Source organism: Diadema setosum, chromosome 4 (assembly GCF_964275005.1).
Source record: "Diadema setosum chromosome 4, eeDiaSeto1, whole genome shotgun sequence".
NCBI lineage: Eukaryota > Metazoa > Echinodermata > Echinoidea > Diadematoida > Diadematidae > Diadema > Diadema setosum.
In genome coordinates, this window is record NC_092688.1 from 15,411,046 (window position 1) to 15,630,478 (window position 219,433).

The window sequence follows — 219,433 nt, forward strand, 5'->3', positions numbered from 1 at the left end:
TGTGCATGGGAAGCGTCGTCTAAAGCATGTGCTACTTTATCAATGAAAGCTAATAAAGCGTGGGTTGTGCTATGCTGTTTTCTGAAACCAAACTGAAAATTCGAAAGAATATTGCAGTTTATAAGGAATCTAAGAATTCGTTTGTGAACAAGCTTTTCTAAGATTTTTGAAATTGAAGTTAAAAGAGATATTGGACAATAATTGCTAACCGAGTCTTCAGCACCCTTTTTGAATATGGGAACGACTCTAGCAATTTTCATCTTTTCAGGAACTTTTCCAGTCGACAAAGATTGATTGAAAACATAAGTAAGAGGAGTAATAATTTCAGTTATTATGTTTTTTAAAAGAAAAACTGAAATTCCGTCATCACCTGTACTTTTCTTGTTATTTAGTTTGCGAACAATTTCTTTAATTTCTTCCTCGACAATGGGAACAAAAAACAAGAAACGAATGAAAAGGTGTCCCGGAGCGAGGTATATTCTTGGCAAGATCTGGCCCAAGGTTAACGAAGAAGTCATTGAATGCATCTGCCATCTCCTCTGGATTGTCTATCAGGCGACCCTCTTTCAGAATACGAGTTGGGGAATTCGCCTTAGTGCTGGATTTTAAAGCTGTGTTGATCACCTTCCACGTACTCTTTATATCAGATTTGCATCTATCGAACTGTCGGTAAAAATACTGTTGCTTAGCTAAGCGTAACGTAGAGGTCAGCGTATTTCGATAACAAACATAACGAGATTTAGTTGAAACATTTGGGGATTTACGGTATCTACAAAATAATCTGTTTTTTTATTAATAGACGTAAGAAGAGATTTCGTAATCCAAGGCTGTCTTGGTATTCTTTTATAATTAGATTTAGATCGTTTTAACACAAAGGTATATGATTATCACAAGTTTCTATCAAAATTTTCATAAAATTTTCATAAAATTCTATCAAAATTTTCATAAAATATCGGTTGTAGTTACAACATGATGACGTAACATCCGAATAAATCTTAAAAGTGATCTGCAAACATATTTTACATCATATCAAATCCACCCCAACTTTTACCTGTTTCGGCATTCATCATTGCTTGAGAATACAATAGTTTAATCGCTTCGCGAATATTTCACTTCATTTGGAAAAACGTAGCGAAAGTACGTTGGGGCAGGTGGTTGGGTGTGTACAGGCGGACACTAAACACGAACGGAAAAGGGATATTTATCGCAAAAGCTCGGAAAATTCTCTAAATCCGGTTAGAGTTGTGTTGAGGAACTCATTTAAACATTGTGTGCGCATGCGTTTGCGCTTGCCTAATTTCCGGATTGTTGAATTAGACACAGCTCAAAAGTAATTTCTTCCAAAGCTTTTTCTTCCAAAAACAATTTGATTACCAGAGGGGTTAAGAGTTGTTTCTGTTTGTACAGTGTACAAATCTAAGATGAGTAGCTGCTAGTATATGATATTACTGTTTCGTGAAAGGGTGTGAAACATCACAACAGCTGAATTATAGACTGCTTGAGGTTGTACCATACATAGTTTTGTCTGTTACACTTTACTGAATTCATCACATGGAATTGAACTGCAACTACCCTGAGGACGAGTCCCGAGTTTACTCGCTCAGGTGTCTGTGGGAAATGCGTGTTACGCCAAAATCAGTCCGCCCTCGACGGGAAGAGTCACAAACCCATAGAGCTGTATTTTATGCACAAACCTCTCATGAGCGATATCGCACTCGATTTAATCGCGAAAAACCGTCATGTGATGGCGCTCTTCAATCATACAGGCTTCTTTAGATTTCCAAGACTCTTTTCACTACTCTTAGTATTCAGTCTATGGAGAGTTTGATCGTAATTGTCAAGTTAAAATCATTGTCAATTTGAGATATCTGCGATTAAACCTGCTTTAAAAAAAAAAAAGAAAATATCTAGAATGTTTAATACGGATTATTTTTTCATACCTTCACGAATATTCCTTGTTATGCAATAATCATTGGAAAGGTGTGGCATCATTGAAAAGGGTGTATTTTTGCTCTACTATTTTGACGATGGACTTTAAATACTATTAATTTTTTTAAATTGTGCTTAAACCCATTTCCGACGAAACTCTTCATATCTATCCAGGGCTCAACATTAGCTTCACCCGGTTATATGGTGGTAAGGGGCCACCAGAAAGATACGTCGGGACACTGTGACTTCAAAGAAATGATATGCTGTGGTGACCCGATTGGGCCACCAGAAATTTATGGACGGTGAGTTGGCTTAGTCGGTAGCACGTCTGCCTCATGATCCTAAGGACCCGGGTTCGAACCCGAGTCTGGACTGAAAAATGTTGTGTGCAATCATACCGTCCCCTCTGGAAAGACGCAAAACACTCTGTCCCTCGGATAGGACATATTATAATGGAGGTCCCTTGTGTGAGAGAGTCACAACTCATGCACGTAAAAGATCCCGCTTCATTCATTCATCGCAAAGAGGAGGGTGTTTAACCTATAGTGAAGTGGTCCCACCTCACATCCAGTTGGACCCCATGGAAGACCAGCTTTGCATAGCTGAATATGGGCTATCCAGCCATCTTCTCAGATCGGAAAAAAAAATGAACAAGTGAGTGTTTATCTACACTGTTTTGCTGTTGTGTTTCTCACCCAGAATAGGCAATGAAGGGGAGAAAAGCTCACTGATCAGTATTTGATAACTGCACGCATTTCAGCTAGCTGCCGCGACCAGAATTACGAGGTCCGTGCAAGTCTTGATTATTGCCTCACTCCGTCTCAATGGCTAAATTCGACCATTTTCTTTCTTTCACAGCCCAATCCAATAGCGATTTGTTTTTCTATGCAATGTTAGACCTAAGTATACCCTTTTGTTAAATATTATCATTTCACAAATACGTGGTGTCATGGAAAACCATGTTTATACCCCGATTCAACAATAAATATATTGCACATAGTGAACTAGATCACAGTATGTTGTATTTAAAACACTTTGTCATACCTGCTCATTTATTCATAACTATCATGGTTCATGATAATTTTGATATTTTATGAAAATGAAGTGAGTGTACATGTATTTCTTAAATGCTTTTTATTTTTTACTTCTTAATCACAGTACGCGGTATTTGAAGGTCTTTATCATATCTTTCAATTTTCACATGATTATCAAGTTCAATAATAAAAGGGATTTTATTATTCATGTTTTTCTTTCTTTCAGTGCCAGCAAATATAATTGTCGGGCCCACCAAAAAAGAAAAAATATGATTTTGGTAATCTGATCAAGTCACGAACAGACGAAGAAAAAAGATAAAATAAGCGTCAAGCCTTGGCCTATTTCACTGTGTCTATCTATCTATCTATCTATCTATCTATCTATCTATCTATCTATCTATCTATCTATCTATCTATCTATATATCACTTTCTTTGTCTCTTTGCTATATTGGAAAGACATGTTCATGCGATCGATATGGAGAAAGAGGAAGCAAGTATGCCCAGTACACTCTAGTTTTGGCTTGCATGGAACGTTCACATGAATTGCATTGCGTTTTATTGGTTTCCTATATATAGGCAGAGAATCGTATTCAAAACTTTGCAGATACATGGAGAATATATAAGAGCTATTCATGGTACAGTACCCGCGTATACATACAGGAACTTGTAGAGTTAAAATCATCATTTCAAACATTTTCCGAGGTCTACGGGATCAAACACTATTGATATACCAGTCAAGAAAATCAAAAGCTATACCTTTGGTGACAGGACATTTTTGTATGCTGCACTGAAATGATGGAATACTTAAGGTAAGAAGCTACAGTATCGTTAATGAGTTAAAAACCAGGTAAAAACCCAATCTTTCGAACAATGCTTCTTATGTTTGAATTATGCATGTTATGACTATGAATTTGTAATGCGCAGTGCAGTGTAGCTGCGCAAAATAATGTCCTTTATTATTGTGATTATTATCATATTATTATTACTATTATTATTATTATTATTATCATTTTTATTATTATTATTATTATTATTATTATTATTATTATTATTATCATTATTATTATTATTATTATTATTATTATTATCATTAAATTGAAATACTGTGCTAATGAACTCTGACGCCTTAGATGTTTGGCATTGACATTTTACGCGTTGGCACTGTCAGCAGTTCATGCATGGCATTGCATTCGAGGAGTCATCCCATGAGCCCGGTAACCACAAGTCATGCTTCTCACAACGTCGACATTGAAAGAAGGTCCATGAGTCATACAGCCCATGAGCTCGAAACTAGACAAAAAAGGCCCACGAAACCGACAGTGCAAAAGCCCAGTGATATGATTGCCGGACTCGCGATAAGCCTTGTTTGCTTGATGTCAAACACTCATGGCCCTTATTTGCCTGTTGTGGAGCTCGTGGGCTGTATGACTCGTGGGTGTCGCACTCGTCACGTGCACCCGTAGTCGATCACCGAGGTGGCAAAAGAACAGCTCAATACAATATGCCTCGACCTGGTGAAAAACGACTGACTAACTAAATGATTGAATTTAAAGGGGATGGCGAGTACCTGATCAGTGGGAATCAGTGGGAATGCTGGGGGATGATTGTTCCAATCCTTAAAGAGTACATTATATATCTATTGTTGTGTGACAATTATTTGCTTCAGAATGGTCTCATATTCGAGTAATGTGCAGTTTAATGTTTCCTGGTTAGCATGCCTGTACAGTGACGGGGCGATCTTTAACGGGCCGTTAACGATCGCCCCGTCACTGTATACAGGCATGCTAACCTGGAAACATTAAACTGCACATTACTCGAATATGAGACCATTCTGAAGCAAATAATTTTCACACAACAATAGATATATAATGTACTCTTAAAGGACTGGAACAATCATCCCCCAGCATTCCAACTGATTCCCACTGATCAGGTACTATATAGCCATCCCCTTTAAAAGTGACTGGGTGAACGAATGAATAAATGATTGATTGACTGGTTGCCTAGTAAACCTAGTTGAAAAATTGAAAAGTTTGAATGAGTAAATCACAATGATTGACTGACTGACCGGTTGTATGATTGGATGAACGCGCATTCCTGAATGGATGAATGAACGAATTCATACTTGACCGACTGACTGGCTAATAGCTATTGAATTATTCAACAATCAACAAAGGAGGAAAGACGACACTTGATATCTGGGGGGAAAAGGTATATGTATCTCCGTTTTCTTTTCACACGATTCACTTCCTTGTCTTTGCTTGTTACTCGTCGTGATAACCCAAATGACCCGAAAGCACAGAATTCGAAGGTCATCTTTTGTCAGCTCGTATACGTATCTCGAGCACACGTATAGCATGTAAAACAAAATGAAATTATCCTACATGCATGCATGCATGTACCAAAAAGGGTTCTTAACAGCATTAGGTTTGAGGCCTATAATGTTGATCAGGTCACGATCTTCAGCTAAGATAATGTTTTACTACCTTAGGTAGATTTTGGGTGGTTTGGGAATTTTGTTGGTGAATGATTTTCAGCCTAATCATCGATTTTTTTTTTATCGAACAATTTCTGAAAAGCTTCACATTGCTTCAGTGTATGTGCAAAAAAAAAAAAAAGAAGTAACGTAGGCCTATAGATGCTATAACATGCATGAATACATATAAAAAAAAGTTTTAAATCAAAGAAACCACACTTAATATGCCTCGCAAACAGGACAAGATGAAATAAACAGAGTGGTTTACACAAAAGTTTCTTTGAACAAGACGAAAAGAGGGTGTGATGGTCTTAACTTAATATTTCAACAGGATAATGATCATAAGCTCAACCAAGTATGCAAATTATAGAAGGATGTTCTGAGGTGTGGTTTTCCTTTTAACCCTCCCATTGACTTAAACAGCAACATTCACTTTTTTTGTTTCAAGTGGAATGAAAGAGAAGAAATTGTAGATTCTCAACAAATTACTGCAGCTCTGTAATAACCAAGCAATTATGACTTGTACGAGGAAAGCGCGGTTGTAAATGTTGCTCTACACACGGTGTAGTTGGTAGTTATAGGATATTATTTTCGTAACTTTTTAGTTTGTATAGGCCTACAACCTAAGGGTGTTGTGAGGTAGTGACACCTTTGTCTCTTTCAATCTGCATGATGACGGTTCCAACTTTTAGAATCGCCAGCTCCTTGAAAATGAGTGAAAAATGAGTAAAATCCCACACTCCTTCACTGGTAAATATAGATGGTGAACCCCTCGAGTTTTATGACAGATGTGTTTCGGTGCCATAACATGTCTAAGAATTCCGATAATGTAATTCCCTATTGTTGTCACATTATGAGAAAAAAAAAACTGAATTAAATGCGCCATCAGGAATTTAAAAAAAAAATGAATAAGTATAATGTGTTTTGCATTGATTTTTTGATAATTACCTGAAGCAACTTCATTGTAATGTTACATAAATCTGGGTAGTCCAATTGCTATTTTAAACTATCGCTGTTACAGAATGCTTTTATTTGTGAACAGCATTCCATAATGTTCATGTCACTCATAGAAGAAATTGAAAAACACAAACACAAACAAAGGAAACACAAAATAAAAATGTTGCCAGAACTCCTTTAGGGGGGAAAAATGCAGTCGACTTTGAAGTGTAAGAATACAAGTAGATACCTCATACATAATTCATACTGACATGACACCAAGATCTCCGCAACAGCTCTACACACAATGCCGAACTTTTATGGGAGGAAATGGCGAATTTAAAAAACAAGCCGGTATGCCGGCCGGCGTACGGTTGAAAAGACCCAAAAGTTTCTCCTGGTCGCACTGCACCTGACTGGCCATGAACCAGTGTGGATTCGCGTCGGCGTACATGAAACACGAGCACTTGTTTGCCAGCGTGTAGTCCCTTGCCTGTTGTTCGCTCCCGTTACTTGTTCGTAGTGTCATCTGTGTACTTTCACTACGTAAACTTCGAAACGTCAGGAGCAGTGACCAAGCCAGGGAGCCGTGAAAGAGAAAAATAATTACAATGTACGCAACGAATATGGACGGGGACTCGATGTCCCCGTCATTGACGTTGTGTTTCTGGATTGGTTGCCTTGTATGGCCACTCCTTTTCGTCATCTTATGGCTGTCTCTATCGAAGATATACACCGATGTGGCTATGGCCTGCGGAACCGCAATGAGGTAAGTAGTTAATAAGTCAGCTTATATGCAGCGTCGGGCCGGCGGGGCAGTCCCTCGCTCGCTACACAGCTGATCGCAGTGAATGCTCAGATTTTTCTTTTTTCCTTTTGTTGCTGTTGTTGTTGTAATATGATTATGCTAAGTGTCAGTTGTCGCGTGAATCCTCGTGATTGCTGGAGAGTTTGACGTGTAACGCATCACTATAAATAGGTATGTCGAACAAAAGATGTTTACAATACAAAAGTAGGAGTGATCGCGCACCTGTGTCTGTCGATTGCGACGTATCAGCTGATGATCTGTGTGTGCTCTCTTATTTTGACTCATGATCGTCACTGTTGCATGTTTCCCGTCCGGTTTGCACTATATACCCATGGTCGAAAGTCCTCATCCATTTTGGTAGTGACCTGGCGCTTTAAACTATGGTTTGTCCCTTATGTACCTCAACCTGTGAGGGTATGATTATGTCTCCATGGGATTACACTGATTTATATTCATCCAGCCTTAATAGTATATTTACATAATGTATGATGGCACGCACCTACAAAAGTGGGGTGATCGAAATAGCTAGCTCCCTACTGCTTACACTATGTTCAGATCTGAATCCTTAATAATGTCAGCATGTCATCCTTTCACTGTGCAGTATTGACATCTCAGTGTGCAGCAACAAGCGGAATTGGCAATTAACAGGTATATAATAACTGGGCTGAGTTTCGTTAGGCCTCTTTACACTCTCTGGTTGAGTCTTTTCATGATGCAAAGTGTCCTGATCCTGTAAAGGTGCGTCAACCGTTGGTGGCAATTCATGCATTAGCACGAGCAAGAACATCGCATCGCACACTTATTTAACCTCCTTGGCTTTAGTGAGTGGAAAACATGCGGTATAGTGCACTCCTGAATGTGGATTCATATTATTAACTCAGTGAATTCGTGAATATTTTTTGCCTGAGGGGAGCTAGGGGGGCGGCGGGGGGGGGGGGACATATATTATATAGATATTTGCTTTACCACGTGCTGCTGTGTAGGGGCATGATGTATGTAGACCTATAATTTATGTGTAGGCTAGGTCAATCTCAGCGGCTGTAAATTTGCTGAGTGATTGTCTAGACATTTCCTCACGGCCATGGGGCCGCGTCTTGAATATCGTGGCTGTATATTATGCATTTATGATTCAACGCTCTCGCCTTGTCTGAAGTCTTCTCCTTTTACGTCATATACTTCATTATGTTATGTCAGAATTGGAATGAATGGCGTGGGTTAGCTAGCTCCCACGGCTGGAAGCGGCCATGTCCGGCCAATCGAGGGATACTACATAGCATAATATGGACGTAGACGTATCTGGGTGGCCTTGACATAATATTGCCGAGAGGCTTGCGAGCATGTGTCGATCGGATATGCTGGTATCCGGCCCCTATCTCCTGCTACGCTGGATCACTGCCACGCAGTAGCAGACAAGAGTACCTATGTATACCTATCTCTTGCAATTACGGCCTTACACAGTCAAATCTATCGCTCAAGTGCTGGTGACTTTTTCCCCCCTCCATGCAGCGAAGCACGAAATGCATGCAATGACTGAGCTCTCTGTGTGTATGCGGGTACAAGAAAAGCGCCCTGCCATGCCCACACACGTTTACTTGATTTGACACATTGTCAAAACGTACATGCGTTATTTTCCCTCCGAGATATTCTTGAAATACGAAGGCACATTCTTGCATCTGCGACCAACCGTTCAAGACACACATAGATACGTGCATGAGGTTCGATGGATTTAGAAGGGGATATAGCGAGAGAAAGATGAAAGGCAAGAGGATTGATAACCACCAAGGAAAACTAGAGAGCTAAGAGAGACTGAGAAATATTAATAAAATCAGATACGTTGTATATGAGAGAAATTATAAAGGGCAAAGGAACAATGACCATCAAGAAATAGCTATGGAGAGCTAAGAGAGACTGAGAAATATTAATATAATCAGACATATGAGCGAAATATAAAGGGCAAGAGGAACAATTAATGGCCATCAAGGAAAGCTATGGAGAGCTAAGAGAGACGGAGAAATATTAATAAAATCAGATATGAAGGATTCTGTCATTCAATTCAATACAAATAACTTTTATTTCCACGTAAAGTAATACAAGATAATATATACAGTGCTAACATGTATAAAAATTTCAAATCAAATAAATTTCATTAATACATAATACAATCATAGTAATCTTGTCTTCATTTTTCAATAAATGAACTATTAAGGATTAACATTATATTGTTCAACTGTGTACGAAAAAGAAAAATCCACAAGAAAGATATTGAGAAAATAGAAAAGGAAGAAGGAAAAAGGAAAGGGCAGCTCAAGATCAGTCATTGCATCAGGGAACCTAGGAGAAGGTACAGTATAAATGAGAGAGAAATCTTAGAGGACAAAAGTAAAGAAAGTCGTCAATGAAAATGTTAAAGGTATAGATCCATGCAGTCTATAATCATGGGAGGTGGGAAGAAAATGGACGAAATGTTTAATCAGCAGGCTAATTAAGGAAGAGTGAGGCATAAAAAGGGAATGAACTTAAATATAAAAATTAACATGCATCATAATTACACATCTTTCCATGCAGTATAAAAGCTGAACTGGATAAAGAGGGTAAGAATGCGGGAAGTCGGGAGCGTTACCATTTGAAATTCAACGAAATTGGAAAAACATAAAAAAAAACCAATGACAATAAAAAAGAAAGATGACACTTGCGGTTTTCGTAAGGATATCAAACAATGATGGTGGTAATGATGCAAATATTGATATCACTGTTTTCAGTCCTATACGGTTTAATCAGTGTCATTGTTTCTGTGGGGTAATAAAACAGTGCAAATACAGAGTTAATCAAGCTTAAAGTGCTGTAGACGAAACTGGGCATGTTGTACGCTACAGAGATTGAACATCTATGACAGTGTCGCTTGGCTTGAACAGATAAGAGTCAATGTAAGATGAATTTAGGTATAAGTACAATGCAACATTTCAAATCAAGAAGACTTTTGTATATGAATGAAAAGAAAACCAACAGAGCTGAAGACATTTCATTAAAATCAAACATGAAATGAGCCACCGATTTTAAAGTTACCACTGCTCTTACAAAAACCTGACGTATGGTGGTAGCAACAGCGTATATTTTGTTAATAATGCAAATTATAATTAGTCAGCTTTGGCTTCCCTTAATTCTCTTACATTGGTTTGTACTCAAACTTGGTACAGTGTGTGGATAGTATATCAATTTGTAGGTCAGAACAACGTACTATTACCACAACAATTATACAGTAATTTGATACAACATGCAGACAAAATCTGTCAAAAGTAGATTAGTCAAGATTTTATAACATGTCAATGGGAGACTTATTTAACATAATTACCAACTACTTATTTTATGTGTGTTTACGTTTTATAATGTAGTTTCTATCGATATCACTCTTTCCTGAAAACACATCAAGTCTGAAATCCCCTTTTTATTTTGTTTTATTTTTTTATATGCTTCTGATTCGAATTAAACCTCTGTTATACCAAATGTTTTTGTAAGCGTTTTTAGGATACTTCTAGGATAAGACTTGAATGTAAAGATTGGTATTCCACTTTAAATCCAATTTTGGAAAGTGCATCAGCGAATACACTGGGAAGGCAAACTGAATGAAAAGCAACATGCGCCGTATGATCTTGAGACTGCGGGAGCCACAAGTCTGCAAGTCATAGAGGGGCAGTATATAATATCTGGCGCTGACTGTGTGATCTTCCTGATTGTGGCCAGAAATTGATGCAATTTGCATTGAAAAGAAAATTGTGCTTTCCTTCCCCACAGGCTTGTGGCTATCGCCCACGCTGTCACCCTAACGGCCTCAGGGATTCACGTGATGTCCGTCACCTACAGAGACATGTTTTACCACGAGTACGTATATCAGAATAGTATTATAATAAAATGTTGTTGTTGTTTTAAAGAATGGAAGAGAGAGAAAATAATGGGGCCCTGTAAAACAAATAATTTGCCCTAATAAAATGTCATACCGAACAATTATCAAGGTACATACGGCATATCTCTTCTAAATGTTGATGGGTTTTCAAGTGATTAATTAATCTGTATTGTAGCATACATTCATGCCATGTCTTGCTATACATAATCAATTAATTTTTAGAGTATATGATAATCCATTGATCATCTGACATCTATATTTGAGTTATATGTGTGAGTATCCATTGTAGTATATATTCATATAATCAATTACATAATGTAATACATGTATATGTATCATATATATATATAATATACATAAATGACATAAATACAACTATGTCAATTATTGCATATACATATAAACTTACTAGACGTGTATATATATATATATATATATATGTATATATGACATACATTTGCGCTCTCCATTAATCATCAAACATTGAATTTAGGAGAGATCACAACAGTGAAGGTTCATTCTGCGGTAATCCTGTCCAATAATTCTAAATGAAATTGACAGGAAATAATTAACTTACGACACATTGTATGTAAATTTTGCCAATGCATGAATGATACACAGTGGAGGTGTTCATGCTTGTTGTATACAGCTTCAGATGATAACATTCCTCCTCATTTTCACGTAATAGAATTCCTCCCAATTTCCATCATTTCCGTATACTTACAATATTTTGTAAACAACTTATTCTTTATTTTGTATTATGATGAAACTTATGTATTCAATTCTGTAAAATATTTATATGTTTCTGTTGGAAATGGAAAAACAAATGAATGAAATGAATGAAAACATGTTCTGTTCGTCTTGACTGTAAAACAGCTGCTACCTTCTGGATCAGAGTCTCGCCTTTACCGGCATCTACTGGCCCTATGACGTCATCGCTCTCTACCTAACATACCAGCGGGAGAAACCACAGGGGGAATCCCCGCCCTTCTTTCACAATCTAAAGATGTTTCTCAGGGACCACAGACTAATCGTCTTCCACCACATCATCGTGGTCCTTTTCGGATACCCGCTAGTTTTGGTGAGTACCTTCAAAGTACAATCAGGTTGAGCTCGATAAGCACTTGTAAGGAGTATAATTATCGTCTCTATCCCCTTTGGATGTACTATCTAAACCGGTATATTTAATGGGGGTAGTTTTTTAAAATTTGTTGAAGGGCCCCGTTCAATTCAAACTTACGATGGCAGTCTCCCGCATTATTATTTTTTTTTTTCTGTTTCTTGTGCGTGTGCTGATAGCATGCACTATTCATTCTTTCTGGCGTGGGATATGCTGTTAAAGGGGAATGAAAGCCAAATAACGTATCTTTAGTTAATGCAGAAGTTGTATGGTTTTTTTTTTATCCATTTTGCAATTTCGCTAGTCATTAGACTCGTAAAAATAAAAACCAAACCAACACAAAACATGTATATCGAAGTGGTCATTCAATTCAGCGACGAATTGTGATGTTGTCGTGCAATTTCTTCTGTTTTAGCATCCAAATTGTCGGAGCAATCTATTTAACACTTTCAGCAATAGCACGATAGCTGTTGATCTATCTATCTCATGTATATTGTTATCATGAAAATGTGTTCTCCTTCGTTGTGTTTTATTGTGTCCATTTCGTATGTCATGTATGCCTTTATTTCTGCAAAGATATTGTAAATAACTTCATGAAATTGCATTCCAGTATTTTTAATAGGCTTAATAGAGACTCACATGAACACCAATGCTCATTTTCCTTGATATTGAATACATTATGTTCAAAGTTCAAAGTTCAAAGTTCAAAGATCAAATTTATTTCATATTTCCATTTCTCAATGATGACATTACAAAATTATTGACAACAAAACAAGAATACAAAATATATACAATCATGTCTTTTGATTGTAGAAGAAAAGAAAAAGAAAATATACTTGACACAAATGTACAAGGTCATCTTGTGTGAAAATGTCACTAGTAAGTATTAGAAATATGATGGGGCCTACATAAAAGCTTTAAAGCTTGTAAAACTGTAGGTTCCCGAGTTCATAGGCATATAATTTTACACGGAGAACGGATATGTTTGTCTTGACCAACTAAAATTACACAAGTACAAAAAAAAATCGATGAGTAATAAACTAATGAACCACATAGATATCGCACAAACCAGACTGCATACAAATCTCGCAGTGTTTGAATAACAAAAATGATATATTATTAAAAGATGTATCGGTACCATGAAATAACTTGAATGACTTGGTGCTGCGGACAAGGACAAAAGACTGGGAGCATAAAAGGGTTGCTAAAAACTTGGTAGTGTGTATCCACTAAGTAATAACTGTTTTAATTTGCGTTTGAAGGTGAATAAAGATAAGGAAGAAGTGATATCTAGAGGGAGATCATTCCAATATCTGGGTCCAGTAAATATAATTGTTTTCTTTGCAAAAATAGTGCGAGTACGGGTATGTTGTGATATATGTTATTCGTCCTTTGTTATAAATGTATTGTTTGTATTAGGGAAAGTATATGTCTTTTTGTATTCTTATTTGTTCTTTCATCGGAAAACTTATTTTCCGATGACTTTTTCATCTGAAAAAATTATTTAGCTACACTTAAAAGATAAATATTGATAACGTATTTACCAGACGCTTCGCTCCGTAATTGCAAGCTAAAAGTAAGAGAAAGGGATACATAATACTAACCCTTGCAGGCGTCGAGTGTTGCAATGAAAGAGATGTTCATGGACAGCGGAATCAATTAATTTGCTTATACTCCTTGCAGCTATTGCAACTTATTCAAATTTGAATCACAAAACAGGTCATTTATCATTATATATCATGAAATTTAACATTCACTTTTCAGAATGTCTGTATTTAGTATTCTCAGCTCATTATTATGCTCAGGCGCGAATTTAGATCCTATGAATGAAAATACACTTCCTCTGTTTCTGACTATAAATTTGAATGCTCTCGAGGAGCATTGGATTTGAATTATGTAAATGCTAAATTGTTTTATCAAAATGCGAAATTTAAAGACCGAAAAACAAGTTTTAGTGTCTAACTCCATGTCGCTTTTTTATCGCGTTTTTGAATGGACCAATAATCAAATTTAATGATCTGTATTAGTAGAACATAAATTTCACACGATACAGTTCTGGTCAGATGAGATTTCTTGAGGTTGCTAGAAAGCAATTTTAAATGTGTATATAGTAAAGACGCAGGAAGTTATATTCGTAAGCAGTAGTTGCTGTAAAATAATTCCAAGTCAAAAATGAGTATTTTTTGAAAGAATTGAAGAACATCGCAAAGTAACTGTTATTTATCAATATAAGAGACCTTACATCATCATTTCATGTTTGGTCAGGCTCAAATTCTCCGAGAATGATTATGGTGGGTGGTTACTGCGCATGTAAATTTATTCAAAAGCTGTAGTGGGCGTCAATAAACTTCTGATACAAATTGGGAATGTGGCAACGTCCAACGCTTGAATGGAAGAAAACAGAAATGAAAAGTCGGCTTGAAGAGACCGTTCCGTCCTCTAGCCGACTTTAATATTAGGCCTATACCGATGAAAATAGAACCTTGAATATCACACCACTTTTGCCACGAGTATTACACGTGCTCATAGTCACTTGCTCGTTGACGAAGGTATCTAAGGGCTACGTGGCGGCGATAAGGGACGGGCTCAACAGTTTGCTTACAATTCCAGTGAACCCTACAAGTATTAACTTAAGAGCAACCCTGAGCAAAGACAGGAAGGGAGACCTTTAAGATGTACATCTTTAATTCTCCTATAGCTCTATTAGTTTGACCGAGAAGGTAATCAGGCAAGCACCTCGTCCTCCATGGTGGAATGTTGATCATGAAGTATAATTAGGGTCTTTAAGATATAGGTCTACTCATCAGACTAGAAACTCTCGGATTATGCATTCTGCAGAGAACTAACATTTCCTGGTGTGAATTCGCACTGGAAGACATCACTCCATAGATCATTCCCTATGTTAGTACATTTGTATCAACAGAGCAAAACTGTCCGTGAAAGGGGATTTTGTAGAGTTCATTACGCCTCAGAGAGTGGGGCAGAAAGGGGTCCCAAATGGTGGCAGATATAGTGTACCAGTTATTGTAAAGGATGCATTAAGATATCAGGCCTGGTTGCCCTCAACTATACCGTTAAATGCGATTAAACTCTCGTGCTGTTTCAGGTGGAACGTACCTGTACATTCATGCATATAGGGTAAACCGCACTATGAAGTTATTACCAGGCATTTGTTGCGGAAAATGATTATTACTGCACATGTACAAGCGCATCTTTTATTTGGCACTGCATGGATATCACGTGGGCACCCACACTCGATCTCTTGATATTTAATTCTATTTTGGGAGTTCAAAGAGTAACGTTTGGCCACGTTCAATGCCCTTTGATGCTGTCCAGAGATATTTATTAACATGCATATACTGCTTTGGAATACATGCAATGTGACCGACAGAGTATATTACCAAGAATCAATCTCCACTTAGATCATGGAACACTTTTTTGAATGACTATTCTTTTTTCTTTCTATATCGTTATCGTATTTACATTGAAACGAAAACAACTGAACAAACAATTATTATATGCAGATTCATACAAACAAAAGGACTTACAGTATATGAAACCTTTTACGATGTAGGGTATATGCAGAAGTCCTGCAATTATACACACGTCTTACAGTTCTGTATTCCCCTTGATAAACTCGATCAAATAGACAATGCAAGTCAAGCTGAGTTAAACTGATCTAACATTTGAAGTTGAAAATGTTTCAATCACTATGCTACAAATCGTGGATGAATGTGTAGTATGTTTTGACATTACGGAGATTTTTGAAGAGTTTTATCAGATCCACACAAGTTGATTTCCATTTCCACTTTCCCCAGGGCAATATCTCCCACAATTTTAGTTTTGCTAGATCGAATATACAGTTGAACGATTTGCTATTAACGCGGTTGCGTCGGGATATTCAGAAATCCATCACAGTGCAGCTACCTGCATGTTCAATGTACACGTCAATGAAATAATTAAATCATGCGTGCCAGCATTTTGTGTCGTTAATACAGACAATTCAAGGGGGCTATTTCTGCAGGGTGTTCAGGTTAGATATATTCGGCTATACAGTACAAACACGCAAGTGCATTACTCCTAATCTAGGTATAATGTGAAAGCATTATCCTCGACGGGAGGCCTTTGAATATATGCGCATTTAGTTAACCCGACCCGGAGCTCTGTTTCGTGCACTATACCATGAACATCCAATGCATAGACTTGCCCATGATGAGGACAGAGTGAAATTCGAGGCTACATTATAGGGGCCTGGACGGGCGAGCCACTGCCTCTCGATCCTCCCCGTATCCATTCGACGTCGCCACTTGCTTATACTTCTGAAAGCGCTCTTGAAATAATATCTCTTTCTTCGATGTGATGTATAAACAATAAACAAATTAACAAACAAACAAACAAACAAAAGGACAATGCTTACATAAAATCCTGTTCTCCATTAGAACAGATCCAGGTACAAGAAGCAGTAGTAGCTGCGTGTGCAATGGTTAAAGCCACTATTTGTCATTTGGAGATGGAAAAAACAACAACACAGCTTTAGTGCCTTAATATATTATAAAAATTATTCTTTTTAATGTGAGTTAGATTAGAAACAACCAACGTAAAAATGTTAATCAGTATACTAGTACTTAATCAATGTTACTATGTGAACAGTAGATTTTAATAGAATTATTTCTAGAATAAAAGGTTTACAGTAAATGTTATGGTTTATTGAAACACTTAACGCGTTGCATTGAGAGGTGAATTGAGTCGTGTAAACGTGAATAATGCGTTTAATGTGAACGCATTATTCAACATTGCCATTGCATGTAATTGCCGGTCAGTATTCAAAAACTGCGTGCTTCAATGTATACATACACTGACATACTCTAAACCTTTGTTGCTTTTGACAGTTTGATCCTGATACTATCTTTTATTCTTGTCTCGTTCGAATCTTCTTTGCAGCATTATCGTCGTGGAAGAGGCGCTTTCCTCATATCGTGCGCACTTCTCAGCGAGTTCAGCAGTCCCTTCGTAATTCTCAGAAAACTTCTCCTAAAGGTGGGTGAAAACGGTGATGATAACGCATATCTATTGTGCTATGCGAACTTTGCCGCAAGTTAGGTCATGACAAATCAAAATAACAGCGCGTATGACTGGGACCAGAGAGGTGACACTGCAACGAGAATAGTCAAACCAAGCAATTTTCCTTTGCGAGACCTCGCCTAGTACCTCCTTGATCAAACAAGGGCTTCGTTTTTGTCCAGTCACATGGTTATGTTTGGATGAGAATATAATCACAAAATTGTACTCATAACAATAGTCTTTCCCGTTTTCCCAAATTGCACAGGGGCGGGTCGTATTGACTTTGGACACTGCATCCAGTGCGCACACACACCATGACACACACACACTCACACGCACACACACACACACACACACACACACACACCCACACACAACTCTCTCTCTCTCTCTCTGTGTCACACACACACAGACACACACCCTCACTCATTACACCACTCAAACATGAAATAATAATTGTGTTTAAGTTCTGCCCTTGAACTAGAACCTCGAGAGCAACTAAAAGTGTTATCAATAACAACTATCTGTATGGAACTGTGGGGCGCGCCATGGGAGCCGTTGTTTGTCTGTCTGTCTTTTTTTTTTTGGGGGGGGGGAAATCGGTATTACCTTAGCCATTTTGAATTTTGACGGAACAGTGTCAGTATTGACAAGTTGAAAACTATGTAGGGCCTACTTTTTTAAAGAATGAATTATTTCAGGAGCATCATCTTTCAATAGATAATTCGAGATATTTCGAGATATCAAAACCAAACTACGTTTGTTTTTTAAGTTGTTTTATTACATTCAATACTTCTTCTTCTTCAGCAAGGAAAACTTCAAAAAACAAACAAACAGACAAACAAACACAAGCAAAACAAAAACATGACATTTGTCTGAAAATGAAACATTTGACGCTTCTTAAATGAATTGATAACTTGATATCTGACTACCCCCATGTCCAAAAATGAACAAAGTCTGATAATGATGTCGTGTTTTTCTTGCAGTCGTATTTTTTTGAATGAAACATGACAATATAGTGTCCCATTTTGAATGGATCTAGAACGTGTCTAATCACACCATGTACGTTTGACCGCGTCTAATTTTTTATTATATATTGTTTATTATAATAGAGACAGCGTTGTAATAGTGATAGGAACTTTACTGGCAACTTGTTTGTGCAGATTTATATACTCTGAGATCCATTTGAAAAAGCAAGAGTCTTGACAACGTACACGATTCAAAAGGGAATTCCGTTCCTAATCTGTAATTTATCATGGACAGACTGAATAATATCGATATGATAATACCATCCAGCAGCAATGAATGCCATGGAGTTACTACATTTTCATAAAAGACTTACCTGTGGGTAGTATACAGCTAAATCATCTTTCGTCGTAATGGTATGTATTGGCCCAAAGCGAAATATGATTTAGAAGAGTGTATAGAGAAATGTGCTTACATCAGTTACATGTGCATATTCCTTGAATAACTGCTAGTAGTTCTGACCTTATTAAAACAGATTCTAACTTTATAGAACTACAGCGACCTCAACAACCCGCACAAAATGTAAAACACGGTCTCATTTACGTCTCTGAATTTATGAAGGTATTAACTTTGGGGTAAACGGACTATAGCAGTGTCTAGTGTCTATTCCGCGAGCTTACTGCTCTGCGAAGTGTTGCATTGTAATGAGGCTGCGATTTTGTTGTGACATGGTATAGTTCACGTATGGTATGGTACTCAATGCATGTTCATTTTTTTTTTTTTTTTATTGGATCATATATTTTCCTATGCCGTGTATACAGAACGATCTCATATGAGAAGGAACGTGTTTTCATATATAAGCCTTGCATGTTTTGCTGTTTTGGGGGTGGTTCTGGTACTTGTGTCTGGGAAAGGTACTTATCTTTTACAGTATTTAGCCCCCCCCCCCCCCCCACATTTATTTATTTATTCATTTATTCATTGGTTTTGTTTTGCTTTACTTCCCGTGAAAAACAGCAACAATAATACACATACGATTAAAATTATCATGGATCTATGCGTGTGTTTATTAGAGTGAATGTGGGTTAGTGTTTATATTGAGGAGAAGAAGAAAAAAGCAGAGAGACAGACATATTGACAGATAGACAGGCAGACAGGCAGACAGACAAACATAATGACTGGAAATGCAATTCTGATACAGATTTCGGTCTCCTATGTGAAGCAATCAATACATTGACAAATAATTATATTCGTATGGTGCTTACACTGCTCTACCAGATTCGAGAAAGTCTTCATTGTTATCAAGTCAAATGTAGTCTAGCATACGTGGGAATTGACATTATCTAGCAAATTTCCCACTCTTTTCTTTCTATAGCGATCTGCCAACAGTGATATACATGCGCAGTTTATTATGCCTTAGTTCAGCTATGCCTGGTTATTATGAAGAGTTTCATCGTAAAATGGACCTAGCACCTTTTTCAAACATTTCAATGTTCGTCATCAGAGCAAAATATTTTTCTTCAGTAATACCTCGCTTGTAACGTAACAAGTAATATTTGTGAAGCTATATGTTAAAAAAATCCGAACTATTCGTATTACTTCCTTTGTTTTTAGCAGCTTTAATTGCAAATATCTCAACTTAGCATAATGGAGTCATTGCTACTTAACTCGTTTTGCGACCAAAGTCTATATCAGTCTATGTGTATTTTTGTCAACATTATCTATGTATTTACCCAGTACGTTTGCCATCTATATTCTATCGTCTTTCCCATGTATATCTTACACCATGTTACACTTTAAAGGGGTGGTTTAGTATTGGTGGAGATGAGAATTTGGCTTTTAACTTTTTTCGAGATACCAGGAAACCACTTATGAAATAATGAAGAGGGTACCATTATTCTATAAGAGGAATTCAAAGTTTATTTGATGAAAATCAGTTTTGGTATGGTTGAGGCACCCAAAAACAAAGTAAAACAAAGTGATGGTAGACCCACCTTTTATTAGGATCACTCTTTTTTGATATCTCGGCCAATTCACAACCAATTTTCATCAAATAAACCCTGAATTACTCTTAAAATTACATGCTTTCTCATATTAAAGTTTCTCATTATCTCACTGAAAAAAAAAAAATGTTAGAAATCTGAAGTTACGTCTCAACCAAAACTGTATAATCCCTGTAAAATTATTTTTTTAGAGGAATAAATCATTTTATTCTTCATCGAAAAAAACCAACAAATCTTCAGAATGTACAATACCTTCATTGACTTTTCGTCGGCCTCATGCCAAAAGGGCCCTAACAGTGTACAAAGTCTATGGTGTTAAGGCCCTTCTGGCATGAGGCCGACGTTTTACAATTTTACAAATTACTTCACAGTTGAATATTATGTCACCTATGGGGTAAACGTTATACAAAGTACATCCCATTGGTTGTTTTGTTCCCTTGAGTTTCAATAATGTTTACTCAATACCAGTATACGAAGTAAACTTGTAGGCCTACTAATTATATTACCATGATCATGATTAAAAAAAGAAAGAAAATAAATTCATTCTTCACAATTTAACAACTTAAACAAAACAAGAAAGAGACATTCCTTTCCCTTCCTAAAAGAAAAAAAATATATATATATTATTGACATCATGAAATTTGTATTGATTAATGTACTATCATTGTATGTTTGTTTGTTTTTTCTTCACAGCATGGTTTCATGGACTCGTGGATGTTTATCGTCAACAACATACTGATAGCTGTCACATTTTTCTGGGTGCGCGTATTCCTCTATCCAGCGATCTACCTGTTCTACGGTTACTCGCAGGGGTTGAGCCCGATGGAAGTAGTACGCTCCATGTATTTCGGCTGCCACGTGGGTATGGTGGTTATTGTTGTCCTCCAGACTGTATGGTATGTGAAATTCCTCCAGGGAGCGTTCCCGCATCTGCTATCCAGTCAGCTCAGTCTTAATGGGGCGTCGCATCAGCCACGCCTAGAAACAACAGCTCCGCCAAAGATCGCTCAACAAAACGGAACGAAGAAGGATTAAGGTTGTGAAATCGTCATGACAAGAGATTGACGTCACAACATCACGCAAATTATGGGTGACCCGCGTTTTCCCCACACTGCGAGATGCTGAGATTTTATGAATCGGCTCATCGGAGAACATGGCCCGAATGATTATCGAAACAGTCACGTGATCATGTATTGAGAAATGTCAGGGATTTGTATTTCTATGTCTTGCTTGGTTTTGGGGGCGACGCAGAATACATGTTATTTCCTTTTTGTGGATGGTGATAAACTGACCTCGGAAACGGTCTGTGAAAAAAACAAAACAAAACTGTGTTTCCCCGCTAGCGATTTATATGTTTTTATTTTGTTTATGATGCAATGTATATGTGGAATAGTGTGCAATTACTGGTGCGATGCACATCGTCTGACTTATCTGTAGTTACTTATTGTGACCAAAGAGATCCAGACTGATTGAGAGTAACCCAACATCTGTTACCTTACCTGATTCGATAATTCACAAAAATTGAGAGTTTCTGAAGTGATATTGCCGTGATAACGACATGACGTACAGTATATACTCTGCCGCTCGTTATAATAGGTATCCATAATACAGAGGCTAATCGAGGCACGCGGTACGTTAGGAACGAACTAGAATGTAGTTAACGCAACAAATAAACAAAGAAAACTATAACGTTTATACAGTGGAGCTAAACTCGAAGTTTAGGTCATGGTATAAATTTTAGGTTTCACTTACACTCAGTGATTACTGACGGAATGGACGGGCCCGGTGTTTTTAAGCTCAAAACGGTCGAGTCCATGATTCGCACGTCGAATGAAATTATGAGCACCCACTGTTAGCGAAGGTTTTGATAGAAAAATAATAAAAGGTTTAATATTGTTTTAAGACGTCTCTTTTGGCATGGATGGGAGCTCTGATTCAGCAGACTTTGTACAGTGACAAAATTTTGCGGGTTCATTCTGTCATTGTGAGTGACGAAAAACAAAGAAACGAATAAATTGTGTCGTCGATTTCCGCAGGCAATGGCTGTTATTTGAAGGAACGCTTTCTTTGACGTTTGACGCTTTCTTTGCAACGTTTATTTGATCGTAAATAACAAATTGTGTTTCCATGTTCAAGTGAAATAAAGTAGTAGATGAGTGCGTAATCCCGGATGGTGTCGGCACACTTCCATAGAGGCTTTTTAACTGTAAAATGGCATCATTTTTTATATTAACTTCAGATATGGACTCGTTCACCATTACTGTCATCATCAGTATGCTATTGTGCAAAAAGATAGAATAAGGAAGAGTAATATTCATCCGATGTGTTAATCAAATTTCTGACATTGTGAGACATTATGCAATTATTCTCATTTGCGTATGCATATTGGATACACGGTAATTTTACAAGTAATCAACAATATGTGACGTATATACCAGTATGATAACGATTGTACCCTCTATATGAAAATCGTGCGTGCAATTTAGCCAAAAGGTACGATGTATAGTACGAAGAAGCAGCCTTTCCTTAATGCAATAAAAATCTTCAATTCTGAAGAGCAAATTTGCAGATTTGAAGAAAGGGCATTTTGAAGAGATCCTTAAAAGTGCAATGACGAATTACTGCAAATTCGATTTTATTTCTGACATATGTATAGTCTTCCAAGGTATGACAACTTCAGTAATTCTGAGTATATACCAGAGAGACGTGATACGATATAGTAGCCTTTCGATGTCATTACTCGACTGAGGCGTTGCTTATATCAATATTTAATGCAATATTACACGCCTGGAATTGGATTTATTTTGCATTCTCTTCGCTTCGCTCCATTCATATTTCAGATACATAATCTCTTCAGGATTATGGGGACAAATGAGGCCAGTTACATTATCTAGTGTCATGTTAGCAGCAATATTGTTTTGTTTGTTTATTTGTTTGTTTTGATACTGATACTATTATAATGCTTGTATTTTTCCTAATGCGTTGAAATCATTTCACCGACTTTAATCCAATCGGCGTTTTTTCAAGTGAGAAGCTCATAAAAGTATTCATAATGCTGCTATCAGCCTTATGGGAACCATGTGATTTTTTTTAGCGTGTAAAATCATATTTGCTACACCAAATTATTTTATCTCAGGATTGTTATGATGTTCATGGTAATATTATCGGAGGATATCCCTTTGTAAAGAGAAGACACCAAACTGAAGCAAAATAAATATTCTGCTCAGTGAGCATACAGTCAATCTAATTGTTTTCTTCTTTTTTCCCCAATATGTGTTAATCACATTAGAAGCGAGAACATCGCGCACATCACTTCAGTATACGACCGTGCAGTGTAATCGTAAAGACTGTGTGCGACGATAGCGCTTGGCAGAAAACATTGAATTTCTGTATAAGATTCAAATAAATAATATTGGTATTGACTCAAGCAATAACAGATGTATCAAATTAACGGAACTGAATTACCAAATGAAGCCGGTGTGGTTCTTCCGTCCTGTTTCTGTATTATGTGTCTACTAGGCTTGAAGAGATGTTTATTTCGTGGTTTATATACGAATAAGGAAAGTAATCTTGGCATCACAGGTCGCTAAGCGAATGAAAGAAGTTTACCATTATCACATAGTTGCTGCAATTTTTGTCTCTTCACACTGAACCAATAAACTACGAAACAACATAGAGTTACAGACGAACAATAAAAAAAAAAAATAAACGATAATTAAATAAAATCAAATGAAATAAACAATAATGATAATAATATAATAAATGGTCTTGTATCCAGGGCAGTACACGTATCCATAAGTCTTACATGTGTATTCTTCCCGACAGCCGAGGTAAACGCATGCCACCATATTTGATATACGGCAACTTTGCCTGGTATACTCTCTTTTACACTTGCTATTGGGTCACGAGAGATATCGTGGGTATAACATCGTGTTTTATAGGCATGGCGAGATTCGAACTGAGACCTCTGTTTGAAAATCATGCAAGAGTCTTACCCATTATAGCATAATACACGTACATCCAAAGATTCATATTCTCAAATTTATCGAGTGATTCCAGTGTACACATAATTTGAGGTCATTACAATTTCAAAGTGGGTTTGTGTGACTGAAGGCAGTGCTCATCTTCCTTGTCGCCAGTTATGATAAAAATATGATTCCTTTATCAAGGGTAGCCTCTTAGTGTTGCCACTGCTCTACCAGAGGGCCCTGCCAATATAGATTACCCTCCCGTTATCAGGTACAATGTATCCATGTACACATCTGGGTCGAGAGGGGCATGCGATGGATAAATTTGACATTTGATAAAGGTCTTTGACCGAAACGTCAGTCCAATTTTTTGGCTCCTGCGGTGTTTATACGACTGTTTTTACTATATATATATATATATATATATATATATATATATATATATATATATATATATATATGTATACCACATTAGGGTAGGGCTGATTATTATGTCGCAATAATTGCAAGTCCAGCGACACACATCGGACACGTGAAATAATAACAGTTCTGCTGGGCAGTTATAGAGACGCAGCTTCATACTGAGAAAGAATTCACAGAACATATTATTGTCATGGAGCTGCTGGACACAAACACTCTGAAAGACGTAGAAAAAAAGGTAAATGGTAATAATGAACTATAATCAATAGATTTATGTCACTTCTGATCCATTAACATGGAGGTAGCGTGGTACATATTTAACATTTACTACTTTAGCAAGTAGTGTTCGACGCTTTAATTGTTTAGCTTCTTTGCATCGTGTACACTACACGATATCATCTTCAAAATGACCGATGCGGAACCGTCGTTGTGTTTGCGTAGCATACCGGCACCGGTAATCGGTGTAGGGATACACTTAGAACGGATGAGCATTTTTTTTTTTTTTATAATCTACCAAACACCTGATCTTTCCCATACAAATAGCAGTTCACACAGTTATCAGCGTTTCTTCTACGTGTAGTTACGGGTATTATTTCTCACATTAAACGCTCACCTCCCTGTTCACGTGTGAAGAGCACCTATAAAGCCAAGCGGGTGCAGGATATATAAGACCGATACATGCATTAGTTGAACTAATTGGGCCCCACCCGCATTTAATTTTCCATACAGGAAGTATGATATCCCACGCTGTAGAGTTGGACTAATTGTTGCATAATCTTTTCCATTTGTCGGTGGCGTAAAAAACAAACAAACAAAAAACACGACATTTTGTTTTCGTGGTAAAGGCTGAAGAAAACGTTAACTTCCGACCCTTTATGGTTAGATTGCTGAATCAAAGTGATTATAGACCGAGGATTTGTCACGTAGTTGGCAACTAAGTGACATACCTCCTGTCTTTGACCTCTTACCTATGACAGTGAGAAAGAAAAGTAGTTAATGTTTCGTTGTGTTTTGTTTTTTGTTTTAAAAAAGTAGCAATGTTATGTAATGTAACGTTATGTCATGTTATGTAATATTATATCATTATGTTGTGTTATGTTATGTTATGTTATGTTATGTTATGTTATGTTATGTTATGTTTAGTTAATATGTTATGATATGTTTGTTATGTTATGTTATGCTATGTTATGTTATGTTATGTTATGTTATGTTATGTTATGTTATGTTATGTTATGTTATGTTATATCCTCCGTTCTATAGATTCTGACTATAGTTCCATCAAGGGATGCCATAGTTTTGATTGAGATGGGGATTCATAATCATTTTAACGATTTGCGAGATATTTAGAAACCAATTATGGAATACCAAAGAGCATAATTATACAATAATTCTAAGAGGAATTCATAGTTTATTTGATGGAAATCGGTTTGAAATGGCTGAGATATCCAAAACGACTTACCTTAGTAAAACAAAGTGGTCCTAACAAAAGGTAAGTCCAACCTTTTGATAGAAATATTGGAGGCACAGAGGCGCACAATTTTAGGCAGAAACTCGAAATTAGGCACATTTTATTGTCCTATAGTTTGGATTCAAAAATCTACACAAAGGAAGGGGAAAATAAGTCGAAATGTCGTGTGGTGGATACGATGTTGAGGAGGGATTCTACATCAAGTGACCGTACAAAGTAGCGCGCGATGTCACAATTGCTATATGATGTCACAACTGCTCTGAGACATTGTACAAAATGACCGTGCGAATCAGCGCGAGATGTCAAAATTGCTTTGTGACATTTCGCAAAATAACCATACGAAGCATTCAAGGCGCGATGTCAGAATATGCTTTTTGATGTCACATATTGATTGCTCGTGCAAGTGACCGTATGAAGTAGCGCACGATGTCAGAATTGCTTTGTGATGTCACGATTGCTTCGACAATCAGGGCGCGATATCAAAATTGCTTTGTGATGTCACAGTAACTTGTGACATTTCACCAAGTGAGACGTGACCGTACGAAGTACTAGTAGCGCGTGAAGTCAGAATTGCTATGTGATGTCACTTTGTGACATTAGTATTTTTGCCGAGTGGCCGTGCGAAGCAGCACGCGATCTCACAATGTTTTGCGATGTCACGATTATTGCTTTGTGACATATCATTACACAAAGTTTACTACGAGTGTCAAACAGACCAACGTATTGAAATAGTTGAAAATATAAGCTAATCACAATCCCATGAAACTCTTTCATCCATTCAATAGATTATACAGTAATAACTTTGATCCAAAATATAAATCCATGAGAACGAACTAACATCAACTTTACCCTACAAGGTATGAATACAGTTATTTTCAAACGATCTCTAGCAACTGCAATGAGGATTGCAGTCACAAGTTTGAAAAAGTTTCGAATATTGCGCATGTGATCACGATGCCTACTCTTCATCCTGCCATAATTTTTCTGGGTGCTTTTCATTAACCCCCTTGTGTTGGTTACTGAAATGTGGGTGTACATAACTATATGTGTATGTATGTGTGTGTGTGTGTGTGTGGGTGTGTGTGTGTGTGTGTGTATGTGTATGTGTGTGTGTGTATATGTGTGTGTGTGTATGTGTGTGTCTGTCTGTCTGTCTGTCTGTCTGTCTGTCTGTGAGTCTGTAGAAAATGAAGGGAGGAGTGTAGCCCATCAGACAAATTGGGTTGCTATATACACGTACAGTATACTTACAACTCTTCAAAAAAAAAAAAACAACCAACAACAACAACAACAGTATTCAAGTTATATGATTACCTGGACAACTGGATCATTTCGTTTAAAGAAACTAGAAGAGGGGTTGTATTATCAAGAATACAAAACCGAGCTGGCCTGTGCCATTGCGAATCCGGTTTTGTAGGAGTATGGGGTGAATTTCAAACATGTTTACAGTATCACAACACACTCCGAAAGTTCGATGGTAGATGTAATTTGGAATATATATATATATATATATATATATATATATATATATATATATATATATATATATATATATATATATATATATAATATATATACATATACACGTAAAACAGTATGTATATATATATATATATATATATATATATATATATATATAATATGGCTCTACCTCCCTAAAAGACTCTTCATGTTTGTAGACGTGGATTATAAGGTCACACATTAGGATTTTCCCCGTCTTCGAGAGGTAGTGAATGGATTTGGCTCTTGAGGTGTAAGAAAGGACTTTCACAACAGAGTAAGCTTTACGCGATTTGCCATTTAATTTCTCTTCCCCTTGCATATACAGTAATATGACGTTTAAATAGACAGTATGCCTAATGAATGGGCGCTAGTTGAACGTGTTTAGAAAGGGCATCTGCAAGAGTCGTTTATCAGGCAGGCTCGGGATGTTTTGCAGGAAGTCGTAGAAATACTGACTTCCGGCAAAGGGTTCATTGCGCCACTCCAGCCATTACCTATATACTCGTCTTTCTTGACTACTTATTCCCATTATTCCATTCTTTCTTTCTTTTTTCTTTATCTTCTTCACTTTCTTCTCTCCACGTTTATACACGAATAGGTCCACTTTCCTATCCGTTGAGGCCACCCGTGTGTGTGTAATTAATATGTGCGTACGTGGTATGGCATGGGCATGTGGATGTTCACGAAACCGGACTTAATGGCACCAATCATAATGTACCATTCGCTTTACATCTTGTACACCTTGCTATAAGGAGCTTCCGTGTTGCTCCTTATACATGTGCTGTGTCCTAGGGCAATGAGTTAATCTTCCGTCTCCTTGGGGTCGTATAGTTTTGGTCAGTGAGGCGTAACTTCAGGTTTCTAACATTTTTGGGTGAGATAATGAGAAACCTCTTACGAAACATGAAAGAGCATGTGATTTTACGAGGAATTCAACGTTTATTTGATGAAAATTGGTTTTGAAATGGCTGAGATACCCAAAACAAAGCAATCCTAATAAAAGGTGGGACCCACCTTTTATTACGATCACTTTGTTTTTCTTTGCTTTTGGATGTCTCAGCCATTCCAAAACGGATTTTCATCAAATAAACTTTGAATTCCTCATTAATGGCATGCTCTGTACTCTATCACACTTGGTTTCTTGATATCTCACAAAAAGTACAAAAAAAAAAAGCCACTTCCTCATCTCCACCAATACTGCACCACCCCATTAAGGTGGTTGGACGAGATACTTTCCACGAAAACTGATCCCTGGTTTCTCTGAAAACGTATCAAATTAATGTCATGGAGTAAACTTGAAGCCTCGCCTATACCGTCATTTCCAATATGTCTCTACTTCCAAAGAAGCATGCTTTTTATCACCATGATAATTCTCACTGTAGTTTCGTGATTTGATTTTATCATTTGAAATTATTTGATGACATTGGTACAGCGAGACTGTAAAAAGTCATAGTGAGTATAGATGAGACATCAATTCCATTCGCGGTCTGCATGACAGCTAAAGCCCCCCCCCCCCCCTTCCACTGTCAACCATACAAAATTATGCTTGATTGTTCCAATATGCTTAGAAATACCCCCTTTAAGAATGGGCTGGGATTTTGACCCCCTGTTGTATATCACGGGCTTTTAGAAGGGAAGCCAGAAAAATTACCTCCCCTCCTCCCCCCTCCCTCCATCAGAGGTTTTAGCCAGAAAGGATAGCAACGTGGCGTGACGTACGTGCAGTGCATGGCGGGAAAAAATACTGAAAGATCCCGTATTTCAACAATTTTTCGGGATTTTCCCCCGAATTCAGCCCCCTTAAAAAAAAAAAAAAAAAAAAAAAAAAAAATCAATTCATCCATACATACACCCTTTCCCCCATAAATCGGGAACGCGTATGTGGTACAGATGACCACCCGAGTGGTGGTGGTGGTGGTAGTGGGGGGTGCGGGGGGGGGGGGGTGGGGTTGACGCTCTCCTCCTTTTCCGCGTGCATTACATCTGTGTTATCCCGTCTTGAGACACTTGCAGCAGCAGCCGCCCTTCATTTGTAGCACGACAACGTAGAGGGCGTGATGAAAATTAAGCAAAATAGACTTATCTTCACTGTGCTATAGTGGAGGTCATACTTCTTATTTGACTTTTTAACATCATAAATGTGTTTTTGATGATATTTGCCCCTATATCATATGGGAAATTGCACATTCAAGGGTCATAAAGCTTCTCAAAGAGACACTTTTGAAAATTATGCCCTTTGGAGTTTTTTCAAAAATAAATCTTGCAGTTTTGATTAGTTTTTCATAAGATGAATACATAGATGCAGGTAGTTATCCTTGATTAAGGGTGTCATCATCACCTTATTGCCTATAAAGTACTGTAAAACACTTTTATTTATCAAACAGATTAACTTGATGTACTTTGAGTTGTTTCAGTGGTAGCCCAAACAAAGAAATACATTAAAATGACACAATCATTCAAAGTTGTGTGATACGGAGGACTAGTTTCTACCAAGATTCTAGTACCACAAGAACTAATACGAAAACAAATAGTACTTAGGCAGAGTTGGGGGGGGGGGGGGGGTAGAGGGGGAGGGGTAAGGGGAGAGGGGGGTAAAGGGAGTGGAGGGATGGATTTCACAGAACAGATTAACATAAACCAGCAGAGCTTGTTTTGGATGAATACTTCCCATTGACTTGTGTGCATTGCATGCATTCTCTACAGGGGTCACATGGGTAAATAATCCCCCATAGAGACTTGTGTTAAAATTCAAATTTCAAAAAATTCTGTAAAATAGCTGGAAGAAATGAGGGGTTTCATCTTCACTAACCTGGACAAGTGAACTATACCCTGACATCCACCAAATTTCCAAGGCAGGTTCTTCGGCTCAAACTCTGTCCAAGGGTCCGCAAAGCCAGACTACAAGTTCTTTTCACTCAAAAAATCACCTATTTTCCGTACACGCATCCTATGAAATTTAGTCCCTTCAAATTCCGTGAGAACAGCTTTCATCTTCAAACCAAAATGCAGTTTGTAGAGGGTTTCATACTCATTATCTGCAGCTTTTCAGTTTTATGCCAAACTGCATTAATGATTTTTAATGAATTTTTTCTTCATTTATTTTGGTATCTTTGGTACGAATTTGTGAAGGGGTCTTACAGGTGTGAGCCCTATAAAGGCATTCATTCCAATTCAGCATTTTCATTAAAGTTTGTTAAATGTACCACTCTGTAATCATTTTTAAGTGAATAGAAGTCCATGATGTTCCACAAAGGATACAAAGGAGAGAAAAAAAAAAGCTAAATTACAATTTTATTTTCAAATGCCCTAATTCATAGCAGTTTAGTTTTGAAACATCTTATTAACAATGATGCACTTTCTACCGGATTTTTTTTTTTCAAAGACAACTGGTCAACTGTGCTCAAGCAATGTATTCAAATGAATAATTCTCACGTCGAGCTGTTTATACTGCAGCTAACTGACAAAAGTACTTTTCACAGACAAAAACACTAATTTGAGAAATAGCCATGATTAGAATCATGGGCATACGTTCAAGTGGGATATGATGCCAGTGCTAAAATAATTAGTCTCAACTCAAAGCTTCTAGCTAAACACACATGACATTTCCCCTGATGATAAAACACTTAAAACAAAAGTCAATCCCATCCAGAAATACCTAAAAATTGTGTACCAGAGCAGCATGTTGTGAAAGTGTTTGAAATTCTACACTAGAAGCTGATTTTATCACTCTTCTGACATTCCGCCATATATATATATTCAAGAATAGCTCTTCATAAATCACTTTGTAAGGAGTGGTCAGGCGTGCCCATTCCATTTTAAGTAATCAATTTTTGTGCAATTTCTACTTGGGCATCCTCCTGCCTTATCATTTTGTTTTGCTCATAATTATTTCATGAGGGATGGCCAAAAAGTAATTGCAGTACCTAATATCTAGTGTACTAGTAATTACCAACAATCAAAATTACACACCTTACTGGCTGGCTGACTACTATGCAATGAGACATGAATCCATTGTCTTCCTACCTCTGAGCCAGAGCCAGTTTGCCATGGATTTCAAACTTTTTTGAGTTGCCGCATCGAACATGGGTACACAGGGTATAAAGATACTTGTGACTATAGATTCTTTTAATCTTCCTTGGTCACACAATCTACATCAATAAGACACAGACACCATGGAATGTCTTCATGTAATATATATAGATGGTCTTTTATAGTCCACATTATGTTGATCAAACTTATCAATCAAGTCAATTTCACAACAAAATTAATACTCATGGGTGCAATACACAATATGACAATAACAAAGTTTTGACATCTGGACAGAAAGAAAAAAAAAAACAATTTGAGACGAGGTCAACATTTTGTGAGCTTGCTTTTCATTTGTTTTTGCAGGCTTCAAACTGTAGCCCTGATTTGAGAGAAAAAGAAAGAAGACAGAACATAACAATTAGTTATCAAACATCATACAATCAAACTACAGATAGGCACACTACGAAGTGCTGAAAATGAACTGGTTGTTTACACTGCAAGTACCAGTCTGCTATTAGACTAGGTATATGTAGGAGTCAACGAGGTCAGTGTCCGAAGGACATGATCTATAAATGCAGTTGCTGACTTGATCATTTGTTTCTGGTTTGTTTTTTTGTTTTTTCTCATTCCTTCTTTCCACACACTCCACAAAGGCAGGCAGCATAACAAGGTCACCTACAGTAACTGTTGATGTGACTCTTCTAATATGTGTACACTGATTACAGGAATGTGAACAATATGCGAAGCATAAACCCAACTACACAAACACTTCAAAGATACTGTGAATCCCCACACGATTTCTACCTTCAAACAGATCAAGTCCCTTGAAGTTGCTGTGACTCTGAATGTGTACATCTATTACAAATTTGGTATGCCAGTATCAACCTAATTACACAAACACTTCAAAGATATTGTGAATGATCACACCATTTAAACAAGCTGATAAAGTCATTGAAAGTTGTTTTGAGTGTGTATGTACATTTACACACATTATATGAATTTTCACAATATTTAGTGTGCACAGCATCAACCCGATTACAAAAACTTTACAAACATATTTTTGATTAGCATACTACAATGTATTTCTATTTTTGCCCAAGTTGACATTGAGAACATCCCTTCACACAGAACCTCACACAAGCAACACAGTGCTACACTTTGTATAATATTTTGTTCTGCACCAATGTATTAATCATACACATACATATACACACCAATAAAAATGTTCTTCTCTTTTCAGGGAATAATATCTAAAAATCAGAAGGATTGAATGTATTGTTATGCCAGCATGGTATATCTAAAGAGGAAAAAATGAATGAACTCATACCTTTACTTGCATCACAAAGATACATGTATTGATAAACCATCACTGCAATTATATTGAATAAAATACCAATCACATCACTTTCAGGAAAGAATTCATTGATGGAGTAAATAGAAAAATATTTCTATTGTTGTGCAAAAATTATTTGCTCCAGAATGGTCTCATATTCGAGTAATGTGCAGTTCAATGCTTCCAGGTTAGCATGCCTGTGCAGTGACGGGGTGATTGTTAACGGTCCGTTAATGATCGCCCCGTCACTGTACAGGCATGCTAACCTGGAAACATTGAACTGCACTTTACAAATAATTTTCACACAACAATAGAAATTTAATGTACTCTTAAATGAATTCCACAAGGATTTGAACAACCACCCCCAGCATACCCACTGATTCCCACTGATCAGTTACTAGCCATCCCCTTTAATGTAATAATAAGTTAAATTTCTTCTCCATCTGAACAAACAACAACAAATAATCCACTTTTTCTGAACCTTCACATACTGAGTTAATAGCATGTATCCTGTTCAACAAATAATATATATCGCTCCCAGAACCTGTTGTCTCTCAAGCTGTGGGAGTCGGACACTTAGAAAAGATACAAAGAGGAAATTGGAGGCAACAAAATTGCAGTTTTCAATAATTGTGGCTATTGTGAATTGAAAAGCAGCAAATTTGAAGTCGTGTACTGAAAAGATCAGGATTTATATCTCCTCTCTCTACAAGGAGAAAAATGAAATCTACAAAATAGGACACACATACAAAAAAAGACAGACTAAAAAAGGCAGTAATTACAGGAAATATTCAAGTCAAAGAATGCAAAGAAATTACAACATCCTACAAGAAACACTGGGGAGTAATGTGCACATATTTCACCTCCCATCTCCTTTGTAAAAGAGGTACAGCATATCACTAGTTAATCTTCCTATATAATTTCTTGCATAAAGTATCATAGAGTGTACATGCAGTTCCAGGAAAGTGACAATTACATAACATGATCCCCTAAAAACTGTTTCAGTTTTGACTCAGCTGGATGTACCTCTCTGAATCAAAACACATACATGAATGATAAACTCCAAGCACAGAAGCACAGAAGATAGTGGACGATAGGGGACATGTGCAACCAAGTTGTTGGCCTTTGCCATTACGGGTAAATACTCCCATAGTTGAAAAAAAAAGAGAGCAAATAAAAAAAAAATGAATAAATGAATGATTTAATAAATAAATAAGTAAATAAATAAATAAATAAATAAATAAACAAACAAATAAATAAACAAATAAATAAATACAGTGTAAATAAATAAATAAATAAATAAATCAGCTGATATCTTGTGTAACAATCTGAAACTGAATAAGGGCATAAGACATCAATGTGGTACTGAAAATGAGATCTCTGTTTTGAAACCTACATTTTTTTTTTCTCATGTTATACAGAGACACTGATTATGCAGTTCATATATATTTGAAGCTATTGATGCATTTTAATGGCATCAAGTGTAGAAATCAGGTTCAGATCATTATTCATCTTCCTGTATTATGATTATGATTATGATTGTACAAGGACCCTTGCCTATGACTGTTGATTATATAGAACAGTGCCTCTTCTATCTGCATAAGCAATGTCTGCATCCATAGGACCAAAAAACAGAACTCTTTCTTTGAATCTTGTTACCCGTGCATATGGAATGTAACCTTTAAAAGACAAACATTGTACATCGAAGAAAACAGTAAAATGAGGAATTATTTATTTTAAAAAAAAAAAATACAACCACAAGGTGCAAGGGTGCAAGAATATATCAACAAATCAATTAACACCTTGTGGGAAAAATATTACCACATAAGCATTATAAGATGTGTGGAAAAAAAAAACAAACAAACCATCGAATTAAAAAGACAAATCAAAAAACTCGGGGAAAAAAGCACATGAATAATCTCACAACTTAAGTCCATTACAAACAAAAGGTCTACAAATGCAGAGGTATGTACAGTCCTTGGATTACGGAACAGCTCTGTATTATCAAAATCTCCTTGAGATTTTAGGCTTATAACCTCTCCTGCATGATGCATCACATTTCAAGATAAGCAAAGTTTGTTCTCCACATCCTTTTGAGTATGTGTGTGTGTGTGTGTGTGTGTGTCTTTCTTTCTGACTTCAGTGGAAATCAACATTTGATACCCCAGTAACTATTCATTATGTGCATGTCTTTTTTACGAATCTTTCAATGAATGTGACTTCAAAGAAACAAAAAGAACATGTGTCAACTGCAACTTGGTGATTTTAGTCTACATGTATTTGTTTACCACGCTGTACAAATCATTATTCCCAGCTCTTTCTGTCACTACATCTCGATGATGTCACAAAAGCCAAACTTCAAGTACAAATATTCAAACAGTGCGTATTTGGTCCATGAAAACTTCTGCTAGTACTTCAAAGCAAAGCCACATGAATGACAATTGTCTTAACGATGTTTAAAATCTGGTGGTGGTGCAAAATCTACTTCTAGTTTAATAGTAATTGGTTTATTCATGACTATCTTCATTACAGAATAAAATTTGTCATTACAATACACAAGTTTTAGAGTGAAAACTAGAGCAAATTTACAATGTATTGTTGTACGGTCGACTACTATGGTGTCCAGCATCACAGCAAAGGCATAAAATAAACAACTAAACAGGCAAACCATGCTCAGATATGAATGCCTATCAAAAGAACATTATAATCACAATCACAAAGTGCTAAAAAAGATTAAATCAATCATGAAGTTATACTATCAATTAAGAGTGTATCAACCTACAACAAGCATACTTTAATAGGTAGCATACTCATATTTCTTTTCCTTTTCTTTGCAATTCTGCGCAGCCAATCATCAACCTTTTAGATACACGTTGTACACATGTGTATGTCCACTACCACTTAGAATACATTTTGTAATATCATTCATAAATTGTTTTTACTGCCATCTGAAAAGAGCAATGGTACAGTGTATGTTTATTGACTTCAAATGCAATTTTGAATTAGCATTATAACTATCTAATCAGTAAAGTGAATTACATTTTGAAGGTACAATTACTGTATACAAAAAGACAAACAAAACTTTATATTGAGTGGACATTTTTAAATATTTTCGTACAAATTTGGACGAGAATGTCTCAAGCTGCACAAGATTAGTGTTTTTTTTTTTATATATTTCAATTGACCTTCAAAAGTTTTGAAATTAGCAATGTCACATTTACATGTACCACATATATAGGCCTACTGATGAAGACTATGGGCAGAACTTCCACTAAGAAGGAGCCTATAGTTCAAAAATCGTTCAAAGATCAAACAACTACATGTCCTGCAAGCATATTTCTTCCCATTATTCCTATCGAAATATACATTGTAATTGCAACATAGAACAAGCTTTCTTGCTTTGCTTGAAGGAAAGCCACCACTTCTCTGATCACACTGAGATGTAATTTGCCAATCATATCCACATTTTGGACAATTCATGGGCATGAAGCGGGATCAAACAATACCGCCCTACTTTGGCAAAAGGAAGCAAGTGACATACCATCTGAATTTGAGTTATTGATGTTTTCATAATTCACATAAGGAGCTCTTCTTCCAGGCCAAATTTCATGCAGAGACACTCATCCTACTAAGAGATATGTTAGATAAGACATCGTGATAGTCATATTGACGTCAGTGTAAATGACAGACACATTTTGCTCTTTTACAAGAAATGTCACTTTTGTCACTTGCTTCCTTTTGCCAAAGTAGGGCAGAATAAAGCAAGGTTTATTAATGATGATGAAACCAACACCTGTAAATGTTTCAATGTAAAATATTTTCACATGGCGCTAGACACATGCTTCCGTCAGAGCTTGGCCAATATCAGGTTACATATTCCACAAAAGGTAAACATTCCCCACACAAGTATCCCCAATTCATTCTCATAAAAAAAAAGAAAAAAAAAAGAAGAAGGGTAAGACGGAGCATAGCCCCTGTGTCCAATATAGAAGGTAGCATATAAAAATAGCACAAGGCAGTGCAACTACACTAATTCATACTCACATGAAATATATTGTAGACAGTCAATGTGCACAACATATTCATTTCCACGATTGATGTACATTAATAATCACACCACATCTACGAACCAGTTTGCTTCATCATATAATCCCTGATCTGGCAATTCATGGGACTCATCAGAGGCACAATCAGTCCTGTATAATTCTGAGTACCATACTAAACTCTGTATCATTTGGACCGCACATGATTTTAGAAAAATAGCAACCAATTTTTACAGACAAATCTTCCTGCATGAACTGTCAATATTGCTTGTCCCCCGCAGTGGAAGAATAAATTAGAAACCCCTAGATCTCTTCAGCTGCACCTCAACTAGTCAACCTTCTTACCATTGACATCCACGTACCCATTGGCTTCTCCCGCTGCCATCGGCTCTTCTTTCTTCAACTTCTTCTTCGGGCTGACCAAAGTTTTGAAGAAGCCCCGGGCAAAGAGCACAAACCACGATGTTTGGAGAATCATAACAATCACCATGGCGATGTGACAGCCTCTGGGCATGCTAGTTACCACCTGTTTGAATGTCAGCTCCTTGTTGATGGCATAAACGACGTACATGGTCGGCCAGAGGGCAACGCGCACAACAAAAAAGGTGATGAGGACGATGATATTGTTGATGACAAAAGCCAGAGAGCTGCCGTACCCATTCTGCAAACAGCCAATAGAAAGGGAAAAAGGTAAAGTATATTCCAAATCTGTTGTAGAAACAGCATCTACTGCATGTATCTATCATAATATATCCACATGGGATATGTGACATATCTTGCTCTTGCATGGAAAATGACAATAACAATTTCAGAACTAAGAGATAGTTGTTTTCTTCAAAGGAGTCATGCACTCACATTGAGCTCTGATTACAAGTAAAACTGAACTTTTGTGACTATCCCCACGAAAGTTCAGTCATGACTCATCAGTGTTCCTATTTGATGCATGCACAATACCTTCCTACAACTCTCAAGATTTAGGTCTTGATTTGATGAAACTTATCGCTCAATTTGTCTATTTTTTTTCTACTCACTGATGCCGCCTTCAGCATGGTGTGGAATCTAACTTCAAAGTGATGTAGTTGGCACATGAGAACATGTTCTTTTTTAAGCTTACCCTAATGAGGATCTTTCTGAAGTTAACAAAAGGAGTACTGTATTCGGTGATGTAGACACAGCCCACGATGAAAGTTCCTTTGTTGTGTCGATAACGCTGCAAAGTATTCAAGGCAAACAAATGACAAGAATGAATAATTTGCAAAATAATAGGATCAAAGTTGCAGAACATTTTGAATTCTAGCACAGTTTGTTGTCTATGATTTCGTAACATATTTAAACACACAGAGATGCTTCTGGACAAACAATGATTCACTGACGTGTTTCACCCTTTATTATGGTAATATCTAATCCACATTTACACCATAAATTATGTCAATGTGTTTTCTTGTTCAAAAAGATCGATCATATAATAATGAAATGAAATGACTTTAGATATCATGAATTACCTGCATTTTGGAGACTCTTTTTAGGTACCCTTCCTTTCAATAAAATAATATTGCACATGCACTAGTTTTGGAGGGATATCATAGCATTAGGACATGCAGAGATGAAAACAAAACAAAACAAAACAAAAAATTCTGATTGAATCACTGAATTTCAACCTGACTTCGTTTTGTTAGCCCTTATCAAGTTTAGGCAAAACAATTGTGACCTGCGACAACGGTTTCAGGCAAAAGTCGGGAATTTTGAAAATTCACTTTTTCATTGAATCACATTGCCCATTTCCTAAGCTTTGCATTGATATAAAACACTTGTATTCTCCGGCGCCGCAAGTGGGCATATAAAGCAAAATACAATGCACTTTTTAAGTTGTTAGCCTGACAAAATTGCGAGAAAACAGGCTTTGAAGATTCACCTCTTTCTCAAAGGCAATGCGAGGCGAGAATCACCCATCCGTACGATGGTGCCAATCGAGATTAAGCTCCACCTCTAGCAACCACAGCGCCTTCTGATTGGCTCTCTGAAAGAGTCAAATTTCCTGGGCACCTTCCTCGGAACTCGGCGTTTGGAGCCAACATAAACAATGCGTTTCGCTCGGGTTTGTTTACCAGTATGTCTTTCAAGATGGCGGATACGATAATTGCATGCACTGAAGCCTAATGGACAGTTGTACGTGTGTATGATGCACACATTACCCAATGGCATCATCATGCTATGCCCTTGTTTACACGTAACAGCAGCGGGTGGCGAATCCGTATCCACGTCTTTACAAATCGCGTTTTAATTGTGGTTGATTTGTCTTTAAATCATTAGGGACATTTCGAAAGCAGAAAAATTGCTAGAGCTGGTGAGGGTCATGCTTCCTGTTGTTTAGTTTTGTTTTTCAAGCCATATATGTGTTGCATTGTGCGATGGTGTTTATTATAAAAAATAAACAAACAAACACAATTTGTTAGTTTGGTGCAATCTTGACATGTTGTATTTGAATACTGGTCATTTATGACCTCTCCTTCCTCTCATCTACTGTCCTTTGAGTCAACCTGGTGTCATAATATTTACTATGAGTAGACAGTTTCGAGAATATTGTAAGTTTTTTTTTTCGCACAATTATATCACATTGCAGCAATTGACGGATGGGTTTCCGATCGCGTGTTGCACTATTCGTGTGGTGCATTTGCGACTCTGATGTGATCAAACCATGTTCCCCATGAATCTGTTTACACGTTGGGAAGTTAGCGCTGACGTTCACTTTTGTTTCACTTCTGTTATCGAACATTGCAGTAAAGAAGCTCGGATAGAAAGCCAAACAAAGAGCATACGCGACAACGCGAGCGTATCTATTGTAGCAAGAACAATAGGAGCATAATGTATGCATGCGTGGACAAAACATTTCCGAAACGCTCGAGACGTGTCTCCGAAAGCCGAACCATGTACATGTGTGTGACGCACCAGCCAATCGCATGCAAGACCCTGCGCCGTAGCAACACTGGGCACATTGGCGCGGCGTTTGAAAGAAGATCGAAACTGACCTGTGCGATCCAACGTACAAAATGTGTAGGGTGTTTAAAATCCCATTTTCGATAGAAAAAAGTTAGTCATCTGATATGAAATTTAGTGTAGATGTAGAAAACGTATCAAAGATTCGATTTCTGCATAAAAACAAAATTGACAAAAATAATGGTCAAAATCTTTGTATTCCGCCTAGGACGGAATTTGCTCTTGTGACTTTTGCATGAAACCGTTGTCGCGGGTCACAATTAACACCCATTTCATGCATCAGGCGTAAAGAACAGACTTTGCACACTTGCTTTCTCACCATGCAGTCAGACCGCAACGCTGCTGTTAATGAGCTCAAATAAAAAATTTATCGTACGCGCAGGTTTTTGCGCATGTCCTTCTCAGCATCCGAGATTTTGCGATATAATTCAGAGACAAAGTGCATGGTCTACGAGATTCACTTATTGATGACATGAAGATCTACTATCGGTGATTAATTGACATGGTTTGTGAATATTTGAAATAAATGACACCTTTTAATGCTTACATTATATAAAATGAGCTTATGATACCATTATTCATATCTCTGCATTATATCGATATTTTCCAAACAACCCTGAGACAAATTAGAACAAGGCTTTCTATTTATTGCCAACCCGACCCGTTCATAGGTTGAATCACCACATGAATGATAGTCGACGTTTTAGATATTCTTGTTATAATAGCACAGTAAGAACTGAATTGGTCCCTCGCTTAGAAAACAATAAAAATTGAAAGTCTCGTCGAGTAAAAATCATAGTGTGGCAATTTGAGATACATGAATGTCATGCGCTCCCAGGGTATCATTGGATACATTACTCAGTGATGTATACAGCGGATTAATAAGGAATAATTATTCTAATACCAAATAGAGAGCCCCAAAGAACTCATGTGCGCAAACTTAGTGCTAGATCTTTTATTATTGATTTGTATGCTACTTATTAATGCACGCTACTTTATCTAGTTGTGCAAACAAAGTTCAAGCCAAAGTTGAGCTGTCGATCAGAGTGGAGTGTTGTTCTTGTTGTTTACGTGGATCGAGATCTTAGCTGCAGTTGCCTGAACCTGAGCGCGTATACATACTGTACATTGGGCACGCGCACACACACACACCATAGGGTCCTACACTGTCATCTACGCACAGTGTATTACTGTTATGTAGAGTACACGTTTACTGTCATTCCGCGAGGTTCGTTCAACTCTCCACTCAGAGGGAATTAACCAATCAGAAACGCGTATTCGCGGCAAACTGAAATCTCGTCAAAAATTAACTGTACAACGCAATGAGTTATTCACCAACCTGACCTGTTCATAGGATCAGTCCACATAAAGTCATTATGTTTTCATAGAATGATATTTCCTCTTTCATTTTATACCTCTTCCATTTTGGTCCATCTTAATTTCGTTGGTCTAGTGTACCCCTTAAGAAAAATGAAAAATATGCAAATTTTGTGTTTTATAATTTCCTTGTTCAGTATATTTTATATGTCATAACCTTTAAAGCGGTCGAATTTCATCAAAGTACAACTCTTCAGCTTTTTATCGATGTATAAATCATGAAGATTGATAATGTCGTTTAGATTTACAGACACTCTAAAAATGTGGTCTCCCAGCTCAACTACAAAAACTTTCTGGAGCTTAGAAGACAGTGAAATGAAGGGAAAATGGGAGTTTTCTGCCCTCTTTCCTACCAGTATAATGGGGTACCCAAGGAATGTTGAGATGGCGTGATGGAACACTTCGAGCTTCAACCCTTTCAGAAATGCAGTGAGCTGCTTGGAGAATGGGGCCTCTTTCAGATTCTTCTCCCGGATGTGCACATGGAACATGGCGTAGGTGTCGTAAGGCATGTACGAGTAAGCGAATGCAGCGAAGAAATTCAGCAGCCAGTGACTAGTTGGGAAAGATATCATTCAAAGAGGACTCAATAAAACATCACATTATTGGCAGGTACTTTATCATAATATCATGCTGTCTGAAAAATTAAGACATAAAAAGGAATAAAACATTTGATTTTACTGTGATGACAATAAAAATAATCCACACATTATTGGTTCCTGTTAAATATTTCTGGACTTTCATGTAAACAACTTTTAGTAGAAACGTTTTAGAGTATGAACTGGACAGCAGCTCGGTGAAGAGGTTATTGAAATGCTAGAAGAGTTTATTAACAGTATGTCATCAATTCAAAAATCATACAAGAACTTCCAACTGCTATCTTGAACCTGTGACAGCTTTTCTCACACCTTCCACTACAGAAATGCATGGACTTGAATCTTTTTTTTAAATCTTTCTGAAGGGCTTGGTTCACTCTGCCTTTAGAAATACAATGTAAGTTTGTACTGTACATTATATGCACAGAGCCATCATGTCACAGATACATCTTCAGCAGAATAACCATATTTCAAGTACATTGTACAGGAACTATCAAAGTGGTCAACATTACGACAGGGAGGTGAGTTTCATCTCACCTCCCTGACTACACAAGCTAAAAGGAAATATTCAACAACCAAACATTACACCCTGAGGAATAAGGAATCTTAATATTGGATGATTTACTGACAATCAGATCTCATAAGTGTCCGTAGCTATTTCATAATTATCATTATGTACACTGAGCAGCATTTCTGGGGCCTTGCCTACATGATCAGTGACTGTACATGCCCTGATGGGACATTACTCACTCATCATAAATGATGTCCTTGTAGGTGTTGGCTACCGAGATGGTTCCTACCATCGAAGCCATCACAGCATGGATGACGGACACGAGCCTGTGGGAAAAGAATGATTGTTAGAACAGGCATTTATACAGCAGTGTACTACATGTACATTTAATCATCCACATCATCATCATCATCACAGGCCAAATTAGTAGGAGTAGTAAGAGGGCATTTCACAGGAGAGAAATCTATCATTAAAAACAAACAAACAAACATTAGCCTCTACAAGTCTTTATTACTTGTGGGGTCTTCTTCTTTTTCCATGAGATCTCCCAAGAGTAACCAATAATCAACTTGCTGATTATTCTGTCACTTTCAGGGAGGTTTACAATGACAGTAAGTTATGCGAAGTTATGTATGTAAGTAACTTATCCAAATGTAAGAAAATGTGAAGTTCTGTACATGTATGTCAGTACGTTAAATGCGAAATCTTAAGAGGGTGAGTTGCATAGAAATAATCAACATCCAAATAAGTGAACAAATAAATAATCAATAAACTGGCATTAGTGGCAATTCCATTAAAAATAGTTTATTAGTAATAATATCAAAAATAATGAAATATGAGTGCTAAGCAACTACTCCTGGGCCGAGGCTTGTGCTACAAATGTGTCGATGGTATTTTTTGTTCATGCGAGAGTAACATTAAAGGGAAGATAAACCCCAAGAACAATGTGGATCGAGTGAAAGCAGCAACATTAGTAGAACACATCAGTGAAAGTTTGAAGAAAATCGGACAATCGATGCAAAAGTTATGAATTTTTAAAGTTTTGGTGTTGGAACCGCTGGATGAGGAGACTACTAGAGGTTATGACGTATGAGTGGACTACAATATCAAGAAAACATAAAGAAAATACTACAAAAATCAATTTTTCATGAAAATTACAAATTCCATCAACTTGATATTGACATACATGTATGGTAAGGGTAGCAATTATTCCCCCTGCTTTCTGAAAGCGGTTGGTCCACTGCTCTTTCATAATTCTAGAAAAGTGAATTTTTGTTGAATATCCTTTACATTTTCTTTGTATAGACCTTATGCATATGACGTCACACGGTCTTACTAACTGAAGGGCGCCCTCCCTCAGAGGGCAAGCGATGCGTTGCTAGAGCGTGCTTTTACACGCGAGGCAATGGGCATTTACACACAACATCGGTGTTTCTTTTACTGTCTTTTCTATTGCATGTAATCTACAGCCCTAGATCGGGAAATTCAAGCTTGTATAGCAAAATCGACATTTGATGTATGCATTGCACTCACCAGGTTAATGATATATCCAACATTTTGGCACAATTTTCCTGAAAAAAGATGCAACTACCAGCGGTCGTAACAGCTCATCAACCTACGAATCCGTTAGCCAATCACATGCGAGGTAGATTTCTACGTGTTTTTTACTAAAACACGTACCTCGCATGTGATTGGCTAATGAAATTCAAAATGGCGACATGCATTCAGCGAACGGCGATGTTGCGCTATGGATACAAATTTCTGCGATATAACCTAGGAATTCTGTAGTTACTGTGAGTATTTCGATTGCACAATGTGAGAAAATTACCCAAATATTGCTGCATAATGTGTCATGTCATGTCAAACTTGTTTGATGGTAAAAAAAACCTGTCACTAGCGTGGGGACTGGCGGCGAGTGAGGCGATCGCCACTAGCGCGCATAGGAAAAGCACATAGCTGCACGCCTCTGCAGCGATGTCAAGGACTTCGCTTGCCCTCTAAGATGGCGTCGCGAGAGGTTGTCAAGCGAGTGATGACGTCAATGCATAAGGTCTATTGTTGTCCACTCATACGTCATATCTTCTCGTAGTCTCCTCATCCAGCGGTTCCAACACCAAAACTTAAAAAATTCATAACTTTTGCATCGATTGTCCGATTTTTCTCAAACTTTCACTGATGTGTTCTACTAATGTTGCTGCTTTCACTCAATCCACATTGCTCTTTGGGTTTACCATCCCTTTAAACGTTGAATATAAGTTCTGGGCTGCGGTTATCATCTTTCCCCTGTTTAAACGGCTTTCAAAAGCCGTTTCCAAAGCCCTTTAGAAACGGCTTCCAAAATAGTTCCGTTTATCAACTCTTCGCGAACACGGTAACTGGCCTATCACTGCACACAGCTGCATTGCGCAATTCAACCCGAGCTGAGAAGAGGTCAACAAGGCATGCATGGTTCATAATTGCAGTACAAAGCCGTTTCAAAACAGCTTTGCGTTTATCTCACTTCAAAAGGCTTCTAGAAACAGGTTTCTGGAAACCTGTTTCGGAAAGCACAAATTTGCGGCTTTCAAAAAGGCTTTCCGAAAAGGCTTTCAAAACACCTTTGCATTTATCATCTCGTAAAAATTCCCTGAAAGCCGTTTGGAAAACCTGTTTCTGCCGAGAAAAAGGGTTGATAAACGCACCCCTAGTCAAGTCAATGGGCCGCCGCACCCATCGTACCCACCCGCCCTCCTGCTGACTGGTCGATGGTCGGGTAACAGTACTAAGTAATGTATTATTAGAAATACACATCTTCCTCCGCTCCGCTCGCTTAGGTACGTCGGCATGAGGCTGGGCAGCACATCACACCTACCCAGCGTCTACCTCAGCCGTGCAAACAACACAGCGGTCAGCGGGGGCGGCGGCTCAACTCGGTTCATAAGCAGATAAGGCGTCATGCCACGGGAAAACTAAACATCTAGGGACTTCAAGTTTCACCTCATGGAAGTAAAAATTCTGGACAATTCATTAAGCCAGACATGCTAGTACCTGTTAAGAGGGCTATGTATAGAGTCTAGACTATCTGATATTTACGTATTCAGCTAGCTAACTGTTAGTATTTATGGTTAGTCCGCCTTGCCTATCCTTCATCCGCCGCAGCCTTCCTACTAACTGTTAAAGTACATACAACAATGTCAATGACTTCGTCGATATCCTAATTCCTATTCATCATGGATGGACATGATCTGTACTCACCGCATTGCCGTACCACATGACTGCGTTTCTGTAAATTTGCCAGATCTTTCAAAGAGGTACCAAGTCAGGTGAAACATACTTGGCCAAAACACGCAGCCTGCGAAAAAGTTTGGCATTATATACCAGGGAGTTTCGCCTGGAGCCTCCATGATGTTGTAAGTCTTATGTCTCCTACTTGCACAAAACCCTTTACTAGATCCTCGCGCGCAGCTCTCTTGAAATTGACGACACCGAGCTAGCTAGCTAGCTGCATAACATGCAGTCAGTGTAGTGTGAGTGAGCGCATTCGGGATCAACACACGTACACAGACGTGCTGTATAAATGTACGGGAAGCGTACAACTACTGTGTCTAATTGCTTGCGCGCTAGCAGCTCGAGGTAGTAGGGCTTCCCAGGAGCTGTTCATACCGTGTTCATGTGGTTGGCGAGGATGGATAGACTGAATGCACAGCACTAGCGCGCATGCTCACCGAACTCGAGTTCGGTGGTAAAGAGAAGAATCCGTGAGTGAAGCCAGACCAAGCACAAAAACGATGTCGATTGACCAGCTGCAGTATGGAAAATCCGTCAAAATTTGGGTTTTTGTTGTTGTTGCTTTTTTATGTGGGTGAAAACATTACGTCTATCATAATTTATTATAAAGCTTAGCTCCTGAAATGCCCGATACTTGGAAAATTTTCAATTGTTTAGTTATTCCTGAAACAGTTTTATAACAGAATCAAGCTTCCAAACTATAAATACAAATAAAACAGGCAAAATGGTAGGTCTCTTTTACAATTTGATATGCATATATGAAAATAGTGTATAATCATTTTTTTTTTACTGACAGCCACCAAGTTTACGTTTTATTCCTTTGTTTGTTAGTGTTTGTTTTTAATCGTTCATAATCTGATTCACACAGCCAATGCAGATTAAAGATAACCACAGTAAGATCTCATAAAATCTCAATTCCAACCTCTTTTGTGTGTCACAGATCCTCATTTGCATACAATTCTGTTCCATTATTATGTTTTATTCACTTCCTAATTCTCTGACTATGTGTACTATAGTACCTGATTGGTTCTGTAACTATGAAACACCACCAGTCTGGTCCTAAACAAATTACTGCAGAAATAATGAAAACATAGGCTATGATCATGCTCCTGTGCTATACTGCATCCACATGCTCGATGTTGAACTCCTATACTCCCTCAACATTAACATGCAAATTACTGGCAAAATGTGCAATTTTTACAGTAATTTGAATGTTAATGAAATTGTGGGATGATATAGGATATACATGTATAGGCCTTTTTATTAACTTCTTTTATCAAGCCCCTGCACTTTCTCACTATGGGATGAAATCCGTGTTAATTATTTGTGTTTCTGTCTAGAATTTATACGAAGTATACCCATATCGAGAAAAAAAAGTGATTATTTGGCAGCCATTCTGTTTGTGCAAAGGACATGGTCTTATACTAAGAATTTCTCCGGGAACCATTTTTTTTTTAAGTCCGCACAGGCCCACTCCGTACTCGTTAACTATATAGGAACAACATTCGCGTTTGAATACTTAATGTTTTATAATGCGGTGAGGATGCAGGGGATAGTTTTGGGCTGCTTCTACCACAAAGATGTCTTTAATTGCACCATCTATATAGAGCAATGTCTATCATTCCCATGACATTTCATGAAAATAATATTATTTGTCTTTACCAATAGAACGTGTACTTCCGATGCGACGTGTTCGTGTTGTTATACTCTTGTAAAGGCATTTAAGTATGACTTTGAGCACTAAACTTGCAGGGTTATGCTTTTTAATGTGCATCCCAGTTTTGTAGAATAATCATTCTTCTATATTTCCATGAGATTTATGAAAACAAAACTGTTTTTATAATAATCACTGTATGACCTGACGACTTCAAAGGTACAAGAAAATAAACTTGAAAATATTGTAAGCCTATATAGGCTATATATACTTGCGCTGTAAAATGCATATTTTCAACGGACCATGAGGGTCTATATAGGCCTATAGGGTGACTTTGGACACCTCTCACGGGTTGCATTTGAATGTTCACTATTCACTATTGTTCGGCAAAGCAATGCCTCCTTTAATATTTGATTGAATTACATCAAAATAAAACTTCACAAAACAAAAATCGCCGCTGTCACCTCTTTTAAATGCCACTTCTATATGTGCGTCACCTCTATATCTGTCACTCGAGATCTGTTCGAACTGGAAACTTTTACATTATTTTAGAACTGAAATTAAATGATCTGATGCACACCTTCGGATGGAATAATTATTGTCAATCCAGTCTATGAAAAGGGCTATAGATCGATTTGAGGTCTGAGAGAGAGTGTGTTAATTTAAGGGCTCATTTCCCTATATCATTTTCGATTCGATATCGTGGCAGACATAGGTCGATAAATCTACTGCCGAAACTTTAATTCCTTGTCACAGTGCTTGTGTTCCCATGGATCATGATTTGCCTTAACATCTTGACAAAATAATGTGTTTCTCTGTAAAGTGAAGATGAAGATCAATCATTTTCAAAATTATTGCCTGGTTCAGAAGACATTGCCAATCGATCATAGGGCGATGTTAATTTTACTACGTAAATTCGTCTGTATTTTCATTATAACAAAATTTCATTGACTTCCAGGGTTAGATGAGGTATCAGTCTTTTCAGGATTATGATATCTCAATTCATTAATAACGCATTTAATAGTTCTTTGCGTTTTATTCTTCTACTCATTATGCGCGGCAAGTCATTAATTTATTTCATTTTTTATTGATTTACTTCTAAGACATATGTAGGCCTATTTGCTCTTTTGTTTGTCTTCCTATTTGATTATACTTATTACCGTAGTTGTGTATCTACCGGTATCTCTACGTATATTATCTATTCGTTTAACGATTTCAATACCATGTAGGCCTATTGTCTATCATTTCATTTAGTAGTATGCGTTTTTACTTTTTCTGGTGATATGTAGTGCCTGCCATCAACAATGTGATGACATAAATAGGGTCGTTCATGTTGTAATTAGCCTACCCCAGTATTATACTATTAGCATTAATTTTGAGGGGAAAATGTCAGCTTGCCAATTTGCAGCCTTGAATCACAGTAGTGAACTTTGACCGCTACCGGTCAAACCTGTTTTTGTTATTGTTTTTTTTTTCTCTCTCTCTCTTTTATTCGACAAGCTATGAGCGGATAACACGAATACTGCATCTCTTCTCGAACACTGTAGTGGCAGATAAAACTAAGGTTGCTTGTAATTCATGTATCGGTGAGTGTTTATTAATGAAAAGTAAATCGTTTGATAATTGAGAAGATATTGAGATTATTGATTGCGTTGACATCCTAGTATAAATACTATGACGTTATTCTATAACATCTTTTTTGCGTAGGGCCTTTGACCGTGCGAATGTATGGATGTAGTCCCATGTATTGATATTGTGGCTGGGCATTTCTGCTACCACTAGTATGGTAGCCCTACTAGAATTCTACATATCGACCACCCTTTTTGAAACCGACCGCGTATACATTGGCGCACAGAGCGCTTAGTACGCACTTCACTGCGCGCAGAGCACATAAAAATGGATTGGCTTTGACCGTTGATGAGGATGGTGTGGGAAAACGCGAAAATTCACTGTTCATTAATGGTTTTAATCAAGGACAAAATTTCGAATGAATATTTTCACCGAATCGTAATGTAGGTCCTAATGTCTAATTATGGGAGTTTCTAAAAAGCTTCGGTCCTAATGTCTAATTATGGAAGTTTCTAAAAAGCTTCGTACAACACGGTGTTCAATACAACTCAGTTTGCGTGCATTGTCAATGCAGAAACAGCGGTCGATCTCAATAAGGAGCTTATACGCGGGGAGCTGAAACGAGGCCACGCAAGTTCGACGGCGATATATTTGCACTGAAACTTCAAATCGAAAAGGGAACAACAGCATTTGATAGTGCTGGATTTTCTCAATCACGTAGGTCAAGTTTTTTACGTGAATTTTAGTGTTAAATATTCTTATCAAGCAAATAAACATTAGGCGGTCGATGATTAGTGGTAGGTCCAACCATACTAGCCCTCTGCACTGGCGCGGCGCCGGCTCGCTCGTCAGCTCGTGTGTACTGTGTACTGTGGTACTGTGGGTGGCGGTGGCAGCATCGCCTATCAAATGTGTTCTTAGTCTTACTGGGCAGTTTAAGCATGTGAAGTTAGATAGAAGTGATTGAGTTTACATCATATAATCTATCTAGCTGGTGGATGGAGTAGCTCAGCTCAGCTTGATTCGGTTATTTTTTTTACTTAGCCTACATGTATGATACTCCTAGCCTGACCTAGGCTTATTTGATAGAGAAATGATATCATCATGAATGAATTGTGTCTCGCCAACTCTCACTCTCGAGGGATGTCAGTCTCACTCTCACTCAGTCTCAGTGAGAAAATTTGGATTGCCAACATCTGTTAAAAGTGTTACAATTGATGAAGCAAGCATAGCTTCATCACAGCACAGGTAGGCATGACACGGCTCAGAAAAGATACAATTGTAGCTGGTTGATCATACTCTTCTTCTAGCACCTTGACTATTGTCAAGAGATACCATCAAAGACACATCACATTTTTTTTTTTTAGTCCATATAGACCCTAGAGTCTATTGGCCACACATACCAATAATAATACTATAAAGCTGTGGTTAGAGCTGGTTGACAAGCTACACAACTGTACACACTACAATACTGTTCTACTCTAGTCTAGTTCCTCATGCATTTTTCTATAGAGAACACCTGATACTGGTATCAAAGAGATACTTTTTTTTTTCTCTCTCTCTGTGCATTTACCATAAATATAATAGTAATACATGTATAAATGCTATGATTTTATTCAGTGCTCCAATGATGCATGCATACCTTATTGCAGAGGACAAGCGGATTTTGCTGTAAAAGTGACTTTCTAGACATTTGCCCAAGGATACTTACCTCTGGCTAGTCTTCAACAGGTTACAGAAACGTGTATTGTCGATTGAAGATTTCCAGTCAATGCAGCTGACTTACACCTTCAACTCTTTGTCTTTACTTCTTGGACGCCATTATTGATATGTACACATTTTTTTTTTTTTTTTTGTCATTTATTTTGCTAGCATTTTGCTCTTGGACTGTAAGTGTTTAACACTTCCATTGTAATACAGTGCACATACCATACACAATACGACATGCATATTGATGCTGGACTAAGCTTTGAAGTACTTCAAGACAAAAGAAATATAACAAGAACAAATAAAATACTATTTCTGTAGAAATTGAATTGTGATGTTGATCTATTTTTAACTCCATAATTTGCATTGGTTTTAAAGAGGGCTGGATTTGTAGAAAGCGCACTTCACTCATGAAAATGCGGAGAACCAAGTCTTCGGCAGCGGGTGCCCATAATCCTGGGAAAGGGGACAAACTTCACTCAGCCAGCTCATTGTCGCCAGACCAGCAGAGCACCGACTCCCCGGGCCAGACGTCCCAGTCAGATTGGACTGGGGGAAGTGGGGCAGAAGGTGAAGGCAAACCCATGGAGGAGGGCACAGAGGATGCTGCCAAGCAGAGCAGCATGAGTGGCAGCACATCATCCGTCCAGGATATGCTAGCTGAACTTTATCGCCTTGTTAAAGACACCCATCAGGTTAGTAGCATACAGAGAAAATTGTATGTGCCACATGTGAAGAACGCGGTCAGGATTTTGGATGAAATACACCATTTCTTCACCATTTGATATAGAATTCTGTACATGACTATCCTTGTGATGTTTCAAAGACAGACTGGTCTACAAAGTATTTCCTAATTTGCTAGTGAGAAAATTCTGCAAGGAGCAAATGTTTAAAATGGTGGCATTAAACCAAGCACAGAGAGACTTTTCAGAGGTATGACTGAAGACAATGAAACCATGTTTAGTTTTATATTCTGTGTGATCGTTACACTAATTTGAATATGTCAAAGTACATTGCTTTCTTCAGGCATGCCATTTTTTTTTTTTGTTGTTTTTGTTTGTTTGTTTGTTTTTTTAGTCATGTTCTTATTTCAGATTCATCTTCCATGGCATTGTATCAGGGCTGGCCTTCAACCCCTTGGCTTTATGATATTGGAACTTCGTAGATATATTACAGGACACATCCACTTCCCATGAACAGAGGGTTAATATTTGATCTTCAGACTCGAGATACGATGTCATATGCCATATGACCTATGAATGAGATGTGTATCTGTGAACTGTCTGTTTGTTGATGTGGAAACCTGCAGAATATTACAGGAATGTTGTCTCTCTTTCCTTATCATCTTCTTTTAGTGCAAAAATAAAAGTGATAGCAACCTCAGCAACATTTCAAAGATTCAGGAGAGAGTGCAACAAGAGCAGAAGATATCGTCGTACTACCGTGCAAAACTACGTAGCCTCTACCAGACAGCACTTACGGATGCTGAAACAGAAGCTGAGTAAGAACAATTCCAAGAGCCACATTTGACTCATGAGTCAGACTTTTGTTACACTGTAATGGATTGCCCAATGAAAGCACTAAAGGCCCAGAAGTTCTCTTATCTCAATCTGACAAAGTTTTTGGTGAGAAATTGCAATTAAACAACATGATCAAGCTATCTTAGTTGAGCACATCTTATTGGTGGAGACCTTACAGTCCTGATCAATTGTACTTGAAGTGTCTACCCAGTAAGACAGATTATAAGACTTTTTTTTTTTGTTATAAAGTGTTCTATACCAGTATCTTGCATTTCACTGCATGCCCTAACCAATCCTATCCAACTTGCTCGTACATCTTCTCACCCATAGTGTGTCTGTTTGTTTTCCCCCAAGATGTCTTAGGAAATCGCTGGACAAGATTAATGCCATCAAAACGTTGCGAAATGAACAGCGTCTCCAGGCAAGGAACGCTGGCCATTATTCTGACACAGATGGACCTCGCAAGATCATGAGGCGTGGGGTCTTAATGAACATGTTGCAGCAGACTGCCATGACACTCCCTCTCTGGATAGGACGAACTGAAAATGAGTGAGTTAACTTGTATGATGTCAGATTTTCCAGTGTTTATGAACACTTTGTTAGCAGCTTAACCCTATTCTAACTGGGGGGGGGGGTCAAATTGACCCCCCTCGACGTTTCGCGCCACGATTTCGCAACGTGCAAAGCTTTTGCCGCGTCGTTTCAAGACTTTTTTCATTGAAGTCTCCTGCATATTTTGAGACCAAATTTGCGACGTCCGGGTACACCGTTTTGAACTTACGTAATGTTTTGCATATGCATGTCAACCAAAAAACAGCTCAAATTCATGATATCGTGTGCAAATCCAATGCAAATTGTGTTTTGGGGTTAAATTGATATAAATTAGATTATTTCAACTTTTACCCATTGAAATTAATCAATTCTAGTGTAGATAAGCCTGAAAAAGTGCCTGCAACAAGTTTTGGCAAAAAAACAGTAGAAAACAAAAGGTTGAAAAAACAATAAAATACATAAGAAATTAACAAAACAATGAAAAACAAAAGAAATTGATTTCAATTGAGCTATTTTTTTACACAAAAACTGTTTGATGCGTCTTGAGGAATTCTGACACAAAAATTTAGCAATCTTCCAGTCTTTTTAATGGAGTTATAGGTGAAAATATGATTTCATGCACAAATTTGCATAATTAATTTATTAAAAATAGAAAGGCAATATTTTTCTATTGTATGACGATGTAATCTTGTAGTTGACATCCAGCTCTATCTTCAGGCAAAATTTCGCGGCGATCGCGCGATCGGCGGCCGAGATCTGAAGGGGGGGTCAAATTGACCCCCCCTCAGTAAAAACTTGGTCTCAAATAGCCCAGTTAGAATAGGGTTAAAGGGAATTCCAAAATCTAGGCGTGTTAAGTGGTCTAAAATCTCATGAAGTGTTGCTTCCTTGCTGTCCTCCTCTGTATATCTGTTTCCTTTTTGTTTTTCTTCTCTTATTCATGTAAGAATGTTAGATTATTATTACACATCCACACCAGCAATTTGCAGTTCTCACAGTCTAATTATCCTAGATGTAATTTCAGACTTTTCTGTAGTGCCTTCGTAGCCCACTGAAAATAAAATGTATTTTATATGGGCGTCTGGAATTAAAGAGTTTGGTACCTGCTATCTATTTGTCTATATTTGGTAATCAACTTGGAACTTGCTATCACATTTTTGTGGCTGTCAGATAATGGAGGTATTGCTGCACTAGTCTGTGCCAATCTTGAAACTGCTGTATGAACTCATGTTATTTTTTGCTCTGTGTCTTCTCAGAAAACCACCTCATTTATGTGGATCAGTTCCAGCAGAGTCAAGCTACGTATGTAAACCGGGAGACTATGTGGCGGCCAGAGTCCGAGGCAGCGATGGCGACGAGAACTGGATTCTGGCAGAAGTCATATCCTTCAACTCCAGCACTAACAAATATGAAGTGGACGACATTGATGAGGAGGGAAAAGAGTATGTTTGAATAGTTGATCATTATCTTGCATAAGGCAGAGCTGAATTTTAAAAGTCTCTCTTTCTGTAACAGTGATGATCAGATCATGTTGGAGGTGTGCTTTAGTGGGGACTGTGCTAAGCCTCTTTTTAGAAGAGCCATTTTTAAAAAATTATAATTATTCTTTTTTCCAGAGTAACTAAAACACAATATTGGGGAGATCAATGTGAATGTATGCATAATGTATGTTATCATTTCACAGCCTTGCTGAAAAGCCACTTAAAGCTAATAGCAAGCGCTTTTACCATGGTTAAATAAACTAAACTCAAGGTGACTCATCTTGACCATAGAAGAAGAAATGGTACAGTAATTTATACAAATCTAGTAGTGTAGTTATTCAGTTGCAAAAGTGGGGTTGGAGGTAAAAAACCATGTGAAATTTTATGAACCTTTCTCTAAAATGCTTGGGTGACATATGAAAAAGGAACAAGTGACAGAAAATGTAGAGGCAACCAAAAGTTTATCAGTGTAAGAAGTAGCTTTGTCATTGCAAATACAAGGGGTCCGTCTGTCATTCAAATGCATGTGAATCTTATTGTAAGACTAGTTCATATCCCCCCCCCCCCCCCCTTTACCGTATCAGGGCAATTACCCCATGAGGGCAATAACCCCCAGCTGAATACTGGTTATTGATAAGGTTAAAGTAAATATTAGGGTTAGGGTTGGGTTTTAGGGTTAGGGTTAGGATTAGGTTCAGGATTAGGAATAGGGGAAGGGGAAGGGTCCAGGGTAATTGCCCAGGGGGTAATTGCCCTAGAACCCCTTGCAAATGGTAGAAAAATCTCTCTTATAATCATGATTGTAACCCCTTTTAGAAGAGTCCCTTTTAGAAGAATCATGATTGTAACCAGGTATTTCTTGCATCTGAAAGCAAATTATTGTAATCTTGATTCTAGAATCTTGATTTGCAAATTCGAGGTGTTTTCAATTCTTGGTGTGCAGTTCCTATCTGAAAGACTCGACCTTCAAAGAACTTAGTTTGACCCTTCATTCACTTCTTATCAGAGACCAGGCAAAATGTAATGCAATCAACCTGCACTGCACTTGATAGCATGCACTTCCTGAGTTTGATTGACAGGTCTAGAAGTGCATGCATTGTGCTTCCAAAACTTGAATCAAGATTACATTCAAGATTTATAAACATGATTACAGGAGAGTTTTTTCTATCATCTAGAAGAGCTTTACATTTTTACATTCAAGCATCTAAACGCTGTGTAACTCAAATCATGACTACAATCAACATTCGTATTAAAAACAATAATTACAAGAGAAATTTTTCTTTTGTATGAAAGCATTCTATGTTACTTTGATCTTTTTCCAGGAGACATCTTTTGTCGCGCCGGAGGATAGTTCCATTGCCGCTGATGAAAGTAAATCCAGAGAGCAACCCAGATGCTCTGTTCAAGAAAGGCACTGTAAGAATGGAATTTGGATCAGGGTTTGGGTTGCGATAGTATGTAGATAATCACACAACGTAATCTGTCACAGTGAAATGAGAGATACATTGTTCATGCGAAGGGCAGAAGTTGTAAAGGTGTATGCAGTACAGTGCAAAATCAGAACGTTTGATATTTCTGCAGACAAATCATTGTGTCAGCTGTATATTACGTACCATATGTGCATAAAATCTACGTCTGTCATTGCTGTGGTATGTTACTTGAGACTCAAATTACTTGTCAAATATGACAACGAAAACTTAACTCTTGACGCTTGTGAATCACAACTTACCGAGAATGGTATGATGTATAGCATTTTTTTTTTCCAGAATAGATTTTCCTAGCATGTAATTCTCTTTATCCATTCACATTTTTACAGCTTGTGATGGCGCTGTACCCCCAGACAACCTGTTTTTATCGTGCTCTCGTAGAACGGCCTCCAGAGGGGGTAAGAATACTTCACTCTTGACCCTGTATGTTTTCATTTGTGGTATATGCAGGCACACAGGAATCGATCAGTCAGACAATTCCAATACAATGCAAGCATTTGAGGTCATTGCTCAGGCTTATTTTCACACCCCAGCAGTTGTTGACACACATGATACATATCTTGACATCACAGTATACCAGCACCTTGCATAGTTTTTACCTGTACTATGTTTTTGTGCTTGAATTAACACATAAACAAAAGCAAACATAATTGTCACAGACAGACAGACAAGCACACACAGACCAAAAGTAAAGCAAACTGTCTCTTGCTGTCTACTATGACACAAAATAGGCTCTGCTACAATGCCGAGAAATGTAAACTTATGCAGTACAGTCAATGTCTGATCAAGCAGTGTACAGATTGTCTTGTCAGGGACTTATTTTGGTAAAAGTGATTTTTGGTGCTCTATGGAAGAAAATCTTGTTGCTACAATGAGCTCAGCAGTGCAGCACCATCATGACATCAACGCTCATGACTCACACAGTGCCACTGATCTCGGGTGTCACACACAGACAACTGCACCACACTCTGCATTACCAATCCATGTATGTAGGACTAAAAATGAGTAATCATAGGACGTGTTATGTTGATTAAAACGATCTCATTCTGAAATACTGCTCAAAATCAAATCAACATGATTTCAAAACATTCAAAAAAGTGTCATCATTATTATTACCTCTGTCAGGAAGTTCCTTTTTTGCTTGTGTTGGTTTGTCTGTCTGTTTGCAACGGATTTTGACGAAACTTATGTGGAAATTTGGTAATGACACAAGGAACAGATAATACAATTTTTGTAGTGATCTGCGAATCTTTATGAATTTTTAAAGGATTTTTTATCTTTTGGCAAATAGGGTCAATGAACTTAGGGGTTCAAACAGCGCGTCTTTGAGGTTTGCATACACGCACTAAAGCGCATGCTTTGCTCGAGGCGCTGCGCAGGAGGAAAGCTGGTAAGGTAAACACAAGGCTCCCTTATCATTTTTTTTTTTTTTTTGAGGGGGGGTGGGGAAATTGGGCAAAATTTCAGCATGCATGTATGGGTGGAAAACAAGCTGCTTGGTGGAGGTCTGTGCTCTCCGAGTGCTTTTCTAGTTACCTCCGCCAAGGAGGTTATGTTTTTGTTGGCGTTTGTTTGCCTGTTTACAAAATGCTGTAACTCAAAAAGTTGTGAACGGATTTGTATGAAACTTTCAGGAAAAGTTGATAATGACACAAGGAAGAGATGACTGAATTTTGGTATTGACTTAGGAATTTTTATGAGTTTGTGAAGAATTTTTTTTTCTTTTGGTAAATAGCATCAATGAACTTGGGAGTTCAAGCTGCCTGTATTTGAGGTTTGCATTCGCACATTAAAGCATATGCTCTCCCTGCTTCTGGTGCTGTGCAGCAGGAAGCTAGCTGATGAGGTATATAACTCACAGGGCTCCTTTATTGGTGAATTGGGTGATTTTCATTTTGCATGTATTGGTGGAAATGAGCAGCTTGGCAGAGGTCTGCCCTCTCTGAGTGCTCTTCAAGTTGTTATTACTACTAGAACTATTGAATTTACAGTTTAAAAAAAAAAAAAATTATATCTGTGCTTGATTGGCATTGGGATCATTATCGCAGACTGCAAAGTTTTGGCCGCCATGGTGGCAGTGTGTTAACCCGTTCCTTATGGGAACCTGGTTTACCAGGTTCCCGTGGGAGCAACTGATATACGGAATGAAGACAAGGGTGCCTGCTTCAGTGACCTAAATCCATGTTTCTTTGTGTTAAAATGCTCAGAAAAGTGGGTTTGATAAAAAGATCAGAGTTTATTCTATCAGGATTTGTTCTCCTGCTGTTTAAAAAAGGGGGTTTTACAGTATTATGTACCTTTTCCTGATTTAGTGTTTTGCTTGCTCTGCTGTAAACTCGTACGAACATGTACATAATGATCAAGGCTGAGATCAGTTAGAAATGCGGGTTTGCTGACCCCAGTCACCTCATTCAGGTACCTGGTTTTGCGTAGAACAAACTAGAAATATCACTTAAGGTGATTAATACCCCCGCCCCGTGACGACAGTCTTACCCAAGGAATGATCTTTCCTTGATCTTCTGCCATTTAAATGCCGTTACCATGGCAACGCAGCTTCCGACACGTCCAAAAAATATGTCTTCCACATCTTCCCACCAAGATCAAGGTGTGTGCCACATTTCATAAGCTTTGGTCAAAAAACTGAGGAAGTAGTTAAATCCGCAAGATCTTTCCTTGATCTTCTGCCATTAATATGCCATTACCATGGCAACGCAGCTTCCGACACGTCCAAAAAATATGTCTTGCACATCTTCCCACCAAGACCAATGTGTGTGCCACATTTCATAAGCTTCAGTCGAATACAGAGGAAGTAGTTCAATCCGCAAGATCTTTCCTTGATCTTCTGCCATTTATATGCCGTTACCATGGCAACACAGCTTCCGACACGTCCGAAAAATATGTCTTCCACATCTTCCCACCAAGATCAAGGTGTGTGCCACATTTCATAAGCTTTGGTCAAAAAACTGAGGAAGTAGTTAAATCCGCAAGATCTTTCCTTGATCTTCTGTCTTGCACATCTTCCCACCAAGACTATTGTGTGTGCCACATTTCATAAGCTTTTGTCAAAAACTGAGGAAGTAGTTCAATCCACAAGATCTTTCCTTGATCTTCCGCCATTAATATACCATTACCATGGCAACGCAGCTTCCGACACGTCCAAAAAATATGTCTTGCACATCTTCCCACCAAGACCAATGTGTGTGCCACATTTCATAAGCTTCAGTCGAATACGTACAGAGGAAGTAGTTCAATCCGCAAGATCTTTCCTTGATCTTCTGCCATTTATATGCCGTTACCATGGCAACGCAGCTTCCGACACGTCCGAAAAATATGTCTTCCACATCTTCCCACCAAGATCAAGGTGTGTGCCACATTTCATAAGCTTTGGTCAAAAAACTGAGGAAGTAGTTAAATCCGCAAGATCTTTCCTTGATCTTCTGCCATTAATATGCCGTTACCATGGCAACGTACTTTCGGGTACTGTCAAAAAATGCGTCTTACACATCTACAACCAAAGGCACACATCTGTACCAAGTTTCATGGAAATTGGGCAAAAACTGAGGAAGTAGTTTGCAACACAAAATTTTCCATCATTTTGGCTCATAATATGTGAGCTGTTACCATGGCAACATACTTTTTGTCACTGTCAAGAAATGTGTCATGCTGACCTATATCCTAAGACAAACATTCAATATGAATTCCATGAGAATTGGAAGAACACTGATGAAGCAGTTTTGCCATGAAGCATTTTGCCCTATATTTTACCAATAACATGCCGTTACCATGGCAACGCACTTTTTGCCACTGCGGAAATATGTGTCTTGCACATTAACATATTCAGATGAACATCTGTACCTAATTTCATAAAAATTGATCAAAAACTGTGGGAGGAGTTCGCGACGCAAGATTTGTACCCATTTTTGCCCATAATATGCCGTTACCATGGCAACGTGCTTTTGGGTACTGTCAAAAAATATGTCTTGCACATCTACAACCCAAGGCACACATCTGTGCCAAGTTTTATGGGAATCGGTTGAAAACTGAGGAAGTAGTTCGCGACGCAAGATTTGCAACGGACCGACCGCCCGACCGCCCGACCGACCGCCCGACCGACCGCCCGACCGTCCACTGATTCCTATATACCCCCTTCAAACTTCGTTTGGCGGGGGTATAAAGAATCTGAGAGCTCATCAGCGCATGCTCTATTCATACCTCGCACCCGATCGATATTTCCATTGTTCACGGGCCCACGTAGTTGACCGTAGAAAGGGGGACACAATGAAGCGCTTGACTGCCTTCAAACAGCTGTATTACCAACCTGTGTGCCTCTCTGTCGACGGGCGAAAAGAATCTCGTTTGGGGGCATTAAAGGCACTCAGAGAATTGCGGAAGGAACGGGTTAATAAACATCTTACAAAAATGAGATGGTGCCATATAATGTGGTACCCTTAGGTATGACAGTACACTGGGGAACCCTGGGGAACCCTGGGGTACTGCATGGTGCATCACATACAAAACACTGGTAACTGATCATAAGCTAAATTCAAATGGATCTCAACATTCTAATCAGATTTTGACATTCTTGCAATGTTTCAGTAGATGTATAATCTCAAGATGCATCTTATCCATGAACTGGCATGCATGTTAATTTCTTCACATCGATACTTGTCCACAGCCCATCGATGATTACTCGGTGCTATTTGAGGATAACTCCTACGCAGATGGCTACTCTCCCGCCCTCTCTGTTGCCCAGCGCTATGTGGTGCAGGTCAAGGAGCCACGAAAGAGGTGAACTCTCCCCTAACTCCTTACCAAGCTGCAGGAGCCGTCGTGGAGACAAAACAAGGCACCTTGAATGGAGACACTTGAAGATGTGCTCCCCAGACTTGACAGAGGAACTTAAAGGTAGACTGTTTGTGATCTAGCTTTGATGTCGGATTTGCAGGCTGAATGTGCCCAGTAGCTGCCAAAGGAAATGTACCAACCAGTTGCCATAAAATGGTTTATGGTCTGTGACAATGGTACACTCGTGGAGAAGCAACATTGTATTAATGCATGGTACATTGTCCTGTGCTTGACATTTTAGGCCAGATATGTGGTACTGAATTTGGCAATCTTGCCGTAGTTCATCCGTAAGTCCTGGATGTGATGTAGTGAATGTCTTCTTCCATGTAACCTCTTTGCTTGGCATGATGCGTCATTTTTAATACCGCATTCTTCTTTCTGTGTCTTTGTTTCTTCCGTGTGGCGTATAGACTAGCTCAAGAGCGATTAGCGCGTCTTCCGAAATCTTCTCATCAAAAACGATTTAATTACTACAAATTATTGTAACAAATACCTATATTGTCACATTTCAAATTGTCGATATTTATTCATCTTGGACGCTCTTGCATTTCATTCAGTGGATTTCAGGGATCTATGAAGGTATTTTGCATTGTAGTGAGAAACTGTGTTTGCTTTATGAATTGTATGATCAGTCATTTACATCACAATGGGACCCTTATGTTACCATAATAACAGCAAACGACAATAGTTTGTTGTGAGTGCATTAACAAAGTGGGAACCAATGTATCAATATTCAATATGTAAAAGAGCACCAGATAAGTGTACTGTGGCTTTCACACCAATCAAAATTCAACATAAGGACATCAATGATGCTGGTGGTTTATGTATTTAAAAACAAAAGCAAACAAGCAACTTTTGATGCAGAAGAGCCCTTTCTGCAAATCAGCAGAGCAATGGAGGATTCTTTTTTGGTTTTGGGAGGACAACACTTGTCAAACTTGCACAGAAGACAAATACATGTAGAATAAAGCTGTGTTCTTTGTTAGGAGTGTATGCTTTTATTTGCATCACTTCTTGATTTTGAGAACATGCAGCTCAGTCAGTATTTCACATGTACAAAGACGTATCATGAATGCATGATCTGTACATGCACTTTCTTACATCACCAGGAATTTTCATACTCTACCCTCATAGGTGTATGCACACAAATCATACATACAACTTGTAATACTCCACATGCATTACATGAACATACTGTATTTCATAATGAACACATGCTGTTACAGCATGAAAAGACATATGTTCAGGGAATAATTTTCCAAAATTAAATTTGATTAGCAATTTAAGCTGATGAACAATACAATGTATTTCAAATGGTATCCTGTACACTTCTATGGAAGAAAACTGCTACACATAAGTTAGTTTGTGTAGCAGTGGTGTAAAAATGCATAGCAAATTGTGATGCGATACCAGGAAAATTACAAAAAATTGTATTCCCTGCATGTTCTCTACATATTTTATTACTTAAATTCCACTTGCAAACATTCCAAGTATATTTTTAAATGTGATTTTTCTCTACCTTTTTCCCCTCTCGATCACAAATAGATGATGATTTGTGTTGCTTGCATTTTTATCATTACAGTGACATGAAAATTTTGCCATAGGGAATGTAAATGCATGTCTTCTCGTCACAATAGAGTCATTGATACTGAATAAGTTATGAAACCTTTATATTTGTAATGTAGCCTAAAATACATAGCATAAAGAACTTTCTATGAATTACACAAATTCTTAAAAACACAGTGAGACAGCTATCCCTGAGGCAACTTTCATACAGTATGGCATTTCCTCTTTGAGAGGTTCATTTTGACCTGAAATGCCATTATTACCTCCCCCAAGGAAGGAGGAGGTTAAGTGATCATTGGTGTAGGTTTGTCTGTTTGCAAAATAACTCAAAAAGTTGTGTACGGACTAAAATGAAACTTGCATAAAAAGTCGATATTGACACAAGGAACACCTCATTCAATTTTGGTAGTGATCCAGGAATTTTTATGGATTTTTGAAGGATTTTTCATCTTTTGACATATAAGGTCAATGAACTTGGGGTTGAAGCTGTGCGTACTGGAGGCGCCGTGCAATGACGTAAACAAAATGCTTCTATTTTGGGAAATTGCATGCGTGTAAAGGTGGAAATGAGTTGCTGGCTTGCATGCGTGTAAGGATTGAAATGAGTTGCTGGCTTGGCGTAGGTCTGTGCTCTCCAAGTGCTTTTCTAGTTTTGGTAGATTTATCATCAGCATATTTTTTATGGCACATGGGATGCCCTTATAAATGTTGTTTGTGTTTCTGAGCCAGACTGCTGACATTTTGTACAATGCTTTGTGCATAAAGCATTATTCAGCCATGTCTTAATTAAGGAAGTATTGCTGGAAACTTGTACAATGTATAGGTATAGGTATTGTTACCCCAAAATTCTACTCGAAAGGGAAAATTCAGATCATGATGACACTGTTTGGTGTTGTGTTCTCTCATCTCAACTAAATTCATTTCTTGTTTAGAAACCCACTTTCACAAATGCTAATTCATGCTATTGACTGTGGAATCACTCAGTTCGTGTTCGCAAGTCCACATATGGCACCTTGTTATCTGTTCTGAGCTGTGCTTATAGATACGATTAAAAATCTCTTCCGTAGAGCATCCATTCCCATAAATGTTTCATTCTGCAGAGGAAGTACAGTGTATGGATTGTAGTGTGAAATATGTTTATATGTTGTCCTCTTGTTAGGTTGTCACTCATTTACTATAATTGTTTGTGGTGTACAATATACAATAATGTTGTTTTCAACTTAGAGTGATGGCATATACACTACACCACTAGTTGTATGAAATTTGAAATTCCAGGGTTAATGTCTTAGCCTCAGCGTCAGCCTTGTAGGGAGTTACAAAGTTTAATGTGCTGTTTTATCATGTTCCCACTCAGAAATATATCAACCCTCATTACCTAATAGTGAAGAAAAATGATGTATTATTTTGATATCTTGTAGAAGCTTTCATCTTAAAAAAAAATAATAATAATAATAATTTATGGTATTTTTTTTTTACTGCACATACAGTAGTTGCTTGCTCTGGTTGTAATTATGCCCTGAATTATCACATAGCTGTCACTTTAACCTTCTTTGTGCAGTCAATACTGGGTGTAAATTTTGTTGTAGGAATTGCAGTGTCCACTGTAATGGCCATTTGACTTGTGAGCCAAGAAAAAGCTTGCTTACAGCAGTATGTGTGACTGTGAACAATTCTAAAATGGTTGAAGATAACGAGAAGCTATTGTTTGTGTGTACATTGTGAATGCAGTCAGAAATAGTACTGAAGCTTTATAGCGTGTGGTCAAAACATTGTACCATAACATTTACCATGTGTGAAAGAAGTGAAATGTGTACAAACCAATATTGTTTAAAAACATATGTGTATTTATTCTGTACATTGAAGCAACAATTACAAAAAAAAAAATCATATGGCACAAATTATTATTAATATAATAAAGCCTCTTAGGTATTTTACAACTCAAATCAGTCCTGTCTCTGATCCACTGTGTCATGTTATCCTGTCATCATCCATCTTCATCATACTCTTCATCAGGAGCACACTGCAGAGAACAAGTAAAAAAGAAACAACAATTCTAGTATTGCAGAAGGGGATAATTTCGCAAGACTAATTTTTCCCGCTCAAACGGGTAAGAAGAGTTCCGCATGTTTTTAATTCCACAGAATCAAGACCTCAACTGCTGGAACATAATGGCAAGCGAAAATATTGGCGTGCTTTTATTTTCGTGCTAGTTTCTGGTTGCGCAAAATGCGCGAAAATTTCAACACCACGAAAATGTCCACATTTACAGTAGAGAGTGTTGTATTGTACAGTGGAAACTTGATGTAAAGAGATCTAATATACAGGAGTAACAAAATAACAAACTAATTTCTCCAGTCCCAATGAATTTATTTCCTTTGTTTTGTATTGTTCATTGACTACTGATATAACAAAATTTCTGATACAAAGAATAAATTGTCTTGGTCCGTTATATTGAGTTTCCACCATAATCACATTAGGATTTCGATGAACAACACAAAGGGACATGATAATGTATGTTATGAGACTGGAGCTACTCTTGACTACAGTGGACTCCCATTATAACGAAGTGCTCGGGACCGACAGTTTTCTTTCGTTTTATTGAAATTTCATTTCATTTTGCCTCTGACGAAGATTCTGCTAGGATCGAAAGCTCAGGCCCCTTTTGACTCCATTTTACTTCATTGGCTCGCCTTCATTGGATAAGCAGTTTTCAGCAGCTTTTTTTGCTACATTTATTGAAATTTCATTACAAATGAACAAATAAACAATAAAAAACAAAAAGCTGATAATGTTGGAGCCTAAATTTTACTTTGTTGTAAGTGGAATTTTGTTATAACCGTGTTCGTTATAACAGGAGTGCATTGTACTCGACACACTCACTCCTCTTGAGGTAACAGTAACAGAGACATCCACCTAGGTCAGTCTACCTGATTGTCCGAATTGACAGAAACATTGTGACAGGAGAAGAGATAATGCAAAGCTGATCTTTCAAGCTAAGTTTTGGGAGAAATTTATACTGGTCATCTCTGAATATGCAATAAAGTGAACATTTCTATACAGTACACTCCCATTACTGTATAATGAACACGGTTGTAACGAAATTCCGGTTACAACGAAGTAGAATATCAGGCAGCAACATCTACTCTATGTATTTTTATTGTTTATTTGATTGATTACAACGACATTTCGATAAAGCGAAAGAAAACTGCCCGTTCAGAGGACTTTGTTATTATAGGAGTCCACCGTACAAGTTACTGTAAATCACATTCCCACAGTTAAATGTTCCACGGCTCTCATGTGCTGTGTTTCATAATACAAGAAATTTTGCACAAATTCAGCCAACTGACAACATGTACATCATACCTTGTTTCCACTGACATTTAAACACACGTGCAAACAATCTATGGAGTGAATTCTTGTTTGTGTGAGATTGATAACACTGGAAGAGGTACTGTATACGCCATATACATGTACATCGTTAGAGAGTCTAACTTTTTGTGAATCAGGACTTCCAAACAATTTCACAAGTGGTTAAATTTGCAATCATGGAGTGCAGTAATGAATGAAGAAATTACACATGCACATAACATTCATGTCAGGTTCAGAGTTGATATTTTTTGTGTGCTATTAAATTCCCAAACAGCACCTGACTTCGGGAAATTCATTAAAAATAAAACCCCCACGAAATACTCCATATATGGCGTATACAGTAAGTTCTGAATGTCCCAACTCACGTAGTATTCGACAAAGGAGATCTGTCCGTCCTCATTCCTGATCATGTACTGCAGTGAGAGGAAGCCTCTGTTGTCTGTCCGGATGGAGACTTTGCTTGATTGCATCAGGGCCTTGATAGAGGGCTTCAGCAGGGCTAGCTTGTACCTACAGGACCCAGGATAAAAGAGCCGTGGCACAAGTAAAAGCTTGATCATATAACCCCCTAAGCAGAAACATCCAAAGAATACAGGCAACTCCAGCTATTAAAGTCCTCAGGACAGGCAGTTTTCTTTCTTTATGTAGAAATGTCATTTTCACTGAATAAAGTATATAGAGATATATTACATAATATAAATAATAATTTTGAAACCTAAAATTTTACTTTGTCGTAACTGAAATTTTGTTATAGCCATGTTAGTATAACGGGAGTGCACTGTATTTCTCTCTCTACTTTTCAGTTTATACAAGTGCAATGCAAATATGAATCTTCCAGCACTTTCAAGCAATATGTATGCACCATAAGATCTTATGTACAATAAATCAATTTGAACATGAATGATACACTGACCTTACACAAATGCCACGCTAGTATAATTTTGTGTTGATTTTTTCTATAGACAAAGCAAAGTTCAAAACTTACGTAAGTAGCCATTCATGCATCATACTGTATTTAATTTCCAGAAATATCTCAGGGGTAACATTTTAAGTACCTGGGCAGAATCGCCATTTCAATTTTTTATAACTTATAGCTGGAAACAATGCACTAACTTTGATCACGACGACGACAACAACAACAACAACAACAAGCTTAACCACATTTTTCTGGTGCCACTTCCAGGGTAAAAAAAGTGGGGGGCCCCCAAGTGGTTATTGCTATGTATTATGCAAAAAAGTGGGGGGGGGGGGAGGCGAGTCCCTCATCCTCACCAGCCAAATAGGTTGCGCTGGTCCTGATATGGTTCAGAAGTAAAAATGAGGTCTGCAGCATGCTGTTGAATTGCAGTGTATGGTGAACTCAGATATAATTCCCTCTTCTTCCATTTCTTGTAAGTGATCTCAAAGAAAAACAGAATGTCACTGCAAACAAGATTTATATGAATATTACTTCCTTGTAGATAGGAAGAGCCGACTCCATGATTATAATTATCTCGGGTAAAGCCGGATTTTGTTCATAAATCAGAAATCTAAAAAAAAAAACTCAAGAGCTCAAGGGAACTTCTCAACTTTAGACTAAAGAGTTCTCTTGGGAATTTTCACTGGACATTTGCATACACCTTTTTCAGGAGTCCACAAGTCCACACTTAACCCGTTGAGGACGAGTCCCGAGTATACTCGGGCAGGGGTCTATGGGAAATGCATGTTGTAGCAAAATCAGTCTGTCCTCAATGGGTTAAGGTGGGCTTTCCTTGTTTTTTTGTTTGTTTTTTCCACCTTGCACGTGTACATAATTCCAACAACTAGCACACAACCATGTTGATAATGTGTGGATAATCACCACCCAAGGTAGTGCACATGATGTGCAGCCTGTACATCCAGGTCTGCAGGCTCCAGGTCTGCAGAATACACAGAACATTCAAGACGACTAGCTCACCTGTTGGTTTGTGTCTGGGTACACTGGAATGATTCAACCATGTCCGAGTCCTTGGGAAAGTCTGACTACACATACGAGATAACAAGAGTGGCACAAAAGGCAGATAATTGCAAAAACACATTTACGGTCACATTAAATATTTACTCTGCACACTTATTCCTGTTATGCGGAATAGGGCTTGGAGGGTAACTGACAGAATATTGAATTAGCTGATACAGTGCACTCCTGTTATAACGAACACGGTTATAACAAATTTCTGGTTATAACGAAAAAAATTCGGGCTGTTACGTTATCCACTTTATGTATTTTTATTGTTTATTTATTCGGTTATAAGGAAATTTCGATATAACGAAAGAAAACTTAAGGTCCCGAGGACTTTGCTATAATGGGAGTCCACTGTACTGGTATATTAATATTCCATCTCAAACATTGACACCTTTTACAAAGAAATGAAGATTAAAAGTAGAGAGAAGTACACACACACCCAATGGCATGACAATGCTAAAGGTCCATTCTTGTTTTTTTGTTTTGTTTTTGTTTTTTTATATATTCACGTTCCATATTCCACATTTCATACAAGTTTTATATGCCATTTGATTTCAGCAGAAAAAAAAAAAGGTTTAATACAAAAATACCACATGTTGAGAATATAATAAAGTTTAGGAAATGTACACGGTATTGTATGGTGTTCATGATTAATCTTGCGGTATCAAGGAACTAATAAAAGTAAAGTAACAAACTGATCAAACAAATGAAGTCACCCGAGTGAGGCATCATTGTGAGTATGCACAGATATTTCAAGTGACCATGGCAAAATGAATAAACATAGGATTTTAGAAAATCGGCTTTAAGATTTTGCTTAAAGGAACTTAGAGAACTTGATTGCAACCAAAGAAAATCTAACTCATTCCAGAAAGAAGGGCCAGTAGAAGTAATTGTCTTAAGGGCTAAAACTGTACGAACAGAGGAAAAATGATACGATTCACTGTGTCTTACAGGATCTAAGTGAGAATAAAAAAAGACTTGTATCATCTGCAAACAGAAGAAAAGACTTGAATACACAGTCATGACTGTCTCGGTGAGTTGTTAGAAGATCACTGTAAATGGCAGCTTTCACAGACAAAAAGAAGGAAAAAATACTGATGAAAGTGAAAGATAAATGTGCTGCTATACCTGGTTTATATATAACGAAAATAGCACATGATGTAATATTCAAAATATGGAACATGACATTAGAATGGCTCTCTGTCTCTTTGTGTATGTATCTAAATAGACAAATGATAAAACACACACCACACATATCTATCAGCCTTACCCTATTTAACCATATGTTTACAGTACGTCTTTAGAACTCCCCTACAGCAAATGCATGCCACCCTAATTAATCTCTTACGTGAGCACTGCCTGCATGGCCAAACGTTGAAAGACGGAAGAAGGGCTTGTCAGGAGACAGGAGGATTTCTATCACTTCACTGGATATGTCCAACTCTTGGAAGGCATCCTTCAGACAGTCGCTCTGAGGATTGTAAAGCAAAAAGTAAGGCAAAAGAAACAACCACAGTTCAGTAGTTACTAGATTTTGGACCACACATGTAAGTGCTTAATTAGCATGTATCTCCATTCTTGTTGTTGTTGTTGTTGTTGTGTGCATTTTTTGGAGGGGGGGGGGGTAGGTATTATTGCAAATTATTTTGAATGATTAAGGAGATGGGACCTTAGTAGGTTTTTCAGATACTGCCATCAAACTTTCACAAAATACCAGTCACTAGCACTAAACTTGAAATCACACAATGCCATCGAGTGTATGCTTTGTTTATACTTTTTGCTTGGGTTGTATTGTCACTGCTCTACCTCACTGTATATCATAAGGCTGACAGACATGTTGTTGTATACCATGCATAAATCAAACTAGCCTCAGGCTCTGCTCAGTGTATGGACTCTACGCCAAAAAATTTGGACAATGAGGTCATCATTTCTTGTGCATAGCACTGCCTTGTACTCTGTATACCCCAGACACCTGGTAGGCCTATGTGCTATGTAACTGGGAGAATAAGAAATCAAAAGGCGATACTGAACACATTACAATTTGACATACTAGGTGTCAATATAAACATCATTTTAGTGTGCATTTTCATAAATATGTGGCAATCGCATGATAATATTTAGAGAGTATGAAGACCAACATGTTCATATTTTTCAATCAATTATCATGATTATGTATTGAGCTGCTGAGAGACTGAACGTGAAAAGGAAGTTTCTGAGATCTTGATAACATCATCATAAAATGATTTCTATGTTATTGCAACTAATACTTATTTTGCTTGGTCCTTCTTCTAACATTAATTGTTCTGGCACCCACCTTCATGATGATTTTATTGATAACATTGGCACTGCAAAAGTTAAAATCCAACATCTCATCGGGTTCGAGAGTCCTGATGCTACAGTCTGTCACCACTCCACTCTCCTCTAGCCTAGAAAGGAAAGAAACAGGCACAAGGAGACTTTCACAATGGCTCAATTACAGCATACACGTTTGATGTATGTCGTACATTGTATATATGCTATGCAAAAATATATTTCAGGGGGAAGTCAATACATGTTAATACTTGGCATCACAGAACAGGGCATGGCTAATGCCTATATGAGTATGCATTGATACTGAATACTGTACAAGCTGAAATTTTCGCGTACAGAAATTTTCGCAAATTGCTACTTGGTGGACATTTTGGCGTGTTGTTAATTTCGCGGTTGCGAGGATCTAACTGAATTTAGATATTTGCGCGTTGTTATTTTCGTGTGTTGTTATTTTCGGGGTTCAAAGGTAATTCGCGAAATTCGCGAAAATAAAACCACCGCAAAAAAATTTTAGCTCGTACAGTATAACTTGTGTTGTAAAACATATTTCAGGAGGAACAAAGCATCTCTTCCACACAAATAAAAGTCATGATCATCACTAAATTATTCATTTCTTGGCAATCTCCTAATCTGCATGGGCAGCAAAAACCCAACTTGTAGACTGTCATCTGTAGGCCTAACCATCTGAGTATATATATATCAGTGGTTTCTTCACCTGAGAAATGGAGTGGGTTCTTTTCTGTGCACAGGGAATGACTCTCCTACACATAGGATTGATAGCTGTAAAGTCTCCTCTGAAAGACTTGGCAATGGGGATAAAGAACCTTCCAAAGGGGCACTACTGCTGGGTTGGCATGCAAGTCTCCTCCAAAAGAATTGGCAATGAGGACAAAGTGCCTTCCAAAGGGGCACTACTGCTGGGTTGGCATTAAAATCTCCTCCGAAAGACTTGGCAATGAGAATAAAGTGGGTTTCAAAAGGGCACTACTGCTGGGTTGGCATTCAAGTCTCCTCCGAAAGACCTGACAATGAGGATAACGTGTGTTCCAAAAGAGCACTACTGCAGGGTTGGCATTAAAGTCTCCTCCAAAAGACTTGGCAATGAGGATAAAGTGCGTTTCAAAAGGACACTACTGCTGGGTTGGCATTCAAGTCTCCTCCAAAAGACTTGGCAATGAGGATAAAGTGCCTTTCAAAAGGGCACTACTGCTGGGTTGGCATTAAAGTCTCCTCCAAAAGACTTGGCAATGAGAATAAAGTGCGTTTCATAAGGACACTACTGCTGGGTTGGCATTAAAGTCTCCTCCGAAAGACTTGGCAATTAGGATAAAGTTCCTTACAAAATTGCACTACTGCTAGGTTGAGATTCGTATCTCACATGTGCATGGAAGCCGCATGGTCTCATTCACAGGGTCTTCAATGTTCACCCACGAAAGCACTCCCCACAAATGCTATGCTATGCTATAAAAAGCATGGGATACATGTATGAGATGTACAACATTTTCATTGTAGCTTACATGAGAAGTAGTGGTGAACCATATCCTGCATAGGACATCTTGAGAGCTGGAGTCGCCCCACCCATTGGATTACTTCCAAATATATTCAAGCAATCCTGGAAATGAAAAGACAGAGAGATATGTTTTTACCCAAAATTATGACATATTAACCACAAGTCAAAATAGACTGTCAAAATATTCACTAAATTTTTAATAGCGAAATGTCACAGATGCTGAGCAGCTTATAAGTACAGTACAATACTGTGAGATGAATATTTAGCACTAAACAATGATTTCTATTTCAATCCATGGTATAATGTGAGTTGACAAATCTGAAGATCAAAACAATACTGTGTTTTCATTCTGGTGCAAACAGAATACTAACTTGAGCACTCAAAAAAACAAACAAACAAACAAACAAAAAACCTCATGCCATTCACCCCTGTCACAAAATCAAGGGGAATTTGAGAGGGCTACAAACATGTACGTGTAAGAATACAGAATATCTGTAAAATGAATTACTTTAAAAGTTTGATCTAAAGTTGAATTGAGGATCATCTTAAGAACCACCTACCAGCAGAACAGACAGATTGATCTTGAAGGTTGCTGTGGGGTCCCGCATGTAGTACTCTTGAAAGATGTTGGCTTGGATGAAGGCATTGGCCTGTACACACTTGGCATCCTCCACTGTTACCTTAAGTCCATTCTCACTCGCACAGAATGTGGCTAGCTGGGGGTGGGGAACACAGAGATGTTATGCGTAATATACAGGGTTTAGAGCGGCATACTGTAATATACAGGGTTTAGAGCGGCATACTGTAATTCAGAATGTAGGTGTGCCAATTGCATTTGTTTATCATTTTATAGTCAATATGTTGAAAAGTAGCTGCCCCTTCATTTCATAGTAAGTGTGTTGGAAAGTAGCTGTCCCTTTCATACAAAAATACTGTGGAGATATGTCAGTCAAAAATACAAGTTTATTGAAGGTGCTTGTTTAAGTAGTCTTCAGGCAAAACTAACAGATTTTGTCTAATGACTTGCTTTAATCTCTGAGCAGAAATATCAGTGAATACCAACCATACTACATTTCAAGAAATTGTCACTGTTCTTACTTTGATATTTTTAATGCAAAGACTGTTGGAATTATTAAAAGGGCTGCTTAAATCCTAAAAAGTGAGTGAATATCTACATCTTACCAAAGCCCATATTCTTCTCGCCTTACTTTCCTTTCACTCCTGGTGTAAGTGTGTATTTGTGTGTGTGTGTGTGTGTGTATGTGTGTGTGCGTGTGTGTGTGTGTGTGCGTGTGTGTGCGTGTGTGTGTGCGTGTGTGTGTGTGTGTGTGTGGGTGTACATGAGTACTTTATACTCATTTCTTCATTTTGTAACAATGGAGAAAGTGGAAAAATATGGAATGGACTGAATAAAAATAGGAATAAAATAGGAATAGAATAGGAACAGGAATAAATTGTAGAATGAAATACTTTCCCTAGTGGTACATCAGAAAATCATTATTTGTCAATTCCTGCATGAAAGCTCTAACGTCGATTACAATTAAGTCGCCACTACCTAAATTCGCCAGACATTCACATCGCATTAACGCGCGCCGCAATCGGAGATCAGCTGGGGCGATGGATTTTCATCACTCTCAAAGAACATTCCTATTTCACCTTTTTCCTCCATAAAAACACAAGTAATTGTAATCCAAATGTATTTCACCATTGTATAGGTGACAGAACTACTTTTAATGCAAGAACATTTTTGATTTTGAATGAATTTCAAGTGGCAGATTAACAAAGTTTTTCAAACACCATGATGCACATTGTATCCTACATTGTAGTGTGTGTATAACACATCTGCTAATAATACGTGGCACACTATGGGCGGCCACCTAATACAGTGCCTATCGTTAGTTCGCCAACCCATGAGTGCATAGGAATTACACGCAAGTGGTGACTAAGGGGTAATTGACGTTAGTTAGATTTCAGTTGATTATCTGATTCCTATGAATCCACTGTATCTTGTAAACAATATGAACAAAAATGACGACAATGGACATGTTTAGTGGTACAATTCCATGTACATTTTATGTATTTAAATACAAAGTAATAATCTATCAATTGAGCAAACTTGGGTAATAACAAAGCGAAGAATATTTATCACAGTTAGTCAAGGTTATTTGATAAATATGGAATAAAAAGAATACTGACTGATTTAAATCTAACTCGACGTACAATAAATGTAGATAAAATTGTCTACACACACTGACTAGTATTTTGTAAATCTATTAAATTGAAATACTGAAGTAGTGGAGAATGTCTGGGCTGGGGCCTCTGGTCGGTGAAGGGGAACTTAGTTCAACATTGATGATAGTTCACTATCATGTTTACCTCCAGATAGTATATGATTCATCATTTAATTTGATGAAATCCTTGCAATCTGGGTCCTGGTTTACTTTCTTGAATCTGAATGTTTGATGGAAGCGAGCTTGCTGTAGTGTAGCTGCAATCTAAACAAGATATGAAACTCGTCGCTGAAGACGAGTTAGGTGATACGCTGGCGGACATCAGACATCGGTCACGGGTGATCGACAACGAAAATTATGTAAAATAGCGACTTGAAGTTATATTGAGATACATTCGTGAAGTCCAGTTCTTTATAATACAGTCCTACATAATTCAGATCAAATTGTTTCTGTCATGCAACGAAGTCAAAATTTCATGTGTGTGTCGGCGTGTGCAAGTACAACGTAAGTCGATTTGACAGGTTATGTAACTGAATATTTACCAACAGTTCTTCACAATGAAAAAAAAAAAAATCAAACATGGTGATAAAGTCTTTTAGGAGTCACCTAACATTAAACATTTAACATTTAACATTTGTATTTTCAAATATGAACTTTGACCATTATTTGCATAACCAAGAGGGCTACAATGTATGTCTAATCCCATCGTCATTATATAATATGATCAGTTTGACAAACTCAATAAGCCTGCAAAATTTTGCAGCAGCCGAAGCAATGTAGTCTCCAACACAAAACAAAGGGATATTATGTGTGTGTGTGTGTGTGTGTGTGTGTAGGGTGTGTTTACATGAGAACGTGATTTCTACATGGACGAAAGTGGAATTACTCCATTGAAAAAAAAGAGTAAGATAGAAGAAGTATTTTGTTTCGTTGTCTTGTGGGGTTCGAAACCCGCATGTGTTCAACCTTACGTCTCTGGCGCCAGAGACGGTGCCTTTAACCTCTCAGCTATACGTCTCGATGAGAAAAGCAGGTGGAAGCTTACACGTACAACTGTAAGCTTACATGTGAAAGATAAATCAGGAATCATTTCGTCCATATTTGATTCTCATTTTCAGTTTTAAGCTGCAAACTTATCAACCTGATGAGGAGATTTGAAAAAATAAAATGCATGATTACTGCAGCTTATTGTCTCAGCTACAACATACTTAAGTTTCAGAAGAAATGGAGCAATATCAGCTGAGGTAAAGGTGCTAGAACGTTACCAAGTCAATGCATTGTTGTGAAAAAAAAATCACTTCCCATAGACATAACATTTAAACTTGGCCAATTTTGAGTCTTTGCATTTAATCACAATTTCCAGTATGACGTTATCAAATTGCAAAACAATGACATGGACTTGAAAGACAAATGTTCGAAGTACAACATATCCAAATTTGGGATAATATTGAGCTAAAAAGTACCGAGATACCAGCAAATAAATGTCAGAAACAGTACTTCAAAAAATTTAATTCCACTTTTTTGATTTCAGATGATAATATGATGATGTCATCAAGTTTTCCTCGAAATATTGATTTGTAAGGTACTCGAAATGTTATTTACAATTCTAAATGCTTTTGTAATATGCAATCAAAACATAAGGTTGCTGGACATTTTCAAGAGCAAGGGCGAAATAAACAAAGACATGAAAACACAATAGGTGATACGCCGTTAGCGTATCACCTACTAACAAGGGCAGGAGTTCACTGACATTGTGATAGCAATGTTTATTATTAATAGTTGCACTTTAACAACAAGATTCACTACATTACAACTTGCACGTTGTTTAAACACAAAGCACTTTTAGTTTTGGTAATAGACCCAGCCCAGGACTTCATTGAAATGAAGGAAATGAAACAGCCCTCTGGCCTGCTCACTGGGGCTCTAAATAACAAAATTTACTAACAATAACATGGAACATCTTGTAAATTCATTGCAGTTCACTGTACCCTCCTACAGTAAACTTTAGTTATTAGTACAATTTAATTCACTAGGCCCTACTAGGATGGGGGGTTGGGTCTACTACATTTGTAGGATGGGGGGGTTGGGTGTCCGGACACTTAAAGGGGCATAGTCCCAGTAGTGTAGAGGGCGCTGTTGATGATACTGCCGATCACCGTTAGCATTGATACGAAGATTACCGAAGTTGAGCTGTCATCAATAGTAAAGTGCGCAGCTGTTGCTAAGTAACGTTGCCTTCATTGTCTTCTCTGCGCATCGCGCAGTCTGTATGCCAGGGTGCGTGCATTTATGTGCTTGATATTATGACATCACAAAAGAAGTTTGCTAAAGCTGTCATTCCCCTCAGCCGAATCATGAGCCGAACTGTAATCCAACCACTGACTACCAATAATGACTACAGTGAATCGGACTTCTTCGGACTCGGGGAAGTGGGCCAAAGCGTAAGCGCTAAAGAGGAGTCAATAACGTAGGTCTCTATAGGAAACTTGCGCTGTGCGCCCGCGTACGCATTTGACTAAAACGCCGGGACCATGCACCTTAAGACTCTCGCGTACTGACTTGCTTATTTTACTTTGAATACGCATTTACACACAGCTCCTCACGGACAAACAACTGTTTACGTAGGCGTGTCAATGTCAAACCAGACGCACTTTACAGTACGCGTCCGGTCCCACAACCTGTCCGGACACCCAATGACTGGGTATACTACTAAGTACTAGACTCAGCTCCGACTACTACTAGACCACACAGCCTATAGACCGATTCGGGTTCGTTGAGGGCAGCAGACAATTTGTGGCACTGGGCGCAGCCATAAGCTCATTTTGCGGTGTCCCAGCCGACCCCCCCTCCTCTCCCCCACCCCACCGTGCCACGGGCAACATGTTTATCGCACACTTGTAACAAAGGTTCGCGCACTAAGCAAGCATTCGCGCACTCAGTACGAGACGCCCGGCCCATTTGCTAAAACAACCATGCATCAGTTTTTCATTCCGTGCGCGTGAGAAGGGTGGGGAGAGAGGAGGGGGGGGGGGGGGGGTCGGCTGAGACACCGCAGTAATGGCGCTGCCCATGCCAAAAATACACATACAATTTGTAGCGCGTCACAGAATCGGTCTATACAGCATGTATGGTTGGACCTACTACTTATCGACCGCCTAATGTTTATTTGCTTGATAAGAATATTTAACACTAAAATTCACGTAAAAAACTTGACCTACGTGATTGAGAAAATCCAGCTCTATCAAATGCCGTTGTTCCCTTTTTGATTCGAAGTTTCAGTGCAAAAATATCGCCGACGAACTTGCGTGGCCTCGTTTCAGCTCCCCGCGGTAAATCGCATTACTAGTATTATGATCGACCGCTGTTTTTGCATTGACAATGCACGCAAACCGAGTTGTATTGAACACCGTGTTGTACGAAGCTTTTTAGAAGCCTTTTAGAAACTTCCATAGACATTACATTGTGCTGCCATTACGATTCGGTGAAAATATTCATTCGAAATTTTGTCCTTGATTAAAACCATTAATGAACAGTGAATTATCGCGTTTTCCCACACCATCCTCATCTACATTCAAAGCCAATCCATTTTTATGTGCTTTGTGCGCAGAGAAGTGCGTACGGGTACTAAGTGTTCAGTGCGCGAATTATACGCGGTCGGTTTCAATAAGGGTGGTCGATATTTAGTAGGGCTACCATACATAGAGTCTAGTCTAGTTCCTAGAATGAATCTAGACTAATCAAGTAGACAGACACCTATCCTCAGTTTACGTTATGCGTCAGGAGCAGGCAAGGCCAGGGTATGCCCTTTATGGGTAGCCGTCGGTCTAATCCCGGGGCTCTCCCACAGAACTCTGTGGGCTCTCCTTTGTACACAGTCATAAAAAGATACTTCGCGTTCGGGCTGTGTTTCGCAGTTACCTTCGGTCCCACATATTACTTTACGTGTCTCTTTGGCTATGATTACTTCGTATTTGATATTTGAAACATGTGTATATCTTATACTTACGTCACGATCCTTGAAATGAATGGCCTTCAGAACAATCGAAACATTTCTCGCATTATCTACCCGCAGAGAAAACACATTTTGATCATCATCGTCACTTTGCTGAGTCGATAATGACATTGTCACTTTCTTGCTTGGTAACGTTAGACGTCTAGAAGTCTATAGCCTAGTGGTATGTTGATGTACACTGTGGATAATGCGACATCGACATGCGATGAACTCGGATATTCAAGCTTGGCGCAATATTTCTAGATGTCGCCCTCTATAGCTCAGAAGCATACAGTTCATATAATGTACAGTTGTTTTGTTGTCTGTTTGTTTTTTAGCGCTGCCACTACTTACGAACCTGCTGCACCTGTTTTCTGGTGTTCACTGAAGCAACGAAATTTGGTCCTATTAATGAGCATAATTTAGTATTCACAGTCTCAAGGTGGGGTTGCAAGTTTTGTTAATTTTGACCTTGCATCAATAACAGCTGACTTACACACTGTTATGAAATCAACATTCTCCACCTCAGCAAATTCTGATTTTGTGATACAAATTTGAAAAGATCTGTGAGGATCGAGCTCAAGATATTTAAATTCCATGACACTTTCATGTGTATAGGATAGCTGTACCTGCCCACTATGTGTAGGCCCTATGTGCCAAACACAAAGAACCAAAGACAGTTTAGTGTTTACAGAAGAGTAAATCACAGATAAATGGAAGTGAAAAGTTTGTTTTCATTGATGATAAACTACAGTCTTACAGATGACAATTTGCAACAAGCACAAAACGGGGTGAAAAGGGACGGCGAGGTGAATAGGGACAAAACTGAGAAAAGTTTTTTGAATGTGCATGTTTCAAATTTGCTTGAACTTTTTTTCTTATCTTTATCACAGGATGGAAGGACCATCCAACAGTGTCCAGAAAGTGGTCCTCCTGATGTGAAAAATTTTTTAAAGGGTACTGGAAGTCCAAATAAAAAGTTTTCAAAAAATCACAAAAAAAAAATCAGGGCGGTCAAAACTTTTCTGCTCCTGTGGCCATTGATTAATGAAATTCGCTAAAAAAGGTTCATGAATCTAGCCTATTAGTTCCTACAACACACCTTTAAATTTGAAATAATTATTTCAACAGGAATTTGTGACAGCACATTTTTTCTTCTCTTGAGCAAAAAATCAGACTGGGGTGAATAGGGACACCATGGTGTCGTTTGATTGGCCCTTTAAATTTTCTGTATGATTAACTATTATAATGTCATAAATTAGTCTGAAATGTTTGTTATGTCCGGCTATTTCCAAAAGTGTGAATTTTTATTCTAAATCTCTTGACAAGAGAGCAATAAGATCTTTGGATATGTGGCTTCACTTTTGTATACATATATGAGAGTGAACATTGCTGTCTTAACCCTAACTTGGGGAGGAAGGGTCTGGGAACCCCTGCCCCACCCACCCTCTTGGGAATTTTTTTTTCACTGCCTAAGACAGGTTAGGACTTTTCCACTTGTATTTCATGACCCTTTTCTCTGTCTTCTGCATGTTTTAATGCCAATAACACATCTGTTTGGGTCAGACCCATACTATAGGTGCCAGCTTATAATTGCTGTAAGAACTACCAAAATATCCCCGACATCATAAGAGTCAAGTTACACTGAATTTAGAGTGTATGAATAAGATTGTACTTCATGATTTGCCACTTGAAGAAGAAGTGGGTTAATATTTGAGTGCAATTCAATGGATTAGTAAAGTTTTGACTTACTTTTCACTCTTAACCTTTGACCTGATGGGTCACATTTTTCTTTATATCAGCTCATTTTGTTGGGCTGTTGAAATTTTTGTTAAAGATTGATTTAACAATGGAATAGATTGCTCTTAAATGTTTGTACAGAGTGTATATAATTTTTAAACTCTGTAGTTGTTCCCTTAATCCAATTCATTGGATGGATTGAAAAAAAAATGCCTCCAAACAGCTTTTTTTGGATCAAAATTAGTGTTGTCCCTGTTGACCCCAAATTTGGGGTCAATAGGGACAGCATCATTTTATCAAAAAACAGACTTTTCCCCCAAATATTTATTTTCTTTCACAATACCAAATTAAAGGTAGTTTAGGTGGACATAAAATCCCCACATAAGATTGAGTCTCTGGGCTGCATGAAAAAAAAATACAATCATGAGAACTTTAAATTTGTCCCTATTCACCCCGTTTTACGGCACTACATTATGATACACCCTGGAAAATTAAGTAAAGACCAAAATTGTGACAACTGCTTGCAGCTTCGTCTTCATAAACACAAATTATTTTAAACCAATCACTAAATTTGTTTGATATTCATGTGTGTGTGCGGGATACTGCAATCATGAAGTATGTCTTCACAACAGTATTCCGACAGTGATTCCATAATATGCCACTCTACTTAAAAGGCCTGCAGTGTTTCCCACGACACCTATAATCTCTCCGCTCCGATTGCCTTATCCAAATATCAGAAAAGTTACTAATAAAAGTTTTGATATTTTGTATTCCTTTTTGAGCTGTCCGATACCCGATTCTTCCCATTCTTCTTAATGAAAATGATTTGATGCTCAATGGTTGTCTAAATAGAGTGTATACAGGGCTGCCAACTCTCACGCATTGAGCATGAGACTCACGCATTTAGGTCCTTTCTCACTCTAAAACTTTATTTCATTTGCATGCATTTCTATTAATCTCACTCATTTTGACTCCTAAATTATAGCATTGGCCTATGCAGATCGGGGGGGGGGGGGGGGGGGGGGGGAGGGGCGCACAGGGTGTGAATGCCCCTCTCTGGATTTTTTTTGTTAAAACATAAGAAATATTAAAAACTACTAATGTCGCTATGGCGACTGGTGTATGCCTCTGCCATAATGCATGGTTCTCCTAATAGGTCTATAGTACAATGTCTTGACAATGTGTGATGAAAGTTTCACACAATTGGCAAAATATTAAAATGACAGGTTTGCCACAAATGTGCTGAATGTTCACTTTCCTAGAACTAGGTTTAATTGGATGAATGATTAAAACGTCAGAGTGCAGGTATTTGGGGGAACTGATGATTTTTACTTGACTTAAATTTTGACCCTTTTATAAGTTTATGCATTGAGTAATTTTCAAGGTATTGAGAAAAAGTATAATTTCAGTATCAAATGGTAAAATAGTATTATCTAAACCTGGCCTTTGACCTTTGACCTCACAGTTCCAAAAAGAATCACTGTTAGGTAGAACATGCATAAATATGTAAGTTTCATGATAATACCTTGAGTTACTTTTGAGATATGGAGGAAGAAGTGCAATTTAGCACTTTCACTTGACCTTTGACCTTTGACCTTTTGGCAAGAAACTTCCCACAGAATATATATTGGGTTATACATGCATACATCAAGTTAAAAAAAAAATCCTTCAGGCATTGCATAAATATAAGGACAGCAGTGATATTTTGAGGAGTTGACCTTGACCTTTGACCCCTTGACCTTTGACCCATGACCCCCAACTTCCCTAGATAATCACTGCCCATCGGTACATGCATATATACTAAGTTCCATGAAGATACCTTGAACCATTTGCGAGATATGGAGAAAAACATGAAATATCAACCTTTTTTTCACAAAATAGCCTGTGACCTTTGACCTTTGACCCCGTGACCCTAAAATCCAAACAAAGTATTATCCCCCCAGGATATACCTTCATACCAAGTTTGATGCAAAACCACCACACGGTTCTTGAGATATCGACAAAAACAAAACGGGACGGACGGACGGACGAACGACCCGAAAACATAATGCCTCCGGCCACTTCGTTGGCGGAGGCATAAAAAATGGAGGGGGCATGTGCTCCCCCCCCCCCCCCCCCAATTTTGAAAAGGCACCCCCTTTATGGAATTCATGGATCCACACCCCTGGGCAACAGCAAGCTACGACATACACACAAACACACACACACACACGCACACACGCACAACAACGCACACACACACACGTTTCATCATACTTTTGTATTACTTAGTTCCCTCGCTTTTGTGGGCTAATACCAAAGAGATTATACCTATAGAGTAAGTAGTCGCCATACACGTGCGTACAAATAGTGCGTCCAAAATTGAAGAGGGAGCGCACACTCAGCTCCTGGCACTGGATCTAAGTCTACGTTCAAGTCATATCTTCTCATATCATATCTGGAGTGATATGTTGTTCTTCATTACACATTTTCATTTTCAGAATCACAATGTGGGTAATTGTTTAAATACAGTTGAACCTCTCGTATCCGGACAAGTCGGGACCGGGGCTCATCCGGATAAGGGATTTGGCCGGATACGGGAGACTCAATGCTTTATACATGTACATATACATACACATGTACTGATGTAGCCCATTGTAGTACCACATGTAGTAATGTGTATACTGCAACCTTTTCATTGTTACATTTGGGGATGTTTCGGGGATGTTGAAATGTCTGAAGGTAAGCAATTTGGAAGGAAATTTGATGCAATGTATGATAATCATATTGGAAGTAATATGTAATTCATGTGTGTTTGGGTAGGAGTTCTCAAGGAGTTGGGAATCCCCCTTTCTTCCCGTAATTATTAAAAAAAATCACGGCGAGATTGCGTCCGGATAATAGAGAGATCCGGATAAAGGGAGGCCGGATAATAGAGGTTCAACTGTAGTACTTTCTACGATGATATCATATCATTTGAACCATTTGGGAGAGTCCAGACCTTTTTCTTGTTCGCAAAATAAACAGTGGGAACTTGGGTGTAGACTAGACAGTAGCTGAGCATTATGACGTTTGTTTCGCGTACATTCCCAATCACGCCATAAAATCAAACAACATCAGCACCATTATGACGCTTTAACATGACAATTGTGACGTCACAATAAAACAACGCAAGGTCACTGCGCCGAATATTCAAGTCGAGCGCATTAAACAGTGCGCTGCCATCTACTGATTAATAACTGTACAGGATCCGTGCAATGGCAGCTCCCACAGCGCGAAATGGCAGCTCCCTCGCGCGGCTGCCTCCCCACTGGACTACGCCCTCTTGTACGTGTTATAATCTCTTTGGCTAATACCTTTAATAACTGGATATTCAGCCATGCAGTCACTTAATTGCAGATAAAAACAACAAAAAACAAAAAGCAAAAACAAAACAGATGACCAAACACTGAACATGCAGACTGAAAAAGAACTCCCCCACACACACACACAAACACAATGTATTCATAATCCCGCACACACCTGAATGCAAATTCATATCTCTATGCAGATGATGTGGTATATAATTATCTTTCTCAACATGGATATAATCCAACACAAAGCCTCTTAAGAAAGTGAAACATTTTATTAGGAATGTTTTGCACTGTTGATTGTACAATTTACAAGAAGCAACCACGCAGTTTCCTTCTCGTAATACAAAGCACATGGTACACTATATCTATAATTCGAGTAATGTGTGCATGTGTGGGTTTGTTTGACTAGTGGCCAAATACTTTGTGCGTCTTAATGACAATCTTGTCACCGATCTCGGAAAACAAAGTAGAAATCTATGTGTATCATGTCGTCACTCATTCTCCAGTACCGTACACATATCAGAAGATATTATTTTTAAAGACTCTTTCTTCCCTTCCAGGTGCTCAGTTAAAAACAACAACAATAACCCACAAATATTGCAGTGTGGTTATCTTTTCCATTTGCAGTAATTGTTCACAAACTGCTGTGGTCATAGGGAGCTATGCCACTATACACTATGTGTATTGAAACTTGAAAAGTGGGCATATTTTCACTTGAGTAGCAAATTTTTCTGAATTTCTGTTGAAACAGGTTTGATAAAGCATCTGTGAAACTACAGTGCACTCTCCTAATAATGAGCATGGTTATAACAAAATTTCTGTTTCAACAAAGTAAAAATTCACGTCCCCAAATGACTATCTTATATATTTCTCCATTCAGACAAAATTTTGAATTAAAAAAGAAAGAAAACTACCGGTCCTCAGGACTTCGTTAGGACAGGATTCACCTGTACCATGAAAAGTGAAGTCACTGTGAATGTAACCTAGCAGTCTCCACTCATTAATCAGTGATAATCCATTCATGTACACTGCCTTATCTGAAAGAGCTCGTGATTCTTTAAAGAATAAAAGAAAAAAGGGTGCTGAAACTCCACAATATCTCAGAAAACAAAGCATGTATGCGTGTGTGTGCGCGCGTGTGTGTGTGTGTGTGTTTTTTTTTTTCCTGCTTTTTTTCCCCCTGATCATGTTAACCCGTTCCACACGGGAACCTGGTTTCCTGTGTTTTCAGTCCATGGGAATTTCAGAATTCAGTATGGAACAAGTTCATACACTCTTCATACTACATTGCAAGTACATGTAGGTAATAGGATATTAATGTGTCTATGTGTGTGTATGTGTACTTCCATTAGCTAGACACACTGCATAACCACTGTGAGACAGTGTTTCAGTAGATGAGGAAGTACTCTGTCTCAACGAGAGTACTTATCTCAAAAGTATAGCTGCACATGTGAAATTCAAGTATCTGAATAAGAAGTTCCTAGATTTTTTTTTTCCTTCCACACTTTCCAAAACAGATCCCTTAATTACGTCTACTCTACTCCTTCCTTCTCAATCAAGAAATATTTTGGTGAAACTCTTAGTAAGAGACTACAAGCCTTGGGAACTAAACAACCACATACTCGTGTGCAGTGCAAACATCATGTACACATAGACTCAGCCACAAGGTGACACACCAATACACATTTACAAAATAGGAAACATACAAACCAACCAAGCAGTAGGAATCTCTTGCCAAAGTCATTAGACAAATACCACGAGAGAGACACACATTGTAGTAAAAATTCTATGAGACGTCCCAAAATATACATAAACAAACCATCAGGGTACAATTAAATCCCACGAGGCTGCAAGGTATAAACAGATGGTGTCGATGCTTCCAAAGACACTATGCTGACTCGACACAAATACCCACACTTGCATACACAATGCAATGACATCACTTTCACAATGACTAAGACAAAAAAATTGATTGTAAAATAGGCGGCTAAGGGAACGTGACGATTATTCTGCTAATACCTCACAATGAAGTACTTTACCTACACTACAACAGTAAATGAACTGCAGTCACCAAACCTGATCTTAAGACTTGCCGAATAAGCTTTCATGTTTCCATGGCCCCGTTTAAAGGGAAGGTAAACCCAAAACGCAATGTGGGTTGAGTGAAAGCAGCAACATTAGTAGAACACATCAGTGAAAGTTTGAGGAAAATCGGACAATCGATGCAAAAGTTATGAATTTTTAAAGTTTTCGTGTTGAAACCGCTGGATGAGGAGACTACTAGAGGATATGACGTATGAGTGGACAACAATACAAAGAAAATATAAAGGAAATTCAACAAAAATTCACTTTTCTAGAATTATGAAAGAGAAATGGACCAACCTCTTTCAGAAAGCAGGGGGAATAATTGCTACCCCTAACATATGTCAATATCAAGTTGATGGAATTTGTAATTTTCATGAAAAATGGATTTTTGTAGAATTTTCTTTATATTTTCTTGGTATTGTTGTCCACTCATACGTCATAACCTCTAGTAGTCTCCTCGTCCAGCGGTTCCAACACCAAAACTTTAAAAATTCATAACTTTTGCATCGATTGCCCGATTTTCCTCAAACTTTCACTGATGTGTTCTACTAATGTTGCTGCTTTCACTCAATCCACATTGCTCTTGGGGTTTATCTTCCCTTTAATAAAGCTGTTCATAAAGTTATGCATGACTTTAGAACGACTGGAATATAAAGTGTCAAAATGTGTGCAATTTTTTTTTTTCTTACGTTTTAACAAAGAATGACTGCATGTGAATATTTCATCTATATTGGGGCAAAAATACACTTTCAACTAAAAATGTGCATTAACATGTAAGAATAATCATTATCACCTGCAAATTTCAAATTAAGAATAATTAGGAAACCCACTTGGCTTGCCATATTCAAGTCATTCGTAAAGTCATGCATAACTTTATAAACAGCTTTATGAAACAGGGCCCAGGTGATCCCAGCACAATGGAAACAAGGTCATATTATTGAGCTAACACAAAGGCAGAACAGGGTAAATGATATTTTAGCAACATAAAAACAGATACATGTATATATAAAGTGACAATTTTGAATCTCTACTCTTGCGGCCTTTGTCATCATTCAGGGAATAAACCTGGTTCTTGCTGCGGACCAATGCACGATGTTTAGTGGCTATTGAATGAAACTGAAGGACTCCATGCAGAGATCATGAATCAAAATATGTCAAAAAACAGAACACAAGTGTTCGTTACACTTGTACACATTACTTGGAGCAGCACAACTTAACAGTGAATTTGGCAATATAACATACAAACAAACACAAGTGGCACATTGTGTTTCCTCGAGGGAGACAGATGTAGCTCAAGTAACTACTGGGGCTGGGACAGTGACCGAGGGACATAACAGGGTGACCATGGAGGTGGACCTTTTAACCTCCCTAGTGTAACTGATGACATATCAAATCCCCATTTCAATCAACTCCAAACTCTTTTAAATTCATCTTTGTGTTTCTGCATTCATTTGCCTTCTACAATACGACAGAGCAGCAAACCCGCTTGGCCTCTTGCACACCAGAGGTGCTAGTACTCTTGATTAGTCAGTTTGGACATTCACTTTGCACATAACCAGAAAACAGTCATTTTTATGAACAGGCATGCTGGTTTTATAAATTCACTGAGACAAGCATCCGTGATGTAATGGATCATTCATCTCATCTTCACAAATGGCACTTGCCAGCACATCCACCTGACAGCAAGCCTGGTTTTTGGTTTGTTAATTGACGGACCATTCTGGTCACCTGGTCCAATCTAGATATTGCAGCACAAAGCAAAACAAAGAGGTCTAAATAAAAGGCGAGTCCCACTTTTTATTAGGACTACATTTGTTTTACTTTGTTTCTTGATATCTCAGCCATTTTAAAACCGACTTTCATTAAATGAACTTTTAATTTCTCTTCAAATTGTATGCCCTTTAATATTTGAAATATTTAGTGGTTTCTAATTATCTCGCAAAAAAAAAAAATAATAATAATAATAAAAAATAAAAAAAAAATTAAACCTGAATCCCCATCTCAACCACAACAATACCATCCCTTTGTTTCAGGAAATCTGAAAATCCCTGCCAAAAGTTAAAAGAGTTTATATCTATTCTCTTTCCCTGCTATAATCACAAAGAGTGAGAAGTGTATGTCCAGAAATGCTTACCTTCAAGGTCCTTTTTCTTAAAGAATAACTTTCCAAGATGTTGAATTATCTGTCATTTACAGAGTCTTTCAAAGGGTTAAGAACAACAGCTTTGATGTGCTATCATAACATTTGAAGGCTACCACTCGCTTCTTCTACAAGCTGCCCAATACTGAAAATCTTGCCTTTGGATTCTATGTTGGCTTGGTATAAAATGCGAGGTAACACATTATATAGCAGCAATAAATGCTGGGGGAAATCAAACACTGTACATTTTTGTTGATCAACACATTTGCATAGGGATAGGACATTCATTTGACTAAATTGCGCAAAACGCTTGTTTGCTGGTTTGTTTGTTTGCTATTGTTTCTTTTTTATGGGGGTGGGGATGGTGGAGGCAGTCAAACTTAGCATAATTGTTACAACTCTTCCATGGGAAAACAAATATCCATGTAGGGCCTACCCTGTGATAATGACATTGTATTACTGTTATTATGATAATGATAACCACATACACTTTTTAGGAAACATCACCCATTCTCGTAAGTCCAATATCTATACTGTAACTATGGCTGCAAATTTTGGATACAAACAGCAGCCTGGAAATCTGCAGATGAAGTCCAAATCGAGATATCTATTACAGTCTTCTCAGCTTAGTGTAATATCTGTACGACAATCTACAATTGGTCTCTGAAATGTCCATTGCTTCAAACCATTAGAAGCTGCATCCACTGTGAACATATTTCATGAGCTTTGCTAACATTTACATTCAAAGTTGATAATCATGCTCGGTCAGAAAATATTTCAGATACCACTCTGAACTGTCTGCGACATTTTTGGCCTAAAAAGCACTGTACACACAAAAATATGCATAGGTGGGACTTACTCAAACAACATTTGAACAGAGATTATGCCTGAAGGTGCATGAGGTTTGCCAGCATCCCTACTGACTTTGTGTATCTACCCGCCTTTTCTTGTTAGATGCACTACTCTAAAAGCTGTTATTTTCACACATGTGGAGGTCAAAGACATTTTAACAAAATGTTGTTTTTGCGATTTGATACCAAGGCTATCCTACAGTAAGTGCACTAATGCCTGTTCATAAATCTTATTTGATCAAGATCAGGTGGCAAAATTTGTGTGTGTTGCTAAATGTGCAGCCCGAAAGTGATTTGCAAAATTTTCAAAAATTAAACCCTTCTGAAAACAGCAGCTTTTACAGTATATTATTCATGATTGTATAAACTCTATGGCCTGTATTCACTAACGTGGCTTAAATCAAAATGATGGTGTAAAGTCTGCAGTCATGCAGGTATCAATGTATGGTCATTATGTTAGCATACGCAATCTTTCACACACATTTGTGCACATTAAATTTGCACAAACCACAGAGTAAATCTAAACTACTTTTGTGAATACGAGCCTATCAATCTGAAATGGACATCATGACTCTTTCTTTCAAAAACCACACACACAAAAAAGAAAGATCCATTACATAAATCCAGGGACATTTCAGTCATGCATTGTATGCATATTGCTACACTACTACCTAATGTTAACCTTGCCCCTTTGAAGAGATGAAGGTGTACCAGACACTTTTAAGTTTGATGACTCTAGCAAACTGCCATTTCTGGTGCAAAGATATGCCTGTACCCTAGTTTGCAAAGCAAATCAAAATGCATGTTCTCCTTTCTAGACTCCTGGGAAGCAGGAGACTGAACTAGAAACAAATACAAATAGCAGCGATGCTTTTTCCTCTATCTAAACATATGACACAAAGAAAATCAACCCACCACAAGAAGAAATGTAATAGCAAAAAATTAAGCATACATTACCCTATAAAATGCACACCCAAGTTGATAATACTTGTACCATTCTCCATTCTTTTCTATTTTTTTTTTTTCAACAGTTAAAATTGCAGATTTTCAGATTTTCAAATGAAAGGTGATGGTATGTATTATAATCTACACAGACAAAACAATGTTGGGATGAATATTGCTATGGTTATTAGTACTGGGAATAAAAAGCTGGTTTCGTCAGCAGCATACGGATCAACAGCCTTCGGTCCCGACTTCCAGCGGGTCTGCTTGGCTGGTTTTGCTACGTCCTCCTCATCCTTGTCCTCGTCGTCCTCCTCCGGCTCCTCATCGACGTCGTCGAGACCGGGGATTGCTGGTAACCTTGGCACGTCTGAAGGATCAAACATGCAAAAAGAGCTCAAAGATCAGTTTAGATCTATTCCAAAATATATAAAGCATCAAATATGGCTATGTACAAGGAATTCTGGGAAGCAATATGGGCATAGTATTGAATGTCTGTACTGGCATAGTATTAGATGCTAACAATTATCTTACGATATATCAAAATATGACTTTTCCTTCAAGCGAAGAATTTCTATCTTGAACTCTTAGGTCCAGTAAACTTGGATTAAATTCCTATACACCTAAGAGCATAAATACAACATAAGAAAGGTAATCATTTATCCTTGTAATGGATGATGGATGATGCAGTCAGAACATCTTCAAAGTTGGACATAGATATGCTCCTAAAAAGTGCTTTTTGAATGAAAAGTGAACATACACTGTACTCTGTAAACTGGAGCACAAAGCATAAAAAAAAAAACATATTTGAATAGATCAAATATTCTATTTTTGTTTCTTTTTTGGTGATATGTCATGTTTTGGGGGTAAAAGACAATTTCCAAATAAGATAACATATTTCTTGTTCATGAATGTACTCAGTAGAACACACAACAAATTCAGACTTTTTGAGGAACTGTTGTTTTCCCTCAACACGACCACAGACTGCTGATCTTGAGGTTCCTGGTTCCACTACACTGGAAACTGTGGCTGCGCTAATAGGCAAGGCATTTCATTCTCAATGCCTTCTCCATTGGAGGGGACTGAAAGGAACTAGGTTCTGTGGTGCTTACAATTAAATATTAACTCTCTAATGGCTTCCTCAGTGGCCATATGAAAGATACATGTACAGTACTCTCCGCTTAATCGGGTAACGCTTAATCGGGTACTCTGCTTAATCAGGTAAGAAATGCTCTGCCAGACAGACAATACCCGATTAAACGGAGACTACTGTAGTTATCCAACCTTGAAGTAAAACATTATCTCACCGTCCACTGAGCCCTTGTACACGACGATAGCATTCACTTTGGGGTTGTCCAGTTCTCCCTATATACACAAAAGTCAAGAAAATAACACTTCAGTAAAAAAAAAAAAAAAAAAAATGAATAATAAATAATAAAATAAATAAATAAATAAAAAAAAGTATAAAAAAAAACCAGACAGGAATACATTTGTTGAAAGTAAACGATTAATAGATAACACATTATACTTAATATATTTGTTGTAGTATCATTTCACATCTTTGTGACAGTCTTGCCACAAATAGCATGTACAGGAATCTCTCCTTGGCAGGAGTATTCTTCAGACTCACTTTTGCACATTTCACTCTAACTGTAAAGGAAGAACACATAAAACTAATTAAAATAATTGCAATCTTTTTTAATGCAGAGCTTTCACCCATTAATTTTCATGACTTCACTCAAACTGAAAGGAGAACACATAAAACTAATTATTGAAATCTTTTGATGAAGGGCTTTCACTCACTAATGTTTATGACAACAATGTATGTTGTAGTAAAAATGTACATTTTGATTGTTTGGAAAATATGCCTTTCCGACTGAGTGTTTTATACACTTGTAGGCTGTTGGTACACAGTGTACAACTTCTGAAGGTACAGATGTACCATCAGAAGTGGCAGAATCATATATTGTACAGTCGCTTCCCCTATACACAAGCATTTTTCAAACTGAGTAAAAAAGAAAACTTCATACTGTATGCTGATTATGATACTCATTATTGACAAGTCATGCCATAAATGTTGTTCCAAACACTTTCTGTGATGCTCATGGCATCTTTCTGGCAAGTTTAGAACACAAAGTATATTATTCCTTCTGTATGACAACACACAATATATGGCCTTGATTCTGGTGGATTACCATCTCAGTGCAAGTCAATAATGTTACCCCATGCAGTGTGAAAAAACCTCAGTGAGCAGAGCCTGGTACTGCATTCGAGATACAGGTACATTTTGATGCATCTGTTCCCTTACACATGTATGCTTGGTGTACACAGGGTCATGTTACTGACCATGTGGTCTTCATGCTCTGAGGCAACTAAATTTATATTTGATCTGGCTGAGATACCAAGTCTGTTAACATTATCTACTTGGAATTAAGTTATCAACTCACTGTTTCTTTGAGACTTTGGCAATTATCCATGAGTATATAATCTTTACTGAGATAGCATTTTTTTTTTTTTCAGGTATTGAAGCAATACCAATTTAAATTTGGTATTTTTATATGACTTAACCTACTGTATTTTCTTCTCTTGTTCGTTGACTGTAACTTCCATCATGTCTTTCAGAATAGTTTCTACTAGATAGATGACACAATTTAGTTCTCGTAGATGTTTTTCTAGACTTATCTTTATTTGTTTGATTACTTTATAACCTTTGTAAGGTCTTCACAAGATTACAACAATGTCTCTTACACCATTGTGATACCAGGATGAGGAGTGCATACAATACTTGGGGATACATTTTAAAAGATTTTGCAAGGCAGTGACAAATATCACTACAATATATCTTTTAATCAAAGTATAGTATTACCGGTACACAACTCTCCACAACATGTTGTTAATGTGAACCTGCTCTGCAATACACAGTGAGCCTTCAAACAAAAATTACTACAAATGGGGATGAAATACTTGGCAAAACATCGGTATGTCTATGGGCAACAAGCTGTCCTTTTCATATGGAACAAAAAATACTGACTAACCATGTCCACAAGAGGCAGAAACTCCACTCAGCCCAGCTCATTGCAAATGCATGTTGTAAGTTATGAAGCCACTGAATTTAATATTGCGGTGTGATACATACCAGACATGCCATGATTGCATACGGTACCATGATTCTAAACCCAGAACCTGGATCACCTCAATCATCTTGTATGACTTTGAGAAGGCCCTCCTGGGCTTCTACTCAGACTAATACATGCTGCTATCTCATTGACAAAGTGTCGAGTGTCACACCACATCATCTCGTAATACATCCCACACTAATCACACCGACATGAAACTTTGTGTCACTACTGTAACATCCTGTACGTGCAAAATTAGCTGTTCTTCACTGACTGAAAGATAGCAGAAAGCCCTCTATATGTTAGTTTAAGAAAGGCAAAGAGCTCAAAGGTAGTAGAAACAAAATATCCTCACTAGTGGCTCCTTGAGAATTGTTTGAATCCTATGTAAAATGACAGAGTACCATGTAAAGTAAATTTCCAAGGAAATCTGCATGCATGGGTAAAATGAAATACCCAATTTCTAAAACTGGAAATATGAAGTACTACTAATAACAACATTAGGATTCAAATAAAAATGTGTTGTCTCAATGCAAAGTGGACGATCTGTTTGAAAAAAACAAAACACTAAGCTACAACTTTACAAACGTGGAATTGTTAAAAACTTAAATCTGTAAAATGTTTTCTTCATTCTAAATTGCATGAAATAATTTGTTCCCCCCCCCCAAAAAAAAAAAATAATAAATAAATAAAATAGTTGTGAAAGAAAAATTTGGAACTCTTTGGGTTTGTAAAATTTCACACTTAATGTTAAAACTGTGGAGATGGGAAAACATTGGATATGATGGTTTCCAGCACATTGTTCTGGCATTGAAAGCATTTTTTTTTTAAGTCTTTACTCCACATATATTGTCACTGAAATGGACTAATATTACATCCTTTGCTGTTGGGGAAGAAGTAAATGACTACAACCTTGTTTCAGTACTGAATAATGCCTCCAGCACCCTTAGGGTGGAGGCATAAAAATCTGTCACTTCTACACTTAGCATACAGTGAGCATGTTTACCAGCCATGACACCACCCAGCACAGGCACCCATATTTGATTGGCCAGTGACTATTGACCACATATTGTCTTAAAATGCAAACTTCATGTCTCCTAAAATGAAATGTAACAGAAACACAGTGGACTCCCATTGTAACGAAGTCCTCGGGACCGGCAGTTTTCTTTCATTAATATCGAAATTTTGTTATAACCGAACTATTACACAGTAAAAATACATGGTGCAGATGATGTTGTGGCCTGAATTTTTACAACTACACGTATGTACTTCATTGTAACCAGAATTTCGTTATAATCATGTTCGTTATAACAGGAGTGCACTGTATTGGAAGGGGGAGGGGTCAAGAAAGATTTGAATAATACCTTCTGGAACTCCACCCTCAGGTTGCCCCCAAAAGTGGACACTTCATCCTGGACCCTCAGTTTGCTCTTGCTGACCGAGAAGGGAATTACTTCATCATGGGCTGTCCCCCGCCCGACCTTTTGGTAGATGTCCAGTCCTGGGACCACAGTGTGCTGTTCATTCAGGACAACATCAAACACCTGTGCACAAAGGAAAACAGATCAATCAGAAGATTATAAATAAGCCTTCTGTGTATTTTGATCTTCATTAATTGAAAAAAAAAAAAAAAAAAAAAAGGTGACAGGTTCGAAACAAAGATGGGTGAACCCTGGTAGTAACTACACATATGACTCTTAACAATGTTGTAGCTCCCCATTAGCATTGCATGGGTACTATTTGTGCCTTTTCATGGCAAATTCAAAACTCTCTGATACTACCATTGTTGCACCAATGCTTAATTTTGTGCCTGAATGTAACCTATGTCTTCAATGATGATTAATAAATTTTGATGGTTTTGTCATTCATACAATATGTGACACTTTATCATCTGTGATATTATAAGACTCAAGGACTGATGGGGCGACAGGTTACAAATACTGTGAAAAGGGTCACTTTTGAAGAAGTTTATGGGATGAAGACACACACAGGAATATGCAGGGTGTTTGTTCAGACCATAGTAAACATCTGACTAGACATACATGACAAAGCCAGTGACTGCCCCTCCCCCCCCCCATTTCTATATATTCCCCAATTGCAGTACCTTTAACAAAAATTGCTATTTTATTCATAGATCCTTGAATCATCACATCTATCACTCATACACCAAACTTCATTTCTGAGAGTCGCAGCCTACAGATATTTACTCTCAAATAGACAATGCAGTGCTACATATAAATGTACACTCCAGAGGTTCAGGAGCAAAATACAGCTTTGAGCTTTATAAGTACCAGTACAACATGTTCTATGGATAGTTTCTGTTAAGAATGGTATTGAATCATGCTTAAAGGGATGGTATAGTATTGGTTGAGGTGAGAATTTAGCTTTTAACTTTTTTGCAAGATACTTAGAAACCACTTTATGAAATACATGTACATAAAGGTATACAATTCTGACAAGAATTCAAAGTTTATTTGATGAAAATCGGTATTGAAATGGCTGAGATGTCAAAAATCAAGGTAAAACAAGGCGATCCTGTTCCTAATAAAAGGTAGGTCCCACCTTTTATTAGGATTGCTTAATTTTGGATATCTCAGCCATTTCAAAGCCAATTTCTATCAAATAAACTTAAAATTCCTCTTAGAATTATATGCTCTTTCATATTTCGTGAGAAGTTCTATCTATCTCAAAACATTATCGTCAAAAAACGTTGGAAACCTGAAGCCCCCACCTCAACCGAAACTGTACCATCCCTTTAAGCTACCCACTTAATGATGCAAAATTTCATGAACCAACATTGTCCACTGATAACAAAACTGTTACAGTGGCCATAAATTTTGGATGAATGTAAGAATTGCACATTACTGATTTGCTGCTTGCTCGCTACTTCCCATTAACAATGTACATTGTACCTACAGTTGTATAAATTTGTATGTGACCTGCTACAACAAAAGGATCTGAAAGTCGGGGAGACAATTTTCTGAAAATAACGTGACATTATTCCCTTAATCTTCCACTTTAATTTCATTTATGATACGACTCATAAAAGTACTGGGTTGCGGAGATATCGATGATTTTATTAGCGCATGTCGAGTGGTTTAGGAAGTCAGCATTTTGAGAAAACTTCCTTACAGACGCTATCATGATCAAGGGGAGGCAAAAGACAGTTTTCACCTCTTGACAATAGAAGGCATGCTCTCAGGAACCTCCGCGATGTTCATTCAAGCTTTGTGCAAGCAACCTACGCACGACCAATCAGTAACCAGGATGCCATGCACTGACCAATAAGATCACTCCCTCATTTCTAGGGGCGGAGTCTAGCTCCAAATCTTCTGACACATTTCTGTGTAGTTCCGTTGAAAGTCGGAAAATCATGGCGCAGAATAACGCTAATTTATTACCTTTCATTTAATCACTTAGCTTCCAATTTTCGGCAGATGGTAGATGATACATTAGACTACATAATTATGCCAATAAAAGAAATCTGATCGTTTTGACCAATTTTGATGATCTGACTTAAAACTCGATTTTCTCGGCTCAACCGTCAGCAACGTTAGGATCCTTTTGTTGTGGCAGGTCACAATATGCCTAGTGTACGCCCATATTCTGCTGAAATGGGCCTGCCACTGGTGATGAATTCCACGGGTACACTGGCTGCTAAAATGCTCCTGAAGTGTAGGTTGAATGAGGAAATTTAACCTATTGTAGATTGGTTGTTATTTGTGACCTGCTACAACAAAAGGATCCTAAAGTCGCTCACGGATGAGGCGAGAAAATTGAGTTTGAAGTCACATCATCAAAATTGGTCAAAACAATGGGATTTCTGTTTTTGGCATAATAATTTTGTAGTCTAATGTTTTGTCTATCATCTGCCAAAATTTTGAAGCTAAATGATCAAAGGAAAGGCAAGAAATCAGCGTTTTTCTAGGCCGTGATTTTCCGACTTTCAACGTAACAGACACATGTTCGAAAATTCGAATTTAGCGCCACAGCTAGACTCTGCCCCTAGCAACGAGGGAGTGATCTTATTGGTCAGTGCGTGGCATCCTCATTACTGATTGGTCGTGCATAGACCGCCAGCGTTAAGCTTGAATAAACATCGTGGATATCACTAGGAGCATACAATTGTACCTTCTATTGTCAAGTGGTGAAAACTGTCTCGCCTCCCCTTGATCATGATGGTGTCGGAAGGAAAATTTTGAAGGCGTTTTTCTCGAAACTCTTACTTCTACAACCACTTGACATGCGCTTATAAAATCATTGATATCTCCGCAACCGAGTAATTTTATGAGTTGTGCTATATATGAAATTATAGTAAAGAGTAAAGGAATAATGTCATGCCATTTTTAACAAATTGTCCCCCCCCCCCCGACTTTCGGATCCTTTTGTTGTAGCGGGTCATATTTGTTTGCTCTTTCACTCGTGCTCTCTGTCTTCAGACTGAGCAAAGAGAGAGAGAGAGAAACAAAACAATACAAACTATTTCATTAGGCAAAGTAAAATAATGAACATGTTTCTTGTTCCCATGTGCTTTAAATTTTGAGGCCACCTCAAAATATTTCTCACCCTTTATCATATAAAAGAAGGTATTCAAAAAAAAAAATTTTAATCCAGAAAATCTCAAGAAAACAACCTTGTACAAACTTTGCACTAGTTTCAGTATCTGTCAGGAAACATGTAGATCTACACATCTACTTGCAATGTCACTTGCATTTTTGTTTATAATTGAAGGCCCTCAATCTCTCAATCAATTATTCAAGCTGACAAGCTTTTGATCTCATTTACACGGCACATGCTGCATGCACACATCACATTAATATCAATAAAATAACTGTCCTACTGTAGTGAGTAGCATTCATGCTTCATCACATGTACAAGGTTGTACTTGTATATGATACAAATTGTATAGCTCTGCAAATGCACGCTTGTGTACCATACGAGCTGGAGCTTTCATCCCCCCCCCCCCCCATCAACTCAGGCGGTCAACCATACACATGCATGTTCCAGATTCTTAGAAATACCCCCTATTCGGAGGGAAAGGGGTGAGGATATTGACCCCCTATCACAGGCTTTTGGAAGGGGAGCCATCAAAATTACCCCCCTATTTTTTAGTGTTTTGGAAGGGAGGCCAGCAGAATTGCTCCCCTGTCACGTTTTTTGAAGGGAATGAGGCGGCCAGCTGGAGCCTGGCATGCTTTACAGCAAGACATGCACCCCTGTTCAGATTTTTTTTCTCTTTTTTTCTTGATCTAGCTATTTCAGAATTGTTTGGGAAAGATTTTGTAAATTACCCCTAATTGGAAATATTTCGGGGAAAATGATAAAAGACCCTCCCTAACCTAAGGATTTTTCAGGGATTTTCCCCCGAGCTGCTCTTTGAAAATATACCCCTTTCCCGAAAAATCGGAAACGCGCATGCGGTACTGATCACCACCTGGGGGGGGGGGGGGGGTGGACTTTCATCATCTCAATGGCTATCATGCAGTTTATATCATACAACATCCTGGTTTAATACAATGTTTCTGTGCAAAGTCAAAGTCATGGAGAGCAAAGGTTAATAAGCCCAAATGTGAATTGAGTTAAAGCAGCAATTTATAGTACAAAACATCAGTGGATGTTTGAGCAAAATCGGGCAATCAGTTCTGAGGTTATTAGATTTTTAAGTTTTGGTGTCGTCATCGCTGGATAAGGAGAATGACTACATTGTAAACTTCTTCATAAATGGACAATTTAGAGGAAGTAAAGAGAAAGAGAAAGGTCAACATTTCATGGAATCAGTGCATTTATATTTTTATTTTTCTAGCATCATGATGAAAGAGCACATGTCATAGAAAGCAGGGCGGGGAGTTGGGGACAGTAATAATTATTATAAGAAGTTGATCGAATGTGCCAATTACTTTTTCAGTCTTTACCCCCCCAAAAAAAATATATGAAATTTCATAAAATTCTAATTTTCTTGGCAATCAAGTAAGAAAAATTGTATGATCGTCAGAGCACTGTCGACATAATTACCGGTAAAACCCAGAGACTACTTTGGTTCATTAAAGTTTAATTAAAAATTATTTTGATGTTTTGTGTGACTGCAAAAAAAAAAAAAACTAGAAAAGCACTCTGACAGCGCAGACCTCCACCAAGCATGCAGCTCATTTCCACCACTGATCTTGTTCTTCCATAGAGATATCAGTGATTTCCACCCATTAGAGACGTACTTGTATATGTAGCATTGTGTGCTGAAAGTCGCCCGATTTCCTAATATAGAAGCCTTTGTTACGTCATAAACCCTCAGCTGCACGGCGCGCCTCGCCCTAGCAGAAACTAGAGCACGCACTCTAGGGCGCGCATGCAAACCTCAAATACGCGCAGCCTGAACTCCCAAGTTCATTGACCCTACTTGCCAAAATATCAAAAATCCTTCATACAAATTCCCCCAAAATTCTCGGATCACCACCGCACCAAAAGTTAATCGTTTGTTACTTGTGTCATTCTCAACCTTTCCTGCAAGTTTCATCCCAATCTGTTTGTTTGCACACAGACAAACGAACGAACACACAAACCAACGCCGGGCAACCGTAACAAAAACATAACCTCCTCCTTTGGCGGAGGTAATAATCCTGGTCCTCTGCTCTGGATTGCCCATGGTTTTCTACTGCCCTATCAGGCTATCTATGCCAGGTCATGGACATTTTTTTTGCTTTTGAGCTGAGTGTGAGGAAGGAGTCTGCTTCCCCAGTGCTTGCAAGTTGCATGTTTATCTAAACCTTACAGGATGTTTCTGGAGGAATCAATCATTGAATCAGCTGATCAGTGACAGTGTGTGTCAGTACAGTACTAAAACTTAAAGTCAGTGAAGTAGGCTAGGCTGGAGTAGTTCTGAGTGACGACCTGGCTGATCAAGAGATCGAGTACAATTACCTTCATTTTTGGGGCAGTAAACCACACTTCACAAAACTTGAGCACCAGCACGTAATCTCCGTCCTCTTCAATGGGCACATCATAGCCGAAGGTTGAGAGATGATAGCGCTCTGTCTGGTACAGAATAGCGTCGCTTGGGGGTACCCTCGCGATGGGCATATTCTTTCCGTAGTCAGAGGCGATACCGATGGTCAGCGGGTCCTCTTCGTAGCGGGTGCCGTACATGTCTACGTGCGTAGGCCCTCCGCTGTTCACTGCAAATATGACTTCACCGATTCCGGCACATTTTGTGATCTCGTGCATCAGAAACCAGACGGTTACTAACATGACATTGGATATATGCTTCATCAATTTCATGATCACGGTGTAAAACGGGCTCCACCCTCGAAACTTAAGCTGAGAAATTACTTTGATAGAGAATATGATTACAAGTAGCCTGGACGCGGGCTTCACCGGTTGAGATACACACACACACACACACATGTACATGTACTCACACGTACACACACACGTATAAACGCATACACATACGACAAGCCAGCTCGTGGCATTTGCGAAAACAGTACGGTAAACTGTGTGTATAATGTAACTGTGTGCGGTAGCATTATGTTGAAGTGTGGAAACCATTCGCACGTGTGACCGATCCTTGATCCTGTTGGCCAATACAAACTGCACGCGTAAGGTAAAGCCGGTTTACTAAACTGAAATGTGTACTTCCGTAATTTTTAACACAGTACATGGTTGTTCATAAAATTGAAAACAAAATATTTTGAACTAAAAAATAATTTTTGTTTATCTTTATTATTAATTGATGATTTTATATGAAAAACTGTGTATTATAAATCTTCATAACAACTACCAGCACTTTCAACTTACCAGAATCTGGTGGCTTATTCCAGCGTTGTTTTGCTAATTTATAGTAGGCTAGGTTCACACCGTCTCAGTGCACAATGTTCGTAGCAAAGAGTAAAGAAGCTAGCGCGTCTACACTCTTCTGTTCCACCTCTAATCCACGTAGTGTATAAGTATAGGGGATGTACACAACTTAGTCTTAGTGTCGGTCGCGGTACGTGTACGTACGTGAACGTACGATGTGTGTGATAAATTGGTCAACATGAAAAATGTGGCGTTGACGTCTCCTCTCGTGGCCCTTTTCGGGCTTCTGCTTTTGACAAGTGAAGTCCAGCAGGGTAGTGCTACACAATCATCCGTGGGTAATTAATATATCTGTCCCCTGTCACGTCTTATTCCAAATATTGTTAGTCTGTCGTTCTTTTTTTTTCTTTTTTTTTTTTAACTGATAGATCTACTGTGGAATCCCAGGTTGTTGATAGTCCCGCACTAAGAGTTTAATGTTTGCGATACGCAGCCGTGTATAGCTGTAACCCTGCGCCTGCGCTGCAGTGCAGCCTCAGCTCTCCGCCCGTTGTACATCGCACGGTGTCTTATCTGGAGCTGGCTGGTGGGGCTACGTTGTACATTGACCGAAAGATCGGTCTGTATCTGGTCGTCGGGGGATATGTTCCGCGGAGGCGGAGACTGAGCTGCGTCTGGCTTCACGGATCCGGAGGAGAGTGCTAGATAACGTAAAAAAAAAATAAATAAAATTTTGATAAAAAAATGTTGAAAAGATCAAGACTCCTCCGGACAGACGTAGTCAGACGGATCTTTCTGTCTAACCGGCAAAATCGTGAAATAGGCCCCACCGCAGTGCGCGTGCACCCGTGCGATGCTATGCTGTGGAAATCGGCCCCACCGCCGTATGTATCTCGCGTAAACCCCGTTTGGTGGGGCCGTATTCACGAGTATTATACTGTGGAAGAAAGCCCCACCGCCATGCTTATCTACCGATGAACGCCACACGGTGGGGCTGAATTCACGAGTATAAACAGGCGAGCCGCCGTAGTATTTGTACGGATACGCAGTGGTGGGGCCTATTTCACGAGTATGCCGTCTAACCAACCACTGAACCACTAACAAAGTAGGGCCTAAATGTTAGTTTATGTTGTACACAGGCAGTCACAGCACAGTCCCAGTCGTCACGTCACCAGCTGCAGCAGCTGGTCACAGTTATTTGACTTATTTATAAATTAAATTACTGTAAATTTGTTAGTGCTGTGGTCTTTTTATAACTATACACGGCCCAGTCGCCGTATCTTTTCGCACAGCGTCTGGTCAGGCTAGTCTTTTTGTTGACTTCGAGAAGCAAGTAGTTCGGGCCGATCGCAGTTAGGCCCTACCCTGTCTGTATGTATTCCCTATCCATAACTCGCATAACTATATATACACAGCCCAGTCGCTGTAAGTAGTAAATTCGCGCAGCAGCGTCTGGTCGGGCTAGCCTATCCACAGCCCTGTCACTGTACACAAGTGTAAGGCTGGCGCACGGCGTCTGGTCAGGCTAGTCTGTATGTAGATATTTAGCATTTTCATGATGCACTCTCCCATCTCCCATGTCTCTTTTTGCTGCATGCTGTTAAACAATACAATGATCGTTAAAACTTGAGGGGTTTTTCTATTTTTACTTGTAAATTATTTTGAACTTTTCTCTCTATCAAAAAGACTCTAAATTTATAGGAATCTACATAAGAACCCTATATAGTATCCCTATAATAATAGACCCTCTAAATTATTTTATTAAAGTTTACCCGAGTAAGCACAGATCACCGAGATTGCTAAATAACAATAGGTCTACAAAGTAGTTCTAAATGATTGCTGTAATTTAATGTGAATAATATGAATCATGATCCTGAGTTCATGACATATTTATAATTGTTTGTCCAGCATTGGACCTAATTTGCAGAGACTATCTTAGTTGGAGAAGGTATGAACTGCTGAATACAGATGGGCCTGAAATTACTGCAAACTCTAAAGTCGACCTAACCCTGGGGGGCTGGCTGGGGCGCTCCATTGCTGTACACAGTTATACTGTGGGAGCTTCGCGTTCAGGCTGGTAGCATTTTACAATCAACCCAAACATAGAGTTTACACATTTACATGTATCATGATTATATTATGATCACTCTGAAAAAGGAAAATGTTGAATTATCAGTGATGGATTGATTGCCAGGCATCAAAATAAATTACCGGTACGTGGTAGCTGACTTTGCCAAGGAAAACCTATAAACTCCCATATGAAATGGGTATCATCCTACAGTAGTTTGAATTTGTTGTATACTACAGTAATTGGGGTGGTGTTGTTTGTTCAATTGCAGAGGCTTTTAACTTTTTGCTGTCTTTTTTTTCCCTCTTCCTTTCTCTATTACCAAAATGTAGATACAAACTCTAAACCCTGGGGGAATGATGTGTTTGTCATTTGCATCTCAGTGATTGCTGTGGCAATTGGCTTGATCTTTTGGAGTAGACAGAAGCGCAATGACGTACGGGTATGTATTCTTGTATGTAATTGTCTTTTACATTTCTTGATTCATTGTCAAAATGGAATCTTGATGTTCATATTGATTCACAGTGTTTCAAATCAAATAGGTAGCAAATATTGTGATTCTACGTTTGTCTTGTCACTTTAAAGAATCTGAAATATTTTTGTGAACTTTGACACTGGACGAGTCTCCAAGATCTCAAGTAGCTTAAAGATCATAACATTCTTCATCCACAATTTATTATTGACTCAACTGGATGTATAAGATGTGTACTGCACCATATACAACAACACAAATCTTGTATAAACTTATAATTTTCGTATGTAAAAAGTATTTTATCCACATGACTCTAATGCTACGTATTAAATAGTTTATTAAGAATACAAGTCTTTACCAATCATCTTGTATCTGATTTGAGATACAAACCATCACAGTTGTGTGCATGATTGATGTTAAGTTGTTTTTGTTGTCATCGCTGTTGTTGTATTGCTCACTATAAAGAATAATGTTACTGTAATTTGGGTGTTGTTTATTATGGTGTCATAATCATTTCATTGTTTATGATTGAGGCAAGGCATAAAGTACTGTAAAAGTGGAAATTTTAGCACATTTCACGCAACCAGAAGTTAGCGCCAAAAAACCCCCCAAAAAAACAAAACACTTATACAGGCCATATGTTCCAGTAGTTAAAGGACAAGTTCACCTTCATAAACATAAGGATTGAGAGAATGTAGCAATATTAGTAGAACACATCATTAAAGGTTTAAGGAAAATCAGGCAATCCGTTCAAAATTATGAATTTTTGCAGCTTTTGTGCAGTCACTGCTGGATGAGAAGACTACTGCAGCATATGTCATATGAGTACAACAATATAAGGAAAATATAAAGAGAATTTCACAAAATTTCATCTTTTGAAAAAAGTACACATTCCCTTGACTCGTTACTGACATATGTTATGGGTAATATTTTTCCCCCTGCCTTTAGAAAGAGGCAAGTCAAGTGCTCTTTTATTATGCGAAAAAAGTGAAAATATGTTGAATTTTCTTCACATTTTCTTTATACTGTTGTACGCATAGGTTTGTTATTATAGACATCACAAGCTGTAGTAGTATCGTCATCCAGCAGTTCCAACACAAAAATTTAAAAAATTCATAACTTTTGCATAGATTGTCTAATTTTCCTCAAACTTTCACTGATGTGTTCTTCTAATATTGCTGCATTCTCTCAATCCTTAATGTTTATGAAGGTGAACTTGTCCTTTAATGTCCTGATTCTGTGGAATTAAAAACATGCGAAATTCATCTTACCCGGCCGAACATGAAAAATTACTCGGGCAAAAATATCCACTTTTACAGTAATAAGGTACATGCACTATACTTGATTTGTAAGTTGTTGTACCTTCTATTTGTTCATGTTGGAACCTGTCTATACTTTTGAAAAAAAAAATACTGTTCTATGCACCCAACTTACAGAAAGAATCAGCTGACGATGCCTCTTCACAAGTGCCTTCTGGGAAATGTGAAATAAAGACCCTCAGAATCTTCTATGGCACCCAGACTGGAACTGCCAAGGTATTTGAACATCTTTCAAATGTGCCCAGTTTTCTAAATATCATACAACATTGTGTTTCTCTTTTTTTGCAGAGGTAAAGGTATTACATGCCCTATAAACATGTTACTCCTGAGTTACAATTCTCCGAAGGTAAACCCACTTCGCATTGATGATTGGTAAAAAAATCAATACTTCAACTTCGACATTGAGAAATTCTTTTTTTAAGACATTTTTTCTGTGGTGAAGTTTTACCAGCTGAAATGCCACTGAGAGTATTTCACATGCAGTAGTTTTCAATTGTACAGTAGAAGTGAAATTAATGCAATGATGAAGAGACTGACAATTCTTAAAGGGATTGTACAGTACTGGTTGAGGAGAGGATTCATGTTTTGAACATTCCTAAGTGAGATAACGAGAAACCTCTTATGAAATATGAAAGAGCATGTAATTCTAAGAAGGATTCGACGTTTATTTGATGAAAATTGGTTTTCAAATGGCTGAGATATAGCCAAAAAAGGGATAGTAATAAAGGCGACAGGCCACGCCTTTTATTAGAATCTCTTTGTTTCACCTTGTTTTTGGATATCTCAGCCATTTCAAAACCGATTTTCATCAAATTAAGTTTTGATACCCCTTAGAATCGCATGCTCTTTGACATCTCATAGAGTGGTTTCTGAATATCTCGCAAAATGTTAAAAGCTAAATCCTCACCTCAACCAGAACTGTACACACCCTTTAACAGTATGGCCAGAATTCTCAAAACTGATCTAAATCAAAACAAATTACTTTGTAGACTAAAACAGTCATAAATAGGCATACCTGGCACATATACTTGTCAGCAGGCATTTATTCTTGGATGTATGGTGGAATAATTATATGCAGTGTGCCACTTTGCATGGTTGAAGTTTGTATAATCTATCAACTAGATTTAAACTACCTTCATGAAGTATAGTATATGTGTGTTTGCTACGGATCCTATCAGCTTTTTTGGTAGCCATGCATGATACATTATTTTCAACTTTATGAAGAGCACATAGCAGTATTCATTTCTGAATATTTCTCATTAAAATTAGGAAGTTTTGATTTGTAAAATAGAGTAGCATTATTAAAACCTGTAGGGTTTTTCTGCACAAATTCACAGATACAGACTGAGTGTATATAATGTACTACGTTTGAGCTATCAATCAAAATTTGTGACTAATTTCATATAATATTTTCTTTCATTTATGGTTTAGAAATTTGCAGTTCAACTAGCTGACGAAGCACAAGGTTCTTTTGCTACAGAGACGGTCAACTTGAAGGATTTTGATCCAGAGAAGCATGTCTTGCAGGAAGTAAGGTTTCATTCAGAACTGTGGTATCTTGTTAATAGTAAAGATATCAAAACATTTGAGTTAAAGATTTAATGCACTGTAATGCCTGTAGTTGCCAGTGTTACCTTCAGATTTGTTTATTCATATAGTGTAGGTTCTCTCGAATGTAGCTCATGGTAATTTGATCAAATTTATGTTGCTGATCTCTTTTTCTTTACAATTTATGCATTTCATCCTATACATTAGGGCCTATATCAAATGATCAGTAAGATATTTTGCTGGCTATATGTTGACTTATGTTGATTCTATTTGCTAAACAATGTTAAAGAATGAGATTGATTTTTCATTGGAGATTTTTTGGTGTACAATTATCCTAAGAACGGAAAGGAAGAATAATACACTGTATATAGCATTCACAGAGGATCCATGAATAATGATTATATGATAGAGAAGGAACGTGAAAGAATTCCTGTCATTATCATGGTGTCACACCATTGCCAATGTGTTCATTTATGTTCTGTCAAATAAATGTATGTACCTTTTTGTAAGCATTTACATGCGTTCAGATAACAGATCAGATACATTTGCAGTAATGTGCAAATGAATACGATGCATTGTTGAGGGAAAGTCAAATTGAATTAAAACAAAGAAAGAAATCAGAGACTTAATTTTCTACAAATGAACACATATGTGTGGCAGGTGATATCTGACAAGCCAATAATGTAGTTTTCGGTTAATTAAATGAAGTGGGAGAGTGTTGTTGTTGTTTTTTTCTTACTCTCCAAAAGTGACAAATCCCATGTGTAATCTGAAAAACATTGTAATGGCACCTTTTTTTTTCACACATGTAAGATTGATATTTTGAAGTTAAAGTCTTTTTTTGTCTCATGTCAGCTGTCTTATTTAGTGCACACATTTTTGTTTGGATAACCATCTTGTGTGCCAACTGATTCATGAAGTCGAGGGCTCTAGAGATAATTCGATTCTAAATATCAGTTTGGAAAGTGTTTTCTCTTGGAATATAGTTCTGATAGGACCACCGTCAGTACATCACTTGACAAAGATAATTATCCTTCAAACAGTAGGCATAAGGGGAATTATCAAGTTACTTGCCCTTGCACTTTGCATGGTATTTTCACACACTGTTTGGCCTTCTACTATCTAGGTTGATGGTCAGATTGCATTTGTCTATGTGGTGGCCACCTACACAAATGGAGAACCTCCTGATGTCGCAAAGTGGTTCTACCAGTGGCTGCAGGAGTCTGTCAATGATTTCCGCGTCCCAAGGACCCTAATGAGGGGACATCGCTTTGCTGTGTTTGGACTTGGAAATTCACTTTACCAGGACCACTATAACACAGTGAGTTGGAATCTTTTTCTACTCGAATCATAATGGGTACACTTGGTCATAATTAGAAAAAGGTGCATCTTGTTGAATTTTGTAGTCTTAGTGAAATGATAAAAGAGCAGTTGTCTAAGAGCCTTAAAATAAACATAACAGAGTAAATGATGTGTTGCTCCTGTGAAAAACAGAAATTGTTGTGTTGTGTTTTTTTATGCCTCCGCCACGAAGTGGTGCCGGAGGCATTATGTTTTCGGGTTGTCCGTCCGTCTGTCCGTCCGTCCGTCCTTCCGTCCGTCCGTCTGTCCGTCCGTCCTTCCATCCGTCCTTCCATCCATCCGTAATGAATTTTGTGGACAGCGTAACTAAAAAACCTTTTGAGGTATCCTAATGAAACTTTTATGTGTATTAGGGGATGAAGTTGTGCCTATCAACTTTTGGGTGCACATGCTCAAGGTCAAAAGGTCAAGGTCAAATGCTTAAGACTTCACTATTTCCCCCATATCTATGCAATGCCTGAAGATATTTTCTTGAAACTTATTGTATACATGTATTACCCAATTAAGATTCTCTGGTGAAAGTTTGGGGTCATGAGGTCAAAGGTCAAAGGGTCAAGTAAAAATGTTGAAATTTCATTTTTTTACTCCTTATCTTTGAAATTGTTCAAGGTATCTTCATGGAACGTAGTATATATGCATGTACTGACTGGCAGTGATTATCTAGGGAATTTGGGGTTCAGGGGTCAAAGATCAAGGGCAACACTTCAAAATTTTACTATTTCCCTCATACATGTATTTATGCAATGCCAGCAGGATTTCTTTTTTTTTTTAACTTGGTGTATGCATGTATTACCAAATAGAGATTCTCTGGAAAGTATTTTTTTTTCCCCAAAAAAGGTCAAAGGTCAAAAGGTCAAAGATCAGGTGAAAGTGCTGAACTTACTTCTTCCTCCATATCTTGGAAGTGGCTCAAGTTATCTTGAAACTTAGTACATATTTATGCATGTTCTGCCCAACAGTGATTCTCTTATGAATTTTAGGGTCAAAGGCCAGATGAAAATGGTAACAATTTACTATTCAATACAGAAATTGCACTTTTTCTTCATACCTTGAAAATTACTAAATGCATAAACTTATGAAAGGGTCAAAGTCAAGTTAAAGTCCTTAAATCCCCAAATACATGCTCTCCTATTCATCCAATTAAACTTAGGTCAAGGAAGGTGAACATTTAACACATTTGTGACCAACATGTCATTTTGATATTTTGCAAATTTTGTGAAAATGTATTCACACATTGTCCACATGTACTAGAGACCTATTGGGAGAATCATGCATTATGGCGGAGGCGTACCAGTCGCCGTAGCGACATTTCTAGCTGTTTATGCTTTTGTTTACTTGCAGAAGAATCTTTCACAGTCTTTTGTGATCTTCTTTAGTGATTTACAGTTTGTCCAAGTAAGTGATTATACAGAAATGATGTGATGTCAAGTGTAGCGATGACAATGCACTTATCTTGTCATTCATTTGTCAAATCTATCTACCCGTGTTCGTTTTCATCAGGTCAGTCGTAATATATCCCAGTGGTTGCTGGACTTGGGAGCCAGTCCTCTACTACCCAGGGGAGAAGGCGATGATAATGTCGCTAGCAGCAAACATGGAGGTGAGCATAAGTATTATAGCTGTAGTGATGAGGTAGTGACCAGGCAGGTAGTGACCAGACAGTAAGTGGCCAGGCAGGATGCTAAAATCTCTTGGAGGATCCATTTTAACTGGGAAGGTGGGCATATTTTTTTTTTTTTTTTTTTTTTTTTATTTATCATCTTTTTTTTACTACTCTGTCATGAAGGCTTATTCTATAGTGAAAAACTTCCTGTGTGGAGCACTAGAGAGCCCTCATCCTTTAGTTCCTGAACCAGCTGAAATCACCCTTGCATGTGTTATGTTTGCGCTTGTGCAGGTTCCAAAGTGTGGTATAAAAATGTGGAATGTTTCTGTGCCTGGTTTTTAGCTCACCTGAGCCGAAGGCTCAAGTGAGCTATTGCGATTGCTCTTCGTCCAGCGTCCATCGTGCGTCGTCCGTCGTGCGTCGTGCGTAAACTTGTTACATTTTCATCTTCTTCTTGAGAACCCCATGACCAATTTTCACCAAACTTGGCAGGCAAACTTAGCATCCCTAGGGGGATAGGGTCTCAATTTTTTCAAATGGGCACCATGGCCCACCTGGGGTGCCCCAGGGGGGCCCAAACCCCATAAAATTAAGGAATCTTCAAAAATCTTCTCTAGAACCAGAAGTGATAGGGCTTAGATAATACTATGAGTTAGTACATTGATGACTGTAGTTTCAAATTTGTTCATGGGATTGGCGGAATCAGGTGTGCCCCCCGTGGGACCCAGGAGAGGGGATTGGGATGGGTCCTAATGGGGCCTGAATTGTACATGTTCATCTTCTTCTTGAAAACCTCATGATGAATTTTGACCAAACTTAGCAGGTAGCATCCTTAGGGGGATAGAATCTCAATTCCTTCAAATGGGCACCATGTCCCTCTTGGGGGGCCCCTAGAGGACCCCCCCCCCCCCCCCACATTTAGGAATATTCAAAACCTTCTACTCTAAAACCAGAAATGATAAAGCAAAGTTAATACCATGCGTTTGTACATTGATGACTTTAGTTCCAAGTTTGTTCATTGCAAATCCAGGGCTGCCTGCCCCCCCCCCCCCATGCAGTCGTAAGTTTCCAATGTTCTCAGGTAAGAGGGTGCAAGAATGCATGGAAGGTGAAATTGCGATACTCAGGTGAGCGCATGACCCCCGGGTCTCTTGTTATAATTTCTGCTACCCTTCAATTTAATCTCTGCAGATACACCATCAGTTCCATGTTTATGCCATGCAAAATTGTGTGAAATTTAAGACCTAAACCATTGCTGCAATACAGTGAAACCCCGTTATAACGAGGTCCGTGGGACCGGCGATATTACCTCGTTATAACCGGTACCTCGTTATAACCGTACGCATCAAAAACAAAGAAAAACATAAGCACGACATCGGAATATACCCATCAATGGAAGAAACTCAAGAACATCCTTTGCGTTGTTATTACACAATTATGGATCATTATTATTGAGATAATAAAGGGAAATTATTTGTGAATTAGACGAAAAAGTAGGGGTTGAAATGAGATAATTCTTTATTGTAATTCTTGTTTGTCTGTTTGTTAATTTTTCCTAACAGTAAACACCAGCGCAAATAGAGTAAAATACAGGCGTTGTTTACCATAACTTGCGAGGTATTTTTACGCTGTTGGTGCCCAGCGGGAATGCGATGATTTCATGAATCATTTCGGCTGTAATCTTGTACAATATATGATCGTTGCGCTCGAAGGGATTAAAAATGCGTTTTTTATTTTCTTCCGAAAATCTCTTCGCGTTTTGTACATCCGCTCTTGAAAAATATGCGACAGGATTGAATGTGGAAGGTTACGTTGTGATCCTTTTTACGCAAACCTGTACCTCATAAACCATTCTGAAAGAAAGAAAAATCTTCATTGTGAAATGCAGTGTTAAAATTGTGATAATGAACAAACCCAGATCTATTCAAACTAATAAATACGTTTGTTTCTTTTTCTGATTTAGGTATAACATGCGTTATTCAACTATTCTTATGCTACTGTCACCTGGCGAGATCGCGATAATTTCAGAGTAACATAGTACATGCGTTGTTTACCGTTAACTTGAGAGGTATTTTACGCTGTTGGAGCCCAGCGGGAATTCGATAATCTCATGAATCATTTCGGTTGTAATTTTATACAATGTATGATCGTTGCGTCCGACGGGATTAAAAATGCGTTCTTTATTTTCTTTCGAAAATCTCTTCGCATTTTGTACATCCTTGAACTGTTAAATGCGTTTGTTTCTTTTTCCGAACACCGATTAAGGTTAACATGCGTTATTCAACTATTTTTACGCTACTGTCACCCGGCGAGATCGCGATGATTTCATTAATTATTTCGGCTTTAATCATACACACTCATATTTAGATTAGTAAAATGATAATGAACAAATCCAGATCTATTCAAATTAATAAATGCGTTTGTTTCTTTTTCTGAACACCGATTAAGTAGGTTAACATGCGTTATTCAACTATTTTTACGCTACTGTCACCCGACGAGATCGCGATGATTTCATTAATTATTTCGACTTTAATCATACACACTCATATTTAAATTATCATTTGTTAAATGATAATGAACAAATCCAGATCTATTCAAATTAATAAATGCGTTCGTTTCTTTTTCTGAACACCGATTAAGGAGGTTAACATGCGTTATTCAACTATTTTTACGCTACTGTCACCCGACGGGATCGCGATGATTTCATTAATTATTTCGGCTTTAATCATCCACACTCATATTTGCTAAGCAGCAAAAGAACTGGAAGTCGGAACTAAAAATGGAAAGGATATAATAATGAGTTGCACACGCATTCCAATTGTCCATTTTTGGCCACAAGTGTCGCTACATGAAAAGTTTTTGAATGCGTTATCTTTTTTATTTCTCGTTGCGGTGTGGTCTGCCCTAATATCACGCACGCGTATCTCGCGGAAAAGAAAATCAAATGATTATGTTTAATGATTTAGTAGGAACATCGGAAGGCATTCCTGTGTCTAATCGCGTGATTTAGAAGAAAACATGGAAGGAACGGTTCTCTGCAAAACGGAAAAAGACGTGGATAGCGTGAATTCGGTTTTCAGGGTTTCGTTTGTCGCGTGTTTGAAAGCGGCAATTTAGTCAAGAAATGGAACCTCGTTATATCCGATCAAATTGCTTTAAATGTTTTTCTTTATCATGATGCACCGAAATTGTCCTCGTTATAACCGGAATCTCGTTATAACCGAACTCGTTATAACCGATTCGTTCTGCCATAGGTTTACACGCAAAGGAAAACGGGACCGACGCGATCACCTCGTTATAAGCGGTTCCTCGTTATAACCGAACTCGTTATAACGGGGTTTCACTGTACATGATTGAACGATCTTGAAAATGAGTTTATGTCTATTTAATTATTCTTCTGTGTACTCTTGTCTTTCATTTCACAGGAATGGAAGCAGATTTTGAAGCATGGAAATCAAGTCTTTTTGAGAGCCTTAAAACAGCCAATGAGGACCAGGGCTGCGCTTGCAACGAAGGCGGGTCTTGTGAGACAGTGAACCAGAAGATCAAAACCGGAGAGGAGGTCAGTGGCAGTATATGAAGGAATAATGTAAAGCTGACTTGCTATTAACTATTTCACAATTGCAGTTCAGGATAATTCAACAATGTAAATGTATAAGTAAGCTTCTTAAGTGAACCTTTTATTTCTAAACTAACTGCCGAGTGAAAAGATGATTGAACTTAAAACTCCTTTAATTTTGTTAAATGTTAACCTTTTTTTGTTTGTTTCTTTTGAGAGCATTCGGCTACATACAGTTCCCAACAGGAAGGTGTGACAGCTCTCAACTTATGTAGCCTTCTTAAAAGAGTATCGGAAACCTCTCAATAGCTGCACCTGAGCTGTTTTCTTTATTTCACTCCCAGTCAGCAGATGTGAAATGAATATTTCATGAATAATACACCATTTCGAAAACCTACTGATGCAGGTTTGGTGTTGGGTTGTGTTCTCAGCTGCAATATGATAATAAGCAAGCAGTTTTCTTCCGAATCTGCATTGTGGTTTTCCAGTCCAGCGAGAGCAACAAGCCTGTGAGAGAGGATGATGGCCTGGACAGCGACATCGAGGACAATGGTGAGACAGACGTCATTGATGTGGAGGACCTTGGAGCTGTCATGAGCAGGATGAAAAATGCTCAGGTACTCTTCTTCCCTACAGTCTGTCTTCAGTATTCAAAGGGAACCAATCGGCAATTATTATGTTTCTTCAATTTTATTGATCTTCATTCGCTTCCCACTGCGGTACATTTGAAAACCATTACTGGCGCAGGCATATTAGAATAGGATTGCCCATCTGTGCATAATGAACAACAAGCACCAGATGCTTCAAAGGGGTCCCGGCATTAATTTCCATAATATGTGCATGTATGTTTAAATACACATTGCTTTTGTTTTTATTGTGTACATAATGTACTTTTCATTTATTTTGTTCGGAATAAATTGAATTGAATTGAAGTCAATTATGGTACAAATCCCATGTGTTGCCTAGAAAGTCGGCCAAAAGAAGTCCATAAAAATAACCGCTCAATATACTTCTCCAAATAAAGCTGTTCACAAGAGCCTGTTATGCAAGTTTTATTTCCAACGAAAGTGTTATAAGAATTCTGTGATGTATTCTGAGTAGGGCCAACTTGAACAATTCATGATCTCCCTGTGATACCATCCCTATAGTATGATTGTGATCCTTTCACAATTGTCAAATCAGAGCCAGAATATCACACAGTCCACGGACGTGTTCATGAAATCAGGTATAACAGGGAAAATGAGTAAAAGAAGAAGTATAGACAGTGATTAGAATATGAAAGTTATCCAAAGACTGATTCGTGAATTGTAATTGTTTTCATGGGCGTTGTCCGGCTTGTCTTGACGGCTTGGCCAGTCTGTCACAAAAAAGCAGTGCATTATCATGTACTCATTGGCAGTCTAGAATTTGAATATAGCTACATTATGCCTAATTCAAAGTAGAACATCATCACATCTGAGTATTTTCACATAAAACCAATTCTCATATAGAGTTGGAAGGGAAAGCTTGAGGATGCCTAAAGCTAGGGAAGATAATTCTTTACACTTTAAAAAAAAAAAGGACAAAGGGATATTAGAAAACAGGTGGATATGAGCATTTGGTATCCAAAGGGGAGCTTGAAGAGGTAAAAGACTTTATCAGTTATCACTTTCCAAAGAAAACAGACGAGTTATATTTTTGAGATTGTTTTGTGTGTTTGTTTTTTAACAAGTATTGTCTAATGTATTGTAACATCACTTTGTATTATTCTCGTATAAAGGTAAGAAATAAAATTCCTTTTTTTTTTTTTCTGTTACAGACTGTCAATGGAATCCACAAGAACTCTGAACCAAAAGAAATGGTGACTCCCACCATCCGCAAAAATCTCACCAAGCAAGGTAATTGGAGAGGGGAGGCGTCTGCTAGAATTTACAAACATGTGACTTAAATTTAGTCCATGGGTTTTATAAATTTGTGCGCATAAATGCATGACTCCTGATTGGTAAAAATGACAATGGACATACATGTACCTTTCCCCTATTTCCCCCTTGATTATTGGACCTCTCTTAGCATTAGTGAAAAATTACTTGCATTTGGGCACTCAAAATGTGCATTCCCCCCACCCCATATTTGGTTGTCTTGCTGATTACTCTGCATTCAACATGAAAATGCGTCAACTGTTTTTGCTGTATTTCTCTCACTGTCTTCAATGTTCTTTTTCAGGCTATAGAATAATCGGGTCCCATTCGGGAGTCAAGTTGTGCCGGTGGACAAAGGTGAGCATGCAATGACAATCAACGTGGGGATCTTGCAGTATTTACATGATTTCATTATTGGTGGTTGTCTGTGTTTGATGTTTCATGATTAATTTGCTTTTTATGCCTCCGCCAAGGAAGTGGCCGGAGGCATTATGTTTTCGGGTCGTCCGTCCGTCCGTACGTCCGTACTTCCGTACGTCCGTACTTCCGTACGTCCGTACGTCCGTCCGTCCGTCCGTCCGTCCCGTTTTGTTTTTGTCGATATCTCAAGAACCGTGTGGTGGTTTTGCATCAAACTTGGTATGAGGGTATATCCTTGGGGGATGATACTTTGTGTGGATTTTAGGGTCTCAGGGTCAAAGGTCAAAGGTCACAGGTTATTTTGTGAAAAAAAAAATTGAAATTTCATGTTTTTCTCCATATCTCGCAAATGGTTCAAGGTATCTTCATGGAACTTAGTATATATGCTTGTACCGATGGGCAGTGATTATCTAGGGAAGTTGGGGGTCATGGGTCAAAGGTCATGGGTCAAAGGTCAAGGTCAACTCCTCAAAATATAACTACTTTCCTTATATTTATGCAGTGCCTGAAGGATTTTTTTAAAACTTGATGTATGCATGTATAACCCAATATATATTCTGTGGGAAGTTTCTTGCCAAAAGGTCAAAGGTCAAAAGGTCAAAGGTCAAGTGAAAGTGCTAAATTGCACTTTTTCCTCCATATCTCAAAAATAACTCAAGGTATTGTCATGAAACTTACATATTTATGCATGTTCTACCTAACAGTGATTCTCTTTGGAACTGTGGGGTCAAAGGTCAAAGGCCAGGTTTCGATAATACTATTTTACCATTTGATACTGAAATTATACTTTTTCTCAATACCTTGAAAATTACTCAATGCATAAACTTGTAAAAGGGTCAAAAGTCAAGTGAAAATCTTCAGTTCCCCCAAATACCTGCACTCTTGATGTTTTAATCATTCATCCAATTGAACCTAGTTCTAGGAAAGTGAACATTCAGCACATTTGTGGCAAACCTGTCATTTTAATATTTTGCCAATTGTGTGAAACTGTCATCACACATTGTCAAGACATTGTACTATAGACCTATTAGGAGAACCATGTATTATGGCGGAGGCATACACCAGTCGCCGTAGCGACATTTCTAGTTTCTTTTCAGACCTGTTTGTGTGCTTCCACAAAAACCTAATCCACTATACTGCCTTTTGTCCAGAAAAAAAAAAATGTAAGGCCATTTGGTCATTTGAATCAGCTACCCAGGGTACTAGTGGAATGACATATAGCACAGAATTTTGCTGGGAATGAATGGAAGAGTACTATATGGGAAAAAATGATTGAAACTTCTAATATTATGATTATTGTAATTATCAGAGGTTTGTCGGTTATTGTAGGGAAAGTTTTGTTTCAGCTTTGTTTGGGAATTGCTTATTGATGGCATTGCCCACATCTGAAACAAAATTGACTGTGATGAAAAGAAAAGAGCTTAAATCTTGTGTACAGTGGACCTGTGATCCAAAGTTTTTGGATGCTGATACCATGTGTGAAAAATAATTCCATTCCATTGGAATCATCATACATGTAGTAGAGTGCTATGTGCTTTAGATACAGGAAAAGTAGAGTTTAAAGTGAAAGTACAAATTCAAAGATGACAAATGGCACTAAAAGCCAACCTTGGTCAAGGTTATGCTTCCTTAGAAGTCAGTAAGTGATCTAGACTTTCACCCCACTTTCTTTGGTGTGTCCAGTACCTAACGTGTGGTGCACAGAAAAATGTGAAACACCCTCTTCACAATACTCAAGGAGGGCATTTCTCCCTCCCCCCCCCCTTTCCTTACCTTCACAGAGTATGCTGAGGGGCAGAGGTGGTTGCTACAAGCACACCTTCTACGGGATCGAGAGTCACCGGTGCATGGAAACCACGCCCAGTCTTGCCTGTGCCAACAAGTGTGTCTTCTGCTGGAGGTGGGCTTTGTTTGACATCATTACCCAGATGAAATGGTTGACATAGTTGGGATGGAGAGGGGGGGGGGGGGGGGGAGATGGAGGAGATGGAAGAGAACTTAGAGGGTTCGCCTTGAGCAGTTCCCTTGCAGTGTCTTCTACTTGAAATGTTGCAAGGTATATTGGGCAGCTACATCCATCATGTAAAAGTGCATGTGCTGAAGACACACACACAAAAAAAAAAAAAAAAAACACCCCAAAACAAACAAACAAACAAAACAACAATGTCCCTGTAACAACCACAAATGATGAAGTCTAGTTCATATTTCAGTTTAAATACAAATGATTGAGAGTTGGATATGTAACATCTCACTCCAAATCATAAAATTCTCTTATACCATTACACTGTGCATACATAAATTGCATACTCATTGCAAAGCTTCCAGGTGACCCAACTTGTTGTGAGAGTGCCATAAGAGGTTAAAAGATCAGCCTTCGGTTTCTGAAGAATTTTAAAATCCTAAAAGCTCAGGTGCATGTGTAAAGGAAATATAGGCCATGAAAGCTGCCAGGGGATTGGTCTTTGCTGCACTGATTTCTATACATTTTGAATTTATTTGACAAGCTGTAAAGTTACTGATACATGCCACGCGACTGTTTGCTGAGAAAATGACAAACCCAGCCATAGGTACGTGGGTCTAGAAATTAAATGTCTCACCATTATTTCACAATATAAGGATGGTACTGTCAAAGTTTGAATTTAAACAAATATCTTACCATTATTTCACAATATAAGGATGGTACTGTCAAAGTTTGAATTTAAACAAATATCTTTCTCATTACCACACAGATATTTATGATATACTTCCTTAGTTTTTCTCCTATTCACATGGTTTACAAATAAATTCAAGGCTTTCTAATGAGCCATTGTTTTATTTGTTTTGGTGGTAATTTTCCCTAAACTAATAATGTGCTTAGGAGGGTGGATTTTAGTTTTGTCTTGATGATGCATTTTAATATGTTATACATTGTTTGTTTTTTGTTGTCCTTGTCAGATATTTATTGTCATAATTATATATGTATATTTTGTCAGACACCATACAAACCCTGTAGGCACAGAATGGCGATGGCAAATGGATGATGCAGAGTCCATCGTAGAGGGCGCCCTGCAAAATCACTACAACATGATCAAACAGTTCAAAGGTCAGATACAGTGATGCCTGGTGTTAATGCTACTTTCTCTGTACAGTCAAACCTGCCTTAGCGGCCACCTCTCTATAGCGGCCACCTGTCTGTAGCGGCCACTGAAAAATCCCCCCGAGAGAAAAGCAAAAATGTTAAAGACCCTGTGTATAGCGGCCACCTGTCTAACGCGGCCAGCGGCCACAAATTTTGTTTCCCATGGTAGATTTTTACCTGTCTATAGCGGCCAAAAACCTGATGGAGCCGTAGCCGAGCCGATAATTCATCGTGTTTTTCTGCTTGTTAGCCGTACCAGTCATTCCTGGGCAACGTTCAGTGATCGCCACCGTTGCATTTATCACTTATTCAGTCACAATAATGCACTAGTGTTAAGCTTTCTTCATGACTGTGCACATGCTACATGTACTGTGCAACAATTTCATAAGCACCGGCATTGTTCTATGCATGATACACACATGTGCATACGTACACGTGCATGTAAGTATATATAGATGTATACAACGATGATACATGTTACCTGTCTTTAGCGGCCACCTGTCTGTAACGGCCACTTTTCCCGTATCCCTTGGGTGGCCGCTATAGACAGGTTTGACTGTATTCACTTCAGTCTTGCGTGTGTTGTCAGATATGCCGCGAAGTCTGAATGTACATACATGATGAAATTCTGATTGTCATCAGTTATTTTGAATTTATACAGACCTACCAAGTTTCACGCTTTAGTTGTGAGACTTATGCCCCAAATACTTGACCAGACTTTTCTCATGCCTCGCCAAGAAAAAAAACAGAAAAAAATTGAAGGATTGCAAACGCGAGCCTTGTTTTTACAATTACCTTGCTCTTCATTTGACTCACTAACTTTTTAATTGTCATGATTTTGACCATACTTGTTCCAATTCTTCTCAAATTTGTCTGCAGTAAGTTTGTGTTGTTTCATAGCTCTCTCTTTTTCAATTGATTTCTCTCTTGGTTTATGTCCCCCTTTAATTCCGAGTCTGCACAAAACTTGCAACCTTTACCCCAACAGGAGTCCCTGGGGTGAAGCCGGAGCGCATGGGTGAGGCCATGAAGGTGCAGCACTGCGCCCTGTCTCTGGTGGGCGAACCCATCATGTACCCCAAGATCAACCGCTTGGTGCAGCTGCTCCACAAGGAGCGCATCTCCTCCTTTCTCGTCACCAATGCCCAGTTTCCTGATGCCATCAAGTGAGTCAAAGTATCTGTCACACAAGTCTATTAAAGGGGCATTCCGGACGATTTTCATAATTTCACATCATGTAGTACATAAATCAACAGCTTCATGTATAGATTTGTAGAATTTATTGTGGTTCTTGAGCAGAGAAACAGTACTTTCAAAAACCTTAAACAAATTACACTGAACAAAGATGATGACATAGGAGCCTCACATATTTCAGAAATGTAGCAGTGTCATTCCATTACAATACCGCATGCTTGCAAGCTCAACTGTGTATAATCTATGCATGCCTTCTTCTTTTGTTCTGCTTCCTTGAGCCACATCTCATGCATTCTTATGGTGAGGCTGCCATGTCATCATCCTTGTTCATTGCAATTTGTTAGAAATTTCGAAAACATTCTTATTTTTCATCCCAATTATTATAAATCCTGAAACTCTGTACCCAGTATAACTAATTTATATATGTTCAAATGTAAAAATTTGAAAATCATCCGGAGGTCTCCTTTAACTTTTTATGTGCCACGATGTAAACCCCCTGAGTGCCATATTTTTCTTAGATGGCAAATATAGTCATGCTTTGGGATAACATTCTGTTTTTCAAATCTATCTAACTTTTATAAATTATTGTTACCCTTGACATGTAATGAACAAAGTTGTAGAGAAATTGCCAAGCTTTGCTTTGATGTAAATTGTATAAAAAATCTATGATTGTTCTTTCAAATGACCAGTAGATACATTATTGTAAAGGCATGACTTTTGCACACAAAGCAGTGAAAAAATTTTAGAATTTACTTGCAAATCCAGCAAGAAACACCACTTGATTGTCAATCACCACATAAAATACAAGCTACAAAATGTACACGCGGCAAGATTGAAATTGCGAGAAATGATTTCATTGTACTGTGGCATTTGGCAATTTATCTATCGGTTTGGGTGGGTTTGTGCGTTTGAGCAGAGTATGCAAACTTGGCATGCCATCAACTGAGTCGGGCGTGCAAACGTGGCAGCACGCCGACGACTGAGTCAGGCGTGCAAACGTGGCACATAAAGAGTTAGAGCATTCAGGATTCACTCTGCATCTACACCACTGAAAAATTTTGACATGTTTATTTGAATATTCTCCTCTTAGGCTTGATCTAGCAAGATGAAATTCATGTGTGTTTAATTTGGCTAATTCATAGTAATGATAGTAAAGACCAACTTGCTTCTTTGATTAATGTTGATCTGCTCTCATAGAGCATGAAATGTGTGAAAATTTAGATATTGTGTAATTTGTGTTTGCAGTATGAGTTTAACATTGGCAGTGAGTTTCATTATTCGAAACATAGAGGTTTACTTTGTGCTTTACTACACTAATGTGAATATGATAACATTTAGAAATATTTAGGATCATATAAATTTAACTGCAGAATTACCTCTGTCCATAGAATATTTTACTTTGGCCCTGGGCTACCAATTAATTGTGTGAGAGAGAGAGAGAGCTTCCACTTTCAGAGTATGCAATATGTCATCTACAGAGGAAAAACCTCATTGCTATTGAAGCTGCCAATTTGCTGCAAGCTACTGATTGGTCACCTTTTCAAGCAATGACACCCCGTGCTCCTCAACAGTATCCCCACACTCTTCAATCTTCAATGCATTAAAAAAAATGGTGCCTTCTCGACTGGCGCTCGTAACGGGATTGTATAGTTTTGGTTGAGACCTAACTTCAGGTTTTTAATATTTGTTGGTGAGATAATGAGAAACCTCTGGTGAAATGTGAAAGAGCATGTAATTCCAGGAGGAATTTAATGTTTGTTTGATAAAAATTGTTTTTGAAATGGCTGAGATATTTAAACAAGAGCAGTCCTAATTAAAGATGGGACCCACCTTTTATTACGATCACTTTGTTTTACTTCATTTTTAGATGTCTCAGCTATTCCAGAACCGATTTTCATCTAATAAACTTTCAATTTCTCTTAGAATTGTATGCTCTCTGCTATTTCATAAGTGGTTTTTGATATTTTGCAAAAAGTTTAAAGCCCAATCCTCATCTTCATCAATTATACTATACCATCCCTTTAAATGTGTTTCCATAGAAACCTGGTGCCGGTCACTCAGCTGTATGTCAGTGTGGATGCCAGCACCAAGGAGAGCCTCAAGAAGGTGGACCGGCCACTCTTTAGGGACTTCTGGCCTCGCTTCCTGGAGAGTCTCAAGGCACTATCAGACAAGGTATCTGGGCTGCGTCCAGTCTTTATACTGTTCATCTGCGTTGGTTGCTTCTGCTTGACTGTATGGAGTATACTACCTATAGGCCTACAGGCTGGATATACTAGTAATGGTTATGTTGCTACTGTTCATAATGAAGATGATGATGATGGTGGTGGTGGTGGTGGTGGTGGTGGTGAATATAATGATGAAAGTAATGATCATTGATGATACTGATGATATTGAAAGAGTTGGAGATTGGGCTAGGTCTTATGGCTTGCTCCATTATAATCTGCAGTGATTAGTACTAGTCTGCAGATATTATTATGCAGGCGAGCATGAGGTAGAAATACTGAAATTGATGCAGTACCAAAAATTGATGCAGTACCAATTGTATAAAGTCGTTTCACAGGAAAAAGTTGATATTTTGTTTCCCCCCCCCCCCCCCCCCCCCCACTGTTCATGTTTTGCCATCCCTTTCCAAACTTGTCTGGGATGCTGAACCTTTTGTGTCTTCTGCCCAGGGTCAGCGAACTGTGTACCGTCTCACTTTGGTGAAGTCTTGGAATGATGAGGAGATCCAATCATATGCCGAGCTCATAGAACTGGGCAAACCAGATTTCATTGAGGTCAAGGTAATCTTTCCTCAGTACTTATGTCAGAGATAGATTCTACCTTTTTTTCCTTTTCTTTTTTTAATACCTCTGCCACAAATTGTTACCAAAGGCATTATTTTTCCTTGAAGAAGCTGTCATTTAATCCATTGAGGAAGAGTTCCTGGTATACTCGGGCAGATGTATATGGGAAATGCATGTTGTTGCAAAATCAGTCCGTCCTCAATGGGTTAATATCAATCAAACTTGTAATAATTGAAGCAGATGTAAGCACACAAAGCAAAAAGATTTTTTTTTTTTGTTGCTTTGTTTTAAGTTTTCAGAAAGGGGATGATACCCTAGATATGGCATGATTTCCTCGACGTAACACATTTATTCAAAGAAATGTAAAGTGCTAACAATTATATCACAGTACTGCAACTCAAATGCTAGTGATAGTAATCACATGCTTGGGTATGCACAAAAAGCACATTGCTACAATGTCGTAACACTTTATCCCTGATGTATCTTGATAAAAAGAATCTTGAAGAATGTAACGTTAAAAGATAAAGGAAACAAATTCTGCAAGCAAGCACATTGGTCATTTGGTCACAGTGAATTATTAGGTAATTCTGAGATGACATCCTTACATTCAATTTTTAAGAACCTTCCACTAATACATTTTTTTTTAATAGTTTTGGCTTACATGTTTTCTGATTTGTAATTTTGCAATGGCTCCCCATGCATTGTTCCGTGTAGACCAGTTTAACACAGGAGACATTACAACCAGATTCTAATTGACCTTTTTGACTCAATATCATTAATCTGTTTGTGATCATTGTAATATAATACAGGGTGTCACCTACTGCGGGGAATCCAAGGCGAGTACGCTGACGATGCAGAACGTTCCATGGCATGAGGAGGTCGTCTTCTTTGTGAAGAAGCTTATGGATCTCCTGCCCAGCTACGAGATCGCCTGCGAGCACGAACACTCAAACTGTGTCTTAGCAGCCAACACCAAGGTGTGCATTCAGAGGGCAACAACACCCAAGAAAGTTTTTTCTTCAAATGAACAATTCTTGCATTGAGTTAAAATATGTTTTTCTTATAGCAAATTATACACAAAATTTCCCTTAATGTAAATAGATACCAGTTATTAAGTATTTGAGAAGTAGCCATGATAAGAAGAAATCAGAACTTAGCTATCAGGCCGAAGCTTGGAAATCTAGTGGATATGACGCCTGTCTAGCAATCAGGAGGTCATGCTTTCAAAATCCACTCGAGTATGTATGCCCATGATTATTATCATGGCTTCTACTCAGACACTAGTAATATATGTTTATTTCCTGTATAAGCTGAATGTATGATTAATGTTAGTTAGCAGCAGTTATTCTCTTATGATTTAAAACAGTAATAACACACGGTTTCATCAAATGTTAGTTTTATCATTGATGATAATTGTAAAATATTGTTATGCCATCTAGTATAAAAGAAACCATGTTTTCATAATGCACTAAAAGTTCATAGTCATGAAAAGATAGTGGGTTTATTATGTGTTTATGTTTATGATCAGAATATAGACATAACCATGGTTTTTGATCAGTGCACTCTCTCAGCTCTGTTTCTGTGTACTCACAAATTGCATTGTGCATTTAAAGGGATGGTACAGTATTGGTGCAGATGAGAATTGGGCTTTTAAGTTTTTGCGAGATACCAAGAAAACACTTGCGAAATAGTACAGAGCATACCATTTTAAGAGGAATTCAAAGTTTATTTGATGAAAATCGGGTTTGGAATGACTGAAACATCCAAAAACAAAGTAAAACAAAGCGATCATAACAAAGTGTGGGTCCCACACTTTATTAGAATCACTCTGTTTTGAATATATCAGCCATTTCAAAACCAATTTTCATCAAATAAACATTGAATTCCTCATGGAATTACATGCTCTTTCATATTTCATACGAGGTTTCTCATTATCTCACCAAAAAATGATAGAAACCTGAAATTAGGTCTCAACCAAAACTATACGATCCCTTTAACCTGTCAAAGACTAGTCCTGAGTATACTCGGGCAGGTGTCTATGGGAAATGTGTGTTATAGTAAAATCAGCTCGTCTTCAATGGGTTAAAGGGACTGTACAGTTCTGGTTGAGGTGAGGATTTAGCGTTAAACGTTTTGCGAGATATTCAGAAACCACTCTATGACATGTCAAAGAGCATGTAATTCTAAGGGGTATCAAAAGTTTATTTGATGAAAATCGGTTTTGAAATGGTTGAGATATTCAAAACGAGGTGAAACATAGAGATCCTAATAAAAGGCGTGGCCTGCCGCCTTTTGTTATTATCACTTTTTTGGATATCTCAGCCATTTGAAAACCAATTTTCATCAAATAAACTTTGAATCCTTCTTAAACTTACATGCTCTTTCTTATTTCATAAGAGGTTTCTCATTATTTCACTTAGGAATGTTCAAAACATGAATCCCCATTTCAACCAGTACTGTACAGTCCCTTTAATGACTGTATTTTTTTTCTTTTGATTAGATATTGAAGGATACTAAAAAATGTGCTAGATTTTTATCGTTTGTGATTAATCAATTTTTGTAATATGGTATCCATTTTGCTGCATGCAGTTCAAAAAAGATGGGGAGTGGTGGACTTGGATTGACTACCCACAATTCCATGCGCTGATGGCTGAGTATGAGGCTAGCAATGGAGAGAGGCTATTTTCTTCTGAGGATTACATGGCTAGGACGCCCTCGTGGGCCGTGTACGGCAGCAAGGAGCAGGGATTTGATCCCGAGGAGACCCGATTCTTCAGGAAAGGAAAGAAAAAAGACTTATCTGGCTGTTGATGAACACTGAGTGAAGTGATCAGCAGCCTTCATCTCAACTCGAATGTATTTGTTAGAAGTTGCATTTCATTGGAAGCGTTATGCTTACTAACAAACAGTGCATTTGTTTGCAATGAGTATGCGTGAAAGACAGGGTTGCAGGAATTGAAATCTGAGAGAGAGAAGAGGTAGACAGATGGACATACAGTTATTGCGTGTGATTTTATGAGCTAGCATGTGAATCCATGCACTCAGTACATAAGAGGTTGCTGTTTTTTGAGGGGGGAGGGGATGGGGATTTTATGTCACCATTTGTGATGTGCAGCGAAATCTTTGTCTGCAACAGCATATTGTATGATGATAACCCAAAGCAAACTCATTTGCCACACACAGAGCACAATTTCTATCTCTGTAGCTGTATAAGTACCAGTTACCTGATGTGTTCTGTCAAATTATGTGTTTGTAGGGTATCAGCACATTACTAACTGTAAACGATAATTTTGAGGAAGTATGAATTACAGTTGAACTCCCATGTTTTAAACACAATACAAATAAGTCTTCCAGTTGTGTGAAGTGATGTGTTTGAACTTAATTAAATACAGTGTACTAATTATGAACTCATCCCAGTCCAGTCAGAAAGGATGAAAATACCGGTACACTCTTTGTTCAAAGAGACATATTGTTAAGAGCAATTAAGAAAAAAAAAAACAGTGAAAGTTCTATGAAATTCTTTTTAGAATAAAGAAGGTTGTAGAATGTAAAGGCTTTGTATGAATTTCATTAAATAATCGCAACCACAAATGCAAATTCGATAGGTGATGTTATAGTTCAGCAGATCTCCTGTTTGCTCTTCATGCAAGTTCTCACTAAATTTTCTTGTTTGACAGATTGGTAGAGATACTGATTATCTTTAGTACCAAATTGTTCAAGAATCAACAACTGGGCAGTGATGAGTATGTAAAGAGGGATAATGTAGTTGCTGAATCAGTGACAAATAAGACAATGTTATGATGTTTTTTTCTTTAATAATGTGTAAACATACTTTTGCAAAACTTTCGCAAATTTATGGCGGAGCGACAATTGGCAAAACTAAATTACATGCAGATGTTTTTGTCTACAAAATCCAGTACTTGGAGTATATGTAGATACAGTGTACTCCTAATTTTTGCTTGGTCTTCAATTCACAAATAATTCATGTTGTGAAAAGGGCTGTTTCCATTTTGTGAAAATTTCATACGGCTTATATTTCTGTTTTTACAGTATAACTTTAAAATACCTATTATTTCACATTTTGTTTGATTTCATGAATACTCACAACTGAACTTGTTCGTTTGAGTTTACTCCTTGTATTTAGGTCCACCTTGAACTCAGAGTGGAGTTTTCCTTAACCCAAGATATCCTTATAAAGCTGAATGCTGAGTGTTGCCCACACTACACAATGATGTATCTCTCATTGATTCCAATCATTTTGTTGCTCCACTCAATGCTGGTAGTAAAGTGTACTGAAAGAGAGATGGAGTTACCAATTTGAACAGATGTTGTCCAAGGCCAAGGGGGATGGAGATTATGCAAAGCCAATTATATATCATTTGTATCTATCTCAGGTTGTGAGTTTTAGTGTATGCAGAGTCAGAGCCGAGCCAGGAAGATACACTGGCACGTTGCTGAATGCTGTGCTATTAATTCTTTGCCTGCTGGAGTGGGGTGTTTTACACATTGAATCCATTTGAATATACAGTTAAACTCGCCTAAGTCGACATCGCATATGTCGAATAATCGCGCAAGTCGATGATTTTAAAAAGTCCTGATTTTTCCCCATTGACTTCCGTGTATTAATTCACTCACAAGTCGAATTTTGTAAGTCGAATACTCGCCTAAGTCGATGAAATTCCAAGAACACTTTCACGGAAACACCATTAAATTCACTGTGCCTAAGTCGAATAAGATTTTATTGTGCAATAAATCACTGTCAAAATCACGAGACGCCAGTTTTTGTTTACATAAGAACTAGCCCGACCAGACAGGTGACAAAAAAAAAAAAATGATCTAAAGTATCAAAATTCAAAGCGATCACATGCGATTGTTGAACTGTCTTTGTGTTTGGAGGTCCGCTGGTACAGCCCTGTCGCGCTATATAGCGCTACGTACGTACAGCGACTGGGCTGTGTATAGATGTGCGTACAGCGACTGGGCTGTTGTGTATAGTCTGTGTCTGTTTGCAGTCTGCGCAGTGCAGTGGATGGATGAAGCTGCCGTTTTCAAAGTGGAAAGTAGGGGGAAAGTTACGGGCACGGGTAAATCAGGATTTACACCTCTACATGCATTTCAAGCCACGGTATGGTAAACTGGAATCAATCACTGCTCACATATCGTTCATATTCACTTCTCCAAGGTTTAACAAGGGTGTAAAGTATATATAGTAATCGGACCTGTGCCAATACTAATGCACTGTCCATGCAAAGTTAGCCGCGGCCCTGCCGGGCGACCCGGCGTGCTGCGGCACACCTCTCCAGCTCTCGTCTCCAGAGTAGACAACATACATGTACATTTATACATAATGTACGTGTGGTGTACCTGTTGTTAAGTCGATTTTTTTTCGACTTACGCACAAGTCGAAAATCGCCTAAGTCGATGTGTTTTGCTCAGTCCCGAGAAGATCGACTTATGCGAGTTTAACTGTAATATCATGTATAGGAGGCAAGTGGTTAAAGGGTTGTCCCAATTCTTTACATTTAATGGTGATGATAATGGTGATGATAAAAATGCATGTGACATTTGACTCAACGGGGCGCTGCAGGCTGTGGTCACTGTCTTTTAAAGTGTTTTCTGTCATTGATGTTGTAATCAACACTAATTCACATTATCGGAGGAAACCCTACATTTGGATTCCATTCAACTGCAAGTTTTGTTAGTAAACTTTTTTAAAAACTGCCGCAGTGTCAGTGTACATCATTGATACTTCTACCTTGCTATAACTTGTTTTACCCTCTGTGTACATACATTGTATTTTACCGTTTATCTTGGCACAAACATATGCTAAATACAGTAAATACGTATGATGCTGACGAGTCAATGCAGAGATGTCATTTGTTCCTCCTTCTTCTCTGTGCAGCATTATGTACCATTTTTTCGCCCAATGTGCATGTCATGGAAAATAATTACAGTTTTTGCAAATTGTGCTACTGCATTTTACACATGTCTATGGGAGGGAAGGTTAAAGTACTGTTTTACACACACATACACACACACACACACAGACTCCAACTCTCCCGTTTTCGACAGGAGATCTCCCGCCGAAAGCCCATTTTTGCAAAATCTCCCGTTCTCCCGCTTGAGATTTGATTTCTCCCGCCCTGGCTCTGTGTCTCCCGGTGGAAAGCATTTGTTACTTATTGCTATTGTATGTTGAAAAAATAAGCCTTAGATAGCACCAGAGAACATCTAGAACCCTAGGAACTTCGCGCTTCGCACACATCAATTTGGAGTCTCCCGTTTGCTAGGGGTTTCGGGCGGGAGAATCTCCAGATCAGAAGGTGCTTGGGGTTGGAGTCTCTGCACACATACTCAACTTTTCAGCCTAGAGAATTCTGCAATGCTGTTTACAAAGTTGGCATCCTTGACAATGTTCACACCCTATTGAAACCATTTTAACCTTATTTTCACTTTGAAGTATAATTTTGTACATGTACAATTTTAACCTGCTGGTGAACCATATATTTTTGCAACTTTGTTCATCACTATGTCACAGATTTCACAGAACTAAAAGTTGATGAACATCTTCAAGGAAACAGTGATCTCATAGGTTTAACCTTGTTGGGAAAGGCATCTTTTCTTTTCTCTTTTTTTTTTTCTGTTGTCTCCAATGAGGATATACAGGGAGCAACTTGAAATGTTATTCAATACATTGGTTTGTGAACATGGATTGTTTTCATCTGCAGTGGTTAAGTAGAAAGCATGGAATATATTTCAAAGCATGTGCTTTCAGAATATTTAAATTCTTACAAGTTACACAAACATATAAGTGGGGAACTTGGCTTGCATTTGGTACATGTAAACATTTTCACAGAAATCTGATGTATCTACAGATCTTAAGCAACCCCCTTTCCTTGATTGCTATCAGAGTGATACGTTTTTGCATGTTTTTACATATCACGCATGAATGCAGTTGTGCTCAAGATATGTGTGCTTGTGACTGACTGAATGCATGACTATTATGGTATGGTTGTTTATACTGCAGTGTCATCACAATTAACGATGAATAGCACAATGAACTAGAAGCTACATGCAGAGAAACAAAAAATATCAGTATAAAGTGTATGAGCAAGGAATTAGTGTACAATGTACTAGCCAGGCTCAAAAATATAATCTTTGTACCAGTATTCCCAGTCAAATACCATTGAGTACCTACATAAAACTTTTCCTGAAATACTACATGTATAACATTTTCCAGTTAAATTGTTTTTTCTTTCCTTTTCTTTTTATTTTATTTTCTACAACCTTGGCATACAGGACATACATGTAATAGTAATAATAAACAAGACAGATGTACATATTTTTTCTTGGCATACATGATTGATAAGATTGTTTCATTCTGCAATTTGCTGTGCAGAATTTTTAGGTCCAGAGAAAATACACTGTTAATGTAAACATCTGTATTCGCATACGGACATTCATGTACATTTTATTGTAACAAAGGCGGATTTCACCTTGCTTGTTGTAGCATTAAGATCTTACGCCCATTCTGTATTTTGTTCAGGACACAGTGTATTTTAATGTAATATGTGGATGCACCATGGAGTTCACTATCCAAAATCACCCACACTCGGTACAAAGACACAATACTTGTTCATTCATTCATTCCTTTCATTCAATCTGGTTTCATTCATTTATTAGGCAAAATAAAGTTTATTCAAAAATATTTCCATGACATGCAAGAGGTTGAAATATATATAAATATTAGGAAAAAACAGCCAAATTGCAAATGAGTCAATTAATGATGTGTCAAACAAATAAAAAACAGCAACCCAATACTATTTCAGTACATGTACCAAAATCAGAGATAACAAAAATCACTAAAACAAAAACTGTTTCATATTACTATCACTATCGAATCTGAATACCAGCAAATGGAATTTGATAAAAATGAATTGACATGATGTGGGGGGAAATGTGCTGAAATTGAAGCAAATGATGAGATTATTCGACCAAATCAAAGACATATTGTTGAAAAGAATTTTGATTTATGTATGAAATTACAAGTATAATGAAGAAAATCAAATCAAATAAACATACATTGTACATATATACCAAAATAGAGACAATTAAAACCCATAAGGAAAAGACGCTGATTACAAATTACTAATAATAACAAATCTGAATATACATAATCAAGCAAAAAAAAAGTACAGAAAATTCAGCTCTGATATACAGGGCTATATGAGGAATGGAAGTATGCTGAATCTGTGAATAAGGCTGTAAAATCATGTCTAACACCAACACCTCTCAGGCAATATCCTATCTGTGCAGCAGGTAACACATAATGCATCAGATCAGAAATCGAAATCGCTTACCAGCACCTGCCCCCCCCCCCCCCAAAAAAAAAAAATACTTAATGATGATATAGTTTCATAATCTATATATACACAAGTTATTAAAATTCATACACACACACACATAATGAAATACACTGCTTCACAACGGTTGAATTGGTATTCTGGAAGGAATTTGTTCAATACTCGCGTGATAACCCACGTGTATAAATTGCACAGACGCTACTCTGCAAAGACTACGAAACTCTCTGTAACGACTAAAAGGATACAGCACCTTTGGCAGGCGCTACCTATTATGAGTAAAATAATTGTTATACATGTTTTGATGTACAATACAAGTGTATTTCACTTTTCTTTCTTTGAATTCTTTCTTTTCCGTCCGTCTCCGCTCAGTGATCGCTGTCTATCTGTTCACACGCAACATAAAAAGCTATACATTGCATTATGAGACTAATCAAGTGTGATGAGTAGATAGGGCAAAATACAGGCCCTTCAATGGAACTTCCATCTAAATAATGAAGGGTCATACCTTTGTATGTACGTGCGGGCGGAAGCACTTATGTTGACCACAGACTGCAGTCGAATTGCATTACTAGTAGTTGACAAGGGAGGTGCGAGAGTCCCCCTCCCACCTCCCCGAGTTGACAAATCAAATACTAAGCAACTAACACGTACTTTGTAACATGCTTTCGAGAAAATTATTTACACCAACATAGCTTTAATACAGGAATGCTAAATATCTGTGCTGTAAACCTCAAGTTTTTTCAATGAAGCAAGTTTCATTAAAGTGATATAACTATGCCCTACATTGTATGTATGAGTAACAACATTAATTTTTTACATATGTTAAAGTTAAAGGCGTTTGACCTTACGTTTTGTTATATTAACCCTAATACTCCCCGTAATTTGGAAGAGAATGATCATTAGTCCACGCTCGACATGTAAGTGAAAAGGAATGTGTATAATTAAATCAATTAATGATGCATGCAGTCAAGGTCTCACAAAAATCACGTGCCTACTTTTCACGTAACACTGCATGGAGTCGCCGCGAACTTTGTCAGAAGTCTACACGATGCTCTCCATAGTACAGGCGTCATTTTGTTCCGAATTTGAGCAAAGATGGACATACTACATGTACAAAGGAAATGTTAAAATTTGCCTCTGATCGCATGAACTTCTAGCCATTCGTGGGGGCATAATTCTTATGCCATCGTGCGATCGCCGATGGAGTTTCTCAGGATCCGGCAGCAACTTTGCAAACGGCGGTAAAATCTTTGGCAAGCCCCAAAATACACTGTAGCCCGAGTATCTTTACAAGGTTATTTTGATAAATACGATTTATTTGAACAAAAAGCAACAAAAAACGTAAAGTCCGAGTTTAATTAAGGCCATGCACCTACATCGTACGCTCAAGTGAGCAGAGACGTCACACGGCACCGTGCGAACACTCCGAAAAGACGTTCAAATTCCGTCTTGTGGGACCGTGAAAATGACCGGAGGACCGTGCACTCGTTCCCTGGCGCGTTTTTCCTGCGACGATGTCTTGCCCATCTGTAGTACAATGTATAACTTACACATGTATATCGTATTTTTGTATATTCAGAACGTCATCAACTCTGCCCTATGACGGAAAGGTAGCGTAACGTTTTGGAACAACTTATTTGAGCAAGGGCCCCGTTGACCAGTGCTGCGATCCTTGGGATGTGTGAAAGCCTACTTAATGACTTTGCAATATACGGCGGATAATGATGATGCTATTTTTTTTTTTTTTTTCAGTTGATCACACGTGTGGCAGGAATGGAATAATGGCAATGTGCAGACTGGCTGGCTGTAATTTATGCTGCTTGGCTCTTTTGACCAAGATAACGATGTCTGAAAATGACAACTAAAATATCCCCGTCGTTCAGTAACTCAGGGTCTTCTATACTACATCCTCTGCAGTAGCTAGGTCCCCAAGCAATGTACAGGCAAACGTGATAATGTGTCAGCTCAAAAGCATTGAACACTTTCACAATAAGCAGTACATAACATACTTAGTGATAGTACCCTGTATATGAAATTCGATATCATTTCCCGAGTTGTATCTTTCATATAAACGGCATTACATTTTTGCTTTATCTCAAGCTTTGCATACTCGCATTAAATACATGTACGTAGAAAACCTGATCCCTAAGCAATGCACAGGTAAACTTGATAATGAGTTGGCTCAAAAGTAATTGACACTTTCACAACAATGATGTACATGATACACATGTACAATTCCTTATCATAAGCCGAGTAACATCTTTGGCAACTACCAAAATGAGGATTTTTTTTTTTTTTCAGCTCAATTTTCGGCATATAAGATTTGCTGTAAGGATTTAGGAAACTGATAAGAGGAGCTGCAGCATACACAGTGTATAGAGGCACTTTAGATTGAAATAAACTCCTCTTCATTGCCGTCTTTGTTTGACAGTGTGAGCTGGTCATATTGTAAATGCATTCAAAATACCGGTGCTGAAATCCCATTTTATCATACAGCTTGGAATGCCATGCTGAACAGCTCAAGCGTAAAGCCGGATAGCCGTACAGCTGCTGTAATATCAAGGACATTATTTTGCCCTTTCTCTTGAAGCTGAGGTAATAGATTCACCATAATACCTCTGATGCGTTACACTTAAACAAATTCTTAGCGTTAGTACGTATTAAATGAAGCTGAAAAAAAAAATACTTCGTAGTTTCTTTTGCAATGCCCGACAGAGTACATAATTGTCAGGTTTGCACAATCATGTTAATATCTCGATTGTCACTATTCAGCATATAATTTATACATGTACAAGAATACCAACTGACTACCAGCTGAGTTTCAGCAGCTTTTTTCTTCCTCTATATGCCAGCAGAGTTGAAAGACGTACTTTTCTCTACAATTGCACTCGTACAGAGTGTAACCCTGAACGTCAGTTTAAAGACATCACGTAATGTCCATTAAGTATCAACTTCAAGTAGGATACCGAATGCTGTACACCTTGAGACTCTATCGGATGATATAGGCACTAAATTAGTATTGCAAATCCTATAACATAGTATGATATCAAGTTAAACTGTTAATACTCGCATTATAGTGCTTATCTTTTTCAGAACCATCATCAAGTCACTCGGAAGCGAAAAGCATCACCGATGTAAAATTATGTCGCAGAATGACCTGTAGGGACTTGCTAACATCTAGCTGTACTCCGAATGATGAATGACACATCCACATGAAACTTACGGAAGAACATGATTTCAATAGAATATTTTTGCGTATTTGGGCAAAAAAAAAAATGGAAGTAAATCCGAAAGAGGCAGTAAAAATCAACTACTCCCAGAGGACTTTATCATTTGTGTGGAAGCCCCATACTCCTCACCCATTGAGATATAGACGGCTAGTCGACCAATGGAGATCAAGACTGTCTAAAAACTAGATGATATGAAAATAACAGGACAATTATGTCTGAAACATCTATAATTTTGCGTTGTATACAGACCAAATGCATAATGAAATGCTTACTGTAGGTTGAATACAAGGGATATGTTTCTGAGGTACAGTATATGGAAAAGATTCTGCTACTCCCGTCATTTCATGAAAGTGTACTATTTGTGAGTGTGAGTGTGTAAAGACTATCATGTTAAAACACTGATTGTGCACTCACACATAAGCAATAAGACACATTTACGTGTGGTACGCCGAGGGTCTCTACTTGTCAAAAAAGAAATTGCTACAATGTGAAGCTAACTGCAAAAGTGCTCAACTGATTTATTGAATGTTATATGTTATGCTTGGCTATCTCATGTGTCTTTCGAAAGTAATGGCTCGCTTTCTGGGGATTCTTCACCTCTGCAGCAACACATCAATCTTGACAGCAGTCTTGGGCCGTACGTCGATCTGCTCCCTGCACTCTCTTCTACAGCTTCACTTACATTCTCTTCATCGGTTGTACTTGGTCCTTGAACCTGTGTGTTTGAAGATCCCAAATTTGAATCTTTGACGGGAATGTTTCCTTCGTCTCTCTCATTATTTCCAGCGGAGTAAACTCGTTCGCAGCTTTCTGTGCCAATATCTTCTCCAGACAGACTCGATGGGCAGGCATCATTGTCTGCGTTTCCATTTTCCTCAAAACATACAGAATGCGCCACCAATTTGGCTGTGTTGGCATCATTTTCCACCTCAGTTCGTTCAGAGACCCCCTCCGCACCTGTCGATGTTTCGACATCCGCATTTGGTATCCCATCTACCAGGGAATTATTTCCATTCAAATGATCTGCTCTTGTGACATCAATTTCCTCTTCCAAGCAAGGCATGTGCGGCTTCTCTGCACTCCCAACTAAAGCTTCAATCACAAGTTTCACAGTTTCAGGTGTCACTTCAGTTTGGTTTGCATCATCGTCGATGCCATTCATCGTACCCAACTCTCTCACGGACCCGTTTTTACCACCGTTCATGGCATTTGGTTCAGTGACCCCCTGTGTATCGCACTCCACTTCCGTGTCGTCGCCTACCTCTTCCCCAGGTATCACCTCTGTGCGGATCCTATCATCCCAACGTTCATCTCCCTCTTCATCATCCATTCCGTCTTCTAAGTTCTTGTCATCCGCTGCATCATCGCTCGCAGGATGCTGTTCGTCACAAACCCCTCCGCCGGCGGGTTCGCTGGGTTCCCCTTTCTCGGTCGATTTATCCACGTCAGACTCGGTTGGATGTTCGGAACTTGTATTGTGAGTCCTCTCTTCTACTTTGGTTTTACCTAGGTATGATAGTAAAACATAATGTATGTTGAATGCGGGGAATTAATGGATTTCTGTTTTTTAATGAAAAAGTCTCATGGGAGTGAAATGTGTTTAGAAATTCTACATGAAATGACAGTAACTGGATAAGCGAATATCTACCCAGGTACAATTTGATCTTCTTTACATCCATAAGAATTATCAAACACGTGAAACTTTGGTATATGTTTCTGTCGGCAACACTTTTTTTTTTTTCAAATCTAAATGAATTGCTTGATATTTTGTTTTGATTTGCTTTGGCTTGTTTTTCTCACAGAACGAACAAGACATGTGACTTTTAATGAATACTATATATGCCTTGAAGGGAGTTGCTTCGAATTTTGTTCTAAATATAATTTGCAGCAAAATATCCCGAGAATGGCCGTGAGTGACACTATACTATAGTGAGTAGTTCTCATTATAGGACTGGTAATGATAAATTATCAGATATGACATTCGATATGACATTAAAAGTTTTACGAAACAATGACATTGAACCCAACTACAATTCACGTATTAGATATGTTGATAATAATCATCAGTTCACAACATTCCAATATAAGGGCTTATGTTCTGGAACGACGATTACACAAACTACATATTGTGACCCTCAATTGTCACTATTTAATGATTTAATCATCCCTACGTTCATCTTCCTCTTCATCGTCCATCCCGTCCTCTGTGTTCTTGTCATCCGCTGCATCATCGCTCGCAGGATGCTGTTCGTCACAAACCCTTCCCCCGGCGGGTTCGCTGGGTTCCCCTGTCTCGGTCGATTGATCCGCGTCAGACTCGGTTGGATGTTCAGAACTTGTATTCTGAGTCCTCTCTTCTACCTTGGTTTTGCCTGGGTATGATAATAAAACACGATGTACGATGTATGCAGCAAATTTAGTGGAAAACGTTTTGTGTTTAGTTTTGATTTGATTTTTTTTTTTTTTCATTTCTTAACGAAAAGTCTCATGGAACTAGCTGTGTAAACAAGCTCTACATGTATTGACAGTAAGGGGATAAGCGAAAATCAACCCAGGTAGTTTGATCTTCTTTACATCCCTAATTTTATCAAACATGGGAAACTTTGTCACGTGTATCTGCAGATAACACGAGGCTTTTTTTTTTGGAACGAATTGTTTGATATTTGGTTTTGAATTGTTTTGTTTCGTTTTTCTCACAGAACGAACAAGACATGTCATTTTTCATGAATACTATACGCCGCGAAGGGAGTTACTTCGAATTTCGTTCCGAGTATGATTTGCAGCAAAATGTCCTGGGAATGGTCGTGAGTGACAATTAACTAGTGAGTACTAAAAGTAGTTCTCATTATAGGGCTGGTATTAGTATCAGATATGGCATTCGATATGACAATAAGAGTTTTACGAAGCAGTAACATTGATCACAACTACAACTTATAGATTAGATAAGTTGATCATCAATCACTCTAATACTGTGGATATAAAATAAAAATCTTTTTACATGATATTATAATGAGGACCTATGTTCTGGAACGACGGTTAAAAAACTGCAAATCCTTACCCTCAAAGGTCACTATTTAATGATTTAACACAACACTGCAAATGACTTAATATGAAATAATTATGCAATATTATATTCTGAATGAACCATTTTTGCGCAGGGCAAAGGTAGTAGGCTTATGAGGTGATTTAAATCGGCTCATTAAATTTGCATACTGTATGAAATTGGCAGTGGTGATTTGTAATATGCATGACAAATAAAAAAAGATCGTAAAATAGGCTAGAAATCTAGGATCCAAACCGTAGGACACACTCTACACAGTGCTTTTTTAAAATGGCATTGTGCTCGTACACTGCTGAAGAGGTGGGTGTTTGCAACTACACAACCGTGCTCAAGCAATCTCTCTGTTTAGCTTGTTAACCATGGCAAACTATGTGCAGAATGTCGGTGGCACATAATGTAATACATAGAATGAGTGGTCATTACTGGGATAATTAACATATAAGAGCAGGTGTACACTGATTAGATTCGTTTGTACCCTCAAGTGCACTCGTCATTTGACATGCGGAAAACTCGTTTCCTCACACGTAACGTTGTAGTGTAGTGTGTGATAACGCCACTTGCCAGTTTTGTGCAAATTCATACGACTGTAATTTTCAGCGCGAATGTGGGAATTTAAGATACATCTATGCGATTCGAGTAGTCACCTTTTGCTTTTGATGCATTTCCTGCAGACGCCATGACCTTGCGAATCATGTCTATCGCTTCCGACCCTGTCATGTCATGTGACCGATACCATCTCCACAGCATCTGCACATTGGCGTCCTTTCTGACAAGTGGATGACTGTACTGTATGTGTCGAAGTGTAATCTCGGGGAGGCCCAACTGCTTGCCGATGTCCCAGAAAGATTGTGGGTCGATTTGCCGAGCCAGATTAACCAGTACATCGTGACCGATATCACCGCTGATAAAAGAAACCAAATTGATCCTGATTTTATTTCTTCCCTTGGCGCTTGCCAAAACGCAGTCGTCAAAAATTAGGCATAGATTATCCTGTCCTGTAAAGCATCTAATAGTTCTTACCCGACCTCCATCCCCCTCCCCATATCTGTACCTCTTGTATCAAAATAATGCAGTGCACTTCCATCATTACAAACAGTCTATATTTTTTTAATAATGTAGAAATTTTAAAAATCAAAATAAGATATTTTTGTTTTTAACGTTTTAGCTAGTTCTGGAGATAGAAAGGCCCGAATTCACGCAGGTGGTACTATTGAAACCATGGTTTAAACTATGGAAAGTTTGTACGGAGCGCCAATTGTCGCATGGCCTACTTCGTTACGAATTATCATTTCGTTACGAAATAGGCCATGCGACACTTGGCGCTCCATACAAATTGCTCATGGTTTAAACCATGGTTTCAATTGTACCACCTTTGTAAATTCGGGCCAATGTATTTATAAATTTATGTAGGCACTATATACTTTATACTACAGTTTGTATTTGTATCATGCAGACACGAGTGTCCTGTTGCATTGCAGTACATTTTATGTACATATTTAGTGCGCTATAGAAAGGTATTATTGTTATGCCATTACAGAGTCAAACATGCAGTATTTGACAGAGTTGATGAAAATAAATTTGATATACTCACTGAATAGGGTCAACATTGACACCTCCAACAGCAATTTGTGTTCATAGAGGGAAAAGAGAAATGTGGAATATTAATTGGAGTAGAAACTCGTCAAAAATGTTTTGCTGCTTGAATATTTATACAACATTATGAAAGAAATTAACTTTAAACACTTGTACTCATAAATTATGTCAAAGATTGTCATCCTTTCTTCGCTTTTGGTGATCAATATGAGTGGGTGTATGCAAAAAGTACCTTATAATGTCATTAATATAGCATAAACATTTGCTGTACAATATAACATAAAACAACACGCAGGCTTATGACATTCATTATAATTATATTGTTACCTACATACGCCTATACGAGCAACACACATTTATGACATCACTGGGAATTCTTCGGATGATTTATCTGTCATTATTGTTAATGTGTAGCAACAATGTGTAATAATCCTCGACAACCAAGCCGTGTGTTATCGATGCAGAGTTTGGTACGGAACGTCTCCCGTTCCCCATTAAATGTATTTATATACTTTACTTTATCATTTTTGCTGACTTTCGCCATCTCGCTTTGATCATTTTAAAGGACAAGTTCACCTTCATAAACATAAGGATTGAGAAAATGCAACAATATTAGTAGAACACATCAGTGAAAGTTTGAGGAAAATTGGACAATCGATGCAAAAGTTAAGAATTTTTTAAATTTTTGTGTTGGAACCGCTGGATGAAGAGACTACTACAGCTTGTGAGTCATATGCATACAACAGTATAAAGAAAATGTAAAAGAAAATTCAACATATTTTCACTTTTTTCGCATAATAAAAGAGCACTTGACTTGCCTCTTTCTAAAGGCAGGGGGAATGATATTACCCATAACATTTGTCGGTAACGAGTCAGGGGAATGTGTACTTTTTTCAAAAGATGGCATTTTGTGAAATTCTCTTTATATTTTCCTTATATTGTTGTACGCATGTGACATCTAAGTTATTCATACACTGCAGTAGTCTTCTCATCCAGCGGGTACTGCACAAAAACTTCAAAAATTCATAACTTTTGAAGGGATTGTCTGATTTTCCTCAAACTTTCAATGATGTGTTCTACTAATATTGCTACATTCTCTCAATCCTTATGTTTATGAAGGTGAACTTGTCCTTTAAATAAACTTACAACCATGAAGAAGAAAAAAATACCGGTAAGCCGTAATGCATTACCTTCTATACTTATTTCGGCCTTCTCCTTAAGAGAGTTGATGACTTTGACAAGAGTCTCGTACGGATTCGGGCCATTGTATTCTCTCCTCCACCTCAAGAGAACGTCGAGATTGGCTTCTTCGCGATTTCTGAGTCTCCGGTACTCTATGCTGTCCAGCTGAGGGATGGTGAGCCCAAGAGCCACACCCACATTGTAGTAATCATCTATGTCTATTTCCGCAGCCAGTTCGACGATTTTGATGTAATCTGGTGTATCTTCACAGACACTTTCGCAAGGTTCTCTGAAGCGTAAAAGCATAACAGTTGCGCGCCACATGATGACTTGAAGAGTTGGATTTCATAAAGATGTGAATAAAGCCGTTTATAGCATGGATTTTGTCAAGTTATGGGATTTATTGTCACAATAAGTATTGTGAAAAGAAGAAGACCAAAGCAAATAAACAAACACGCATGACAGGTCGGATGTCACTGTATTGTGTGAAAAGAACAATCACAGGTTTTACTTTTTGCGAATGTGAAACAATTTACATGTTGGCCGACTAATCTTGAAATTGTACAATACTACCATCCAGAGTGTGTTTACCTGCATTCTAAAATGACACACTTGCACTACGGAAATGTGACCCAAGAAACGACCAAAGAAGTAGTAGCCAATAGCCTATATTGCAAGCCTGACATTCGTATAAAATGTAGGAATCAGAAGATATGTTTAAACAGTATCGTCTTATATATGCACCAGAAGAAGATTATTATTCTCTTGTGTTCTTAATCTGCCCGTCAGTCGAAATTTGATAAGTGTATGAAAAAGCGTATCTAATTTCGTAACTGGAAACTTGTAGGTTTAGGACATGATTATTCTCGCACGTTATATAAAAAAAGAAGAACTAGTTTTATCACGTATTTTGCAATTCAACATTATGTATTTTGTATGAAAGTCTTATCCTACAGCCGTCAATAAGAATTGCGCGTTTCACTTTCGCGCTTGGACTGGTACGTTAATCATGCATGGATATAAATTTAAAATGATCCTATTGTAACTTATCCACATGGCAAAAATGTTATTTGGCTATCGATACACTATGCTTCCAATAACCTAATTTATAAAATAATACATGTTCAGTTCATAAATGACTATGTAGCAGGACTTTGGTAATCATACAACTGCTTGATTATGCTCAATAAATACTTGACAACATTTTGGGCAGAAATACTCACTTTTTTAACTGCGTGCCTTCAGTAGTGATAACCATCGGGGAGAAAAGATCAAACAAACAAACAAAAACAAAATATAAAGATGTGACAACTGATCGGTCTTAAAAAATGAAAATCAATGCAAACTGTAAATTTTGTACAGGTTAAAAAAATATCTAGTGGACGTATTATCTAATTAAACACACTCGTCTTCATTTGCATTGGTCTTCGTTGTAATCAAATCCAAATTTAAGACGATTTGCATGGGAAACGGTATTAGGAAACCAAGGGTTGCTTGACAACATCTTCTACCGATGGCTTCGTTGTGGAGGGGATGTTGGTCACATTTTGGTAGAGGTTTCTCGGAGCAAAACACTGACCTTTATAGCAGACAAGGAATGCAATCTCGTGTGAACTGCAGTTTTCCTGGCTAATCTTAAGGACGATCAGTTCAGAGTCCCGTTGTGACGGAGTGACGTTTATCGTTTCCACGTGTGTCGTGCTTTCAAAAAGAACGTGCGGTTCATGTTTCTGAAGAAACAGTAGTGTAGTAATAGCATAGTAATATATGTCTTTGCTTTTAGAGCAGCAAAGCGTACACGAAGTTATGCTCACTACAACGTAAGTTTACGATATTTACCGTCATCTATTTACAGACCATCAATACAGACTATACAGAATACATGCACACCACTCCCTTTGCTCCTTGATGATCATAAGATATATGCAGACAACCAGATTTGATAAGCAACGGTGTAATTGAAATTTTACATTCAATTGTAAATGAAAATATTTGTATTGTACTAACAATTGCGGCAATTAGAGGTTCACTGGATAATGACATGCTGTTATAATGCGGAGATGTTAAAAAACTGCCGTTCTAGACATGCGAAGCATGTTGATTGATCTGCCACAACAAAATGACGTCACGTCCGCTTCTCTCCTCACTCACTACTGAAACAAATGCCGTGTAATAAAAAACAGACCTTTCGCTTTCTATTCCCTTTTCTTATTTATTCCTTTTACTTCTGACGCGAGATTATGGTACTGTACTTTACACAAAACACATCCCACACTATATACCCACCGTTATGACCTTCTCGTTTTGATCTCCTTGTTTGCAAGATATGACCACATTTTCTGCATTCAGCTCCACTCCAAGTTTGAGGGGGCCGTGGGCTGCTCTGAAATGGTTCGCCTTTTCTTTTTCCTGCAAAGTAAAAAATACAATAGTTAGTAAAAAAAAAAAATAATAAATAAATAAATAAATAAATAAATAGTGGATAAGCCAGGTTACATACAAAAATGCAAACTAGAGGAGTTAATATATCTAGAGCCCAATGCCCACTGTTCGGCGACCTGGTGCGACAATTGGATGTCCACTGTCCACACTAAGCGACCTTACGATCTCAGGGTTCCCGGGAGATCGGATAAGATCGCTCTAGATCGCTGGGCGCAAATCTCACAGGGGGCATTGGGCTCTACTTTCATGTAACAAGCTGCAGTTCTAATCCTGGAATCGCAAATAGGCTACACCGTTACGACTGAAAGTTTAGCTATATAACAGAAAACAATGACTGCTGTAGTATTCACGTCATAACTTGATTAAATAGTCATGTGGGGATGTCACAGTCATGTCTCTCAAAGCAGATAGTCTTTACAAATTCTCAACTGTAGACTTTTTATCTGTCAAATCTTCCAAGAGGAGGGCTGTTATTTTGCAAGCATTTACGCAGCGGACAAAGATGTAAATCCTTCATGAATTAAATATATGTAGACTACTCCGGTTTTGAGAGCATCGAATGCAAACGCGACATGAGCGAACAGCTTTCTGCAACCACACTAAAACTTATGCACGGAGGACTTTGTAGCCAGTTCATTTGGTTGCGTGTGGTTACCTCTGCTCTCGATCTCTCGGTATCGTCGTGGAAATGGAGCCGTATTGTGTATTTCTTGTCACGTTCAAGGCTTTCCGGTTGCGGTATGTACGGCGTGCATACGAGCTGTTTCCGCGCCACGTCTTTCTTCAACCGTATAAGGATCCACCAGTCGGCACAGCAGTCGACAAATAGTTCAAAGTGGTGCTCATCAACCTTGCAGTAGGGCCGGGTCGAGGAATCGGTGGCCTCCCTGGATTGTATTGACCCATCTGGCGGCAACAAAGGCGTTATGTTTTTCGTGAATAGGTCGTAGAAGAAAATAGCAAATGAGGTCCAAACACAGAAAAAATTCCAACTACTTGCAAACAAATTTCCCACGAAACACTTTCAAGATTGCGCTTTGCCATGGCAGCACCTGCTTCATGACGTCAAACTGGTTTAAGGTACGACATATCCCTATCCTCTGTATTCAAGTTGTCAAAACAATGTAACCAATAAAATTTGATCAATGGTTTGTTTGATCAATGGTTTGTTTATTCAATGGTTTGTTTATTAGTTTGCTTGTTTGTTTGTTCAATTCAATCATAGTTTCATAGTTTATTTCCATTCAACGAAAATCAAGAAACATAGTACAAATTTCCAATCAACAGAAATCAAAACATAGTACAAAGTATACATGTCATGAAATGATATTGTTCGAGCATTTGCAAAAGATTCATGTAATATGAATACATGTATATAACAACATATGCTTATATACATATATGATATACAATAATACATATATACTTTGTGGACGTGCGAAAAATAAATTCGATTATGGAAAATAATCACCTAAAGCCTGACGTAAATTCTCATTGTGTACACACTTAATATATAAAGTGAAATCATTTGGGATTGTAGGTGGTCCACTTTTGAAGATGACATAAGATATTTCCATCTTTTCTGTGTAACACGAGATAAAATTTTGTGGGTGGCAATAAATCTACTACTTTATGTGTTGAACCTGATGTTACAAGTGGCTCGACACCGTCATGAAAGATTTAAAGGTCCATCATAAATATGTCTATCCCACATTGGTATGCTTATTTCTCCCCTTACACACACGTACTTTGATCCTATGTAATCACAAGTGCAATCTGATGGAGTAGGTCTACATAGCTGGTAAGAAAGGGGAAAGACGAAAAAGAAAACTTTGCAAAATTCAGTCTGTAATAGCTTAATTAAGTGAAAAGGTTTTTCAATCATTGTAAACATGAAGCAGTTTGTGTGTAAATGTGTATGGTATGGCCTGTGAGTGTTTACGAAAATGAAATGTGGAATCTTGATCGCACAAGTCCATCATCGGAGTGTGCTTCGCGAAGTGTCGCAGATTGCCAGGTTTGAAAATTTTTTTCAATCATCGGTATATTACTGTTTACACATGAATTAAAAGGTGAGAACGTGATGAGAGGGGATAATATATCGCTGCTTACCCTTGGGATTGTGAGAAATGATTATTGGCTTGACGTCTTCCGGACTGACTATTTCGGCCGAGTGAGGAAACCGAATCTTCACTGGCTGACTGAAGTGGACCGTCGAGGTGGAGTGCAGACGAATGACGCCGTAGCAAGCTACGGGTTCCTTGGGTTTGTATTCAGCTGGTGGGGAAGAGGGCGGCTCAACACTCAGCGAGACGGACGCGTTCTCCTCTTCGACTGCCCCAGCGGGGATGATGGCAGTCATGTCGTGATCTTCCAGGAATAGTGTTCCCCCGTCTCGCCCTATCGTACTCTCCAGTCTTCTACATAACGTCTTGGGGACTGACAAAATTCAATGAAAATGATGTCAGAATTGACCAACCCAAATATCACGTTCATGTCATGCACATTAAAGGACATCTACTTCAGGTACAAGAAAGAGCACGTGCGCGTTGAGTTTTCTATCAATTTTAATGTCGCCTTCCTAAATAGACATTTTGGAATCCGTTTCTCATGCATGTACTAAAAGTATGGTAGGAGAGGCAGGCTTAGATTTAGTCTAGCATATCAACGAATCCTATTCAGAGAGCTTGTGATGACTTTCATCGCACTTGTGTAGGATCAAAATAATGTACTGAAAGACATCCCTTATCAACGCTCGCGATTAGGATAAAACCGCTCAATACAAAGAGAGGAATGTTTCTCACAAGTCAATGACGAAGTGATGACAGATTATTTTGTTTCTTGTTTCTCATACCTCTGAAAGGTTCCAGCAGGGAGGTGGCTTCCCACCTCCCTGGTTCCAGGCAATCCTCTTTTTCACATTTTCCTTGCTCCAAAAATCTGTAAATAAAGACAGCACACACAAAATCACTCGAATATAGGTAAACAGAAACGCATATATAATACATTAAGCAAAAAAAAAAAGAGAGAAAGTAAACACTTTTGTACTCTCTAAAAAAAATCGAGTGAAAATTTTCACTTGTTTTAGAGTGAACACAAAAAAGAGTGAATTTAGAGTGAAATAGGAGTGAATTTGGAGTGAAAACGTTCATTTTCACTCGTTTTAGATTGACCTCAGGGATCACTCCCAAATCTTCGAGTGATCCCTGAGGTCACTCCAAAATGAGTGAAAATGAACATTTTCACTCCAAATTCACTCCAATTTCACTCTAAATTCATTCTTTTTTGTATTCACTCTTTTAAGAGTGAATATTTTCACTCGATTTTTTTTTTTTTAGAGAGTAGTCATAATTTTATTTTCATAGACACACCTAGATGGTTTTGATAAAAACCATAGTACAGTGTATTATAAACCATATTAACCCTATTCTAACTGGGCTATTTGAGACCAAGTTTTTACTGGGGGGGGGGGGGGTCAATTTGACCTCCCCCCTCCCCCCCCCCCCCCCCCCCTTAGATCTCGGCCGCTGATTGCGCGGTCGCCGCAAAATTTTGCCTGAACATAGAGCCGGATGTCAACTACAAGATTACATGGTCATACAATAGAAAAATATTGATTTTCTATTTTTAGTATATTAATTATGTAAATTTATGCATGAAATTCATATTTTCACCTGTAACTCTATTAAAAAGACTAAAGGATTGCTAAATTTTTGTTAAAGAATTCCTTAAGACACATTAAACAATTTCCTTGCAAAAAAACTGCACAATCAAAATCAATTTCTTTTGTTTTTTATTGTTTTGTAAATTTCTTATGTATTTTATTGTTTTGACCAAATTTTGTTGCAGGCACTTTTTCAAGCGTATCTACATTAGAAATGATTAATTTCAATGATTAAAAGTGGAAATAATCTAATTTATATAAATTTAACAAAAAAGTACAATTTGCATTCGATTTGCACACGATATCGTGAATTTGAGCTGTTTTTGGGTTGACATGCATATGCAAATTATTACGTAACTTCGGAACGGTGTACCCGGACGTCGCAAATTTGGTCTCAAAATATGCGGGAGACTTTAATGAAAAAAGTCATGAAATGACGCGGCGCCATCTTTTCACGTTACGGAATCGTGGCGCGAAATGTCAAGGGGGGTCAATTTGACCCTCCCAGTTAGAATAGGGTTAAAGGTATTAAATGTATAATTTGGTATCAACCTAGTAGGTTAATACAAAGGGAACATTTACGCATGATTAAAACATATCTGTTTTTATACTCCTAGGCAAATAAGTAAAAATTGCAAACATTACTGTCATTTGTCATTCATTTGAAAATGTCCTCCACGAAAATAATGATTATACATGACCAATTTCAGACAATGAGAGACATGACAGAAATAGCCAAAATAAGTTTTAGCCACGTATCTCCCTACAGCCTCGACAAAAACAAGTGGGACTCTAAAGGGACATAAAACTGTGAACTCAAACTTCAAATGCACTAGGGATAAAGTTACTAAGGTGATTAAATGGACAGAATTTCATTATTTTCATTCTTTTCATTTAAGAACTTAAGAATTCATAGCACAAATTAAAGGACCAAATATGGTTTTGAATTTCCCAATTTTAGATAATTCAAATGTCTTCTATCTTTCTTAATATTACTTCGTCTCTAAGGTCACTTGAATTTGGATTTTACAGAAAAGATTCTTCATTTTCCTCCATCATTTCAGTCACCATAGGCGTTCTTAATCTTTGGGCTAAATAAATACTAGAGACAAATTATAGAGATCTGACTTAGGTTTATATTTTTGCAAATTGATTCATGATCCTTCAGTGTCAAAATTGTTTTTTGTTCTCATTGTTGTAATGGAAGAACATTTGTGGAGGGAAAAGGTAAAGCAAATGCGTTAACTCGTGCGTAAATGTTCCCTTTTTATTGAGCTACCAGGTTTATACCCAATTATATAACCTTTCACCCTATCTTAACTGGGGGGGGTAGATTGACCCCTCTCCCCCACGACATTTTGCGCCATGATTCCACAATTCGCAAAGATTTTGCAGCGCCATTTCATGACTTTTTTTATTAAGTTCTTCCGCATATTTTGAGACCAAATTTGCGACGTCCGGGTACACTGTTTTGAAATTACGTAAAGTTTTGCAGAATATGCATGTCAACCCGAAAACAGCTCAAATTCGTGATATTGTGTGCAAATCCAATGCATTTTTTTTGTGTGTGTGTTAAATTGATATAAATTAGATTACAACTTTATTTCAACTTTTAATCATTGAAATTTATCAATTCTAATGTAGATTACCTTGAAAAAGTACCTGCAACGAATTTCGGCCAAAAAAAAAACAACAACAAAAGGTCGAAAAACAATAAAACACATAAGAAATAAACAAAACAATAAAAACAATATCCACCACGTGTATATCAGCATTTTTGAGTACCGCTGTGATATCAATTACAAAACAGGCAAATCAATAAAGCAAACGAACGCCTTGTTCATAGAAAATCTTAAAAATTGGAGGTTAGCGAAAGCATCAAAATATAATTATCTGATTATCAAGATGAAGACCCTGTGATAATGTGGATGAAACCTGATGCTAATACTAAAGGCCCGTTTACACCGAGTACGGTACGGGCAACAGCCGGGTTTTTGCCATGGTATACTTACACCAAAAGGAACCATGTTGGGTTCTGTTATAATATCACTTCCCCGCTAATAATTTCGTAACAAAATTAATCTTCTACGGGTGATTTTGTTGCTCGTCATTTGGACATAAGAATAACATTTTAGGTGATTTTGTACCGAATTACTGAATTACTGGTTTAAACAGAACAAGACATGGTTCCTTTTGGCGCACCATAGCAAAAACCCAGACCATTACCTGTACTGTACTCGGTGTAAACGAGTCCTTACTTCGACATTATCATCTGCCGGATGACCTCGTCTCCCGCATACTGGCAAGGAATGTTCCCCAGCTTGTCCTTCTCTAGGATATTCGCTCCGTTACTGCGTTTATGGTTGAGGAGTAGGTGGACGAGCGTCGCCCCCGGATGGATTTCTTCTTTGCCGTGCTCTTTCTTCAATTTCTCTGACACCTGAGTTTTGAAATAATCGAATGAAGGCTTCAGCAAAAATAATGTCGGAGGGTGATTCCAACATTCTATAAATACTTTACACAATGGTACAGGTGTATATACAATATTGAGGTCATCACGTTTGCTCTCATATTTGGTAGATACAAAAATTAGAGTATAGTTCAGTTTTGTCAACAATGAACCCTTGTTAACTAAGATCGTAGTTTATGCTGAGATAAAAATGTTGTCTTTTTGTGTCAACAATGAAGGAAACGTACCAGAGTGACGTCATTGTCAATGTGGCCAAGTCAGTTTAATCTGAAGTCGTCAGATTTCCCTTCAAGCTGAATTCCATTCCGTGCTCAAATCACCTCATTTTTTTCTTTTCAAATGATAAAAGTCATTCAATATTTCTCGAAACATGACTCTATGCATGATTTGACAGAAATTTTTACTTTACAAAAGAAAAACGTTTACATTCATGCCTGTAATGGTCTTCGTGCACGGTGAATTACCATTCCTTCAATCATCCGGTTCACTGAAGAATTTTGCTTGCAAGTTTGTTCGTTGTTCATTTTTGTTATAGTTTTGTCTGTGTCACCCGAACGACGATACCTTTTTTGTCTCTTCCGTGGCCGCCACGCCATTTTCCGGCCGGCTGCAAAGCTTGACCGCTGAATGAAGACAGCAGCTACCATCATGTGCCTTGACGTTCACGTCTGCATCATACTCTAGAAGAAGCTCCACGACCGACGTACACCCCTTCTTCACGGCCAGATGGAGAGGCGTATGTCCATCTTCATCGGGATGATTCACGAGGGTAGCAGTCTGTAGAGCACGAGCACACACACACACATACACACACACACACACACACACATACACACAAACCCACAAAACATATACGTTATCATGAATTGATAGAAATTCATGTAGTATATACATGTACATGCTCCAGTATTTGAGGATAATCTAATAGTATGGTTTTATACAGCATGTGAATTTATTTGATTCAAAATTATGCACTGTTCAGACATTCGCCTTCATCTTGCAGGCTTGTTATTTGTTTTATGAATTTTTAGACAAGCAAAACGTGTCCCTCCAGCTCCTTTACCTAAATGCAAGATTAAACAATATTATATATATATATATATATATATTCTAGGCCTGTACTACATACAACAAATATATATATATATATATTGTATAAAGCAAATTACACTTGTTTATCCTGTGATTTAGTTGGTATAAATTCTTTTTTGAAAATTCGGGCACAGCTGGTTTTATTAACTTTAGAATGAGTGATTGCATAATATTTTTCAGCTGCGAAGTTAAGGGAAAGACCAGGACAGATGTACATTGATGCCCATTACATTGTTAACAAGAATTGAGATAGGAAATTCAGATGATATACATGATAAATTGCATCATGTAACCATGTATATCACATGTATAATCATATCAGAAAGAAAGATGGAAGACTATTAATGTTCCCTTCCCGAACTAACCTCGATTTTGCTGATGCTGGCTGTGCATTTCAGAAGCAATCTTACGACTGCGTGATAGTTGCTCTGCGCAGCCATGTGTAAGGGAGTCTTTCCATCCTTTGCAGGGGCTGTAATATCAGCTCCCTGGCTTACGAGGTACTCGACAACCTGCACGTGACCTTTAGCAGAAGCATGGTGGAGCGCCTGTTGGCCAGTGTTGTCTTTTTCATCGAATTTAGCTTTCTTTTTTGAGATCAAATACTTCAACACTGCAAGACAGCCAACGCGTGAGGCCTCCACAATGCCGTACGATCTGTGCCGTAAGAGATACTGCACGACTTCGCGATGATCGCAATCAGATGCATGATACAAAGGAATCCATCCTTTGTCATCAGGTGCATCTACCAGAGACTCATCTTTCTCAACAAAGAACTTGACAGCTCGGATATTGCCGATACGCGAGGCAAGATGGATTGGTTCTAAGCCGGCAATTTTCTCCTCTCTAAATTCCGCCTCCTTCATTAGAAGGTATTCCACGACTTCAAGATGAGCATGCTCACTTGCATAGCATAGAGGCGCCTTGCCCTTTTTGTCTCGTTTCGTGAAGGTGCTCCCTTTATGAATCAGGTGAGTCACTATTTCTACATTCCCGCTCTGTGCGGCAAGGTGGATAGGCGTCATACCATTGCCTCTGACAGCGTTCACATGAGCACCCGCATCGGTGAGGCATCGTACGATAGGGAAGTGACCGTATTTTGACGCATAATGCAGTGGTCTGTCACCGCTCCCTGTGGGCTCACTCACCCCACTCCCCGCTTCGACGAGAAGCTTCACAATTTCCAGGTGTCCGTGCTTCAACGCGCAGTGAATGGCTCTGTATTTCTTGTAATTTTGTTGATTGACATTACATCCGACTGACAGAAGATATTTCACAATGGTTGTACTTCCGTGACGTGAAGCGAGCAGTAATGGCGTTGTTCCCTTGTCGTCACGCTCGCAAACTTCGCTGCCTCGGTTGATAAGACATTTGAAGACATCCAGTTGGTCACGTTCAGCAGCATAATGAATTGGTTTCCTTCCTTCACAATCGTCTGATTTTATGCCCAACTTGTCATCATAATTGTTTTCTCTGCACCAATCTAAAAGACACTCCACGACATGTTGGTGCCCTTTGCCAGCTGCCACATGAATGGCTTTCTGTCCTTTTTTAATACTTTTGTCTAAACTGGAGCCTTTATTCAAAAGATACTGCACGATGTCTAACTTGCCTTCCATAGATGCTAGATACAGTGGTGTAGCTCGTACGAAGTTCTCCTTATTAATATCATCAGTTATGCAAGCGTTAATGTCCGCACCACAGTCTATGAGAAGTTTCAGCATGCCTTGCTCACAGTAAAGTACAGCGATGTGAAGTGCTGATAACCCGTCTCTGGTTTTGACACTGACATCTGCGCCCGACGAATACAGACGCTGAACTTCATCAATGTCCCCTCTGTGTTGGGAAAAAGGGGGATTTGAAATTACGCATGGTAAATGCATTGTCAAGACAGGCTTGCAATACATTCTACCTAAACAGTGCTAAACGAGTTTTAGGTGACAAGAAACCAAAGTGTCAACATTATTTTGCCATAAAAGGATTCTCATTCCCCGAGTTGTAACGATGCAGCAATAACTACCATAAGAAAGATATAATAGGCTTTCTTGCCTTGATGAGATATTATTTCCGAGAAATTCATTCAGGGCGTTTGTTGATAACATTAATGCCATTGGAAATCTGTTTTGACTAAAATTTGGCATTCCCAACGGTTGTAAAAATCACTTCAAGAGCAATGGCATTATTGGTGACTGTATTTATAATGGCCTGTGGCAAGTGTGTCGGAAGAACAAATATTGGGTTCACCTCAACAAGTTTATAGTCACTTCTGTCCATACCGTTTGCTCTCACTAAAATATTTCGTAAGAAATATGAATTGGTATATAATACTTGTGACAAGGTGGTTTGCGATCTCAGGCAAACAAAGTTCCTTGGTAAAATTCATTATTCACTCAGTCGGGCGAGAAAACATGTAAATTGATATTTTCTTATAATATTTCGTACAGGTTTTCACATTTGGTCTTCTTTAACGAAATCTCGTTAAAAAAAGTGGGAACGAAGAAAAGCAAGCAGACAAAAAAAAAAAAAGAAAGAAAAAACGAAAAATGGCGAAAACCTATCACAACATAGAATCAAAAGAGGTTGATTACAATGGTAAATCAGTCCGGATGTTTCGTATTGATATTGCCATTAAGTTATTTGTGATTTCGATAAACACAAACTAAGACAGATTAAGGCGCATACAGTATTCATATTGTATATGTTTTATTATATCTTTAGAGTACGACACTACCTTTTTTTGGTATGGTGGCCCTTCGAACTACTATAAAGATTTTCAGTTCGAAATTTTGGTAGCCACGAAAAGAAATTTAGAAGCACGAATAATATGAAAATGATAGATTCAATTTGGATTTTACCTGCCGATCGGGCCACCAAAGAAAAAAATTGTGATCAATATTTTTTAGTGTCCCCGCACCACCAGGCCACGCTATATTATCGAGCCCTGATAATATAGATGATAATAGTGAAAACTTTAAGCAAAGAGAGTGGGTTTCAATCGGGATGATGATGCAACAGCATTTATATATAAGCTATTTATCTGTAGAAACATTCAAAGGCGTCCAGCTCCAACAAAGTGCCACACATCATTCACAAAGTTGCTGGAAAATATAAGTCTTCAGTTCAGATTTGAAGGTATTGAGGCTGTTGCAATTCCGAAGCTGGACTGGGAGAAAGTTCCACAGACGTGGCGCAACAGAAGAGAAGGCTCTATCCCCATGCATTTTTAGGCGGGTATTGGGAACATGGAGAGGGATTCGAACCCGAGACCTCCGGATCACTATTTATCATTCATTTTCTGGTCAGTTTTCCCTTTCTTCGTTTCAATCAATCAATTAATCAATATATATAAATAAATAAATAAATATATATATATATATATATATATACATTCATACAAAACAGCATATGTGGAGTGTGCAACCCACCTTTTTATGGTTTTGTGAAATCGGGAATATCCATCGTCGCCTAACTGATTGACGTCATCGTCTATCCTCGGAAAACTTTCCGCTTCGGCCATGATAAGTCAGTGAGCTGTGAATCTATCAAAGAGCAAAAACATTCTGAATGTAAACCACTCAGATTGCGACAGGGTGTGTCGCATGTCGAATGGCAATTATATCTGCATATACCAGAGGCTATATAGCCTCATAGGGATGGTTCTATTCACCACCCTGTTTTGACAAAAATGTATACTCTGCAGATGACTGAGTGAGAAATAATTGATATCGTGCATATTGTAGCCGAAGAGTAAAATCATAATATTCCAACCAAAGAAAATTTAAAATCATTTAAATTTATTCTATAAACTTTGGCTTCGTTTGCATGAATCAAAATAAGACCTTAAAGTATAAAATAGTATAAAATGTTCCTCTCAAATTGCCTGATTTTGATTTTGACCAATCGATATAATCCATCTACGATCTATAGAGATATTTGCATTTGATAAGACAAGATCAGCCAATTAATTATGTGAATTATGCATTGTCCCAGAACAATATGTCTCATATGTACGGATTTGAGTACAGTTTTCAAAGCTTTTTTTTTTCTAAAGATTCAAGACATTTTGATTTTGACATTTTTACATTTTGACTCCTGATCGACATAACTAGGTGTTAGAATTTAATTACAGTAGTCCTTGTAGAACCCACAAATGTCAAAATTGTCCACTATTGTCAAAATTTGCACAAAATGTCATAACAAGTCAACCACAACTGTCAAAATCTGATTAAGTACAAAATGTTATAGCACGTCAACCATAAATGTGAAAATTGTCATTTTTACTGCAAATGTCATAACGCGTCAACAACAAAATGTCAGAACTCATTGCTTGCATTAAAATAATGAAAAATAGTGAATCATACTTTTATTTGATCGACGTTTGTATATCCTGGAAGGTTGGTAGAGTTTTTTTCCACCTCCCTGGTCTGTCTGTCCGTCTGTCTGTTAAATGGGATGAAAGTATTGAAACTTGGTGGGTGGATGAAGGTTGATCCCAGAATTACCCGCAAATGCAATAACGCGTCAACCGCAAATGCCAAAACTCAGTGATTGCCTTATGAAGTGTACATGTACATAGAACATGTGTACATCATTGTGATTGCACCACAATTTTCTGAGTTCGCTCGCATCATATGCTACTGACTTATTCACTTTTGAGGTAGCTCTTCTTTTGTTTTGCCCAGTTCCATTTGATCAACGTTTGTTTGTTTGTCCGACTGTCTGTTTATTGGGATGAAACTTGGTGGGGCAATGGAATGAAGCACAAACGATTTTACTTGAATGATACAGTTGCAGGTATAATATGCATGTTAACGAGTAAAACTTGTTATTATGGTAGATGAGCACTTCCTTTTCTGGCGACATGGGGTATTTAGGGTTATATTAAACTTTGAATGATCTAATATTATCCCACATGACCTAAGCTTTATTGTTATCATATTTTAAAGGTCTATAGCCTCTCGAATGAATTGAACTAAATATGTTGAATTATTTCTAAGGGATACAATATCGATTTAAACTGTATGAACAAGCTGGCGACACGAAAATAGCAGTTTTGCACACTTATTGGGAGAATGGCTTTCTAGCGGTCTATCAGTGTACTACAACATAATTTATACATGTATAACGAGTGCATGTCTGAATTATGCCAGTATCGTTTAACTTGCCAGTACATGATTCTCCGCTTATTATTATTGTGCTCCCCGGTTTCTGTCAAAGGGAATGCACAGGGTCAAGTATGTCACATTGGAAGTGAAAATTGAAAGACAGAGGGGTGAGAGTAACCTGGAGGGGAGAGGGAGAGACAATTTTGTATTATAACACCACTGAGTACAGTCATGTTTAATGGGTATGTAACTAGACACCAGGACAGTGGCGGATTCAGAGGGGGGCGCAACCGGCGCACGCCCCCCCCCCCTTTATTTTTCGTTAAAAAACAAAAGAAATAAAAAGAAAAAATGAAATGAAACCCGCAAGTGGCACCAGAAATATTAGTCACGCCCCCCCCCCCCCCTCCCTAATTCCTGGATCCGCCCCTGCCAGGAGAACTTGTTCCTTCCCGTATAATGTTACTTGTTTTTCATAACTAATAATACATAAAGATTATTTCATTTCTATTCACATCTCACTCGGGTGCAGTCACTGTCATTACCCCAGTCATTTTGGCCAGCGGAAAAATATATTTTTCCACTATTTTCCATATATTTTTTTGCTATTTCATCATTTCATGATATATTTTTTGCCTATTTTCTTTGAAAATAGTCTAAAAATCACACTATTTTTCTGCTATTTTTCCCACCTTCCCAACTAGGTGGACTATTTTTTTACTATTTTCATTCACAAATAGTGGAAAAATAGCTCTATTTTTTAGCTATTTCAAATTTTCTTCCCATTCATGTACTATTTTTAAACTATTTTTTGGATACCACTAATTTTCTGCTATTTTCCTTGAATTTCATGTACTATTTTTTAACTATTTTTTGTCTCTAATTATATTTAAAAGACGATTACATTATTTTCTTGCTATTTTTTGCTCTCTCATCTCCTTCACATTTTGTTCTGCACTATTTTTTAGCTATTTTTTGCTATACACACATTCAATTTTTTTTTTTTTTTACATAGAAAGGGTCTAACCTACAGTACCGGTATTTGCAAAATCGGCTGACAAACTCTCACGCTCGATCACACCTGGGGAGTGTTTCATCAACGTTTGTCAGCGCTGACAACTTGAATCACACTATCAGTAGTATCACCATAATTAGTAACAGTCACGGTGACCATGCAGAGCATCTCAGCCAATCAAAACCAAGGATTTTGCTGACACTGGTCATGCAGTGCCGACAATTGTCGGCGCTGACAAGCGTTGATGAATTCACCCCCTGGATGGTACGTGTTTCATCAACGTTTGTCAGAGCGCTGACAAACGGCCTTTATGAAACACCCCCTGATCCTTTGAATGCCACATTGCATTCATGCGTACGTGTATAAGTACATTGCGAAGTGAGCAAACAATACTTGTATAAAAGTATGCGATTAGCGGTTTTTGTACAGTGTATGTAATCCTATTGCTACACACATGAATGGAAGATCGGGTTATTGAAAGTTTATCAAGCCAGACCCTAGTATATGTCACAATAACGTAAACAAAGTTGTCGGCAAAATTTATTTATAAATCAATCTACTAGGATTATAATTATTCAATGATGTTTATCACAAAAATGAATGCGAAAAGTCATATTTTGATGGTCATTATGCAAGTCATGACGGCCATCCAGACATCGAACGTGACTGCATCAACCGTGTGGAATACTGTGGTTTCAACAGGCGGGATTATTATCAGACAGTAATCTTACCATTGCAAGCATAATGCGGCTTCACTTTGTTGATTTACGAAAATCATAAAATGCAACGTCTATTCACTACGGAATAAAGCATGTAAAAACCTTGAACAAGATCACAGACTCTTGAAAATAAGCACGTAGTAACTCATTGTATCCCGTTCCCCGTGTACACAGAACAATAGAAAACTGTCTGGGACTCTGAATGCGATTCATCGGCGTGTATTATGTACGATGAAAAGGAGATCCGGATATGAGGCTCGTTCGTACAAAAGATTACGGAGAAAATCTTTACGAAAATATATTGAGCATAAAAAAATATTAATACAAATCATTAATAATATTTGGTATCACAACGTATATTTTTACAATTTAGCGCCCAAAATTAATGACAACAAATTATTGTGATCATAAACAGGAGTAAGATGTCCGTGCGCGTGTTGTTGTTGTTGTCGCTGATGGCCGTTAGACAGTGAGCGGTTTATCATGCGCATATCGTATCGCGCCGTTATTTGATTTGCGCCGTTCATTTCAAACTGCGGCGGCCGAACGGACGTGTACAACACAAGCTTAGTTGCTCTTTACAGTACAATAAGGGCCTAGAATATTTGTGAAATGGCATGCAAACGACGCAAGAGAATAAGATCAGGAACTGCTCCTTTTGGACTCTACTCGAAAAAGGTTGGTGAATTCAACTTTTAATAGAACTAGAAGACCTACGTAGTACATACAGTAGAACTCTAGTCCAGTATAGTATCTTAAACACTTACCGTTAGGTAGCTAAAAATAGCAGCAAAGTAAAGATTTGCAATGGCTGCCCTGCTCGCTCGATCCTTTCCGAGCTCTCGATCTGCAAGGTTTAGCTCTCACACCCATCGGCCTGACCACACAGTGAATGCCCTGATAATCACGGCTCTAACGTTAGAACCAACGGGGATCGAAATTGCACTGCACAGCAAACTTTTTACTTTGGGTTTGGCTTAATTACTTTTCAAGCCGCTGTGTGTATACTGACAAAAAGAAATTATTTTTACTTACTATGGATTTCTAGACCTGCGCAGACAATATGTACGGTATTCGTCATATAACAAAGTAAAATGTTAGTGTTAGATTCTAACCGTAACTATCGTATGTTAGAATCTAACAAGTTTAACGTTAGATCCAGACAACTTAACCTTGTTAGAAATTAAGACCGTTAAACTTAACAGTTGAGTTACAGAACCATTTATAGCAACGTGAAACTGTGTGAAAGAGTGTTAGAGCATTAATAACTCATCTTGGTAGACAAAACTAACATGTTAGGCCTAACGTTGGGAACTTTATTCACAAGGTCCTACAACTTCGTGTACATGTGATCTTTAATTGAAAGTCTGAACTGATTCCAAATTGGAAACCATTTGCATTTCATTTGCAGAATGCCAGAATTTAGAAAGGAATAATGCCCACGGTTAACGTTAGAGCTAGCCACGTAGTTTTAAATTGGCTACCGCGTTAGACCTACACTGACACTTTAGAAAACAATGACTCCTGTTCTAGTCTTGAGTGTTATCGAACACGGTTGTAACAAGTGTTACAACTTATTTTTAGATATAACAAAGACCAAAGTAAAAATTCAGGTGCAGCCTCATCAAGTCATCATCTCTGTGTATTTCTTTTTTGTTGTTTATAGACGTCTATATTTGTTTGGTTATAACAAAATTTTAAGAGATAGAACTCTAACATTATTTTGTTGTTGTTTCTTATTCATCAGAATCAATGATAGATTGACTGGCTGATGCATCGATAGAAGACTTGAAGTCCATCTGTGAAAAATGACCGTCGATCATGCTGTTCATTCCTTTCTTGGGTACCCGGTGCCGGTACATCTGCATAGTACATGTATGCAGCGCTGATTAACGTCAATACATGTATGGCATCCTCCTAGCTGAATTCTTCGGCGAAGAAGTCGATGCTCTGATGTCCTGCTTTTTTCTCGGCTTCTCCATGTCATCAAGGGGAAGGTATTCCTCTTTTATTGTTATTATTTTTGTTTTTGTTCAACCTATAGGGTGGCCCGTGAGGGGTTTGAGCATATTGTCTGCAACATACCAAAAATGTTTGTGCAACATCCTCAAAAACCAGCAGCATGCTACGAGCAACATCCTCAAAAGAAGTCGAATATTGGCAACATGCTCAAAATAAAATGTAATCAACAGGTGAAAGTGATGCATGCGTGCAAATATTGAAAAACATCAAACTACATTTTACTAAAGACAATTTGTGCACAAAACATGATATGGAGCGTTGAATGTAATGGGCTTCGCCTATATGTGACACATAGAAGTTAAAATGACTGTAAATTCTTTTAAAAACTTTAAAAGTACAATGTACACTGTGTCTTTGAACAGCATCTCACATGCACCTCAGAGTGATGAAATGACCAATAGTTGTAGCAATCTAATCCCATTCTTTACATGTTTGTTGCATGGTATCTATCCTGTGCAAGAACTACTGTTATTAGATGATAATAGTGCATTGAATAAATGTTCTATTCATTGCAGGAACAATCTTCAACAAGAAAATTCTCATGACTCTCGGTTGCGAAAGGGCATCCCAACGCTCTACAATGACAAAGCTACGGCACACTACCCAAGCTGTATCAGACCTCCTGCAAAGCGTCCAACAGAAGTTGTGCTGGAGCTTCCTGCCTATAGTCTTGGACATTAGAAGTGCAAGAACAGCTTTCATCTAAGTGTGCATACATGCTCTCATTTCAGGACTGTTAGGTTGCAAGATATGGTTTTAATGTTGTTTCGTTCCCCACCCCCATAGGTAGGCCCTGTTGTTCAGTGCTCCTGGTGTCACTGAAGTCCAAAGCTTTCATGTATTATCTAAGCTACATACATCTGTATTTTTATGTACATGAAACATGTCAAAATTTCACTGTACAAACGTGTATTTGACATTCAATTTAGAATTTTGTAGGTGTTATCATATCTCTAAATCATGTGACTGGCAGTACAGTAAGCCGTATGTACAACCACCGTGCTTTACATGAAGCAATAAACCTACTTTTTAATTGTCATTTAACTCGAACAAATGTGCATTCTTTGTCTTACAACGTTGTATTTGTTTACTGAGGTTCAGTACACTGTCTTCTTTGATTTGTTTAAACCTACATTTTTGCAATTCTTGGGAAATAATGTGGTATTTGTATGGTACATGTATCTTGTACTCTCACTTTTTTTCTTTATCTTGTACTCTCACTTTTTTTCTTTACTTTATTGTCATATTTTTTAGAGCGAAGCTATTTTTATTTTCTGGAAAAAATATGTTCAAAATATATTTTTTTGCTATTTTTCACTGATTTTCAGGCTATTTCTAAGCTATTTTTTTTCCTATTTTGGACGGGAGAATAATCCTTTCTTGGTCTATTTTTTGACTATTTTCTTGTCTATTTTTTGTCTATTTTTATGTTCCAAAACATATAAGGTAAAAATATATTTTTAACCTATTTTTCTTACTATTTCCATTATATTTCTGAGCTATTTTCTCACTATTTTTCAAATCAAGGAAATAGTAAGAAAATATATTTTTTTGCTTTTTTTCACTGATTTTCAGGCTATTTCTAGGCTATTTTTTTCCTATTTTGGACGGGAGAATAATCCTTTCTTGGACTATTTTTTTACTATTTTCATATCTATTTTTTGACTATTTTCATGTCTATTTTTAGTCTATTTTTATGTTCCAAAACATATAAGGTAAAAATATATTTTTATTCTATTTTTCTCACTATTTTCAATATATTTTCAAACTATTTTCTCCATATTTTTTCAGGTGTGGAAATAGTAAGAAAATATATTTTTGGGGTCTATTTTTGTTATATTTTCTCTCTATTTATAAACTATTCTATTTCGACTGGGGTATGCTTAGTGTAGGCCCATATATCATTTCAATTGCTTTCCCCGATGCAACATTTTTCTTTCTACCACCGAGAATAATCATGTCATCCTATTTTATTTCCATCAACAGTGAACTCTCAAAAAGAAAGTCCGACAGTTTAACATTATTTTTCCGCATTGTACGGTAGTTGGATGCATTACAATAACTAAGATGCGGTCGAAGTATATGCCTACTGTCTCAAATAAGCCAGATCATAATCAGCTCATGTGCACATGCATTGGTACAGATGACCTTCTTTTATCATAGCAGGTGGGGCACTTCACTTTACTACATTGGTTTTCAATTACAAGCATTTAATATTCTGACAAAGAATAAACCTGCGATCAAACCAGAAAGTGGGTAGAATGACGGGCCAATTTACACTAAGGGAAGCATCAATTTCATTGTTTAGTACTGAATCCATTAACAACCTTTCATATCATTATTAATATTGCCAATTAAACACTAGACGTCTAGGCTTTATCAAATGACACGATCATTTGCTGTCAGGCGGACGTGCGGGTATTTTAACCGCAACACTATTATGAGGACTAACCGTTGGCGTTATACGTCAAATGTTGTATGTATATATCCTAATAATATTTTAAAATCACTCCATCATCACAGATATTCATATGCCCAGTGCAGTGGCAATGCAACCAACATGTCTATATCACAAAAATAAAATGATCCTTTATTTTCCTGCATGAAGTATTGAAGTGGAACTACGAGCTGGGTTGATTTCATCTGATCCGTCTCTTGAATGACCTTTCCCACTAATACAACTAACGTTGTTAGTGTAGATGTTCTTATAACCGCAGCAGCGACCCCAATACGTTATGTTACAGCGCCCCGCGCCGGGGTTAATACTGATGTTCTTATTACCCAATGGCCAAGACCGACGTCAACAGAGTGAGCGAATACATGCTGCATTCTCCACCTCATATAAGTTAGTGTGTGTATATACGTAGGCCTACCTTCAATTTACCCTTTATCCAGTCCAAGGCTGCTTTCACGAACGATCGCATGAATCGCACTTCGTAGCATTCGCTGAACAGCTCCCTGAATGGTCTCGATCGCAATCTGCCCTTTGAGCAACCACTTACACATTTTATTTACATTCTAATGAAATAACGTACTTCCACTTGTACTTCAACCTATACTGCTGCATGCTGTCACTAGTGTCAGTCTGTTCCGGCATTGAGTACGCGAGTGGATACTAGTGAAACGATACGTGTCTTCATATGCACGTACACTATACGCAGCAAGGAAGTATGATCATGTGCCATGCTACCGTGCACGCGTACAATGTAGTACTAGTAGTACGGCAGGAACCCAAGGACAGGAGAGTGTACAATAAGATTGTGGCGGGGAATCCCCGACCCTCAACCATGTCAACGTGCGTGCTACAGAGAGAGTACACGTCACAAAAGCATCATGGCGATGAACTGGATTATTGGCGGCGGTGGATTTAGTGAGTTAGCAAAGCCTGGCGGTCTAGCTGGTAAGTGAACACTGAATTGATGTTCAGACGTAACCATTGTCACTTGTCCTACCACTAAGAATTAGAAAAAATAATTCCCAATCAACATGTGCATGATTGTATGCTGCATTCACCATATTTATGTTCCTTCATTCAACGTTCAAGCTGTTCAAGGCTTCATGTCACATGTTCAACGTTACATCGTACATGGTTCAATGGTTGCATTATAGGCGGGAAAAGAAGCATATCCCCTGATGTACTACAAGGATCGAGGTGCAGGACTTTTTCCTCTTCTTCTTTCTTTCTTTCTTTTTTAGCGTGTGATGAGTTTTGTCAACTTTGGGTCGATGCTCCCTTTTATTCCCCGTCTGCGGTATAGATCTAACGTTAGGGCCAAGCCTAGGCCTACGACTACGTACATGACTGTTTCTCTGGCTCATATCACAGCTTCCCCCCCCCCTCCATACACACATTTTTCAGAAGATTTTATGTGACTTTTGTGGTCCCCCTCACTTTTTATTTTCAGAAAATATAGGATCTGATTATTTTTTGTTTGTGCTGCTTCTCAGGCAATGTTGGTTAAACAAAAAATTCCGGCTGAAAATGTTCAGACTTTTTTCTTTTTCTTTTGCCTGTCAGTCGATTTGGGGACGCAAAGAACATCGGAAATATTTTGAGACTGTTTCCCTCCCCCCCCCCACCCCGATTTTGGTATCCATAGACAATTTGTGGCAGCAAATTATCCCCCCCCCCCCCCAATCCTGATCTCAAAAGCAATCAACGTCCATGTTCCCATAAAGTCGGCCCCCTCACATTGTAAAACATAGCGCCGCTCCAGCAGAATACATAGAAGTGTGTCTCATCACCATAATTGTAATGTTATTATTTATCACCTTTGAACAGAGATAGACACAACGTTTGTTTCTATCCGTGATGTTTGATGTGAATTGTTTTTTATGCATTTTATATTATTCACATCGGTCTAGATAGGGCATAAGTGTCTTGTGTTAGAGTCAAGGTCCATGACAGCGACCTGCGATGACAGTACTTATCCCTATTTATCTGTCATGAAAAGACCTTTGAAATGTACACTGCAAGTGGTTGTATCAGGGACTCTTGACTGCTGTGTAGTTCAAAGGTAAGCCACATGCAGCCATTATTATGCCTAGAGGCTCTATTTCATGCGTTGTATTTTACTCCATTGACAAATGAGTAGAAAAGTATATTAGTATTAATCAAAGCTTGTTATTTTTCAATCACAAATACAAAGGGAAGAATAAGTCTAATCGTGCCAACAAAGAGAAACTGGCAAAGTAAGCTTGTGTGGTTATTATGAGAGCTGCGTATGTTAAATGATTATTGCAAACTACAAGACAGAGAATACACTTAATGTATCTCAGTTACCAGGAGAAGGAGAATTATTACAGCACCATTGTCAGTTCATATCCTTACAATGAAATACCACTTTGCTGACTTGAGAATATATAGTAAAATTTACATGTAATCCTACTGCTTTTAACACTCCATACGAAATTGTTTACACGCTATTTTCTTCATGGGTGATTTATCCGTCAGTGTAAGTTGTGCTGTCCTTGTTGGCTTTTTGTTCTGTATTTTTCATCCTGAATGATCATCTGTGTAACTATTTGTTTCGCGTGGATCTCCCTGATTACCACATTTGATTACGACGAATACACTGAAATTCGAGCATGCAGTATATATTGTAGACTTCGCTGATCATGCTTTAACAATTAAATTTTATAGGGTCTGTATTATTTGTTACTCTGCTGTTTGATTGTTTAATCTTCTGTGCTGTTATTTTTCTTCTACAGGTACAATGCTCTCCTGGAGAGACGCTTACCTTCGACCCTTTGAGAGAGGGTTCTTTTGCTCTGATTTAACCATTAAGTATCCTTACCATGAGACGGATACTATCCCTGTCGAAGTTTTGGTCCTCATCCTGATAATACCGAGCATTGTCGTAAGTTGTATCGCGTCGTCACGTCATCCTAGCGTAAAACGTAAAGCAAATGCTTAAATTAATGAAAGTGAAAAGTTTTTTTCTCGTAGCAACATCAAATCAGGAAGCTCGATTCTTGTCGTTGCCAAGACACTTAGCATTCCAGCAAGAGTTGTTATCATACCCCGAGAAATTTTTCTTGAAATGGAGCACAGGAACGCCAAGAAACCGCATATTTAATGACATATATATGTATGTGGAATAAGAGATTAAAACCTAAAATGGCATTAAAACGCTTTATCCTGGCGAGGAAAGCGCATGTTTTAGAACAAGACACCAAACAGGTTAGTCATCGCATTCTTCATCAGCGACCAGGATGCGATGTGATGTTAGATTAAAATCCGTTTCTGAAGCAGAACATACACACAAGAGTATACGTCTGCTCCTGGTCGGACGGATTTCAAAACTAACCTGCTTGTGATGGAATGCGTCTAGACTGGCAGTTGCTGCCACAGTGCATGGTAACCGCGCAGTGTGTCTGTGCACGTTAGGCGTAGCAACGACGCATCCATGGACTGGTTCCCTCCACGAAGAGCCAAAGATGAAAGGATGAAATCAGTGTTAAAAAAACATGACAAGCATGAATCCCTGATATCATAGTTTTACAGTTACGAACAGACCTCTCTGGCGGTGAATATGATATTATGATGTACCCATCGTTTTCATACAAATTTTGTATACCCACAATTACCTTTGTTCTCAACAATAATTGACCAGTATGATATTCTTCGGGCACGGTATATAGATACATATTCAGATAGTCCCCCCCCCCCCCCCCTGCTTATATATACATGTTATATTGTATGCCCCTATATAATCCATTTTGTATTCATTTCAGTTATCGGCACATAGAAAATAATGCAGAAATACACAAAGCAGTGACTGAACATAGAACTTAGTATAAAGACTGGAGAACGCTTTGGCAATTTTTGCAAAAATCACTTACCACAAGACATATCAACGGTAACTTTCAGTTTGTTGAGGATCTTAACGCACTCTGTTGTTCTTTCTGATGCTGATCCCGAAATTAACAGTTCTACAATTACAACAATTCAACACGGAAACTAGAACATAAATCAGAAATGTTCAAAACATTTAATTATCCTTCCGTTAAATAAAATTTTCTTATCGTTCGTATTCCAGTTAACTGTGGCTGCTGAAGTATTCTCCTGTCGCAGGCTGCGTGTCGCAAACCGGATGTACATGTACGGCGCCCTCAGTACAGTCTTCGTTGCGACCATTCTCAGGCTTGCTTTCGGTCGCTTGTCTCCAAACACAGTGGATGCGTGCAAACTTAATGGCGCAAATGACTGGCAGGACAAGTTGGAGTGCAGCCCGCTGTCAAGAAAACTAGAAGTCTCGTAAGATTCCTAATCGTGAGATTTGAAATTGCGCTTTTGAGATGTCTTAAAAAGTAATGTTCTTCTGCTCCTCGTGTGAAGATGATCATTGATCGTCATGTATATATGCCGAACCACTGTACAAATTTTCTTTAAAAACGTATTCATGTCCTGCAAAGAATAGCATTTTGATTACTCAGAAAACTGGATATCACGTATTAGAATTGAAAACAAACAAAAAATCTTTACGATAAGTAAACTTTGATTTGAACAATCTGAAAGTTTCAATGAATTGATATTAAAAAATAACTTAATAACTGAGCATTTGTGATATCTTTCAACATAAAACTTCAGCATTATACCTCCGGAAACTGAATTTTGTGTGTAAAAGAGAAAAAAAAAATGTCATTGATATTGATTCTCTTCCCGAGAGTACGAAAAATATTCATTGCGTTTCTACATTTGACTAATATGAAACTTCTTTGTTTTAGGAGGTAGTTACAGGATGTGTTGTTTGTTTGTCGCATTACTTATTGTCGCATTTAAAGATTATACGATCGTTAAAATAATATAAATGGTATAATTACACAAATACATGTGAAGTTGATTCAGAAATGCTTAGTCTATTGAAAAGCTTACATTCTACATCAGATCAACCTCAGCAAACATTGACAAGAAAACTTTTTTTCCCTTTTTTGTCCCTGTCAAGCATCCGGTTAAACCCTTAAAAGTTAACGACTGTACCCCTATTCAACTTTGTAATTTTGTTAGCATTGATGCAAACCTGCAACCTTGAACTTTTCTATAATCCTCTCCATTCTCTGTCTTTTTAACCGTACACGACCCTGTACAGGCAATCGTTTCCTTGCTTATATTCAACGCTGTCTTCTTACGCGAGTACCTTCATCATGGTAGGTAATGTTATGTGTGAATTTCTTGAGCGAATTGGAGAGTTTCTTTTAAGTACAATTCGAGAGGAACATTGATTTTTAATTAATTACACTACACTTCGTTTCTCTTTAGTTAATGATTTTAGTGAAATTTTTCATACGTTTATTGTTCCTGGATATCTTTGACAAAGTAGGCCTAGCATGTGTGCTTTATTTAGGGAAGCTTTTTCAACTTTGTGTCATTTATTTATTTTTAATTTATTTATTTTTATTTATTTATTTATTTTTTTTTTTTGGTTTTTGATGAGCTAGTGGTTGAACGTCCGTCCCTATTTGCATCAGATTAAAGAACTTTTGCAACTTATTTGGAAAGTTAGGATATGAATGCGAATGATTATATGTCGTGCTAATTTGTGATTTCGCTGCAGAGTCAAATAAGCAATTTAACTTTTGTTGTGTTTCATCTTTTTTTTAATAAGGTATTTTGCTTATTATTTCCGTAAATAGCTTTACAGCTTTACTGGTGCGAAAAATCTTGAATTACTGCACTAACCATGGTGTAGAAAAAAGAAACTTTGCCGTCAAACAAAGCGAACGACTGTATTTACATTAGCCAGGATAAAAATCAAAATATTTCAGTTGATTTTTTCCTTTCGATAATCAAAATCTCAGAGTTCTGTCCTAATCATCCGCAGATGTTATCTCTACAATTAATGGAGAGCTCAAAACCCTCGCCAAGTATTGTCCGGCCTCTAGTCACCACTGCTCTCACCCTCGTGCTAGTCATCATCTCCATCACTCGTTACCATGACTACAAGAGCCACTCTGAAGACATCATCGCCGGACTGCTTGTTGGGGCTGGTTCTGCATATATCTGGGTATACTGTCAATTTCGATGCTAGTAGTCTTAACTGTGTTCGAATATTGTATGTACATGTGATACAACGTTTTTCTTTAGTGTAATTCCGTACCTTCAACAATTAACGCAGGGCTGCACACTGGCGCCGGTCCGACGGTCAAGACCGGCAAAAGTCACTGTCGGACCGGTAACTTTTCAGGAAATCCACAAGTTACCGGTCCGACATGACCAGTAAAAAAAAAAAGCATTGGCGGGGTCAGTAGAAAGAAAAAGATCAGCCCCGATCAGGGAGAAACAGAATGCAAGATATCGCATTGTTCAACACGTTTTACGCAAGTTTTCGAATATGTCTACCGGTGCAATTTGTAAAGTAAACACACAATTGTATATTAGTTTTGAGCACTAGCAGTCGACCAGTTATTCGCGCTCGCTTGCGCATTGGCGCTGCTCACGCACTGCCATGCTATGCAATACATGCAAAAGGATGTACGGTACAATGTAACTGTTGAAATGCATGGATCGTTTCCCCGATCCCGTTTTGTTTGTTCGTTTGCTTGCGATCGGCGGTCATGCCAGACAAGAAGCATTGATAGAAGCGCACGCATTTCTGGGTCATTTTACTCATGATTTTTTTTTTTTTTTTTTTTTTTTTTAACGCAAGATCGATCCGATCCCGGCTTCGCAGCTGCGTGGCAGTTGACATGTTAGAACTATTTTACTTGTGCCGATTTTTAGAAAAAGTAAAAACATATTCTATACTGTATTCAGCGATACAGTAAATGAATATTTTCATTCGTTCAGAGTGGTCTCATAATGAAGATAAGCGCGAAAAGGATCACGAAATCGGCCCTTAAAAAATGTAAAGAGATAATACAAGGGAGAAAAAAAAATCATGAAATCATCGCAGTCCCGCTTACATCTATTTCAGGTAGAAATCGTCCCAAAAAGGATCATGAATTCGGCCGCGTCGTACACCTTTCAAAAGCTCATACAAGTACGAAATGCGAAGAGATTATAGAGGAGAAAAAAAATATAAGGACATATTAATTTGGTGCGTGCATCATAAAAGATTACAGCCGAATGACAATTCATGAAATCAACGCAAACCCGTTGAAATTTGAGGAAATAAATAGGCGCAAAAAAGATCTTGAATCCAGTCCTGCATGCCGTGTCGGTTATCAAAAACGCATGCACAAATGCAACGAGATTATCGGGAGAAAAATAAAGGACACATTTTTACCCTTCTGGTGCGTGCATTACAAAAGATTACATCCGAAGTAATTCATGAATTCGCCACAATCCCGCTGATATTTGAGGTAGAAATAGACGCAAAAAGGATCGTGAATTCGGCCGTGTCGTATACCTTTTAACAACGCATGTACTAAATGGTAGGAGATTAGCGGGATAAAAATAATGTACACATTTTCAACCCCTTTTGGCGCTTGCATCATATAGATTACAGCCAAAGAGTAATTCATGAAATTATCGCAATCCCGTTGAAATTTGAGTAAACAATAATAGGCGCAAAAGAGTCTCGAATTCGGCCCTGCGTGCAGTGTATGATTTTGAAAACGCATTCACAAATGTGAAGAGATTATCGGGAGAAAAATAAAGAACTTATTTTCAACCCTTCTGTCGCGTGTATCACAAAAGATTACAGCCGAAATAATTAATAAAATATCGCAATCCCGCTGATATTTGATGTAGAAATAGGCGCTAAAAGGACCGTGAATTCGGCCGTGTCGTATAGGCCTACCTTTTAAGAACGCATGTATACGATATGTGAAGAGATTATTGGGAGAAAAATACAGGACACATTTTCAACCCGTTTTGGCGCGTGCATCATAAAGATTATAGCCGAATAATAATTCATAAAATCATCGCAATCATAAGAATTATGATTTTTGGTCGTGGCGTATATCTTTTAAGAACGCATTTACGAAATGCGAAGAGAAAAAAATAAAGGACACATTTTCAACCCATATTGGCGCGTTCATCATAAAAGATTACAGCCGAAGTAATTCATGAAATCATCGCAATCCCGCTGATATCTGAGGTAGAAATAGACGCAAAAAGGATCGTGAATTCGGCCGTGTCGTATACCTTTACGTATACGAAACGCGAAGAGATTATGGGGAGAAAAATAAAGAACGCATTTTCAACCATTCTAGCTGGTGCGTGGATCACAAAAGATTACACCCGAAGTAATTCATGAAATCGTCACAATTCCGCTGATATTTGAGGTAGAAATAGGAGCAAAAAGTATCATGAATTCGGCGGTGTGGAACATCTTTTAAGAACGCACTTACGAATTCGAAGAGTTTATCGGGAGAAGATAAAAGGACACATTTTCAACCCCTTTTGGCGCGTGAATCATAAAAGATTACAGCCGAAATAATTCATGAAATCGTCACAATCCCGCTGATATTTGAGGTAGAAATAGGCGCAAAAAGTATCATGAATTCGGCTGTGTGGTACACATACATCTTTTAAGAACGCACTTACGAAATTCGAAGAGTTTATCGGGAAAAAATAAAGGACACATTTTCAACCCCTTTTGGCGCGTTCATCATGAAAGAATACAGCCGAAGTTATTCATGAAATCATCGCAATCCCGCTGATATTTGAGGTAGAAATAGGCGCAAAAAGGATCGTGAATTCGGCCGTGTCGTATATCTTTATGTACGGAATGCGAAGAGATTGTGGGGAGAAAAATAAAGAACGCATTTTCAACCATTTTAGCTGGTGCGTGCATGAGATCACAAAAAGTTACACCCGAAGTAATTCATGAAATTGCCACAATTCCGCTGATAATTTGTTTGAGGTAGAAATAGGCGCAAAAAGTATCATGAATTCGGCGGTGTGGAACATCTTTTAAGAACGCACTTACGAAATTCGAAGAGTTTATCGGGAAAAAATAAAAGGACACATTTTCAACCCCTTTTGGCGCGTGAATCATAAAAGATTACAGCCGAAGTAATTCATGAAATCGTCACAATCCCGCTGATATTTGAGGTAGAAATATATGCGCAAAAAGTATCATGAATTCGGCGGTGTGGAACATCTTTTAAGAACGCACTTACGAAATTCGAAGAGTTTATCGGGAAAAAATAAAGGACACATTTTCAACCCCTTTTGGCGCATGAATCATAAAAGATTACAGCCGAAGTAATTCATGAAATCGTCACAATCCCGCTGATATTTGAGGTAAAAATAGGCGCAAAAAGTATCATGAATTCGGCCGTGTGGTACATCTTTTAAGAACGCACTTACAAAATTCGAAGAGTTTATATCGGCAAAAAAATAAAGGACACATTTTCACCCCTTTTGGCGCGTGCATCATAAAATGTTACAGCCGAAGTAATTCATGAAATCGTCACAATCCCGCTGATATTTGAGGTAGAAATGGGCGCAAAGAGGATTGCGAATTCGGCCCTACATGTCGTGTACCTTTCAGAACGCATGCACAAATGCGAAGAGAGTGTCGAAAGAAAAATAAAGAACCCCTTGTAGCTCGTGCATCAGAAAATATCACAGCTAAAATAATTCATTAAATCACGGTTATGCAGCAAGTTCGTGCGCCGATGTTTAGAAAAAGTCACAAACGCATGATACAATCTGATTTTTTTTTCCATTATCATTTTACACTGTAATTCACGAACAAACATTCTATTTTTTTTTCTCATTTTGTTAATTTCTTGTGCAATAAATAATTCAAGTTTAAAAAGACATTAATCAGTAAAATGTACACATGGGGGGGGGGTACGTCCATACAAACAAGAAAATAAGTTTGCAAGTAATTTAATGTTTTTTTTTAGGTTGCCGTTGTTGACCGGTAAGTTTTCTGTTCGGACCGGTAAAAAATGGTAAAATGGGGCATCTACCGGTCCGACAGAGACATGTCGGACCGGCAGAAAAAATGGGTTAGTGTGCAGCCCTGATTAACGATATGATATTTAAAGCTGTAATACATTGATAATCTAAAAAGGTTATGAACAAGATGAGACGATGTTAACATTCACTTGCATAACACGCATACAAAGGAAAAAACACATGTTTTTAGGATTATGAGTCTGCTTATATGGTAGAGGAAATTAGGATATCTGTATGTGTGTCTGTCTATCTGTGTTCATCTTACTGGAACTTTTGACATGTGTGCAATACAATTTCACACCATATTCAAATTTAGTTTTACAAAATGAGACAAACAAAATGACGAAAGTTTATCTGCATCGGACAAGCAATACGAAAATTCCGGTCTGTGTTTCTTCAATTTGTCTCCCTCTGCAAATCAAATTTGTTAAGATCGCAACTGCTGATCTGTAAATTCACAAATATGTTAGAAAAAGAGGTACCAGTGGGACTCGAACCTATCATCTATTGCTTTCCGGGCAGCGAAACTATCACCTGGCTGTCCCTGGTTGCCGGCAGTGACACGATGAACATGGAACAAATACCCAAGTTCAGAAATTCCGACATTTGTTAGGTAAAGTAGACCAAGGTGGACAAGGCATATTAAATGGAAGAAAGATATTTTTGAGAGGGGTGAAGGTTTGAACCGATTTGTGAGGTTGGAACGGATTTATGAAGACATGAGAAATTTTAAATTCCATGATTTATTAGATCAAATTTCGATCATTATACATCTGTCAATCTTTACATTTGAGTTTACTTTAATCATATGGAATTACGTGCACCTTTAATGGGTTGTTGGTTTTTTCCTGCATTTCATGCAGGCGCATGAACCTTTTACATCAAGCAAACGGGGCAGCAGTAGCACTCAGCCTCAAGGTACCGCCCGAGGCAACGGCAATCAGGAACTGCAACACCTGTCTGCGGATGATCTGAAAGTGGATATTTTGTTTCTACTCGCCACTAACTTTGCGTGCTGGTTGTCATACAACACTCGTGATGTGCACCCGATCATCTTCTACGCATCTGTATCCGTTGAAGTGGGCATATTGATGTTAAACGTAAGCTACAAAAATACTGACCGGTGCTGTTTCATTTTTAAAGTCTTTTATTCTCCTCAGAGTGTGTTGTGTGAAAATACTAATTCTACCTAGGTCTCTGAACTTGCAATGTACCTTGAAGATGTTGGTTACAATTATTATGATACGAAAAATGTTACTAAATGGTAATGAAAATGTGTGTTTAATGCACGTCTTGGCTATCACTGCGCTCTCTTTGGCTTTCTGACGTATTAGGAGTCCCCAACTATATACCATCTGTAATTCCTGTAAATGAGTTCTGTGGCCCTACTGCTTACAGTTGACGTATTTACAGCCACAAGTTACACTTTACATCTACACAAGGACATTATCCTTATTTGTTTTATTTTCTTCTATAAGGGAAGGGCTCACTTCCACTAACATCCGTGAACTAACCCTGCTGGAAAGATCACTATAAGCCCCGTCTTAACAGACATTCTTCCCGGGTGCGCCTGGGCGCGCCCGGGCGCACCCGGCGAAGATATAGGCCTACATTCCACAGATTCCATGAAACACAGAGAGCAACCCGTTTTAACAGGCATTGCTCGAAAACCTTCCCCGGGGAATACACGTTCTCAATAGCCCCGTCTTACAGACCTTCTCCGGGCGCGCCCGGGTGTTCGCCGGCAAAGATTGCATTCCACAAATTCCGTAAAACACAGGTTAACCACCAAAATGTCCCGTTTTAACAGGCATTGCTCGAAAACCTTCTCCGGGGAGGATACGCTCTCCTCGACCAATCACATACGCTGAAAATGAAGCATGTGGTTGAGTACTAATGTACAAGTGTGTACTGCTGACAGAGGCATGTTGGAACTAGTATCTACCGAGGCTTTTCAATATATATTAGACAAACTGTGTTTCCTTAAAATGTGTTTACTGTGAAAGCGTTTTTCTTTTGTCTTTTCATAATGATCTTTCAAAAAGAAGTAAAGAAAGAAGAAGTCATGAAATCAACACAGGATTTTATCAGAGCACGTCTAGTACTATATTGTGCAACCCACAGAATTTGAGGAGTGTTACAACTGTTTACATAATACATAAGACGTGTTATAAAAAGCATTTCACCCTCTACAAAATGAATCTTTGAATGTTTTCATTTTCGTACTACCTCCAACAAAATTGTACTCTCTCCAGCTATTGCTCATATCAATGCCAGTGTTACATGTTCGTGATATATAGTTTTTTAAAACTATATATTAAACATCAATAGCGGGATTTTTTTGGAACACCTATAATTACTAGTTCGTGAGTACACATAAGCCCAATACGTCTGGTCGTGCTACAAGTGATCTATAGGGAGAGTTTTTTTGATTTGCACTGGTCACGTGACGCCTCGGGGGAAGATTCACCCCGCGAGCGTCTTAACAGACACCATCGCGGGGTAGCCCCCGGTGGTTCGCCCGCGTCTACCCAGCGTCTACCTTGGTCGATCGAAGGATGAGGTTTCGCCCGAGGCTACCCCGAGGCTATCCACTGTGTTGCGTCTTAACAGACACAGGTGAAGATTCGTCACCCGAGGCTACCCCGAGGCTACCCTGCGTTTTTAAAGACTTCGCCCGAGGTTACCCCGCGGCTACCCCGAACCTGTCCACTGTGTTGCGTCTTAACAGGCACAATCGTCTCGGGGGAAGATTCTTCACCCAAAGCTACCCCGAGGCTACCCTGCGTTTTGTGGCCTGTTAAGACGGGGTATATGTGACACAGTGTGTTCACAATGTGTTCACGTACAGCGTAAAGTGTAGTCGACTATATGAAAATTTGTGTGTTCACAATCTTGAAACGCTCGAATATAACAGTGTGAAGAGAATTCACACTGTGTTCACACTATGTTCACACTGTGTTTCACATTGTGTTCTATATTGGTGTCGAACACTGTGTTCTTTCCAGCATGGTTGTTCGTTATGACGTTATCATCGTATCGTATAGGATGATAACGCGACCGTGTATTAATTAATCATACAAGTATGTAAACATAATAACTTATTGATCTCGTTCTCCTATCTGCCAATTATTTTTCCAGTTCTTCGTGTCGGTCATGAGGCAGCCAAAGCGTAAGTGTTGTTTGCAATATTCTACATCTTATCAACAGTGTCTTTACCATGATGCAATTATGACGACGTGGTTATCAAGGTTTAATTGATAATGTTCATGATGAAGTTGTAATCACCTCGATCACTTCGCTAAAACTCAACTCATACATGATAGCCAGTGACCTCATCAACATCATTTTTATGCCTCCGCCACGAAGTGGTGCCGGAGGCATTATGTTTTCGGGTTGTCCGTCCGTCTGTCCGTAATCACTTTTGTGGACAGCGTAACTTAAAAACCTTTTGAGATATCCTAATGAAACTTGGCATGTAGTTGTATGAGGGGGTGAAGTTGTGCCTATCAACTTTTTGGGTGAACATGCTCAAGGTCAAAGGTCAAAAAGGTCAAGGTCAAATGCTCAAAATTTCACTACTTCCCCCATATCTATGCAATGCCTAAAGATATTTTCTTGAAACTTATTGTATACATGTTCTAACCAATCAAGATTCTCTGGTGAAAGTTTTGGGTCATGGGGTCAATGGTTTAAGGTCAAAGGTTGAGTGAAAAAGTTAACATTTCACTTTTTTCTCCATATATTGGAAAAGGTTTGAGCTGTCTTCTTGGAATACAGTATATATGCATGTACTGAATGGCAGTGATTATCTAGGAAATTTTGGGGTCATGCGATCAAAGGTCAGGGGTCAAAGTTCAAGGTCAACTCTTCACAATTTTACTGTTTCCCTTCATATTTATGCAATGTCTGCACTTTTTAAACTTGTTGTATGCATGTATTAACCAATAGAGATTCTCTGGGATTTTTTTTTGCCAAAAAAGTCAAAAGGTCAAAGATCAAGTAAAAGTGCGGAACTTTACTTCTTTCTCCATATCTCGGAAGTGGCTCAAGTTTTCTTGAAACTTAGTACATATGCATAATCTGCCTGACAGTAATTCTCTTGTGAATTTTAGGGTCAAAGGTCAAGGGTTAAAGACCAGGTAAATATGGTAGCAATTTAGTATTCAATACAGAAATTACACTTTTTCTCCATACCTTGAAAATTACTCAATGCATAAACTTACAAAGGTGTCAAAGTCAAGTAAAAGTCCTTAAATCCCAAAATACATGCTCTCCCATTCATCCAATTAAACATAGGCCAAGGGAGATGAACATTCAACACACTTGTGATAAACATGTCATTTTAATATTTTGCCAGTGATGTGAAACTGTCATCACACTTTGTCCACATGTATTATACAAGTAGACCTATTAAGAGAATCATGCATTATGGCGGAGGCATGCCAGTCACCATAGCGACATTTCTAGTTCTATTTCATTTATCAAAGCTTTGCAAGGTACAACGGCCTGAGTGTAATTATGTCATTTTTTTGAAAAATGAAAGTATCCATATTGGTTTGAAATGATTGAAATATGAATTAGAGAAAACTCCACACTACATTTGCCCCCTGAATTAAATAAGATGACTTTCGCCGTGTTTATACAGAAGTACTCACTTCTCTTATTGTTTGGCAAAAACAAAAAACGAAAACAAGCCCAAAACTCGATTAATTGATTGTTTCGGTGTGATGATAAGCGTAAAGATGTGTGGGGTAGAAAAGCCAACGTTCTGTGATCTAATCCATAATTTACTGTCCCAATCATCTCAGGTAAAAAACCACGTAAAAGCCTCCGCGTAGCGGTCTGCTCTTCCGCCGCGCGCAGCAACGTCGATGGTTTCGTGGCGGAACTGGGAAGTCGATTTGTGGACGTGGTAAAAAATGTCCAATTCATTCAGCTCCCGTACAGCAAGCTCGACGATTTCGACATTGAGGGCGCCATCGAGACGCAGGAGATTGATGTGCTTACCCTGTGTCACTCGATCGAGAACAGACGGCTGTCGCTCACCGATGTCACCGACGCCCTGTACGCAAATTTCATTCCTCGCGTCTCGGCCGTGCTTGGTAAGTTTCAGTTTTTCAGTTTCAGTTTGATTTTATTTGTCCACTTGTGCAAATATGCAGAATTACACCCAAATATACAACGACAATCTGACGAAATCGGGAACCTCTAATCTTACTCATAACATTTTATCGACACACAGATACACAAAAGAAAGTGGCAAGATGGTGTCTCAGCTAAAACCAGTTGTCCTTATCGAATGGTAAAATCAAGTGCTGATATCACCTCAGAGAGAACACTGCAAACGGCATGGCTCAATTTAAACCTTTATGTCCAAAATACGAGACAAAAATCACCTGCTTTGAGCAATGTATATAGAAATATCTACGCAGTACTCATTGCATCTCCAGTAGATTTGATTTAAAACTTGTTTCTATGCAGTGGACTCTCGCTATAACGAAGTCCATGGGAACGACACTTTTCTGTAGTTACAGTCAAACTCGGATACCTCGAATTCGTCGGGACTGAAGAAAATGGTTCGAGGTACGCGAATTTCGAGGTACGCGTACGTCGAATTTTCTTCGACTTATCCGATGTTTATCGATGTTCGACGTTTATCGATGTACAACATGGTGTCTGTAACAGTGCCTGCTGATTATTTGCATGCTTGTCAACTGGAATCGAATAAACTTTTGTATGAATGAATTGAGTGAAAATTGGAAATGAAATCAAGATTTCAGAAATAAAGATTTTGGTGACCCGATCGCGCCACCAAAAAAAAAAAGTCGGATGTTTGCCTTTACTTTTGAAAATGAACAGCGGTAACAATCGGCTCCGTAAGATGCTAAAATAAATGTCAGAGGTTTGCGTTTAATTGTGGAAATGAATGACGGTAATATTCGACTCGGTATGATACTAAAATAGATGTCGGATGTTTGCTCATACTTTTGGAAAGAAATGAAAAACGATAAGACTCAGCTCCGTATGGTGCTAAAACTAATGTCAGATATTTGATTTTGCGTTCGGCAATGAATAAGGATAACATTCGGCTCCGGAAGACGCTGAAATAAATGTCGAATTTTTGCTATGACGTTCGGAAATGAAAAACAATAACATTAAACTCCGTACGATGGTTTAATAAATGTCGGATGTTTCCTTATACTTTCGAAAGGAAATAGCAATAGCATTCGGCTCCGGAAGATGCTAAAATAGATGTCAGATGATCGTTTTTATGTTCGGAAGTGAATAGCAGTAATATTCTGCTCCATCATGTCCATACGATGCTGAAATAACTGTCTGATGTTTGCTTTTAAATTTCGAAATGAATATCAGTCACATTCAGCTGCGTTTAATGGTAAAATTAATGTTTGATGTTTGCTTTGACGTTCGGAAAAGAGTAACAATAATATTCAACTCCTTACGATGATAAAATAAATGCTGGATGTTTGCTTTGACGTTCGAAAGTAAATTGCAATAACATTTAGCTCCGGAAGATGCTAAAATAAATGTCGAATGTTTGCTTTGATGTTCTGAAATGAATAACAATAATATTCAACTCGGTACGCTGATAAAATAAATGCCGGATGTGTGCTTTTACGTTCGAAAGTAAATGTCAATAACATTCAGCTCCGGAAGATGCGAAAATACATGTCGAATGATTGCTTTTACGTTTGGCATGTTTGGAAGTGAATAGCAGTAACATTCTGCCCCATACGATGATAAAAAAATATTGGATATTTGCTATGGTACATTTCGAAATAAATATCAGTAACATTCAGCTATACGCTTGATGGTCCAAAATGTCTGATGTCTGCCTTGACGTTCAAAAATGAAAAACAGTAACATTCGGCTCCATGCGATGATAAAATAATTGTCAGATGATTCATTTCACTGTCGGAAGTGGACAGCAGTAACATTCGGCTCCATTCGATAATGAAATAAATGTCGGATGTTTGAAATGAATAACGGTAATATTCTGCTCCGTACGATGCAAAAATAAATAACAGATTGTTGCTTTAACATATGGAAATGATTAATGGCATTAACCCTATTCTAACTGGGGGGGGGTCAAATTGACCCCCCCTCGACGTTTCGCGCCACGATTTCGCAACGCGCAAAGCTTTTGCCGCGTCGTTTCACGACTTTTTTCATTGAAGTCTCCCGCATATTTTGAGACCAAATTTGCGACGTCCGGGTACACCGTTTTGAAGTTACATAATGTTTTGCATATGCATGTCAACCAAAAAACAGCTCAAATTCATGATATCGTGTGCAAATCCAATGCAAATTGTGTTTTTTGGTTAAATTGATATAAATCAGATTATTTCAACTTTTAACCATTTAAATTAATCAATTCTAGTGTAGATAAGCCTGAAAAAGTGCCTGCAACAAGTTTTGGCAAAAAAACAATAGAAAACAAAAGGTTGAAAAAACAATAAAATACATAAGAAATTAACAAAACAATAAAAAACAAAAGAAATTAATTTCAATTGAGCTATTTTTTTACACAAAAATTGTTTGATGTGTCTTGAGGAATTCTGACACAAAAATTTAGCAATCCTCCAGTCTTTTTAATGGAGTTATAGGTGAAAATATGATTTCATGCACAAATTTGCATAATTAATTTATCAAAAATAGAAAGGCAATATTTTTCTATTGTATGACGATGTAATCTTGTAGTTGACATCCAGCTCTATCTTCAGGCAAAATTTCGCAGCGATCGCGCGATCGGCGGCCGAGATCTGAAGGGGGGGTCAAATTGACCCCCCCTCAGTAAAAACTTGGTCTCAAATAGTCCAGTTAGAATAGGGTTAATCCGCTCAGTTTGATGCTAAAACAAATAGCAGATGTTTGCTTTCACGTTTGGAAATGGATTAGGATAGCATTAAACTCCGTATGATTCTAAAATGAATGTCGGTTGTTTGCTTTTACATTTAAAAATGAATAACGGTAACTTTCGGTTTTTACAATGCTAAAACAAATGTCGGATGCTAACAAATGTCAACAAATGCTCCCATTTTCTAATTTCAAACGTAAGTTTTGACCTCCTGAATATATAGGCATCAACTTTTATAATAATCTCTACTCCGATCTGTCAAATCTTAAAACACAGAGTAAGATGATTGAATTTTCTATTCATTTGTTTTAGACATGGGCATCTGTATCACTTCAATAATGCTTAATATCAATTTTTCTATGTTTAGTAGGACCGATTTAGTTTTTCTAATGTTTTTCCTGATTTTTTTTTTTTTGTGTCACCAGATTTTACTTTCGACCACCAGAAAATAAAAATCAATGATATTGGTGGCCCGATAAAAGTTAGTGCGGAGCCCTGTGTATTCTATTCTTCATTGTGATCGGCCTATACTTCCAGATTTTCATAATCGCATTGCTGGAAGAAAAAAAAAAAGTTTCAGTGCTTGCGTTCTCGGGGAAGAATAAATGAAACAAACTTCGTGAAAGACACAAAAAAAAGTTTAAAAAAGGCACTACGCAGAAGATTGATGTTTTGACAGTGGAGCGTGATTAATGGCAAAGATATAACTGTCAACGTAAGCAGGTGCTCCCCGACGGTTGAGAAATCTACGCGCACGGTATGACTATCTCGATCAAAAATCAAAACACAGTGGTTAAAGAAAAGCAGATGATGGGGCAGCGCGTAGTGCTTTCGTAAGCACTCCATTGGCACGGGTGCTATGTGCATACCATGTACGTGTGTTGGTAGGTGTTGGGGATTTTTCTTGTCAGCTGTGTACCGGGTATTTCTTTGGGCGCGCGATTATCAGATTACAATCGAGTGTGAAAACATTTTGTGACATGTCTTCGCGGTCCACGCGCGCTTAATCGGAGATGCTGAGTGATGCTTGCAATTTCGATTCGAGCAACATGCTGGGAAAAACAATAAGTTAATTAAGATCGGGACATTAGATTTCCCTTCGAGGTAACCGAACTTCGAGTTATCTTTTTCGAGCTACGCGAATTTTAATACACGGAAACTCCATAGGAACAATCGGGACTTTCATGTTGCCCCCGAGGTAAGTGATATTCGGCTTATCCGACGTCGAGGTATCCGAGTTTGACTGTATATCGAAGAATATCGAACAACCGAACAAGTAAACAACTAAAATACTTAGAGTGGATAATGTTGCGGCCTGAATTTTTACTTCGTTGTAACCGGAATTTCGATATACCCGTGTTCGTTATATCGGGAATATAGGTTCAGTGTGTCGAGGAAAGATGACAAAGGATTTGATGTCGACGATGTCGACAATGAAATTGGTACCAATCGGTGCATGAATCATTAAATGATTAGTAGTTCATCCTTTTGGACCAAACAAGATCTTCCTCCGTTAAGATTCATCGAGCAGTTGATGGTGCTGTTGAAAACATACAATCTTCATCTGAAGAGCACATTTTCCAGTGAGTCTTCCCTTGTGTAACTATACTTATAGTAGCTGAAATGAAGCTGTGGTGGCTTGAACACTCGTTGTGCCCAACACACGCTGCCCAATTGGAAAACTTGAAATATATCGGCATCTTGTATGTTAAAAAAGAACAAAACAAAACAAAACAAAACAAGCTCTTGGGGTTGTACTCTGTTAACTTAATGAAGACTAATGAAGTGACTTCAAAATATTATTTACCGTCGATGATAATCTACTCAATCGCAAAATATCACCTTTCTGCCTTCCTACACATCTAGCAAGTTCCTGACGGGGGGGGGGGGGGGGTGAATTAATTTCAATTTAAGGTCAATAATATTAGCAGAAATCTTTCTCCCAGTGTCACAGCAACTCTTCCTGTTGGACAAAAATGTCAAGTTATATCTTCATTCATTCCAACAACTACAAACGAGATTCAGTCATTTTTAGAAGCACTGTAGCCAGCGCATGCAATATCGAACCTATTACATCTAGTGTAATTTAAAGTTGCTCATCAACTTCTGCGCCTACTAGCGCCTATATTGTGGTCCAAATATTCAAGAAGCATTCGTCTTCCCTGAATCTTGCCTGTGTCTACTCTCCTTTGAAAAAGACATCACTTTTGATCCAGATGTTCCGCAAAATAACCAGCCTGTGTCTAACTTTTCATGTTGGTCTAAAAGTCCTGAACGAGTAAATATGCAGTTTCAGAAAATGGATGCCAAAGACCAGGAGGATTGAACGTCCCTTGGCAGACACAACTTATCTGGAAACGTCTTTGACAAAACAAAATAATCTGGGACATGCTTCGGGGTAATCTGCATTAATATACCATCCCAGATTGTCGAAGTATAGAGGCGATAGGAAAGAAATGTACAGTTGTACATGTTCATTAGGTGTGTCAAAAATCTTCAGTTTGCTCGGGCTCCCACGAATGACAATATTTTTTTTAAAGAGATAAATACACACGACTCTACAGTTCTACAAAGCTTAACCAGAGAGAGAAAACACTGGAGAGGGAAGGATATATAAATATATATATATATATATATATTATAAAATCACACACACACACACACACACACACATACACACAAAGACAGTTAGTAAGAGAGATAGACTTTAGATATATAGAATCTGTTATTACGTCGTTGACATCAATGCATAAGATCTTCGTGTTGTGTAGTGAGGGTGTTTGCCCATGGTCGAATGAAATTAATTTTTGCCTTCCCACATTGATTCAAGTCCCACGGCCATGCTCTCGGTGTATAATGTGATATCCTTTTATATGTGGGGGCGCTGTGGCATAGTGGATAAGACTCCCAACTCCTGATCGGAGGATCCGAGTTTGAATCCCGCCAGGTGCTAATATCCTTTGACAACCTGGCAACGCTAGGGTAATAACATACTTGCCAACTAGTAAGATTTTATCAGATTCAGTAAGATTTTTTACGTTAAAAATAGCAAAATCAGATTTTCTGTCAGAGAAATCAGATTTTTGAAAATATTTAGATATACCTTTCATGTGTATTTTCTGAAGATTTGACCGAAAGTAAGATTTTTAACTTCAGTTTCATATAAAATAAGATTTTTGCAATCCACGAGTAAGATATTTCATCTTGAAATGTTGGCAGGTATGTAATAATAATGGCAGGGCCCTCTGGTAGAGCAGTGGCAACACTGAAGAGGCTACCCTGGGTAAATGAGATCTTATTATTATACCCCCGCCAAACGAAGTTTGAAGGGGGTATATAGGAATCAGCGGACGGTCGGGCGGGCGGTCTGGCGGTCGGTCCGTTGCAAATCTTGCGTCGCGAACTACTTCCTCAGTTTTCAACCGATTCCCATAAAACTTGGCACAGATGTGTGCCTTGGGTTGTAGATGTGCAAGACGTATTTTTTTTACAGTACCCAAAAGTATGTTGCCATGGTAACGGCATATTATGGGCAAAAATGGGTACAAATCTTGCGTCGCGAACTCCTCCCACAGTTTTTGATCAATTTTTATGAAATTAGGTACAGTTGTTCATCTGAATATGTTAATGTGCAAGACACATATTTCCGCAGTGGCAAAAAGTGCGTTGCCATGGTAACGACATGTTATTGGTAAAATATAGGGCAAAATGCTTCATGGCAAAACTGCTTCATCAGTGTTCTTCCAATTCCCATGGAATTCATATTGAATGTTTGTCTTAGGATATAGGTCAGCATGACACATTTCTTGACAGTGACAAAAAGTATGTTGCCATGGTAACAGCTCACATATTATGAGCCAAAATGATGGAAAATTTTGTGTTGCAAACTACTTCCTCAGTTTTTGCCCAATTTCCATGAAACTTGGTACAGATGTGTGCCTTTGGTTGTAGATGTGCAAGACGCATTTTTCGACAGTACCCGAAAGTACGTTGCCATGGTAACGGCATATTAATGGCAGAAGATCAAGGAAAGATCTTGCGGATTTAACTACTTCCTCAGTTTTTTGACCAAAGCTTATGAAATGTTGTTTTGACCAAAGCTTATGAAATGTTGTTTGGCGGGGGTATAACCAAGAGCGACATTTCTAGTTATTGTTGTTATTATTATTATTATTATTACTATGTCTTTGTTACAGGTAAGACGAAATTCCTCGTGGTTGCCCATGACTTCAAATGGGATGTACACGAAGCCACAAGGTACAGCGAGAACAAAGGAACACTCAAGATCAAACAGCCGACGGTCTTCGAGCATGCCGAGATCATACTGGCGGGAAAACTGGACGGGAAGAGTTCAGTCGAGGTATCCGCGGCTTGCTGGGAAGAAATGTCGCATTTCTTGAAGGACGCTGCGCAGCAATCTTAATAGCTAACACGACTGATGTTCTATACCAATAGATGGTATGTCATCCTAACACTGAAATCTAACAACTTTTGATTTTACCGTATAGATAATACTAATTATGATATGGTTGGCTTTGTCAGATTGATGATGCAAATCTACGTTACCTGATTGGCATAAAGAGATTATTAGTCCAAAAATGTATAACATCCAGTATACAAATGACGCACAGGTCTGAGTGCGTCAGTCGGAATTGTGTGCATAAGGTAACTATGGAATGCTTAGCCGAGTGGGTTTAGGCTAAATTCCATAATTACCGCATGCACACTATATTCCGACTGACGCACGAAAAGACATGTGCGTCATTTGATTTATAGAATGGGTAATTTTCTTGTCAAAAACCCAGTTTTCTATCGTGTTACCCGATGACAAAATTACTGGATGCATTTCCTTTTGGCTTTCCGTAAAGGGCATGCATACCCGTACTTACCGTTTTTACTGGATGCATGGCCAGCCATGCATCAGTTTTTACTGGATGCATGGCCAAGCTGAGAGCGCGAACACTTGCTTTAGTGCGCGAACCTTTGTTACAAGTACGCGTACTCTTGCTAAGTGCGCGATAACGTGTTTACCACTGTGACTCAGCGTGCGGCCAGTAAAAATGAACACATAGCTCTCGACCAATCAGATCGCAGGATTCTCGCTACCCATTCTATAATATTATATAATACCATGAAACTAGGGTCATCTGCTTCATGCCATTAAAATGAGAGAAAAAGGCAAGTTGAAAGCTTCCATGGCTATACAGTATTTTAATTGCACATTGCGGTGCAGCCAGCGGCACAATGTAAATCCACTACGTACTAGTAATTATCCACCTATCATATTGTAAGGTAAAACATTCGTGAGAACTCGCGTATAGTCACATGTTCAATGATAGAATCATAGCAGATGCTTTTGTATGACTTTGCTTTATAATACATGTTTGTTCTCAAGAAAATTTGACAAGTCCCTTCATATGCCTCTGCTTCTTACCATCTGTTATTTTGATAATTAGTTGATGATTATTATGTGTTATTTGAATCACAATTATTATTATTGTTATTATCATCATTATCATTATTATTGTTGCTATTACACTGTCTGGTTATGATGATAGAAAATGTGTTGTTTTTTTTTTCATGCCTGTTATCTTTGAATCATGGGTGGCAATATTATACATTGTATTATCAGTATCAATCGTCAGCATTTGTCAGTAGTACATACCATGCCGATGTATAAAAATAAATGTCAAAGATTGCTAAGAACATGAATTCTCGCATTGTCGTATGGCAAACAAGCGTTTGCTGTCAGGAAAGTGCTCTGTGACGATTAAGATGAGACTTGCGCAATCATTTCTTTTTTATTGATGGTACTATTTTCATTGTATTAACACAGTCTACGATACATGTACATTTTGATTTTGCTGGTGCCAGTTTTTCCAGTGATTGTCATGCCAATGAGATGCGCTGTTAGTAGACCTAACGCCTTGGTCATACCTGTCCATAGATGGGTTTTTATATTCTTTTACGATTTATATTTTTATCCGGTACATTGATTATTCAATATTGTCATCAATAGCCCCTGGAAAACCAGCAGTCTGGGCTAAAAGGAATATCAGTAGAAGTAGAAGTCGATGAATTTGATGTGAATTATGCATAGGGAAAGTTCTTTGTATCGTTGTTCTTAGTGTTGTTTCAGCTTTATCTTCTCTCGCGCTACTCAGTTTCTAGGCCTGCATAAATCACATTTCAATTGCATTCATTTCGATTAGTTAGGAAGATGCTAGTGTTTTTCGTGACTTTCATAATATGTTGTATAATGTTGTGTGCGCACAATGTATAATCCTTTAGCAGCTGCAAGATTTCTGTGAGCTTTCAATTTATGATATTGTTCCCACCATTTTGTTTCTTAGTGAGGAATTATTTGTTTGCTTTGTCTTAACTGTAATCATTCGCTTGCCAATGTTGAAACAGCTGAATAAATGGATGTGTTTTTATGTTCGTCATTTGATTTGTCAGTTGAAATTAAAAAGGGATGTTTTGATCTTCCTGCTTTGATTTGACACGATTTCCAACAAACTGCAAAAGTCCTTCTTTTACATTGTCAGTAGTACATTGTATTGCACCGTGCAGCTGAACATCGCATGCTACATTCTCGAGGAAAATAACTGAATCCATAAACACAGTATCTAATGTACGTAATGAGAGAGGAAAAATAATCAAAGACACGTCAAACTTCGGACTCGTATGGCAGTATGGCAAGACACACATCCCCTTGACCACACAGGAGAGATATTAATACAGGACAAGAGTCTGTACATGGTACATACATGTATATACAATGTACACACTGCTGTGATGCAAGACGTCCAACAACCAAACCGCTTATGCCCCAGATCCTAATGAAGGCTATATCAGCCCGAAAGCTTGATTAAAAGAAACATATATACATAGAGAGCAACGTCCGCCCCAAATCTGATTTCTCTCACTTTGATTTGATTTGATTTATTCTCTGTATGCCATTCTTTCAAATACATCAACTTTTTACTATTTCTTTAACACAGTACAAAATAACGGTAGTATAATTTCAACAATTATCATTTTCATCAATTATACAATACATCTGTAATAAAATTACATGATTTACATCTTCATTTACATACAGAACGATTGCCAAGAATAAGCACAAAGCTCGACTGTTTGGCAACCGATAACGAATAACATAACAATGAAGAAAACAAGAGGGTCCAACATGATGCTCGTGGAATGAGGGTTGGAGAGAGAGAGAGAGGAGAATGGAAGGGGAGGAGATGATAAAAATCTCCCGATACTAGTCTCGCCAGATCAACTCGACATAAATATACTCTCAAAAAAAAATCGAGTGAAAATATTCACTCTTAAAGGAGTGAATACAAAAGAGAGTGAATTTAGAGTGAATTTTGAGTGAAAATGAACATTTTCACTCATTTTGGAGTGACCTCAGGGATCACTCGAAGATTTTGGAGTAATCCCTGAGGTCACTCTAAAACGAGTGAAAATGAACATTTTCACTCAAAATTCACTCCAATTTCACTCTAAATTCACTCTTTTTTTTGTATTCACTCTTTTAGGAGTGAATATTTTCACTCGATTTTTTTTAGAGAGTACCTAGACAAATACATACACGCACATATTTATACACTGTATATACACTGTACTTACAAGTTACAGTGATGTATTCACATAATAAGTGTTGCTTTTGTCATGTAAAAGTTACATTGAATGAGAGATAGAGAGAAGTAGAAAAAGACAAAAACAATCATCTACGAAGCATAAAATTCCACATGCCCTTTCAGGGCATGACGTTATAGTAAACCATGATTTGCCCGACATAACATGAATAATGAACAACAAACGAGAAGGAATGAATCCCAGTTGGATCAGAGGAGTACAGTTTACTGCAGGTGTATCCGCACGTGCAATGACCCAGAAAGAAATACACATAATAGATCACAATGAACAAAGAATGAGTCGTTAAGTGTTTCTACAGAAAATATGACTGGTACTGTGAAATCAACATTATCTTTACTGCTTTTTGAAATGAATAAATAAACTTGATGTTACGTAACTCATGTGGAAGTTTATTCCAAATATCTGGGCCAGCATGTCGTACGGATTTGTGTGCTAAGAGTGTTTTGGGGTTATTCAAGTGTACATCCATTGCATGCCTTGTTGGATAGGAATGGATTTCTGAGTTCAGCTGGAACATATCGATAAATAATAAATGATATCGATAAACTTTATATACATATACATATTCAGAAAGAGAGAGAGAGAGAGACCCGGGACTCGTCAGGGCGCTGCTGGATGACGTGATCGGTTTTCGCCACCATCTTTCTTTTGGATTTGGCCCGTCATTTCAAAAGTGGGTACAAGTTTTGTATACAAATGCTTTAAGTTGTGTTTTTAATGAGGGGGTTTCTACCGGTTATTCTAAAGTGGAGAGAGGTGTTCGACAGGGTGACCCACTGTCTCCTTATTTATTTATTTTATTCATGGAAATAATGGCGCATAGATTACGAAGGGATAATTCTGTACAAGGAATAAAGTTTGGAGAGGAGGAAATTAAATTAGTTTTATATGCAGATGATATGACTATTTTTATACGTAATGAGAAATCAATTTATAGGTTAAAGATGTTGTTTGAAGAATTTGAAAAAATGTCGGGATTAAAGGTAAATATGGATAAGACTAAAGTATTAAGATTGGGATTATATCAGCATTTGAAATTAGATACTAATTTTGGAGAAACAGTTGATTTTGTGAAGATACTTGGGGTTTTCTTTTCTTTAGACGAGGGAACAAAGGAAAATATGAATTATAAAGAGATTTTGAGTAAGATAAAAATTCTTTTGAATTTCTGGAAACAAAGAGATTTAACTTTGATGGGAAAGATTCAATTACCCAAAGTACATATTTATTCAAAAGTTATATATCGAGCTTCTCTCACTCCAGTTCCTAGGTGGGTTTTTGATTCTTTAGACAAATTGGTTTTTGATTTTATATGGAAAGGAAAAAGAGATAAAATTAAAAAAGATATATTGTTTTTAGATTATAGACAAGGTGGGTTAAAAATGATGAATTTTGTTGATTTAGTTAAAGCACAGCGAGTTATGTGGGTTAAGAAACTTCTTAATAAAGATGAAAATATGAAATGGAAGCAATATTTAAATTTTGTTACGAGAGATATAGGAGGAGAATTTATATTTTTGTGTGATTATTTACCAGCGCATTTGAAAGTGAGAGCTCCATTATTTTATAGGGATTTATTAGAAGTGTGGGTACAAACGAAACAAATGAGAAGTAGTGTTAGTAGTAGTTTGTATAGTGGTAATGTTATAATATTTAATAATAAATATATACGATTGAATAGAAGTTGTATATATGATGAAAGTATGTATAAAAATGGAGTTTATAGATTAAAACATATATTAGGAAATAATGGTGAATTGAAATGTGATAGATATTTTAGAGATTTAGGTCTAGGAGTTAAAGATATTTTTTTTGTTAAGATGTATTTATGAAAATATACCGATGGGTTGGAGGAGAAAGATGAAAGAAAAAGAACAAGATATTTTGGAAACTGATTTTATTATAGGAGGGAAAACAATCGCCATTAGCAATTTAAGATCAAAACAAATGTATTTGCAATTTCTTAAGGAAAAAGAAAGTGCAGTATTGATTTTTGATAGAATTAATCAAAATTATGGGTTTTCTGTCAAGGAGATACAAAATATATTTTTAAGGCCAAGACAATGTACATTAAATAGCCGATTAAGAGAGTTTCAGTTTAAATTGATGCATGGTATTGTTTATACAAATCACCATCTTTTTAGGTTTGGTTTTACTGCAAGTAATTTATGCTCTTTTTGTGAAAAAGAAGAAGAAACATATAAACACTTATTTTATATTTGTGAGCATGTGAAATTACTCTGGGAATCATGTGAAGAAATGATAGAGAATGTTGAATTTAAAAATTGTACTTGGGAAGAAATTCTGTTTGGGTGGAAGGAGGATAATAGGGGAAAACATCAGTTGTTAAATCACATTTAAATTTTTGTTAAATATTTGATTTTTTAAAAGTAGAGAATATAGAAAGCCGCCTACATATCGTGAAATAAAAAATAATATTTTAGAGGATAGATTTTAGGAAAAGAAATTAGCATCAATGAAGGGAACTTTAACCATTCATTTTAGTAAATGGGAAAATTTGAAAATAAGTATGGAAGGACCCGGAGCCAGATGTCCACGGGGAAGGGGGGAAGGGAGGGGAAGGGTAGAGGGGAGAGGGAGGGGGGAGGGGGAGGGGGAGGGGGGTGATTAACGGGAATATCGATTCCATTTGGTTGTATATCGATTTTATTTGGGTGCATATTGATGTGTTAAATATTTCTTTGTATGAAGCACCGTTACGCTGAAAGTACAGCTCCATTTAATATAAATACTTTTTTTTTATGAATGCGCTGTCATGTTAAAAGGACAGATCCATTTGATTTTAATGAAAGCAAGTAAGCAGTGTTTGTTGTTGTTTTTTTTTTTTTCTCGGTGAATTGTATTTCCTTTGCTAATGCACTGTTCCTGCTGAAAGTACAGCTTGGTTTGATTTCATTATAATTGTGTTTTGTTAAATCGTGGATTCTGTAATACATATGATTCGATTTATCATGAAATTGTATTGAATATGGAATCAATAAAAGATTATGGAAAAAAAAAAATCTTCAGTACGAAGCTCGACGATGTAACTTAGTCAACAATTGATCGAAGAAGATTGCTGACCTGTATTGCATGCATTCTCTATATGTATAGGTTCAATAGTCAAGATAAAACGAGCTGAGGTTGACTTCGTTGCTACTACACGTATTTCCGACATACCGTATACAAGTTATTTGTTTTATTCAGACTTTCGAAACATGGCAGATGCATCCATTCAACAGTGCCCTCTCGAATCCGTGATCTGTGTGTTTTTAATGAACCTTAAACAGGATATTAAGTACGTGTACAGTTGAACGGAAATACTGATATATAATGCTACAACAAAAGTCAGAAAAGTTTTGAGTGAAGGGGCAGTTATGCAATTCGAATGCCCGTCCTTAAAACACCTAAATTATGGCTTCCTTCTTGCCCCTGAAACATCTGTATAGGTTACATGACTGTAACGTCAAATACAAGAAGAAAAAAAAAATCACCGTTATACTTTATAGCAGGCCTACACATACAGACGAAGGAAACATTAATTCTCATTTTCCATCAAATTACATTATCAGAATGATGTTGTTATGTTGTTATTGTGATTAGATTCTTCTTTGATCTCTGTAACATTATTGTAGATAAGAAAGACCTTGTGGTACATGTGGGACATCGCATGTTATAATTTTGACAATTTAATGATTTTGACGATCACTGTGACGATTTAATGATGGTCGAGGCGATTCTTTTGGTGCTAGCTGAAATCTATGTTACATGACTTTGCGGTGATAATTTCCTAATAATTAATTTGTCTAATATTATTCGACTTTCCCTTGATCTAGCTGTTTCAGCCGGTATCACAGATTGTGATACATGGACTTCGCCTCCGACAAAGTTCGTATAGTAGGTCCTATATCACAATAGCACATTATTGCAGGCACACGTAAGTATAATAGCTCCTAGCGACTTTGTTCTGTTCTTTTATGTATGTATTTTACAACGCACACATGTATTCGGTATCTATATAATCATGCGATATGAATTGTGCATGACCTTGAATACTCATACAGCAACTGGATTGTACAGTGTATATCAACAAAGAAATTAGTGAAAGCCCAATATGTGTTTGCAATGCACGTAGTCTTTCCAAAAAAAAAAATAATAATAATAATAAATAAATAAATAAAGTTCACCATTTGTTGGGCGAATAAAGTGTGTTTACGACGTATAAAAGACTTCCTATGCACGAATTCACAACCTTGGTGCACGAACGCTCACTGCAGTCCTAGATCATGCAGTAAACCCATTTGTCACTGATCTGTCCGAATGCATATCGAGTATAAACTAAAATGATCTTGAATACATACACACGTACGAGATTATTATATGCACGACAAATGCATAATCGGCCCAAGAGTAGTACAGCCTCAGTGAAATTGAATTATGCATTTGGACTGTATATTGGCCAGGTGTGAAGAGCATGTATCGTTTGCTCTAGAAGTTAAGTGTTTAACGTTGATTTGTAACATATGTATTATTTTCTTTAACACAGGATTCCCAAAGAATCATATGGCGTTGTTCACGACCGTAAACTAATGTATAACGAAATCAGTGAATTTGCGTGATACCAATTCGACAAATCACAAATCTTATTATGAATGCGCTACAGCTAGCTAAACGATCAGTCACTTACTATTATTTATAATACCAATTATCATAATGTACAGATGGTACATAGTATATTAGATAACCATTACAATTATACTTATCATAATATGTGCGTCATTATGTTGGCGTGCGTGTGTTTGGATACATGACGTGATGCCAAGTCTAAATTTACACCAGTTTTCGTTATTTTTTTAGGGAGCATGAAACAGAAGCCGCAGAACGTTTCTCAGTTGAGGAGTAATGAATAACATAGGGGGTTGCAGCCCCCACTCCCCGATATCTACCCCGTTCCATGTCACCCGTGAGAGTTGTTCAAGTCTCTGCAGTTGACTGTTAAGTTACTTTAGGTGAAGCGTTTATAACTTCTTAAGAGAGACAGACAGACAGACGGACAGACTGACCGAAATAAAGAGTGGAGACTAGTGCAAAACTGTGGAGAAGAGGAAAGGTCTGAAGGTCCCGTCTGAAACCCTTCTCGGAATCTGCTTCCGTCTATATTTTGTCTTCAAAGGCATGTCATGGGACCTTATAGTGGGACTTATTTACCCTTCATAAATCATTCATTTGCGAGTTGCTTTAACTTTACTGCTGCGCAATGAACCCCTGCGAGATATCGTTGGCTGGATTTTTCCCAAGTGTTTTTTTATTTGTCTTATCATGTGCTTATGGAGGGCTTCCTACACATGGTTTGTCGGTACTTGTATAGGGCTCTATGTGAGAATGTGAGAGTGTGTAGTTCATAAAATCAGTTAGCGTTACATTAGGACAGGGAGAAATACTGGCCTGTTGATTGGTTGTTAAATCTTTATAAGCGGGAGATGGGCATACTTTTCTTCATTCTCCGTGAACTGTTTGATCTGTGAGATCAACGCGAGAGAGAGCTGACGGCGGCAAGGGGAAAGGCACTTGTGTATCTCGTTGATACTGTGAATGCACTGCAACGTATACTGTCAATTTAGTTTTGCTCCAGGTCTGTTCCACGATTATCATTGCATGCGGGAACTGCATCAGTCTGCTACTCTGATTTATCGTTTGGACATTGATCAGTTCGTGGAGTAAAGAGAGCGTAAGTTCGAGAGAGATTAAGCAAGCATGCATTGTGCCTCCATTTTTATAATTAAATTTGAAAGAAATATTGAAATTTATCCGGTACCTGTTCGTCGTTATTCATTTGTTATTAACGACATTTCTGACGAGCTATAACAATTCGCGATAATTTGACACAGATTGAGAATTGGCGTGCAAAAAAACAACAATATTTTCGCAAGTCATAAGCTTAATTTGTTTTATCTTTTCACAATTATTTACGACAAGTAATCCAAATTTGAATAATCAAGTTTAAACGTTTGTGAGAGCCGCAGTGTCGTTGGCGATCTTTCACAGATGGTTTGTAGCAGTTTATCACGAAGCTTCACGTATTCAAATCCAGAGTAACCACTAAATATCAGTAATTGTCATAATCCTTATTGTAATCATTGCTTCAAAACGTCATTGCAATACGCATATCACCTGATATCAACAATAGCGATGTCATCTTTCTTTATCAATCGATATTATCCGGAAGCTTTAATACCATTCCTTTTGATTTTTCCCCTTTTAATTCAACTTGGCTATTTGCGCGATGTGGTCATTCAGGTTACACACTATATAATGAACACTGCAGATCATTCAATTACAAATTCTTTCTTGGCAAAATTTCGTAGTTGCTATGACACACACACACACACAAAAAAAAATATAGAATCTTTATGGACTCGAGAAAGAAAGTAGTGACATTTTCACTCACATGTAGCTCAAGATTCGAATTTGCAGTAAATGATTAGGATACGGTGAGTCATGTTAAATAGATAAAACAAAGTAAATAAACTATAAAAAAAACCTAAAATATATGGGAGAGACAATATTATACAGGCATTTGTTCATTACAGCATAATTTGGCAGGTCCTACACTAAAACTGTAATACACACACCCACCTTGATTGGGTTGTACACTGCAGGTCTTCGAAAAGGGGAGAAAAGTCGAAACAATTCCTGTAATCACTGCAGTATACACACACAAACGAGCACCCACACACTCGTATAATTGCACCAAAGTATTTATTTATGCATACTTATTTTATGATGAATATGGTAAATTGTATTTAGGAATGTATCTGCTTTGTTAATAGCGGTTAAACTGTTTGACAAATAAATCACCAACGTAGGCATGCAGCGCAGCGTAACATAATCGGAAAATGTGATGGTTGGAACAATGTTCATGATTTCTTTTTCTTCAGAATTTGCTTGCATGTATATATGCCACTAAATCATTGAACATCTGGAAACTGTTGAATTTATAAATGACTCATTTTTGCAGACATAATAGTATGTCCAATTATTCATGTGGTATATAATGGGCTATACACGCACACGTCCAACAAATTCACTCTTCGTTGAAAACCACTAGACGAAACTACGTGTAGACTGTACTTGTCTTGAAAATACACAATTTTATTGTATTTTGTTCATATTTTGTTTTTCATTATATTTTTGCATCATTAGTATATGGGTAATCAAATGCTGTAATTTTATGTGTTGGAAATGAAATGAAACGAAACTACTAATTTTAGAACCTATTAGGACACATGAAGTAGATTTGAGAGTATATAGATACATGTATACTGGGTAAGTGAAAGATCATCAAAGAAAATAAATTGATAAAGGCATACCGAGCAAACAAGTAGACCTTAGACAAACATGTAAAGAATAAATAAACGAATAACAAAAGGAATAAATTAGGAATGAATTAATGAAGGAAGAAGCAATTAAAACTCGAAATGAAATTTGACGAATCTAATATCGAGAACGTTTTTAAGTAGATGATTTTGAAATGATGTTAGAGCAGAAAGTAATACCAGCTCCAACAGGGGCCACAGAAGGGGGCAGGGCTGAAGTTCACAATCCCCAACCCACCCACCCACCCCAACCCCCCCCCCCTCCCCACACACACACACACACACACACAAAATTGTCCCATACCCCCTGTCTCACACTTCATGAAACAGCAAGGAAATCGAACGCATGATGGACGACATCGAGAAAAAGTCCTTCGGCGCTGCTGACTACGTGGTCGTCGCCAGCATGCTGATCCTGTCGCTGGCCATCGGTTTCTACCAGGCGTGCAGCGGCGGACGGCAGCGAACGACCGAAGAATTCCTCATGGCCGACCGCAACATGAACCCGGTGCCCGTGGCGATGTCACTGGTGGCCACGTTCGTCTCAGCTATCACCTCGCTGGGCACCCCAGCGGAGACGTACGTCAACGGGTTCATCTTCGTCTGGTACTCGCTCTCGACTGCCATCGCCGCTTCCGCCGCGATGACCCTATACTTACCCATTTTCTACAGTCTTGGTGTGACCAGCGCTAATGAGGTAAGGATAGGCATGATAGAGATTAATAAACTAAGTCTCCTTGTTATAGTTTATGTGAATTTCAAGGGTGTACTCCGCATTTGATTTCCTTAAAGGATTCGTTATCACCTATATGAATGAGCAATTTTAGGATTTATGTTACTGCCCCATGAACACCCGGTAATCAGCATCTGGATTCAAACTGTCTTTCGAAACATATCGAAATATGTCGAGTTTCCATATACTGGGATTTGCCACATTGGGCAAGGATATGACAAAAGCTTCTTATAATAAAGATCGATGTCATGTGAATTTATCAGGTGCTAATGTTGGTAGTATACATACTGAGATGATGTGCCAGTTTAGGGCTCTGACCCCCCCCCCCCCCCAAAAAAAAAAAAAAAAGATAATAATGATAATAATGCTGAATATTTGACATTGCTTTACTTTTCTGATCTCGCCTGCTTCTTCAAAATAAGATTATGATAGCAATAATAATAGTGATACCACCATCATGACTGATGGCCGCACAAAATCATTCAAGTTCAAGTTGATTTATTTCATTTCCAACAAACAAAATAATTGGAAGTACAATGAAACATTTGTATACACAGATGTCAGAAAATCAGTACCACAATGCGATGAACAGAAATAACATTGTAAAAAAGATACAGGTAAATTATCAACAGAGATACAAAAAAAAAAAAACCTGTTATGTCACTGTGGTAAATGCATAAACAATATTGCTGGAAATGGAGGGGACTGCTAAAAAGCAGAGCTTGTAGAATGCAGTCCCCTCATACAGAAAAAAAAATATATATATAGTAGCAAAAACAACAACAATTTCCCTAAGCGGTAGTAAAAAAAAAAAAAAAAAAAAAAAAAAAAAAAGACAGAGTAATACACACATACATGCACACATACCAACGCACATTGACAAACACAAGGCGGCTCTCTTGTAAGGAAAGATTGATGAGAGGATAGAAAGATAGTGAGGAAGGTAGTAAGTCCGAGGTGGAGAAGGGGGGGGGGGGGGGGAGGGGGAGAGGAGAGGGAAACGATGGGTCATAACCAGGGCACTGGAGGCACAGAAGCTCGGGCTCACTGATAAACAAGGAGTAGTGAGATTACCGAGCAACAACAGTTTTGAAAATAAAAAGTAAAAAAAAAAAAAAATAAGAATGAATCATTATGCTGCATACGAAGTTTTTAAGTACACTGTAATTCTTTAACTTTAAAGAAAATGTATTAAAACTTAAAGCTTCTTTTATATTATTATCAAGAGAATTCCAGAATTTTGGTCCAGAAAAGGAGAATAAAGATTTTGCAAAAACCGTCCTAGTCAAAGGCAAATGATATTCATGGGATTGACGGGTTGGATATGCATGAACAGTTTCATAAGTTTAATCATAATCATAAGTTTGCCAATGTGCTGAATTGTTCCTGAAATTTCTGACGCAAGGGAGCACAAGTGTAATGAGTCATTCAGTTTTGTCCTTTTAATACTTTAGATTCGTGAAGCCAAACTAGGCTGTGCTAGACATGTTTATTATGCTTTTTTGTTTATTTCCAAGTCGTTCCGAAAGTGATATGAAACCAAAATGGGTCAAGAACTATGAGTGTACTTGGTTACAGCTCGTTATTCCGAAGGTTCGTTATTCCGAAGGCTCTTTAGTCCGAAGATTCGTTATTCCGAAGGTTCGTTGTTCCGAATTTCATTTTCGGATTAACGAATCTTCGGAATAACGAACCTTCGGAATAACGCCACAAATGTTCGGATTAACGAACCCTTTTTCATTTTCGGATTAACGAGCCTCTAGGTATAGGGAATTTGCGTGTTTCGGATTAACGAACCTTCGGAATAACGAACCTTCGGAATAGCGAACCTTCGGAATAACGAACAGCACCCGTGTACTTTTGGTAAGCTGTCTATATTGGATTAGATTGGCAGAACCTCTCATGATCATTCCACTTTAACCCATTGAGGATAGGCTGGTTTTACTGTAATCCACACTTTCCATAGGCTCGGGACTAGTCAATAATGGGTTAAAGATATTAGAATTTAGAAAAACATACAATACAGTATCAAAGTCAATGAATTTCGTGTTTGTTTTTTTTTTTTTCTCTTTGGAGAACTAATATCTGTCTTTCTCTGACCATGCTTTCAGTATTTGGAAAGAAGATTCAACAAAGTGATTCGTTACCTTGGGACTGGGATTTTCTGCTTCAATATGGTAAGAACTGTCCCGTACATTGTCCTGTATGAATGGCAACAAAATGCAGAATTAGAAACATGATTTCAAGTCTTTATTTTTTTCGCAGATGGTTTGAAGAATAACGATGAGACATTTGTCTATACATGTGCCTGTATTGCCTAACAATGATTCCGATTGAATGTTTTGAATCAGAGGTTCGATAAAAAGGCACAGAGAGTTATAGCTTAAGATGGTAAAGTTATGTTGTTAGATGTATCATTTTCTTGAGGTTACAAGACCTATGCAATATTGGCAATGTGTTTGAACTCGGTGCATGTATCAGTACAACACATCTGTGAAAGTTTGAGGAAAATCGGACAATCGATTAAAAAGTTATGAATTGAGTTTCGGTCCCGTCATTGCAGGTAGTATTGCAGTTCATGACGTCACTTTGGACAAAAATAAAGTGAACATACAATACGAATTCCAAAATTTACTTTCTTATAAAGAGTACACATTCCATCAGCAATGACGGCATCGAAAGTGAAAAGACTCATAACTTTTGAATCGATTGTCCGAATTTCACTGATGTGTTCTGAGTGCTGCCTTCAATCATTCCATATTTATATGTTGGCTTTGGTTAACTTCCCTTCAAACCTGTCTCAGTGGGTGATAATAATGATAATATAATACATTAAAGGCGCTTAATACGGATGTTTCTAAGCGCACAGTTTACCGGGAAATTAATATTTAGTCCAAAATACAGTAATACAAAAATATTAATAAAAAATATAAAATAAATAGATTAATAAAAAATATAAAATAAATAGATTAATAAATAGATACAGTGTATAAATGCGACAAATAAGTACTGAAAATGACAATGATAATGATAATGAAATTCTTCATCTGGTTTCAAATATACACGTTTGATACTATTATGCTATTGACTGTCATGGTTTACTTTAGCTGGATGATATGCACGTTCGAAAGTTACGTTGCGGTTACAACACCATAAATCTGATGACCCCTTTAACCTCGCTCTTTTTCCTAAATAGGTTATACCACATCCTCCGCCCGGTTAAAATCAACAAGCTCACAAGTCAGCATATTCTATTATCAATGACGAACAGCACATAATATTTATTTTTCCCCAGATTTGTTGGGGTGCTATTTCAAAATACATGTATGCACACCAAGTGGGGAGGAGTGCCACGTGTATAGCATTTCACATCTAACATGAGCTCGAAAGAATAGGTCAGATAAACATCCCCCACTCCACGAACTCCTCTAAAAGAAAATTAATAATATGTGCTATTGAGACTTTCGTTGTGCCTGACAATTTCGTCATGTGTAATGACTTAGAATGTAATGTAATGTAATGTAAGGTAAGGTAAGGTAAGGTAAGGTAATGTAATGTAATGTAATGTAATGTAATGTAATGTAATGTAATGTAATGTATTGTAAGGTAATGTAATGTAATGTAATGTAATGTAATATAATGTAATGTAATGTAATGTAATGTAATGTAATGTAATATAATGTAATGTAATGTGTAAGCCAACTACATGGAGTGATATTCCCTTGATATCATGCGAAATGGACAGTTCAACCTTCGCTTTGGAAGCGCTAGGCCATTAAGCCTTTTATTTTGTAATAATATTTGTTTTAAATGATTCCGATGACTGGGGCTGTTTGATATGCTTTGGGTGCCCTCTTCTATCGGTTCTATGTAGCTCTCGACTGGACTGACAAACCTGGTTAAGTCATTAAATTGTTCTGATTAACGTTTTTTTATCCCGCCTTTTCAGATGATTTACCTGGGAATTGTCTTATATGCACCGTCTCTGGCACTCAGCGCAGGTAAGGATGTAACAGTTCATAATGTCTTTTCCTTTCTAGGTGTCTTCGTAATGAAAAGGGATCAAAATTTCATTGTCGTCGTGGTTGGATTGCAAGTAAATAGGTGCCTTTATGATTCACAATGATTAGCAATCAACACTGATGTTCCGTGTAAAAATGTCTGTTTCGCTTCCTGTCTCTCTGTCTATTGAGTGAACAGTATAGTGAATACAATAGAAGCGCAAGGTTGAGTTTGTTGAATATTATGTTATCTTTGTTATCTTCAGTGACATTTTTTTTCTTCATTTGCGGATTGAAAAACCTTCGGAATGACAACTCGAAATAATGAACACCCCCCCCCCCCAACACACACACACACACACACACACACATACACAAATACAAATTATGGTAAAATTGGTGAGACAAAGACTGGGATACAACCCATTGAGGGTAAAACCTAGTCAGCTGAGGCAAGCGAAAACAAAAGAAACACACACACACACACGCACACACATATAATGAAAGAAAGCAAACTATTAAAACCAAGACAAGGAAAATCAAGCGTTGATTTCAGCGAGGGTTGTTGCATTCAGACGTTTTATCTCGCCCTATACCAAAGTCAAGCTGAGAACAAATACTGCAACATCTGTTCTGGTGAATGAAAAACGATGAGACATATTAGTTTTGAAAGCTCAACTGACAGTTCGTTCCCTTTTCAGCCCCAGGGGTAATCCGGAATGTTACCACCTCAATCAATAATAAGCACCCATGGGTTCACAACATACATGGGTTCACAGCATACAATTCCAAATTGTATGTGCCTGTTTGTATATCCACGTCCTTTTCATCAAGAACAACCTACTTCAGGGGTTAGGTTCACCGCCGAAACAGGACGGTTGATAGATACAGGACTAACCTTGGCTTTCAGTCCTACATAAAACCAATTTGAGATTCTGACACAAATGATAGTTCAGTGAACTCCTCTGATCGAAACTTCCATCATGTAGCTCAGAGGTTGTCGAAAACGTTCAAAAATACAGAGAAAAGCCAGAAGTCAATATTGCAGGCTTGATCCCAGTGTGAAATCACATTGGAAACACACAACATGGTGGCAAGGTCTTCTTTAAGTTCAATCTTCTGTGGAGTTATTCCTCTTCCTGAATTACCAATATGACGTAAATTCCAGCTTTCCCGGAGACATTACCGATATGATTTCATAGCAACACCATCTTTTTACCGAGATCATGTACCGCACAAAACAATTCTAACAATATGAGGACTTCTTGTGGATTGGTGAATTTGTCCTAACAAGTCGAATATTGATAATGTTGACAATGGTTTAAAAAAATAGAACCCAAGTTTATGGCAGGTGTCATGTTAAACAGCAACAGTGTCCCACAAAGGCCACCTAATTCATGTCATTGACAAATTTGAATGGTTGGATTTTGGATGAGCCGTGCATGAGATAACGTAGGAACAATGTAATAAAAGGCCACTAATAAGCAGAAAAAAAAAAATCACATACAGTATGAGTGTTCCGATTTGCAATTGTTCAGGGAATATAGTGTGTTTCAGAAAAACGAACGCTTCGGATAACGAACCGTATTTCATTTTCGTATTAATGAACTTTCGGAATAACGAACATCACCAAGTGCGTGTGTATGCGCTGTGTGGTTTCTTTTCTTGCATAATAACATGCATAAGACGCGATGCCAAAGGACAAGTAAAATATCATTCATCGCAATATTTGGCCAAACCTATTACTATCTATTACAGTAAGTGTAACCTGAGATTCAAAATGAAGCACAATTCTTTCCACATTTTGTCATAATTATCCTTTTCGCGACGAGTTAGATATTATGCCCACATTATTTCGTGCATATTATGCTGTAAATTTATGTCATTTTTTTAGTTGCTGTGGTACAATATATAAGAAACCACTTTCCTATTCTCATACAAACAACCGCAAACGGACTGTAGACGTTCACAGAATAATAAAAATTGAGTTCTGCATATTTTATGCGCACTTCATTTTACACACCCACTGATGCAGGCGTATTATAATGTATGTGCCTATTACATAGTACCAGAAACCACGTGTTTAAATTCTTTAACCGGTGACACACATCCCGCTAAGATTTTATTGGAATCTATTTGGAAGTGTATGCATAAATATTAGCTTTGATAATGATCAAACAAACTCTATCAACCAAGTACCCACCATCCGCATCAAACATGTCAAAGGTATATTGTCCTTGCAGTTCATTCGATGTGCAACTGTACATATTCCATAATATTATAGTCCCCTATTACATATCACGTATGTCGTTGTATATTGAGCATTTTATGAGCTCTTCATCTATAATTGTCAATGTTGGCATATTGAAAGGGACGGTGTACGCATTAAACGTTCGGTATCAAGAATATTACGAGGCTATTGTGGGAGGTATTCAGCAAACACGGTCTCCTTAACCTCCCAATTCGTACAGTTCATAATTCTAGTGAACATTCGAGGCACCCGTACAATGGTTCTACTTGCCCCACACCTTTTTCAAAATTTCAAAGGCTTTCCTTTCTAACTCATCCAAATTTTGCTAACTGGCTTGAGTGAAGTGACGTGAAAATGATATGCTTCAGGGGCGTATCCAGGAACTCCGTTAAGAGGGGGCGCCTTTACAAAATTAAAGGGGGCGCATGCACCCCTTCCCCCGTTCCTTTCTTTTTATTTCTTTTGCGTTAACAAAAATAAAGGGGGCGCGCCCGCCGCGCTCCTCCCCCCCCCCCCCCCCCATCCGCCACTGTGCTTAATCTCCAGTCCGTCACCTGCTGTTTGCTTTGAATACTCCTAAACATTGCTTGCCTCTTTAACCGTCTTTTTATTTCCTGGACCAATTATCATCATCTTCACAACAGCTCGTTTATTTGCTTTCTGATGTACTCACTCTTACCTCGTGTCATAATTCGTCGCTGTGTCTGTAAAGACAACCTGTCTTCGACACTTCAGTTCAGTTCAGTTCAGTTCAGTTCAGTTTTTATTTCTGCATTTCAAAATCAATACAAATCCACAAATCAACAAAATACTTACATAGTCATTTACACAGCTAATATTCGTAACGTTTGGATCTTACATACATTTTTTTTTTTTTCAAGAACGAATATCATATATGAAAGGAAGCAATAGGAAATGATAAAAATGAAATGCAGGGGACCATCATCATAAGCTAAGCTTGACGAGGAAGATGGCCCCAGGTAAAGAGATACATAAAGACTGTGTTATCACAGGAAGTGTGTGGATTTTCGTACGAGTTTCCGACTTCCATAGTGTAAATTATTACAATTAAATACTGTTCCCTCCAGTTGATATTACCGCATATTTGCTTTCTAGATTGCACTTAATATCTTGATTTGTTCTCACCCAAGCGCCGCTCCTAATAAATAATAAAGTATACCGTGAGATATCACCTTTATCATAGACGGAGAGAAGAAAGGGATATATAAATTTGTTGCATAAACTCCCTGGATATTCTCTTGATAATTATGTAAAAAAGAGACATTGGTACATAAAAACAATGACTTGTGAAATGAGAAAGGTTGGGAGAAATATTTGGATAAACCGTAATGGATCGGAAAGATGTACTTAGCGTGTGATTGTCAGCAGTGTGCTCTATAGAAAACACATGGGGTGCACAGGGCGACTTAATATATGCCTAAATTAATGATACTGTAAACTGCAGGGAGTGCAGGAATATTTGCCTACAAGCCTACAATAACTGGCAACACAACGATACAGCAAGGGACTTCAATTAAGTGAAGGGAGCTAAGAGGTGGGTTAGTACATCCGTACAAATAGATATAAGTATTTTATGAGTTTATGAGTTTACCCGGGCATAAACGCTGATTCATCGTGATTCTATTGCCAACTTGAGGTGGCATTTAACTTGTGATGTTAAAAGATCAAACCTTGAATGCGAGGTGCAAACTGCGACAAAAATAAGGGTGACACTTTTGAGGGTTGCAAGCTGCCACGAGATTACAGTGATGGGCTTGGATTGTCTTATTATCGAGGTCGAAAGTCGTGTTTAAGACAAACATTCACAAAGTTACTACTGAGACGGTAAAATGCATTTTCAGCTAAATTGGTTTTCCTATAACCAGTCTCCCTCAATGGGCATGATTGCAGCCGGAAATTGAAGATTCAACTCGTCAAGGAGATTGCATCCACAGATTGCGGTTGTGTTAAAAGGGGAAAGAATGCGCGGAGCTAACGATGCATACATGGAAAGAGCGTAGGTTTAGAGTATAATGGTATATAGTTTTGGTTGAGATGGAGATTCAGCTTTTACTTTTTACGAAATGATGTCTGTGTGTGTGTGTGTGTGGGTTTACATTTATTGTTCATTGCGTGATATATTACCCTTATTTAATATAACTCAGTATTTTGTCACTTAATGAAGTTCATTTCATTTTCGGAATAACGAACCTTCGAAATAATGAACCTTCGGAATGACGAAATAGCGAACTACAACCGACAAAACGTCGTGCTGTCATGAGGAACAAATGTGATAGTCACGTTTTGCTCCTTTACTCTTTCTCAGAAACAAGTGATCGTCCAGTGGCGGATCCAGAGGGGGGCGCAAGAGTCGCACGCCCCCTTTATTTATCGGTAAAAACAAAAGAAATAAAAAGGAAAAAAAATGAAATGAAACCCCGGAAGTGGCACCAAAAATAATAGTTACGCCCCCCCCCCCCCCCCGTTTACAGAATTCCTGGATCCGCCCCTGTCGTCTACCTCTCTTTCCCTTTCATGTATCTCTTCCATTTGAGCTTTTCGTTGTGTTTTAGCCGCTCCATGCAGGATATGCTGAACTTTGAAAGAGAATAGCATATACATACATTATGTGATGTACTTCTTGGTTCACAATTTGATTGACAGTGACCGGCCTTCACCTGTGGGGTTCCGTGTTTGCCATTGGTATCGTCTGTACTCTATATACAACAGTGGTAAAGTCTGTCATAATCATTCCAACACCTCGCAGTATGTTTCCTTGATACTTGAATTCCCTCAAACAAAAGAAAATACATAGTTGCATAATACAAAGTATACATTTGTCATTTCATATCATTAAGCAATATCATTCATTTTTCCACCTCCAAGAAAACATCATAAATATTTTTTTTTTTTGCCAGAGATATTAGTGTATATATTGACATTACAAAAAAAATAATGAGTGAAATTTATAATATGCCATTAATAATATGAAAGATGTAGGCCTACAAGTAATAAAGGAAGATATGAAAAGTAATTCTGTACGGACACTTATGCGACAAAAAGAAAATATGTCAAATTTTGTGATTGCAACAGAAATAAATATGACCATGGAAAAGCGGAAAAGAGTGATCTATTGAAAAGTGAAATTTGTAAGATTTGGATCACTCGAAAAAAAATTGTTTTTGTTATTATTGGATTTGTATTATTATTATTATTATTATTATTATTATTGTTATTATTATTATTGTTGTTGTTGTTAGGATTATCATTATCATTATTATCATCAATTTTATTATTATCATTATTATTATTATTATTATTATTATTATTATTATTATTATTATTATTATTATTATTATTATTATTATTATCATCATCCTTAGGCCAATAACATATGATGTAATCATTACACATCTCCGATTCCGTTCACGTTCTTTGCAGGTGGATGGATGAATAGAAGGGAAGAGGCCTCCCACTTCACCCCGTTCCATTCATTTTCACAATGAGCACAGGACTGGCTACTGAAGTGTAGATACTTTACAGAATTCTAATAGTAGCATAACATTTTTTTAAAGCGTCATCTTTATCGATGTTTATGTCAAAATAAAGCTCAGTTCCTGTCACTATTTACCCTAATCGAGTAAAGAGTATACGATATTCTTTAGAAAACCACTAGCATGATACCATGAAGACTTATGCAAGCATTTTCATTCGTTGTGCTAATTAGGAGGCATAGACATTATGGCATAGACATTACATTTTTGGAAGGAGTGTCATCCAAGCAACATCATGTCGTGGTTATACTCCATAGGGCGGCATGAAGGCAGTGCTGTGGACCGACACCTTCCAAATATCACTTATGATGATAGGCTTCCTGGCGGCCATCACCCAGGGATCGATCAATATCGGAGGGATCGAAAAGGCGTGGCAAATTGCAAGGGAACACGAACGAATGAACGTCTGGGAGTGAGTATATACTTCGGTTCACGGGTGCATGATTTCTATTAAATATCCTTCCTGGCTTCAAACTTTCATCTTGATGGAACAGTCTGTGGTTTCACGTGTCCAGTATAATATTAAAAGAAACCTAAACCCAAACAACAACGTGGATTGAGTGAAAGCAGCAACATCATAGTAGAACAAATCGGTGAAACTTTGAGGAAAATCGCACAATCGATGAAAAATTTATTCATTTTTAAAGTTTTGGTGTTTTAATCACATGGAGACTCCTAGAGTTCATGACGTCATTTGTGGACAACAATGTAAAGAAAATATAAAGAGAATTCCACAGGAAAAAAATAATTTTCATAAAAATTAAACAATCCATCAACTTAATAGTGACATGTTAAGGGTAGTAATCATTCCTCTGCTTTGTGAAAGCGGTAAGTCAGGTGCTCTTTCAATACTCTAGAAAAGTGAAAGTATGCTGAATTGTCTTTATATATTCTTTAAATTGTTGTCCATACATGATGTCATAAACTCAAGTAGTCTCCTTATCCAGTGGTTCCAACACCAGAACTTTTAAAATTCAAAACTTTTGCATCGATTGTCCGGTTTTCCTCAAACTTTCACTGATGTACTCTATGATACTAATGTTACTGCTTTCACTCAATCCACATTTCTCTTTGGGTTTTGGTTTCCTTTAAGTAATAAATGAACAACAACTATCAAGTTCTGGTCAAGCTCTCATGGTTTACCGCCATTACTATTTTGTATTACTTTCACTAGATTCTGTTCCAACAGAGAAAAGGTATTAATACAACAGCATAGAATTTATTATGCAGAGCACAGGCAAAGCCCAGCACATACTCATATCAAAGTCAGAAAAAAACGTTAATCAATCAGGACTCTCTACACCTTATAGCTACCGATATGTCACAGGCCAGCAAGAAGATATTCGCCTCAAAGTTTCATCATTTAGCTAATTCCAAACAGCTTTCTTATCTTAAACGCTGCAATCGGTTTTGATTATTGTCAAGGTTAAGGTAAAATGGACCAGTGAAATTCAGTAAAACCTTGAAAATAAAGAGCTGGATATTTCTGTTTTGACCCCTAAATACGTCTCGACTTATATTATATAAGTATTTAGCATTCATGCAAACGGCAATGTATAACTGATAACATCAAAATTGCAAATTTTGCCATCCCGGTTACTGTTTTGATGATAACCCTTAAAGTTTGATATATAGCGTATTTTTAGTGCTTAAGGCGGTAGTTTGTGACAGCAAACTCGATGTGTTCGGCATCATAAACACACAAAAAGAACATAAAGTTGGATTAAAGGCACATTCAGTCATGTTTACACACCAGGTAAATAAAAAAATTGTTACAAGGCATAATGTTCAGAGGCCGATGTCCAAGTCAAGCGTTTTGCTTATTGATAACGGTCTCCTCCATCTGTACTCTTAAAGATCTGTAATGATATTCATGTATTATTTCACATGATTATATATTTGTAATGCGAAATTTTGTTTATATTTTCATGACTTGTGAATAATATGTTCGATATTGTTATACTTATTTTCTGTTGTGTACAAGTGGAGAAATAAAACTTACTGAAACTGAACTGAAACAGTCACTTGAGGTGGTCCCACCTCACATCCAACTGGACCCCATGGAAGACCAGCTTAACGTAGCTGAATATGGGCTATCCAACCATCTTCTCAGATGAAAATGAACAAACAAACAAACTTGTTGACCTTTTGACACAGATGGAGTACTGACGTCACACTACGTCACACCATCTGGGGGATCATTATTGGTGGGGCCACCAACTGGTTGAGCACGTTTGGTTGTAATCAGGCGCAGGTCCAGAGATACCTGACCTGTGGTTCCCTGGCAACGGCAAAGATGTGAGTAAAACATTGTAAAAATGATAGTGCCTTATGATCACGATACTGTGATTATGATGTTGATGATTATGACAATGAAGATGAAGATTAAAACCATGATAGTACAAAAAAGTCATAGTGTAAAATCTGTATCCACTGAGATGTTCTTTGCTATCGAGCTTAGATTCTGAAAGCATGATTTGTGATGATAGAAATTAATTTGAAAGCATCGCAACCTTACTTATGGCGTATTGTAACGATTGCTTAGGAATATTGCGTGTTAATTATAAACATGGGAACTGTATGCATGTCAAAATTTAGCCCATGCAAAATTATGTTTACTATAGGCCACAGGCACGCATACACAGAGACTGGTCACCGACATCCAGCGGCCAAAAATGGTTGGCTACCACAGACAATCAATCAGCGGTCAAAGCCAAGAAATTCTCCAAAATGTTGATTGCCGACTTGTTTCCGATCGGTCACACTGCATGGTTGACAACCTTTTTCAAACCATTTTTCGACCGGTTGCCGTGATTCTTGCAAACGTTTTGCGACCAACAACAGCAGAAAAATGGGATAAATCATGGACCTAACTAGGTCCATGGATAAATCGGCGACTGCTCACAGACAGATAGTCTGTGGTTGTCTTCTGTTTGGCGGCATTAGATGAAAACCGATTGTGTGTGTGTGTGTGTGTGTGTGCGTGTGTGTGTGTGTGTGTGTGTAAACAATGTGTAGTCAATATGACTAGGTCCTACAGCATACGGTATTGCACCCAAAAAAAAAAAATGGACACGAATAATTTGCTGGAATACCATGAATGATAGAATTGATATGTTCTGAGTAAGTATTACATTATCACTTTTGATAGTACAAAGATAAGTGCTATTATCAACAGGTGGTTGAATTTTGCATTCCTAATCGCGTGTGGTGCTTTCGAATGTAGGCCTACTGTGTCGTCAAATTCACCATTTTATCCTCACATATCGTGAACACAACGTGTAACTGACGCACAAGTGTAATGACAAAAATCGTTACATTGTTTCTTGGAGGTTCGTGGAATATCATCTCTGATATGAAATGTGCACACAATATCCAAAAAACCTATATAGGACTTCATCGATTGTTTCTTTGTTTGTTTATTTGTTTGTTTGTTTATTTGTTTTCTTCTGTTTGTCTTCTGTTCCCGCACAGTGCCATATTCATTGCTATTTTCGGAATGGCGGCAGTGCAGATCTCCCCCTGCATCGTTGGAATAGTGATGTACGCCAACTACGTCGGTTGCGATCCGAAACAGATCGGCCTTATCGACAGCTATGACCAGGTGATGTTTTATTCTATTTTTTTTTTCAATGAAGGTTATGGTGAATTCAAGGTAGGTTAAATCCGCAAATCTTTCTACTTTGATGTGGATATATTGCCCGATGATTTACGAAGAAGCAACATTTCGATATGATTGTATATATAACGGGAGCAAAACGACGAAGGCAGTTGATAGTTATGTGTAATCGCGTACTGATTTCACTGACAGTGTGCAATAGCTTTCCATGTGACGTTGCGCTTTACGATACAATGTGAAGTAATGGCAAGTACTGGCCAATGCATCCTTATCATATACATTGAATTAGAAAATGATGACGAGCAATTACTTTAAGACATCAAACATTACAAACACAACTCTTTTTTCATATTTTTTTCCTGATATAGAACATGCATCTATTTTCACTTCGGTGTGTTTTTCGTTTTCGTCGTTTTCTATTTACTTCTGTACTCCGTTATTTGATCCGTATCAATCTCATGTCTTTTTTAGAAACATGAAATAGATGTAATATATCTTTTATTGTATTTTCGGAACATACGCCTTTTTTAATTATGTCATTTTGCTTCCTTACCTTCTGTTGGTCCTAGATGATGCCGTATTTCATCATGGACCTGTTCGGTAAAATGCCAGGTCTGCCAGGCCTTCTAACATCCGCGATATTTAGCGCGGCCCTCAGGTGAGATAATTTTCTGGTTCCTTATCAGAGTCAAAGTATTTCATACAGGATGCTGTAAACATTGAAGTGCAAACACAGCCTTGTGTCGAACGAATACGCATGGGCGGTTTATGCGTATTTTACTTGCAAACGTCTCTTATTCACCGTGTTTCATCAGTTCATGGACCCAAAATGTCATAGGCGCCAAGATGTGTGTTTACATTTTCCCGTAATCTTCATTGTTTTGATTTCATTCAACATAATTATAATCATGACATAGATTAAAAGCATCTACTTGAGTGTATTAGAAACATGATCAAAAATCATCTCTAAAGAATGTGAAGGGTGAATGTCACGAGTTCGATACCCATGAGTCATACAGCCCACACGTCACACAATCCAGTACACGAATATATAGCCTACAAGTTGACAGTCCACAAATCATACAGCCAACGAGTACAGCCACCGAGCTTGACACCAAATGAAGGTCCATCGAGTGAAATAGGTCCACGAGCTATCACGGTCCACCAGTTCGACACTATATAGGCAAATATAAAGCTAATGGGCTGTATAACTCGTGGGCTGTATGACTCACGGACCCTTTTTTCGATGTCACGCCTGTGGCCGCCATAGGACTCGTGGACCTGTTTGCAATGTTGAGCTCGTGGGCTATATGGCTCGTGGACCTGTTTGCAATGTTAAGCCCGTGGGTTGTATGACTTGTGGGTGTCGAGCTCGTGGGATGAACCCAATGAAATCAGTATTCAAAACATGCTTTAATGGAAATCTTATCTTAACACACACACACACACACACGCACACACACACACACATCCCACAACACACATCCCATCAGGCAGGAAACACAACCATTGGTGTGTCATTGGTGCAAAGTTTGACAATGTACTGTACCCAATTTCGTTGTTCGATGATAAAACGCTGCACTGTTTTCAACGATCCCCAGCACGATATCATCTGGGCTAAACGCCCTGGCTGCCGTAGCGGGAGAGGATATCGTCAAGAAGATCTGGCCGAACATGTCTGAAGGTCGCTACACAAGGGTAACCAAGGGACTCGGTAAATAGAAACAAACAAATAAACAAGCAAGCAAGCAAACAAGCAAACAAACAAACAACGCTTTAATATCACGTCCCTATTGGCTTTGATTAACTATTTTAGAAAACAATTTTCGTATTTTCTTTGAGTATTCCTCGATCCCTTTAAAGATTAACTCGTTTTTACACCATGAATTACAGGTTAGTTGCCAATCAAGTATGTAGACGGTATAAGTATCAACAGCTTATGTTTCATATTAATATCTATATTGATGAATGTATACTCTTCTTAACATGAATTTTCGGTGTTCAAACACATAACCACCGGCTAATGCATTCGGGTGAGGAGGCCTAACGCTCCCAATCAATAAGTTGATTTTTCGCTGCCGTGGTAAACTATTATAGGGCATTGCCAAAGAATTAATGATAATAATGATTTTCTCGACTTTTTTTCCACACACAGCTCTTTTCTTTGGGCTTCTGACACTAGCGTCGGCTATAGTTGCTTCAAAACTGGGGAGTATTCTACAGGTAATGGTTCTCGGGCGTGAATTTGAGATCATGGCATAATGACAATTTCTTTTTCCCGCTATACCTGTAACAATACTTTTAGATAATTTATCTTACTACTAATACTGTTCCAATTTGAGTTGCATCAGCCCCCGTATGATTATAATGGCTGAAAGGTTAATCTTATTTATGTTATACTTCTGTGATTGTCGAGGTTGTTTATGATTACCACATTTGCAAATAATATTATAAATCATCAGCTGCAACTGATGGTATAAAATCAAGTGAATTGAATCTGTCTTTTGTACCCCTAAATGTGCCCCTTGAATATGAGAGTGGATTGATAGCATTAGTTGTTCAAATATTTATGTTGTAATCATCGTTCTACCAATGTCAACTCAATCGAATAGAATCTTTCGTCGGAATGTATGTAACACAAAATGTTTGCAAATGTCTTCTGCGTCAAACAGCTTCGTGTTTTCAGTAGAGAATTTCAATTCGAGCCAATTGAATGAAATGATAGAAATGTGAAAGAATATAACGTGTATGTGCGTTCGATTCAACAGACTGCAATGAATATCTTCGGCATGTTCGGGGGTCCTATTCTGGGTATGTTTAGCTCCGGCATCTTCTTTCCCTGGGTCAACACTAAGGTAGATTTGATTGTGTTCCGTGACTACATCATGTACATGCAGTTATCATATCTTAATTCAGATCTACGTACAGAAAATTATTGTGAAATGAGCAACATCCAGTTTCTTGACGTGTAGGCACCGCTTTAGAAATGAGTTGATAAGTTTTTTTGTTTTTTTTTTTTAAATCATAATCACCTATGGCTGAAATCTTATTAAAAAAAAAAAAAATAGATCTGTCGTCTTTGGGACGCGATTATGGTATAATTCTGAAATTGATAGGCAGAGGACTTTCTAAGCTAACCTCTACACAACTTTTGAGGAGAAAGAAGAAAAAGAAGAAGAAAAAAAACCCCAAAGAATCAGTACAGATACAGAAGGTGATCAGAGAGGATACTCGGATCACCTAAAAAGGAAACTCGACGAATTTCTCTAAAGCGCCTTCATTTATCGCATAAGATTTTGTTCATAATGTCTCATTTTGAGAAATGAAAGGGGGTTGAAATTGGTCTGCTAAATTTCATATTGATGAAGCGCTCTTTTCCATTCGAGTTAAAATCTATATGATATAATAGCAGTGAATACTTGCAGTGAATTGATGAATTATACGTTTACGGCCTAGAGTACAATGCCACTAGAATTCTATGTCGGCTCTACTTTTGCGTGTATCCGGTGAAAACATAATGAATAAGCAAATTAAAAACTCCATAACCTAAAAAATAAAAAATCATATCTGATTTAGTTGAAACATCTAGCATTTCATTTGTCTGATTTCACTAGAAACTTTTTCCTTTCAGACCCGATTCTGCCTTTTACTTCGATAAAGTTACTTTTTTTTCAAATAGGGTGCTCTGACGGGTACGTTGCTTGGCCTGGTTTACTCGTTCTGGTTGGGCCTCGGGGCTCAATTCCATCCGAATCCACCGTACAGGCCCCCGCTTACCATCCTCAACTGTACCGTAGAAAACACTACGCTTTACAGCATCATAGACGACGTCACGGTTACGCCAGCCCTCATCACGGAAGAGTTATCAACTGCTGGTGATGACGTGTAAGAATGCACTTCTAACACGTCTAACAAAACAACTGTACAACGTGGAACAATGGGTTTATATCATTATCACACACGAAGATTCGTTCCGCGTTTAACATGTTTAACCCGTTGGTGTCATTCCGTTAAGTGCCGGGAAGGATACAGTCATATCAAATCTATAATCCTTTTAATTGTCTGTCAACTCGATTTTTAATTTTCCTCCTTAATAACGCCAGTCTTGCGTTGGTTATTGTTGATTCACGCGCTTTTTGAGCGAAGCGCATCTCCTGCTGCAACGTGAAAGAAGGCATAAAGATCGATGTATGATTAAAAAATTCCCGTCAGGCCTGCTCGAAGGAGAAAACACATGCCATTCTCTTTCCCTTGCTCTTCCTCACGCGAACTTGGGTTTCTATGGCCATATTCCGTGCTAACGTGTGCCTACAAGTTATCAGCATATATTATGATTGGGGGAGATAGTAAATGTTATTGTCTTATAACTCTAACGTTTGTTTCAAGAAGTAGGCCTACATGTTTTCATTATTTATTGTATAATTATCCTGCATAAATATCTATTATGATGTGTTTGTTTCTGTGTATGTCACCCTCTCTCCTTTATCATTCTTTATGTCTTCCCTTCCAACTCACTGCCACTTTCTATCTTTCTCCTCTCATTCAAATTTTCATCCAGACCGTTGGTGGAATATTTTTATAGGCTTTCGTATACCTGGTGGGGTGTGACGTCATGTCTTGTGACATTGTTCGTCTCTAATGTAGTTAGTCTACTCACAGGTAAGCCAAATGATTCGGAAGCACATGATTATTCGTTATTAAGCAATATTGTCGGACGTATGGCAAGCCGTTTTAACGTGTAATCCTATTTCTTGATATCAAGAATTCATTTATTGATATCAAGAATTCGACTTTTTGATACCAAGAATTCATTTCTTGATATCAAGAATTGCCGTTGGTTAACAACACAAAATCATTTCTTTATATCAAGAATTGCCGTTGGTTAACAACACAAAATCATTTCTTGATATCAAGAATTCGACTTCTTGATATCAAGAATTCGATTTCTTGATATCATGAATTAAATTCTTCATATCAAGAAGTCGAATTCTTGATATCAAGAAAAGATTTTGTGTTGTTAACTAATAGCAATTCTTGATATCAAGAAATCGAACTCTTGATATCAAGAATTGAATTCTTGATATCAAGAATTCAATTCTTGATATCAAGAAATAGGATTAAATGTTAAAACGGCTTGCCATAAGGGCGGTGGTACAATCTAACATCACATGGAATGCCGAGGTGATCCGCGAGGTGTCTATAGGTCGAGCCGAAGTCGAGAGCTGATAGACACCTCGCAGATCACCGAGGCGATGTTAGACTGTAACCACGGGACTTGAACTATGACAGGTTCGAGTCCCGTGGTTCCTTTTTTCCGACATGTTTGGTAAATTACAGGTCAGCATTTGCAATCTTACAAATCCATTTGTAAAGGGAGACAAATTGAAGAAAATTCACCTCAATTTTCACCCCTCTAATTAATGTTCCCTTGCTTTCAATAAGGCCTTGTCCGCCTTGGACTATTTAACATAACAATGTCAGAATTTCGGAGCTTGGGTATTTGTTCCAAGCTCATTGTGTCACTGCCGGCAACCAGGGATAGCCTTGTGGTAGTGTATAAGCTGCCCAGTTAGCAGAAGATGACAGGTTCAGTTCCTGTACGTGGTTCCTTTTTTTCCGACATGTTTGTTAAATTACAGATGAGCTGTTGCGATCTTACAAATTTCATTTGTAGAGGGAGACAAATTGAAGATAATTTGTATAATTCTTCATTTCGGAAGACGGTATGATACGTAAAAACATAATATGAAATCATAAAACCAGGATATCATGGTGCTGTTCATGTTTGTCATTCATGGTACCTATAATAAGAAATAGAAATTGACAAATTGTCTTTGAAATAAGACTTTGCGATGTACAACAGCCAATACAAGTACAAGTTTATCAATTATGATTGTCATTGACAGAGCAGTTAGAATGTGTCGTGTGCTTCCAAACCAGAATATGTGTATATACATAATTATCAAATCATGCAGTGAAGGGTTTGGCAGACTTGTGAAGCACAAGTGATAAAAACCATGCGATTTTTAGTGCATGTACTGTGAAGCTACTACGAAAATATTGTTTTGTCTGTCCTACAATAGGCCGACAGGATCCGAAGAAGCTTGACCCTCGTCTGATATGTCCCATTGTCGACAAGATGTACTGCTGCCTACCAGAGAAATTAAAGAAAATTCTGCGATGTCGTGTTGGAGAGGAATATTTAGAACAGGTGAGGCTCTGTTCCTTGACTCAGTGTAGTATAACAAAAACGCTAAGTACGTATACAGTATAGCAAAATGATGCTTATTCAGATTAATGACTTTTTATGTTTTCTTCATTTTGTTACTCATTTTCACATGTAATTTGTTAATTTACGTTTTTACAATATTATTACAAATATGTTCTGCTTATACATTGTATATAATTACTCTGTTTATTGGATGGAAATGAAAAAGAAATTTTAATTTTGAACTTTGGACTATTGCGGGGTTTTTTTTTAATTATCATTTATTTTTCTATTATTCCAACTGATTGATAATTGAATTGTCAATCAGTTGCAATAACATAATGATCATATAGTCCAATTTTTAAAAATGTTTAAAATGCGTTGCCAATCATGCCAGTGCTGCTAATGCAAGAAATAAGTGTTTCTCTAACATTTTATCGCTTTGTTACCGTGGTTGCAGAAGGACCAGGTCTATGAGTTGATGAAGCCCGAGAAGATGCAGGTGAAGAAGGAATGTTTGAAAGAAGAAGAGAACACACGGCTAAACAAGGAGGAGGAGGATGAACCCCGAAGGAATATGCTTGTGGCAAACAGCACTGATGAGAACGGAACTTTGGTGTGATGTAGAAACACTGACCAAAAATGTTGGCAAATGTGTCCTTTCTATACATGTGTTCTAAATGTTAGGAGGGTTCTGTCGTTGTCAAATCTTTCAACGCATAATTCCATGGCCTTTGTTTAGCATGTTTAATCATATCTGACTATATTGTTGATTATACATGTACTTGTGTTTTTGATAATCGTTGCAAATCTTATACCGTGTTTTTACTATGTTATAGATATTCGCATGATTGTTAGACTGTGCTTATATGGAAACTTTTTAACATTTTCATTTTCATTTCAGTAAAGAATTTATTTCATCGATTACTGTGACTACGATATAGGACTGCCAGATTGTCATTTACATTGCAACCAAGTACATTATTTCTTAATCTTTGATTCATGTGCGTGTGTGTAAAATATACAATGATGAACAGGTCAGGGCGGACTGGTGAGAATTGGATGCGTGCGCGAATTTAACTTTGGAACTGTTTGAACCCACGAAGCACGAACACATGCACCGAGTGGGTTTTAGACTGTTTCCAAAGCCATTTTGTACAGTGATACCAGTGAGGATTACTGTTTGATTGTTTGAATGTAAATCATCGGACGATAGATACATTTGAATAAACAAAGGTGTGTGCGTGTGCATGTGTTTGCGTATATGTGACAGAGAGTGTTGTAGTATTGTAGTGGGATTACCTACCTGGTGTCTGAGCATCTGAGTCTTGCGCGTACATGTACATTGTTGTCTGTATGCACTTCGGGTGCCCATTTTTATGGTTTGGACTGGGTATATCAGTGTGTAGAGCACTTTCTGAATAATATAATCTTTCTTTTTGTTTTTGATGGAAATGAAAAATCTTTTTTTTTTTCACTAAAAGTGTGGAGCTTATCTCTGAAAATGCAAAATCTCCCTAGCGTAGGAGGGGCCTATCCCCCTCCAACAGATACAAGCACATTTCCCTGAATATGAATGTTCCTTGCTAACTTATATTTTGATACAAAATTGATTCTTTGTAATTCAAGTCTGAAGATGCAAAATCTCCCTCATGTGGGAAGGGGGGGGGCGGTTGGTCCCCCCCCCCCTCCCACGCCCTTCCCCACACGTTTCCCTGAATACTATTTTAGTATATATTTTCCTTACTCTTTTGATAAAAACAAAAATCTAATATCTCGCCAAAAGTGATGTGCACTATATCTCTGAACTTGGGTATGAAAATAAAAAATTCCCCTCTAGTGGGAGGGGGCCTATCCCCCTCCCACACCCTCTTCACGCTATTTTCCTTAATATGAATGCTTCTTACTGTTTGTTTTTTGTTGTTGTTGTTGTTGTTGTTGTTGATAGAAATAAATGTGTGATATTTCTCTCGTGTTGGAGGGGATATCCCGACCCTTCCCTACACAAGTTCCTGAATATTATATATCTATCTATCTATATATATATATATATATATATATATATATATATATATATATATATATATATATATATATTAGAAAAGAATATCGAACGTTTCCCCTTGTGTGGGAGGGGGTGTCTCCCTGTCACATCCCCCCCCCCCGCACGATTCCCTGAAATCTAGTTTGTATTTTTACTACTCTTTTGATAAAAACAAAAGCCGAATATTTCATAATGATCTCTGAATTACGGGTCTGAAAATGACAAATCTCCCTCGTGTGGGAGGGACAGCCTCTTTCCGCTCTCTCCCACATGTCTTCCAAATTTGCTCATCCCATCATGAAAACGGATCAACGCCTTTGTGGATGATTCCTTTAATTGACTTAATTCAAGAAAATTGTACCCGTGCTTTTATGTGATGACCCCCCCCCCCATACACACACACACACACACACACACACACACACACACACACACAGACACGCACACAAACTCCTCGATAGGGATTTACTCCCGTGGACTACAATCGTCATGCTCTATTATACGTGTCCAGTACTATAGCCCTCATGTTTCACATCTTGATTCAGGGTACATGACAGGTACATGTATATCGTGTGTAATTCCTGTGCTGTATTCCATGCTGTGCGAGCATTTAAAATCGGTGAGAAATATTCCTCTTGTATATTACTAACCCCCTCCCCTCCCCCCCCCCCCCATTGATCTCCATTTTCTCGCCATGTCTCTATTTTCCCCTAATCCTGTGTTATTTACATTCGTAAAGAAATAAATCAAATCTACACAAACCAATCACATCATAACCAACCGACACAAAGTCACTTTTCCATGCTGTATACGAACATTTAGAATCGGTGAGAAATATTCCTCTGTTATACTCCTTTTTGACCCCCCCCCCCCCCCATCGATATCTTTGTTCTCGCTATGTCTCTCTTTTCCCAATCCTGTGTTTCATATTTACATTTGCAGAGAAATAAACCAAATTTACACATACCAATCACTACCAACCGACATAAAAAGTCACTCTTCACAACGTTGTCACAAAGCATTCAACATTTTGCACGAAAACACGTCATAAATTAATGTTTGCTATGTAAGGACAGAGACTTTGATCGATTCATAAAACCTTTATTTACATTTACAAATAGTATTAAGAAATACAAACAATTCGAATCTGTTAAGGTATAGACAACTAGAGATATAGAATTTAAAGAAAAGGCAACAAAAATATAAACACACATCATTATGTATACATGAAGAATATTTGTAATTCTGCCGTGCATTCAATGTTTTGATACTGCATGAATAACGTATTTTTGATATAGGGATGATTCCGATAATATGCTTGTACCAATTAATTTCATCCATTATGGAAGGCCAGTTTACAGGTCATGAAATGCAACTTCTACATTAATTATACTAAATGGAATGTAGGAACACATTGCAGAATGTAATGGAATCATTAAAAAAAATCTGTATAGTGTAGTAAATTGTGTATAAGTATATACATGCACATTACTATAATAGTGCAGACATGGCAGATAGGGGCATAGAGATTGTGTTTCATAACTATCTATTACGACTAAGAACAGACCAATACGTAGCTTGAGTATACATACAAACATGCTATGCATGTGATTGGCATAATTATAATGTTTTTACTATATAAGATGCACCTCAATACAATACAATCCAATATAAATTTAAATACATATACATTTGGAATGCCAATACCCCTTCAAAGAAGCATTCGTCGTGGAAAAAGTGTCTCCACTTTTTCTACTGACCACCTATAAACAAAATCATTATTTAAAGTGTTGTTCCAATAGCCAGAGTTTGATACATAAACCTTTTTTTTAAGGACACCCGAGGTTTGCTCGGAGTAAGAAGAAAGAAAGAAAGAAAGAAAGAAAACAAAATGAAAACAAAAGAAAAAGTGCAAACTTCCGGTGCAAACCCCTCGGATCCGCATTTTCCATGATTTCGATATAGGGACCGTGAAGAAAATAGATTTAATGTATGGGTGATTAACACGTTTGGGAATATATCCATAGATTGAGATATCAATTAATATTACATTAAATCATGTATATATCTGTTAAAAAAGAGGAAAAATAAATTGTACAGATCCGTATGTATTTTGTTGTTTCAAATAAAAAACGAGAGAGAAAAATGGGGCCCTATAAAAATGTATGTATTTTCAAAAATGATTAGCACGTATCAAATAATATGTACAATCATAGTAAACTCTTCATAGCATACGCGTTAATAATCCCTACAACGTACGCCTGTAAGAACTCCGTTCTAGAAATATAAACGTTGGTATGCATGTTATAGCAATATGGATGTGTGTGAAGTTTGTTTCGTGTTTGTTTGTTGGATCTTAATCTTTGAGAGTAAAATATGCGAAAAAAAAAATAGTACGTTCCGTTGTAGGCATATATATGACACAAGGGAAAGAATGGCATGCTGAAAATTGTTCAAACTCTGCGAGTTAGATAATATCAATGTTAAATTTTCTCACACTTAAATGAAGTGACTACTCTCTTGTGACTTCGATTCACTCATGCAATACAGTATTTTGAAAATAATCATATAGACATGCTGTACAACGTTTATAATGCTTCTTTTTGATTAACGAAATTTGACACACTTCTATAAAATTATATCCTACTATTCCACACCCTTGACATACAAACTTGAACAGAGTCTTGATCAAAATTAAAGGAAAAAATTGACATGATCGGAATACTCGCTGTTTAGCACTGTCTTAACAAGGATCATGGCAATAACATGGCCGCTAAAAAGCTGAGGTTCCTGTGTGGTAACAATAGGAATAGAACTAACCTAACACCGACCGAGACTATAGTGAACATGTTATGCAGAATAAACGACAGGGATAAATTGTACTCAACTCAATGGATTCATTTTATTTTTGGGTCATCTATAACAGAGCAAAACAGTAAACGCTTGCGTTGTCATGGTATAGTCAATTGATTGTTTCTTGGGGTTTTTTTTTTCTGCCGGTTTTATTTTCCTTAGTCAAACTGTTGGCAAACAAAAGCAAATACTCATATGACAATATTCTATATCACAATACATCGGATATAGCACCATTTTTACACCGATCTGGTTTACAGACATTATAAGGGTAGAACTCACAAAGGTGATTTGAAATCACATCAATGATCAACTTCGATCAGTGGCCTAAAACAAGCACGAAATAGCGTGCACGTCCCTCGAAAATCTTTGGGCGTATGTGATTAATAAAGTTTATCACGCTCATATACGCAGTTACAAATCTGTAGTAATCCACGAACTAGATTTCCATTAACTTTCTCAATTCCGGCTTTTATATATGATAAAACTTAATAAGAGGTGGGAAAAAGATGTGCTACCTCTCATGGGCGTAAATCCCGGGGGGGGGGGGATGGGGGGGATATATCCCCCCCCCCCCCCTGAAATGGAGGAGGGGGGGATGGCCTGTACAATCATCCCCCCTGAATTTTGAGGGGAAAAAATGGAGGAAGCAGAAATGTGATTGTATCAATTTTGGCATATTGCATGACGTTTGTACGCCGGCCTTCAGACAGGTAACAGAGCTAAACAGTATTCTATCTTGTAGGAAAATGTATAATTTTCTCAAGCGCTCGCTCGCTTCGCTCGTTCGCGAAGAAAGTAACATCGACATACACTAATATGGCTCAGGCGTTGACAACGTCAAATAGTATAGGTCTACATGTAAACATGCTATGACGCGAGTAACTGGGGACCAGTGCCGTATATTACGGCACTGCTGGGGACCATCTGCAAAATATGTACGAAAACATACAAACAAACTATAACAACAACTTTATCGCCATAATTGAATCCCCTCCATTTCCTGAATCATTCCTGAGAAACGACAGTGACTGATGACTCAGTCAGGATACATCTATGGGCATACCAAGGGAAGATCAGGGACGTCGAATCTATGGGGGGCAAAGGGGCATTTGCCCCGCCCCAAAGGAAGTGTTTAGACAGACAAATCATTTATCCCCCAAGCAATTCCCGAGATGAGGACAAATCTCGAACTTTCTTAATGGAAAATTGTCCAAATATCGCCAGAACTATGCACCAGATCGTTGAACATGCAAAAGGTCCGCTATACAGGATAAGGCATAAACTTTGTACACTTTTGACATAGACGTATATTCCCTAATTTATCAAAGAGTGTGCAGCAGATCTTTCACTTAACAAAAGCAACCTAATATGTATAGAGGCGTCGATGGGGGGGGGGGATGGTTCTCAAATAAAAGTGGGACAAACAAAAGCGAAAAATATAGCTACAAACGGCAGTTTTTGGAGTGTAAAATGTTAAAATTTTAAAGCTCGCTCGCTCCGCTCGCTCGCATTAACCGCTATGCCATTCTCCTGATGTTGCTGCCAGTGATTGACAGCAGGTGCACCCGGTGCGCCCCCCTTAATTTCCAAAGCGAAAATATAGCTACAAACGACAGTTTTTAGGACTGGAAAATGTCAAAATTTTCAAGCTCACTCGCTTCGCTCGCTAGCATTTAATCAGTATGCCATTCTCCTGATGTTGCTGCCAGTAATTGCCGGCAGTTGCGCCCGGTGTGCCCCCTTAATTTCCAAAGCGAAAAAATACAGCCACAAACGGCAGTCTTTGGACTGTAAAATGTCAAAACTTTCAAGCTCGCTCGCTCCGCTCGCTCGCATTTAACCGCTATGCCATTCTCCTGATGTTGCTGCCAGTAATTGCCGGCAGTTGCACTCGGTGTGCCCCCTAAATTTCCAAAGCGAAAAAGTATAGCTACAAATGGCAGTTTTTAGACTCTAAATTGTCAAAATTTTCAAGCTCGCTCGCTCCGCTCGCTCGCATTTAATCGCTATGCCATTCTCCTCATGTTGCTGCCAGTGATTGTGAGCAGGTGCGCCCCCCTTAAT

General features: G+C 37.9%; 9 protein-coding genes across 9 annotated transcripts; 5 read left to right on the plus strand and 4 right to left on the minus strand.

Annotated features, from left to right (window-relative positions):
- Positions 1-6,999: 6,999 nt before the first annotated feature.
- On the plus strand, positions 7,000-21,346 carry LOC140227647 (TLC domain-containing protein 3A-like). The gene is made up of 5 exons (XM_072308065.1): positions 7,000-7,142; positions 10,971-11,057; positions 11,956-12,160; positions 17,141-17,236; positions 20,923-21,346. The coding sequence occupies exons 1-5, from the start codon at positions 7,000-7,002 to the stop codon at positions 21,262-21,264; spliced, it is 873 nt and encodes a 290-aa protein (XP_072164166.1). The 3' UTR covers positions 21,265-21,346.
- Positions 21,347-36,711: 15,365 nt separating this feature from the next.
- On the minus strand, positions 36,712-45,874 carry LOC140226934 (TLC domain-containing protein 3A-like). The gene is made up of 5 exons (XM_072307361.1): positions 45,706-45,874; positions 42,711-42,797; positions 41,718-41,919; positions 38,108-38,203; positions 36,712-37,654 (listed from the first exon to the last, which is right to left on the minus strand). Exons 1-5 carry the CDS (start codon positions 45,852-45,854, stop codon positions 37,322-37,324), a joined length of 867 nt encoding a protein of 288 aa, XP_072163462.1. The 5' UTR covers positions 45,855-45,874; the 3' UTR covers positions 36,712-37,321.
- Positions 45,875-51,056: 5,182 nt separating this feature from the next.
- On the plus strand, positions 51,057-61,883 carry LOC140227574 (SAGA-associated factor 29-like). Its single transcript, XM_072307989.1, has 7 exons — positions 51,057-51,363; positions 52,024-52,169; positions 52,543-52,737; positions 53,997-54,182; positions 55,544-55,637; positions 56,038-56,106; positions 60,384-61,883. Exons 1-7 carry the CDS (start codon positions 51,079-51,081, stop codon positions 60,498-60,500), a joined length of 1,092 nt encoding a protein of 363 aa, XP_072164090.1. The 5' UTR covers positions 51,057-51,078; the 3' UTR covers positions 60,501-61,883.
- Positions 61,884-63,942: 2,059 nt separating this feature from the next.
- On the minus strand, positions 63,943-77,677 carry LOC140227573 (cell cycle checkpoint protein RAD1-like). The gene is made up of 8 exons (XM_072307988.1): positions 77,527-77,677; positions 71,850-72,005; positions 71,297-71,391; positions 69,784-69,895; positions 68,818-68,940; positions 67,425-67,489; positions 65,854-65,998; positions 63,943-64,139 (listed from the first exon to the last, which is right to left on the minus strand). Exons 1-8 carry the CDS (start codon positions 77,641-77,643, stop codon positions 64,104-64,106), a joined length of 849 nt encoding a protein of 282 aa, XP_072164089.1. The 5' UTR covers positions 77,644-77,677; the 3' UTR covers positions 63,943-64,103.
- Positions 77,678-87,291: 9,614 nt separating this feature from the next.
- Positions 87,292-99,072, minus strand: LOC140226935 (malectin-A-like). The gene is made up of 4 exons (XM_072307362.1): positions 98,630-99,072; positions 93,082-93,261; positions 89,909-89,966; positions 87,292-88,971 (listed from the first exon to the last, which is right to left on the minus strand). Exons 1-4 carry the CDS (start codon positions 98,984-98,986, stop codon positions 88,739-88,741), a joined length of 828 nt encoding a protein of 275 aa, XP_072163463.1. The 5' UTR covers positions 98,987-99,072; the 3' UTR covers positions 87,292-88,738.
- Positions 99,073-99,729: 657 nt separating this feature from the next.
- On the plus strand, positions 99,730-127,366 carry LOC140227575 (S-adenosyl-L-methionine-dependent tRNA 4-demethylwyosine synthase TYW1-like). The gene is made up of 17 exons (XM_072307990.1): positions 99,730-99,843; positions 101,906-102,015; positions 103,482-103,580; positions 104,796-104,894; positions 106,039-106,233; positions 107,775-107,874; positions 111,306-111,442; positions 111,928-112,056; positions 113,238-113,316; positions 113,642-113,694; positions 115,539-115,657; positions 116,730-116,839; positions 117,864-118,041; positions 120,109-120,244; positions 120,745-120,855; positions 121,668-121,835; positions 123,448-127,366. The coding sequence occupies exons 1-17, from the start codon at positions 99,744-99,746 to the stop codon at positions 123,667-123,669; spliced, it is 2,145 nt and encodes a 714-aa protein (XP_072164091.1). The 5' UTR covers positions 99,730-99,743; the 3' UTR covers positions 123,670-127,366.
- Positions 127,367-131,948: 4,582 nt separating this feature from the next.
- On the minus strand, positions 131,949-151,472 carry LOC140227648 (uncharacterized). The gene is made up of 15 exons (XM_072308066.1): positions 151,381-151,472; positions 148,321-149,791; positions 147,428-147,640; positions 146,652-146,833; positions 143,584-143,669; positions 142,842-143,168; positions 141,385-141,635; positions 140,574-140,696; positions 139,867-140,017; positions 139,511-139,526; positions 138,296-138,576; positions 137,104-137,125; positions 136,157-136,413; positions 133,060-133,957; positions 131,949-132,000 (listed from the first exon to the last, which is right to left on the minus strand). Exons 1-15 carry the CDS (start codon positions 151,470-151,472, stop codon positions 131,949-131,951), a joined length of 4,422 nt encoding a protein of 1,473 aa, XP_072164167.1.
- Positions 151,473-160,055: 8,583 nt separating this feature from the next.
- Positions 160,056-181,656, plus strand: LOC140226936 (uncharacterized). The gene is made up of 9 exons (XM_072307363.1): positions 160,056-160,216; positions 162,028-162,176; positions 163,359-163,576; positions 164,409-164,466; positions 165,141-165,323; positions 170,041-170,277; positions 172,319-172,349; positions 173,989-174,282; positions 181,253-181,656. Exons 1-9 carry the CDS (start codon positions 160,150-160,152, stop codon positions 181,477-181,479), a joined length of 1,464 nt encoding a protein of 487 aa, XP_072163464.1. The 5' UTR covers positions 160,056-160,149; the 3' UTR covers positions 181,480-181,656.
- Positions 181,657-192,452: 10,796 nt separating this feature from the next.
- LOC140226937 (sodium-coupled monocarboxylate transporter 1-like) lies at positions 192,453-213,225 on the plus strand. Its single transcript, XM_072307365.1, has 15 exons — positions 192,453-192,800; positions 194,948-195,013; positions 196,786-196,837; positions 201,753-201,820; positions 202,900-203,054; positions 204,800-204,940; positions 206,117-206,246; positions 206,831-206,919; positions 207,863-207,975; positions 208,417-208,484; positions 209,030-209,116; positions 209,941-210,146; positions 210,820-210,920; positions 212,345-212,472; positions 212,930-213,225. Exons 1-15 carry the CDS (start codon positions 192,453-192,455, stop codon positions 213,089-213,091), a joined length of 1,914 nt encoding a protein of 637 aa, XP_072163466.1. The 3' UTR covers positions 213,092-213,225.
- Positions 213,226-219,433: the final 6,208 nt, after the last annotated feature.

What these genes read in the sequence shown, in the direction of transcription:
- LOC140226934 (XM_072307361.1), bottom strand. Translation starts at nt 45,854, where the DNA reads ATGGAGGCTCCAGGCGAAACTCCCTGGTATATAATGCCAAACTTTTTC. An exon ending in TTGGGTACCCCATTATACTG is followed by an intron (nt 38,204 to 41,717) that starts GTAGGAAAGAGG and finishes AATACTTTGCAG; the next exon opens with CGTTATCGACACAACAAAGG. An exon ending in TCAGAAAGATCCTCATTAGG is followed by an intron (nt 37,655 to 38,107) that starts GTAAGCTTAAAA and finishes GGCTGTTTGCAG; the next exon opens with AATGGGTACGGCAGCTCTCT.
- LOC140227648 (XM_072308066.1), bottom strand. Translation starts at nt 151,472, where the DNA reads ATGGCCGAAGCGGAAAGTTTTCCGAGGATAGACGATGACGTCAATCAG. An exon ending in TTTCACAAAACCATAAAAAG is followed by an intron (nt 149,792 to 151,380) that starts GTGGGTTGCACA and finishes TTCCCAACACAG; the next exon opens with AGGGGACATTGATGAAGTTC. An exon ending in CATTTCTCACAATCCCAAGG is followed by an intron (nt 141,636 to 142,841) that starts GTAAGCAGCGAT and finishes TGTTGCCGCCAG; the next exon opens with ATGGGTCAATACAATCCAGG.
- LOC140227647 (XM_072308065.1), top strand. Translation starts at nt 7,000, where the DNA reads ATGGACGGGGACTCGATGTCCCCGTCATTGACGTTGTGTTTCTGGATT. An exon ending in GCCTGCGGAACCGCAATGAG is followed by an intron (nt 7,143 to 10,970) that starts GTAAGTAGTTAA and finishes CCTTCCCCACAG; the next exon opens with GCTTGTGGCTATCGCCCACG. An exon ending in TCGGATACCCGCTAGTTTTG is followed by an intron (nt 12,161 to 17,140) that starts GTGAGTACCTTC and finishes TCTTCTTTGCAG; the next exon opens with CATTATCGTCGTGGAAGAGG.
- LOC140227573 (XM_072307988.1), bottom strand. Translation starts at nt 77,643, where the DNA reads ATGTCATTATCGACTCAGCAAAGTGACGATGATGATCAAAATGTGTTT. An exon ending in TTCATTTCAAGGATCGTGAC is followed by an intron (nt 72,006 to 77,526) that starts GTAAGTATAAGA and finishes CCCCACCCCCAG; the next exon opens with CTAGCCACATTCTGTGCGAG. An exon ending in GCCATGCAGGCAGTGCTCAC is followed by an intron (nt 67,490 to 68,817) that starts GTAAGAGATTAA and finishes TCGTATGTGTAG; the next exon opens with TCAGACTTTCCCAAGGACTC.
- LOC140226937 (XM_072307365.1), top strand. Translation starts at nt 192,453, where the DNA reads ATGGACGACATCGAGAAAAAGTCCTTCGGCGCTGCTGACTACGTGGTC. An exon ending in GTGTGACCAGCGCTAATGAG is followed by an intron (nt 192,801 to 194,947) that starts GTAAGGATAGGC and finishes CCATGCTTTCAG; the next exon opens with TATTTGGAAAGAAGATTCAA. An exon ending in GAGAGGAATATTTAGAACAG is followed by an intron (nt 212,473 to 212,929) that starts GTGAGGCTCTGT and finishes CCGTGGTTGCAG; the next exon opens with AAGGACCAGGTCTATGAGTT.
- LOC140227575 (XM_072307990.1), top strand. Translation starts at nt 99,744, where the DNA reads ATGAAAAATGTGGCGTTGACGTCTCCTCTCGTGGCCCTTTTCGGGCTT. An exon ending in AGAAGCATGTCTTGCAGGAA is followed by an intron (nt 104,895 to 106,038) that starts GTAAGGTTTCAT and finishes TCTACTATCTAG; the next exon opens with GTTGATGGTCAGATTGCATT. An exon ending in AAGTGTGTCTTCTGCTGGAG is followed by an intron (nt 115,658 to 116,729) that starts GTGGGCTTTGTT and finishes ATATTTTGTCAG; the next exon opens with ACACCATACAAACCCTGTAG.
- LOC140226936 (XM_072307363.1), top strand. Translation starts at nt 160,150, where the DNA reads ATGGCGATGAACTGGATTATTGGCGGCGGTGGATTTAGTGAGTTAGCA. An exon ending in AAAGCCTGGCGGTCTAGCTG is followed by an intron (nt 160,217 to 162,027) that starts GTAAGTGAACAC and finishes TTTCTTCTACAG; the next exon opens with GTACAATGCTCTCCTGGAGA. An exon ending in TCGCGTCTCGGCCGTGCTTG is followed by an intron (nt 174,283 to 181,252) that starts GTAAGTTTCAGT and finishes TCTTTGTTACAG; the next exon opens with GTAAGACGAAATTCCTCGTG.
- LOC140227574 (XM_072307989.1), top strand. Translation starts at nt 51,079, where the DNA reads ATGAAAATGCGGAGAACCAAGTCTTCGGCAGCGGGTGCCCATAATCCT. An exon ending in TTGTTAAAGACACCCATCAG is followed by an intron (nt 51,364 to 52,023) that starts GTTAGTAGCATA and finishes ATCTTCTTTTAG; the next exon opens with TGCAAAAATAAAAGTGATAG. An exon ending in CTCTGTTCAAGAAAGGCACT is followed by an intron (nt 55,638 to 56,037) that starts GTAAGAATGGAA and finishes ACATTTTTACAG; the next exon opens with CTTGTGATGGCGCTGTACCC.
- LOC140226935 (XM_072307362.1), bottom strand. Translation starts at nt 98,986, where the DNA reads ATGAAATTGATGAAGCATATATCCAATGTCATGTTAGTAACCGTCTGG. An exon ending in TGAGGGTGGAGTTCCAGAAG is followed by an intron (nt 89,967 to 93,081) that starts GTATTATTCAAA and finishes TTGTGTATATAG; the next exon opens with GGAGAACTGGACAACCCCAA. An exon ending in GTACAAGGGCTCAGTGGACG is followed by an intron (nt 88,972 to 89,908) that starts GTGAGATAATGT and finishes TTGATCCTTCAG; the next exon opens with ACGTGCCAAGGTTACCAGCA.